Source organism: Oryx dammah, unplaced genomic scaffold (genome assembly GCF_014754425.2).
Source record: "Oryx dammah isolate SB20612 unplaced genomic scaffold, SCBI_Odam_1.1 HiC_scaffold_18, whole genome shotgun sequence".
In the NCBI taxonomy this organism is placed as follows: Eukaryota; Metazoa; Chordata; class Mammalia; order Artiodactyla; family Bovidae; genus Oryx; species Oryx dammah.
Genome location: NW_024070202.1, coordinates 35,879,585 through 36,167,942, shown reverse-complemented (window position 1 = coordinate 36,167,942; position 288,358 = coordinate 35,879,585). Strand labels below are relative to the sequence as shown.

Below are 288,358 nucleotides of genomic sequence, written 5' to 3'. Positions count from 1 at the left end.
TGACAGAAAATAAGAAAATTCTGTAAAGCAGTTATCTTTCAATTAAAAAGAAATAAATTTGAAAAAATTTAATTATTGTCATTGTTTGCTAAGTCATTTCAGTCATGTCTGACTCTTTGTGACTCTATGGGCTATAGCCCACCAGGTTCCTCTGTCCATGGAATTCTCCAGGCAAGAATATTGTAGTGGTTGCCATGCTCTCCTCCAAGGGATCTTCCCAACCCAGGGGTTGAACCTGTGTCTCTTATGTCTCCTGCATTGGCAGGTGGGTTCTTTACCACTGACACCACCTAGAAAGCCCCGATATTTTATGTACATGGTTGTCACTGTATACCCTTAAATATTGGGGTAATTCATTATGCAGCAATAAATAACTGAAATGGTGTTTACTTTTTAGATGCAGGATAAATGTATGAAAAAAATTATAAAATGTATATCATTAGCTTTTATACCATGCAGTGGGCAGAAATGGAAAGGACATTTTAAAAAGTTATTAGAAGCTTGCAAAGACTCAAGAAAACTGTTGATGTGGGCTTGAAGGACAGTGAAGGAAAGGTACCAATTACATGCTGACAGAAAGGTTGCAGAAATTGTTTTCTCTAGAATGTGAAAAATGGAAAGGGGTTATAATTTGTGCATAATTAAGAAGATTTCAACACCAAAAATTGAAAGTTCTACATTATTTCTTTTAGACGTATATAATAGGGAAGAGAAAGATGCCTTAAAGAAAAAGTAGTTTCATTTTAGCATAATTTAGAGGACATATATAGGAACAAGGAATTGCTAGATTCAAAAATAAAAATCTTTCTTTTCCCCAGCAAAATATTCTCAGAGTGAGAAATGGGCAAAGATACAATTCAAAATGAGGCAGTTAAATCCTTTACTAAGATACAAAATGAAAAAAAAAGATAAAAAATACTGCACTATAGAAAATTTCATGACTTAAGGGCCTTAAAGAATTTTGTTAAGTAATAAGGCTACCAAGAATTTTAAGGAACTTGTTCCACAACAGCCTGACATAGGGCCCAAGGTAGAAAATAACCTTTCTGAAGGCGATTTGAGGCTATGCCTTTTGTTTTTATAGTAAATTCTAATATTATTAATAGGAAGCTCAAAGTTCTTAATAGAGTGATACTTGAAGAGGCATTTCCTGTTTGACTAAAAGCCACAGAGCCTGTACAAAATAGAAAGATACTTCCTGGGGAGTGAGGTGACCAATAAAGACCTCAAGAATTTTAGTCATCCCAGCCCAGGTGCTAAGCAGGTGAGCGGGAACAGTCTTCAAAGGTCACCAGCCTCAGTCTCTATCTAACTGCAATCTAATTGTATAAGGGACTCAAAGTAGGAATCACCCAGCCTGTCATCACCAGAAGTCGTCTGCCTGACTCATACCTCTTGATGACACTAAATGTGTTTTTCTAGCTTGGCAGATATTTTGCAATAGCATTTAAGATTATCTTTGTTTTCCATGTTTTTGATTCTCTGCAAAAAACATAATAATAATTTATAGCCTATCATAACGGTAATTTACATCATTTCATAAGATCATAGCTACTCATATCAGATGAACTAATCCAGAGTAATGTCAGCTGTATGATCTCTAAAGTTGGACAGTGTCAAAGTCTCTAATTTTGGAACATTTCAACTTTTTTCTCTATATATAATCTATTTTAATTTCACCATGAATTGAAAAGTTTTGGGAATTTGATCTAGATCATGAAAATGTATAGGTTAAAATTCCCTAAAAACTTGCAAAAAAGAATAGATAACACAAATCTGCCAGTCTGTATATAGGTGAATTAAGATGAGTCAATTTAGGACATTATATACTAATAGAAATAAACACGTACCTGATTATATGTGAAATTTTAAATGTAAAGTACATTGAATGTTTTGGTGAATTTTTCTGCAGTAAATTTATTTCTCAAATGGAATCAATCTTAGAGTACAATATATTCTAACACAGATTAAAAATATCACTGGTATGCATTATAAGATTTTATTTTGCTAATCTTAAACTCCAGACTCTTTCTTTTCTTCAAATCTTATTTTGAAGATACTCATGAACAATTTTAATAGTTTGTAAATATCTAACATATACTTTATAGTTCAGTTTGCAGGCCAAAACTGTTGGTTTTATAAATGGAAAAGCTCTATTATATAGCATTAGCTACTTCTCCTTAAATATTTACTGAGCATTTGTGTTTATGGGCTTCATGATGAAAACCTTTGAGCTGTTTCTTGAAGTAGAAAAGGATTTGCATTATATAAAGTGCAAAACAAGTTTCTCTTTAAGGCTGACCTATTTCAGAACTGGTGACTTTCAATATCACTTTCCTGTGATCTGAGATTGAATTAGGAAGAGTAAGAATGTATTAATCATAGATATGTTTGTTGTAAAATGTTCTATTAGTTTATGTGTATGTTGACTCCAAGTAAATGTTCTCTATTCAATTTTTTCGTCTTCTGTCGGAAAGGACAGAAGTAATAAAGTAATAAAGTAATAAAATTTTAATTGGAAATTACTAAATTGCCACAAAATCTTAAAGTTGGAAGAGGCTTTGAAGTACTGATATATAAATTTAAACTCAGTGCCAGCTTGTCAATTTCAATGCACCTGCATCCCATCCTTTAGGGGTATCCTGCAAGACCTTGTTTCAGCATTAGTATTTCCTGCCTTTTCTACTCAAAGACTTCAAGCTAAATAGTTTCATACATGATGAGCAATAACCTACTTAATATCAATTCCCTTCAAAAAGATCAAGGTTCCCTGCTTAAGATAATTTACCCTTTGAATTTTAAAAACAGGATGTTTGAGAGATTTGATAAAATTCACATTGTCTTCTTATAGTGCCTAAAATTAGGATAGTGGATTAGAAGTTACTTTAAGAGTATAAAAGTGTTATATTACTGAAATTCTAATTTAGAAATTCAAGCTAATGTATGAATAATGAGTGGAGGACAAAAGACCGACTCAACATACATCTCCCTTCTCTTTTATTCACTGTATTTTTCCTGTAATTATATCTTTATTCATTCTTCATTTTTAACGCACCACTTCTTCTGCTACCTAACATAATTCTAATTCTAATTCTATGTCTCCTACACATGTCAGACTCCCAACTATATCAGACACATGATGAAGCAACTCATCAAGTGCAAGTTAATGAATTCTCAGAGAAGTTCCTGATCAATAAAGAAATGAAAGTGGCTCGGTAGAAATTGCATTTTCCACTTTCTCATTTATTTCAGGATGCAACTTAAAAGGCAAAGGGCAGAAGAATGTTCAGATGTCACTTTGGTTTCCTAAGGAACTGTTTTTCATGATTATAATATTTTAATGCTTTGGGGAGAACTATCTGTGAATGTTCTATGATAACTACAGTTATTGTAACATAAAGAAAAGCAAGTGTGTCCAAAATATTATTATTTCACTTAATCAGGTCACAGTCACAAAGTAACAGTGATTCTGAATATCATTTACACATTAGCCTCCCCTTAGAAATCTCCCAGTCCATGGGGTTGCTAAGAGTCGGACAGGACTGAGCGACGTCACTTTCACCTTTCACTTTCATGCATTGGAGAAGGAAATGGCAACCCACTCCGGTGTTCTTGCCTGGAGAATCCCAGGGACGGGGGAGCCTGGTGGGCTGCTGTCTATGGGGTCGCACAGAGTTGGACATGACTGAAGCGACTTGGCAGCAGCAGCAGCAGCAGAAATCTCCCACTTGAGATAAAATTAATCAACAGAAATTCAGTTGTATAGATCAGGATTAGTATTCTAATAAAGTTGTGTCCACAGTAAAGGATATTAAGAAAAATATGTATTTGAAGGATTAAGAAAAATAACCTGAACACATGTACTTAATTTTAAATCACACACATTGCTCCTTTCTAATTGATTATGGCACATTTTGTAGCTCCAGAAACAGCAAGTACTAGTGTTATAATTTTCAAAATATCTTCAACAAGAAACTAAGGGTTTAGAATGACCTCATATTTATCGCTTCAAACGCTATCACATATCAGTAGACATAGCAAATGTTCAATACTAAGTTTAACAGTTTGCAAAAAAAAAATTAAGATAAAAAGGTAATTATATGATCATAGTTAATCATTTCTAACAATTTGCTCTTGGGTTAGCCAAGTAATTTCACTTCTTTATGAGTATTATGTTATTAATATTTGTATAGGCATCACATTGTTTACTTAATCTTTCCAAATTACATTGTAATATTTTATCAAGAATTGAGTCGTTGGCCTCTTGATCATTTTCCTGGCTCCTATATATGTCTTTCACAGTTTCTCAATACCAGTAAGAAGAGAATTTAGTATTTTACACATGGTCTTACCCAGCTTTCATCAGTAGATTGTAATCCACCTCTCATGAATTCAGAGACTGTATAAACATGGAATCAAATATGTGGAACTGATTTTTCTCTTCATATATAATCTGCTTGCTATCATTGTTTCCATCATCAGACTTTGATTATCATCACTTTTTCAGCTTATAGTATTCAAACTATTTGTGTTTTGGAAGCTAATTCTTTTTCTTTCTACTTTACTCCATGATTTTTTTACAATTATTCCATAATTGTCAGTTTGCTTCTCCTGATAATGTAAAAGAAAAGAAAGTTTGTTTTTAAAAACTAGAAATGTTAATATTAAATAAAGTCCTGAAAGACTCAAGATAAAGATCAAGTGTACTAGAAAATTACTAACTCTTGCCTATTAACATAATATTTTCCAAATGTTGAGCATTCACACTTTTCCAATACTATTTTTGTAAAACATAGAGTGAAACTTTACTATGCAGATAACAAAAGGTAATGCATGACATTTATTTTAAACTAAAACTACCTTAATTTTCCCACTAGATCCTTACTTTATTGAAAAGGCAAGCTATACAAATTCTAGTTTTTGCTCCAAAAAGGAGAATTGTGACATATACTACAAGAAAACTATTACAGCAAAGCTCTGCTATAATTTCAAATTCACACAAATGACAGGTTCACACTGATAAAACTCATAGACTTTTTTGCACTCTTTTCTCAGAATGTTTTCCTCCATTTACTGCCTATCATCTATCAGACTCTTGATTCTGCAAGAATTAGTTCAGATGTCACTTTGTGAAGTTTTCTTCACTTCTCATCAGAATAGATTATACCTATGACTTGATCAGTTCAGTTCAGTTCAGTTCAGTTCAGTAGCTCAGTTGTGTCCCTCTCTTTGCAACCCCATGGATGGCAGAACACCAGGCTTCCCTGTCCATCACTAACTCCCTGAACTTACTCAAATTTGTGTCCATTGAATTAGTGATGCCGTCCAACCATCCCATCCTCTGTCGTCCCCTTCTCCTGCCTTAAATCTTTGCCAGCATCAGGATCTTTTCAAATGGGTCAGTTCTTTGCATCAGGTGGCCAAAGGATTGGAGTTTGAGCTGCATGCAGCATCAGTCCTTCCAATGAATATTCAGGACTGATCTCTTTTAGGATGGACTGGTTGGATCTCCTAGTTATCCAAAGGACTTTCAAGAATCTTCTCCAAGACCACAGTTCAAAAGCATCAATTCTTCGGCACTCAGCTTTGGTTATAGTGCCACTCTCACATCCATACGTGACTACTGGAAAAACCATAGCTTTGACTAGAGGGACCATTGTTGGCAAAGTAACATCTCTGGTTTTTAATAAGCTGTCCATGTTGGTCATAACTTTTCTTCCAAGGAGTAAGCATCTTTTAATTTCATGGCTGCAATCACCATCTGCAGTGATTTAGGAGGCCCCTCAAAATAAAGTCTGACACTGTTTCCACTGTTTCCCTATCTATTTGCCATGAAGTGATGGGACCGGATGCTATGATCTTCATTTTCTGAATGTTGAGTTTTAAGCCAACTTTTTCACTCTCCTCTTTCACTTTCATCAAGAGGTTCTTTAGTTCTTCACATGCTGCCGTAAGGGTGGTGTCATCTGCATATCTGAGGTTATTGATAATTCTTCTGGCAATCTTGATTCCAGCAGCCCAGCATTTCTCATAATGTACTCTTCATATGATTTAAATAAGCAGGGTGACAATATACAGCCTTGATGTACTCCTTTCCCAATTTGGAACCAGTCTGTTTTTCCATGTCCAATTCTAACTGTTGCTTCTTGACCAGCATACAGATTTCCCAGGAGGCCAGCCAAGTGGTCTGGTATTATCTCTTGAAGAACTTTCCACAGTTTGTTGTGATCCACATGGTCAAAGGCTTTGGCATACTCAACCAAGCAGAAGTAGATGTTTTTCTGGAACTCTCTCACTTTTTTGATGATCCAACGGATGTTGGCAATTTGATCTCTTGTTCCTCTGCCTTTTCTATATCCAGCTTGAACATCTGGAAGTTCACATTCATGTACTGTTGAAGCCTGGCTTGGAGAATTTCGAACATTCCTTTGCTAGCATGTGAGATGAGTGCAATTAGGCGGTAGTTTGAGCATTCTTTGTCACTGCCTTTCTTTGGGATTGGAATGAAAACTGACCTTTTCCAGTCCAGTGCCCACTACTGAGTTTTCCACATTTGCTGGCATATTGTTGCAGCATTTTCACAGCATCATCTTTTAGGATTTGAAATAGCTCCCCTAGAATTCCATCACCTCCACTAGCTTTGTTCATAGTGATGTTTCCTAAGGCCCACTTTACTGAGCATTCCAGGATGTCTGGCTCTAGGTGAGTGATCACATCATTGTAATTATCTGGGTCATGAAGATCTTTTTTTTTTTTTTTTAAATAGTTTCCTGGTATTCTTGCTATCTCTTCTTAATATCTTCTGCTTCTCTTAGGTCCATACCTTTTCTGTCCTTTATTGTGCCCATCTTTGCATGAAATGTTCCCTTGGTATGTCTAATTTTCTTGAAGAGATCTCTAGTCTTTCCCATTCTATGGTTTCCTCTATTTCTTTGCACTGATCACGGAGGAAGGCTTTCTTATCATCCCTTGCTATTTTTTGGAACTCTACATTCAAATAGGTATATCTTTCCTTTGCTCCTTTGCCTTTTTCTGCTCTTCTTTCATAGCTGTTTGTAAGGCCTCCTCAGACAGCCATTTTGCCTTTTTGCATTTCTTGTTCTTTGGGATGGTCTTGATCCCCACCTCCTGTACAATGTCATGCACCTCAGTCCATAGTTCTTCAGGCACTCTGTTTATCAGATCTAATACCTTGAATCTATTTGTCACTTCCACTATATAATCGTAGGGGATTTGACATAGGTCAAATCTAGTGGTTTTCCCTACTTTCTTCAATTTAAGTCTGAATTTGCCTTTTTGGAATTCATGATCTGACTTAATATAAGATAGAAACTTATTATTTTCCTCTATTAGAATATAAATCTGTCAGTACAGAAACTATGTTTTGCTTGTTCTGTTGTCCCATAAGAGCAAGTGCAAATACTTAATCATCTGGTTTCTCCATATACTTCTGGAACAGTAGTTTAGGGCAAAGTAATATGGGTTAAGTAACCAGCCTAAGAATCAAAAAAGATAGAAATTCATTTAGAGGTTAGTGGCTTTGGTGTCTGAGACCCCAAGTTTCTCCTAAACCAATAGCTATGTTAGATTAAGAATTTTAAATATTAATATGCAGTAATTAATAGATTATTTTGTTTTTCCCCAATAACCACTTTCATTTAAACCATGAGATTTTGTATCACCTTTTTCCTAAAATAAGATTTAGAGATGAATAAGTGGTTGGTATTGGGATAATGAAATTTTGTGGCCAAAGTGGAAAAAAGACAAGTTACTGACTTTCAAAAGCACTGCCCAGAGGTACAGCTTGATAGTCCAAAAAATTAGTGTAGTCCTTTTAGGCAAAAATAATATTCTCATGAGACAAAATTGTGTGTGTGTGTGTGTGTGTGTGTGTGCATGCTTAGTCATGTGTGACTCTTTGCAATCCCATGAACTGTAGCCCGCCAAGCTCTCTCTGTCCATCAGATTTTCCAGGCAAGAATATTGGAGTGAGTTGCCATTTCCTTCTCTAGGGGATCTTTCCAAACCAGAGATCAAACCTGGGCCCCCTGTGTCTCCTGCATTGACAGGCAGGTAAGGCTCCCTGGTGGTTCAGTTGGTCAAGAGTCTACCTGTCATGTGGGAGACCCAGGTTCAATGCCTGGGCCCGCAAGATCTGCTGGAGAAGGGAATGACTACCGACTCCAGTATTCCTGCTTGGAGAATTCCATGGACAGAGGAGCCTGGCGAGCTACAGTTGGGGTCACAATGAGTTGGACACAACTGAGTGACTAGCACCAAAATTGTATTGTTTAAATTTAGCATACAGTGGGGTTTAAATAGAATCTTTTTTAAAAATAAAAATAATTTAAGTGCTTCAGATAAATGAAGGTATTTTATTTCACCAGTTAATCTTTCCATACACTGGATATAATAGCCCCCAAATATCTTTTTTAAGCTGCCATGTCTTTCACAAAGTGACTATTGAACTGAGTATAGTTGCAGTAATTTCTTTTTTCAAATGTTATTGAAATCCAATTGATTTACAATGTTGTGATAATGTCTTCTGTACAGCAAAGTGACTCAGTTATACATATATATATTACTTTTAATACTTTTCCATTATGATTTATCACAAGACATTGAATGCAGTTTCCTATGTAATACAGTAGGACCTTGTTTGTTTACCCATCTTATCTTTAGCAGTTTATCTCTGCTAATCCCGGACTCCCAATCTTTTCCTCCTCTCCACTTATGTGTAGAATCTAAAATACAATATAAATCAACATGTCTAATTATTGTAAATTCTAATATTTTATTTTCATATTACCCAAGGAATAGTAGGTGTTATTAAGAAAGAGACTCAATCCAATCAGAGGATGTTACACCAGATTTGGAGATATCACTTCATATGGTTGTGTTTAGTCATGCAGTCAAGTTCACAAGGGATGCTACTCTATAATCCCAGTTATCTCTTTCCTTTCCTGGAAACTGAACATATATCTCCTCCTTAGTTTCTGTGGGAAGTGTGTTTATTTAGACTATTTATTGTGGACTTTAAGCAAATATGCCTTTCAAAATATCTTCAAGAGGTATAAATATATAAACCAACCTGACATACATTATCTTCCTAACAGATTATCACAGAATTGTCAGGAAAAAGAGAGTGTGACTTATATCATTTTTTGGCTTGTTAAACTGTGGTCAGATAAAATTCTAATCACCAAATTATTTTACTATAATTGTTTCATTTAAAAATGATCATCAATACTAATAAAGCAAATATAAACAATACATTTTCTTAATGTTAATGCCTACTCATTTGGGACAAAACAATTCAAACAATTCAAAAATTGTTTCCAGTGTTTACAATTTTTCAATAATTGTCCAGTGGTCTGCTTTAATGAAAAATTCAATGACTGAGCAGCAAGACTCATATACAAATCTTGGAGACCAGTAATATAGTTATGTATATTGCTTTGTGTATAAAAATGTTTATTTCATTTTAATTAGGGGAAGAGTAGCCCAGTTTTATGAGGTGTATCTGAAGGATGTGATATTCAGTCATATCAAGATGAAGTTCTACTGTTTCTAAATTTCAAACCTGTCATAACATTATACTGTAGCTCTTAAATGTGTGATAGTCTAAAAGTGTGACTTTTTTTAATCCATGGGAAAGTATCATAATGTCAAAGGACTTTTAGAAAGATATTTTTCCTTTTACTTTTCTTGTCACCTAGATAGCAATGACATAAATATATTGGAAATAAGAAAAATTGGCATTGCATTTCTCAACAGGCATGCAGATAATATATAGAGAATCAGGAGTGTGTTTTAAAATGTTTGGAAAAGACAGACAGGGATAGACTGGAAGTGATTTAATGATTTATAAGATTAAAGTGATCTGAAGAGTTTAATAATATGCATTAGGGAGTGGAATTCAGTAACAATATGCCAGATCTTGCTCAGATGTTCTGTCTTGCATTCTTCACATTAAAGAGTCTTTAGCTTCCCCTCTGTAAAATCATAAATGTTTGGTTACCCAAATGATTCTTCCAAATTTCCCAGGCTATCCAATGTCCAGTTATTTTACAATACAGTGTCTTAAATATCTTAATGGCATAACTGGCACAGAGTCTTTTCTATATTAGCACTGGATCTTCAAACACGTTTGTCACAACAGCACGCGCAGGGAGACAATTAAAGTAAATATTTTTAAAAAATGTTTCAAGTAAAATAGCTTTGTGATATTCTTTATATAAACTGGTCTATTTATGGCTTCCCAATGAAGCGAAAGAATGTGCACTGAATGTAGCAAAGCAAAGCAAGCTACCGTCAAGAACAAAAATGGACTTGTACAAGTGTCATATTTTCAGTAAAGCTTTACATAAAGGTGATGTATCTGTCCTTACTTAAACATATTAGGATCCCCATTCTCCATGCACAAAGTTATACATGCACACACACACACACACACACACACACACACATTAAAAGCACACAGCATCTGTTACTATAGAACACTGCAGCAATGGCTATTCATTTTGACTACCTACCCTTGGTATGTTATGTTATCATTCACATGGACATTTCTCTTATTTTTTGGCTAGAAACCACATTTTTTACTTCTACTGAACGTCTGGTTATCTTCAGCTTGTCAGCTGCTTTATACTGTGAGGTTTGCTTAGCACCTGGGTGCCTGATAAAAGTTGATGCAGTATCAGGTAATGCTGTGATTACTGTAATAAATCCAGGCTTCACAATTGCTTTACTATGGCAAATCATATTCAGGAAAAGGCTTTCTTTGTGTTCCATGAAAGTAGATGACTATGGACCCCATTCTATAAAGCCTAGTCTTTTTCTCAGATAGCTTTGAGTGTCTCCAGATTTAAATATATCGAAAGACTGAACTCTAAGAAGCAGTTCAAGGTTGTTGAAAGGGAGCCACCTCTGTCCATGTAATTCTTCAGGCAAGAGTACTGGATTGAGTAACCATTTCTTTCTCCAAGGGATCTTCCTGACACGGGTTAAATCCAGGTCTCCTGCATTGAAGGCAGATTCTTTAATATCTGAGCCACCAGGGAAGCTTGACAGTTGAAGAATAATCAGCTCAGTTGGTAAAATTGCCTATGATTAAAAACTAAATGAGAGACATACTTTTACATTTCTATAGACTGTGATGCTTTTGGTTTGAAAACAACTGATTATAGTTTCATGTTTCCCTTTTCTTATTTTTTTCTTCTTTGCTTCTGTAAGTCACAGATTCTAAAGAATATATTCCTTCCAGCTTTTATTTGTTTTGTTTTATTTTGATTTTATGGCACGAATAGTTATCTTCCTTACAGACTCATTAAATAATGATTTCCCATTATTTCCCAAGATTTCCCATTAACTTTTTTATATGTATATTTTTTCAAGTTCTCAAAGATGCAGCTCTCCTATGACTAAATTTCAGAATCCATAATTGATAAATCGTGATTGATGAATCCAATTAAATATGTATCAAACCATAAATTCGACTGTATGTAGTTGAAAAACACACCTAAGCAAGCATATATGATAAACTAAGTGAAAAATGGAAAATGATGATTATGAACCTCTAGTTACTCTCACAGTGTCCAGCATATAGACAGACATTAAATGTTTTATGAAGAAATGGGTGAATAAATGACTATTCAATCAGTTGTCCTGACATTTCAATAAAAAGCTTCACTTTTTGTGTAGATTACCAGTAAAGAGATTGCATAAAGTTTATATATGGATCTATATAATATTTAAAATCTGTATTTTTAAAGACATTGAGTATAGTTCCCTATTCTATAGAGTGGGCCTTTGTTGTTCCTGCTTTGTGTAGAGTAATGTGTATATGTATAGTAAGTGTATATGTTAATTCAAAACTCCTAATTTGCCTCTTCTCCCCCACCCACTCTACCAACTGTAACCATAAATTTGTTTTCTGTGTCTGTGAGACTATTTCTGTTTTGTAAATAAGTTTATTTGTATGATTTTTTTAAGATCCTGCATATAAATGATATCATATGATATTTGTCTTTCTCTGCCTTCAGTTAATAATTGTTTCCCTGAGTAGCTCAGAAGTTAGGGCATCTGCCTCCAATGTGGGAGACCTGGGTTCAATCCCTGGGTCGGGAAGATCCCCTGGAGAAGGAAATGGCAGCCCACTCCAGTATTCTTGCCTTGGAGAATCCCATGGATGGAGGAGCCTTATGGTTGTACCATGAGAGTGAAATAATGCCATTTGCAGCAACATGGATGGACCCCACAATTATCATATTAAGTGAAGTAAGTTAGGCAAGGAATGACAAATATCATATGATATATTTTATATGCAGAATTAAAAAAAAATGATTCCACTGTAGGGCTTCCCAGGTGGTGGTGGTGGTGCTGCTACTGCTGCTAAGTCGCATCAGTCGTGTCCAACCTTGTGCGACCCCAGAGACGGCAGCCCACCAGGCTCCCCCGTCCCTGGGATTCTCCAGGCAAGAACACTGGAGTGGGTTGCCATTTCCTTCTCCACCCAGGTGGTGCTAGTGGTGTTAAAAAACTGCCTTCTAATGTAAAAGACATACTAAGAGACTTTGGTTCAATCCCTGGGTCAGGAAGACCCTCTGGAGGAGGGAATGACAACGTACTCTAGTATTCTTACCTGGATAATTCCATGAACAGAGAAGCCTGGAGGGCTACAGTTCACAGAGTCACAAAGAGTGGGATACGAGTGAAGTGAATGAGCATGCGCGTGCACACACACACACACACACATTTATGCACAATATTCCATTATAAATATGTATACCACACCTTGTTTATACATTCATCTGTCAATGGACATTTAGGTTGATTCCATTTCTTGTTATCGTAGATAGTGCTGCTATGAACATTGGAGTTCAGGTATCTTTTTGAATAAGAGTTTTCTCTGGATATATGCCCAGGATGGATATATGCCCGTCAAATAGAATCATGTGATGACTCTATTTTTAGTTTTTTTTAAGTAGCATCTATACTGTTCTCCACAGTGGCTGTGGTAATATACATTCCCACCAGCAGAGTGGGAGGGTTCCTTTTCCTCCCGACACTCTCCAGCATTATTATTTGTACACTAGAGCTCATCAATGAATTCAGTAAAGTTGCTGGATACAAAATTAATATCAGAAATCTATTACATTTCTATTCATGAACAATGAAATATCAGAAGAAGAAATTAAGAAAATACCAATTACCATTGTGTCACAAAAATACCAGGCAACAAACCTTCCTAAGGAGGCAAAAGGCCTATTCCCTCAAAACTGTAAGATATTGATGAAAGAAACTGAAGAAGACACAAACAGATGGAAAGTTATACTATGTTCTTGGATTGGAAGAATCAATATTTTTAAAGTGACCATACTCCTCAAGGCAATCTACAGATTCAATGCAATCCCTATCAAAATACCAATGGCATTTCACAGTACTAGAACAAAACAATGTAAAATGTGTATGCAATTATAAAAGACCTAGAATGCCACAGTAATCTTGAGAAAGAAGAATGGACCTGGAGGAATCAAGCTCCCTGACTTCAGACTATGCTACAACTACATCAATCAAAATGGTATGGAACTGGCACAAAAACAGATATGGAGATCAGTGGAGCTGAACAAAGAGCACCAGAAGTTAACCCACACATATTAATTTACAGCAAAGGAAACAAGAATATACAATGGAGAAAAAAGGCTCGTCAGTAAGTGATGCCAGGAATACTGGACAGCTACGTGTAAAAAAAATGAAATTAGAACATTTTCTAATGCCATATACAAAAATAAACTCAAAATGGATTAAAGACCTAAATATAAGGCTGAATGCTGTAAAACTTTTAGAAGAAAACATAGGCAGAACACTCTTTGACAAAAATCTCAACAATATTTTTTTGGCTCCATCTCCTAGAGTAATGGAAATCGAGACAAAAATAAACAATTGGGACCTAACTAAACTGAAAAGCTTTTGCACAGGAAAGGAAACCATAAGCAAAATGAAAAAGCAACCTACGGGATGGAAGAAAATATTTGCAAACAATGCTATCTACAAGGGATTAGTTTTTAAAATACCCAAAGAGTTCATACAATTTAATGTTTAAAAAAAAACAGTCAAAAATGGGCAGAGACCTAAATAGATATTTCTCCAAAGAAAACATACAGATGGCCAACAGGCATGTGAAAAGATGCAATAGTGCTAATTATTAAAGAATTACAGGTCAAATCTACAATAAGGTATCACCTCAGACCAGTCAGAATGTCCATCATTAAAAAATCTACAAATAAAATTGTGTACTTTATACATAGTACAGATATATATTTATTATACATAATTTGTATTAAATTATAGACAAAGTAGATATTACATATTATGTGTAAAATATATATATTCATTTATGCATATATACAGGAGAAGGCAATGGCACCCCACTCCAGTACTCTTGCCTGGAAAATCCCATAGATGGAGGAGCCTGGTGGGCTGCAGTCCATGGGGTAGCTAAGAGTCAGACACGACTGAGTGACTTCACTTTCCCTTTTCACTTTCATGCATTGGAGAAGGAAATGGCAACCCACTCCACTGTTCTTGCCTGGAGAATCCCAGGGACGGGGGAGCCTGGTGGGCTGCCATCTATGGGGTCGCACAGAGTCGGACACGACTGAAGCGACTTAGCAGCAGTAGCAGCAGCAGCATGCATATATACATACCCATGCATATATGTATGTATATATAGGTATATATCTTTTCCCTTAAATTATCATGTTAAAAAGAGGGTAGAAGTTTACTAAAAGACACAAATAGATTGGCATTTAATTTGTAGATTACATTGTCTCTTTTTATATTGTTATAGCATCACTTCTGCTTATTATATAGGAAAAAAAAAAACATAATAGTTAATAATAGATGATAGATGAATGTATATAGATTGAATTGTTTTTCTTCAGTCTTCACCTGCCTCATTCAACCAAATGACTCTGCTGTGCCCCAGAGTAAGTGAACTAAAATTTTCCATTTAATTGATGTTGAGTTATGCACACAGGACTTAACTTTGATAAACAGAATATTAAGGGGCATGACTTACAGAGATCTTAAACAAGCTTACATGATTTGGCTCAGATGGCTTGGCCTGGGTAGCTGCTTGTTCAATAATGCATAGAAACACATGCAGCATGCCTGAACCCATCCTGCAGCCTCAAGCTGGAACCTGGCATGTAGCTGGTTTACCATGAGCAAAAATTAAAAACTTACTATTGTAAGCCATCAAATTTTGGAGAGTTTCACTGTGCAAACTTATTTCTGTGTTAGCTGACCAATAGAAAATGGTATCAGAAATAGAATGGTGCCACCAACAGATCTCCAAAACATGTGCCAAGAGCTGACTTTACAGTTGGGTAGTGGATGTCGAAGAAACTGTCATACTGGACTGAGAACATGAAGATCGCCATTATACAGTAGCAAAATATCTGGTAAAATTTATCTGTGGTAACCTGGAAGTCAAAAAATGTACCCAAAGAACTTCTGGTATTGGGCAAGCTGTGAGGCAGAATGTGGATATCATGAGTGCATTATTGCTAGCAGCATGTACGTGATGTTACCACAAGAGACATAAGCTCAGAAAAACGGGGAGGAGGGGGGGGAACTGGCCAGTTTGCAAGCAGAATTTAAAGGTACTATGGAGATCCCTCTTTCCCAGATAGCCTTAGAATTGACAGCATTAAGTTGAGAGAGTCATGGGAGAATGCAAAGAAAGAGCTTATTCATGAAAACTAGTTCTAAGGAAGAACTCCTGGCTTGGCTATTCATGAGAAACAGACCAGACGCCTAAGAAATTTTTGAGTAAAGTGTACTCCAAAGAAACCTCACAAGCTTGGGTTTCAAAGTCATTTGATTATTTGAAATTTAAAACAAACATTGGATGCCCAGATTTACAGGATCAGGATTCCTGCTGTGAAATTCATTCAGTACCCAAGAAGGAATACTTTCCAAACCCACTTCAGGAAGTGATCAAAGACTCTCCTAGAGTCATGTAAAACCATAGCCAGTGGAGTTAATCCCTGAGAGTAAAATCTGTATTTAATCCCAGTCCTTTTCCCCACCTACAACAAGGGCAGAACCACAGTGTAATTGATTATTATCTATTTGCTTCAATATCTAATAGTCACCTGTATATGCCCTATCTTAGAAACCAAATAATACTGTAACTTTGAGTAAGATAAGGAGAAGTGGACTTTCAAGTGCTAAGTAAAATTTTATTCATTTTAAACTATTATGTTTAATTGCATTTCCCCATAGCCATAACTTTCAGTCTAATTTACAGTAAGCATGTAAAGGAAAACAATGTTATTTATGAGGTAGAAAATCTAAATAAACCCTTATTCCTAATGAATACATGTGATTTCTTTATCTAACAGCCTTCTAGAGTCTATAGGTATTATAATGTGAAGAGATTTTGTTATTGGAATAAATGTATAAAATACTTAAATATCCTAGTTTCAAAATTAACTTAGGATTCTGAGTAAGAAAGACTGACTCAATATTCACACATGGCTTTGAAATAAAAAGTTAATAGACTTCATTTATAATTCTTTAAAAAAAACAGTTTAATTTATTAATTATTATACAGAGATTACAGACAAGGTATTCAACAGAATGTTAATTGCCCTTTTTTGATGTTTTCTTGCAAACTAATTTGTATCTCAATAGCTATTTTCTCCTAGAATTTCTATAGCTTTTTTCTGTTTCAGTAAGTAGATTCAAATGATAATTGTTTTTGTATCTACTTATGTCAAAAATAGTCTCATAATAGATATAAAAGTCAAAGAATTTTGCATAATAGTCCATAAGAGAAAGGGGTATTTTCATTTTAGCCTGGAGAAAATTGATTTGAATGAAGTCCAGTTTTTCTCATACTGTATTCAACTAAATTGATTCTAGTTTAAATAAAATCTTATCCTTCTTGTCTCAGTTTCCTGCACATTTACATAGACTTTTATAATGCTGATTAATTTCAGTGCTTGCTAAATTCTGTGGGAATTAAAGTCCATGAAATCTCATTTTAGCTTTTATTTTTTGTGTGTGTGGGAGGAGGTGGGGGTAGATCTAAGCATCCTATTCTGTACCCATACACAGGAGTGGGTGATTGACATTAAAAAAAAAGACAAGTCATTTCTTTGGATAACTTTGAGATTCCTTCCTCAAATGTTTTCATATTAGGCAAAGGGGATGTGAATTTCTACACTGATAATAAAGTGCTAACTGTAGGTACATTTTGCTCCAAGTAAAATTTACTTTTTGGTCTAACTTCATTAAGTAGAGAATACATATCAATGATTTAAAAAATGAGACTATTTTTAATATGAAGTAGCTAATTTTGTGTTATTTTATCATTTTCCTCTGAAATGTATTTGAACCTCAGGTTAGTAAGCTACAATAAAGGTTGTTGAAGTTATGGCTTGAAAGTTAAGTTACGATAAAAAGAACTAAAAAGCTTTTAAATGACTAGAGAGAAGATAGATTGCTTCAACAGAAGGAAAAAAATGTGTACAGTCTTATAATTCCTTGTTTTCAGTATAATGTTTTCTGATAAGTCATATGCTTTTAAACAGTTTAAAATAATGTTTGAAATGCATTGTAAGATATTTTAAAAACCTGCCATCTGTATTATTTCATTCTAATTCATATACCTTTTATCACTAGAATGTATCGAGAAATGTTTGTCCCCTGTTAAAGTATGTTATTGCTCCTGGGATTGAAAACACACCATCTGCAAGATTTTCCTTAAAAATGATCAGAAAGATGTCTTAATCTCAATTTGAGAGTGTTTCTGTTTACCCAGCTATTGAAGTGATTTATTTTCAGTGGTTATCAATAGAGTCTGTTCCAATTGACACTGTGTACATGCTAAAGAAAGGACAATTGACAACTGTGATAACCTTTGGAAAGAGCTATCTTCTTTGGTTGTGTGGTCTTGCATTTGTCACTTGGATTGTGTTTATGATTTTGAATCTTCCACTGGTTTGAATTTCCAAATAGAAAATAGATGGGAAAACACATCCTCCCCTTTTAAAGAAGTTTTTGTTATCTTTCTGATCTGCATATAATTCATATTCTCTGTGTATGTATGAGTATATGTAGAAAGAAATACTTTTTATTGATAAGAATTAATATAATCACTTGCTTATTTACTGAATTTAATTGTCTATAAATTAGAATTAACAACACTGAACTTTAAAATTTACTTTTCAAATTGTTTAGAAAATAAAAGGACATCTAGGTTGCTTCCATGTCCTGGCTATTATAAACAGTGAAAGATGGTAACGATAACCCTGTATGCAAGACAGCACAAGAGACACACTGTATAGAACAGTCTTTTGGACTCTGTGGGAGAGGGAGAGGGTGGGATGATTTGGGAGAATGGCATTGAAACATGTATAATATCATATATGAAACGAATTGCCAGTCCAGGTTCGATGCACGATACAGGATGCTTGGGGCTGGTGCACTGGGATGACCCAGAGGGATGGTATGGGGAGGGAGGTGGGAGGGGGGTTCAGGATGGGGAACACGTGTATATCCGTGGCGGATTCATGATGATGTATGGAAAACCAATACAATATTGTAAAGTAATTAGCCTCCAATTAAAATAAATAAATGTATATTTTAAAAAAGAGAAAGATGCAAGATCTCATTTATATGTTAGATCTAAAAAAAGAAACAAACAAATGATATAACAATAGAAACAGATTCACAGGTACAGAGAACCAACTAGTGGTTACCAGTAGGGAGAGAGAATTGGAAGGACAATATAGGGATAGGTACAAAGTATTATGTATAAAATAAATAACTACAAGGATATATTGTACAGCACAGGAACATAGCCAATATTTTATAATATCTTTAAATCAAGTGTAATCTATAAAAATGTTGAATCACTAATTTGTACACCTGAAACTAATATTTGTAAATACTTGTACAACTAATAGTTATAAATCAACTATACTTCAATTAAAAAAAAAAGAATGAGACCCTTGGGGAAAAAAAAGAAAATAAAAGGAGACTGAATATGTTGTAGGAAGGGGGGGCCCCCTCCAGGCCCCAAGAGTAGGCTCTTTTCTAACATTTGGAAAAGAATTGTCCGAGGAGACACGTGCTGACAAAGCAAGAGAGACTTTATTGGAAGAAGGCACCAGGGCACAGAGCAGCAGGGTAAGGGAACCCAGGAGAACTGCTCTGCCACGTGGCTCACAGTCTTGGGTTTTATGGTGATGGGATTAATTTCCAGGTTGTCTTTGGCCAATCATTCTGATTCAGAGTCCTTCCTGGTGGCACACACATCGCTCAGCCAAGATGGATGCTAGAGAGGGATTCTGGGAAGTGGACGGACACGCGGTGTCTCCTTTTGACCTTTCCCAAACTCTTCCGGTTGGTGGTGGCTTATTAGTCCCCTATTCCTTACCAGGACCTCCTGTCGTAAAACAACTCATGCGAATGGTTACCAGAGAGCCTGGCCAGGGTAGGCAGTTTCAGTCAGTGTGCTTCCCCTAACAACTGAGAGCAGTTCTCCTGGGTTCCCTTACCCTACTTCTCTCTTTATTGCAAGAAGATACCAGGTCTTCTTGCAATAAAGTCTCTTGCTTTGTCAGCATGTATCTCCTTGGACAATTCTTTTCCAAGTGTTAGACAAGAGCCCTCTCATGGGGCCTTGGAAGGGGCCCCCCTTTCCTACAACAAGTAGTCTGAAAAATTTTAGTTCTACATGTCAAAAATACATAATACTGACAAGTAATATTCTTAAATTTCAGAATTTGTACTTAAGTAAGATCTTTTAGTTGATAGTTATTTCATTATGGTATAAAATGGTGAAGACAATGCTGTAAGGTAAAAATATAGGTGCTCATCTATAATACCCCAGAAAGAAGTAAGAAAATCCCCACACTAATGTGCTTGGGATTGTGGAGGAATACCAGCAATAATTCAAGAAAGGTGCTGGAAGGTGTTATAAATCATCTTTCTATGCATAGCACTGACATAAATTTGAAGAAAACAGCAAAGTATTCCACTAGATAATTTTTTATGCATTAGAACCTGCTCATAGAAGGAGGTTTGTGTTAGTCAGCTCAAGCCACCATAGCAAAATAGATGGGACAACTTTAGTAAGATCAGGGTTCCTTCCTAATTTGATTCCTAGTGACATTTTCCTCCTGGCCTGCAGGCAGCTGTTCTATGTCCTCAAATGAAGGAAAGCAACAGCTCTAGTCTCTCTTCCTCTTCTTTTTTTCTTTATCCGGATTTATTAAGATAGACTTGATACACAGTATTATGTAAATTTAACGCAATACAATATATTACTGTGTAATGTTAACACATACGAACAACGTATTGATTTGACATATTAATATATTACAGAATTGATTACCACCATGCTGTTGCTACTGCTGCTAAGTCGCTTCAGTCGTGTCCGACTCTGTGTGACCCCATAGACAGCAGCCCACAAGGCTCCCCCATCCCTGGGATTCTCCAGGCAAGAACACTGGAGTAGGTTGCCATTTCCTTCTCAAACGCATGACAGTGAAAAGTGAAAGTGAAATCACTCAGTCGTGTCTGATTCTTCATGACGCCACGGACTGTAGACTACCAGGCTCCTCTGTCCATGGGATTTTCCAGGCAAGAGTACTGGAGTGGGTTGCTATTTTACCACCATAGCTTTCGCTAATACCTACATCGCATCACATAATTACCGTTTTCTTTTGTAGTAAAAACATTTGACTTACTCTCTTAGCAACTTTCAAATATATAATACAGCCTATTAACGGTAATTACTATGCAGTATATTAAGCCCCTAAAACTTAATCATCTTATGCTAGAAGTTTATGTTGTTTGATCAACAATATCCCCTACTTTTATTGTTGATCCCCTACTTAGGGCTTCCCTGGTGGCTCAGAGGTTAAAGCGTCTGCCTCCAATGCGGGAGACCCGGGTTCGATCCCTGGGTCGGGAAGATCCCCTGGAGAAGGAAATGGCAATCCACTTCAGTATTCTTGCCTGGAGAATCCCATGGACGGAGAAGCCTAGTAGGTTACAATCCACGGGGTCGCAAAGAATCGGACACGACTGAGCGACTTCACCTCACCTCATCCCCTACTTACCTCCTCTCAATTTCCAGCGCTTTGTAACTACCTGGTAACTAGTTTCTGTTTCTATGAGTCTGTCTTTTTAGATTTCACCTATAAGTAATACTATAGAACATTTGTCTTTGTCTAAACTTATTTCACTTAGCATAATGCCCCTCGATCCATGTCCTAGCCAAATGGCAGGATTTCTTTCTTTGTAAGGCTGATTAATATTACATTATGTATTGACTTCATATATTAATATAATTACATGTATTAAACATATCATTTTAATCTGTTCATTCATTGACAGACACTTTGATTGTTTCCATACTTTGCCTATTATGAGCAATGGTGCAATGAATACGGAAGTATGGTTGTCTCACAGATATCCTGTTCTCATTTTCTTTGGATATATAACCTGAAGTGGGATTTCTGGACCGTATAGTAGTTCTAGTTTTAATTTTTTGCGGAATCTCCATACTGTTTTCCACAGTGGCTATACCAGTTTACATTCCCATTCTCTTCTCTTCTTATAAAGATACTAATCCCATCATGGGGTCACACCCTTATGGGCTAAGTTAAACCTAATTACCTCCAAAAGGGTGTACTTCCAAATACCATAACATTGCGAATTAGGGCTTTAACATAAGAATTTTGGAGGACACAAATATTCAGTCCACAACTGTACTGAAATATACTACTTGATTTTAAATATGTTCTTTTTTTCTAAATTGCTATTGGACTATTAAAAAGTACTAACATAACAAGCTGATAAAGTTAAAATATTTTGGAGACTTTGGATTTTGTAGAAAATAGCATGAATCCCAGGCATATGCCATAGAGAGATTCAGTTCAGTAGCTCAGTCGTGTCCTACTCTTTGCGACCCCATGAATCGCAGCACACCAGGCCTCCCTGTCCATCACCAACTCCCAGAGTTCACTCAGACTCACGTCCATCAAGTCAGTGATACCATTCAGCCATCTCATCCTCAGTTGTCGCCTTCTCCTCCTGCCCCCAATCCCTCCCAGCATCAGAGTCTTTTCCAATGAGTCAACTCTTTGCAGGAGGTGGCCAGAGTACTGGAGCTTCAGCTTTAGCATCATTCCTTCCAAAGAAACCCCAGGGCTGATCTCCTTCAGAATGGACTGGTTGGAGCTCCTTGCAGTCCAAGGGACGCTCAAGAGTCTTCTCCAACACCACAATTCAAAAGCATCAATTCTTCGGTGCTCAGCTTTCTTCACAGTCCAACTCTCACATCCATACGTGACCACTGGAAAAAACATAGCCTTGACTAGATGTACTTTTGTTGGCAAAGTAATGTCTCTGCTTTTGAATATGCTATCTAGGTTGGTCATAATTTTTCTTCCAAGGAGTAAGCGTCTTTTAATGTCACCATCTGCAGTGATTTTGCTGCTGCTGCTGCTAAGTCGAATCAGTCGTGTCCGACTCTGTGCGACTCCATAGACGGCAGCCCACCAGGCTCCCCCATCCCTGGGATTCTCCAGGCAAGAACACTGGAGTGGGTTACCATTTCCTTCTCCAATGCATGAAAGTGAGAAGTGAAAGTGAAGTCACTCACTTCTTGGACTTGTCGTGTGTCCAAGCCCCCCAAAATAAAGCCTGACACTGTTTCTACTGTTTCCCCATCTATTTCCCATGAAGTGATGGGACCAGATGCCATGATCTTTGTTTTCTGAATGCTGAGCTTTAAGCCAACTTTTTCACTCTACACTTTCACTTTCATCAAGAGGCTTTTTAGTTCCTCTTCACTTTCTGCCATAAGGGTGGTGTCATCTGCATATCTGAGGTTATTGATATTTCTCCTGACAATCTTGATTCCAGCTTGTGCTTCTTCCAGCCAACATCTGCTGGATCATGGAAAAAGCAAGAGAGTTCCAGAAAAACATCTATTTCTGCTTTATTGACTATGCCAAAGCCTTTGACTGTGTGAATCACAATAAACTGTGGAAAATTCTTCAAGAGATGGGAATACCAGACCACCTGACCTGCCTCTTGAGAAATCTGTATGCAGGTCAGGAAGCAACAATTAGAATTGGACATGGAACAACAGACTGGTTCCAAATAGGGAAAGGAGTACATCAAGGCTGTATATTGTCACCCTGCTTATTTAACTTATATGCAAAGTACATCATGAGAAACGCTGGGCTGGAAGAAGCACAAGCTGGAATCAACATTGCTGGGAGAAATAGAGAGATTAGGGAGTTTAACTGATCTCAGTGCCATTCTTACCAACACCCTTCAGCACTAGGGACAATCATTAGGGTGACCCAAAGTGCTTTGGATGTGGCACGGGAGGATCTTCAGCAAACAACAAAGGGGCACGGGGTTTCAGACACAAGTGCTTTTTTATTTCCTTATGCTTGCTAAGCTGCTTCAGTCATGTCCGACTCTTTACAACCCCATGGACTGTAGCCCGTTCCTCTATCCTTGGGATTTTCTAGGCAAGAATACTGGAGTGGGGCCTTGCTGCAGAGGATCTTCCTGACCCAGGGATCGAACTCGAGTCTCTTATGTCCCCTGCACTGGCAGGTAGGTTCTTCACCACTAGTGCCACCTGGGAAGTCCTGTTTCCTTAGACTGTTCCTCATTTGCCCTGGGAAAAGTAGAAACATGTATTAAATCCAATAGGAAAGGGAAAGTGATACAAATTCACAAGTAATCACATATATGTAAATTAACGAATACTACTATAAACTCAAAGTAGAAAAATTTTCCACAATTCAGAGTATCCAAGCATTTTTACCTTTAGATACACAACACAGAGAAACTTTCATGCAGTTCGTACAGAAACATAGACAAGGGTACTTATCCTATTGGTATTTGTGGAAGAAAAAAAAACCATCTGAGTTGTTATAACCAGGGGAATAGGAGAATCAAGATTGTTACATGCATGTGCTGGAATACCACTGCAAAATTCACAGTCAAGGAATATGACATATATCTCAGCATTACAGTCTCAAAATATTTTTTGTGAAAAATAGTAAGAAACATGTGTATAATTTATGCAAAGTAAACTTGCACAGATGCAGTATACTTTATACTATACAAAAACTCTAAATAAATATGTAGAGAGTAGATTGGAATCATGTTCATTTAATATATTAAAATAGGTGTGTGGAGTGGGTGGAGAAGTGGAAAATTGTTTTTAAGAATATAACCAAGATACCAAAAGGAATGTATCAATAGTTAGTTTGTCCTCGGTGAATAGCTCCTCATTATTAATAATTTTTACAGGAAATGGAAAAGGAGAAATTCCTTGCAGAATAGAAATTTACTTTGTCTCCTTATTAATCAAGTATTGCCACAATAAGGATGTGAAACAAACCTCTGCAGAATCTTAGTAGCTTGCAATAAGAGCATTTACTTTTCCCACTCACAGGTTTGTAATTTGAATAGGATGGCTCTGCATCATTTAACATACTGGCTCAAGTTGAGTCCAGGCTTCACACTGGATTTCATTCAGCCCACAATTATCTAAATGCTCCTGTACCTGCAGTACTCCAGGGCATGTTTATTTCATGGTTATCAAGTAGAATACTAGAGGCAAAGCCATGCCCTGCAAACAGTTTAAAGATCTTTGTTTGCATCACATTCCAGTAAAATTTCTTTAGCCAAAACTGGTCATGTGGCCTTGCTCAGTATTAGTGGTATGAGAACATATATCCCTTTACTCTAGAGACCTGAAAGATCCTATGGCGAAAGGAATGTGGAGAGTTGTTGGGGAATTTCAATCTACCACTGCAAAATTCACTCTCCCTGTCCCAACTCCCAAATTCTCATGCAGTCACATCATCAGGCTTGAAGTCCAGGATCTGATGATTGACCTTAGAGCCAGATGAGGAGTCTCTTGATCAGGAGACTGATGAACTTAAAGCTAAGTAAACTGTCCTCTACATACCATTAGTACCAGAGAACAGCTGTAATAAACACTCCCATGTAAAAGGAGGAGGGATGAGAATCATACAGTAGCTATTATTCCACAGTAATTCAGCAATTCTGAAATCCTAGAGGCCAAATGTTATATGGTTCACCTTATGTAGTTACGGGATGTCCCTACATCAGGCCCTTATCTACATCCTGAGAGTAGTTCTTTAGTCCATTTTTCTCCACGATTGTTGCTTTACTACATGGCATGTCCTTTGATGTCAGTCACCTTGGTTATATTGGAAAAGGACATTGAGGAACAAAATCTTGGTTGAGTAACTTTCTAAGTCCACTTTGAACCTGTGTAAAGTTATAATTCTAAAGGTATTCATATATCTTAAATTTTAAAGTATTTTGTTGTCAATAGAGCTAACAAGTTCTATAGGTAGTCTGTGTTTATGGTTCATAACTAGTAACTCTTTTTGACCTGTACATTTCCTCTAGACTTATTTATTAATGCTTTGGACATACCATATTTCTGCACACTGTGAGTTTAATCTTTCTTAGGATTGGTTTCTTCATGTCTGACTCAAAGCATCTACCTTAATCCTTTCAGAGGCCTAGTCACATCTTAAATAGATCATGTCCTGAGGCTTTGTCTTAAAGGTTATACCCTGGATTTGTTTTGAGGCATGTTTTAATGACATTGGTTTATTTTGCAAAGAAAAAAGTTTACATAGAAATAGTCTCAGTGGGATCAAAATCTGCTAGTTCCCCTCCAGCTATTACAGAAAATTTTTGCTTTGCATATGGTAGATCATCAGTTTTCCAACCTTGAATAGCTATTATTTTTGCCATTTGTAACTTAATACCTTGGCCCATGACCTATAAGTTAGTTTTTGTTTATGATTGTACCTGGTTCAAGGTACTAATTTCAGTATAAGTTAGGCACTAGATGACTAAAAAGATTCCCTTAATTTGTATAGAAATGAATTTCAATTTAAGGACCAGGAACTTCTTTTCTTGAACTTCAGTTCAATGGCTAAATCTATTGTTGTTTCTACATGCTCTAGCATAGAACAATTCTAGATGTGGTAGCATGATCTAAAAATATCAGAAGGCCAAATAAGGATATGATAAAATGCTTATCACTAATTACTAGGGAAATGAAAATCAAACCATAGATACCACTTCATACCTATTAGTATAGCTGTTATCAAAAATCAGAAAATGACAAGAGCTGATGAGGATGTGGATAAACTGGAACACTTGCTCTTTGCTGGTGGGAATGTAACATGGTACAGCCATTATGGAGAGCAGTATGCCAGTTCCTCAAAAAGTTAAACATAGAATTAGCACATAATTCAGCAATTTCACTACCGCATATAAACCCAGAAAAATAGAAAGCAGGGCCTTGAACAGATATTTGTGTACCAGTGTTCATAATAGCGGGCTTCTCTTGTAGCTCAGACGGTAAAGCGTCTGCTTGCAATGCAGGAGACCCAGGTTCGATCCCTGGGTTGGGAAGATCCCCTGGAGAAGGAAATGGCAACCCACTCTAGTACTCTTGCCTAGATAATTTATTTTACAGTACCTGAAAGGTGGAAACAACCCAAATGTCCACTGATGGATGAATAAACAAAATATGGCATACACATACAGTGGAGTATTACTCCTTTTTAAAAATAAGTGAAATTCTGATATATGTAACAACATAGATGAACCTTGAAGACATTATGCCAAGAGAAATAGCTAGACACAATAGACAAATATTGTACAATATTACTTTTATGAAATACCTAGAGCAGTCAGATTCTTAGAGAAAAAAGTAGAAGGGCAATTTTCAGGGCCCGGGTGTCAGAAAGAATGGGGAATTATTGTTTATGGGTACGGAGCTTCAGTTTGAAATGTTGAAAACCATCCGAAAATGGATTGTGTTTATGACTGTGCAACAATATCAATGTATTTAATACCATTGAACTGTACACCTAAGAATGGTTTAGATGGTAGGTTTTATGTACATTTTACCACAATAAAAATTATTTTTAAATATCAGAAGGCTTACAACAGCAAATCTAAACGGCCAGTGATGTGGGCCAGCATATATGAGATGCTTTGAAGGAAGAACACCTTGCTGAGGAAAGAGAGAGATAACATCTATAAAGTGTGGAGTGAGAGAGAAATATTAGCTCTTGATATTGTATCTCTAAAATGATTGCTAAATTCAGCCCCCATTCACTAGTATCTGAGGCTTAGCAGAGAAGGAATACACTTAGAGTGTAACTATGTATTTTATAGAATCCAAGAGTCCTTGGGAGCATTGTGAGACCCCTTCTTAAGAGGAAATGCTTAAAATAGTTGGGTAGGCTTCAGTGGTGCTACTGGCAATTAATCTGGCTGCCAATCCAGTGACTCGAGATGTGGGTTCAATCCCTGGGTCAGGTAGATCCCCTGGAGTAGGGAATGGCAACCCAACCAGTATTCTTGTCTGGAAAATTCCATGGAGAGAGGAGCCTTGCGGGCTCTAGGACATGAGGTCACAAAGTTGGACACGACTGAGCATAAGGATCTGAAGGAATCTGTAATTCTCACAGCTCTATAGTTTGGCTTGAACTTTTTTCATTATGATTATGACAGTGTTGATTCCTTAGCTTCCTGTTGTGGTCTAAAGAAATACTGGTTACACAAGCTGTTCAGATTCCAACTTGTGTAAGAGTTGTCATCAGTCATACAGTACCTTCAAATTTCAACTGGAGGGGTAAACAAGAGTGGACATGAACCTTCTTGAAACTGTTGATAACTGCAAAATTACTGGTTCCTTTCTCTCATGACACCGGTAATTTCCACCTGGAAATCATAAATTGATTCTTTTCTCCATCTATAAATTTTGCAGAACAGTATAATTGTAATGTTTTAGCAGAAACAATATAAATGTCCCTCTCTGAATTATAAGTGCTTTTAAGCTACTTGCTGGAGGCAAATGCACTCTTTGCATCAACAAGTCAGTGAAAGTTGATTGAAAGAAAAGTAAAGCTAAGAGATTCTCTCAGTGATAACTGAAACACCTGTATTAAAGGGCTAGCCACTAAAAATTATGAGAAGTAATGAAGCAGCAGCAGATCTTACATTTGCTCTTGACAACATAATTGTGTCTTACTTGCTGTTATTTTAACCATAGTATTGGAGAACACCCAGTGAAACCAAAAACAAAGAATTGTGAAGACATCTGTGTCCATGTCTTTCACCTATAATGGTATATGTGTCTTGGTTTTTAGAGAAAATTGTAATAACCAATGAGAAGTATGCAACTAAATATATCTTTTGCTTCCATCTTATTTTAAAACCATTTCCCATGGTACTATTTTTAATAGTATCATTATAAAAACAATGAAATAAAATTTAAGGTACCAAAGGAACCATAAACTTCCAGATGTTCAAGCTGGTTTTAGAAAAGGCACAGGAACCAGAGGTCAAATTGCCAACATCCGCTGGGTCATCAAAAAAGCAAGAGAGCTCCAGAAAAACATCTATTTCTGCTTTATTGACTATGCCAAAGCCTTTGACTGTGTGGATCACAGTGAACTGTGGAAAATTCTGAAAGAGATGGGAATACCAGACCACCTGGCCTGCCTCTTGAGAAACCTATATGCAGGTCAGGAAGCAACAGTTAGACTGGACATGGAACAACAGACTGGTTCCAAATAGGAAAAGGAGTGCATCAAGGCTGTATATTGTCACCCTGCTTAACTAACTTATATGCAGAGTACATCATGAGAAACGCTGGGCTGGAAGAAGCACAAGCTGGAATCAAGATTGCTGGGAGAAATATCAATAACCTCAGATATGCAGACAACACCACATTATGGCAGAAAGTGAACAGAAACTCAAAAGCCTCTTGATGAAAGTGAAAGTGGAGAGTGAAAAAGTTGCCTTAAAGCTCAACATTCAGAGAATGAAGATCATGGCATCTGGTTCCATCACTTCATGGGAAATAGTTGGGGAAACAGTGGAAACAGTTTCAGACTTTATTTTGGGGGGCTCCCAAAATCAATGCAGATGGTGATTGCAGCCAGGAAATTAAAAGACGCTTACTCCTTGGAAGGAAAGCTATGACCAACCTAGATAGCGTATTAAAAAGCAGAGATATTACTTTGCCATCAAAGGTCCATCTAGTCAAGGCTATGGTTTTTCCAGTGGTCATGTATGGATGTGAGAGTTGGACTGTGAAGAAAGCTGAGCACCGAAGAATTGATGGTTTTGAACCGTGGTGTTGGAGAAGACTCTTGAGAGTCCCTTGGACTGCAAGGAGATCCAGCCAGTCCATCCTAAAGGAGATCAGTCCTGGGTGTTCATTGGAAGGACTCATGCTGAAGCTGAAACACCAACACTTTGGCCACCTCATGCTAAGAGTTGACTCATTGGAAAAGACCCTGATGCTGGGAAGGATTGCGGGCAGGAGAAGGGGACGACAGAGGATGAGATGGTTGGATGTCATCACCGACTCAATGCACATGAGTTTGGGTGAACTCCTGGAGTTGGTGATGGACAGGGAGGCCTGGCGTGCTGCAATTCATGGGGTTGCAAAGAGTCAGAAACAACTGAGCAGCTGAACTGAACTGAACCGAACTAAAAGACATATGACATATAATATAATAGAAATCATCTATTCTTGAGGTATCTTTGGACAATAAGTAGATTGTCTTTAGCTGTAAATCTTATGTGTTATTTTTACTGTAAATACACACAATGTGATGAATGTTCAATTGCTCATGAGCTATCAGATTTCCAATGCATTCAACTTTTTGACTTTTCATGATTTCATGAAAAAATAGACCACAAAAGCCACTGTAAATTAAAATTATTAAAAATTGCCTGTAATGTCTTCATTGAACAATTATTTTGCTGGGGACTGTAGCCATACCCCAAATCCACTCAGATTCTACAGACACTTAATGATACAGTCAATTGCTAATAACACATCTACTTTAGTATTCCTTCAGGATGAGGGAAAAAGAGGAAATGGAAAGTGCTCTCTATTTGCATATCAACAACTAACACTGAGGAGATACCCTTCGTCCAAGGTAAGGAGCAGCGGCTGTGCTTTGCTGGAGCAGCCTTGAAGAGATACCACACGTCCAAGGTAAGAGAAACCCAAGTAAGATGGTAGGTATTGCAAGAGGGCATCACAGGGCAGACACACTGAAACCATACTCACAGAAAACTAGTCAATCTAATCACACTAGGACCACAGCCTTGTCTAACTTAATGAAACCAAGCCATGCCCGTGGGGCAACCCAAGATGGGTGGGTCATGGTGGAGAGGTCTGACAGAGTGTGGTCCACTGGAGAAGGGAATGGCAAACCACTTCAGTATTCTTGCCTTGAGAACCCCATGAACAGTATGAAAAGGCAAAATAATAGGATACTGAATGAGGAACTCCCCAGGGCAGTAGGTGTCCAATATTCTACTGGAAATCAGTGGAGAAATAACTCCAGAAAGAAAGAAGGGATGGAGCCAAAGCAAAAACAATACCCAGCTGTGGATGTGACTGGTGATAGAAACAAAATCCGATGCTATAAAGAGCAATATTGCATAGGAACCTGGAATGTCAGGTCCATGAATCAAGGCACATTGGAAGTGGTCAAACAAGAGATGGCAAGGGTGAACGTCGACATTCTAGGAATCAGCAAACTAAAATGGACTGGAAAGGGTAAATTTAACTCAGATGACCATTATATCTACTACTGCAGGCAGGAATCCCTCAGAAGAAATGGAGTAGCTAACATGGTCAGCAAGAGTCCGAAATGCAGTACTTGGATGAAGTCTCCAAAAAGACAGAATGATCTCTGTTCACTTCCAAGGCAAACCATTCAATATCACCATAATCCAACTCTATGCCCCAACCAGTAATGCTGAAAAAGCTGAAGTTGAACGGTTCTATGAAGACCTACAAGACCTTTTAGAACTAACACCCAAAAAAGATGTCCTTTTCATTATAGGGGACTGGAATGCAAAAGTAGGAAGTCAAGAAACACCTGGAGTAACAGGCAAATTTGGCCTTGGAATGCAGAATGAAGCAGGGCAAAGACTAATAGTGTTTTGCCAAGAAAATGCACTGGTCATAGCAAACACCCTCTTCCAACAACACAAGAGAAGACTCTACACATGGACATCACCAGATGATCAACACCGAAATCAGATTGATTATATTCTTTGCAGCCAAAGATGGAGAAGCTCTATACAGTCAACAAAAACAAGACCAGGAGCTGACTGTGGCTCAGATCATGAACTCCTTATTACCAAATTCAGACTCAATTGAAGAAAGTAGGGAAAACTGCTAGATCATTCAGGTATGACCTAAATAAAATCCCTTATGATTATACAGTGGAAGTGAGAAATAGATTTAAGGTCCTAGATCTGATAGATAAAGTGCCTGATGAACAATGGAATGAGGTTCATGACATTGTACAGGAGACAGGGATGAAGACCAACCCCATGGAAAAGAAATGCAAAAAAGCAAAATGGCTGTCTGGGGAGGCCTTACAAATAGCTGTGAAAAGAAGAGAAGCGAAAAGCAAAGGAGAAATAGAAAGATATAAGCATCTGAATGCAGAGTTCCAAAGAATAGCAAGAAGAGATAAGAAAGCCTTCTTCAGCGATCAATGCAAAGAAATAGAGGAAAACAGATGAATGGGAAAGACTAGAGATACCTTCAAGAAAATTAAATATACCAAGGGAACATTTCATGTAAAGATGGGCTCGATAAAGGACAGAAATGGTATGGACCTAACAGAAGCAGAAAATATTAAGAAGAGGTGGCAAGAATACACAGAAGAACTGTACAAAAAAGATCTTCATGACCAAGATAATCACAATGGTGTGATCACTCATCTAGAGCCAGACATCTTGGAATGTGAAGTCAAGTGGGCCTTAGAAAGCATCACTACAAATAAAGCTAGTGGAGGTGATGGAATTCCAGTGGAGCTATTTCAAATCCTGAAAGATGATGCTATGAAAGTGCTGCATTCAATATGCCAGCAAATTTGGAAAACTCAGCAGTGGCCACAGGACTGGAAAAGGTCAGTTTTCATTCCAATCCCAAAGAAAGGCAATGCCAAAGAATGCTCAAACTACCACACAATTGCACTCATCTCACATGCTAGTAAAGTAATGCTCAAAATTCTCCAAGCCAGGCTTCAACAATATGTGAACTGTGAACTTCCTGATATTCAAGCTGGTTTTAGAAAAGGCAGAGGAAACAGAGATGAAATTGCCAACATCCGCTGGATCATGGAAAAAGCAAGAGACTTCCAGAAAAACATCTATTTCTGCTTTATTGACTATGTCAAAGCCTTTGACTGTGTGGATCACAATAAACTGTGGAAAATTCTGAGAGAGATGGGAATACCAGACCACCTGACCTGCCTCTTGAGAAATCTGTATGCAGGTCAGGAAGCAACAGTTAGAACTGGACATGGAACAACAGACTGGTTCCAAATAGGAAAAGGAGAACATCAAGGCTGTATATTGTCACCCTGCTTATTTAACTTATATGCAGAGTACATCATAGAAACGCTGGACTGGAAGAAGCACAAACTGGAATCAAGATTGCCAGGAGAAATTTCAATAACCTCAGATATGCAGATGACACCACCCTTATGGCAGAAAGTGAAGAGGAACTCAAAAGCCTCTTGATGAAAGTGAAAGAGGAGAGTGAAAAAGTTGCCTTAAACCTCAACATTCAGAAAACAAAGATCATGGCATCCGGTCCCATCACTTCATGGGAAATAGATGGGGAAACAGTGGAAGCAGTGTCAGACTTTATTTTGGGGGGCTCCAAAATCACTGCAGATGGTGATTGTAGCCATGAAATTAAAAGATGCTTACTCCTTGGAAGAAAAGTTATGACCAACCTAGATAGCATATTCAAAAGCAGAAACATTATTTTGCCGACTAAGGTCCGTCTAGTCAAGGCTATGGTTTTTCCAGTGGTCACGTATGGATGTGAGAGTTGCACTGTGAAGAAGGCTGAGCGCCGAAGAATTGATGCTGTTGAACTGTGGTGTTGGAGAAGACTCTTGAGAGTCCCTTGGACTGCAAGGATATCCAACCAGTCCATTCTGAAGGAGATCAGCCCTGGGATTTCTTTGGAAGGAATGATGCTAAAGCTCGTGTGAAGAGTTGACTCATTGGAAAAGACTTTGATGCTGGGAGGGGTTGGGGGCAGGAGGAGAAGGGGACGACCGAGGATGAGATGGCTGGATGGCATCACTGACTCGATGGACGTGAGTCTCAGTGAACTCCGGGTGTTGGTGATGGACAGGGAGGCCTGGCGTGCTGCGATTCATGGGGTCGCAAAGAGTCGGACACGACTGAGCGACTGAACTGAACTGAACTGAACTAATTACATTTTCAAGCCAGATTTCTATCCTTTACTATTTAAGATAGCAGAAAACTTCTATAATTATAAAATTAATGGCATTTGTGAAATCTTTTATTTTTCTAATTTCTAAACTTCATGGCCTGCAAATAATACTCCTCTAAGAATAGCCTGTTGTCTTAGACAAAGAACATATAGTAGCAATGAACAGTGCTACTCCTCTTTATATTTTTCTTGCCCTTATTCAAACTGGATCCCCAGTGTCTTTTTCTGTTCCTATTATAGCATTGCCAAAATGTTAACAAAGACTATAATTTTCCCAAATGCAACACAGTCCTAAATTTGGCATATAGCTGTTTGGCTATATTTTCTTTAAATACTATAAAAGCCAGTTTAGCTTCATCGTGTCATTTTGAATACTATTTCTCTCAATTGCATAATAATATGGTCCCATCAATTATATTATTAGTATTATATTCTTAGTTGTGACTGTTTCTAAATACAGTACCTTGCCAAGGTTAAAAAAATAATAATAATCTTAACTATAGCTTTCTTATTTCTGTGTACCATTTGATAGACATCTAGACTTTTTCTAGTTAAAAGTGAACTTCTGTTACCTCTGTTGTCTTCAATTAACCCCAGATTTATTAATTATTGAGTGTACTCCTTATATTTTAACATACATTAATGTTTGTTTGGACATTTGGGGAAAAAACTAGAAAATTTTAATGAAAAAATGTTTAAATGATAGAATATCCATCTCGTACTAATTAACTTCTTTAAGGCTTTGAAATAAATGGTACAAAATCAAGATATTTTTAAACAGACTAATATTGCTTTTGAAAAAATTAAGATTCCAATAATAAATTTTTGGACCCATTCAAATTAAATTTCCATTTGGGTACAACTAATTTTTTAATAAATTTTTATCATGTGGTCCCATGGTTGATTTGCACCCTCCTCCTGTTAAATGATGCAAGGTACTTTGAAACTGAGATGTTATTATGCCTTACACAAATCCAAAACCAACTAGCCACAGGTGTCAACCATGTGAGTTGCTGAAAACAGGGCCAGGAGGATTGTGGTGCATCAAAAATATGTTCATCTTAAAGTGAAGCTGGGCACTGTTTATACATCAAGGTATTTTTACTAGTAGCCTTTGAAATATTTAGGCAGGTGCCTATGTATGATTTTGGTCTGTGGAGCAGATGTGTATCTATCTATACCTAACAGATCATAAAAGCCTAAAGGTTAATAAAGGGATAAAAGGTATGACCAAGAGGAGGGCTTGGTATGAGTCCACAGTATAATTTAACTATGAAGTTGACACAGTGTCTAGAGAGGCACACTAGAGACAGCATTTCCTTCCCTCCAAAGAGATACTTAAATGTTTCCATCTCCCTTAGACTTGGTGAGATGTAGCCCTGTGCTAGATTATTTTCAGGTGGTGTGGCGTTTTCATGAAAGAAAGGTGTGTGAGTGAAATTTAGAAGCTGATTTTTCCCTTATTAGAAAAATAAAAATCTGATAACACAGAGGATTCATTCCACATCATTCTGCAGAATATAATGTTTCAAATGTTATTCAGTATGAGGGACATTTGAGTTTGCTTTTGAAAATTTTAGTTTCTTTTAAAAATAAATTTATAGGAGATGAAATCCAGTTTTAGAAGGCTATAGTTTTCTGCTAATGTTATTGGGATGTGAAGTGTATAATTCTCAATTTGAGTTGCTTTAAGAATTATACTGTCACTAAAAGTAATTTATGGAATGCAGTTTGAGTTCATAATGTAAAAGAATGTATTTATATTAGAATACAGGAACTATTAGGAAAGACCTATCTCTGAAATTCTTTTAAAGTGGAATAAGCGTCTGTTGTTGAGGCAAGTATGATATGATAACACACAAGAAAGAGCCAATACAAGAAATATTATTTTATTAAAATAATTAGTAGTTAGTATATATTAACAGGATCAAATCTGAAATTATAGATTGAGGACAGGAAGTTAAAATGATCAACATAGTTCTTATGTACTTAAAATTACTTCTTTTCAAACTTTGTGCAATAATTGAGATAAACTTACAAATATCCAGCACACACACACAGAAATGAGAAATAGTCAGAGATTCATGAATTTGTTACATGTGTAAAAGTATTACACATTTTGGTGTTTTAGGAATTATTTACAACCTTTGAAGTTTCTTTGAAAAATATCTTCTTTCAGATATTCAACAAAATATAAAGCAAGATTATAGAATTGTAACACTGGTTCAAGTCTAGGTTGCTTCTCTTATAAACATAATGTTTGAATTATGTGTAGAATTTGTATGAGTATCTCTGTATGCAAAGTGTAATATTGGGCAATCTGCTAAATGATATAAAGATTTTTCAAAAGGTAAACTTAAGCTCACACTCAATCTCAGCAGTCAGTGAGGAAAATGCTTTCCACATGGCTTTTAACATGCCACAAACCAATTTTCTGCTTTGAAGATCATTCTCAATGGCAGGAGAGGGAAGACACCAAGGGCAGAATGATTTTAGGTCAAAATCCGCTGGCAGTATTCTGCAACTGCAGTCAGCAAGGTTCTGGATCCACAATTCAGTCTTTCTGATTGATTCCTTGGGTACCTCATACTGTTTCTATTTTAGTCCATCTCAATCAAATTTTAGAATATAGATTTGCTAACATGCAATGTTCACCAAAAAACAGTTGGGGAAATTGTAATGCCAGTTGGTAGGCAGGATTCGTCTGGATATTTAATTTTTAGTCTCATATTGAAAGCAACTGTTTAGTGCTATAGCTGTGTTTCACACAGAATGAAACCTACAGAAAACTTATAAAGAGAACCTCATCAAACTTCAGTTTTCCCAAGTCTGAGAAATGAGATTGAGGTAAAGATTAAATGAGATGATGCATGTAAAATACCAGTCATATGTGTGTGGTTAACAAATATAAGGTTTTAAATATTATTGTCATCATAATTTTTTAATCTGGAGCTCTACCTTCATTTCATAATTCAAAATTAAGGTAGACAACACATTTAAATGGTTTAAAATTTAAACGATTTAAAAACGAAGATTAACAAAGAGTATATATTGGAGACTCTTCATTCCTCCTTCTTTCCAACCAGTTGGTTTCCTGCCAGGGGAAACTCATATGATCAATTTTTTATGTATCCTTGCAGAGATATTTTGCATATATGAAGGTAAATACAAAAATATTATTTACTTTTATACATGTTGTTGCAGAGTATGATTAACACATTTTTGTACCCTGCTTATTATTAGATATATTAATCAGTAAATTTCCCCTCTCTTTATTCAACCTCCCTGGAATTGACTACTAGTTTCTAGCATAGTTAGCCTTATTGGCTATCTCTGGGTCAAGCAAGCTCCTACTTTGTCTTCTCTTCTGATATGTACAATAGAAATTTTGCATCCTGTCTTAAAAGTTCCCACAATCTACTTTCCCCTTCCCTGGGGGTGGGGGAGGGGGGAAATGTATATATATATATATGTGTGTGTGTGTATTTTAAGGAAAACTTTGATAAATAAATCAATAAATCATCCCATCATTTCTTTCTAATATTCAACTAACTGAATATTCATTGCAACAAAATGAATCTTCTTTGATTTTATTTATCTCTTCCCTAATATATAAGAACATAACAGATAATCAGAGAAGCCCAATAAACAAACATTTTCAGTCTAAAAATTAAGACTTCATAAATTTGTGAAAAGTGGGTAAATGGGGGACTGCAACACAGTAGTTGGTCTTTCTTGGTGGCTCAGACAGTAAAGAAACCTCCTGCAATGAGGGAGACCTGGGTTCGATCCCTGGGTTGGGCAGATCCCTGGAGGAGGTCCTGGCAACCCACTGCAGTGTTCTTACTTGGAGAACTCCCATGACAGAGGAGACTGGTAGTCTACAGTCCATGGGTTCACAAAGAGTCAGACACCACCGAGTAACTAAATACACAGCACAGCAGTCGGGCGGCGGGGGCGGGGGGGGGGGTCCTAGTTTTGCTAAGTATCTGTCAGCTCCATCAACTCATCAACTCATCATCTTCTGTGTGTCCACAATATTATCTCTAAAATAAGGGAATTAAACCAAGTGATTTCTAAGTTTCTCAGTACTGACATGATGGTTCTGTTTTATGTTTGCAGACCTTTTTGCTCTCATCACACAATACAAATATCAGCAGAAACATGGAGAAATAATGATAATTGTAATAAATTCAAGACATTTTAAAGCCAACTGGTATCAGTTACCCCACATTTTCTGAAGAATGAGGCATTATGCTTTGGGTTGAATCATTGGCATCCCCAGTTTATACGATAGAAATTGTTAAAAAGGTGCTTTAAAACTATTACTGTATTATCTTAAGGTCAGATTCAAAGATAGAATTTCATTTATCTTTGAATTGTTTATAATTGGTATAAAATATCCCATGGAATTTGGCAATAAGGAGTTCATGATCTGAGCCACAGTCAGTTTCTGGTCTTGTTTTTGTTGGCTGTATAGAGCTTCTCCATCTTTGGCTGCAAAGAATATAATCAATCTGATTTTGGTGTTGACCATCTAGTGATGTCCATGTGTAGAGTCTTCTCTTGTGTGTTGGAAGAGAGTGTTTGCTATGACCAGTGCATTTTCTTGGCAGAATTCTATTAGCCTTTGCCCTGCTTCATTCCGTACTCCATGGCCAAATTTGCCTGTTACTCCAGGTGTTTCTTGACTTCCTACTTTTGCATTCCAGTCCCCTATAATGAAAAGGATATCTTTTTTAGGGTGTTAGTTCTAAAAGGTCTTGTAGGTCTTCATAGAACCGTTCAACTTCAGTTTCTTCAGCATTACTGGTTGGGGAATAGAGTTGGATTATGGTGATATTGAATGGTTTGCCTTGGAAACGAACAGAGATCATTCTGTCATTTTTGAAATTGCATTCAAGTACTGCATTTCAGACTCTTTTGTTGACCACGATGGCTACTTCATTTCTTCTGAGGGATTCCTGCCCACAGTAGTAGATATAATGGTCATCTGAGTTAAATTCACCCTTTCCAGTCCATTTTAGTTTGCTGATTCCTAGAATGTCGACGTCCACTCTTGCCATCTCTTGTTTGACCACTTCCAATGTGCCTTGATTCATGGACCTGACATTCCAGGTTCCTATGCAATATTGCTCTTTACAGCATAGGATCTTGCTTCTATCACCAGTCACATCCACAGCTGACTATTGTTTTTGCTTCGGCTCCATCCCTTCATTTTTTTCTGGAGTTATTTCTCCACTGATTCCCAGTAGCATATTGGGCACCTAATGACCTGGGGAGTTCCTCTTTGGGTATCCTATCATTTTGCCTTTTCATACTGTTCATGGGGTTCTCAAGGCAAGAATACTGAAGTGGTTTGCCATTCCCTTCTCCAGTGGACCACATTCTGCCAAAGCTTCTCCAAAGATGGAGAAGCTCTATACAGTGAACAAAAAAAAGACCAGGAGCTGACTGTGGCTCAGATCATGAACACCTTATTACCAAATTCAGACTTAAATTGAAGAAAGTAGGGAAAAACACTAGACCATTCAGGTATGACCTAAATCAAATCCCTTATGATTATACAGTGGAAGTGAGAAATAGATTTAAGGGCCTAGATCTGATAGATAAAGTGCCTGATGAATTATGGAATGAGGTTTGTGACATTGTACAGGAGACAGGGATCAAGACCATCCCCATGGAAAAGAAATGCAAAAAAGCAAAATGGCTGTCTGGGGAGGCCTTACAAATAGCTGGAAAAAGAAGAGAGGCGAAAAGCAAAGGAAAAAAGGAAAGATATAAGCATCTGAATGCAGAGTTCCAAAGAATAGCAAGAAGAGATAAGAAAGCCTTCTTCAGCGATCAATGCAAAGAAATAGAGGCAAACAACAGAATGGGAAAGACTAGAGAGCTCTTCAAGAAAATTAGAGATACCAAGGGAACATTTCATGCAAAGATGGGCTCGATAAAGGACAGAAATGGTCTGGACCTAACAGAAGCAGAAGATATTAAGAACAGGTGGCAAGAATACACAGAAGAACTGTACAAAAAAGATCTTCACGACCCAGATAATCACGATGGTGTGATCACTAATCTAGAGCCAGACATCTTGGAATGTGAAGTCAAGTGAGCCTTAGAAAGCATCACTACAAATAAAGCTAGTGGAGGTGATGGAATTCCAGTTGATCTGTTTCAAATCCTGAAAGATGATGCTGTGAAAGTGCTGCACTCAATATGCCAGCAAATGTGGAAAATTCAGCCGTGGCCACAGGACTGGAAAAGGTCAGTTTTCATTCCAATCCCAAAGAAAGGCAATGCCAAAGAATGCTCAAACTACCGCACAATTGCACTCATCTCACATGCTAGTAAAGTAATGCTCAAATTCTCCAAGCCAGGCTTCAGCAATATGTGAACCGTGAACTCCCTGGTGTTCAAGCTGGTTTTAGAAAAGGCAAAGGAACCAGAGATCAAATTGCTAACATCTGCTGGATCATGGCAAAAGCAAGAGACTTCCAGAAAAACATCTATTTCTGCTTTATTGACTATGCCAAAGCCTTTGACTGTGTGGATCACAATAAACTGTGGAAAATTCTGAAAGAGATGGGAATACCAGACCACCTGACCTGCCTCTTGAGAAATCTGCATGCAGGTCAGGAAGCAACAGTTAGAACTGGACATGGAACAACAGACTGGTTCCAAATAGGAAAAGCAGTACGTCAAGGCTGTATATTGTCACCCTGCTTATTTAACTTATATGCAGAGTACATCATGGGAAATGCTGGACTGGAAGAAGCACAAGCTGGAATCAAGATTGCAGGGAGAAATATCAATAACCTCAGATATGCAGATGACACCACCCTTACGGCAGAAAGTGAAGAGGAACTAAAAAGCCTCTTGATGAAAGTGAAAGAGGAGAGTGAAAAAGTTGCCTTAAACCTCAACATTCAGAAAACGAAGATCATGGCATCCGGTCCCATCACTTCATGGGAAATAGATGGAGAAACAGTGGAAACAGTGTCAGACTTTATTTTGGGAGGCTCCAAAATCACTGCAGATGGTGACTGCAGCCATGAAATTAAAAGATGCTTACTCCTTGGAAGGAAAGTTATGACCAACCTAGATAGCATATTCAAAAGCAGAGACATTACTTTTCCAACTAAGGTCCGTCTAGTCAAGGCTATGGTTTTTCCAGTGGTCATGTTTGGATGTGAGAGTTGGACTGTGAAGAAGGCTGAGCACAGAAGAATTGATGCTTTTGAACTGTGGTGTTGGAGAAGACTCTTGAGAATCCCTTGGACTGCGAGGAGATCCAACCAGTCCATTCTGAAGGAGATCAGCCCTGGGATTTCCTTGGAAGGAATGATGCTAAAGCTGAAACTCCAGTACTTTGGCCACCTCATGCAAAGAGTTGACTCATTGGAAAAGACTCTGATGCTGGGAGAGATTGGGGGCAGGAGGAGAAGGGGATGACAGAGGATGAGATGGCTGGATGGCATTACCGACTCAATGGACGTAAGTCTGTGAACTCCGGGAGATGGTGATGGACAGCGAGGCCTGGCGTGCTGCGATTCATGGGGTCACAAGCAGTCGGACACGACTGAGCGACTGAACTGACTGACTGAACCCATGGAAATAAAATTCAAACATGGAAAGGAATGATAAGAGGATTTAAAGCAATGAGATGAAAATAGAATTTAAGTAAATAATTTAAATATCAGGGTCCATCCCCATACGCAACCACCCAGAAATATCTGCGGATCCCCTTTACCGATGGATCCCCCATCCCCCATCTGCTATGAGTGTTGGCTGCAGAAGTTTCCCAACATTCACCAAGTCCATAGGTCAAGGAACATATGTAAGGATTCTACTAGTTACTAAGTTTATTTATTCCTGCAAAGAATCCCAGAGGTGAATCAAAAAACAAAAACATAAACCTGGAGTGTATTTATGGACAGACAGGACTCACCCTGAGATGGACTTGAGCCAACCCTCCATTGATCATGTAACTTCCATATAACTCCAACTCACACTTCTGGGCTGGTGTTAGTGTTTGGTGTCTCCAGGAATTAGGGTCAGTTCAGAGTCAGTGCTCAGTAATCCGTGAGTAGTTTGTTTATTCTCCCTTCACAAGTGCAGTCACTCTGAAAAATGGCCAGAAGTTCTTTGAAGAAGGAGGAAGATTTATGGTATGTTTTTGTCATTATAGCAAAGTCCTTCTTCCAGAGGTCTTGCCCTCTCATATAGTCTAGGAGTTCTGAGTCTGTGAACTGGATCAAGTATAGGAATTGGTGGAGGGATTATAGCTCTCTATCTTGTTCATTCAAGTCAGACTTCTATTAACATTAACCAGATTTAGAACGCTTTTATATATATAAATCAAGTAAGGTTTTTGTAGAATGCCATCTATTTCAGTTATAGGGAAACCAGGGCCAGTTAGCCAAAGGCAAAAACATCAGCTGGTAAAGCCATTTTGATTACTGCCTTGACTGTGACGCCCATCATGGTCACCACAGTCACCTTTTCTGTGATTAAGTGCCACTACTTGGCTTTCACTGTCAGGGCACATCATCCATAGTGAATTCACAGAGTCCAGTTCAATGGCATTCTGAAAGTATCCCTAGCCAGTGGAGAACAGCCTCCACAGAACTCCTGTAGGATGCCAGGACTCTGCTCAACAAGGTAGTACTATAAAACTTTGTAAAGTCAGGGTCCACTAGACACTCCAGGGGACATATTAAGAGGATGGTTGAGAGAAAGTGAAGTCGCTCAGTTGTGTTCAACTCTTTGCGACCTCATGGACTGTAGCTTACCAGGTTCCTCCATGCATGGGATTTTCCAGGCAAGAGTACTGGAGTGGGTTGCCATTTCATTCTCCAGGGGACTTACCTGACCCAGGGATTGAACCCTTGTCTCCCGCATTGTAGGCAGACGCTTTTACTGGTTGCTGCTGCTGCTGCTAAGTCACTTCAGTCGTGTCTGACTCTGTGCAATCCTATAGACAGCAGCCCACCAGGCTCCACCATCCCTGGGATTCTCCAGGCAAGAACATTTTACTGGTTGAGTTGACCTTAAATGATAAATCTACTCTGGGCTTCCAGTCTCTACGAGCTTCTGCATACCTTCCTCTATAACATGCCAAGGAAGATCTACAATTTCAAACTCGTTTGGTGTAGACAACCCAGAAAACTCTCAGGATCATTCTCCTTGCTTAACACCTTACATCCAGAATCTCTGCTTAATATGAGAAGGCAGATTACATTCCTATCAGACTAAGCTTTATTTGTTCCACGACCTTTAGACTTCAGCAAATTCTTCACGAATTCACTCCTCAGTTGGGACCTGCAAATACCCAGTTTTGTTACTCTCTCTTTGCAGCTGCTAAAAGCTTTTCTTGGATTTTCGTTCCCCTCTTAAAGGCTACTTGCTAAGTCCATTCTCAGAATCACCAGATACCATGGAAGGAAATAAGCTGCTTCTTGTTAGCTTATACGTGAATGATGAGCATATCTCTGGAATTTTAGCCAGTCAGGACTTCTTTCACTCTACAGATCTCTCATGCCTTAAAAAGTAATATGAACTTTGTAATTTAATCAGCTTTTTCTACCTGTTGTAATGAGAAATTTGGTCTTGCCTGGACTTACTATATCTTATACAGCAATAGAATTCCCTTTTGTTTGTGCCAGTTAGGAACAGTTTATATTTATCTGGTGCTCCTCAGATAAATATAGGAGGGCAGAGAGTCGCTTATTATTGTTTTAAGTTCAAAAACCCAGACCTCTCTATGTGGGGACACTAGATCCCTTAGATCTCTTGGCAAAATTCATTTAGTGTCTATAGGAAAAAAATTTTTTTTTCTGAACATAAGACCATTTATTAAGGCCTTTCTGACTTCAGAGAAACATGCTTCTTCCATTCTATACTTGACTATAGTGTCTTCCACAGTGCTCATGAGGTAATTTACCTAGTCTTTTAGAAATCTACTGAGATACCTTGTCTGCTAATGCTCAGTAACCATTTTCTTCATTGATGAAATTTCATTTTAATGAGTGGTCATTGAAAGTAGATAATGCATGTGATTAATCTACCACTGGCCCTGGATATCTCCTCAAAGATATTATGAGATATTTTAAATATTTAAAAAATTAGAATAAAATGTTCTGCTATTATATTTTTCAGTGAATATTTAACATACCTTGTTATGGAAAGATGTGTGGCAGAAATAAATGAGGACCACCAAATGAGAACAAACAGGCTACTCATTCAGAGCTTGCTATTACAAAGGAGTTGGCCACCATCACTTTGGTTTGGCAGAGACCCAAAGAAAGTTTTATAGTTTAAAAAGGGAGAAGGAGGCTTTATGTATACGATTAAAAGTTGTTGGCAGGGGGAAGCTAGATGAGGTTAACTATAGTGCAGAATTCTATATGGTTCATTGAGGAGTGCGTTTGATTTTCACTGGTTGATAAAAACTAAGGAAGCTGACACTCATTGACCAAATGCTGTCTGTTCTGGGCTGCAGAGACCGTGGTTTATGGTTTGCCTTTCCTGCTGATCCTGCTGATAACTCAGATTATGAGTCAGAGGTCTTTGTCATATATGATCTGGCTGCTGCCCATTTGTATATCCACTTTCTTGATATAAAAGTAGTTCCAGGTTTCTCCACTGACAGTTTGGTGAAAATATTACTTTCCTGCATATTGTATACCATTAAGCAGGTGAATTATTGCAGAGAGAGTGCCAGTTCCCACTTTTCCATAATTCAATCTTATTAGAAAGTGGCTTTCTAAATTAAAATAAATGAGAAGCTAATAACAATTCAAATCTTATTGTTTTTGCTTGATTGCTATGTTGTGTCTGACTCCTTGCAACCCCATGGACTGCAGCATGCCAGGCTCCCCTGTCCTTCACTGTCTCTGCTCACATTCATGTCCATTGACTTGGTGATGCTATCTAACCAGCTCATCCTCTGCCAGCTCCTTCTCCTTTTGCCTTCAATCTTTCCCATCATCAGGGTCTTTTCCAACAAGTTGGCTTTTTGCACCAGATGGCCAAAATACTTAAGCTTCACCTTCAGCATCAGTCCTTCCAGTGAATATTCAGGGTTGATTTCCTTAGGACTGAGGGGTTTGATCTTGCTGCCCAAGCAAGGGACTCTCAGGAGTCTTCTCCAGTAGCAAAAGCATCAAAAGCATCAATTCTTTGGTGCTCAGCCTTCTTTATGGTCCGACTCATATCTGTACATGACTCCTGGATATATTTAAATATCACTGACAGTTAAAGGAAAAATTCCAGTAAGTTACTGCATTAAGTTAAATATCCTTAGGGTTTTGAGTTGATGATTGACAGATGGCTTTATTTTGGAAATGTTTGATTGATAGAAAATTACTCCAACCCTTCATGCCTGGACAGGAATTTAAATCATTGGATTTTAAATTTTGTTGTGCTTTTATTTTTTTTTTCATAATTCATTGTCATTCCACTTGGCCCAAACCTGCACCACACCTCTTTGTTTTCTACATGCTACATCAATAATGTGTTTATCATCCATGCACAGATGAATGTAGGCTTATTACTTTGTCACTGAGGACTTTTTAAAAAATGCTGACTTATTTATATGTCAGAATAACTGTCAATTAATGTCAAACTTGGCATTGTACCAAAATATATAATGAGAAATATTGTCAGTTTATGATAATCCCCTAAGTATACTGTGTGTTAAGTTAAATATAAATTAATATAATACTTTGTCCTTCATCTAGCAAGAAGATTCATACACTTTTTCAATAGTATACTGTGCAGAAAGAATTTTTTTAAAAGATTCTGATGGTTTATGGATTCTATTTTTGGAAGTTTTTTGTGATTTTTCTTGGAGACTTTTTTTGTTCATTCTGATACAAAGACATCAATAAAAAAAAAATCAGAGCAAACATCATCAGTTCAGTTCAGTTCAGTCACTCAGTCGTGTCTGGATGTTTGTGACCCCAGGCCTCCCTGTCCATCACCAACTCCTGGAGTTTACCCAAACTCATGTCCATTGAGTCAGTGATGCCATTCAACCATCTCATCCTCTGTTGTTCCCTTCTCCTCCTGCCCTCAATCTTTCCCAGTGTCAGGGTCTTTTGAAGTGAGTTAGCTCTTCGCATCTGGTGGCCAAAGTATTGGAGTTTCAGCTTCAACATCAGTCATGCTTAGTAGTAAAACACTGAAAACCATAAGATGAGAATAAGGCAAGGATGAATACTGTCTTTCCTTATAGTCTCCTTTGCCTCACATCCTAGGCAGGGATATATGGGAGATGGGGGGAAGGGTTGCAGGGAGCCAGAAGGACAAAATGGGTTGAAAAAGACTAAAATTTGTACCAGGATTACAGAGGGGCTTATGTTTTAGTCAAGTGATCCATTTCTCAAATTGGTTGGTAGGTACATGAGGTTGATATTCTTATCACAGTTTAACATGTAGATGTAATGTTATAAACTATTGTTTGCATCAATGTATAGTTTTGAGATAAAGTTTAATCCAGGAAAAACAATATAACAGAGTATTTAATTTGGGTAAAGGTAAGGAAATAACCTTAGATTATTTAAACCAATTACTGTTTTAGGCAGGTGATAATTTAGTCTCATTAAAATGACCATGTGTGAAACTACAACAGCATACAGAATGTTGAGGTTTCACTTCTCTTATATTGTCCTCAGATCTTAAAATAGCTGGAAGAGCACACATTTCCTTCTATTTATGAATTCTCAAATGAAAGATTGAATTCCAAATTTCTACGTTTTATGTCCCTTTCTACTCAAAATTTTTTAAGAAAGCAGTTATGAAAAGTCTTGGAGAGTTGGAAATATAAAGGGAATACTGCTGAAGGAACTGGCACCCCCATCACTATATCATTTAACGGTTTACAAATGATTTAGCAGTAATACCACCAGGCTTCTCAGAGTTCACAATTTCCATTCTCACATCTGAAAATAGATCATAGTTCTGCTAACAGTTCACACCATTTTTCAAAATAGGTCAGCAGAGCCTTTAATATCCAGTGTTTAAAAGGCATCACCACAAATGCTGTTCCTGCCTACATTTAGATAAAGTGGGGGTGATTTGTGAGGTGCAAAGGAAATCTCCCCAAACAGCATAATCACTTAAAAAATAAACTTGGATTGCTTGCTTGTCTTACAAGATGCTTAAAAACCATCATTCTATTTAATTGCAAGGAAAATAAATTTAGAGAAATTCAAGTTTAAAAAGAGATGGAGGGGAGGAAACAGAATTGGAGAGAGAAAAAAATGAGTGAGAGAGTGCAGAAAAGAATGAAAATGAAAAGGACAGAAAGCTAAAGAGACAGGAAATAAAAAAGAGAAAGACAAAGAGAAGGAGATTCAGAGACCAAGAGAGTAAGGGAAACTAGGGAAGGGAGGAAGAACAAGCAAGTGCAATAGAACCCTAGGGGAAAAAAAAGAAAATGGTATGCAGCAGATAAGGGAAACCTCTTTCTCTCACACACATTCACAGTGTGTGTGTCAAATGGCTAATTCAAATTCCAATAATCCATTCAACTATTGTTTGTTATTTGCTATTTAATGGCTAAGTCTAAGTTGTGTCCGACTCTGTTGCTACCTCATGGACTGTAGCCCATTGGGATCCTCTGTCCATGGGATTTCCCAGGCAAGAACACTGGAGTGGGTTGCCATTTCCTTCTCCAGGAGATCTTTCTGACCCAGGGATCAAACCCACGTCTCCTACATTGACTGGTGGGTTCTTTACCACCAAGCCACTAGGGAATCCCCAATCCAGTCAAGTAATCACTATTGTAAGAATGATCATCCAGAGCTGACTAATGTGCTAGAACTTATAGCAGTTTTTGGAGGGTGGTTGGGCAGCAGGCAGAATCTGCATGGTGAGAGTAAGGGGAGGTAGGAAGAGGAACTGAGTTGACTGGATGAGACAACAGGAATGAATGATGCCGATTTGTGAAATTTATGTTGGAACACATAGATTGAGTGTACTAATTTTTCTAGAAGTGATTTCCAAGTCCATGATGACTGCAGTCCCTATATTAGTACAGAGGGGAAAAAAAAGACAGTATTTAGTATTCAGGGAAGGAAATCAGTCTCTTAATCCCCATTTTCTATGATGCTTTCTCTGAACCTGCTGACCCTTCCTGGACTGCTTGGTTACCATCACCCTCCTCCACACTGGAACACATGAAGACTCTGTTTTTGATTCTGACATGAGACTGAGCCCCTGCACTGACATGATTAATATACAGCACAGTAGAAATTACTGGAACCATACTCTGAAGTCATGCCAAACACATGCTCTGTAGACATGATAACCTTCAATAAAGATCACAAATGAATGTTTTCATTTTCAAGTGAGAGGATTAACTGCAGGATTACCACCCAGAGAGCTCCATTCACATAGCTGGGGCATGATTATTTTGAATCATGAAAATAGAACTCCTTTCAATCATGTCTGAAATTCCATTCAACTTGGTATGAAAGGAACTATAATACACAGAAATACCTTGAAGGGTGCAAATTAAACCCACACAAAGAGGGATTCAGGCCAGATTTCTGGGAGGATATTTGAGCTTAGCTCATGTCACTGTTGTGCAAACATAAATTAAAGAAGAGAAAGTGCCAATATCCTGACCAAGTAACAGCATGAATCTAGCCCCAGGCCTAAAGTCTAAATTATCCATTAATAATATTTTCAGTTTTATTCAAAAGGGGCACGATCTTTGGAGCAATTCAGAAGAGTCTAATGCATGTTGAGCATTACTAGCTCACATACATGAGGGACTATCAATCTCTCATGGTAGAAAAGAACAGAGGTAATTTACCAAATGGTACCCTACTGACCCCAAAAAACTGATTTACCTCATATGGAGGTTTCATTTACCAGGCTTTTATTTACCAGGCTTCATTGTAAGACCGACACATTGTATGCTGATTAAAAATGTATTGGAATATTTTTCTTCCCTATGGTCCTTTTCTGAAATAGGAAGGTTGATATTTAGTTGCAGGTTACAAGGTGCTGAGTTAATATTCTAGACCTGAAAATCACTGGTGTGCTGAAGCATACTGGGCTGTATTATCATCTGCACTGAGTCAGGATGATACCTATTATGAAATTATTAAAAATGCAGACTGTTTAAAACCCTGAATCACAAAGGAAATTCTTTTCTCCTTGACTTATTCAAAATACACTATTTCAAATTCTGAGTTACTCTGTATTGTATGGCCTTTAGAAAATAAATGCAGTTAATAACATTTGATATATTAAAGGCTTCCAAGTCTGTAATTTAGGGTCAGGTTACTAAACATGATATTGTTTCTTTTACTAAAGGAAAAGAGAAAGATCTTGGACAAGGATTTCAAGCAAAGAATTCATATTCTTAGATCCTTAGAAAGAAAAGTTATCACTTGTAGTGCATTGTGTCACTATAATTTCTATTTGAAAGAATGATTTTCAGGATAATGTTGAGACCTTTCTAAATTTCTACCATCATAAAAACCAAATTGCTTCTCAAGCCCACAAAGTAGAAAACTCAATTGCCTTGGAGGAGTAAAAGAGAGAAATAATTATTGAAACACAATTCCAAGTGCTCTGAGTATGGCATATCATATTTTGTCCTGTGGGTCTCTGAAGGACTCGACTGACAATAACGCTGTTGCTGGTCCCTGTGGTACTCCCACGGCATCATTTAGCGCTCTCTCATCATTAAATAACAGACATTTTGCGGAGCTGATAAATATAGTCTTCAACATTAACTAAATAATTCTCCTGATAGTCTGGTAAAACAGCTGGAGAGAATAAAACAGAGAAGTTGTTAAAGGGCTTAAGTCAGTCCATAGAGACAATCCCATGATTTAGTTATTACTGGACCTCCTAGTTTAACTTTATGACACCTTCTTTTTCATTCTTTACTTATAAATAGTAACCTAGTCTCCAAACCACAGCTATCCCAAACCACTCCTTCATGCTTGTCCTTCTTTCCATTTAATCAAGAACAGGACATAGTATTGCTATAAAGGGAATTACAACTTTTTCATGTATACATTTTCTTAGCTATACCTTTAAGAGCCTTAAAATTACTTTTAATAAGATATTTTTTCAAATGGATAAATATTTTATGTTTTCCTTTTTTTTTAAGGAGCAACTTCATTTGAAGCACATTTTTTCTATCAACTTCTAAATTATTTTTATTTTTTGTTCTTTGTCATAATCAGCTCCTTTTTAATTAAGTGGAATAAGCTGATTACTGCATTTCTTCCTGATGACAAGTATTTTGTTGGCCACTTGAGGGGCATAAATGAGTATGATATGGCTGCCATCTTGAAGGAAACCAGGATAAGGAAGGAAATTGATGACTAACCAAATATAATGGTCATAGTAATGATAATAATTCCTGAGAGTTTATTATGTTCCAGGCCCTGTGCTGAGCATGCCTTCCTTCATTTGACCCTTTGATGTAAGAGCTATTTCTATTCTCATTTTTCACAGACCATGTAACTGAAGCTTGCCAGGTTAATGATCTTACACATTGAACCCATGTAAAAAACAAATACTCCATTCTCCCATTCAAAGTTTATCAAACAATCTTTTAAGATTTCAATTTTTCACATAACTTTTCCATATAGAGCTTGTCTGACAGTTTTAGTTCTCAATATAATTAATACTTTTCAGTCTGGTTTATATTTTTATGATTTTTCTTGGCTTGAATTCTATCCCCAAGTCTAATCAATTCTGGGTCAGTGACAAATAGCATTTCAGAAACTGCAAAGTTGAGAACTATTTTGACAATTATTTTTAGGTCATTCTACCATGTCAGTTTTTGTGGTTAGTGGTTTTTCTCTCAAATACCAGCTAACCTTTGGAAACTTTCCTGAGTTTCAGAGGGATGTGAATATTACTTTCTCCTGCTCTTTTAAAATATCCCTACATTGCTATGTTTATTTTTATACTTTATTCATATGATATTCTTCATTTTCAAGTGATAAATATCTTCTGAGCTACAAGGGAAACCTTATGACAAATTAAATATTTTAAATTTGGATTCTTCAGAATCTAAGTTCAATGTCTGATATATAGTAAATTACAATGTCTGTTGGAGTAAATTTTGCTTTCTTGAGAAGAGACCTCTATGAGGTCTTCAGTCTTTCTTTGCATTACCTAATCAATGTCTATCTCTTTTACCTCTCTTTTATTTGTTTCTTCTTGTTTCAGAGAAGTAGAGTTCTCCCCTCTTTTTCAAGTGTGATCCCACCCCTCTTTTTCAAGTGTGATCCCACCAGTTTAAATCATGGTTGTTATTGATCTATTTTTTTCCAAGACCACTAGCCACTCAGTATCTATGCCTTCAATTCAGAAACTCCCATGGCCATCTCTTCCTTCCCTTTTGATTATAACTTTTATTTTGATTTGTCACAATACCTTCCAAAGAATACAGTATGCAAAGGAGGGGAAAAAAGAGTAACTTAATATTGGGGAAATACTACCTGAACCAGATGATCAAGGTCAATATCAGCAGTGATAAATCATGTTTATTGTATGTGCATTTGATACACCATGTACTTTATCTCTGTGGTTTTCCTCCCAGGAATGCATATCCCCATTTTAATGATGAGAAAAACATCAGCCAAATTCCAATAGAGGGCATGTGAGGAAAAAAACCTGACTGGTACTATCAAAACTGTCAAAGTCATTGTTTTAATTTCTCGGTGAATTGGCAGCGCTGTTCTCCTGAAAGAGGTTCTAGGAGATATCCTGTCCCTTGACTTTTCCAGCTTCTGCATTCCTGTGCTTGTGGTGGCATCACTCCAGTCTCTGCCTCTGGGATCACATTGCTTCTTCCTCCTCTCTCTATGTGTGTCTTCTTTGTTTGCCTCGTATAAGGACACTTGTAATGGATTGAGGGCCTGCTCAGATAATTCGGGAAGATCTTACCAGGGATCTTTCACTGGTTGTTATTCAGTCACTCAGTTGTATCCAGCTCTTTGAGACCGCCTCCACTATAGCACACCAGGTTTCCCCATCCTTCACTATCTCCCATAGTTTGCTCAAACTCATGTCCATTAAATTGGTGATACCATCCAACCATCTCATCCTCTGTCATCCCCTTCTCCTCCTGCCCTTAATCTTTCCCAGTATCAGGGTCCTTTCTAATGTCTCTCTGCATCAGGTGGCTAAAGTATTGGAGCTTCAGCCTCAGCATCAGTCGTTCCAATGAATGTTCAGGGTTGATTCCCTTTAGGATTGACAGCTTTGACTCCATACTACCCCAGGGACTTTCAAGAGTCTTTTCCAGCATCACAGTTTGAAGGTATCCATTCTTAAACACTCAGCCTACTTTATGGTTCAAACCTCACATCCATACATGATTCCTGGAGAAACCATAGCTTTGACCATAAGGACTTTTGTCAGCAAAGTGATGTCTGCTTTCATTCATATACTGTCTAGATTTGTCATAGCTTTTCTTCCAAGGAGCGTATCTTTTAATTTCATGGCTGCAGTCACTGTCCTCAATGATTTTGGAGCCCAAGAAAATAAAGTTTGTCATTGTCCATCCATTTGCCATGAAGTGATGGGACTGGATGCCCTGATCTTAGTTTTATTTAAAAGTTAAATTTTAAGCCAGCTCTTTTACTCTCCTCTTTCACTTTCATCAAGAGGCTGTTGGTTCCTCTTCACTTTCTGTTATTAGGGTGGTGTCATCTGCATATCTGAGGTTACTGATATTTCTCCCTGCAATCTTGATTCCAGCTTTTGCTTCATCGAGTCCAGCATTTCTCATGATGTACTCTGCATATAAGTTAAATAAGCAGGGTGACAATATACTGCCTTGATGTGCTTTTTCCCCAATTTGGAAGCAGTCTGTTTTTCCATGTTCAGTTCTGACTGTTGCTTCTTGACCTGCATACAGGTTTCTCAGTAACCAGATAAGGTGATCTGTTTAAGAATTTTCCATAGTTTGTTGTGATCTACACAGTTGAAGGCTTTAGTAAAGTCAATGAAGCAGAAGTAGCTATTTCTCTGGAATTCCTTTGCTTTTTCTATAACCCAGTAGATGTTAGCAATTTGATCCCTGGTTCCTCACCTTATGTAAATCCAGCTTGTATATCTGGAAGTTCTTGATTCATGTATTGCTAAAGCCTAGTATGAAGAATTTTGAGCATAACCTTGCTAGTATTTGAAATGAGTGCAATTGTGTAGTACTTTGAACATACCTTAACATTGCCTTTCTTTGGGGTTTGAATGAAAACTGACCTTGTCAAGCCCTGTGGCCACTACTGAGATTTCCAAATTTGCTGGCATGTTGAGTACAGCACTTTAATAGCATCATCTTTTAGAGTTTTAAATAGCTCAGCTGAAATTCCATCACCGCCACCAGCTTTGTGGGTAGTAATGCTTCCTAAGGCCCACTTGACTTTGCATTCCAGCATGTTTGGCTCTAGGTGAGTGATCACACTATTGTGGTTGTCTGGGTCATTAGTAACCTTTTATCTATAGTTTTTCTGTGTATTCTTGCCACCTCTTAATTTTCTCTGCTTCTGTTAGTTTCTTACAGTTTCTGTCCTTTTTTTGTGTCCACCTTTGCATGAAATATTCCTTTGATGTCTCTAATTTTCTTGAAGAGATCTCTAGTCTTTCCCATTCTATTATTTTCCTCTGTTTCTTTGCATTGCTCACTTAAGAAGGGTTTCTTATCTCTCCTTGCTATTCTTTGGAACTCTACATTTGGATAGATAGATCGTTCCTTTTCTCCTTTGACTTTCACTTCTCTTCTCAGCTATTTGTAAAGCCTCCTCAGACAACCACTTTGCCTTTTTGCATTTATTTTTCTTTGGGATGATTTTGATCACTGCCTCCTGCACAGTGTTATGAACCTCTGTCCATAGTTCTGACACTCTGTCAGCTCTAATTGCTTAAACCTATTTGTCACTTTCACTGTATAATCAAAAGGGATTTGATTTAGGTCATATCTGAATGGCCTAGCGGTTTTCCCTACATTCTTCAATTTAAGTCTGAATTTTGAAATAAGGAATTCATGATCTGAGCCACAGTCAGCTCCTGGTCTTGTTTTTGCTGACTGTATGGAGCTTCTCCATTTTTTACCACAAAGAATATAATCATCAGTATGATTTTGGTATTGACCATTTGGTGATATCTATGTGCAGGGTCATCTCTTTGTTGTTGGAAGAGTGTGTTAGCTATGACCAGTGTGTTCTCTTAGCAAAACTCTGTTGGCTTTTGCCCTGCTTCATTTTGTACTCCAGGGCCAAATTTGCCTGTTACTCCAGGTATCTCTTGACTTCCTGCTTTTGCATTTCAGCCCCCTATGATAAAAATGACTTTTTTGGTGTTAGTTCTAGAACATTTTGTAGATCTTTACAGGAGCCTAGTGGGTTGCCATCTATGGGGTCACACAGAGTTGGACACAACTGAAGCAACTTAGCAGCAGCAGCAGCATAGAACCTTTCAACTTCAACTTCTTTGGCATTAGTGATGGGAGTGTAGACTTGAAAAGACCACTCTTCCAGATAAAGACACATTCACAGATTTCAGGAATTAAAACATGGAAATTTATTTTTGAGGACCATCATTTCGAGGACTACCAAGAATGTCTGAAAGATTGTTACATCCAAGAAGAGCCTAAGTAGACATGAGCACTAAATATAATCTGATATCCTGAATGGGGCCCTGAAAAAGACAAGGACACTAGGAAATAACTAATGAAATCTGAATAAAGAATGTTTAGTTAATAATGATATATAAACATTAGTCTATCCATTGTAACAAATGAACCATTCTAATGCAAGATGTTAATAATAATGGAAATTGGGTGTGGGTCATATGGGATCTAAAACTGTTCTAAAGCTCAAAGTCTACTTTAAAACAACTCTATGATTAATCCTTTATAACAATTCTGTCAAATAGAAATATAATGTAAACCACATATGTGATTTTTTTTCAAAACCACATTTTTTAATTTTTTTGTATATATATATATATATACACACACACGTACCTATTTTTCAAGTTCTTTTTCCATTTTTATACACACACACACACATCACTTTGCTGTACATCTGAAACTAGCATAACATTATTAATCATCTGTTTGTTGTTCAGTCACCAAGTCATATCCAACTCTGCAACCCCATGGACTCCAACACTCCAGGCCTCCTTGTCCCTCACTATCTCCCAGGGTTTGCCCAAGTTCACATCCATTGAATTGGTGATCCCATCCAACCATATCATCCTCTGTCACCCTCTTCTCCTCCTGCCCTCAATCTTTCCTAGAGTCAGGATATTTTCCAATGAGTCAACTGTTTGCATCAGGTAGCCAAGGTATTGGAACTTCAGCTTCAACATCAGTCTGTCCAATGAATATTCAGAGTTAATTTCCTTTAGGATTGAGTGGTTTGCTCTCCTTGCTGTCCAAGGGACTCTCCAGCATCTTCTCCAGCACCACATTTCAGAACTATCTATTCTTCAGCCCTGAGCCTTCTTTATGGTCCACCTCTTATATCCATACATAACTACTGGAAAAACCATAGCTTTTACTATATGTACCGTTGTTGGCAAACTGATGTTTTTGCTTTTTACTGTCTAGTTTTGTCATAGCTTTCTGCCAAGAATCAGAAATTTCTTCTAAGCAGAAATTAGAATCGTCTTCTAATTTCATGGCAACAGTCACCATCCATAGTGATTTTAGAGTGCAACGAGAGGAAATCTGTCACAGCTTCTACCTTTTCCCCTTCTATTTGGCCTGAAGTGATGGGACTGGCTGCCATGATCTTAATTTTTTTAATATTGAGTTTTAAGTTGGCTTTTTCACTTTCTTCTTTCACCCTCATCAAGAGGCTCTTTAGTTCCTCTTCACTTTCTGTCATTAGAGTGGTATTATCTGCATATCTAACACTGTTGATATTTCTCCTGGCAATCTTGATTCCATCTTGTAACTCATCCAGCTTAGCATTTTCATGATGTGCTCTGCATATAAGTTAAATAAGCAGGGTGACAATATAACAGCCTCTTTGTACTCCTTTCTCAATTTTGAACCAGTCAGTTTTTCCATATAAATTTCTAACTGTTGCTTCTTGACCTGCATACAGGTTTCTCAGGTGACCGATAAGGTGGCCTGGTATTCCCATCTCATTGAATTTTCTACAGTTTGTTATGATCCACACAGTCAAAGACTTTAGCATAATCAATGAAACAGATGTAGATGTTTTTCTAGAATTCCTTTGCTTTGTCTATGATCCAGCAAATGTTGACAATTTCATCTCTGATTCCTCTGCCTTATTTAAACCCACCTTGTACATCTGAATGTTCTTATTCACTTACTGCTGAAACCTGGCTTGAAGTATTTTGTACAAATCTTACTAGCATGAGAAATGAGTATACTTTTCCAGTAGTACAAATATTCTTTAGCACTGCCCTTCTGGGGAATTGGGATAAAGGTTGACCTTTTCCAGTCCTGTGGCCACTGCTGGTTTTTCCAAATTTGCTGACATATTGAGTGCAGCACTTTAATAGCATCATCTTTTAGGATTTTAAATAGCTCTGCTGGAGTTCCATCACCTCTGCTATCTTAATTGGCAGCAGGGCTTCCTAAGGCCCACTAGAATTCACACTCTAGGATGTCTGGCTCAAGGTGAGTGACTACAGCTTCATGGTTTTCCAGGTCATTAAGACCTTTTTTGTACAGTTGTTCTGTGTGTTCTTGCCATCTCTTCTGCTTCTATTAGGTCTTTACTGCTTCTGTCCTTTTTTGTGCCCATCTTTACATGAAATTTTCCTTTGATATCTCCAGTTTTCTTGAAGAGATCTCTAGTCTTTCCCCTTCTGTTGTTTTCTTCTACTTCTTTGCATTGTTCATTGAAGAAGGCCTTATGTCTCTCCTTGCTATTCTCTGGAACTCTGCATTCAGTTCAGTATAGCTTTCCCTATTTTCCCTTGGTTTTTACTTCTCATCTTTCCTCAGCTATTTGTAAAGCCTCCTCAGACAACCACTTTGCCTTCCTGCATTTGTTTTTCTTTGGGATGGTTTTGGTCAGTCCCACTTGCACAGTGTTACTCACCTCTGTCCATAGTTCTTCAGGCACTCTGTTTACCAGATCTAATTCCTTGAATCTATTCATCGCCTCCACTGTATACTCACAGGGGATTTGATTTAGGTCATACTTGACTGGACTAGCGGTTTTCCCTGCTTTCTTTAATTAAAGCCTGAATTTTGCTGTAAGAGCTAATGATCTGCAATCACCAGCTCATCATGTCAGATCATCAGATCATCATCAATCATCTCTACTCCTGTATAAAATAGAAAATCAAGAAGTAAAGTGAAGTGCAATTTTAAAAAATTCAAAATTTCATTTCTCAGGCTTGCAAGCTACATTTCAAGTGCTTAACCTCCCTGAACAGGATAACTCCAGATATTTTCCTTGTTGTTGGTTTCTATGGTCTACTGTATAACAAACTACCTCTTCCCCCCAAATTATTGCCTTAAAATAACAATAGCTTATTATATCTCATAATGCTTTGAGTTGACCTTGCAATAATTTTCTATTCTTGCTTTGTGTCTCTCATGCTGATGGTGTTAGAGAACCACTGGGGCTGGAATATCCAAAATGGCCTTATCACAGGTCTGGCTCTTTGGCTGTGGAGAGCTGGAAGACCAGGCTAAACTAGGCCTCTCTCTCCTGCCCTGAAGCCTCAGGATCTCTGCTTCTGGTCTCTCCAGTAAGATGGCCAGATTTAATATATCTGTGGTTCAGGGCTCCCCAGAGCTCAATATAGAACCTTCCAGACCCTCTTAAGGATTAGATGTAAGACTTGGCACAGTGTCACTTCTGTACTATTTCAATGCTGCTGCTGCTGCTGCTAACTCACTTCAGTCGTGTCCGACTCTGTGCGACCCCATAGACAGCAGCTGTTTAAAGATAACTGTTATTTAACATGAATCATGGAGCCAGCAGATTCAAGATGGAAGGAAAATACACAAGGGCATAAATTCCAAGAGACTTGGAGACTAGTGTTCTTGAGTGTTGGTTCAGTTTTCAACAAGGTATTTATTTCATGAGGGTTGTCACTATTAATTCTCATAATCGTGTACTGTTACTTTAAAGATACAGAAGTTAAGAAACATGCTCAAGCAAGGGTTCCTCAGTAAGTGGGGAACATGGGCTACAAATCCAGGCACTCTGGATTCCTGAGCCCCTGCCCATTTTGTTAATTGTTTCAGTGTTAAACTTGTTTATATAAATAACTTTTAAGGACAAAAATTTAGTCCTACTAAGAAATATTTTAAGTCCTTGATGTTATGCTTGTTATGCTTAAAGAAGTTCTCATTAACTGAAACTTCTTATGGTCAAGCATTATTTACATTTGTGGTGGAAAGATCTGACTCTCCTATCTCATGCTTGCTCTTATTCTCTTTCTTTTCATGGATAAATTGTGATGGTTGTGTGAAAATTTCTGCTTGCTTTACATAAACTTTTCACTTAGAAATTTCAGTTAAATGCATTTTTATCTGATCACCCAGAGCTCTTTCTGCTGACCCTAAATTCTTTCTTATCCTTCGTAATCACTGAAGACTCATCAGCGACATTACTAGTTCCGTGTAATATAATATGTTTTCATTCCATATTTTCCTTAGGCAGAGAAATCAACTATGACAAAGTAATGACCTTAACATAACTGTCATTAACAAAAAGGTTACAGTGTTCTCACCAGAATAAAAGAGCCAGGAATCATTCTCTCTTGTGATTCTACATCTTACTTTGCTCTGAGCTCTTTAAACATAACAAATAATCTTGCCTTATTAAGCACCTGCTCAGTGAAGTTGGGGAATCAGACTATGGTGACATTAAATCTTGACCTTTGACTTCTTCTGTCAGATGTCAGAATGATTATTTCTACTGGGTCTTGGTTTGACATTAGGGAGCAATTGGCTAATCCTCAGATTCTCCAAACTTGCTCTCTGGTCTCTTGCTAATGCTCATCTTGTTCTGGGTCTTAGATTTATTTTGATTTACTCTCCATGTGGGGTAACAGTATCTCTTTTTATCTTAAAGGGAGCAGCATCTATATGGTCTTGAGTCCTAGTTCTCAAGAGAACTCAGGGCAAAACTTTAAAAGCTTAGAAATGGGTTTTTATCTCTTCCCCTTGTTGACTTTCCTAATATAGGATTTGGACAAGTGGCTAAGTGAAGAGATGTGTAAAAGGAAAAGACTCTGGGTCTAATTAGTTGGAACGACTTCCATGAGGGGTGAATATTAGGATAACATCATATCCAGAAAAAGAACTATGGATTTGATAACTTTTCCAAACAATGGGCCTAACATATTTGTTTTGAAATGTAATCACTGGGCCTTTAGTATTTTAAAAGCATAGTTGAAGTTGGCATTGCCATTAAATTACAAATGTGATGAAGTCCAGAATTGTGAAGAATGTCAGCCCAGATTATATACAGAAGGAAGTGTGAGAAAAGGTCCGGGAAAAATTTTTGTAGACTAGATAGGAGAGAAGAACCTTGGGGATAGATCTACTCAAGCAGAAAATTTAAGAAAAGTGAAACTCACCTTAATTTATCATCTATTATGTGTCAGACACTGTATTGAGCACATCATAAACAGGAAAATGGGCAATAGCAGTAACATCCCTTTAAAAGGAGCTAGAACAGAAAGAGTAGAATAGGGGAGAGCATTGAAATAAGGAATTTATATCTGGAATTTTCTAAGAACATCTGAACTTCTAGAACACAACTTCTATTTCAGAAAGTCCCTAAATAGGACACAGTGTGTGTATATGCGTGTGCTTAGTTATGTCCAGCTCTTTGCGGCCCGCTGGATTATAGCCCGCCAGGCTCCTTTGTACAAGGAATTTTCAGGCAAGAATACTGGAGTGGGGACCTTCCTGGTTTGGGGTTGGACCCACATCTCATTGTGTCTCCTGCATTGGCAGGCAGAGCCTTCACCACTAGGGCCACTGGGAAGTCACAGGGCACAATAGAACTCTACATCCAACTACAAAAATTTAAATAGGGCCAAACAGCCCTTCTCCTACTTTAAGGCAATTTACTAAGCTTTATCAATCTGAATTTGCTTACAGTTCACTCATTCCTTTTTTGCTGAAGTTATACACAGTGTTTCTCTTCTTTGCCGCCATTAGCTGATGCTTGCTTGCCAGTAACAATTTTAGGAATTTTGTGGGTTGTTGATCCATGTATCTTAATACAATCCTTTTAAGGAATCGAAGTGAAGGCTCCTAAAGAAAGAGTCCAGGGCTTCCCTGATGGCTCAATGGTAAAGAATCTGCCTGCCAATGCAGGAGACACAGATTTGATCCCTGATCCAGGAAACAAAGATCCCACATACCAAGGTGTAACTAAGCCTGTGTGCCATTTTACTGAGCTTGCACTATAAAGCTGCTGAAGCTCATGTACCCAGAATCTGTACTCTGCAACAAGAGAAGCCACTGCAATGAGAAGGCTGTTTACTGCAATGAAGAGTAGCACTCTCTCACCACAACTAGAAAAAGCCCATGCACAGCAACAAAGACCCAACACAGACAAAATTAAATAAATAAACAAAATTATAAAGAGTCTAGGTTCAGTACCTAACAAGATTCCTCAAGAGGAGGGAGAGAAAGATAGAAGACAAGAGCTGCATGGTAGTAGGAGAAATAATAGGGCTTCCCTGGTGGCTCAGCAGTAAAGAATTTGCCTTCAGTGTAGAGATGCGGCTTCAATCCCTGGGTTGGGAAGGTCCCCTGGAGGAGGGCATGGCAGCCCATTCCAAGACTCTTGCCTGGAGAGAATCCCATGGACAGAGGAGCCTGGTGGGCCACAGCCCATAGGCTCACAAACAGTCAGTCACGAGTGAAGCAACTGAACACACAGGCAGGAAAGATGATAAAACTGGTAAACTTGTAGGGTCCTTAGTGTTTTTGTCCAGTTGTTCTACAGAACTAAGCACACCATGATCAGTACTGCTTGACTAAAGAAGTGAATTGTTCAAGGCCAATGATTCCATATCTTTTCATGTCACAGTAGGCTCATAAAATGTATGGCAAGGAGGGATGAATAGATGTGGTTACTTGCAGCTAGAGAGGATAGACTTTCAGGGTTCCAGCCTACTCCAGATCCTAGGGGTGCCCAAATGATGAGCAGTTGATTTTCTGACAACCTGCATGTGTTGTGGCCCATTGCATGGGAAGCACTAACCTAAATCATGAAATATGCCTGAAATATACTTTTCTTCAGGTCTGTCATTAACATATTCTAAACTTTATGTATTCTGTACAGATGGTGCTTTGAAGAGGGGGATGGTAAAAATGCTTCCCTTCTTTAGGTGGATCCAGCTTCGTAAAACCTACTGCTTGGCACAGGTTTCAGGTGCTGGATTCCATCCCTGCTCATTCATCCACTGTGTGCTTTATATCATTATGTCTGCTCAGCATTCCACTGTCCTCTTTCACTCAGCTAATTTTAGTCAATCTCCAATCTAGTGGTCACTGACCACCTTTTACTTTTAATTTCAAATTTATGGATTCTGCTTCTTGTCTTCATAAAATCTCCTTTTGGTTAAAATTTCTCTTTATCAATTGGCTCAGGTTTCAGAGTTCTATATTCTCTTGAATAAACTTGAAAAGGAAAAAAAAAAGAAATCTGAAATTTTCTCTTCCCCATTATCCTTAGTGTTGCCATTTTTGTTTTGATTTGTTTTTTTGTCCGGTTAATTCATATAGAATCACAGCCTCTGATGAGTCAAACTGAGATCAAAGACCACCAGCCATGACTTCCAAAAACACACTTTATTTGCCTTGCTATCAACATGTGGATTTTCTGGAGAAGTTTAGGGGGGTGGGCAATGCTTATTGTAATATTAGAGTTTGGACTATGTGATTCCACAAAGGGATGGAGAAAATGGAGGTCCATTTTGGAGTGATTACTCTCAGGAAACAGCAGTTCAGTTACAGTTGTCTTAGTCATTTTTATCTGGAAAGAGAAAGGATTAAAGTCAAGCTAAAGTTGTCATTGATAAAGAAGCCGTTGTCCCTTGTGATAATTAGCAGAAGGGCTGTTATTTTTATAGTTCTGGGTATCCTTGTCTCTGTCTTGTTTCAGGCATAATCACTGAGTGGCCTCATCTGTCTTTTCCCTCATAGTCACCAGGTGGCCGGCTTTGAGTATTGTTTATACAGACATACCTTTGAGATATTTCAGGTTCCTTTCCAGACCACAGCAACAAAGTGAATATTGCAATAAAATGAATCATATGCAGTTTTTAGTTTTTCAGCGAATATAAAAGGGATGTTTGCATTGTACTATAGTCAATGAAGTATGGAATAACATTGTTTAAAAAAAGTATGTCTGTACCTTTAATTGAAAAATATGTTGTTGCTAATCATCATCCAAGCCTTTAGCAAGTCAGGTAGTAACATCAAATATCACTGATCACAGATCACCATAACAAATATAGTAACAACAAAAAAGTTTGAAATGTGAAAATTGACAGAATGTGACACAGAGAGCAGAATGTGACAAAGTGAGCAAATGTTGTTGGAAACATGGCACTTAGTAGACTTGCTTAATTGTCATGAAATTTCAGTTTGTAAAAAACTGCAATATCTGCGGAAGGCAATAAAGTGCATTATAATAAAATGAGGTATGGTAGTATTCTGCAAGCATCATTTATGCATGGTTGGAAACATTAGGTCTACCTACCAGCTTACGACTGCCAGACCTCCAACTTTTTCAGTGCAGAATCCTTTTATTCATACGGTTATAGTTCTTGTTCTCCTGTTATTGTTTACCCCTCCCTTTAAGCCTTTTCTATGGAAACTGCTGATTCACACTCAAGCCGGAAGATGAGAAAGTCCTGTCAGATATTGATGGGTCTCTTCCTGAAATCTTCAGATCTGTCTAAAGCGAGAAGGAAAACAGAGCTACTGTGAATTTACTTTGTAATGTCAGAGCTCTCACTTGGGGAATGAAGACAGAGACAAGAGTCAGAGAAGTCACAGCATGGAATCTCCTATGAAGCTATCCTGTCCTGTGGCATAAATGAGCCTTGTAGGGTCCACAGTCTGGCTTGGCTGCACAAATCAAGGGTAGCCCCCAACTATCTAATTTTGGGATTGATAATCCTTCCCACCTTAAATTGCCCTTGTTGTTTTTGTTATGTATAGGTGATATTAGTGGAGTTTGTCTGTACTCTGAACTTCAGTAATAAAGGGAAAATTCGAAGTGTTTTTATCATACTCTCCTTTAAACTTATCCCATCTGTCTAGATATAACAGTTTCTGAAATTTCTGGGAGGTCTTCTGCAATAGACTTCTTTAGTTTTCTACGCTGATGTAACTTTGTCTTCTATTTATATTCTATTGGTAATTTCAATGGAAGCTGGTGGGGAGAGAATAATTGCTTCAGGAGATAGTCATCTCACTCTGTTATCTGGAGAAATGTTTGTGATTTCTAGAGAATGAAAGAGAAAAGATATATCTTCCAGGAGTATTTTTTTTTTCCACATGCAAATGGTTGTACTTGCTGCAAAATTTCATCACCCAAACTTCTCAGGCAAATTTCCCTTTTGAAATGGGAAATGAACCGATTGTAGTATATAGACTTAAAAATGATCTCAGTATCCTTAGGGAAACCTCAGGTGTCCTGCCATAGAGCCCAGCATTCCAACATACACTTATCTAATGACAGCCAACTTTTAAACCTGCTGACCTGTTCTTAAAGAAGACTTTTATCAATAGAAGCTAAATCAAGTTAAAGTTATATTGCCAGCATTCGTTGGATCATCAGAAAAGCAAGAGAATACCAGAAAAGCATCTACTTCTGCTTTATTGACTGCTCTAAAGCTTTTGACTGTGTAGATCAAAACAAACTGTGGAAAATTTTTCAAGAGATGGGAATACCAGAACACTTTAACCTGCTACTTGAGAAATTTGTATGCAGGTCAAGAAGCAACAGTTAGAACTGAACATGGAACAACAGACTGGTTCCAAATAGGGAAAGAAGTATATCAAGGCTGTATATTGTCACCCTGCTTGTTTAACTTATATGCAGAGTAAATCATGCAAAATGCTGGGCTGGGTGAAGCACAAGCTGGAATCAAGATTGTTGGGAGAAATGTCAATAACCTCAGATACACAGATGACTCCACCCTTATGACAAAAAATGAAGAAGAACTAAAGAGCCTCTTGATGAAAATGAAAGAGGAGAGTGAAAAGCTGGCTTAAAATTCAATATTAAAAAAACAGAGATCATGGCATCCAGTCCCATCATTCATGGCAAATAGATGGGAAAACAGTGGAAACAGTGAGAGACTTTATTTTTGAGGGGGGGGTGCCCAAGAAGGTGCAGATGGTAGCCATGAAATTAAAAGATGCTTACTCTTTGGAAGAAAAGCTGTGACCAACCTAGACAGCATATTAAAAAGCAGAGACATTACTTTGCCAACAAAGGTCCATCTAGTCAAAGCTATGTTTTTTCCAGTAGTCATGTATGGACGTGAGAGTTGGACTATAAAGAAAGCCGAGCACCAAAGAATTGGTGCTTTTGAACTGGAGTATTGGAGAAGATACTTGAGAGTCTCTTGGACTGCAAGGAGATCCAACCAGTCCATCCTAAAGGAGATCAGTCCTGAATATTCATTGGAAGGACTGATGCTGCAGCTGGAACTGCAATACTTTGGCCACCTGATGTGAAGAACTGACTCATTGGAAAAGCCCCTGATGCTGGGAAAGATTGAAGGCAAGAGGAGAAGAAGACGACAGAGGATGAGATGGTTGGATAGCATCACCGACTCGATGAATATGAGTTTGAGCATCACCCGGAGTTGGTGATGGACAGGGAAGCAGTCCATGGAGTCTCAGAAGGGGAGACATGACTGAGCCACTGAGCTGACTAATGCTTTAAACTTCCTCCCTCCTCCCATCCTGAAAATCCTAATCACTTGTCCTTGATCCCAGTGAATGTTATTAAAAGAAAGTAGGCATTTCCGTGACATGCTCAGAAAAACACAGTTTACAAGTAAAATAGGGAGTCCACAATTTCCACATCCATCAGTGCCTGATCAAAGCAAAATACCTTAAAATCATTTCTATTCTTGTCATTGCTCATGAATTTAGATGCCATTGATAAAGACAGATTTCTTTTAACTGGTGTGTTATCTAAGTGCTCTCAGAAAGACAATCATGTACTTTAAAAAAAATGAGAAAAAAACTTTGAAAGTCGTCTGGCTTATAAATGGGTCTAAAAATAACATAAAAAATGTGTTTCATGTTCAACTAAACTTGTTAAACACATGTCCCCCTGAAAGTTAAATTGCAGCCTTTTTTTAGAGTCTCTTTTATAAAAATACACTGTGGATTTTCAAGACCTGATATAAAATACAGTATTTCCTAAACTTATATGATCACTCACCCTCTTTCAGTTTCATACCTGTTAACATTTTCTAGAAGAATATTCTATTTATCCACACATTCTCATTTTTCTGAAAGAAATCTGATAGAATTCATCTATTAGAGTCAATTCCCAGAATAGCACCCAGGTTCATGATTTCCAGCCTAATTTTTCCACCACATCACACACTTCAAAGATGTACACATATCAACACTAGATAAGCATTGTTGAACACACTTATCTATATAAAATTATATTGTATCTTTACTATTTTCTAATTTATTAAAGAGTTGTTTCATTGTCTAATCAACTTCCAATCAAGTAGAGTCCAAAATTGCCAAAGCTGCTGTTTTATTCAGCAGCTTTGTTTATATTTGACTCTCTTTTAGTATAAACTAAATGATGCAAGTGATAGGAATCAATATAAGTTGAATGATTTTGTTTAAATCTTTGATCATAGTCAGCAAAATATGGTCAAAAAGCTCTTGTTAGTCTATAACATGTTTCTCTTCATTCCCACAACTGTGCATTTAATCTGAGTCCAGTGTTTTATATATCTACTGCCTACTCAGAATAAAGCATTGATTGAAGTCCTTTTTATAAATAAGTAGTTTTGCTATTAATCAAATTTTACATTTCAATAATATACACACTATATTAGTTTCTTGGAGCAAAGGATTGGTGGTAAACCATTATGAGAGCACCTAACCCATTAAACAGAACTAGGTATGATTGTAACTGTTAAAGACTGATTCAGGGGAAAAAATAACACTGTTTTTATGCAAAGATTTTTTGAAACTTTATTCTAAAGGCTTTTAAACTATGTGGTACATTGAATAGTAAGTGAACTTTTACCAAATTGGTAATAACTCAGAAAGAAAAATATGCTTAAAAATCTGATTATTTCCATTACAGAAAATTATTTTTTCAAATCAAGATAAAATTTGGATTAATTTAACCATCTTGTGCAATAATTACATTGTTGTAGTGCTTTCACAGGGAATGCTTCATGATTATTTGTTATAAAAAAGAGAGCTATTTATTTCAGTATCACAAACACTATAGATAAATTTATCAAATTCTAGTGTACATAAAAGAAACCTATTTATTTTTCTTGCTTGTGATTCTGACACGTGGATTTCTGGGTCTTCAAGAAACCCAATAACATGTGGTGTAAAGAAACAGAAGCTTCCTCCCAGCTTTCTCCATGTATGTTGCTCCATAGCATGATTCTCCTTTCTATATAGTCAAAATCTTTCTTCAAGTTCCTACCTGACTCCCATGTAAATACAATGTAAAACTAGTTCCAGCCTTTACACGTTCTTTTTCTCTGGACTCAGTCTTTAGTTATTCAGTCCTATGAAGAATCCCACAATGAGCCAGCACTGCCCACTGATTAGGATGGCCAAACTGTGGAACAATGACACCAAATGTGGGTGAAAATGTGAAGAAACAGGGAATCTTATTCATTGCTGGTGGGAATATAAGATGGTACAGCCACTTTGGAAAACAGTTTGGCAATTTCTTACAAAACTAAATATATTTTTACCGCATTATCCAGCAGTCACACTCCTTGGTATTGACTGAAAACAAAGGAGTTTAAAACTTAAGTCGACACAACAATCTGCATACAGATGTTTATAGCACCTTTATTCATAATTGCTAGAATGTAGAAGCCCCCTAGATGTCCTTTAGTAGGTGAATGGATAAATAAGCTATAGTACATCCAAGCAGTCAAATATTATTCAACAGTAAAACAAACGAGCTATAAAGCCATAAAAAAAATAAAAGAAACTTAAATGCATATTACTAAGTGAAAGAAACCAATCTGAAATTAATTGAAGAATTCACTATTTCAAGAATTTAGTATTGTAGGAATTCACTATTTCAAATTTCAAATTCAAAATTCAGAATTTCACACCAATCTGAAATTAATTCAAGAAGAATTCACTATTAATCATCAGTGTCAGAGTTGGTGGAAATAGTAAATAATAAAAAATAATAAATGTATGTTGAAATTATCACCTCTTACATTACAGGTTATCATAGGAAAATTGAGTGATTTGAGGAATACGAGGAAATGGAAGAAATACATACAGCAATTATAGCAACATCATCTTGAACTCTGTAAAAGAAAGGAGACTTGAAGAGATACAACCAGAGACTATAGTCAAGAAAGAAGTAACATTGAAATTTGATGCAGTAAGTTCTGGTGACTGGAATGCAAAAGTAGGAAGTCAAGAAATACCTGAGTAACAGGCAAATTTGGCCTTGGCATACAAAATGAAGCAAGGCAAAGGCTAACAGAGTTTTGCCAAGAAAATGCACTGCTCATAGCAAACACCCTCTTCCAATGACACAAGAGAAGACTCTATACATGGACATCACCAGAGGGTCAATAACTGAAATCAGATTCATTATATTCTTTGAAGCCAAAGATGGAGAAGCTCTATACAGTCAGTAAAAGCAAGACTGGGAGCTGACTGTGGCTCAGATCATGAACTCCTTATTGCCAAATTCAGACTTAAATGGAAGAAAGAATGGAAGACCACTAGACCATTCAAGGTTGACCTAAATCAGATCCCTTACGATTATAGAGTAAAAGTGAAAAATAGATTCAAGGGATTAGATCTGATAGGTAGAGTACCTGAACAACTATGAACGGAGGTTTGTGACATCGTACAGGAAGCAGGATCAAGACCATCCCCAAGAAAAAGAAATGAAAAAGGCAAAATGGTTGTTTGAGGAGGCCTTACAAAAAACTGTGAAAAGAAGAGAAGCAAAAGAAAAAGGAGAAAAGGAAAGATATACCGATCTGAATGCAGAGTTCCAAAGAATAGCAAGGAGAGATAAGAAAGCCTTCTTCAGTGATCAACACAAAGAAATAGAGGAAAACAATAGAATGGGAAAGACAAGAGATCTCTTCAAGATAATTAACAATACCAAGGGAACTTTTTATGCAAAGATAGGCAAAATAAAGGACAGAAATGGTATGGACCTAACAGAAGCAGGAGATGTTAAGAAGAGGAGGCAAGAATACTTAAACGAACTGTACAGAAAAGATCTTCATGACCTAGATAATCATGATGGTGTGATCACTCAGCTAGAGCCAGACATCCTGGAATGCAAAGTCAAGTGGGCTTTAGGAAGCATCACTACAAACAAAGCTAGTGGAGGTGATGGAATTACAGTTGAGTAGTTCTATTCTTAAAAGATGATGCTGTGAAAGTGCTGCACTCAATATGCCAGCAAATGTGGAAAATTCAGCAGTGGCCACGGGACTGGAAAAGGTCAGTTTTCATTTCAACTGCAAAGAAAGGTAATGTCAAAGAATGTTTAACCTACCTCACAATTGCACTCATCTCATGTGCTAGCAAAGTAATGCTCAAAAGTCTCCAAACCAGGCTCAACAGTGCGTGAACCGTGAAATTCCAGATGCTTAAGCTGGATTTAGAAAAGGCAGGGAACCAGAGATCAAATTGTCAACTACTGTTGGATCATCGAAAAAGTGAGGGAGTTCCAGAAAAACATCTATTTCTGCTTTATTGACTACAACAAAACCTTTGACTGTGTGGATCACAACAAACTGTGGAAAATTCTGAAAGAGATGGAAATACCAGACCACCTGACCGGCCTCCTGGGAAATCTGTATGCAGGTCAGGAAGCAACAGTAAGAACTGGACATGCAACAACAGACTGGTTCCAAATCAGGAAAGGAGTACGTCAAGGCTGTGTATTGTCACTGTGCATATTTAACTTCTATGCAAAGTGCATCATGAGAAGTGCTGGGCTGGATGAAGCACAAGCTGGAATCAAGATTGTTGGGAGAAATATCAATAACCTGAGATATGAAGATGACACCACCCTTACGGCAGAGAGTGAAGAAGAACTAAAGAGCTTCTTGATGAAAGTGAATGAGGAAAGTGAAAAAGTTGGCTTAAATCTCAACATTCAGATAACTAAGATCATGGCATCTGGTCCCATCACTTCATGGCAAATAGATGGGGAAATAATAGAAACAGTGAGAGACTCTATGTTTTGGGGCTCCAAAATCACTGCAGATGGTGACTGCAGCCATGAAATTAAAAGATGCTTGCTCCTTGGAAGAAATATTATGACCAACCTAGACAGCATAGTAAAAAACAGAGACATTACTTTACCAAAAGGTCCATCTAATCAAGCTATGGTTTTTCCAGTAGTCATGTATGGATGTGAGAGTTGGACTATAAAGAAAGCTGAGCACCGAAGAATTGATGCTTTTGAACTGTGATGTTGGAGAAGACTCTTGAGAGTCCCTTGGATTGCAAGGAGATCTAACCAGTCCATACTAAATGAAATCAGCCCTGACTGTTCACTGGAAGGACTGATGCTGAAGCTGAAAAGTCCAATATCTTGGCCACCTGATGTGAAGAACTGATTCATTGGAAAAGACCCTGATGCTGCAAAAGATTGAAGGCAGAAGGAGACGGGGACAACAGTGGATGAGACAGTTGCACGGCATCTCTGACTCAATGGACTTGAGTTTGAGTAAACTCTGGAAGTTGGTGATGGACAGGGAGTCCTGACGTGCTGCAGTCCATGGGGTCTTAAAGAGTTGGACTCAACTGAGTGACTGAACTGACTGAATTTCTTGATGAAGACAGAAGTGGATGAGGTCAAGAGCATAAGTGGACAGATTAGCTTCAAATTTTAAGATACAGTTTAAATGGATAAGAAAAGGTACAGGTGTAATATAGATAAGGGGAGGTTGAACAAATTTGTAGCTGAGTCTCTTTCCTTTGAGAAATAAATTAAACATATTTTAATTTAAAAAGAGATAGAAGTATTTATCCTTGGAAAACCCTTCATATTTCTAAAAACAGAAGTGTCAAACATCATAGTGGATAAAAGACAGGAATTGTTCTATTGTCAGAGGAGAATTTCTAACAACTCCGTATCACATTGTTAAGACCATTAAGTACACCTGGAAATGAATGGAAACTTGACTAGAGCTGGTTATTTTGCAGGAGAAAAAATTAATGCTAGGCAAACTTTCTAGAGATGTTTCAATTGGTTTTCCTAGAAAAACTGAGTCTGAATCTAACAGTGATGAAGGAGAGAAGTTAGGATCTCTGTCATCTCCATGGCTGTAGCCCCATCCTTCCTTCTTTCTCACCTTCAGCACAGTCACTCCAGGTCTGTCCCCTGGTTGTAAGAGGTACCATTATTTAATTTACATATTATTTTTCATCCCTGGGATCCTTCCAGCTGAGGATTATTTCTTTTCCTGGAGAAGAAAGAAGTGTTTGCTCACTCAACTCCACTATGTTCTTAACCCTTTAGTCGTGTCCAACTCTTTACAACCCCATGGACAGTAGCCCACCAGGCTCCACTGTCCATGGAGATTCTCCACGCAAGAATACTGGAGTGGGTTGCCATGCCCTCCTCCAGGGGACCTTCCAAACCCAGGGATCAAACCCACACCTCCCACAATGCAAGCAGATTCTTTACCATCTGAGCACCAGTGAAGCTCAACTCTGCTACAGTTTATGTAATGTAATTCTCCCTATCTCACATGTACAACTCCAGATCCTGGTGTTTGCGTCACTTCCAAATCAATCTCAGAACTTGAGGGCCATATAATGAGACACGTCCTGGCCTTACTTACACTTGGCTTCTCATCCAGGTTTCATTCCATGTTAATTTTCTAGCCATAAGCTCTACTACTCTGTTTCATCAATTCCATCTTCCCTTTTATCTTATCTCTAATCTTATCTAGTGATCCTCTGATCACTAGACTTCTTTTAATTCTGCTTATGTCAAAATCTCATAACATCTATTAGATGTGGGCATGTTTTATGTATATATAAATGAGTGTAATATGCAACCTAACATACACTTGATACCTACCACTCAGTGCATGTCTTTATGTCTACGTAGTCAAATAAGTATGTGGTTGAACATTTGTGACTGGCTAAACTGTGGACCCGTCACCAGGAAGGATATTGTAGGGTTTTATTAGGCTAGAAAAAACTATGAAAATCATATGGGAGATGATTTCAGAAAGAGGAAGAGAGAAGTATCTGCTAACATCCTAGCATACTAAGGTCCTCTTAGAAAAGCATTGACATTTTCATGCACTTTTTGCTTTCTTTTCCCTGGCCAGATTTATTTCTTACCTCACACATCTTTGAAGCACAATAAGTCAGAATAATGAGTAAAGATTCCCTACATACACGCACACACACACACACACCTGAAAAGTTTAGATTCTGTTTCCGAGGAGATTTTTTTCCTGATGAACTATGTCTAATCCCATTGCTTTAGGGATATCTCCAGTTCAAAAGTAAGGTCCAAGGGGAAAGTAAAGATACAAATAAAACTGTGTTAATAAAACACAGTTAATAAAACTGTGTTACTTCACTCTTTCTTTATAATGCTGGATGATTATGTAGTACATGTTAATTCACAATGTGTTAAAATGATGGAGGACAATTTGAAATTTAAAAAAAAAATATTGGTGGAAAATTGTCAGGCTTTCACTCACCAGAAACTTATAGTTTAGAACATTATTATTCACCCCTCCCTTATCTTTTATTTGTTTCTATATTTGTTCTTAGTCAGTCAAAATTTTAGGACAAGGTGTTCTCTCTAGTTCATTTTCTTTATGAATACTCATTATAGTAATTGCATGCAACTTTCTTTTGGAATTTACTCCACTCTCCTGCGTGCAATGGTTTGGGTGTAACCAGTCCTGCACCTTGGTCAGCACAGAATGTATACAAATGCTGTTCTGCAGAAAAGCACAGCCTGCTCAGACTGATAGTGTTACTTGACATATATCCTGATTACAGACTTGGCTCCCTGGAGAAAAAGCAATCTATGCCAAAAGGAAAAAATGGATTGAAATCCTCTGAGCTTCTAGCAAAGGTTTTCTGTCCAATATCCCTCCTAAAATGGAGCCATAATTCACTTAAGTTCTACTTCTAAGCAGAAGAGTGTTAACTTTTGACCAACAGACTCTCTCAGATGTAAAAAGGAATCTTCATTTGATATTTATTTGATACTCACCCTAAAAACCACAGTTGATCTTAGCTGAAAGGGTAATGTTAAAACTCAAAAGTAACTATTTATAAAAAGAAAGGATTTAATTTTCCAAATGTGAATAAATAACTATAACACTAATTGAATTTAGGAACACAAATGTTTTAACCTGTGTCCCAGCTACTACCCAGTTTATTCAGTGCTATTTCCTAGCTCCATGAAGGCATTTTCCAAATTTTTTAGATTAATCCAAAGAATGAGAAGGATGGACATTGTCTCAGAAGAAAAGAAAAAACAAATTCAATTAATAAGAATTCTTACACTGCAACATGAAAATTAGTATGACCGTTTAATTTTTTGTTACCTAAATTATCCTAAGTATAATTTCTTCACTGAAATAATGTAATACAGATGTTCTCAGAACACAGTTTAAGAGTTGGGCTTTAGCATCAGGGTTTGCTTGCTTTTATCATCTTGCAGCTGCAAGGGAACACAGAATGATTTAGACCCAATCTACCCAATGTGGCTTTGACAAGTTATATCACCTCTCTGTGCCTTAAGTTTCCTTATCTATAAAATCTAGATGAAAATAGTCCTATTTCACATGAGGTTGTGGGAATTAAACAAATTAGTATTTCTAAATTCCTTTTAACTAGTACCAGCTGTGTCTATATAATTATGTGTAAAATAAAGAAAATATCATTGGAAAACTTAATCTCTTGAACTCTTAGTTTTTTCATTAATAAAGGTAAAATAGTATTTACTTCATTATATTGTTAAGAGAATTTAATGAAGATTCCATTAAATAAATATCAGTTTCTATAATTATTAGCTGTTAATAAATAGAAATTTCCTTCTCATTGGAGAAGGAAATGGCAACCCATTCCAGTGTTCTTGCCTAGAGAATCCCAGGGACGGGGGAGCCGGGTGGGCTGTCGTCTCTGGGGTCACACAGAGTCGGACACGACTGAAGCGACTCAGCAGCAATAAATAGAAACAAAATTAAATCTCCATGTAGCAGTAATGAGAATACTTATTATAGACATTTTCAATTTGGAAATGGGTCAAGAGACATGACTGTTACTGTTAACAACTTGGAATTCAGAATCAGACAGAGTGGATGTAACTCTTGGTTCTGTCACGTACTAGCTTTGTAATATCTACAATGACATCAAATCACACCACTATTCTCTGCTACTGTCAGCTTCTTCTTTTGAGAAATGTGAATAATAACTCTTGCATCTAAGTTTTGTTGTGAACATTAACTGAGTCCATGTTTGTAAAGTAGTTGGCACTCTGCTTACATTCAGTAATTGTTGGGTATTAGTAACTTTCATCGGAGAAGGCAATGGCACCCCACTCCAGTACTCTTGCCTGGAAAGTCCCATGGACGGAGGAGCCTGGTAGGCTACAGTCCATGGGGTCGCTAAGAGTCAGACACGACTGAGTGACTTCACTTTCACTTTTCACTTTCATGCATTGGAGAAGGAAATGGCAACCCACTCCAGTGTCCTTGCCTGGAGAATCCCAGGGACGGGGGAGCCTGGTGGGCTGCCGTCTATGGGGTTGCACAGAGTCGGACACGACTGAAGCGACTTAGCAGCAGTAGCAGCAGCAGCAGTAACTTTCATATTTATTGGGTTCCACAGTTTGAAACTCAATCACCTTTTCCCCCAAAATACTATATTTCAAGTTGTGACCAGTATTTTGGAAAAATCTAAGTGTTTTATATATATATATATATGTATACATATATATACATACATACACACACACACATATATTTCAAAGATTAAGTAAAAACAAAACAAAACAGATTAACTAAAACAAAAGCCATATTCCAATGAAAACATAGCAATCTTAAGAACCCTCTGAGGAAATCTGGACCATGAGTGCTTTCCCCAGAGGCAGCCCTCTTCTTCCAGTCACATTCATGGAAGGGTGTTCTTGTCCATGAAGCAGTAAATGTTCCTACAGACCAGTAGGCAAGTGACTGTGTTCTCTTGGTCTGCACAAATGCAACCCTCTTTCTCTCTCTTGTACGTTCAGCTACAGAGACTTGAGTGGGTCACAGTCTATAGTGCATCACACATTATTATCATTGGTTCATTCAAATTCTTTCTCTTTGCTTACTCACTTGTTTATTTTATCCCCATATCTAGGCTGTGCATGCTAAGTCGCTTCAGTCATGTCCGACTCTTTGTGACCCTATAGACTGTAGCCTGCCAGGCTCCTCTGTCCATGGGATTCTCTAAGCAAGAATACGGGGATCTTCCCAACATAGGGATCAAACCCACATCTCTTATGTCTCCTACACTGGGAGGCAGGTTCTTTATCACGTTTGCCATCTGGGAAGCCCAATTATATTTGCTGGGTTGGGGCAAGAGTATAAATGGAGGCCTCAGGCCCATGATTCTGTCTGCTTCCTGCATTTCAGGGAACCTCAAGCAAATGCGTGTGAATGCCACAGGGTACACATGTGTATTCCATCCTCCTTCACTACCCCACATCCTAGGCTTGGGGATGCCACACTAACAACAACAAAAACAACAAAAAACACTTTCCTTGACCAAACCTTAGTCAGGCTTCTTGAAGGCCTCTTCGGAACTGATTTAATCTTGGACCTCAGTGTCCATCTTTGTTGGATCTGTGTCACCCAGTTTTAGCAAAGATCCTGCCAGGTCAGTTTAGCCACTGGTTTGTCTTAGTAGTTTTCTATCCACTGAGCCCAACTCTCTTATTTCTTGGTTATAAATCCCCACTTCTTTATGTTGAACTTGAAATGGAGCCCAGTTCTTTCACTCTTTCTCTCTCTCTCTTTTTTAATATTTATGGAAGTTGTCCTTAAGCCATATGCCAATTAATTCACTTTTACTGATTCCTTACTCTATCAATATCTTCATTTTCTACCAGTAATAGAAGAAGTGAGCACATTTTTATTTCCTTTGGTCCTTTTCATCCCTCACAACATAATATTGACATTGAGAAGCATGAATCAAACCTTAACCAATTTACCATCTTTTCAAGAGATGCAACAAACCACTTCATATCAGTCATCTCCTTGGTGAGATTAAGTGGAAAACAAAGGAAAATTTCTAAATGTGTTTAGTGTGGGGTTCCTACTGAGATTCCCCAGATATACATCTGCATCATATAAAATTTCAAACTTTTTATATACTCAGAAAGAATTATTTTTAATTAGATTTCTTCACTAGAAATGTAAAATACTGCTATGTAAATGCATTTATGAATAGCATTAATGAATATTAAGTGTCCAAAAGAAAGGATTGTTGCTTGCTTCTGTTTTTATATAGTCAAAGAGAGCAAGTACTTCCAAGGATTGCCAGAGCCAATACTTGTTTTTCTGCTGGTTTTCTATTGGTTTCTGCTCTACTAACATATATCATCCTGGGTCCAAATAAAAATCATATGTCAGTAATTCACTTTTAAAAAATATATGTATGATGCATCTTGAGCAATACATCTTAATAGTTCTAAGTCAAAGAAATTTTTGTTATTTGATAAAATGTATAAATGTAATGAATATGCCTAATTAAACTATAGTTTTGAGAAAATATAAACAGGATTGAAAATGGATAAACAGGGTTATAAGTTTGGTTGACTCTCATTTAATGCTGGGCTGTAAAGGTCTAGTAGAATGATTTTCCAAGAAGATTTCACTTAGGACTTATGTGTTCTTTAATGTAAACAGTACAGGGAAATGCTACAGCATAAATAAAATAATTTAATGTATTATTATCAAACAATATCTGTCAGGTAAATCTATTTGATTTACCATTAACTTGCTTCTGCCATTAATTTAAATCTTTAAAGTTTTCTTCAAAGACCTTTTAAAAGTCCGTGTGTTTAAACAAACCATCTATTACAAAATATATGGATCTTCTTGCTACCAGTTTAAACCTTGTAGATTATGGCACTGAGTCCACCTGAATCAAAGAAAAGAAGAAAACAAAAACCCCACAACACCAGTTTGTAATCGTTTTGTTTAAAATAGATGAACATTCAAAAATGAAAATAGACCTTCTTCAATTTAAGAATTTGATTTTAAAAGAAGTACACTTCAGTTCAGTCACTCTGTCGTGACTGATTCTTTGTGACCCCATGAATCACAGCACACCAGGCCTTCCTGTCCATCACCAACTCCGGGAGTTCACTCAGACTCATGTCCATCGAATCAGTGATACCATCCAGCCATCTCATCCTCTGTCATCCCCTTCTCCTCCTACCCCCAATCCCTCCCAGCATCAGTCTTTTCCAATGAGTCAACTCTTCGCATGAGGTGGCCAAAGTACTGGAGTTTCAGCTTTAGCATCATTCCTTCCAAAGAAATCCCAGGGCTGATCTCCTTCAGAATGGACTGGTTGGATCTCCTTGCAGTCCAAGGGACTCTCAAGAGTCTTCTCCAACATCACAGTTCAAATGCATCAATTCTTCAGCACTCAGCTTTCTTCACAGTCCAACTGTCACATCCATTCATGACCACAGGAAAAACCATAGCCTTGACTAGACGGACCTTTGTTGGCAAAGTAATGTCTCTGCTTTTGAATATGCTATCTAGGTTGGTCATAACTTTCCTTCCAAGGAGTAAGCATCTTTTAATTTCATGGCTGCAGTCACCATCTGCAGTGATTTGGAGCCCCCCAAAATAAAGTCTGACACTGTTTCCCCATCTATTTCCTATGAAGTGATGGGACTAAATGCCATGATCTTCGTTTTCTGAATGTTGAGTTTTAAGCCAACTTTTTCATTCTCCTCTTTCACTTTCATCAAGAGGCTTTTGAGTTCCTCTTCACTTTCTGCCATAAGGGTGGTGTCATCTGCATATCTCAGGTTATTGATATTTCTCCCGGCAATCTTGGTTCCAGCTTGTGTTTCTTCCAGTCCAGCGTTTCTCATGATGTACTCTGCATATCAGTTAAATAAGCAGGGTGACAATATACACCCTTGACGTACTCCTTTTCCTATTTGGAACCAGCCTGTTGTTCCATGTCCAGTTCTAACTGTTGCTTCCTGACCTGCATACAGGTTTATCAAGAGGCAGGTCAGGTGGTCTGGTGTTCCAATCGCTTTCAGAATTTTCCACAGTTTATTGTGATCCACACAGTCAAAGGCTTTGGCATAGTCAATAAAGCAGAAATAGATGTTTTTCTGGAACTCTCTCGCTTTTTCCATGATCAGGCGGATGTTGGCAATTTGATCTCTGGTTCCTCTGCCTTTTCTAAAACCAGCTTGAACATCTGGAAGTTCACGGTTCACATATTGCTGAAGCCTGGCTTGGAGAATTTTGAGCATTACTTTACTAGTGTATGAGATGAGCGCAGTCGTGCGATAGTTTGAGCATTCTTTGGCATTGTCTTTCTTTGGGATTGGAATGAAACTGACCTTTTCCAGTCTTGTGGCTACTGCTGAGTTTTCCAAATTTGCTGGCATATTGAGTGCAGCACTTTCACAGCATAATCTTTCAGGATTTGAAATATCTCCACTGGAATTCCATCACCTCCACTAGCTTTGTTCATAGTGATGCTTTCTAAGGCCCACTTGACTTCACATTCCAGGATGTCTGGCTCTAGGTGAGTGATCACACCATCGTGATTATCTTGGTCATGAAGATCTTTTTTGTACAGTTCTTCTGTGTATTCTTGCCACCTGTTCTTAATATCTTCTGCTTCTGTTAGGTCCATGCCATTTCTGTCCTTTGTTGAGCCCATCTTTGCATGAAATGTTCCCTCGGTATCTCTAATTTTCTTGAAGAGCTCTCTAGTCTTTCCCATTCTGTTGTTTGCCTCTATTTCTTTTTCACTGATCACTGAGGAAGGCTTTCATATCTCTTCTTGCTATTCTTTAGAACTCTGTATTCAGATGCTTATATCTTTCCTTTTCTCCTTTGCTTTTCACTTCTCTCCTTTTCACAGCTATTGGTAAGGCCTCCTCAGACAGCCATTTTGCTTGTATGTATTTCTTTTGCATGGGGATGGTCTTGATCCCTGTCTCCTGTACAATGTCACGAACCTCCATCCATAATTCATCAGGTACTCTATCAAATCTAGTCCCTTAAATCTATTTCTCACTTTCACTGTATAATCATAAGGGATTTGATTTAGGTCATACCTGAATGGTCTAGCGGTGTTCCCTACTTTCTTCAATTTCAGTCTGAATTTGGCAATAAGGAGTTCATGATCTGAGCCACAATCAGCTCCTGGTCTTGTTTTTGTTGACTGTATAGAGCTTCTCCATCTTTGGCTGCAAAGAATATAATCAATCTGATTTTGGTGTTGACCATCTGGTGATGTCCGTGTGTAGAGTCTTCTCTTGTGTTGTTGGAAGAAGGTGTTTGCTATGACCAGTCCATTTTCTTGGCAAAACTCTATTAGTCTTTGCCTTGCTTCATTCTGTATTCCAAGGCCAAATTTGCCTGTTACTCCAGGTGTTTCTTGACTTCCTACTTTTGCATTCCAGTCCCATACAATGAAAAGGATATCTTTTTTGGATGTTAGTCTAAAAGGTCTTGTAGATCTTCATAGAACTGTTCAACTTCAGCTTCTTCAGCGTTACTGGTTGGGGCATAGACTTGGATTTCCGTGATATTGAATGGTTTGCCTTGGAAACGAATATAGATCATTCTGTCGTTTTTGAAATTGCATCCAAGTACTGCATTTTGGACTCTTGTTGACCAGGATGGCTACTCCATTTCTTCTGAGGGATTCCTGCCCACAGTAGTAGATATAATGGTCATCTGAGTTAAATTCACCCATTCCAGTCCATTTTAGTTCACTGATTCCTAGAATGTCGACGTTCACACTTGCCATCTCTTGTTTGACCAGTTCCAATTTGTCTTGATTCATGGACCTGACATTCCAGGTTCCTATGCAATATTGCTCTTTATAGCATCGGACCTTGCTTCTATCACCAGTCACATCCACAACTGTGTATTGTTTTTGCTTTGGCTCCATCCCTTCATTCTTTCTGGAGTTATTTCTCCACTGATCTCACATAGCATATTGGGCACATACTGCCCTGGGGAGTTCCTCTTTCAGTATCCTATTATTTTGCCTTTTCACACTGTTCATGGGTTTCTCAAGGCAAGAATACTGAACTAGTTTGCCATTACATTCTCCAGTGGACCACATTGTGTCAGACCTCTCCACCATGACCCACCCATCTTGGGTGGCCCCATGGGCATGGCTTAGTTTCATTGAGTTAGACAAGGCTGTGGTCCTAGTGTGATTAAATTGACTAGTTTTCTGTTATTGCGGTTTCAGTGTGTCTGCCCTCTGAGGCCCTCTTGCAACACCTACCATCTTACTTGGGTTTCTCTTACCTTGGACGTGTGGGGTATCTCTTCACGGCTGCTCCAGCAAAGCGCAGCTGCTTATCCTTACCTTGGATGAGGGGTATCTCCTCACCACCGCCCCTCCTGACCTTGAACGTGGAATAGCTTCTCTAGGCCCTCCTGTGCCTGTGCAGCCACCGCTCCTTGGACACGGGGCTGCTCCGCTTGCCCGCCGCCCCTGGCCTCTGACTTGGGGTAGCTCCTCTTGGCTGCTCCTCTCAGCTGCCACCCCTGACCTCGGACACAGGGTAGCTCCTCTTGTCTGCCACCCCTGACCTTGGACTGGGATAGCTCCTCTTGGCCATTCCTGTGCCGTCGAGCCTGGCACTCCCCGCTGTTGCCCCTGACCCCGGACGTGGGGCAACTCCTCTTGGCTGCTGCCCGTTGGGCATGGGGTCCTCCCAGCTTCTGCCCCTGACCTTGGACGTGGGGTAGCACCTCTCGGCCGCTCTGTGCGCCGTCGTAGCTGCCCGGCGGCACACAGAGCATGGCCGAGAGGAGCTAAAAGAAGTACATGGGGTGGGAATTTTAGAAAATGCTTCCAGTATTGAATCATGAAAATTTTACAGAAAAGTTGTTTCACAAGTTGCTAGAGACTGCACTAGATATGAAGAATAGAGACTTTGTCTTCCAGAAATTAAGTTTCCTGTGGAAGATATAAGAAAAACTCATAAATTTTTAAGCTGTTTGATGCCTTAGGATATCTCATCTCATTAGAGAAATTAATGATAACTCACATCAGGATACACACTAACTTAGGCTAAGTTGACCACTAGCTCACTTATATTCACTGCATTCCCTACTACACTACTTTTATCTGTACCAATAGCCACAAATAACTTCAGCTTTCATTTTTCCTGAGCATCAAACCCATATATCAAACTCTACCATGCACTCCTCAAATCATCCAAACTCAGTGTTCAATGCTGAAACTGTGATCTTCCCACCTTAACCTCCTTTCCTCACTATAATTCCTGGTTTTGTTTTAATTACCATCTATCCAGTTGCAAAACATAGAAATTTAGGGGTAATTTTTCACTTTTTTTTTCTCAAATGCTAATTTGATGAAAATATTGTTATATCATGTCTGATTAAAAATACCAAAATGTCATTCCCTGTCTCCAGGATTAGATCTTTATCTAGTCTGAATCATAAAGTTTCTAACAATCAGAACTTTGCCTTCGTGGTCAGCTTTCTAAAATTTCCACACCTGAGTAAGGTATGGTTATTCTCATGCTTAACTTGGCCTGTGAGCATTGAAACCTAAGACTGCTTCCAAATGTTTCTAAAAACTAACTACAATGACACAAATTACCATGGGAGATTCGACATTTTTATTTGTTTTTCAGTAGTAAAAATGACCTGTGGGAAAGGGCTGCAATTATAATTAAACTCGATAATTAGAGATAATTGCCCAATAGTAATTTGTTTCAATATATTAAAAGCTTAGAGGGATATGGCCCATGAAACAACCCCTTTCCTGATGCTAAATGATAACTTCCTACCTGGTAAATTGGTCTCATTTTCTTCTTATTCAAGTTTATGTACTTTAATTTAATACTCTCCACTATGCCCCCTTCTACTCCTACAGTGCGTATGTAAATATATTAGCCCCTCATTAACAGGGTCCATTAAAACTGAGAAATTTGCAAAGGGCAAAAATGTTGGGCTAAATTTTTGCCTTTCTCTACACATGAGCAAAACATCAACAGTAGATTAAAAATGTATGTTATATTAATGTAGAAATTTTCCTAAACAAAATAATGATTTGTGGGATCATTTAAAGGCCTTTTATAAGATATAAATATTCCTTCAGATTACCTAAAAAGCATGAGTTGGTTTATAAATTTGATATGTAAGCCAGAAACTCTATATTTTAAATATCAACCTTAAACAGTGTTCATTCCAAGAAAGGCCTGTTTGGAGTCCTTTGGCACATTAAACACAGGGTGCGATATCCTAGATGCCTTAGGCATTTCCATAACAATAAGGTATTGCTTTGAAACTAGACATTATTCCAGGGTCCCTGAGACCAAAAAAGGTCCTCACTGTCACATTTTTAAAATAATCAGGGTGTCCAAGAAAGTCCATAATGTAAGTCAGTGGAACTGGAAGGTTGCATCTATTATGATGGCTCCATATCTAGTATTTCTATATGTTATTCTTTTCTCTTTCTGTCTCTTTTTAGGTTTTACTATTGAGTACTTTGTTCTTTTACTGCAATTTAAATCTTTCATCTATTTTTTATTATGAAATATTTCAAGCATGTAGAATTATGTTGAACAATATATTTAAATTATAAATCTAACACACAACTTTGTGAAATGCTAATGCTTAAATTTACTAGTTACTGCAAATATATGTAGTATATAACATGGAGTTTATATTTTTTTAGAGAAATAATATTTTATTGAAATAGCCATACCTCCATGTGTCCTCATTCTCTTATTTCTTAGAGGAAAATATATTCTAAATATAGTGTTTAACTTTTCGAGAAATTTTTACTGCTTACATATGAAAGTATGTATCATTTGCTTCTTTCAACTTGAAAATCCAGTATAATTCTTTTTGTGTTCCTATACTTTGGGATTCTGTTTCTTTAACACTGTTTTTTAAATTTTTCTTTATAGATGCATGCAGCTCTACCCCTCCCCCCATTTAAACTTCTGTATCCATCTAGTGACTATACTTCAGTCACTTCTGTAGAACATAGACATTATTCTCTTTTTTCTATTATATTTAATCTTACAATAAATATTTTAAAAAATGTCTATTACTGCACATGTGGAGAAGGTTCTCAAGAATATACTTAATTGTGAAAAATTGTGGATCTTGGTGTACATGCATTTTAAACTTCGAGTATTGTCAAGACACAGTTTTACCCAGTTACCCCCTCAGTAAAACTCTCCCATCAGGAAGTTTCCATAAGGCTCTTATCCTTCTCCATCAGAGGGCAGATAGACTAAAAACCACAATCACAGAAAATTAACCAATGAGATCACATGGACCACAGCCTTGTCTAAAACAATTAAACTATGACCCATGCCGTATAGGGCCACCCAAGACAGAGGGTCATGGTGGAGAATTCTGGCAAAACGTGGTCCACTGGAGAAAGGAATGGCAAACCACTTCGGTACACTTGCCTTGAGAACCCCATGAACAGTATGAAAAGGAAATAAGATAGGACACTGAAAGATGAACTCCCCAGGTCGGTAGGTGCCCAATATGCTAATAGAGATGAGTGGAGAAAGAACTCCAGAAAGAATAAAGAGACAGAAAGCAAAAACAACACACACTTGTGGATATGACTAGTGATAGAAACAAAGTCTGATGCTGTAAAGAGCAATATTGCATAGGAACCTGGAATGTTAGGTCCAAGAGTCAAGGCAAATTGGAAGTGGTCAAACAGGATATGGCAAGGGTAAACATCAACAGTTTAGGAATCAGTGAACTGAAATGGACTGGAATGGGTGAAATTAACTCAGATGACCATTGTATCTACTACTGTAGGCAAAAATTGCTTAGAAGAAATGGAGTAGCCATCATAGACAGCAAAAGAGTCCAAAATGTAGTACTTGGATGCAATCTCAAAAGCAACAAAATGATCTCTGTTCGTTTCCAAAGCAAACCATTCAATATCACAGTAATCCAAGTCTATGCACTCACCAGTAATGTTGAAGAAGCTGAAGTTGAATGTCTATGAAGAGCTACAAGACCTTCTAGAACTAACATGCAAAAAAAGATGTCCCTTTCATTATAGGGGACTGAAATGCAAAAGTAGGAAGTCAAGAAATACCTGAGTATCAGGCAATTTTGGCTTTGGAGTACAGAATGAAGCAGAGCAAAGGCTAATAGAATTTTACCAAGAAAATGCACTGGCCATAGCACAAACCCTATTCCAACAACAAGAGAAGACAGCATTTGGACTTCACCAGATTGTCAATACCAAAATTAGATTAATTATATTCTTTGCAGCCAAAGGGAGAAGCTCTATATACAATGAGCAAAAGCAAGACCAGGAGCTGACTGTGGCTCAGATTATGAAATCCTTATTGGCAAATTCAGACTTAAATTGAAGAAAGTAGGGAAAACCACTAGACCATTCAGGTATGACCTAAATCAAATCCCTTATGATTATACAGTGGAAATGAGAAATAGATTCATTGGATTATAACTGAGAGACAGAGTGCCTGAAGAACTATGGACAGAGGTTCATGACATTGTACAGAAGGCAGGGATCAAGTCCATCCCCAAGAAAAAAGAAGTGCAAAAAGGCAAAAGGTGGTCTGAGGAGCCCTTACAAATAGCTGTGAAAAGAAACGAAGCAAAAGGCAAAGGAGAAAAGGAAAGATATACCCATTTGAATGCAGAGTTCCAAAGAATAGCAAGGAGAGATACGAAAGCCATCCTCAGTGATCAATGCATAGAAGAGAGGAAAACAATAGAATGGGAAGGACTAGAGATCTCTAAGGAAATTAGAGATATCAAGGGAACTTTTCATGTAAAGATGGGCACAATAAAGGACAGGAATGGTATGGACCTAACAGAAGCAGAAGATATTAAGAAGAGGTGGCAAGAATACACAGACGAACTATAAAAAAAAAATTCTTCATGACCCAGATAATCACAATGGTATAATCACTCACCTAGAGCCAGACATCCTGGAATGCGAAGTCAGGTGGGCCTTAAGGAAGCATCACTATGAACAAAGCTAGTGGAGATGATAGAATTTCAGTTGAACTATTTCAAATCCTAAAAGATGATGTTGTGAAAGTGCTGTGCTCAATGTGCCAGCAAATGTGAAAAACTCAGCAGTGGCCACAGGACTGGAAAAGTTTAGTTTTCATTCCAACCCCAAAGAAAGGCAATGCCAAAGCATGTTCAACCTTAGCACAATTGCACTCATCTCACACACTAGCAAAGTAATGCTCAAAATTCTCCAAGCCAGGATTCAACAGTTCAGGAACCATGAACTTCCAGATGTTCAAGCTGGGTTTAGGAAAGGCAGAGGAATCAGAGATCAAATTGCTGACATCTGTTGGATCATTGAAAAAGTGAGAATTCCAGAAAAACATCTACTTCTGCTTTATAGACTATGCCAAAGGCTTTGATTGTGTGGATCACAACAACCTGTGGAAATTCTGAAAGAGATGGGGATACCAGACCACCTGACCTGCCTCTTGAGAAATCTGTATGCAGGTCAAGAAGCAACAGTTAGAACTGGACAGGGAAGAACAGACGGGTTCCAAATTGGGAAAGGAGTATGTCAAGGCTGTATATTGTCACCCTGCTTATTTAACTTATATGCAGAGTATATCATGAGAATACTGGGCTGGATGAAGCACACTCTGGAATCAAGATTACCAGGAGAAATATCAATAACCTCAGATACGCAGATGACACCACCATCATGGCAGAAATTGAAGAAGAACCAAAGTGCCTCTTGATGGAAGTGAAAGAGGAAAGTGAAAAAGTTGGCTTAGAATTCAGTGTTCAGAAAACTAAGATCATGACATCCAGTCCCATCCCTTCATGGCAAATAGATGGGGAAACAGTGGAAACAGTGGCAAACTTTATTTTTTGGGGCTCCAAAATCCCTGCAGATGGTGACTGTACCCATGAAATTAAAAGACTCTTGCTCCTTGGAAGAAAAGTTATATGAACAACCTAGACAGCCATATTAAAAAGAAGAGACATTGCTTTATCAACAAAGATCCATCTAGTGAAAGCTATGGTTTTTCCAGTGGTCATGTATGTTTGTGAGAATTGGACAGTAAAGAAAGCTGAGCACCAAAGAACTGATGCTTTTGAACTGTGGTGTTGGAGGAGACTCTTGAGAGTTCCCTGGACTGCAAGGAGATCCAACCAGTCCATCCTAAAGGAAATCTGTCCTAATATTCATTGGAAGGACTGATGCTGAAGTTTGGCCACCTGATGTGAAGAACTGACTTATTTGAAAAGACTCTGTGCTGGGCAAGATTGAAGGCGGGAGAAGGGGACAACAGAGGATGAGATGATTGGGTGGCATCACTGACTCAATGTACATGAGTTTGAATAAACTCCAGGAGTTGGTGATGGACAGGGAGACCTGGCGTGCTGCAGTCCATGGGGTCACAAAGAGTCGGACACAACTAGTGACTGAACTGAACTGAGTATTGTCAAATCCCTCTTCCAAGATTTGTTTGTACTAATATATACACAAGTGACAAGTATATGAGCTTCGGAAGCAAAAAATAGTTGTTTACATTTTCATCATCCTAGGCGTGAGTTTCCTGGACTAGCAAATCATACTAATGCAGATAACAAGTTGTGTGATTATAGACATTTTTGATTCTCAAATGATAAACTTCTGTCTCCTTTTTTTTCAGGATCACTCCCATGTCTTACTATAGTTAAACAAATACATGTGGAATTTTTTCAGTTTTAAATCTTAGGTTGTATTTTTACTTATAGTAACAGCTTGACCATGCTGTTTAAGAGGACCTTATATAATTTTTTTCTTTTTAAAATTTTATATATACACATTACCATAAATTCTCAAGTTTGAAGCTTGTCAAAGCACTCAGAAAACTTGACATTTGTTTATACAACATCCCTACAAGTTATTTCATTACAGGTTTGGGATATTATAATATTATCTATTTGCAAATATAAAATATCCTATATGGGTGTACCAAATCAATAAGAAGTGTAATTGTCTCTAAAAGAAATTCAAGTAAATTCTTTATAAAACAAAATCATAAACCTCAACTTATGCCTTTAAAAATTTAAATTCATACAGCTAAGCATACAGATGACTATTTTTAATTTTCACTTATAGAATGGTAATTGGAAATCTTAAAAGTTGTTACTTGAGTAGTAATATTAATTCAGTCTACTCAAGTCTAAATTAAATCACAGTAAAGCTTAAGTATATAATTATAACGATTGGGAAGAGAAAATTATTTTTTTTCATAAGGGAAATTATTGCATACTTACAGTATAAAATATATCTACTAAAAATTTTTAGGAGATATTTTCCTTTGTATTTGAGTCAGTGTGATTCTATGTGTAAAATTTGGTTATCATGTTTAGGGTCTGAAAACAAAACTTGCACACACACCAACATTCTGTTTATAACCATAAAACACTAATGTTTGTATTTTATTATAATATAACCAAAATATACATTTAGCAACTTGCAATTATTTTAGATTACAAGACTACATTTCTTTTAAAATAGCAAAACTATAAATTCAACGTAGATTGCTAACCACTTACAATTATTAAGAATTAAATTATACAATTAACTGACAGATTTTTTGCCCTTCCCCCCAAATCACCTATTTCAAACATACCATAAATACTTTAATATAACAAAATATTTAAATGAGAGGTATAAGTCATGTATATGTTCCTGTCTTTGCACTGTCAATGTGTCCAATCTTGGAATTTTAGATCTTTTTTTAACCTCAAATGCAAATTAAGTTATTTAAATATCGTCATTTACTGTGAGAAAAATATTTCTATAAAAACATTTTAAATATCTCTTTTTTCTAAATTCTCTATTCCCAATAAGACTAATGAATTCCAACATTTTGTCCAAGACAAATTATAAAGGGAAGCTGTTTCAGCTTTCATTTCCACTTTTATTTATATTTCATGAGATATATTTAAGTTTTAAAATATCAGTGTTTAATGTTCTTGTTCAACTTAACATTTTGTTGACATCTGGAGGCTGTCTAATTGTCCTTGAAATTTTAGTTTTCAATACAATGTAGAAAAACAGGCACTGGCAACTGTAAACGTATATTTTGCTTGAGTTTATACAATTCAGCAGAAACAAAAGTTAATAGCATAAAAAAGAACTGAAACAAAGACCAAAAGAACAATTCAAGAGTAAACCCATTTTGCAGGCAGCATATTGTAGGTAAGTAGTATTTAGCTAATGGATTTGTGAGGCATGGTGTGAGTTATAACTCTTTCACTACTGTTGTGGCTTTTGCACATTTCTAACTTTCTCTGTTTTCCATTTCTTAAATAATCTGGTTGATTTTCAAAAAAAAATTTTTTTTTTAATAATGTGAATGTGGTGTTTTGAACTTTCTGTGGAAAAAATAAGTTCTACACTAATTATTTAGACTATCAATTTCTAAACAAACTTAAAATTCCCAATACATTGAATGTAAATGAATGCACAGTTAGGATTTAGCAGCATGAAATTCATATTTAGCTGGAATGAAATTCAAATGATGAATATGAAAGTCAGAGACATGTATTCAAAACATGGGGGGAAAAACCCATAAAATTAAGGATAAACACACACATTTTAAGACCTCTCTGTAAAAAGCTGAGTTTTTAGCAAATTTGAAACTATTAACTATAATTTTATTTTTCATTATTTCAAAGAAAATTTGGTAAAAACTTTCAGTGGTGAGGAAGTATACACTGTGTCTTATCTCTAGACTTAATATATTCACACTGTTCCCCTAACTGTTCTAGGCAAAAAAAGATTAAAAAATTAAATGTAGCAGCTTACATGTCTTGTTCATATAAATATACATAAATCTTTGCCAATAAAAGTTTTATTTATTACATGACTTTTTTTACTAACAATATTTCAAACATATTTAAGTAATTATCATAAATTAATAGATTTAGATCCAAAGCAGCCATTAAAATTTAGCTGTCCATTAAAATTCCTAACTTTTTTCTGAATAACTAAGAAAGAATTAATTAAAAAATGGCTTGGACATTCATATTTTGATGAAAACCAAATTTATTTTCACAAGTCAATCCTAACACTTGAGTTTCATATAATTCTCTCAAAGCTATCCGTAATTTGGTCATTACTGTCTAATATTTGGAAATCTTTTTAAAAAACATATTCATATGCTTTGAGCTTATTATGAGTTCTGGGAAGATTTTAAGCCAGCAAGTCAATAGTTTCAAACACTCTTGTTAGCAGTCTGATCTTGCTTGAACTATTCTTATGGATTACTTTTTAATAGAGTGATTTGTTCTGGTTCACTTAAAAAAACCATCTTCCTTAAGTTTTCCTTATAGTAAAACATCTACAAACTTTTATGAGCATCCTATCAAAAGGTGACTTAACATCATAGATCAGTGTGACTTCTTTGAGTAGGTAAGCAATGCAAGTACAATAAGTGTAAGATAGAATGTTTTGAGCATAAATCCAGGAACAGACATGATACTGAACTCTGATATGTTGCCTTCTCAGAGGCTTTTACTTTCAAGACACGTACAATGCATGAGAAACAAGCAATGTCTGCTATTTGGTTTTCTGAAAAGCTGCCTTCTGTGTGAGGAAGTGACTAATTTTTCATTTCACACTAAAAAGGGCGTGAAAGGCAAAACAGAGGAAGGCTAAGCGTTTTGAATTGTATGAAGGAAAGGTGCGTCCTTCTTAAACAGGCAGGAAACATACCATACATATTGAGAAGGAAGGTCAAATTGGAAACATTTGAAAGCACTAACAAAACGTGAAAAATGTTAACGTGAGTTTGTTTTCTTTACATGCAGTAGACTTATTTATTATTAAATTACTAAAACAATGAGATTATACATCATATAATCTCAGAAATGCAAAAAAGTTTGTGAAGAAAAAGATGTCAAAGAGTTAATTTAACCCTTTCCGTTGTAAAAATTTTTGCATTTCATTATTTAACAAATACATAGTATTCCCACTCCCCACAACTGTTGTCTATCTAATTCTCTCTCTATATATATATGTATATATTGTCTTTTCCTATTCACTCAAATAAAATCTAATAGTCCATTATTTAGGAGAGAATAAAGACACTAAATAGAAATAATTTATAGAGTATGATGAAATTTTTAGAAGAGAGGCAGTACACACTGAAATCCATTGGTTGTATATAAATTTGTGTTCTTTCTTCCCATGATCCTTAAGAAAATGTAACTTTTCCTCAGGCTTTTGCTTGCAGTTTCTTACAATCTAGAGTTTTTTTTTGTTTTTTAAACAGATGAATTACAAATTGGCAGCTACTTATACTCCAGTGCATAAAGCCACATTACCTTTCATTCACTGTATTTGTGATTGTTCTTCCTTTTTATGGGGAGTTTTCCCCAAAGCCAGAATTTATGGCTGTCTTTCTTTCTCTTAACAAATCCCATCTGCGTGCCCCCCCATTAGGATGCAGTATAGTTAGTGATGTTTTCTTTTATTAAAATGCTTTCCCATACCCTATTAAAATATTTATTAAGCATTCTATCCCTATAAAGCTCAGCATATATTCTAAAAACACATAACTGAGCACCAAGTTCTCTCTGTGAATCTGTTATCCTGACAAGTCACAAGGAATCCTGGGAGGAACATTTATGCCCTTCAGTAAATCAATGCTGCAGGATACTAAATTGTAACCCCTGGGGTCTGAAAGGAGTAATGCACCTCTCCAAATTTCCAAACCATACACCAAGAGCAAATGGCTCACTGGGAAAGTTCCTGTTGATACTGTGAGCTGTATTTTGCATCTTCCCTCCAATTCTACCACCAGGCAGCCAGTTCTAAAGTGGAATGATATATCCGTTCATAAGAACATAAAGCAACAACTGCATGGTAAACTCCATGCTTAAAGGCCATGCAAAGGACATAAAGCACCTTATTTCAATGTCAAATTTGATGCTTTCTTAGCTCAGTTATTTACATAATAAATTCAAAAACTCAGAATATAAAACATTTACAAGTGTAAAGCCCCCGTTTTACATTTACAAGTGTAAAGTATAATTCTGATACTTTGCAGGTATAAGTTTTAGTTCTTAGAAAACTGGTTCAGATGAATGATTCACTCTTACTAATGCCATATCTACCATATAGTCTTATTCAGATTACTGTTCTTGTGCTTTAGCAAAACTCCATGGAAAGCTCTTATGAGTTAGAGTAAGGATGAATAAAACAGACAACAGTGTTTTTGCAGGTAGAGTTCTTTTCTTTAAATTAACTAGAAAACTATGTGGCCACAGCTCTAGGAAGTTCTTCCAGGTCTCTGTGATGTCTTCGATTTCGTTTCTTCTTCATTTCCTGCATGTGCTTCCACTTTGGGCTGCCCTTGTTCCGCTGTCTCCGCTTTTCCCTGTGCCACATCTGTTCACAGTACTGGTCTAGGCTGAAGTTTGGACTGCTAAGGATTTGGATGTAGTCTTTATATCTCAACCTTGACTCAGCCAACAGATCCTTGACCGGCCCCTCCTCATGCTCTGCCCTCTGGGTGTTTTCCATCTGTTCATTCTCAATGATATTCAAAGTCAGCTTCACTATGGTGTGGGTAAAAGTGTGCTCCTGTGCTTTGCAGTAATACAGCCCAGAGTCCTTCTTCTGCAGACTTCGAATCAGGAGCCCATATTCTGTTTTGATGATCCTTTCATCAGGTTTTACCTGCAGAGTTGAAAAAAGGTAGGTAATAAATGAGAGCCAGAGATGAACCTAAAAGATCTAGTCCCCATCTCTCTGTCGTTAAGCATAATACTGTCAGCCATCGTGGAAGAGAGTGAAAAATTCAGCTCAAGTAGCTGCCCGCAGAAATGTATAGTTGCATCTGATCATATCTAACTGAGTCTTTGGAATGTAATTAGTTTTTCCTACCAATCTACAGATAGGAATAAAAAGTCATGAAAATGAAGTAAACCTGGAAACTATCAACTGACCATCTTTACAAGAAATTCCACATACTAATTGGTATTCTAAGAACACTGATTTGTATCTGAATTTTAGAACTAGAATGTAACATTGGCTCTGTAGAAAAAGAGCTTATAGTGCACACTACTACCTATCATGTAGAAGAGAATGATGATTCTGAAAGGAATTTACTCTTTTTTCTAGATACTGCCAAATAAATGTGCTGAATAGCATATGGAAACTATAAGTGGTGACTTGTTAAAAGTCAAGTGGAAAGGCATGGAGGACACAGCCTTTGGGATGTTTGAGCTGTAACTAAGTAGGACCATATAGTCAGAAGGTTAGAAACATTTAAAGCTGAATTTCTCTTTTTACTATGAACTGAATTTTGATACTGTGTGTCTGTATGATACTTTAGACTATGTCATCTGTGAAAATACTTCTGATACCTCAGTATACTATAACACTGTGATGTGACTTTGAGTGTGAGAAAGCTCAATGAACAAACAAGACCCTCCCCTGGAATGTGATGCTCTTTGCCCTTTGAAGCAATAGTACAGAAAGACAATTCAAATGTTTAAGCTTGCCTGGCCCCCAGTCTGGTGTGAATAGTGAACCTACCTTCAATAAACTAGAGGCATGTTTACCAACACGAGAGCCCTGTTTAATGTGGAGTATTGTTGACTGGGCTTGGCACTAAGTAGAATAACAACAACAACAACAAAGAAGTCTGGAAGATTTCCCAGTTTACACATCTGCCCCTGTATTGTGGACTTTGAGCTGATGGAAATCAAAGAGGCATAAAGATGGCTAAATTAAATTTATTCACAGTGGGTGGACTATACTTTGCATTTTTATGTGAAAAATATGTAGGAAAAAATTCCCCTATTCTGGAAATATGAGAAAAGGAAAAGAAACATCTCTGGCTACCAGCCCAGTTAACTCACAAGTATATGGCCAACCACCCTCTGTGCCAGAGAAGTGCAGCTGGCGGGGTACCACACGAGGCCAAAGGCAGGTCACAGCTCAGATCTCTGGTTAATGAGGCTGAATGGTCTCCAGCCCTGCCTTTGCTCTACACTGAATCCACACCATCAGGGGTTTGCTTGTTACCTTTACTTTGCCTATTTGGCTGAGTTGGTGTGTAGTTTCTTTTTTTTTTCTAATGGATTTATTCTAAAGACCCAGACATTTTAAAATGCTACTGTAATAAAACTCTTGTTGAATTCATTTATATTCTTAGAAACTATAGAAACCTCCTGCCTAGGGCAAAAGTTGAATTTGAATTGGTAGAGCTCTAAAAGATTAAACAAAAATAATAATCTCAAGTTTAACATGTACTGTATTTTTTTTGTTTTAAATAATTTTATTGTAGGAATTATTTTTTAATTTAAATACATCTTAGATCAGGAAACTGAAATTCTGACTCCATAGCCTAGGTTCTGGTTCCTTTCTGCTCTACTTCCTGTGACTATTCATTTATCTTCCCTGATTGGTCTCCCATTTATCAAGTTGGTGACACAGCATATGGTGTATTTGGGAGGGGGGGGTGGTTAAAAGTAAAGCTCTTTGAAGGTTAAATGTGAAGTATTATTAGAAGCATCATAGACTACTGCTATACTGCTGGAGAGGTGATGTTCTGAAGCTTTTCTTCTGTGATTTAATGGAAAATGGCCTGTGGCTATTATTAACAGCAAGATGATCAAAGTGGGTGACTTCAGTTACAGTTCATCTTTGGATTTTCTTTTCTAGCTGGTATTCTTGCTAATTTTTTTTTTCTAATTTATCTGTTTTAACTGGAGGATAATTGCTTTACAATATTATGATGGTTTTTGCCATACATCAATATAAATCGGTCTTAGGTATACATGTATCCTGTCCATCCTATCTTGCTAAACTGCATTTAATGTGACTCTTAGAGATTGTTACAGCTCTGACTCAATACTTTTAATTTTTCTTTTCAACCTTCTGACAGTAAGGAATGATTACTTTTTGATTTCACACATATTTTGCTATTCTTGTTTTATGTCCTGTTTACGTTATTTTACTCTGAAGTCTTGCCCCCTTCCCTGCTTTCCAGTCCCTACAGGATTCAGGGTTTCATAAACACCTGGCATTTCATTACCCCATCGGGGTCCTTCACTTTTCCTTTCTTTGATGGAATGCTTAAATTTTCTTTGGTTTTTGACCTACAGATAAAAAGTTTGTTTTAATGAATTTCTTTTTGGATTTATCTAAATTCTATGAGATAATTTAAGGGATTTTTTTGTCTTCCTAAAATTTCAAAAATATGCCTTTAATGAAATGATATCTCCAACAAAACATTTTTAACTGATATATTTTCATAGGATTTTTGTAATCTAGAGATAGAAATCTGTGACCCAGAAATTAAGTGGTTGATTAACATTTGCCTCTTTCACATTCTCATTCTCTGTAATGCTTTCATTCCATGCTGGAATAGGATGCATTATGCAGACTGCATCTCGACAGTGAAATGTCAGCACAGTCAATTTAGAAAATTCAGCTCCTCTACAAAGAGATAATGTAATCTCTGGCCACTGATTTAAACTCAGAGAATTTTCTCCACTCTAGTGATATGTAAAAGCTGCTCAGCCTTACAAATCAAAACCACGCTTGAACTCGGGTTGACTATCCATTTGCCTAATGTGCACAAGGATAATATATTTGGCATTATTAAATGTACATCTTCAATGAAGGGCAATTCATTTAAAATGAAAAGAGAAACATGGAATGGGACAAAGGACAGTTAGGTATTAAGCAGCAGGTAAAGGTCAGGGACTTGATTCTCTGATAATAGCAGCCTAATGGTAATTCCTTTGCAGATAATTCACCTGTCAGGTCTTTCATAGCTAAAGCATGTGTCTTCGAAGTGACTAGGGCTTCAAGAGTATTTCCCTTCAACAAAAATAGACGAAGACTTATTTAAAAATAGTGCTGAGGCAACTGGCTCATTATTTAAAAGAGAAAAAAATCAAATGAATACATAACTCATTCTTGATTAATATCTTGGAGTAAATGTAAATATAAAATATAAACTGCAATTGTAGGGACTTCCATGGCAGTCCAGTAGTTAAGACTCTGTGCTTCCATTTCAGGAGGCATGGGTTTATCCCTGTTGGGGAACTGAGATCCTACATGCCATGCAGTAGGGCCAAAAAAAAAAAAAAAAAAAAATTGCAATTGTAAAAGTAAAATCATAAGATGATGAGAAAATATATATATGTTTTTATTGGGGATGGAACTTCTAAGCACAAAGAGAAATCATATAAATCAATAGAAGTGTCCAAATGTGTGTGATCTGAACACACAAAAGAATTTTAGAGATATAAAACATAATAAAAAGTTACTTCTGCATAACGTTAAATGTTACTATTTAAATATAGAAAGGGTTTATTAAAATTTTTAAATGACTGTATCAACATAAACCAAGCAAGTAATAGGTAAGGCAGTTTGCCAATATGGTGATTTTGATGAGAAATTAGCAATATACAGTTGTTTATCCAAAGCTGTAAGAATATTAAAGTCTTTAACTCACTTATTTTACATTTAAGAATCTGTCCTAAGAAAACAGACAAGGTAAAGATTTAGCTAAAGAAAAATTGATTACTTTAAGAGGTAACACAAGCTTTTTAAATAAAACATGGAATGTGAGTGGATGATTGTGGCATCAGGCTGGCAAGGGTGTGGGACAGGAATCATGTATTAAAATTGAATGGCAGGGGAAATTGCTGACAGTGTAATGGTTAGTAGGAAAAAAACCTGAAATAGAGATCAAAATATATGTGTGATTATCTACACTTTGTGATCTCATAGTCTTTTATATGTTACTGTATTTTCAAAACCATTTATATTGCTTTTATGATAAAAGCAATAAAAATAAAGACCTACAGATAGAAACATACAAACATTTGAAGGTGTTTTTAAAATATTTTAAAAATCCACGGAAAAAATTACTATCACAAATGGTATATTATTTATTCAGATCTCGAAAGTTCAATAGAAGCTTGGGGACTGTCAATTAACTTGCTGGTTATAGCATAAACATCATCAATTTCAAGAATAGCTCTATAAGAAAGTCAGCAGACAACTGACTCATGACCTTCCCAACAGCACCCAACTGTGAAACAACTCGGCAAGGAAACGTTCTCCTCCTGGCAGAGAATAACCTGGTGACAGCCTCTGTGCCACAGGGGATCCTGGACCTTCCCTCAGGCTTTGTTTTTTTTTTTGAGTGGAGGAAAGATTTCAAACTGTGACCCTCTTGGTAAAGAGCAGAGGGTATCCTGCTGGGAAAAATGCTTCAAATCTAGTCTGGATTTTGTCCCTTTCCTCAGCTCAGGAAGCAGTATTGCATATCCTGGACAATGAATAACTGCCTATTTACAAAGATAGATGAAAATATCAGTTGAAACATTACAGCTAAAATATTTTAAGTATAATTCAATAAATACATTATTTCTGCTCCATTGAAATTTATGGAGCTTGGTACCACCATGACTGTATGATAAACTGTTAAAATGTACATTAAAGTAATGCATAGCTTTTTCTGGAAACATAAAATATATGAATGCAAACATGCATAGGCAAATGTATATATCTAAAACTGGCAGGGCACCCCAAGCAGAGTTCAACATTTTTTTTAAAGTTAGATTAAATTTGTCATGGAGGAAGAAAATCGTTATTAAAAAATTATATTTAACTGAAAACAAATCATCAAACTTTATTGACTAAAATTAAAAATAGTCATTTGAGATATTCAAAAATAAAATATTGTAATGTAACTAAAAGAAAACCTGAATGTTAAAAAATTCAGATTAATGTCCTTCCAATATGTCATGGATAAATAATAAATGCTTTATATCTTGAATTTAAATCATTTTTACATCAGATAAAACTTTACTATATATTGGTAAACAATGAGACTCTTAAACATTTAGTATAAATATGGATATGTCATATTGTTAAAACTTCTGGATGTAACAACAAGAATCAAGTTTTATTAGAGAATTTGACATAAGGACAACTGTTTGTCATATTTGACACAAGGACAATTATGACATAAGGACATGAGACAATTATTCCCTTAGTATTAAATATGTGAAGGGTCAATACTTTGATACAGAAATTATTCTTAGATGAAGAGAATAACAGCTTCTCAGTTTAACAGTGGACCATACCATAAAAGTTGGCTCTTTGACTCCAAGGTTTCTCAGCCTCAGCACTACTGATATTTGGGTGGGTCTGGATAGTTATTTATTGGGAGGGACTGAGCATTGCACCAAGATTAGCATCATCCTTGACCTTTACCTACTAGTTGCCAGTAGCATCCTCCCCTCATCAGTGACAACAACCAAAAATATGAATACTTCGGGAGCAAAACTGCCTGAAGTTGAGAACCGTAATTCCACAGTAATGTTTGACTGATTACATATCCTATTTAAATGTTTATAGAGTTAACGAGAAGGCTGATATTTTAGAGGACATCTGGTCCTCCTACTTATATGGCAGAGAAACTGAGTGCTAAAGAAGTCACCACCTGCTCAGAAACCCTCAGCAGTCAGGGTGAACACATCATTAGTGCTACTTCCTATTTTACACATCCTCCCAGACAGAGAGTGTCTGCAATGTTATATGAATTATTTTACACTTGTGAGTAATCCTCTGCTTTGAAATTCACATTCTCATATGTGTTTTTTTTTTCATTTTATTTTGACAGGAACTTTTGCATTTATTTTATTTACCTTAGAAAATTTTGGCCCATGGGACTTCAATAATATTACCAAAGAGTCATTACTCAACTCATCTAATTCTGACCCTGTGTTCATTCCATTACAATTACATTATCCTTAATTTAATACTGGGACTTTTAGAATTCTAGATTATCACTGGTTTCTCATATTCTGTCATTGAACCTGTTTCACGATGTTCAAATAATATTAATATACAATTTCTCAGACTACCCAAACTCATCTCATTAAATTCAGTAACATATATAACTTACCTATCTCACAAAATCTTTGTAATATGTTTTAAACACATACATGTGTTAGAAAAACTGAAACAGGGAAAAGTCAAAAGTAGAGCATCCATATTACTTTCCCCTCTCTGTTGATTTAATTTTAATACACTAGAGTGAAAAGGTAGATACTTATACAACTTATTCATGTGACGATATGATACAATATATATTTCCAGTTTTGTACAATTTGACATGTTTCATTTTATAGTCTAAACTGAGTACAATGTGAGTTAGAATTTAGTCATTGTGCTACTGTGAGAGAAAGTCTCATTCTTGATTGAGAATTGTTCTAAAATATAAAGAATCTGTGAAAAACAAAAAGTTGAGGAAGAATCATGTACATTTGTTTATTTGTCTGCTTCTAAATGTATTTCATTAACACATTTACATTAAATTGGGCTATTTGTCTTTCAAAGGCATTGTTACCTTGGATAGCAGAGTAAAAATTTTACTTTCCTTGTTATCAAGTAGGGATAAGAACTGCATTTGGCACTAAAAGTTGAACATCTTCTCTCACAAACTAAATTTGATGTAAGTTTTACACTCTTTCCCTCAAGGTGATCTTTCTTTAATGACTATAACTTACCTCCTCTCGATGTTCATCTCCTGACCGCTGGATATACCACTTAATAGATGCTTGCTGGGATTTAGGTATACATTCCAGAAAGGTTGAATTAAATTCAATGCCAAAAATCACCTTTTCATCAGCAGCTTCACTAATGCCTGGAAAGCAAACATGGAATAGGAGATTAACCTTGACCTGATTTTAAAAGCAATGGGAAAATAGACTGATTTAGAACAGATGCCATGAGGGGAAGATTCATATACATTATTAAAGAGAAATGAAATTCATAGCATAGTATTTGTTACCTATGAGTAAAATACTAACTAATAGATTGATTTTTAAACTTTATCCTAGCATTTCAGTTTTTATTCTTTCATCAATATATTAACTTTGAAGTTTCTTTTTTTAAATAAGAATTCACAAGATATAACTAACATTGAGCCTCTTTGAGTTGCACTGAATAAACTTCAACATCTTTTAACTTTAAACCTTTTGATTTGTAGAAAATAGAACCAATTTTGTAGATAGTTCTGCAAGAGCAATTTATTTCACCTTTAAAGAGAAATTCATTATGAACTGGTCCACAGGGCTGACCACAAACCGTATATTATGACCATATGACATTTCAGTATCAGAAAAGTAAGTGTACTTCTCTATACTTGATGAAATTCTATGACACTATACGTTGGATATTCTAATACTCTGAATCAGGATATTATCTACCCCCAAAAGGTTCTCTTTTATTCAAAGAGGGATATTATAGCCCCACATGCATCTGCAATAAGACAGTTAATGGGAGGCTAAAGGATCAGTGTCTCAGACACCTTCTTCTCGTAAATCAACTGCACCATCTGAAATACATTCCATCCAGAGTAGCCAAAGGCTGTGTCCCATGTGTGATCTAAGATCTGTAGCTCAAATTTGATCAAATAAAAAATGACGGCTTCTCAGCCTGGCCCAAACATGCACTTTTTCAACGTATATTCAGATGTCTCAATTCTGCAGATGGGCCCACTTAGCATTTTAGGCATAAACCAGAGTAAGGCTTAAGGGACCTAAGTGAATCTTCAATCTAAGCACCCTGAATTATCAGCAAATGGCATGAATGCACATGCATCCAATAGTTAGGTTTCTTTTCGAAACTTCTTTTGAACTTATTTGTGTTTCACCAGCAAAGATTAAGTCAAGCATGCTGACCCTATTATGAATTAACCTTATCTAACCATCAAAATGCATGAATTCCACTTGAAATCTGTAGTCTATCCACTCTCTCTCTGCCAATTCAACAGATTATAGCCACGATTTTCAGATAATAAATTCCTAATGCACAGGAAGATCACCAGTGCCGATCACAGAGAAGAAAGAAATGCATCATTTCACAGTAACAGAGACTGTATTCTTGAGCAAAGGGAGTTCATGAACAAAGCAGGGAGGATGCAGGCTGATTGTTAGGTGACAGGGCAAGGGCTTGGGAGAAATTCAATTAGATGGATTCAACCAAAGAACTAGTCAATTAAGTAAACGTTAAATTAGTGAAATCAACTGGAAAAGCAAAATAGTGAGCTGATTATATGAAATCCATCTTCAAATCAGCAGAAAGTGACCATTTGACACAAAGTCATCACCACATCAGTTTTACTACAAATTAATTTACTGAATATTCCAATAATGTTTAGCTCTGAGTTTAAATTTTTCTATTTGTAAATTTAAACATATATGTGTGTGTGTGTTCAAAAGCATCAATTCTTCAGCACTCAGCTGTCTTTATAGTCCAACTCTCACATCCATACATGACTACTGGAAAACCATAGCTTTGACTAGACGGACTTTTCTTGGCAAAGTAAAGTCTCTGCTTTTTAATATGCTGTCTAGGTTGGTCATAACTTTTCTTTCAAGGAGCAAGCATCTTTTAATTTCATGGCTGCAGTCACCATCTGCAATGATTTTGGAGCCCCCCAAAATAAAGTCTCTCACTATTTCCCCATCTATTTGTCATGAAGGGATGGAACCAGATGCCATGATCTTAGTTTTCTGAATGTTGAGTTCTAACCCAACTTTTTCACTCTCCTCTTTCACTTTCATCAAGAGGCTCTTTAGTTCTTCACTTTCTGCCAAAAGGGTAGTGTCATCTGCATATCTGAGGTTATTGGTATTTCTTTCAGCAATCTTGATTCTAGCTTGTGTTTCATCCAGCCCAGCATTTCTCATGATGTACTCTGAATATAAGTTAAATAAGCAGGGTGACAGTATAGAGCCTTGATGTACTCCTTTCCCTATTTGGAACCAGCCTGTTTTTCCAAGTTCAGTTCTAACTGTTGCTCCTGACCTGCATACAGATTTCCCAGGAGGCAGGTCAGGTGGTTTGGCATTCCTATCTCTTTCAGAATTTTCCAGAGTTTGTTGTGGTCCACACTGTCAAAGGCTTTGGCATAGTCAGTAAAGCAGAAGTAGATGTTTTTCTGGAACTCTATTGCTTTTTTGATGATCCAACAGATGTTGGCAATTTGATCTCTGGTTTCTCTGCCTTTTCTAAATCCAGCTTGAACATCTGGAATTTCACAGATTATGAACTATTGAAGGTTGGCTTGGAGAATTTTGAGCATTACTTTACTAGCATGTGAGATGAGTGCAATTGTGTGGTAGTTTGAGCATTCTTTGGCATTGCTTTTCTTTGGGATTGGAATGAAAACTGATCTTTTCCAGTCCTATGGCCACTGCTGAGTTTTCCACATTTGCTGGCATATTAAGTGCAGCACTTTCACAAGTGTTTTATTACTATCCATTTTTAAAGGTAAAAAATTTGCATGCAATAATGTTTTTAAAGAGTAGAATATGTCTCTTTCATTTAAGTGTAAAATAATTTTAAAGAATATTTTAATCTTTCAGATTGGAGGCAAAAAATCTTTTTTTTCATAGAGAAATATCTGGAATGTTTCTTCATAACACACTTAGGACATGTCACTGATGTCAGTGTAGCAAGATTCAATATAGTTAACATTGTTTTAACGCTATCATTAACAACCGTGCAATATCACAGTATATAACAATTGATGAACAAAAGGAAGAAAGGAAACATCTATTTGCCAGTTATTCAAAACTTGATTACCAGGCCAATGCAACGCATATTTATGGTGGGTTATAAGTAACTCATCTCCTCTCTTTTTTACCTAAAACAATTGTTCAAATGTGACCCTTTCTCTTCTTTGAGATTGAAAACCCTTAGTTTGAAAATACCCTCTTAATTTCTACTTTAATTTTCACAATTGATTCTCTATCACTGACTTCTCCTATTCCAATCAATCACCAAACTACCAAAATAAATTACTTTAATTTAAAAACAACTTTTCTTAGTAATATGAAATAGTTCCTTATCACTTACAGGTTAAACACAAACTCCATAGAATAACATAGGGACGGTCATGAACTTAACCAAACCTATGTGAGTCCTTTCTGATTTTAATACTTGTTACTTAGTCTACTTAGGAAAGGGTGATTGTTTCTTTAAGGAACAGCTCAAGGGCTATCCCTCTGAGTATCCCTCCCTTCACCTAAGTATGGTACAGACTAATTTTTTTTTGCCTACCACACTGGCATTACTTTCAATGTAGGGAATATATTAGTGATTATGGCAGGCAAATTCACCACCTTTATATTCCAGTGACAGAGACAAAGTAATCAAGTGAATGAATAGATAACATAGTATCTGGCTGTGTTATGCAGTACAAGTAAAAATAGCAGATTAGGGAATAATTAGGGATCAGTTCAGTTCAGTTCAGTCGCTCAGTCATGGCCAACTCTTTGCAACCCCATGAATCGCAGCACACCAGGCCTCCCTGTCCATCACCAACTCCCGGAGTTCACTCAGACTCGGCGTCCATCGAGTCAGGGATACCATCCAGCCATCTCATCCTCGGTCGTCCCCTTCTCCTCCTGCCCCCAATCTCTCCCAGCATCAGAGTCTTTTCCAATGAGTCAACTCTTCGCATGAGGTGGCCAAAGTACTGGAGCTTCAGCTTTAGCATCATGCCTTCCAAAGAAATCCCAGGGTTGATCTCCTTCAGAATGGACTGGTTGGATCTCCTTGCAGTTCAAAGGACTCTCAAGAGTCTTCTCCAACACCACACTTCAAAAGCATCAATTCTTCGGCGCTCAGCTTTCTTCACAGTCCAACTCTCACATCCATACATGACCACAGGAAAAACCATAGCCTTGACTAGACGGACCTTAGTCGGCAAAGTAATGTCTCTGCTTTTGAATATGCTATCTAGGTTGGTCATAACTTTTCTTCCAAGGAGTAAGCGTCTTTTAATTTCATGGCTGCAGTCACCATCTGCAGTGATTTTGGAGCCCCCCCAAAATAAAGTCTGACACTGTTTCCACTGTTTCCTCATCTATTTCCCATGGAGTGACGGGACTGGATGCCATGATCTTCATTTTCTGAATGTTGAGCTTTAAGCCAACTTTTTCACTCTCCTCTTTTACTTTCATCAAGAGGCTTTTGAGTTCCTCTTCACTTTTTGTCATAAGGGTGGTGTCATCTGCATATCTGAGGTGATTGATATTTCTCCCTGCAATCTTGATTCCAGCTTGTGTTTCTTCCAGTCCAGCGTTTCTCATGATGTACTCTGCATATCAGTTAAATAAGCAGGGTGACAATATACAGCCTTGACGTACTCCTTTTCCTATTTGGAACCAGTCTGTGGTTCCACGTCCAGTTCTAACTGTTGCTTCCTGGCCTGCATACAGATTTCTCAAGAGACAGGTTAGGTGGTCTGGCATTCCCATCTCTTTCAGAATTTTCCACTGTTTATTGTGATCCACACAGTCAAAGGCTTTGGCATAGTCAATAAAGCAGAAATAGATGTTTTTCTGGAAGTCTCTTGCTTTTTCCATGATTCAGCAGATGTTGGCAATTTGATCTCTGGTTCCTCTGCCTTTTCTAAAACCAGCTTGAACATCTGGAAGTTCATGGTTCATGTATTGCTGAAGCCTGGCTTGGAGAATTTTGAGCATTACTTTACTAGTATGTGAGATGAGTGCAATTGTGCAGTAGTTTGAGCATTCTTTGGCATTGCCTTTCTTAGGGACTGGAATGAAAACTGACCTTTTCCAGTCTTGTGGCCACTGCTGAGTTTTCCAAATTTGCTGGCATAGGGAAAAAAGGTATTTCAGGTAGGTTGGTCAGAAAGGGTGTCTCTGAGAAATTTACACTGATACTAACATTTCAATCACACAGAATAAAATGATTTGAGGATAGAGCCATGTGGACACCTGAAGTAAAGATTTCTTCAGGTACAGAGGAAACAAATGCAGACAGGGCTGAAACAGGAACCAGACTAGTGCTTTTGAGAAACGAATTTCAAAAGATCATGGGCTTCCCAGGTGGCACTAATGGTAAAGAACCAACCTGCCAATGAAGAAAACATAAGAGACGCAGGTTCAATCCACGGGTCAGGAAAATCTCCTGGAGAAGGGCATGGCAACCCACTCCAGTATTCTTGGTTGGAGAATCCCATGGACAGAGGAGCCTGGTGGGCTACAGTCCAACCCAAAGAGTCTGACACAACTGATGCAACTTAGCACACACGCATACATACTCTAAATGTTTACAGCAGCAATATTTACAACAGTTAAGAACGGAAGCAACCTAAATGTCCTTCAACAGATGAATGGGTAAAGAAGATTTTCACAATGTTCATGCACACACATGTATATATAATAGACTGGTACATAGCTATAAACAGAAATGCAGTAATGACACGTGCAGCTGCATGGATGATCCTAGAGATTATCATACTAAATAGGTCAGAAAGAAAAAGATATATACCATATGTCACTTATATGTGGAATTTAAAATAATATGCAAATGAACTTATCTATGAAACGGATTCACTCACACAGAAAAAAGACTAAGGGTTGCCAAGGGGGAAGGGGGTAAAGAAGTGATGGATTGAGGTTGTGGGAATAGTGGATACAAACTATTATATATTAGAATGGATTAAAAAGAAAAAGGTTCTCCTCTATAGAAGATGATCGCTTCTCAGCAGGAAAGCTATGACAAACTTAGACAGTGTGTTGAAAAGCAGAAATGTTATACTGCTGACAAAGGTCTGTATAGTCAAGGCTATGGTCTTCCCTGTGGTCACATACGGTTGTGAGAGCTGGACCGTAAAGAAGGCAGAGCACCAGAGAGAACTGATGTCTTCCAACTGTGGTGCTGGAGAAGATCCCTGAAAGTCTCTTGGACTGCAAGGAGATCAAACCAATCAATCTTAAGGGAAATAAACCCTTAATTGGAGGGACTGATGTTGAAGCTCCAGTATTTTGGTCACTTGATGTGAACAGCTGACTCACTGGAAAAGTCCCTGATGCTGGGAAAGATTGAGGGCAGAAGGAGAAGAGGGCGTGAGAAGATGAGATAGCTCGATGGCATCACCAGTGCACTGGACATGAACTTGGGCAAACTCCAGGAGATGGTGAGGGACTGGGAGCCCTGGAGTGCCACAGTCTATGGGGTTGCAAAGATCCAGACATGACTGGGTGACTGAACAACAACAACTACTGTATTTCACAGGGAACTATACTCAATATCCTGTTAAACCATAATGGAAAAGAATATGAAGAAGAATGAATACATACAGCTTCCCTGACGGCTCAGGTAGTCAAGAATCAGCCTGCCAATGCAGGAGACGCAGGTTCGATCCCTGGGTTTGGAAGATCCCCTGGAGAAGGAAATGGCAACCCACTCCAGTGTTCTTGCTTGGAAAATCTCATGGACAGAGAAACTTGGCAGTCTACAGTCCATGGAGCCATAGAGAGTCTCACACAACTTAGCAGCTGAACAACCACAAAATAACTAAATCACTTTGCTGTGCACCAGAAACTAACACAACACTGTAAATCAACTATACTTCAATTTAAAAAAAAGCCTCCGATAGTATTGAAATGGATGGTATTAAGGAGTGAATAGACAGAGATGGAATGTTTAGGTAGTAGAATGAAAAGGAAAGTTAAGAACACTCAGAAGGAGAAGCCTATATGGTAAAAGAAAAACCAGAAGTTTTCCATGTGGTGCCATGAAGCATACATGTGCTGGGAGACCATCTCTGTAAACACAAGGCCCTGATTTATAGTGCTTGCTGATTTTTCTGGTATAAGAACTCCCACCATTGCTGATTCAAGGTACCAATGGTTTAAAACCAGCTCAAAAATCTCCTACATAATAAACAATCAGCTCTCATGGGGCCATAAGAACTGGCTCTAGCATATCACTGCACCACTGCATGGAAGCCAAGTGAAGAGAATGTTTCAAGGAGGAGGGAGCTAGAGAGTAAGTAATACTGAGTGCTAAAAAGTGTGCATCGGATTTGGCAAGGGAGGAAATCACTTGGTGATCTTGACAAAAACTGGACTGAGTTAGAGTGGTGATGGTGCTTAGAAACGACAATGTCCAATGGAGCATAACAAGAAGGGGATGTGATCAAGTGGAGGCAGAGACTGTGAGTGCCTTAGGCAGCAACAGTCTCTTATAAGTCCTTATAACATGGCATATATTTTACTTGTTTTTATGTTTGCTGCTCGCTCCCTCCCCTAACACACACTTAAATTTAAAATCCCTGAATGTGCAGGTTGTTTTTTTTGTTCATCTGTTGTCATTTAGTCGCTAAGTTGTTTTCAATTCTTTTGTGACCTGTGGACTGTGGCCCTGCCAGGCTCCTCTATCCATGGGATTTCCCAGGCAAGAACACTGGAGTGGGTTGCCATTTCCTTCTCTAGGGAATCTTCCCAACCGGGGGATGGAACCCGCATCTCCTGCATTGGCAGGAGGATTCTTTACTCCTGAGCATATCCACCATACCTAAGACAGTCCCTGCTAATCTCATATGCACATGTGATAAAATGTATGCACAGCACACAGTAATGATTGCTAAATAAAACACAGGCTGTTACAGTGAGTCACCTGCACATTGGAACAAGAAAACAAATGTCCTATTCTGGACTAGAGCTCGTTTTTCCAAAGAATGATATTTTAAATTATAAACAATTGTTTTGTTTTTAAATTAAGAAAACTCTGCCAGACCACCAGTTACAGACTATGAAATGTGGGTTGTTTATTCAGTGGTGGGTGGTTACTAACAATGTGAGGACAGGAAGGCAGTTCCGTTCTTCCTCCAGTTGCACGTGTGTTTGTGTGTGTGCATGCACTTGTGTGCATATATTTTCTACCTGAAGGCAGAGCTTGAGAGTGGAAAGTAACTAAAGCTTTGGAATATATACGTTTACAGATTGTATTCTCTGTTACCAGAGTCACTCAACACTTTCTCTCAATTTTCTACTCCTCCCTTCTCACACTCAGACTTTCAAGATCCTCCTTTCTATGACATTTTCTCTGAATAATACAGCCTCTGGTGACCGCTCTTTTTTTTTTTTTCCTAAACTCCCACATCACGATTTGTACCTTATGACATCTCCCCAAAGAACTGTAAGTTATCTAAGGAGTCTCTTTGTCTCAAAGTACGACCAGATCAATTATATGCACGTGGAACTCAATAAATATTTACTGACTGAATGGTACATGAATTAATAAGTGAATACAAATAATGCACAGGCTACCTCAAGTTTCTTTCCAATAAGTCCAGCCCTTTTATCAAACTTTTCTTGGAGGGTCTCTTCTGGGAGAGTCTAAATGTCCGTATGTTTTGGACTATATTCTGCTTTATCTCTAATGGCAGTTTCAAACTTTACAAGGATGGACAAGGAAGTAAAAAAAGGGGGGGAAAGGTATAGGAATTTTAAAAGCCATATGAGACAAATAACAATATAACAAAGTATTATATTCATTTAGGCACGTGAACAGGGGGCTGATTTATAAAACTTTCTATTGCTTTTCCAGAGCACAAGCGTTACACAAAATGAGCTCTTCCTACATAAAAGATGTTTTAAGTCATATAATAAAAAAGACACAGAAAGATTAGGCTTACAGTTTTCAATGGGAGTGAAGAATAGCAGACCTATACTTACTGTCTTCTATGTCCCAGCACTGGGTGATTGGGTCCCCATACTTCACATCTTGGCGTCTAGCTCGCCTATAGAAAAGGGAGTAAGCTGTTTAGAACTTCAAGCATGATATCTGGAATATAAAAAGTCTACATCTAATGCTAATAACAGTAGCAGAAGCAGAACTGTACTTGTTTCACTGCTTAACTTAAATGCAGGCCAGTATTCCAATCACTGCAACATTAATCCAAGTACTACTAGTTAGGTAGAGTCCTAACAGAATGGATCTTGTTTTAGCAATAAGATGATCTGAATTTTATTTAGCCATCACAATTTTTCTTTAATTTTGACAAATTATTCAGTATAACAGGTTGAAAATAAATGTACTCCAGTTTTTATTTACACCCAATGCGGGGTAACTATTTGTATCTTCTTTTTTTCAGTCAGTCAGTGGAAAGAAATAAGATATAAAAGAGCTTTAGTCAGTGGGTAAGAAAGTATACACAAGTATAAAATGCTTTATCATATGAAGATTCATTATTTATGTGATTAAACAACAAGATAAATATTATTTGAAACAGAAGTACAAGTTTGAAATGGCATGAATGGCTAGATGTTATTTCTATCTACTGACACAGTTCACAATGTTTCTCCCATAGTGGTGCTAATGATAGTAATAATAAAATAATGGCCTTGTACATTATTGTCACATGTTTTCCTGAAGAGAAAATAAAAATTATTGTCTATTAAAAAATCTGCTACATCTAAGATAAATAAATCTTACACTCAGAGTGCAGTTTCATTTGCTTTAGCTATTTTATGTTGCCACATCAGAGATCACAGATGTCACAATGAACATTCTGTGATACTAGGGTGTTCCTTAAGGGAAATGTTGACTGGATGACAGTCTTGCGGAAGATTCATCTATCATACACATTTTTTGGCTCACACAAACATTATGTTAGGTAAGGGAGAACATCACAGTGGCATGTCTGCAAGATCAGAGATACAGTCCTTGGAAATACAAAAAGAAAAAAATATGATAGTATAAGGTACATAAGGTCAAGAATGTTTTTAAATCTTGGATTCATAAGGAACAGGATCAATTCATCAAACTGAAGGTTCATTACCAACTAATGAGCATTCTTGTTTTTTAGGTTCTATAAAAGAAAAGCATTGCCCAAAGATTACCTAGGATGAGTATATTCTTTGTGAAAAACTAACAAAAATGTTGTGACTTTTTACTTTAAACTTAAATTCAATTCAGAGATTTCAGGGAATATAAAAAGGTCTTGGCATTGTGTCTGTTTTTGTACTATACATTCAATCTGAGATACTAGAATTTACAATTTAACAGATCAGTTAACTTTCAAAAAATAGAAGTGCATATGTAGTAGTAGGACTATTGTATGCTCACCTGCTATCTTGTTAAGACCTAAAGATTAAAAAAATATATATAGTTTGCTGACATTTCACCTGGAACAAAATATACTTTGGGTGATACTTTAATAAATACTGTTACTGTAAACCACATTTAAAAATAATGATATTTTAATATATCAGCCACCATAACTCATATTAATAGGCACTAGGTTGTTTCCAATAATTTTGCTATTGAAAACAGTGCTGAAATGAACAAACATATAATTTGCAGTACTTTTTTGCCTGTGTGTATGTAAATAAATTCCTAGCCTGGGTACTGTTGGCCTACAATGACATTACTTTTAACAGTACATAAAGCAATAAGTTACAAACAGTGGGACATAGTTTGATATTTAAGCATATCTGGGTGGCAGGAATTGGCCAACTTGGAGTAAAAGCAAAATTCCACATAATCACTGGTATGTACAGTGGGCTGTGTATAATCTACAGTATTACAAAAACATACATTAAGCACAAGCTGGAATCAAGATTATTGGGAGAAATATCAATAACCTCAGATATGCAGATGACACCATCCTTATCACAGAAAGTGAAGAGGAACTAAAAAGCCTCTTGATAAAAGTAAAAGAGGAGAGTGAAAAAGTTGGCTTAAAGCTCAACATTCAGAAAATGAAGATTATGGCATCTGGTCCCATCACTTCATGGGAAATGGATGGGGAAACAGTGGAAACAGTGTCAGACTTTATTTTGGGGGGCTCCAAAATCACTGCAGATGGTGACTGCAGCCATGAAATTAAAAGACACTTACTCCTTGGATGGAAAGTTATGACCAACCTAGATAGCATATTCAAAAGCAGAAACATTACTTTGCCGACTAAGGTCCATCTAGTCAAGGCTATGGTTTTTCCTGTGGTCATGTATGGATGTGAGAGTTGGACTGTGAAGAAAGCTGAGTGCTGAAGAATTGATGCTTTTGAACTGTGGTGTTGGAGAAGACTCTTGAGAGTCCCTTGGACTGCAAGGAGATCCAACCAGTCCATTCTAAAGAAGATCAGCCCTGGGTGTTCTTTGGAAGGAATGATGCTAAAGCTGAAACTCCAATACTTTGGCCACCTCATGCGAAGAGTTGACTCATTGGAAAAGACTGATGCTGGGAGGGATTGGGGGCAGGAGGAGAAGGGGACGACAGAGGATGAGATGGCTGGATGGCAATACTGATTCGATGGCCGTGAGTTTGAGTGAACTCTGGGAGTTGGTGATGGACAGGGAGGCCTGGCGTGCTGCAATTCATGGGGTCACAAAGAGTCGGACTTGACTGAGCGACTGAACTGAACTGAACTATGAGTATATGCATATTTATAAATAAGGGAAGAAAGGAAGAATGTACAAAGGTTGAATAGTAAAGAAAGCAAACTTTTTGTGCTTTCTGACAAAGAGGAAGGCAAAGGATATAAACAATTATCAGAATTTTTTAAAGCTCTGAAATCAAGAGTTATCAGTTAAATCCATTAAACCTGTAACTGGCTTCATTGATTAGGCTTGCTTTAATTGTTGCTACAAAAAGGTGCATATCTCTAAGCCTCAGGTAACCTGAACAAATGAACTTTTTGCCCAAGTTGTTGGAGTTGGTTGTGTCCCGTTTGAGCTCTAGCCAGTTAAGACATTGGCCTTCCCTCTGGGCATGTGAGGGTGTCCAGTTACCTTTTGACATCAGAGGCCAAAACTCCACCCTCCGAACATGCATCCCAAGAAGAAGGCTGTAGCTTAGTTCCATCTGCACAGGCCATTGCTTACCTCATCTTTTCTATCTCCAATTACCTTTCCCAGGCTCCCCAGGTCTCAGGTTTATCTCATACACATCCTGAGTCCCTCACCTTTGGGTAGGTGGATTTGAGACTTGTTTCCTGTCTTCTCGCTTGACTGCCTCATGAATAAACCCCGTTCTCTGCTGTAAACTTTGGCATCTCCACAACTGGCTTGCTGTGTGTTGGACAAACCTGGTTTGGTAAAACCTCCATATTTCTAGACTTCAGAACATTCTATTTTATCCGCCTTAAATTTAGCTTTATGAAAAACTATAAAACACTTAGGTTATAATATCCCTACCACAGACCATGTTTCCTGTATGTTTTGTCTTTAAACTAACTACAAGAGAAATTGGCCAACTTTTACTCACAACTTCACATGAGCTGTTCATCATGTAAAATGGAAGGCTTCCTCTTAACGGGAGGTGCTGCTCACCTTTTTGAAGTGGGCACATATTGAGAGCATGCATGTCCATCCCAGGCACAGTAGGGGTCTCGGGCAAGACAACAGTCTGCACATGCTTTCCCATAAGTGTTGCATCTGTGCAAGGAAAGCTGAACCAATCCGTCTCGGGAACCAACATACAATTGTTGCTGCAAATCAGGCAAAACAAATGCATTAGAAGCATCTTTCAGCCTAGTCTTAAGAACTTCCCTTTCTTGAATACCATGTCACAGATCTAAATCTGTCTCCTCAGTTGCCACAGGAAGAGTAAGATAAGTCAGTCTTCAGTCTGGCTGGATGGTGATTTGAAGGTGTTGATCCTGAATTGGACAGCATTCTACAGAGCTAGAGTAACCTTGGCAGTAATTTAAGAAGGTCAAAAACCAGCTGCTAGACTGAGGAATTAAGATGTCAAATTCTTTCTCAATAGTTGAAAATACACTTTGGTAGACTATATCAAGCACAGATGCTATAGGCAACACCGTCGGTCTTCTCCTGCCATAAGAAATGACCAAAAGGAAGTTTCTAGAACTTTTTCTGTGGTTTTAACTAGCCATTTCATTTGCTAATGAAGTATGGATCCCTGAAGGAAAATGAGTTATAAATGAGAGAGAAAGTATTTGGTATCATTGTGAAGAAAGTATTAAGGAGGCTTGTGGGATGCTCTATCACACGTAAAAGCCTGCAGGATACTGACAACTCAGCAAATAAAATTACATTTTGAAAATAAGGGACCACATCCTCACATCCTTACATGAATTTATTTGAGGACATGTGGTGGTGGCAGAGGGGAGGGATCATACAAGTGAACAAGCCATTGTCTGTGCCTTCAAATGACATGTGGTCAAGTCTAGCAGACATACCAAACTTTAAGTGGAGGGGAAAAAAAATCTAGAAATAGATACTGGCACAAATAACAGATGTGTACTCTACTATAGCAATCTGTCTTATATCCTTACCAGCCACTAATCTGCCAGTTAAGACCTCCAAGAGGCTAAATGCATATATTGTTTAGTATTTATTTTACTATATAATTTTCTATAATGTCCTTGAAACTCTTCCTTTTCTCCTGTTCTCCCTCTTTATTTCTGTCTAAGATTTCTGTTTCGTTTGATGACTCCTTTCTCTGCAGTGAATGTTGGGTTTCCTTCTTTTCAGTTCTCTTCTTTACTCTTCTTCCTGTACAAAGACTCAGTGGTATCTTGAAAACAACATAAATATGCACATATTGATTCCCAAAATCTATGCTTCCTACCCTATCTTTCTTTTTCTTTTAGCTGTGTGGCATGTGCAATTCTTAGTTCCCCAACCAGGGATGGAACCTGTGCCTCTTGAAGTGGAAGCATGGAGTCTTAGCCACTGGACCACCAGGGAAGTCACTTCCTACCCTAGCTGACCAAGAGACAACATCCCAGTCACCCAAGGCGCAAATCTGGGAGTTGTCTCTGAATCGTCCTTCACTCTCATTCCATCTGCCACCTTATCTCTCCATTCTCTCATACAGAACTCTTAACCTACTTCCTCCTCCTTCTCCACTGCCTTTGTCTCAAGTCCTTATCATCTCTTTCCAGGATCACTTGTAAGTGTCCTACTATTAGCCCAGGACTCAATCCATCTTCCGCACTGCCACACCAGATTGCTCTCTCTAAGAGGAAAATCTTACCATGACACCCTCCTGCTTAAAATCTTTCAAGGTTTTCACTGTCTTGGATAAACATGTTAAACTTCTCAGGAGGGCATCCATGCAAAGATGTGTCTACTCTTCTGCTGTTTTACTTCCCCAGGTTCCTTTCTAGCCTCCTTGCTCCATAAAGATAGGTATGCTCTTTGCTCCAACTGTACACAAACTTACCAGGGTAAGTTACAATCTTTCACTCTTTATACCTTTTCAAATGTTCCCCACTTCTACTTGGCTTCTCCATCCCATCCTTCTTTCTATCTGATTAACTGCAAGAGCTTTCATAGCTCAAGTTGTCTTTCTCTTAGCTTCCTCCCCCTGCTCCCCTGACCCCCTTTTCCATCATGTCCTCTCTTTTCTGTCTCCCTAGTACATGGTTCCATTTTTGCACTACTGTGTTTGCATGTGCCTTTGCCTTTCCACTCCACAAGAGTTTCTAGAGATGAAGACTTATGCCATTCATCCATTTCTGTACCCTCCAAGGACAGTAGCAGGCCTTCAAGAACTAAATGTTGAATGAATGAACAAACTAACAGAAAAGACTGAAGAAGAAATCTACTTGGATATTGTATCATACTAAGTATACTTACTCTACGGATTAAGACAATTTTTGCAACAACTTAATGTTGAACATATTATCTACCATGTGTTTTACTTATATATCAAGAGTATGTATAGAAATGGTAATGCAAGTCTGAACCTCTTGAATCAACTGGGGTTTGGGGTATCATATCCAAGAACTGTGACATCATATTAAATATTATTATTGTTATCATTAGCTACCATCTATTTTATACTTAGAAAGTACCAGCTCTCTGTCTAGAATTTTGCATACAGCATCCAATTTATTAGGAGGTAGATATTATTCTTCTAACTTTACTGTTGAGGAAATTGACTCCTGGAGTAAGATATTAAGTGGAAGGTTGGAGGTTAACTATTGGGCTGTTTGCCACTGTAGTCTAACTCCTACACTCCCTGATTAAAAACCATTTTTAATGTTTAGTGCTAGTATTCTATTGTTACATGAATTACTTTATAGCCTTGACAGAATGGCATTCTCATGAGACTAGGAAAGTGAGCTCAATTTTCAAGAGCCAAAGAAAGGGAGAATGTATTATTCAATTAATGAAATTGGGTTCCATGTCTCCTAAGGCAAGACTGAAACAATGCCCAATAATCAGTTATAAAAGAAACAATCTAAAGCTTTTTATAGATTTATAATTTAACTTCCTGCCTCAGTGGATTTTCCCTAAAACAAACTTTGATTCAAACAGTCTTCCTTTTGTGGCTAATTTTTACACAAAAATTAGAAAGTACCTGCTTCAGAGACAATTCCATGTTCAAGATGATTGATGAATGCTGAAAATAGAAATTAACTGTTAGTAATCATGAACAGTCTTTTTAGTAGCCAATATTTTATCTTGTACCAAAGATAATTGGAGTAAACTTCAAGGCTCTGTTATGTAGAGGAGAAAAAGATCTTAATGTTTGCTATTTCCTTCCCATGTGCAGTGATTCAACTTTAATGAAAATTATCAAAATAGTTTCTTATTAAAGAAAAATTACCTAAATATATGTGAAGGCATTCTGTGTTACAAATTGTTCCCAGTTACCCATAAGGTTTCTCCCTCTTCTGACTTTGCTTATCTTAACTGCTTCCATATAATTCAAACTAGTGTTGACAAGAACATCTCCATAATTATTTATTGCCTTTTTCTGCTCTCACTTAGATCAGTAGTTCAAAACTTGTTCAAGTAGCAGAATTCTAAAGAGTTATAGTGCTCCTTGTGAATGAGCATATGTTTTATAGAACCCTGCACAACATGATGTGTATAATTTCATGGGAGGAAAGTTTTATTTGTAGGAAATACATCTCTATGCAAGCAATATTAAATTTAAAATATGAACAGAAAAGTTTCCAAACTAAGAATGATGGGATGATTAAAATTCTTTTATCTATCATCAATCTTTCTCTATATATTAATTTCTCAAAATAGATATAAAAAATTTAAGGAAGTATATGAAAGAAATGAAAATAAAAATGTTAAATGAGGAAGTTCTATCAAATAACTTTTAAAATGAATTAAGCAGACAGGTTCATTATTTAATCTTAAGAGTGGAATCCATCCAAACAATTCCTCTTGAAACTAACAGCCACTGAACAGACTCAGTCTAACATGCCTACATGTGTTGTGGGGGCTTTATTTTTGGCCTCTGGGTTCACATTTATATTTGACATTGACTTTTCCCTCAGGAACTACCCAAGGCTTTGTTTTCAGTAGATGGCAGACAGCAGGTCTTGTTCTTGTTAACTCCTGGACCACTAGTATCATCCTGTAAACAGGAACCAATGGAACCCGGCATGTTAATTAACTTGAGCCCCTCACAGTGGAGGGACTACTCTCTTTTATGACAATAGATGTTCACATGGAAACAGTATATTTTAATATAGCTATCTCAACAAAAATGTTACAAAAGACCCAGCATATTTTTCAAAAGCTCTTCTAAGAAATGCAATTTTATTTCTAATTTCATTTTTAGAAAATAACTTTGAACTGAATCTCACTGAACATCTACAAAGAATGCCACAATTCAGATTTACTGTTAAAAGTCTAAGGATATTCCTCAAATCTGGAGAACTATTATTTTAGATCTACTAAGTTTTCGGGTGATTGAGAGGAACTTAGCATACATAAAGATTTACCATCATGCAACTTAAAAAATTTTTTTCTTATAGAAATACAGGGAAACATGATTTATACACTTTTCAGTTTTCTCAAATTCAACTGAGGAAAAACTGAAAAGTAAAATTTATAAAGCAGAAAAGCATCTGGATAGTAAAAGAGATCCCAGGCTTTCATCTACTGTAGTGATTTGTCTGAGCATAAGCTTGGAAAACTCAGTCATGAGGGGTAGTCCTAGGAGTTCCAAGCTCAGTTATATTCTACAGGGGAAAATGAGTCCTACTCTTGGTTGCTTTTTAAACATTTTTCCTTCACTTAAGGGAACAAAAAATAAAGGAGTTAACTTCAGAGACTTCTCCAGAAAAAGTGATGATATATTGAGACAAACACATCCCATATAAGAACTGCTTGGGTTCACCGTCTCTTCTCCCGGAACTCTGGCCTAAGTCTTACCTTGAATATCTGTAACTCCTCCAGTACTACCTCGTCTATATTCCACTTCTCCTTTGAAATGCTGACAACTTTTAGGACTGTTCCAATGTCTGAAAAAATACATTACCCATGATTCTTATGTTTCTACTTCAATGTTTAAACATTTATTACCAACCTTCACATTGCTCCCCTCATTTTTTTTCTCAATGCCTTTCAAGAAATCAGGTTAAATAAAGCATGCAAGAAATAAAGCTTAATGTATTAATATATGATTCTCCTCTTCTGAAATATTATAGCTTTCAGCTCACAGAACATATGTTTATAAAGAAAATATTAGAAGACACATACTTGGAGTGTATTCCTAGCACAGGAATATCTATGTCTCCTTTAAAACTTAGATGAAATGATAACAAAAGAGAAACATCATGAGGTATCTATATGAGAAAAGTGGCCACTACTAATCAATGTATTTAACTGACAGAAACATTAATGGGCTAGAAAGTAAAGTTTTTATCTAAAATTATTTTAGAATTTTAAATTATCACAAGATTAATAATACATTGCAGTTCAACAAGGTGGCATATAATTACAGAAAGATGATCAAAGGAACATTTTAGAAAAAGAAAAAATTTCCATTTGGAGATTAATGTCTAGACTGACCTATATAAAAATAAATTTAAAATAGTTGCTTATAAACTTCTGAGCACTGTGGTTGGAGTATGTAAACATGTATGGTAATAATCCTGTTTGTACAAAAGAATGTGAATTGTTTTTAAATGATTCTAGAATCTTTGAAAAATATTAAATATACATTTTCCAAATACCATACTTGGAAATCAGTCTACTTCAGTATCCTTAAAATTTTCTCAGTAAAAGTTAGGTAGTACCACCTAGTGGCTAAATGGCTTTTCTGACTCAGAAATGTTGAAGAGCTAGGAATGAGCTTTGGGTGGGCCATGCAATTAAGAGGTAAACTCGTTAGAATTAATGACTAATTATTTCATGTTTTGATGCTTCAGTAGTAATCTCTGTAGTCTGGAAAACGCCACTTTTTTTCCCTGGGCCTTGGTACCACCATCTGCAGCATAATCATGTTTGACAACTGGAGTTCTTGAAAGTCCTTTGAGTCTGTCACACAGATACTTCCTAATATACCTAACTTTTGTAAAACCAATACACTTTTAGAAATAAAATTATCCTAAAATTGTTTTGTAGTCCTAAAGACCTTTTTCAGTAAAAGTATCAATTTCTTCAAAACTCATCAAATTTCTATTTTTTTTAATGCAATGCTTGATCCATCAAATTATACAACATTATCCAGGATGCAGTGCTTTTGTTTTAAAAATACGTGCTATTTTCATTGCCATTAGAATTCACAGTACATTATTAGATATTACTTTTTTGAAATGCACCAAATAAATAATATTTCTTTTCCTAGAAAAAGTAATCATTTTAATGAGTTGGCAATCAAAAAGTAAATAAAATGAGTTCTAATAATGAATAATTAATCCACAAAATTCAAGGGCAGGAAAAATAATTACCAAGAAGTTTTTACTTTAAGTTCTTTACAAATTAATGATTAACTTTTTTGAAAAGCCATCTTATGTCAACTAAGTCAGGGATTCTCAAAACTGGGTGAAGGGATCCTTTGGGGTAGAATTGTCAAATATCTCTGAAGAAAGAAGGAAATGTGAAGTTTGAAGATAGAGAAACTTCTTTACCTACTTGTTTTAGTCCATAGTCATTCAGCAAATATGTATTGAGCACCTCATCTATAGCAGGCACACTGCAGTTGTATTATAGAAATATGTTTTGAAATCTCACACAACTCTAATGGAGGCTGGGAGACAGGTATGATGGTCAATTAAAAGCACTTGTTACGCAAGTTAAAAAAAACATTGACTAGGTATGAACTAATTACTCATTTTGATTTTGATCAGTAGACTTTTCTGAATTTTTTGTTTGTCTAATGAAAAATTCATGTGTAAGAAAGCGTAACCTGGTCCTAGCATACCTGTTCCAAGAAACATCACATCATACTGGCCATCTTCTGCAACGACGTGATCCACCACGATCTGTGTCAGTCTGTAATCCACATTGATTTGCTTGAACGTTGGTCGTCCCAAAACTGGATATACTGATTTATACATCACAGGGTGCCGCTTTATGAAACTAATGACATCATCTGGAAAATCTCGGGTGGATTTGACCAGTGGGTCATAGGTTTTGCTTGGACACTGAAAGGAAATGAGGCAGGGAGTAAAGACATTATTCATGCACCTGAGAAATTTTCATTTACTTTCAAAGTTTTTAGAGCTTATTACTGGTAATATTAATGAATGGTCAGTAGGATCAACATGAAGTCACATCGAGATATAAATAAATACAGTTCACCGTGAGTGTATTTAAATCAAGTTTTTGCTTTCAAAAATATTCTAAAATATTACAAAGAAATATTATTCAGCCACACAAAAAATGAAATCTTGCCTTTTGCAACAACATAGGTGGACCTTGAGGGCATTATGCTAAGTGAAATAAGTCAAAGAAAGAAAGATAAATACTGTATGATCTCACTTATATATGTGTAATCTAAACAATGGGACAAACAGAAGAGCTTGTAGATACAGAGAACAGATTGGTGGCTGCCAGAAGTTGGGGGTGAGGGATGGGCAAAATTGGTGAAGGGGTCAAAAGTTATAAACCTCTAGCTATAAAGTAAGTCCTGGTGATGTACGGTGGCTATTAGTTACAGACACCGTATTACATATTTGAAAGTCGCTAAGAAAATAAATTTTAAAAGATCTCATCAAGAGAGAAAAAAATAACTATGGATGGCAACTGATGCTAACTGGACCTATTGTGATCATCTTTCAGTTCAGTTCAGTCACTCAGTGGTGTCTGACTCTTTGCGACCCCATGAACTGCAGCACACCAGGCCTCCCTGTCCATAACTAACTGCTGGAGTCTACCCAAACCCATGTCCATTGAGTCGGTGATGCCATCCAACCATCTCATCCTCTATCGTCCCCTTCTCCTCCTGCCCTCAATCTTTTCCAGCATCAGGGTCTTTTCAGATGAGTCAGCTCTTTGCCTCAGGTGGCCAAAGTATTGGTTTCAGATTCAACATCAGTCCTTCCAATGAACACCCAGGACTGATCTCTTTTAGGATGGACTGATTGGATCTCCTTGAAGTCCAAGGGACTCTCAAGAGTCTTCTCCAACACTACAGTTCAAAAGCATCAATTCTTCAGTGCTCAGCTTTCTTTATAGTCCAACTCTCACATCCATACATGACTACTGGAAAAACCATAGCCTTGACTAGACGGACCTTTGTTGACAATGTCTCTGCTTTTTAATATGCAGTCTAGGTTGGTCATAACTTTCCTTCCAAGGAGTAAGCATCTTTTAATTTCATGGCTGCAGTCACCATCTGCAGTGATTTTGGAGCCCTCCAAAATAAAATCAGCCACTGTTTCCACTGTTTCCCCATCTATTTGCCATGAAATGATGGGGCCAGATGCCATGATCTTAGTTTTCTGAATGTTGAGCTTTAAGCCAACTTTTTCACTCTCCTCTTTCACTTTCATCCAGAGGCTCTTTAGTTCTTCTTCACTTTCTGCCATAAGGGTGGTGTCATCTGAATATCTGTGGTGATTGATATTTCTCCCGGCAATCTTGATTCCATCCAGCTTGTGCTTCTTCCAGCCCATCGTTTCTTATGATGGACTCTGCACAGAAGTTAAATAAGCAGGATGACAATATACAGCCTCGACATACTCCTTTTCCTATTTGGAACCAGTCTGTTTTTCCATGTCCAGTTCTAACTGTTGCTTCCTGTCCTGCATACAGATTTCTCAAGAGGCAGGTCATGCTCTGGTATTCCCATCTGTTTCAGAATTTCCCACAGTTTATTGTGATCCACACAGTCAAAGGCTTTGGCATAGTCAATAAATCAAAAATAGGTGTTTTTCTGGAACTCTCTTCCTTTTCCCATGATCCAGCAGATGTTGGCAATTTGATCTCCAGTTCCTCTGCCTTTTCTAAAACCAGCTTGAACATCTGGAAGTGCATGGTTCACGCATTGCTGAAGCCTGGCTTGGAGAATTTTGAGCATTACTTTACTAGTGTGTGAGATGAGTGCAATTGTGCGGTAGTTTGAGCATTCTTTGGCATTGCCTTCTTTGGGATTAGAATGAAAACTGACCTTTTTCAGTCCTGTGGCCACTGCTGAGTTTTCCCAATTTGCTGACATATTGAGTGCAGCACTTTCACAGCATCATCTTTTAGGATTTTAAATAGCTCAACTGGAATTCCATCACCTCCAGTAGCTTTGTTCGTCGTGATGCTTCTCAAGGCCCACTTGACTTCACATTTCAGGATATCTGGCTCTGGGTGAGTGTGAGTGATCACACCATCGTGATTATCTGGGTCGTGAAGATCTTTTTTGTACAGTTCTGTGTATTCTTGCCACCTCTTCTTAATATCTTCTGCTTCTGTTAGGTCCATACTATTTCTTTCAGTGTATACAAATATCAAATTATGTTATACACATGAAACTAATATGCTAAATGTCAATTATACCTCAATGAAACATTAATAGTGCGCACATTTTAAATCTTTTACCCATGTCCATTTGGGCTCCAGTTTTTGAAAGAGTGTTTTTTAGTTGTGTTAACATAGGTGAAAATTGGTAATTCCCATCCATATCTTTTCTTCCAAGAAGTATAACTTCAGAAAACTGACTATAAAAACCCCGTGATAGATATTTCTATTGTCTTTTACACTGGTCTCTTCTTGAATTAACTTCAGATCTCAAAAGACAACTGTCTTAACTTGTTGGCCGATAGAATGGCTAATGGTCATCAAATAGATCCTTACAAAACAAAGTATCCTGCTTATTAAAGTTCAAAAGAAATGTCTAAATTCTATCCATTTATCTGTATTATCTATAGTTTCCAAAATGAGCTCTATTTTTTACAAAGTACATGAAATTTGAGTTGAAAGAAAGTGATTTATAAACACCATTATTTTCAACTTCCTTTAATTAATGTAAAATTTCAGTTTTAAATTAAAACCATGATTGTTAAAAAATAAAATGGAACAAATCAACTTGTCATAAAATTACTTGTAAAAGAGCTTTAATAGTTTGACATTATAATCATTTAGCTTTTCATAACTGGTGTGAAAATTTACTGTGAACAATTTAGCAATTCAACAGCTCTTCCCCTAAACAATCTGTGGAGAAACCCTCAGGGAATTTTTCACTTGTGAACGCGATGGCACCCCACTCCAGTACTCTTGCCTGGAAAATCCCATGGACGGAGGAGCCTGGGAGGCTGCAGTCCATGGGGTCACTAGGAGTCGGACACGACTGAGTGACTTCACTTTCACTTTTCACCTTCATGCATTGGAGAAGGAAATGGCAAACCACTCCAGTGTTCTTGCCTGGAGAATCCCAGGGACGGGGGAGCCGGGTGGGCTGCTGTCTGTGGGGTCGCACAGAGTCGGACACGACTGAAGTGACTTAGCAGTAGCAGCAACATCTCTTCATGTGTGCCTTTTGGCATCCACTAATTCAATAGTTAGTGTACACTGCCCCCTAGTGGTATAAGTAAAAATTTTACACTGCTACAAATTAAATAAATTCGATGTGCCTCTATCCAAAAATATGAAAAGGGAATTGCTTCATATTTGACTTTTTTTCCATCAAATATCTCCCTTCCCACAAACTAAATCTACTTTATTTTATTACAGTTTAGGAATTGATCTCAGAACAATGCTGTTATTACACTTGAATTCTTAATAGGCTAATACCTTTCTTTGGGGAATGAAAAAATTTAGCTATATGATGAAAGCATTGAAAAGAAAATGAGCAATATTAGGAAAGTTTATAAGAGAGTCCTGCTTCCTCCATATTTTAGCTCTTCAACAAGTTGGAACCATAATGGTAACCCACTCTAGTATTCTTGCCTGGAGAATCTCATGGATGGAGGAGCCTGGTATAGTCCTAGGGGTCACAAAGAGTCGGACTCGACTGAGCGACTTCACTATCACTACACTAATTAGAATCTTGTCAAGGCTGAATTTGTATTTCTCAGTCAAAGCATTCACCAGGGTCATTGTATGGAACTAAACATACTAGAGTTAGTCACAATAAATGACCTTGACCTTAAATTTACAGCAATAAAATTGTAATAGCTCACCAAATTATAAGAAATATCAAAGAAGTTGTAATTAAAAAAAAATCTGTTAATGATTTTCCATAAATAACTTAAGAATATATTTATCTGTCATAAAAATCTTGGATATGAAAAGAAACTGATCTTCTCTTGATTAGTTTTATTGTCTCGTCTCAGATCTGCACTAAAGAGGTTAGAAATGTCATTTGTTACTTACTGAGCATATTCTTAGCTGGTTGGTGGTCTGAACCTATAAATGTATCTTTAGTCACTGTTTCTAGCACTTTGCTCCTAGCCAAGTGAAATCTGTCAACTAGATAATGGAAGAAACCTTGTATTAAGCAGATTAAGCTGTAACTCAAAGAGGATATGGAGCTCAAATGATACAAAGCTCTTGCCCAATTACAGGCTGCATGTTTCAGTCAAAGGCTGTTATAGTGGGCTTATAGCTTAAAACTCCTGTGGTGCTATCTGGTGGGTCTATCATTAAAATCAAAGCAAATGCAAGATTTCTGACTGCATTACATCTTTAAAACAGCTCTCTAACTTAAGAAAATCAGCTCTTTTGACTGTGTAGCTACAATCACAGAGTAGCCAATATTTCAAAAGATATGTTGTACAGTTCAAGCCATATTTTACATCAAATATTCAAATTATAAGAAATTTTAATGTGAGAAAGTATAGGCAAATGAAGCTATGACCATTTATCAAAAAACAAGTATAAATTTTCCTTCTTGCTCACCTTCTGACAAAAAGGTTTAAGTATATTAAAATCTAAGAAAAAATAAAAGGAAATCTGGTTTCTATTGCCTATTATAAAATGATCTTCAAAAATGTGTTTTTTTCATATGGCAGCTTTTCCTCATGGCATGCAGCCAGTGTTTGGATAAGACCTTTATCCTCTAGGTTGCTGTGTGTGATCTCTCTGGTCTGCGTCTCCACTCTGCTTTCACAAATGAAAGTGATTTGGTAGAGATACTCCCTGAGGTTTAAGACAGTACAGTTTGAACCAAATATTGTTATTTTAGTATGTTAAAAACCAGGGGAATGTTCCCCTTTGATATCATATACCTGCATCACACAGAGATCTAAAAATAACTTGAGATGCCAAGCATCTTATGCAGGTAAATAGAAACTAGTGAAGAATTCCATAAAAGAGAAAGATAATGTGTGGTGAAATGCTCCATCTAAATAACCATGTTCAATTATCTTCCTTCCACAAGTCCTAGATTTTCCGTTTGCAACCATACGTCCCAGGTATTCACAATCTAGCCAAGTTTTCTCTGTACGTATGTACTTTAAGTTCTACTTGTTGACTCAGTCCATCTGAATATACTGTAGAGGGCAATTTATTTCTGCCCCCAGCTTTCTAACATTTGCCTGACCCCCATCACTTTAGCTCCTGTGATTGTAAGAAATAAATCAAGGAACTTATCTGTGTCTCCAACTACTGTTTAGAAAAACTCTAAGTTTAAAATTTGAAGGGTAAAAAATAGGCAGAGAGCTAGTCTCAAAACCCTCAAATGTCCGTATCTTGCTGGAAACAATACCAGCACAAGTGCAGAGGAAAAAAGGAGCTGGTAGGCGGCTCTGAGATGAAAGAGTAAACCCAGCATTAGTGAACCCTGGTTCCACGCCTATCTATCTTCCCTGGCAGGCTGCCACCCGGACTAGGTGTGATCATGTTATGCTTGGCACATCTGCATGTTTGGAGAAGGCCTTCAATCGTGCAGTGGGAAGCAATGGATAAGAGGAGAAAAAATGGGTTTTATCCAATGAGAGAACTTGGCCCCCTGGTGGGCCCCAGACAGCTGTTACAAGTTTTCTCCCCCTGCTGCTTAGAGCTTTTGTCTGCAGGTTGCAATTTCCTTTTAAACAAACCAGAGAGATGACCCAGTGCAAGGGAAGACATGGCATGGGAAACAACCGAACCGGGCTTTCAATTTTTACAAAATGGGAAAAATAAGCTAAATGTGTAAAGCAGTCTGATTTTTATTTATAAAGTAAAACATGCAAATTTAATAGGTGTCATCCTAGCCCCTTTATTACTCTGAGAGTTAGTTTATAACATATTTGAGCAAGAAAGATGCTATATTCAACTTAAGAGTTAGAAGAGCCAGAGGTAGAGACAGGTAAATCTCTTGTTTTTGAAGGTTGTCTTTTAGATTTCTATACGAGAAAAATGAAAACTTGATTGAACACAGTCAATAGTTTGGGATTTGGAGAATCTTATTTTAAAAGCAAATGCTGGCCCTTTGGAAAAGAAGGCTGAAAGCCAGTTGAAAAGATTGACTTGTTAGAATCTGACCCTGTCAGAGAAACACGTCCTATATACAGTTAAAGGGAAAAGAGATGCTTTGTCATATGCTCGCCTCAGTGTATCAGATTAAGGAACCAGGAGTCAGGAGGCCCAGGTTCTAGTCCCGCTTCTGCTTCTCCCTTCCAGAATAAAAAACCCAGAAGGATTAGAATTAAAGATATTCTTGGTAATTTAGAAGTGGTAATAGAGTAACAGTTATCCAGTAAGTGGAAAACCATACTGTGAACAAATATTGGGGAAAAAAATGAAACTGTGAATTTAACATGATAGAGAGGCATCTATGAGGTAGTGACACACAAAATTAATTTCCCCAAAGATTTCCACATAGTTTAAATTAATTAGGAAAGCTTAAAACAAAGGAAAGGCAACCAAGTTTTAGACATTTATCAGATGCATAAATGAAAAGATAGGGCAACACTGTGAGGGGATTCTTCCATTACTTTTTCATCTCATTTGGTAAGATTCAAAGTCTATGGTTTTCCTGGTAGTTTAAGTGGTAAAGAATCAGCCTGCAGTGGAGGAGACTCGGGAATCACAGAAGATTCAAGTTCAACCCCTGGGTAGGGAAGATCCCCAGGAGAAGGAAATGGCAACCCACTGCAGTATTCTTGCCTGGGAAATCCAATGGATAGAGAAGCCTGGCAGGCTACAGTCCAGAGGGTCACAAAGAGTCGGGCATGGTCATGATTGAGCAACTAAGCGTACATGCACTCAAAGTCTAATACAGAAAGGAAGCTTAGGATACTTTTTTGGAGTATTTTTCTTTTTGTACCCTTATCTTTGAATCAATCTTAAAACCCTTTTTTCTCTGCAGATAATCAGAAAATCCTTACTTAATGGGGCTAGTCTAAGTTACACTCAGATCTAATTTAGGAGATTCATGAAGACATCTAATTTAGGAAATTTGTGAAGACATACAATTCTAAGAATCATCAGCTCTATAAAAACAATGTTTTGCAGAAGTATGTCATTGCTCAGGCCAAATATTTTAGGTAGATCAGGAAGAGAAAATAGGGTGAGTTTTGGAACTCATGAATTCCATGTTTTATTTCAAACCCATGCTGTTGAGGACACGGACCAATGTAAAAGTTGGAATTTCTCAGCAAGCATTTTAATAATAAGTGAAGCACCAATGCATATAGCCTGTCTGCTCTAAAAACTGAATTATTGTCATTATGTATTATTATCCTACGATATGATAACAATATCTCCTTGAAACAAGGAATTCAGATATTTTCAGAGTCAACATTTGCATCACCTCTTTCTAATATTTATACACAAAGAAAGAATGGGTTTTGCTGATGTGTAAGCTATTCATGGGAATTTTAATGTATTTCTCATTCACCAATATACACATAATAAAAATAAGTTATGAAATTAAAAGGCAATATGGATAATTACATCTTATTGCTCCCCACCAAAAAATGAAGACTTAGTTGGGAAATTCACATGTAAGTTTGATCTTTAAAATTAAAGCTGAAACATTTAACAACAAAAATGGTAACTATTTGGGAGAAAATGTAATTTAAAAATGAATTGTTATTTTTACAAAATTAGAGGTTTAGAAATTGTTTAAAAACCATGGGAGAATGGTTCAAAAGTAGTGAAACATACAGTCCTTACATGTTTTAAGTTCAAAAACTTTTTACATTTTGGTTATTGTGAATAATGCTGCAAATGAACATGGGAGTGCTAATCTCTCTTTAAGATTCCAATTCTAATTCTTTTGGATAAATATCCAGAAGTGGGGTTGCTGGATCGTGTGTTAGTTTTACTTTTTAATTTTCTGACAACCCTTCAGATCTTATGTGAAAACAACCTAATGTTTATTAACTGATGAATGGATTTTTTTAAAGTGGTACATATATAGGGCAGAATATTATTCAGTGTTAAAGGGAAGGAAACCCTATCACTTGTAGAGAAACTTGGAGAACATTACCCTAAGTGAAATAAGTCAGTCATAAAGGACAAAAATTGCTTAATTCCATATATATATATATATATAACAAACATGTCCACGAGTGCTAACTTGCTTCAGTTGTGTCCGACTCTGCAACCCTATGAGGTCCTCTGTCATGGGATTCTCCAGGCAGAATACTGTTGTCATACTCTCCTGCAGGGGATCTTCCTGACCCAGGGATTGAACCCACGTCTCCTGTGGCTCCTGCATTGCAGGTAGATTCTTTACCACTGAGCCACTGGGGAAGCCCCATATATATAACATAGTCAAAAGCACAGAAGCACAGAACAGAACAGTGGTTTCCAGGGGTTTGGGGAAGTGAAGAATGGTAAGTCACCAATTAGTGGGTATACAATTTCAGTTACACAGGGTAAAATCTAGAGAGCTGCTCTACGACATTACAGCCTGTAGATAACAATACAGTATTGGACACTTAGAAATCTGGTAAGAAGTGTTCTGACCACAGTAAATTGTTTTCAAAAATCCTTTCTTCTCACCTTTTTGGTAAGAGACTGTTTTAAAAACTGAAGCTCGCATTGAAATAAACACATATTAATAGTTAACATTTATGCATAAATCATTGGGGTTTCCCAGGTGGCGCTAGTGCAATAGACATTAGAGACACAAGTTCCACCCCAGGGTTGGGAAGATTCCCTGGAGCAGGAAATCGCACTCCACTTCAGTATTCTTGCCTGGAATTTTCCACGGACAGAGAAGTTAGGCAGGTTACAGTCCATGGGACCGCAAAGAGTCAGACGCAGCTGAGCAACCAAGCACACACACACACACACACACACACACACAAACACATAAAAATTTATCACACAGAATAAAACTACAGAGTAAAATTTTAATAATAAATGTAAGAAACAAAATCTCCTGCTATTACAAATCTTTCCCAGATTCTGCTATTTTCTGGCCTGATCTCAATCTGGTTTCTATATCTGACCTATTATCACTCACTGGTGGATTCTTTCATACTGTATTTCACTTTGAACTTATTATCAAGACCCAGCAGTTCAATAATGGTTGAAAAGGCCCATTTGAACAAAACATAATTTGTTCAGAGACTTTGTTTGGACACCAGAGGGCAGAAGAATCACTTGAAGTATAGGAATCCATTAGCGAATCTTGTGCATTCTTGAGTTGCCAGGCTCATTAACATTGTAGAGCAGTGATATCACCATAAAGCTACGAGTTTAGGTTTGACTTTTTATCACAGGAAGTACAAAAGTCTGTTAAACTAAGAAAAATAAGTAGCTACGGCACCCAGAAAGTTCCCGTATGTATTTACTGGAGTGATAATGTCAACAGAAGGCACTGTTGAGAGAACTTAGAATTCAATCTTAATAGCAATATGGTTAAGAAAATATAAGTTGCAAAGGCAGTTTTAAAAATAATCTATTTAAAATTTTTAACTTAGGTGAAAAGTGGCTTTTCTTTCCTGACGTTTCCTAGAAAGCAAATTATTCAGCCATGCTTTTGATTAAAGTAAGCCGTGTTCCCCGAATTACAATAAAATAAATGACAAGTGCAATAAGGCTTCAACACTTCATTATTTTTGTAGAGAACAGATTGATCCCTGGAGAAACAATGTAAGGTTCTGTTTGGTTGTTTGATTTTATCACTTTGAAGGCAGAATGGCATGGAGGTTAATGATATTTGATTTAGAATTATGTGAATGTAAATTTAATCCTAGTCTCACTTCACAAACTATGAGACCATGAGCATATGTCGTAAGATTTTCTCAGCTAGAGGAAATTTAGTTTAACTATCCTCCTCAAAGTAAATAAATAAAACCCTCAAACTTCATGGATGTAGCCCATCAGGCTCCTCTTTCCATGGGATTTCTCAAACAAGAATACTGGACTGAGTAGCCATTCCCTCCTCCAGGGGATCTTCCCCACCCAGGGATCGAACCCAAATCTCCTGCATTGCAGGTGGATTCTTTACCATCTGATCCACAAAGGAAGCCCTATACATATAGGGCTTTATATATGTGTCTGTGTGTAGTCACTCAGTCATGTCCGACTCCTTCTGTCTCCATGTCTCTTGTGTCCTGCACTGGCACGTGGATTGTTTACCACTGGGCCACCTGGGAAGCCCTATATCTATCTATACATACATATATAGCATGTATATCCAGTAAAAGATCTCCCATGCAAGAGGAAAATAGATATAATTTAACATAACAAGTTTTTAATATAGTGTCAGAGTACAACAACTAAGAGCTTGGATTCTGCCGACAGGTTTATCTGAGTTTAAAACTGAGCTGCACACTCACAAACTTCGTGACCTTGGGCAAGTTACTGTACCTACCTGTGTCTGATATAGCTCATCTGTAAAATGACATTAATAACAACAGAACTTGCTTCACAGAGTCATCATAAAGATGATATTGTAAAGACTTGTAAAGCCTTTAGAAGAGTACCTGCACACACTGAGTGTTACTGTCTTTAAAAAAAAAAAAAAAAAACAGAACAAGCAAGTACAGCTCTGATATTCAAAGAAAATTAAAAACTGAACACTGAAAACCATAATGTTACATTCAAAACTTCATTTCCAAAGTTGTGATTACTCCTTATCAGTCCAGAAAACATCCATGAAATAAATTTATGTTGAGGAATTTTGAAAGGGAAAATAGACATGGTGGTAAACTATGTTTTCCCAGTTTAATTAGGTTATATAACAGGAAGATGAAAAGAGAACTCAGAAAGCCTGGCTACCAGATGTTTCCTCTTTAAGAACAAACATATGAAAAGATAAAACTCATTAGAATTAGATGGGTTAAATCAGTAACTTTTCTGAGATTTTGATGATTATTTTAGTGCTCTTCGTAGAAATATTTATAATGAATTAATCTTTTTTAAAAGGCATTTTCCCTTTCTATTAGATCAATTAACCAGTCCTAAAATAGTAACATAACTGTTTCAATCACATCAACAAAACAAAAGCCTTCCATTTATCATGTACATACAGATTTTAAACTACAAAGGTTTTTTTTTTAAACAGATGCATAAACTCTAAATCACATTTCCTACTTTTTTTTACCTCTGTTCCAAACATGATTTATGCTGTTTGAATAAAATTTTGGACCCAAGTGTTTCTAGGTATTTTCCACATCTAAAATAAATTCTAAGGTGCAACATAATAAAAATGAATGCAGAATAAGAGAAAATATAAGTTAAAAGAACAATTATAAGTGATGTATAGTCTTTTTAAAATAGAAATAAGGACTAGAAGATTCTATCTACATGCAGAGTTGTATGTGAGGAATAAATACTTATTTGGCATTTCCTTCTAACTTGGAATATTTGTCATTCTAGATATTAAATCATTTTGACAATTCTATTGACAATTTGAGGATAAATACTATATTTCGAGGGTAGTTTGCTCCTTACCATACAGCTCATTATTTGCTGTAGTACTTATAATTCTTACTCAAAAGAAAAATGTTAAGTTCCAGTAAAGGTCAGACGTTTTAACACATCACTGTAAATAATTAGTTATTTTAAAACCACAGTGCATTTTGCTGTGGTGAATAATGTAGTTTATTAGAATTAGGAAGAGAACATGGACCTAAAATAATATTTTGATTATTAAGTTGAATACATACTGTGCCAGGTCGGGGATAAGGAATCCTTCCATCATACTGAACCCAGCAATGGTCTGCACTTTCCTTATGAGCGTAGGGACCATTAAAAACTGCTCTGATGTCAGCCATGCTATACATACACACGGCAGAGCCTTTGAAGATGGAGCTGAAAGAAAGCAACAGGATCCAGTCATTTGTTGGTCCATTCTATCCGACAGGTGCTGCAGACAAAATGGGCCTATGTCTTAAAGGAGTTTATAGCCAAATAATCCTGAATAAGGTTTGATAACAGTTACATTACAGGTAATTATAGTAAACTATAGTATAACTATAGTAATTATAGTAAACTATACACGCAGATGGGTACCCAGTTCAAGGGTCTCTAGTAAGTTTTCAGGGAGTGGACAGCATCTATATTGATATCTGATGGACAATAGGAATCACCTAGAAAAACTTGAGGATAGACAAGACTATGCAAGAAATAGTATCATTTATTCACATACTCTTGAATTTTATTTGAAATTATTATAGCATAATGCCTTCTAAGGAACTTACAAAATTAAGAGTTACAATTACCTACTTTTATAAAAAAGGAATATTTAGGTATGGAAATATCTTGTCTATCTGCTTTCTTAAAATGAATGTCCATAAATAGTGGCTATTAATAATTTCCTCATATAAATTTTATTAATTAAAAAACACTGAAATAATCTCTTTAATCCCTTTTTGGATTTCTGAGTTTATGTAATTTATCTGATGCTTAAAATTCATCACGATTACACAGGAAGGGGACATGTCCAATTCAGGAGCAGCAAAGCTCCATGGGAATTCAACACATTGTCTCAAACTGATAATGAAAATTGTTAACACTGGCAGACATTTCATTTCTGTTTTATTTCTAGAAATTAAAAGACATTTCTCTGAATCTAAAACTTACAGTGACTTGTGTTCTTAAAAATAAGATCACCATTTACACTGTAAAAGGCTCAGCTTGTCACTACAAAAATGAATTTAGGATTCTCTAACATGAGTAACTCAATCATTAATAATTCTTGGAATGACATTAATGGGAAGCATTGGGATCTGATGGTGAACAGGCAGCTGGGAGAAAACTAGCTGCTACGAAGGGAAATGATGACCCCCTAAAGATCACATGATCTGTCTTTGATACTTTAAAGGAATTATGCTTAATGGTATTGTTGTTATTGCAGATTAATTATATCTTGTCATTGGACCAAGGATGTGACTTGCATCCCAACATTAACTCACTCGTCAGGGCAGCATTAAAAATAAAATAATCAAGTACACCAAGAACAAAGAGCTGACTTGTAACTTCCCACTCTGGGAGGGCAAAAACTTGATAGTAGAAAAAGAGAACTATCTTGGGGCTGTATTTCCCTGGCACATGTCTATGCCTTGTTTGTGAAATGCACAGTGACTTCAAAGAAAGTTCTGTGAATGAAAAGATGTCAAGAGAACCAGGGCTCAAATACTTGAATAAGTACAGGCATGTGCTCTTCCTGCACCTTTTTAGTTAAGATATAAATTATTATAATAGCAGAAAAATGGAGTTCAAAATAGCAGCTTCCAAGCATATCCTCTCTATTCTTGTATTTAAATATTTCCACTCTATATTTTATAACTAACTAAATAGTGTTTTGTTTTCTGATATATTCTGAGCCAAAAGTCCATTTAAGTTTATACTTAAGGTATTGTGAACTAAATGACAGTAAATTCTCAGAAAACATAAGTTGCCCACAAAATATTTTAATAATTTATTCAAAAGGAGGCAGGAAGACCACTTTTCCAAATGCTAATGCCAACACTGACAATTCCTCCAATACTGCAATCAATATACATTCATAATGATTGATAGCAGCACAATGGAAAAAGTGAAAAGTATTTCAAAGAATGTAATATAGGCAGTAATAAGTAACGAGAATAAAAGTGCATTTGGAATGGAGTCAAAGGTAAGTTACTAAGTTACTGAGTTAAATAAAGTTATCATTAAATAAGATTAAGTGAGGTCCAAATATTCTTTGAGAATGCTTCATGGCTGCTAGGAGAACTTTTAAGGAAGTCACAGAGCCTCAGTGACAATATAGGATAGCATTAAGCAGAAGGAAGATAAGCATACACGTGCAGAAGTTAGGAAAACAACTTCAGTTCTTGTCCTAGCAATTACTTACTCTTCTTCAGTCAAACACATGTAATACCAGCTTCCTTTGCTTAAGTTAGTAGAGCAATGATGATGTGGTGATAGTAATAGCCACTCTCCCATCTTTGTAAAGGGGAAGTGCAAGTAAGTCCATGTGAAGACATTCTAAAAGTCGAGTGTCATCTCCTGATTAGAGCCTGGACAGTATTTTGTATTTTGTTAGTGTTACCTCTATGTCATGCAGCTCGACCAATTTATTATGATTAATATATGCAAGTGCCCTTGTATCCAGTAATTTTAGTCTAGGAATTTAGCTCACAGAGATATACTTGCTCCTACAGGGAATAGCACATGTACAAAGTTAGTCCCCGAACTATTATGTGTATTAGCAAAGGACTGGAAACGATGGAAATGTCTGTACAGGGGACTGATTAAATAAATTGTGGTAGTCAGTATAGGGGATGCTCTGTGGGTGTAAAGAGAACAGAGACATTTTATGTATTGATATCTAGGAAACACTATATGAAAAAGTAAAATGAAAAAAATGTGTATTTTTTTATACAAAAGAAAGGGGCAAAGAGAACATATAACTATTTTCTTACATACATATATCAATTCTCTGGAAAGATTACAGTATTTTTTTAACTTACCTGGTTGTGGTAAAGACTCCATATACTACAGGATTTCTTTCATCTCTTGTGGGGAGTAAGTAAATGTCTTCTATTAATGGGAAAAAATAACGATTCACTGTAATTTGTATTTCTCAATATCACGTTTGCTTTTTCCTTAATAATGCAATATTTCTGAGACTCTAAATAGTATGTAAAATTAAGATAACAGTGACAGTCATTACTTTATGACAAAAGAAATTAAGGGGAAAGGTCCAGTTCTCACTAGCTATCTGGCATTGTGTTGAACATTTAACCTCCGAGTTGTTTACTTCAATCACCTGTAAATGGGATGGTTCACTTGATAAGCTCCATGTCTGTTTCCTATTATGTATGTGACTTCATGGAGAATTGAAAGTAAAAATGGGTTATTTTTACCCTCCAGTGTTAAAACAAGGTGTTTTCTTGTAACTGCACCAGCTTGTTAGTAATTCAATTACCTATTTGTTAACTATGAAAACAGCTGGAGCAGTGCATTTCTTGTGCAGTATTACTAGTGTAATTACTTGCTCAACACTGATATTAAAGCAGTGTAAATAATATCCCTTAAAATATTATTTAAGAGGTGTGCCTGCTTATATACAGCATGAGAAATCATCCATGAATATTGAACATAGACTTTAATATTTTAAGTGCAATCTGACAAAAATTATTCAATGATATCATTTTTACATTGCATGACAAAACCACAAAAAAATTCAAAAGGTAAAAGCTAATGATACTAACTAACTTTATATCCAACTGACAAATTCCTTAGGAGTAGAGAGGGGAAATGAAAGAGAAGAATCTAATGCTTCTTGGCATATCCTTTTTACTAGAAAGTCAGAAGGGACAGAGTTCACCAGATCTGCAGGGCATGTCCAGCAGAGGGCATCTATAGAATGAGGAGCCCACATTCTTGCTACCTACAGCTGGTGGCTCCTTCCAGATAAAAGACTGCATGAAGAATGGATCAACTGTGGGATCCCAGAGCTCATAAGTGTCCATTTCTGACCACAGTTTAGTTTTCATCATAACTTTGAGGACGCTTACAAAGAAGGGAGTTGCTTCATTACGATGTGCACCCATGTTCTTTTGTGTGTGGTAATTTGTACAACTCCGGCAAGCTGTCCTGGGCTTTATAATCAGGTATTTGGGGCTAAAATAAAATATATGCTAAATTACTTAATTAGGCAGTAAGACTCCTTTTTTTTTTTAAGAGAAAAGAAACATGTGACTTACGAAGCTCATCAAAATGAGTATCCGCCCCATCACTTCCAGGAATTGAGCAAATCAGTCTGGCCTTGAGAAAAGTGGTCCATTTGTTTATCAGGCTGCGTTGTCCTCCTACATCATTCTGAAAAGAAAAAGAAAAAATAAGATACAGATTTACCAACATTTTATCACCAACTAAAACTGGTGGTTACTATAGGTAGTGTCTTATTTATGTCATTGCTTACTCTCTTTGTAAGCAATTCAAGAGCTTTCCTCCTTGAATTTTCTAAGGAGGGAAAAGGCAGTTTTGTCCTTCAACATTAAATGCTTTTTTCACAGTTAAATGTACAGTGTAAACACCATAGCTCTGATGAATGAGCAGATGCGTGCAAGCCAACAGTAAATAATACAGGCTTGGAATCAACTCCCATCTCTGCCAATTCTCTCTCTATGACTTACAAAAGGTAATTTAATTCTCCAAGACTCTGTTTTCTCATTGACAAAATATGATAAATGCTTTGAGATATCATTATTTTGATGATTAAATGGAAAAAATTTTGTCAAGTGCTTAGCAAAACCAGACAACTTGTATTCAATAAATGTTAGCACTGATTTGTACGTTAGTCATATGATTTAGATGAATTATTTGCATCCTTTAGAAATATGCTTTGGTATGACCTAAAAATAGCCTTTTCCAAATTTAGTACTCTACTAATTAAATGCAAGACAACATAACATACACATAATAGCATACATATAAAAGCAATCTTGTTTTAAATACTAATTGATGTTTTTTCAAGACTATTTTCTTCTGAAATATTTCATTAACAATGTTCTTTAGTGGTAAGTGAGTGAAATGGGGAAGGGGGTCAAAAGGTACCAACTTCCAGTTATAAAATAAGACATGGAGATATACTATACAGCTTGGTGAGTATAAATAATTCTATATTTCATATTTGAAAGTTGATAAGAGTAAAAAACATTGCAACTATATATGATAATGGACATTAAGTAGACTTACTGTGGTGATCCTTTTACAGTATATACAAATATGAAATCATTATGTTATATACCTGTGACTAATGTTGTATGCCAATTATACCTCAGTAAAAAATTGAAAAAATATATTCTTTAGACATTGAGCAAGATGTAGGCATTTAAATCAATTAGAGAGAATAAACAGGGTTATCCTGTTCAATAATTCACCATAAAAAGATATTTTTCTTATTTTTAATTTAATATGTCCCTGTGAACACTAAATTAATATGATTTTTTATTTGGCTCAACTGAATCTGCTATGCTTATATTAAATAAATAAGACTTTCATGGCATAAATGCTCAGTTCAGTTCAGTCGCTCAGTCATGTCGGACTCTTTGCGACCCCATGAATCGCAGCACGCCAGGCCTCCCTGTCTATCACCAACTCCTGGAGTTCACTCAGACTCACGTCCATTGAGTCAGTGATGCCATCCAGCCATCTCATCCTCTGTCGTCCCCTTCTCCTCCTGCCCCCAATCCCTCCCAGCATCAGGGTCTTTTCCAGTGTGTCAACTCTTTGCATGAGGTGGCCAAAGTACTGGAGTTTCAACTGTAGCATCATTCCTTCCAAGGAAATCCCAGGGCTGATCTCCTTCAGAATGATTGATTGGATCTCCTTGCAGTCCAAGGGACTCTCAAGAGTCTTCTCCAACACCACAGTTCAAAAGCATCAATTCTTTGGCACTCAGCCTTCTTCACAGTCCAACTCTTACATCCATACATGACCACAGGAAAAACCATAGCCTTGACTAGACGGACCTTAGTCGGCAAACTAATGTCTCTGCTTTTGAATATACTATCTAGGGTGGTCATAACTTTTCTTCCAAGGAGTAAGCATCTTTTAATTTCATGGCTGCAGTCACCATCTACAGTGATTTTGGAGCCCACCAAAATAAAATCAGCCACTGTTTCCACTGTTTCCCCATCTATTTCCCATGAAGTGATGGGACCAGATACCATGATCTTCGTTTTCTGAATGTTGAGCTTTAAGCCAACTTTTTCACTCTCCTCTTTCACTTTCATCAAGAGGCTTTTTAGTTCCTCTTCACTTTCTGCCATAAGGGTGGTATCATCTGCATATCTGAGGTGACTGATATTTCTCCTGGCAATCTTGATTCCAGTTTGTGTTTCTTCCAGTCCAGCGTTTCTCATGATGTACTCTGCATAGAAGTTAAATAAGCAGGGTGACAATCTACAGCCTTGACGTACTCCTTTTCCTATTTGGAACCAGTCTGTTGTTCCATGTCCACTTCTAAGTGTTGCTTCCTGACCTGCATGCAGATTTCCCTAGAGGCAGGTTAGGTGGTCTGGTATTCCCATCTCTCTCAGAATTTTCCACAGTTTATTGTGATCCACACAGTCAAAGGCTTTGGCATAGTCAAGAAAGCAGAAATAGATGTTTTTCTGGAACTCTCTTGCTTTTTCCATGATCCAGAGGATGTTGGCAATTTGATCTCTGGTTCCTCTGCCTTTTCTAAAACCAGCTTTAACATCTGGAAGTTCATGGTTCACATATTGCTGAAGCCTGGCTTGGAGAATTTTGAGCATTACTTTACTAGCATGTGAGATGAGTGCAATTGTGCGGTAGTTTGAGCATTCTTTGGCATTGCCTTTCTTTGGGATTGGAATGAAAACTGAACTTTTCCAGTCCTGTAGCCACTGCTGAGTTTTCCAAATTTGCTGGCATATTGAGTGCAGCACTTTCACAGCATCAATTTTCAGGATTTGAAAAAGCTCAACTGGAATTCCATTACCTCCACTAGCTTTGTTTGTAGTGATGCTTTCTAAGGCCCACTTGACTTTACATTCCAAGATGTCTGGCTCTAGATTAGTGATCACATCATCAAAATTATCCGGATCATGAAGATCTTTTTTGTACAGTTCTTCTGTGTATTCTTGCCACCTCTTCTTAATATCTTCTGCTTCTGTTAGGTCCAGACCATTTCTGTCCTTTATCAAGCCCATCTTTGCATGAAATGTTCCCTTGGTATCTCTAATTTTCTTGAAGAGATCTCTAGTCTTTCCCATTCTGTTGTTTGCCTCTATTTCTTTGCATTGATCACTGAAGAAGGCTTTCTTATCTCTTCTTGCTATTCTTTGGAACTCTGCATTCAGATGCTTATATCTTTCCTTTTCTCCTTTGCTTTTCACCTCTCTTCTTTTCCCAGCTATTTGTAAGGCCTCCCCAGACTGCCATTTTGCTTGTTTGCATTTCTTTTCCATGGGGTTGGTCTTCATCCCTGTTTCCTGTACAATGTCACGAACCTCCATCCATAATTCATCAGGCACTCTATCAGATCTAGTCCCTTAAATCTATTTCTCACTTTCACTGTATAATCATAAGGGATTTGATTTAGGTGATACCTGAGTGGTCTAGTGGTTTTCCCTACTTTCTTCAATTTGAGTCTGAATTTGGTAATGAGGAGTTCATGATCTGAGCCACAGTCAGCTCCTGGTCTTGTTTTTGTTGACTATATATAAATGCATTCAGTACTTAATTTTAACTTTCAAAAATCATGAAGCCATGATTTCCATTACTATATTTCCATGTAAAGATAAATTATATAAAAATTTTGTCCTTTATGCTATGTTACTATGAAGTTAATAAATAGTTCACTATCAAATTTCAGGTCTGAATAGCTAGAACTAATTTCTCTGTGGTTCTTTAATCTCTGAAAATTAATTTAGAGAAAAGCATCTAAATGACAACTCCAAACAGGAGAATTCAAAGTCATACACAATAAATAGTTGCTTTTTTTGAAGAAACAAAAGGAGAGGAGAGGAAAGGAGGGCAGGAGAAAGAGATCACTTTGAGTTTTAACACGGGTAATATGGAAATCTAGATTCTCAGATGACGCCCTAATAGATCAGAGCAAATCTCAGAAGGCTAAAGGATCTGTGGCAGAGCTAACAGGGCAAGCAAGGTCCCTGAGACTGGAGACCAGAGCTGTCTTTATAACCAACACCAAGGGTGTACTGTGATACCCAGAGTGAGTGAATGGTGTTTCACATTCATCTCTGCTAAACAGCAGAAGTAGTTCAAGTATAGCTCCATATAGATGAGTAATTATTATTTGCTTGAATTCTTTAGGTTTTTAACAAACTACTTAAAAAATAATTTAAAATTTTAAATACATTCAAAATCAATAAGCTGTATGAACTCAAGTTTGCACTTAATGAACAAAATGTCACACCTCACAGCTTACATTGTCTCAATGTTATAAGTTTTAAATAACTCCAGGTGAGTGTGAACCTACCCTTTCCTCTTTATTTTTGGCCTCATGGTGAAACTTGTGGCATCTTAGGTCCCTGACCAGGGATCAAACCTGGGCCCACAGCAGTGGAAGTGTGGAGTCTTAACCACTGGACCACCAGGGCATTCCCTCAATATGAGCTTACCCTTGAAATGTGTGTAGCTGAGTTCATGTGTGTTGGGGGCTGAGTATACATACACATGTAAATATACATAATAGAAACACAATGGTAACCACAGCAATTGTTTAGAACTTGGACAAACAAAAGATTTTTCTGGCAATAATATTCTGCCACTGACACTGTATAGAACTATTAACACATGGCAATAATAAAAAGCAAAATAACTTCTAGTTGATTTTTCTGAGAGTTTTAAATTCTAATTAGAAAATGTATTCTTATTCTTTTATCCAGCATCTACTCCAAATATACCACTAACATCCTGACTGTCAGGCATTTATTAAAATATATTGAATAATTAGTGAATAAAAATACAAGATAAAATTGACAGAAGTCTTTAGAAAAAGTACAGATAAAAATAGAGATAAATGCCAAAAAATCTGAGCCTTCTCTGAAATTTGTTAGGAAAACGAGGACAGAACTACTAAGATTTAATATTGTCTAAGATTACAGGTGGATTCATACATTCAGAGATTGGTTCAGAAATATTCTAGATGCTGCAAATGAGGGGCAAAGAACAATTGGGGAAACAGAGATGAGTAAGGTGAACCAGGACAAATCTGGTTTAGATGAAGACTGGGATAAACTGAAATAGAGAAAAATATTGCAAAGTAAACTGGGGTAAGATCAAGGAAGGCTTTGATACCAGACCAAAGTGTCTGTATATATAATTTAGTACATAATGAAGAATTACTAAAAGATTTAATAATTAGCAAAGAAGTGAAAGAAAATGAATACATATTTTATATAATAACCCTCTAGAAGCAAACATGACTGTAATTGCTCTTAAATTTATATTTTGTATATTGTGACTCTATTACTTGAACTGTTGTTGTTGTTTAGTTGCTAAATTGTATCTAACTCTTTGCAACCTCGTGGACTGTAGCCCACTAGGCTCCTTTGTCCATGAGATTTCCCAGGCAAGAATACTGGAGTGGGTTACCATTTCCTTCTCCAGGGGATCTTCCTGACATAGGGATCGAACCCACATCTATTATTTAAGTATCACTGCTCAATAATAAAAATATTTCAGCTAGCTAGTAAATGATTTCCAATGTCTGCAGGTACAAAGGCAGATTTTCCTAGACATAGTTTTTACTTATACTGCTAATATCCTCATATCACTTAATATAAACCCAGATGTTAATATTAATGCTTCGTGTCCAACTTCCAGCGACCCCGTGGACTGCAGCCCACCAGGCTCCTCCATCCATGGGATTTTCCAGGCAAGAGTACTGGAGTGGGGTGCCATTGCCTTCTCCGTAATATTAATGCTTCCTCCTAAGGTAATAATGAATTCTGTATAATGCACAGTATACTGCCTGTGGAAAAAAAATATGTTATCTGTAATTATTCAGAAAGATATTGACTCAACGTGCATGAAGAAACAGATCGCCTATCATAACTACAATACTAGGGATCATGTTTGGTTCACTGCTCTACCCCTAGCAGTTATCCAAATGATTTCTCTAAGTGAATAAGCAGATAGTATCAAGTATTTGCTCCATGACATTACTTTAACACTGTACACATTACTATGTCATCATAACAATGAGCAATCACATTCTCTTTTCAACATACTATGAGATAAAAGTGACAAGAAATGGCTTATTTTCAAACACTGTCTCCTTTATATTTGCAGTTATCATCCATATTTTAAGACAAACCATCAAAAACTCTACCTATTCTCTTAGCTCCAAATTTGTTGAAAAGAAAATAGATTTATACTGTCTGAATATTTTTTTTTTCAATCTGACAAATAGAAACTGCAGTACTTTGAGCAAAAAAATCTTTAAAGTTTCTTGCCTACCAATTGAGCCGCCATGCGTGGCCTCTCAAGGAATACAAAGATAAAAACAAACACAAAAATCCAGGTCAAAGATGAAAGCTGCCTGCTGTCAACGGGAAAACAAGTATAGTTTCTGGGATAATAGCTCTCAGGAATGGATTATAAGCATTTAATGACTGGATAGTAACTCTTACAGACATCCAGAAGCATGACCTGGGATGGCAAAGTTCAGTTCATAAGGAGTTGTATTTCTCCTGCAGAGAAGTGTCAGTTGACTGATTTTGTGGGCCAGCTCTCAGTCTCTGGATTTGTTTGCAAATCCACAAAATCCCCCCTGAGAACTTTAAGCCCAGAAGAGGGCTGAAAGGGAAGTAACCACTTTTGTACTAAACTGTCACCTCCTTGCTTACTTTTGTGAGGTTCTAAAGAACACAACTATCTCACTAACACTGTAGCTTTATTATTGAGATGTCAAAATCAGCAGCTTTTAGTCATTGGTCAGTTCTGTGTGTTTCCACTCCACAGCTTCTTTGTGGTCAGACTGCCAAGAGCCTTGCCATCCTCTCCACAAAGATGCAGATGAAAGTAGCAATGAAATTAAATGTAAACAAGCCCAACCACATGTGTACAATGTGGGTAGTGAGTGTAGAAGGTGCCTGTTTTTTCATTCTCTATAGTTTTTTTTACGTTTGCCATATTTCTTAATTTTAAAGTGATTAATGAAAACCAAAAATATTTTAAATGAAAAACAATTCACAATCTTTGTGCAGTTTAAAATAGAGTATCTCCGAATCATTTGATTGGGTGATAGCTGCATATTGTAAAATACTATTATCTTCTAATCCTGGAATCTCCTAATGGGGAGATCAGCCAGGAGGCAGGTTAATAGTAATTCCATTTTCCTTCTTCTGTCACAGCAAACTCAAGTCCTTATAAATCTTACATGGACACATAGAGTAGCTACAAGCTGTCACACGTGAACTTTTATTGAGTGTATCTTTTGACCTTTAGGTCACTATGCTGGGTTCATCTGTTAAACATGATTTTATCTCTGTATAACATCCTCTCCAAGGATCTCTCAACACTTTATAAATATTGTCATGTTCACCTTTATACTGAGAAACAGAAGCTCTTAGTGTATTAACTGCTGTTCAGCTCCTATGCTCTTAAATCCTCAAGATTCTGTAAATCAATGAAATCTTCAAGACATTTGTGAACACTGAACACAGCGTATTCAATTAAAATACAGATGTGCATTCAGAAATCTGTAACCATATTAATTAGTTAAATTTGAAGGACACCAGATTTTTCAAATAAATAAACACCTTAAACACTTAAGAAAAACAGTTTGATGGTTAAGTCAGAGGTTATAAATTCTCCTTTGCTTAAAAGTTATTTTGCCTAATGGAACTCTCCTGCTTCTTTGTGCAGACAAGAGAATGCAATTCCCTGAAGCACTTTAAAAACCATAATCTATGCACATTTGTGAACCCCTCTCCACCATTCTAGCTGTCAATAACATTTATACTCAGAGATTTTATCTTGAACTAACACTACCTACTTTCTTCTGAAGTATGATCTAAATATTAAAATACAAAACATTTGTTTTTCTATAACTGACACTATCACATTGAGACAAACATACAGGCTTTCTGCTGCTGCTGCTGCTAAGTCACTTCAGTTGTGTCCAACTCTGTGCGACCCCATAGACGGCAGCCCACCAGGCTACCCCGTCCCTAGGATTCTCCAGGCAAGAACACTGGAGTGGGTTGCCATTTCCTTCTCCAATGCATGAAAGTGAAAAGTGAAAGGGAAGTCGCTCAGTTGTGTCCGACCCTTAGCATGGACTGCAGCCTACCAGGCTCCTCCATCCATGGGATTTTCCAGGCAAGAGTACTGGAGTAGGGTGCCACAGGCTTTCTATTGATCCTTTTTACAAATTCAAAAATATTTAGGCAAGTTAATACTTCTGTGTCTTTAATGCCTGTTGAATAATATTTTAAAACATCACTCATATTCTGTATCTGATTTGTCATTTATAATAACTGCTGTACCTTGCAGGTTTTAAATAATCTTCTCTTGAGAAAAAGCTTCAAATCACCCATTTGCACCAGGAAATTCTGGAGATAAAATCATAGTAACTAACATTTCAGAGCAATTGTTTAATGTATTTCTCTCTGGGTGCCTCACTCTTCACTGAATTATTCTAGGGACAAAATTTAGAAACTCTGTAAACTTAATATAGATGATCTATATAGGCTATATATGTCAAAAATGATAAGGGTAATCAAATGCAGGATGGCCTATTTAGAAGCTTGAAACTATGATCATCATGTGGTAGAAATAAAAAGTCAAAACCAGCATAAGATTCCCAGGAGACTAATTAGAAAGACATACCATATATATTAAAATACATTGTTATACTGCAAGGAAGAGCTTAAATGAGGATATTCTAATACATTAAAGAACTCATGGAAAATAGTGACGTGAAACCCACTGAATCAAATGAGAGAACTATGTTTTACTTTCCTTTTCAGCATATGACTTCTTCAAAAATATGTCTTAACTGTGTTTCCTTTAACTATTTCATAGAGATGCAAAACAAGTTATGACCACTAAAAATAAAAGCAGAAAAGGAAAATAATAATGAGTCTTCTATTTATCTACTAATAATCTTGAAATACCTTGGTAGTAAAAGAAGCAAAACTAGGGAAACTTGAATATCTCAAAGGGGAGAAGAAAAAACAAACAAAAACTTGGATGACAGGTATTGAACACAGTGGTTTTTAAGGGATAACTTGTGAATAGGCTTTCAAGACAAACATTTCTTTTCTTTTTTTTTTTTCTGAAAAGAACTCTAGTGTTTAGAGATGATTGTTTTTGGTTTGTCGTTGGAGAACGAAAATGGAGAACATGTTTTTCTAACTACTTCAAGAAGATTATTAGAAATGCAGGACTCGGGTAATACACTGTGTTCAAAAAATCACTGTCTGAGAAGATTTAACAGATTAAATTTAGGCATATCTAGGCACATTCAGCAGACTTTTTCAGGTAGGATCAGAGTTCATTAAATTAAAAAAAAAGTTAAAAAAGCTATAGCCAACAGTATAAACCCTGGCCTAGGAATTTCTGACAGGAAAACAGATGGAAGTGAAGCAAAAGCACATCTGTAACTCTAGGCTCTAAATCTCTCATTAGGTTGTACGCGACAAGCTGTAAGTAAGCAAAAAAAAAAAAAAAAAAAAAAAACACGCACACACACAAGAGGGAGATCAATAAATACGAAAGTGTCATCAGCCTAAAAACACAAATCTTCAAAGGCAGTAATTGTCCAAATAGGACCATATATCAAAATAGACAATGCAAGTAGAATCGAAGCAAAAGGGCTATTAATTAGACCCCCAGGCAAGTTATGTGAAAGGTCCATCCAAGCTGAATTCCTGGCGTGGACAAAAGGAAATACCGCAGGACAAAAACAGAGCTGGCACAACCTGCAGCTGGAATCTGGAGTGGGCTAGCATAAGTAAGCTAAATGAATAGAATCCAAAAATAATGCAAAACAAACTTGAGGCAGAAAGTTTCGAGCAAGCTCCACTAACGTGACTGGTATTTCCACATATTACAGGATGGGTTTTGAAAAGAAACACAGACAGACAGACAGACACACAAACACACAGTAATAAACATCACATCAGAAAGGACTAGCTTGCAAAGTAATTAGACATAAATCTTTTCAGAAGGTTTATTTCATGAAGCTTCACCTACTCTTTCAGTTAGCATTTATTACTTCACCACAAAGATTTGTGTAATTTACCATCACGAGAGCAGTCCAGGGTATAAGGTGCACCATTTAGTACTTGAAAATACTGACTGTTCAAATCCAAGAATTATAGAGCCTGGCAAAGACTTTAGAAAACACTCTAGGCTAAACACTTTATTTTAAATTTGAGAAAACTGAATGAGTAGTTTGACTAGAAAGTAGTGACACTACTGGAAAACAATTCATTAGATTTATTGCCATTTATAATGATAATCATACTCTGTTTGAAGAGATTCTTTGAATGAAGGTACTTACTCTCTTGAGGCTGTCATTGATCAACAGCACCCTATGAAATTATCTTCTAGGTGAGTTTCTTTACTATTTAGCGAATCTCTCATTCCTATTTCTTGTCTAAAATTTGCACTGTTTAAATTGTTCACATAATTTTCACCAGTGGGTATTAGTTGCTCAGTCATGTTTGACTCTTTGTGACCCCATGGACTGTACTCCTCCAGGCTCCTCTGTCTATGAGATTTTCCAGGCAAGAATACTGGAGCAGGTTGCCATTCCCTTCTCCAGGGGAACTTCCCAACCCAAGAATTGAACCCAGGTCTACTGCACTGCAGGTAGATTCTTTACCATCTGAGCCACCAGGAATTGAAACTGAAACTGAAAAACTGAAACTGAAGTCACTCAGTCATGTCCGACTCTTTGCGATCCCATGGGCTGTAGCCTACCAGGCTCCTCAGTTCATGGACTTTTCCAGGCAAGAGTACTGGGGTGGGTTGCCATTTCCTTCTCCAGGGGATCTTCCCAACCCAGGGATTGAACCCCGGGTCTCCTGCATTGCAGGCAGACGCTTTACCGTCTGAGCCACCAGGGAAGCAGCCACCAGGAGATGTCTGCAAATTCTTTGACTCCATGCAGAAATAAGATCCATCCTCAAAGCACAAATAGGGCTAAAAATGATGGGAAAGTAATAATAGTAATTTTAACATTTAAAATGAGTAAAATACCATCTCTTCTCAGTAACTAATCTGCCTCTCAGCACCACCAAACCTCCCACAATATACACACACTATTATCTTACACTCCTAAGCAGTTAATTGATCTGCCTCCAAAAATGTGTACATAGGACGTGTGTGCATACATGATTAAGACAGTATGATCATGTACTCACATTATTTACATGTCAATCTCTTAGATGGTTCACTGCTTGAACACTGTAGCCCTTGTTTTCTAGTACTTTCCTCTGTATCTGTCATATCCAAGTTCATGGGATCCCATACAAGCCTTTCATTTGTGGGATAAACCAGTCAGGGAAGAATTGACTGTCCTCATTATCTAGGCTAAGAAACTGAGCTAGAAAAAAAGTACAGCAGAAATGTAAGCCTAGATTTCACTTTAAATTGGGCAAATGATTTGTATCATTTGGGCAAAAGTTACTGATTATATTCTTACTGCCAAAACTAGTACCTGGATTTTAGTCGTAATTATACTTGACAATGTCAGACATGTCGGTATCTGACATTACTGACAACTGCTTTCTTCTTCAAACAGTTTCTATCCCTGACTTGTGACAACATTCTTGTCCAGTTCTCTATCTGCTATCAAACTATTTCTTCTCAATGCCTTTGTGGACATTTCACTCTGCTCTTTCTCAAATGTTATTGTCCCTCGGGATTTTGTCCTTGCCCTTTGATCTTGTACTACAAATCTTCCTGGGCAATTTCAGACATTTCCATCACTTCAAGAACTACCAATACACTGGTGATTTCCACATTCATGAATCTAGACATTACTGAGTCTCAGGTTTTGTATTTTCAACTGGTTATTATGGCAGCATAACTGAGAACATCAAGTTCAATATGGTCCAATATAAAATTTATGCCCATAAACTTTTCTTGGTGTTTCTTATCTTAAATGTCAGAATGTATCTCTTTGTGCATTTTCCTAATATGTGCCTTATCTTCTGGAAACCAGTTACTAACAGTATAGGAGTCTCTTGTCTACACGACTAGTATCAAGGTCTCTAGAACAGCAGTAAGGGAGAATTAAAATGCATGGAGGATCTAGTAAGACAGGAAGTTGTTGCAGCCTTTCATATAACATCATGGAGTCAATACCTGCAGTATCAGTCGATTCTAATTGTGGTCGGGGAAATAAAGACTTCTGAAGACTGGTGAAACTTTATACATGGTTTCAAAGGAAATGACCACTATCCTGCTAATTTTCAATCCATCTGTTTTGCTCCAATCACAGTAAACCTTTTTATTTCTTAAGTGTTTTTTCCCTCCTCTGAGATTTCACATGCGCTTTTCCTTCTGCCTGTGATGTTCTTCATCATCCCTATTACCTTTGCCCTGCAACTTCCTAATTATTTTTATCATCTGATTCAAAAAAGACCCTCCATTCCAATCTTAAGTTTACTTATTTTTCCAATTGCACCATGTGATTTTTCCATTATAGCATTTATCACACCTTCCAACTATGTGTTAATCTATGTGTTTTCTTGTTTCATTCAGATATCATGTGGTAGGTTATAAGCTAAGTGAGCCCAAGTGTGATTTTTTTTAAAACTTCTATCAAATTGTTGCTTAGAAATGCCCTGTAGAGGGCTGGTTACCAATGTGTTAAGTAAATGAATGTTTTGATAGTCTATATTTATATTGTAGCCACTAGCCATACAAGGCTATTTAAATTGCAATTAATTAAAATTAAATAACACCAAAAATTAAGTTCCTTAGCTATATTAGTCATATTAGGCATAGGTGATCACTAATAGCCACATGGCTACTATGCTGTAGAGTTTAGATACAGAACATTCCCATCATTGCAGAAAGTTCTATTGGACAATCCTTTTCTACATCAGGCAATTAATAAAAGAGTGGTAGTAAATTTAGGACCTTTTAGAAATTAACATACATTCTATTTTAAAAATATCTCTTGAACTTACCCATATCTCTTTATTCTTACTTTCTTTGGGAAACTACCTAACGGGTCTCTCAGTCACAAATGTTTCTCAATGCATATGCATTCCTAAAAGAACTGCTAAATACCTAGAGGTCACTTCTCTTCCTAAAAACATTTATAACTTCTCATTGTCTGAATGATAGAATTGAAACTCCTTAATATGAAAATAATACTGTTTATCTTCCAATTAACCACAATTTAAGAGATAACATTGCTTCCCACCATCTCTCAATTTCCACTGACAACAAGATATCACTGTTCTGTAAACAAAATGTATTTTGTCACAATGCTGCCTGAAATGCCTATCCTCCTTTCCTGCCCTTGGTGTAGTCCTCCTACCTCTCAATTATTAGGTTTCATGGAGTGCACAGAGTTCTCAGTCTGACCTTGATCACATTACACTGTGATTATTTGTTTGTATCTCAATTACCCTCACATGTATTGTAAGGTGTTAAAGAAGATAGACAGTAGTTTACTTACCACCCAGCATCTAGTGTACTGCAGTTTCCACAGAACTTATGTTTTGTTGTTGAAATAATGAAATGATAAAATAATAAAGGAATGGGTTACAGAAAGATTCACCCTTATCATGTAAACAGTTCTTTGTTCATTTTTGTGTAATTTTTGACTATTTCCAAAACCTCCTCCCTGCCAATCACAATATACCACTCAGTCAGTTAAGTTGCTCAGTCATGTCTGACTCTTTGTGGCCCCATGGACTGCAGCATGCCAGGCCTCCCTGTCCATCACCAACTCCCGAAGTCTACCCAAACTCATGTCCATTGAGTCGGTGATACCATCCAACCATCTCATCCTCTGTGGTCTCCTTCTCCTCCCGCCCCCAATCTTTCTCAGCATCAGGGTCTTTTCAAATGAGTCAGCTCTTTGCCTCAAGTGGCCAAAATATTGGAGTTTCAGTTTCAAATCAATCCTTCCAATGAACACCCAGAACTGATCTCCTTTAGGATGGACTGGTTGGATCTCCTTGCAGTCCAAGGGACTCTCAAGAGTCTTCTCCAACACCACAGTTCAAAAGCATCAATTATTCTGCACTCAGCTTTCTTTATAGTCCACCTCTCACATCCATACATGACTACTGGAAAAACTATAGCCTTGACTAGACGGACTTTTGTTGACAAAGTAATATCTCTGCTTTTTAATATGCAGTCTAGTTTGGTCAAAACTTTCCTTCCAAGGAGTAAGCGTCTTTTAATTTCATGGCTGCAATCACCATCTGCAGTGATTTTGGAGCCCCAAAAAATAAAGTCTGACACTGTTTCCACTGTTTCCCCATCTATTTCCCATGAAGTGATGGGGCTGGATGCCATGATCTTCGTTTTCTGAATGTTGAGCTTTAAGCCAACTTTTTCACTTGCTTTCACTTTCATCAAGAGGCTCTTTAGTTCTTCTTCACTTTCTGCCATTAGGGCAGTGTCATCTGCATATCTGAGGTTATTGATATTTCTCCTGGCAATCTTGATTCCAGCTTGTGCTTCATCCAGCCCAGCGTTTCTCATGATGTACCTTGCATATAAGTTAATTAAGCAGGGTGACAATATACTGCCTTGACGTACTCCTTTTCCTATTTGGAACCAGTCTGTTCTTCCATGTCCAGTTCTAACTGTTGCTTCCTGACCTGCATATAGGTTTCTCAAGAGGCAGGTAAGGTGGTCTGGTATTCCCATCTTTTTCAGAATTTTCCACAGTTTATTGTGATCCACACAGTCAAAGGCTTTGGCATAATCAAAAAAGCAGAAATAGATGTTTTTCTGTAACTCTCTTGCTTTTTCAATGATCCAGCAGATGTTGGCAATTTGATATCTGGTCCCTCTACCACTCAGTCTAATAGTAATTCCTTTGTCAGGTCAATAAAACAACTTTTACTTTAGTAGCTGTAGAGGTAGGGAGCTCTTAAAATGTCAACAGTTTTTTCACTGGGCTGAAGGTTCTCAGGTAAACTGAAAATGAAAGTCTCTCAGTCGTGTCTGACTCTTTGTGACCTGTATAGTCCATGGAATTATCTAGGCCAGAATATTGGAGTGGGTAGCCATTCCCTTTTTCAGGGGAATCTTCCCAATCCAGGGATTGAACCCAGGTCCCCCGCATTGTGGGCAGATTCTTTACCACCTGAGCCACCAGAGAAGCCCAAGACTGGAGTGGGTAGCCTATCCCTTCTCCAGCAGATCTTTCCAACCCAGGAATTGAACTGGGGTCTCCTGCATTGCAGGCAGATTCTTGACCAGCTGAGCTACCAAGGAAGCCTCCCCAAAAGAAAACAAAACAAAAACAACAAGAACAAGAACAACAAAAGCTTAGTATTTCCTAAAAAATATCCCTGTGGAATAAGGATATCCTGGTGGAACAAATAGTATAAAGGAAAAGCTTTATACTCAGGAAAAGCTCATGTTACTGAAAAGCTTTGTAAATTCAGTACAGTGGACACAGTTAGTCTTAACTCTCTAGCATGCTCTCTTCCTTCTTAGATCTTTTTTAATTGAACATCATTTTGTTTCACAGCATAGACATACATTATATTACTATATGTTGAAAACAGAAAAACAGTATTATAATAACCTTCTGGATAAAAAAAATGAAATAGATAAATAAATATATTCCCAAAAGTGTCCCAAAATAATTTGTATGTGAAAATAATGTATAACAGCAACCATAATGATGCTCAATAGCTATTTTTTTAAATTAAACTTGTTATTCTTTTGCAGGACTTTTTTTTTAAGATTTCAAATCATTTTTAATCTTGTCAGTGAAATCTTAGGAGTGTTCACTTTTTACTAAGCTAATCCTAAATTATTAGGTAAGTTAGAAACTTGGACAGGGCAGGATAGAAATTAAGAAATTACAAAGATGCATTTAGAACCAAATATTGTAAACACTGACCAGTGGATCATATGTGTAGCAGGAAATTCGGAAGAAGGTGCTAACTGAAGACAGGGATTGAGTAAAGAGATGCATCAATTTAAGAATAACCTCTATTTCATTTTTTTGAAGGAAATTCATCCATCACACGTTCTTATTTGATCTCACAATTTGTTAGCTTTTTTATTCAAACATAATAGCATGGCAAAATCTTGCTGTGTGGTCTCAAAAGTTTTTTGTGATGGAAAGACTCATATTTCAGTCTCTGTTTTTTCAGTTCTGTAGGAGTTTGTTCATAAATAAAATAACCCATGCTGATACTTAAAGTCTAGATTATATTTTTATAATACAAATGTATAAATGGGGCAACCTGTGTATTTCTTCACCTCTAAAGTTAACTTTCAGTATATTTAATATGAGCATAAAAAGATGATTTTGTTATAAACAAATTTCTATCAAATAGAATCGACCTATCAAGAAACAAGTATTGGACTGGTTCACAAAGCTAATACTTGTTATATGTGTTCATCACAAAGTGACTCTTAAAATACATCTAACTGTTGTAAATCTCTCGTGACATACTTATCATGGTTCATGTATACACATGATGTCCATCCACAGCACAGCCTCCGGGCTGGGGTACTGTTGTGCTAAGGCATGCTTCAGTACACTCACATACTACGACTACTCCAAGCAATGGCCATTCATCTCTAGGAAAGAGACTTCAAGAGAAATGACTGTGAATTCTTAAGACTCTGAAAGAATGAAGATGCTTTTCAGAGACTGTCCCCTGGGGGTGAAGGGATCAATGGGAGACAGCATTACTGGCTAGGACACTAGATAAAGAATGATCTGCACTCACAAGTTTGGCCTCTTTCAAAAACTGTGTTTTCATTAGCACTCTTAAGGGCAATGAAGGTTTGTATTTCTGTCCCTGGAAGTGTTCAAAAGCCTGAGGGCACAGGTTGAGAAAAAAAAGTGATAGGCTCAGATGGAAGAAAATAAAAAGTTTGTACAAGACCAAAGAAACCTTCCCACTGAGAGTATTTATTAAGTTAACAGTTCTTCCTCTTAGTAACTGAGTTAATGCCGAAGGTGTCTGGATATTTAAGAAAAGTGATTTTAGTGAAGATAAATCCACACTAACAAAAGAAAATGCTGTAAAGTATGATTGCAGTAGTATTTTTATTCTATAAAGCTTGTATTTATTTACATGACAGCTTTGATGGCACAAAATGGAAGTGTTTCATAGAGTTTCTGTTTTCTTGTAATTTCCACAAAATGGTAGTATTAAAAATTTCAGTTTTCAAAATAAATGTTTTTCTCTTTGGTTTATTTGTGTTTCCTTCTTATCATGTTTTTCTCTCAGAACCTAATCTAGATTAATGCTCTAGAAAATAAATAGTAAGATTATAACTACATTTTCAATTATTATGCAAAAATATATAATTTTACATGTGATGTGTTTTGATTAAAAAATATGGATATGATTCTGCTAGTGATGCTGCTACTTTCTATTTAAAAATAAGATTATTTACTGTACAAAACATTTTAATGTCCACGGATCAGGACAATGCAGTGGTCTTACTGGGAATAGTGATAACTGGCAGAGGTATAGCCCACCAATAAAAAGGAGCAAACTGCCAAGCAGAGCTAACTCAAACCTGCAAACAGCTCAGGGATTGGAAAAAATAATTTTTAACATTGGAAAATTTTTAATTCTTTTCCCTTTTGGATCTCAAAAATTATATGTATAGGATAACATGAATTTACTCTGCCATTTATGAATAATGGGATTAACTTCAAAATTACATGGTTAATTATTCATACATATACACATATGCCTAAAGTAAAATAAATATATCATACCTTACAAACTCTTCCAACTCGAGAAATGATGGTCTTATCAGAAGTACTCCCTTCTTGAGATGATTCACGAAAAAAGAAATATATTTTATCATCATCTGGATTATAGGTGTCTGGGATGGGGAAAGTTCCAATAAATTTTGCTCCTGTTTGGAAGAAAAGAAGCTCTACATTAAAATACTGAAATAATTCAGCCACAATAGTACTGGTATCTTTTGTATGTAAAACAATTAGCAGCAGAATAAAAAACATGAATGAAAGGTGGAAGTGAGGCATATACACAAATAAACATGACACAAAGTAGGAACAGGTATTAGCACAAAGAAGTTTTGAACAAGTTCTTTAGGACTCCAGAGACCAGGTGAGAACATGACTGGCTGAGATTCATAATTATCTCAATTCAACTGAATTACACATAAAATCCTTTTTTCAAACCTAGAGAGTCAATGATTTTATACTTTCCTTGTTTATGATTGGACTTTTATATTTTCCTTTTTTATGATCGGTTTTTTAACCAGTTTCCATTATGAAGAGGTTAGGAAAAACTATAAACATATCTCAGATTTTGATATATTATGATGTTATTTGCTGTAGTTTGTGTAACTGCCAAAAAAACTCAACCAACCAGTAAAATGCTTGGGTTGACTTCAGTGTTGGCTCTGAGGATACTCTTTCCAAGTTTATATCCTGTCTCTGCCACTTACTGTAAAGGTGACTTTACGCAAAAAATTTTTTACATCTCTATTCCTCAATTTTCTCATACCTAATATGAGGTTACCAATATCATCATATCTAGGGTCACTAATATGATAATCAAGTAAATTAATACATGTAAAGCATTTACTATCCAGTAGTGTCTGGATAGTAAAGGATAATAAGGATTTAATAAATGTTATTCATTATTAAAATGACTGGGATGATAATAATAATGATTATTAGGGCCACAAACAAGAGAATGATGGAAAATTGAGCATTTTTACGCAATTGTTATCAATAGTATAACATGTAGTTATTAAAAATGAAGCAGTTCTAAATGTACTGGAAGGGAAAATTGTCCATGATGCATATCAAGCAAAAAAAATAATGGCAATACAATTAACTCCTTTGCAGTTGCATCAGTGACAAGTCAATCTGGGTTACTAATGCCTTGTTTAAAAAGTACTTGGCCTTTTAAGTCTCAGTTTTATATAAATGAGAGTTAACCATTTATATGGTCAACATACAGATCTGGGAGTAACAGATCTGTAATTGGATGATACTAATTCAGAAATACACATTTTGATTAATAAAAATCATTTAATTAGAGCAAAGACAAAATTGGTTAATCAGGAATAAAGGACTTTAATTAAGTAGAATATACAAGATGCCTGGAAGAAAGCAATGAGCACTCTTTAGGAAGCAGAAGCAGGAATGAGAGAAAACAAAGTTTCCCAAAAAATAAATATAATAAGTAGGAGGTGAAAAAGTAACACTGCCTTTGTTTTGATCAGGGCCCTGATTGCCAGGTACCCCATGGTATTAAAAAACATGCCCCTGCAAATATACAACAGTTGTCAATAGCCCAGCAAACAAGACTTCACAAAAGACTCCTTCAACAGATAAAAGTTAAAGTTTGATTCTAAGTGATGACTAGTTAGTCTTTATCATCCCAGCCTCTCTGGGTCAACCCTGGGTCTCCCATCCAGTCTCTTCTCTGCTTAAATGTGAAACCTTAAGAGGAAAAGACTGGGGTGGGTGTGTGGGAAGTATGTGCATGAACTTTCTCCCTTTTATTTTTTGTCATTTTCCTGTTCTTTCCCTGGAACTTAGAACTCCAGTGGATTTTTATGTTCTCAATAATCTCACTTTGATATGGTTCTAAATTACACAAAAAATTTTTTAGAAAATAACGTAGCATTTAAAAAATTTTCTTTTTAAATTAATCTTAAGTTAGTAAGTTCCATTAACAATTCTACCGAAGGCTTTTTGTTTTTCCCTCCAGCCCTGCTTTTAAATTGTTGATACATCACAAATAGTTTTGAATATCTGAGCAAAGTTAAAATTCTTTTGTAGTCACAAATTAATTTTTGATTTAAATATATCATGTTTTCTTTAAAAAAATTTTTCTGTGGAAACAAAATTTCTTATAAATGTAGCATTAGGATTTTAGCATATTCATGAAAAGTAACAATATATTTGATTACTACTATATGCAAAGGCACTTAGAACAAGAAAAATTCTAGGATCGAAGAACATAAAGTAAGCAAAAATTGACTCTTTGCTTCAGTTACAATCTGGATAAAGAAAATACTGACAGAAGGCCAAGATATGGCTAAGAAGAAGGGCCAGTCTTGATGTTTCCAATGACTTGAAAAGAGATTGGAACAATGAGTAGAGTAAAGGACAACCAATTGTGGATTTCCACAGGCACAGATCAGGTATTGATAATAATATATAGCACCTTTTTGAATTTACAGATGCCTCAATTCAATGCGACTGACCTGGATACAAATCTCCTGCTGCACTGGCATGTATATTTTAAAAATATATAAATAAAATAAATAAAACCCCATAGGTGATTTTTAAAAGGATTTGTAAAAATCCTTGTTTAAGAGTCACTGCCATAGATTACCATTTCATATACAGGAAAAGAACATAGACAGGACTCATTAACTCTAGGTCAGTCATGCAGATGCATGGATGGACAGGAGGAGTGAAGACTTTAATACAAAGTATTCATAATTAGACTGGGACAAAAAAGGAATAAAATGGAAACTATACAGAAAGATGATCTCCTCAGGTTGGTAGGTGCCCAATATGCTACTGGAGATCAGTGGAGAAATAACTCCAGAAAGAATGAAAAGATGGAGCCAAAGCAAAAACAGCACCCAGTTGTGGATGTGACCGGTGATAGAAGCAAAGTCCAATGCTATAAAGAGCAATATTGCATAGGAACCTGGAATGTTAGGTCCATGAATCAAGGCAAATTGAAAGTGGTCAAATAGGAGATGGCAAGAGTAAATGTCAACATTTTAGGAATCAGCAAACTAAAATGGACTGGAATGGGTGAATTTAATTCAGATGACCATTATATCTACTACTATGGACAAGAATCTCTTAGAAGAAATGGAGTAGCCACCATAGTCACAAAAGACTCCAAAATGCAGTACTTGGATGCAATCTCAAAAATGACAGAATGATCTCTGTTTGTTTCCAAGGCATTTGACATCATGGTAATCCAAGTCTATGCAATGACTAGTAATGCTGAAGAAGCTAAAACGGTTCTATGAAGACCTACAAGACCTTTTAGAACTAACAACCAAAAAAGATGTCATTTTCATAAAGAGGACTGGAATGCAAAAGTAGGAAGTCAAGAAACCCCTAGAGTAACAGGCAACTTTGGCCTTGGAGTAGAGAATTGAAGCAGGGCAAAGGCTGATAAAGTTTTGCCAGAGAATGCACTGGTCATAGCAAACACCCTCTTCAAACAACACAAGAGAAGACTCTACAAATGGACATCACCAGAAAGATGGTCAATACCAAAATCAGATTGATTATATTCTTTACAGTCAAAGATGGAGAAGTTCTATACAGTTAGCAAAAACAAGACCAGGAGCTGACTGTGGCTCAGATCATGAACTCCTTATTGCCAAATTCAGAGTAAAATTGAAGAAAATAGGGAAAACCACTAGACCATTCAGGTATGACCAAAATCAAATCCCTTAGGATTATACAGTGGAAGTGACAAATAGATTCAAGGGATTAGATCTGATAGACAGAATGCCTGAAGAACTATGGATGGAGGTTTGTGAGATTATACAGGAGATAGGGATCAAGAACATCCCCAAGAAAAATAAATGCAAAAAAGCAAAATGGCTGTCTAAAGAGGCCTTGCAAATAGCTGTGAAAAGAAGAGAAGCAAAAAGGAAAGGTATACCCATTTGAATGCAGAGTTCCAAAGAACAGAAAGAGAGATAAGAAAGCCTTTCTCAGTGATCAGTGCAAAGAAATAAAGGAAAACAAAAAAAGAATGGGAAAGACTAGAGATCTCGTCAAGAAAATTAGAGATAGCAAGGGAACATTTCATGCAAAGATGGGCTCAACAAAGGACAGAAGTGGTATGGATCAAACAGAATTAGAAGATATTAAGAAGAGGTGGCAGGAATACACAGAACTATACAAAAAAGATCATGACCCAGATAATCATGATGATATGATCACTCACCTAGAGCCAGACATCCTGGAATGCAAAGTCAAGTGGGCCTTAGGAAGCATCACTACGAACAAAGCTAGTGGAGGTGACGGAATTCCAGGTGAGTTATTTCAAATCCTAAAAGATGATGCTATGAAAGTGCTACACTCAATATGCCAGCAAATTTGGAAAACTCAGCAGTGGCCACAAGACTGGAAAAGGTCAGTTTTCATTCCAATCCCAAAGAAAGGCAATGCCAAAGAATGCTCAAACTACCATACAAGTGCACTCATCTCACATGCTAGTAAAGTAATGCTCTGATTCTCCAAGCCAGGCTTCAACAGTGTGTGAACTGTGAACTTCCAGATGTTTAAGCTGGATTTAGAAAAGGCAGAGGAATGAGAGATCAAATTGCCAACATTCATTGGATTATCAAAAAAGCAAGAGAGTTCCAGAAAAACATCTATTTCTTCTTTATTGACTATGCCAAAGCCTTTGACTGTGTGGAACACAACAAACTGTGGAAAATTCTGAAAGAGATGGGAATACCAGACCATCTTACCTGCCTCTTTAGAAATCTGTATGTAGGTCAGAAAGCAACAGTTAGAAATGGACATGGAAGAACAGACTGGTTCCAAATAGGGAAAGGAATACATCAAGGCTGTATATTGTTACCCTGCTTATTTAACTTGAGTACATCATGAGAAACGCCAGGCTGGATGAAGCACAAGCTGGAATCAAGATTGCTGGGAGAAACATCAATAACCTCAAATATGCAGATGACACCACCTTTAAAGCAGAAAGTGAAGAAGTAAAGAGCCTCTTGATGAAAGTGAATGAGGAGAGTGAAAAATTTGGCTTAAAGCTCAACATTCAGAAAACTAAGATCATAGCATGTGATCCCATCACTTCATGGCAAACAGATGGGGAAACAGTGGCAGACTTTATTTTGGGGGGCTCCAAAATCACTGCAGATGGTGATTGCAGCCATGAAATTAAAAGACGCTTACTCCTTGGAAGAAAAGTTATGACCAAGCTTAGGCATAACCTAAGAAAAGTTATGACCAACCTTAAAAAGCAGAGACATTACTTTGCCAACAAAGATCCATCTAGTCAAAGTTGTTTTTCCAGTGGTCATGTATGGATATGAGAGTTGGACTATAAAGAAAGCTGAGGGCTGAAGAATTGATTCTTTTGAACTGTGGTGTTGGAGAAGACTCTTGAGTCCCTTGGACAGCTAGGATTTCAGAGCTGATACAGAAATTATAGGAATACAATTGGCTTGTTTTATCTCAACAAATACATAAGCTCAAAATGGAGACGACACAAGTAGAATTTATCATAGTGCTTAAAAGAACTTAAGTAGAAGTTATCTCCATGCAGACTGATGACCCTTTGTAATTTTAGTATCAGAACTACTGCCATGATTGAGTTGAATTTATACTTTTAAAAATAACACAGTAAGTGTTAGTCACTCAGTCAGGTCCAACTCTTTGCGACCCCATGGACTGTACATGCTCTTCTATCCATGGAATTCTCCAGGCAAGAATACTGGAGTGGGTTGCCATTCCTTTCTCCAGGGGATCTTTCCAACCCAGGGATCAAACCCGGGTCTTCCACATCACAGGCAGATTCTTTACTGTCTGAGCCACCATGGAAGCCCATGACTGAGCTAAATTTATAGTTTTAAAAATAACATAGTGGTACAAAATTTGCAGTCTTCTCTCTTCAGAGAGAAAAAGAGATCTCAGTGATTTAAAACAGAAAATCATTACAACTAAAAAGGATTTTTACTGTGAGAGAGAGTTGTTTGTAAAACTTTCCTCGGACACAGATGGAAGCAGCAGTTATATGGGCTGATTGGTGTTCTCTTATTTGCGGAATTCAACAAACAAAACACAGCTCTACAACAGAATGGAATGTACTCTGCCTGAAAGCAATACAAATAAACATGTTAATTCAGATTCTATTGTAGAAATGCACAGAAGAACCTCTTTGGCTATGCAAAACATTATCCAGGTGTTGTTGCTAGGTATTGCCATTTGAAAAGGTCAAAAGTTAGTATGATACTAGTCCCCATTCCAGAAATTTCATTATAATATTAGTGAGGCAAAATAGAGTAGATGTTTTTCCAAGTTATATTTCTTTAAATTTCAACTAATATATAACATAGATGATCTTACTGTGTTTATTCAGTGACTGTGGTTTTGGATTGATATTGGATTCTTAAATGTTGGTTCTTTTTCATGTAAAAAATTATTACTGTAAGAAAATTATTTTGGAGTACTGTAAACAAATTAAATGGTGGAAGTATTTAAGCCAAATATTTATTATTATGTGAAGAAATCTAATTATGAAAAAAAAGCATTAGTATCCAACAGTACACTATTCTGTGATTTAAATAATAAGTAATTTTGAGTTAAAAATAAATACCAGTTTTAAGAAAGAGAATTTTCTTTCTCACAGATTCAATTGAGGTCCTATGTCTTAGAATATTGACATTAGTATTTTATGATAGAAACTCTTTTCTGACTTGTTGCCAAGTTTATGTAAAAATATATATCATTTCGACAGTATATGACATGAATAGTTGGATTAAATAATTTAAAATCATACCAAGAGACACCTGTGCTTTATTAGAGTACGTTTCTCCCATTTGGCATTTGAAACACATGTCTTAATAGGGATGGAGTTTGAAATCATGCATTTTCACAAACGAACTTTTAGCATGACATCAAGAGACCCTGCCAAATGAAAATGGCATAAATCCACATGGCCTGATGAAATGCACATCACTTTCTCCTTATGAACATCGTTTCATCCAGATGAGCACACCTACAACAGGACTTAAGACATAGTGAGCTCCTTATTTTCCTTTATTTCTTCTTGTAGTGTCTTTTTCCTATCACTTTTGAAAAATGTTATCCTTCTGTGTGGAAAAACAATTTATAGACAAGAGTACTCCAAGAGAAACTTCAAATGAAAACTGTCTCCACATGTTGGAAATAAAAAATTTAAAACAAAAGTTCTCATCTACTCCAGGAAAGAAAACAGAAACATATGCAACTGAGGCGTCATTGTTTGTTTTCATTACCCAAATGGTCATACTTACTTTTATCTCAAAATTCTCATGAAAAACGTCTAATGTGTTTGAGTAACCCTCTGACTTGTATCTTTCCTTAAGTGTTCTAAGATTAAGTTGATAAAGAAAAGTGTGGAAGTATCTAAGACTTTGTCTAGAACAGCCATAGGGTTCACCTTCACAAGTTTTCAGCCTCTTGGTGAGGGATTTAATAGATGGATTCATTTCTCAAAGAAGGAATCAGGAGTCATACTTCTTATGTCTTCTGGCATTGGATTAGACAAAGTAATCAATGATGCAATAATATATAGAGGAAAGTAGTTAGACATTGACACTGGCCCCATTATTTGAAACATCAAGTACCTGTCAGTTCATAGTAATTGAACAAAACCCCAGAGAGAGTTTCACATCTACATGCTAAATAAGTAGTCAAGAAAATTTACACATTGTATTATATGATTGTGGATTGCAGTGTGATATGTGACAGGTATTACACTATCTGATTATGCTAGGTACATAATTAATAAAAAGTACACTTTAGACCAACCTAGATAGCATATTTAAAAGCAGAGACATTACTTTGCCAACAAAGCTCCGTCTAGTCAAGGCTATGGTTTTTCCAGTGGTCATGTACAGATGTGACAGTTGGACTGTGAAGAAAGCTGAGTGCCGAAGAATTGATGGTTTTGAACCATGGTGTTGGAGAAGACTCTTGAGAGTCCCTTGGACTACAAGGAGACCCAACCAGTCCATTCTAAAGGAGATCAGTCCTGGGTGTTCACTGGCATGTTTAGCTAAAGCTGAAACTCTAATACTTTGGCCACCTCATGTGAAGAGTTGACTCATTACAAAAGACTCTGATTCTGGGAGGGATTGGGGGCAGGAGGAGAAGGGGACAACAGAGGATGAGATGGCTGGATGGCATCACCGACTTGATATACATGAGTTTGAGTGAGCTCTGGGAGTTGGTGATGGACAAGGAGGCCTGGTGTGCTGCGATTCATGGGGTTGCAAAGAGTTAGACACGACTGAGCAACTGAACTGACTTACTGACTGACACTTTAGACCAGTGCTGTCCGATAGAAATTTCTGTGATGATGGAAATGTTTTATATCTGTGCTGTCCAATAAAGTAGCCTCCAGCCCACAGGGCTATTCTTGAAATATGATTTGAGTAACTAAGAAACTAAATTTTATTTAATTCTAATTAGTTTAAATTTAAATAGCCACGAGTGGCTACTGTCTACCATATTGGACAGAACAGCTTTGGAGCAAGTAGCCTGGATCAGCAACTTGGCTGTGTCAGGTCCAGTTTAAAGAGGAAACAGTTTTTATCTCCATAACTGCCACCAAAATTCAGGAGACATGATATGATACTTTTGTCAAAAGTTTGATATTGTAAGGGAAGGATGGACCGAGCAGTTAGGAGCCCTGAACACATTCCTTCTTCACACTGAGTCTCAATTTGTGGAATGTAAAGTTTGAATAAGATAATGTCTAACCCCCAAACACAGTTCCTTTAACAACCATTGCTTTTTTGTTTCCCTGTATTCCTGACACTATCCAGATGACTCCTCTGACCTCTATCTTTGGATACTAGGCTGATTATATCTGGAAAATGGCCACTTCTGAAAATGGAGAATAGAAATGTCCCCCTAACAAAGTCAATCTTTTCCCTTAGCTTGTCTTTACCAGAATCTCATATAGTTTCCATCATTCTTCCCTGCTCTGCCATAGTTTCCTTGGACCAGGAAGCTTCTGACAGACTGAGTCTACTGACACATTGTGCTCTTCTGATTCTGTCCATCTGCTGCTGCTGCTGCTGCTGCTGCTAAGTCGCTTCAGTCGTGTCCGACTCTGTGTGACCCCATAGACGGCAGCCCACCAGGCTCCCCCATCCCTGAGATTCTCCAGGCAAGAACACTGGAATGGGTTGCCATTTCCTTCTCCAATGCATGAAAGTGAAAAGTGAAAGTGAAGTCGGTCAGTCATGTCTGACTCTTAGCGACCTCATGGACTGCAGCCTACCAGGTTCCTCCATCCATGGATTTTCCAGGCAGGAGTGCTGGAGTGGGGTGCCATTGCCTTCTTCATCTGGCCAGCCTATCCCTTAGCAAATGTTCACAATATTGGCTACAGCTTTGTAGGGCTTTCACATTGCTTGCCTAACCCACATGTTCTCTATTTGCTATGGTCTCCACAAGCAGACGCACATCTTCAGTTTGCTGTTGCTCAACATGGCATGGAGATATGGACCCTGATTGTAATGAGGCTGCAAGAGCAGTAGATGGGCAACCACAAGATGAGAATTTAGATTGGTGGACTGTATCATACAATAGAAAGAATAAAGTGTCTAGAGCTAGAGACACCTACCTGAGTTTCAATCGCACAATAACTGTCTCACCACAGACTATTAATCTGATTTTTAATCTACCCCCAACTGTAAAGTGGAAACAGTAATTCTCTCAAAATTATACCACTCACTGAGATACTACTTTAAAAGTGTCTATTAACAGTGACTAGGATGGAAGCTATATAAAATTAATTTGAAGCATAAGAGATCAGATATAGGGAAACGGGTTAACAAAATAGTGGCAATAAAACAGAGACAAGGTGATGAAGACCTAAAGAAAGATGGTGGCCATGGAAAAAACAAGGTCAACCAACATTTTGAAGGAAGTAAAGGCTCTTAGTGATAGATTAGATAAAGGGAGATAAAGGAAAGGAAGAAATTAAAGATAACTTCAAGGTTACTGGGTGGATGAAATTAAGAATGTTAAAATAGATTAAAATCAGGAAATAGGTGAGGGCAGTTTAGAAAGAGAAAACAAGAAAATTTTGAACTAGATTCCCAGGCTTTTAGATTTTAAATCCTATTATTGTTTTCTACTTCTATTTACTATTCAAAGAAACTCAAGTAAAAGGTCACTAAACAACTTGTATAAATCTCAAATGATTTCAATGGCACAATCAAGACCAAGGCTTAGGTATCTTATTCCCATATTTAGCAACTAGTTTTTTTTGTTTAAACTGAGATGAAAATGTAAGACATTCAAATAAATATTTTTCAGAGAACTTAGTTACAAGAAGAGGCTTCCCTGGTAGCTCAGCTGGTAACGAATCCGCCTATCATGCAGGAGACCCCAGTTTTGTTTCTGGGTTGGAAGATCTTCTGGAGAAGGAAATGGCAACCCACTCCAGTATTCTTGCCTGGAGAATCCCACGGACGGAGGAGCTTGGTGGGCTACAGTCCACGGGTTGCAAAGAGTCGGACACGACTGAGCGACTTCACTTTCACTTTCACTGGTAGCTCAGATGGTAAAGCATCCGCCTGCAATGCAGGAGACCTGCATTAAATCCCTGGGTGGGAAGATCCCCTGGAGGAGGGCATGACAATCCACTCCAGTGTTCTTGCCTGGAGAATCCCCATGGACAGAGAGGAGCCTGGCGGGCTACAGTCCATGGGGTCAAAAAGAGTCGGACATGAATAAGCAATTCAGCACAGCACAGTTACAGGAAAAGGTTGAAAATAAAGTTTGAGAAAACACTAAAACAGAGAAAACATTTAAAGCTATTAGAATAGATAAGATCACAGAATTACAGAGACAGAGGAAGAACAGATGGTTAATATCTAAAAATGCTAAGTATTAAACAGATGTCAGAGAATCAGAGCACCCAGGTCTTTAGTCCCACCTGCTGCCTCTCTCACCTTCAGGAATACTGACGATGAGGGTGATGACAATATTGACACTGAGTTGCTTTTACAATTGTTTTTCATCAGACTTCCCTATACAATTTAATTCTTGTAACACCCTGCAAACAGATACTATTATTATGCCAAATTGTTATTTTTATTTTTTAAATGTGTTATTTATTTATTTTGGCTGCACTATGCAGCATGTGAGATCTTAGTTTCCTGGCCAGGGATCGAATTTGGGCCCTCAACTGTGAAAGCACTGGGCTGCCAGAGAATTCCCCAGAGAATTTATGCCAAATTTTTAGACAAAAAATTTAAATGCTCAGAAAGGTTTGACTAAAGTCACAAAAAAATGATGGTCATTATTTAAACTTAGGTAATCAGAAACAGAGCTGTAATTTGTGTCTAAATTCGGACACCTCAGAGTTAAAGAACAGCAAAGGTAAACTGAAAATGTCCAGGGCAGACCAGGTTATACCATCCCTCTTATTACGAAAATTAAAAGATGATTGCTCCTTAGAAGAAAAGCTATGACAAACCTAGACAGCATATTAAAAAGCAGAGACATTACTTTGCCAACAAAGGTCCATGTGGTCAAAGCTATTGTTTTTCCAGAAGTCACGTACAGTTGTGAGAGTTGGATCATAAAAAGGTTGAGCACCAAAGAACTGATGCTTTCTAATTGCAGTGCTAGAGAAGACTCTTGAGAGTCCCTTGGACAGCAAGGAGATCAAGCCAGTCAGTCCTAAAGGAAATGACCCTGAATATTCATTGGAAGGGCTGATGCTGAAGCTGAAACTCCAATATTTTGGCCACATGATACGAAAAACTGACTCATTTGAAAAGACTTTGATGCTGGGAAAGATTGAAGGCAGGAGGAGAAGGGGACAACGGAGGATGAGATGGTTAGATGGCATCACTGACTCAATGGACATGAGTTTGGGCAAGCTCAGGGAGATGGTGAAGGAGAGGGAAGCCTGGCATGCCATGGTGCATGGGGTCACAAAGAATCTGTCCCAGCCGAGCAACTGAACAACAAGGACAAAGGAATCTGCCTTAAACATTCTATAAGTATAAATGATAATTCTAATTCATCAGTTTCCTGCATTCAATTCAGTGAGACTTCTACTTTCTCCCTCCAATTACTTCCTTTCCACTGACTTCCATAATTGCAAAGTTTTCTCAGTACCCCAAATCTTCCCTTGCTCATATCCTCGCATTCTTGCTCATATCCTTGGTTTTCTCTATTCCCAAACAATATCTTCTGTTTTAATTATTTGTTGCTGTATAGTCCCACATCCACCTCCACTGCCACCACTTTTGTTCTGTAGTTGGTGATGGACAGGGAGGCCTGGCGTGCTGCGATTCATGGGATTGCAAAGAGTCAGACATGACTGAGCGACTGAACTGAACTGAACCTCATTTTACTATCTTTGGTGTAATGGCCCTTCTCTCTCTGTCCTCCTCCTTTTCTTCCTGTTATTATCACTTATCTCTATAAAAAAAAAAAAAAAGATATGATTCTCTGGTTAAGATTAGGGAATTAGTAAAGGGAGTCCAAAAGATACAACTTTCCAGTTATAAAATAAGTAACTTTTGGAGATGTAATGTACATCATGGTAACTATAAATAATAACAGTTTATTGAATATTTGAAAGTTGCTAAGAGTAAATCTTAAGCTTTCATCACAAGAAAGAAAATTCTCTATAGGTGTTGACAGAAGTTAGCTAGACTTATCATGATGATCATTTCACAATATATACAAGTATCAACTATTATGTTGTACACCTGAAACTAGTGAAATGTTATTTATCAATTATACCTTAAAAAAAGACACACAAAAAAAGAATTAAACCTGTCAACAGATGAATGGATAAAGAAGGTAAAGAAGATGTGGTATATTTATACACAAAGGGATAACACTCAGCCATTAAAAAAAATGAAATAATGTCATTTGCAGCATTATGGATGGAACTACAGATTATTATATGAAACAAAATGTGGAACCTAAAATACTACACAAATGAACAAATATGTGAAACAGAAACAGATTCACAGACATAGAGAATAGGTTGCCAAGGGCAAGAGGGGTGGGAGATGAAAGGACTGGGAGTCTGGGATTAGGAGATGCAAACCAGTATATACAAGATGGATAAACAACAAATTCCAACTGTATAGCACAGAGAGCTATATTCAATAGCTATATTGAATATATCTGATTCACTTTGCTATATAGCATAAATTAATGTAACATTGTAAATCAATTATACTTCAATAAAATAAAAAACAAATAAAAAATTAAATAATAGATAACTTCAAAATAGTTTCAGGAAACATTCACAGCTTTTCAGTCCCATCAACCATCTCTTCTGATGTTCGGGGCATTCATCATCCAGGAGGTCGGCAACCCTCCCCGATAATCCCTGCAGGCCCAATGGGCAGAACGGCATTCAGTATATCATAGGACCTAAAAGCTGCTCATCAGTAACAAGTTAAACCAACACAAGTTTCCTACTTTGTAAATCTCTTCTCATAGCACTAAGAACAGCATGCTAGACAAATAAAAGCTGAATACATATTTCTCACATTTATTGTCTTAGCAATACTGCTGACTTCTTCTGAACATTCCACCGGTAAGGAAAAAATAGAATAATCTCTTAAATGAGTGGCAATATGATGACATTTGCCATCCCAAGACTGGGAAATTTATACTTGACTTTAAAGCCATACTATTTTGTTACCTGAACAGATAACTAAGCTTTTCTGCTGGTAAAATCTATGGAGTCATTCTCAAACCAAGTTATTGCCACAAAAACCTCACAATATTCAAGGATATCATCCTGCCTTGCACAAGTGTTAAGAAGTTAACAGTAATCACTTAGTTGTGGATATTCTAAGTTTGTTTACTCTATTAATAGGGTTCTCTCTTGGTCAATGGATCACATTGTTGTGTAAACAAATGGATCTGGAGGTTTTGACTAAAGAAATGTTTTAAAAGTGTTTTCCCCTTTTGTTTATGTTGTCACTGCTTGAATGATACTGAGAGATACATAGACAGCCCCAAGGAAATCTCTACCCAGGCGTCCTCCACTAAAACCTAATATTTATGGGTTTTAGTGGGAATGGGAAATGCTGTGTGCCTGCTCAAATAACAGTGTTAAGTTATTCTGCCATATGGTGAAGTAAGTTCCTATGTTAACTGGAAAACTGTAGAAAATCATGATAAAAACCTGACCTGTTGGAAGGCAGCAGGGCAAAAGGAAAAAGAAAAAAAAAGGCTTTCACCATTCCTTCCATTAAATAAATTCATTTAGGAGGTCTTTTTGTTGTTAGAAAGTCTAAATGCTGTATGACCTTAAACACAAAAATAATCAAACTAATATCAATATGCTTAAAATTTTGGAGAGACATATTTTAACCAAAAGAAAAACTATTTTTTTCAGCAAAAGAAGTTAGCATTACAATCTAACCCCTTTCTATTATGTTCATAGACAGTATTTGGCTTAGTCATTAAAAAACAGGCTATAGGAGAAAGACTGCCAACTTGAACTCCAGCTCAGCAACTGACAAGTTCTAAGACCTTGACCAAATTACTCAACTTCTCTCTACCTCAGTTTATTTATCTTTAAAAAGCACATAACAATAATAACACATCCCTCACAGTAAAACATTGTGAATATTTTTAAAAATCAAGTAGAGCATGGAATAATGTCAAGGACCACAGCACAATAAATGTCAGCTATTATTATTATTATATACGCAACAAGTCCTGGAGATCTGTCTAACACAGTGAGGAACTCTTTCAAATGTATTTTATATATTGAGCTACATAACTTCCAAAACACATCTGAACAAATAATCCAGAGTTTCTTATCTACTCAAAAACAAAGGCAAAAAAATCAAAAGTGCAAAAATCACTAACCATTGAGCCAGTGGTGCTCTGAAATGTCAGTTCTGATGTAATGGTCATGAGTAGGCCCAAGGGACCGCGTGAATGCAGTATCCTTGCCAAGGAAATCAGAAGCTGTTCCAGAGTAGAGGTACTCATCTGCAAGGGAGAAAAGAAACACACAGGACTTCTAAGAGTTTACCAGCAGACACTACTGAAACAGACCAATTTCACAACATGAAACCAAAGATGCTTACTGCTTACATCAGAATATATTGTTTTATAAATCTCCCCTTCAGATTTTGAAAAATCTGCTGAGCTGAAGAAAAGATAACTCAATAAACTTTGGTAAGCTGATTCCAAATACTTGAATATAAAAACGGCCAAAGTCTCCTGAATTAATAATTACACATGCATTTAGCTTCTGTTATGGAGGAGCTCCTCTTCTTTCCCTCTCCTCACAAGTAATTCAAAGATATGTCATAATTAGGAGTCGCTCTTTTTAACAACACACACACACAAATTTAAAAAGTAAATGCCATAATGAGGAATGGATTGTGTAATTAGTATTTACTTAATGGACATAGCCTCAGTGACCACAACTTTTCTTTGTCTAACCTCTGCTGAAAGGGAGCTTTCAGCACTGAAGTCATACTTTGTAATTATAACATGTTGCATTCCTTGTAGCTAATCATGTTTCTGATAGTTCTGATAAACAAGAATTTCTTAAAAGGGAAAGATGTGGCCATTCACTTCAGTTCAGATCAGTCGCTCAATCATGTCCAACTCTCAGTCATGTCCAACTCCTTGCGATCCAATGAATCGCAGCACGCCAGGCCTCCCTGTCCGTCACCAACTCCCAGACTTCACTCAAACTCACGTCCATTGAGTCGGTGATGCCATCCAGCCATCTCATCCTCTGTCGTCCCCTTTTCCTCCTGCCCCCAATCCCTCCGAGCATCAGGGTCTTTTCCAAAGAGTCAACTCTTCGCATGAGGTGGTCAAAGTACTGGTGTTTCAGCTTTAGCATCATTCCTTCCAAAGAACACCCAGGGCTGATCTCCTTTAGAATGGACTGGTTGGATCTCCTTGCAGTCCAAGGGATTCTCAAGAGTCTTCTCCAACACCACAGTTCAAAAGTATCAATTCTTCGGTGCTCAGCTTTCTCCACAGTCCAACTCTCACATCCATACATGACCACTGGAAAAATCATAGCCTTGACTAGATGGACCTTTGTTGGCAAAGTAATGTCTCTGCTTTTCAATATGCTATCTAGGTTGGTCATAACTTTCCTTCCAAAGAGTAAGCGTCTTTTAATTTCATGGCTGCAGTCACCATCTGCCGTGATTTTGGAGTCCCCAAAAATAAAATCTGACACTGTTTCCAATGTTTCCCCATCTATTTCCCATGAATTGATGGGACTAGATGCCATGATCTTCATTTTCTGAATGTTGAGCTTTAAGCCAACTTTTTCACTCTCCTCTTTCACTTTCATCAAGAGGCTTTTTAGTTCCTCGCACTTTCTGCAATAACGGTGGTGTCATCGGCATATCTGAGGTTATTGATATTTCTCCTGGCAATCTTGATTCCAGCTTGTGCTTCTTCCAGCCCAGCATTTCTCATGATGTACTCTGCATATAAGTTAAATATACCAAACTTCTTTTTCCTGTTATTTGTGTAAAGTGGATATCCATGTCTTACCAGAGACAGGGGAGAGAGAAGAAAAGAGAAGGAGGGGTGCCAGAGGCAGAGAGAAGTGGAGAAGGAGATGGAGAGTGGAAAGAATGAGGAAGAGAGGGCAGAGGAGTTTAAGATGAGGGAGAGGAGTGGAAGAAAGGACAGAAGGGAGACAGGTGGGAGAAGGGGAAAGAAAAGGTTGCAAGGTCAAGAGAGGGGAAATGGGAGTGGTGGTCCATGTTCCTGATGCAAGTTAGCATGTTGTTGGGGGTGGGGTATGGCAGGAAGAATGCAGTCCCCACAGTAGAACATGTTGTCCCTTTAAAAGCTAAGCCTCTGTTTCAATAAATCTTTATATTCAACTACTTTGGCTTACACTTAATAGACTAAAATTTTAAAGAATAGCTAAATCTCTACAGAGCATTTAGATATTTTAAAGCCAATATAAGAACAACTACAATCACTAAAACTCAATTCTCTCAGAAACATATCTTTAAAATTCTGCCTTTGCCTAAGTGATTCAGATATTTTCAAAAATCCTCCAATTATATCCACTGAAATAAGACTTTTAGTGAATTATGTGAGACAACCAATCTAACTATTCATAGTAATCATCAGTTTCCAAAGATGGGGGGTGGCGGGGAGACACACACATACACATAAACAAAAGAGATAAACTCAGGTATGTAGACTACAACTATATTTTCTGGGGGCGGGGGTGGGCGCACACAGTGCAACATGTGGGATCTTATTCTTTGACCAGGAATTGAACCTGTGCCCTCTGCAATAGAAAGGCAGAGTGGTAACCACTGGACCACCAGGGAAGTTCCCAGTTATATAAAGTAAATGTAGACGTGGTACTGATTTCATCTCTTAGAAAATATAGTGCAAGACAATATTTCATCGTGGGGCAAATTTTTAAAAATAGAAGAACCAAACAACATCATCAGTAGAGACGTAAAGGAAATACACCATTAATTTGAAATATAAAACTGCAAACATTCATTTTGCCAGGAAAAAAAAAGTATATTCCAACATAAAAGTTGGATCGCTATATCCAGGTTTTAAAACCGTCTTCTTTGTACTTAAATTACTTAGAGGTTCAGGGGTCACCAATGTCTACAGTCTATTGTTAAAGGTGTGTCAACTCCATTTAGAGGATCAGTCACAAATCATCAACCTCACTTTCTGAGGATAATGACTGAACATTAGTCACATAATTTTCAAGACACACACACTTTCACTTCAAAGAAGAGCACTGGTTCTCACAAAGTGAAAATTAAAATGTCATGGTGTGTCACTCTTGATAGTCTATTCAAACACCTGATGGACAAGCTAAATAAAAAGAGACCAAAGTCATGAACAAAACCAAGACAAAAGTAGTCCTTATAATGGCTGAAACTTAGAGGTCAGAGGTCATGTCGATAGTCTTCAGAAAAGACTTCAGACCACACAGTACCACCTTCTTTAAACATGATGTTCCTCCCGTAAGAGAATTTATGATGTATGCAAAGCAAGAGAAAACTGAATGTGCCAGCAAAAATTTCACATTTCTATTAATACAATCAGGTTATGGTGAAATTGAGGGGAGAGGAGTTACAACATTCTATTGTCTGTGCTCTATAGTTTGATTTATTTGTCTTATTAATTTATCCACTTACATCTTATTATTACTTCTCCCACTCAAATATTCAATATATTTTATAATATATTATGTTCAAGGAACTGCTAAATTTAACTGCCATAATGAACCAAATAGGGATATATAAGCTAAATATAAGAAAATCTGAATTATCTATATGTAAACTTATAGCACACATGAATGTCTTTTGCATTAAACACATTTCAGCCTTTTCAATCTGAAGTTCATTTAAAATGTAACTGTGCAGACATTAAGGATTACTGGAGACTCATTTTATGGATAAGGAGCTAAATACAGAGAGACATGACACTAAAATACTACCACCAAACAGTCAGTGGATGATTAATCCAAAATAATCTTTAACTCACTAAGACAGTGTGGTTGAATCTACACACATCTTTTTAGAAAAACACCTAAAAACAAGAAGTATCCTTTGCTGCTCTTACCTGTCATTACTGAAGCAAAAGGCTGCTGAGGATCAAAGGGACATTTCAGTCTGCCAGACTCCAAATTGTGTGTGTCTAGTTTGAAAATAACTTCCTGTTAAGAGAAATATTAACACAAGTGTGATTTTTTTTAAAATAGCAGAATCATCAAGAACGTAGGAGATAAGAATTAAATTCTAACTCATTAATTCAACAAAAACTGAACATATAGCATGCACATCAAACTGTGCTTCTTAACTCTTCCACAAATATTATTTCTGGAAAGACTCAGTTCCCATGTTTTGATCTCCATTTGCCCTAAGTAGTAATTATAATAATGAATGAATTTTTCAATGCCTTCATCAATTCATTTAGCCTGGACCACTATCATCATCAAAATAGCTATCAAGCAATCCTATTTCTTAAGCCTAATAACTAATATTGAGTCTAATAAGCCAGTTTCCTCCTCTAAGAAATAAATTTAATAATCATACTTTTAGAACTATGATGGTCTATCTACCTAAGCATCTGCAACTATACCATATTACTTAAGCCTTATGATACTTTGTAATTTTAGTGACATAAAAGTGTTGTAAGGCAGGCAGTTCATTTTCAGAGCTATTGATACATGTGGGCAAAAAAAATTCCAATGTAGTATTTTCACTATTATGAAAACACTATGCACATTAAAGCCACACAGTTATTTTGGCAGAAACATTTATTTTTATAATAGTGGCCACAGACAGAATGGCATTGCCAGACTTTTAATATTCAGGGGAAAAAAAACATCTTAGGTTGAACTTTCCAAGAAAAATATGAATGTATAATGAATATGGTCCCATGAGTTTGAGTGTTTCATAACAACGACAACACTACCATCCAGCAAAAAGACTGATGATTCAGCCTACAAATGCACTAGCAAAATTCAGCATTTCTGACATTCTCTCTAGAAGGCATATCTACAGTTATATAAGAACACACATGCAATTAAAAGGAATCATTCAGTGCCACTTATCTAGAAAGCAAGCAAAGAAGCAAAAGGGAGAGAAAAAAATTGATTATTTGGATTATTATTTTTGTATGATGTGACATTTCACGTCTTTTTCTTTTAAACAATACTAACAGTAACTACTGCCTTATTTTAAAAATAGCAATACTAATCTAAATAGCATGAATAACGATTGCTATTTAATAGTTTTAAGAAAATAAGCTTTAATATCTTAATGGTATTTAATGTTAATACATACTAACCATGAGCAGGAATTTCATGTACATTATCTCACTGAATTGTCACCATAAATGTAAAGACGTGGCTACTTTATGAATTCGAGCTTTACAAAAGGAATATTGAAAGTAAAAGGGAGAAGGATCTTGTTCAGTATCACATAATGAATAAGAGGCAGAGGAAGAGCTTGAACTCAGGGCTGTCTCCAAAGTTCATGCTCTTAACAAATCTAATCTCAGGATTTCAAATTCACGGATTTAAAAATGTGCTGAAATTAATTTATAGACTCACCATGACCATGTAACATGATCAAGCTCAAGTATGTTTAGTTAGAACAGTTCAGCTAATGATAAGTTGTGATAGTGGCGCCTAGGCATGAAAAAAGTCCAATGAGAACACTTTTAGGGAATGTTTCCCAACTGTGGATGGGGCTAGAGATATGTCAGGAAAAAACACCTACAGATCCCAGCCCTTAAGAATGTTTAAATATCATTAAGGGCACATTATTCTCCACAGGTCAAACAGAACTGCTGACTCTAAAGCCTATAATGGGATGTTGTAAAGGGAAAAAGTAAACTGAATTCTGGTGTGCCAGATTATCGTAAAAAGCTAAAAAAGAAAACCCAAGAAAGTATCTGGGACAATGTCATAGTTGATGCAAAGTCCTAGATAAATCCTTATAATTGTACAGACTCCTGTTGTCAAAATGTAATATTTAATAAAATTCTCAAGATTAGCCCATAAAACTGTTATCTGTGGAAGCTAAGGACAAGGTCTCCCTTAGAATCTCCTGGAGAAAGGAGAGAACAGGAAAGCAGGTTTCCTTGAGCCAGAGTCAAGGACACCAACAGGAAAACGATGTCAAAAATGAAGGCTGATACAATGGACTTCCTGAGATAAACTGAATTACATGACATTTTAACTTTTGAGACAATTTTAATTTTATAAGATTGGTCCCACCTAATTCATTACACAAAGAGCACCTGTCCAAACTACACACAGAGAAATACTGTTGAAATAAAGACAGAAGAAGATAAGAATGGAAATTTTCATCATCACAACAACTAGGCAAAGTTATTGTTAATATCATATTAATTATGAATACTATTAATATTTAAATATGAGGGTTGCAGAAGCAAAGGGAGATTTCAAAGGAAAGAACATGTTTCCAAGTTAACTATTAAAAAACTATCAGGCACCCCCAGTATTATAGAGTAGATAGATAGATGGCAGACATTATTTTTAAATAAAGTTTATATACATACTTTGGAAATACTTGCCTTTTTACCTTTCTGTGTTCTTGTTGCCTAATACAGCTGAATATTAAGTGACCAGAATGGAGCAAGTGATATGCCAAAACCCACGCAATCGTTTTCTTATTTTATTCTTAAAATAACTCTGTGAGTTACTATTATTATCATCATCCTTCTGCTGAATAAACAGAAGCTTAGAAAGTATATGCAGAAGGCCATGGAGCTGGTAAATGACAGGGGCCATAATTCAACTTCTGGCTCCTCATGTTCAAATTCTCAGTAGTTGTCAACAGCCCTGACTTCTGTCCTGAAATCCAGATCCAACTGCCCACTTGGCATGACCTACAGAGCATTTCTCAAAAGCAGAATGTATAAAACTAACTCACCATTTTCCCCACAAATTTGTTACTTGTCTCACCTCAATAAATAACACTATTCTCCAGCTCACTGCCAAAGATAGAAATCTAGGATTCATTTCAGCTGCTTCCTCTCTCTTCTCCTTGCCCCCAACACAAAAGAGTGTCCCCCAAGAAGGGGGACTCTACTTCTCTCCTCCATCTCTGTGTTACTGTTCCCCCTTCTAAGTCATCTTAGAAGCAACCTTATCTATTTGAGAATGTCATGCCTTCCCTCTGAGCTGGACAGTGAATCCTGGGACTAATAATTCATTTCATAAGTGGACAGTCTTCAGGCAGTGTTGCCATATAATTACCTGTCTTCCTGACTAGTGAAAAACTCACAAGGCTTAATACCCCTGTTCACTTATAACTTTCTCATTCACAGAACCTATAAGTTTGATGGCCCCAGGGCTTTTTGACAGTTTCAAGCTAAGTAATTAGCTCCTTCTAAATTCCCTTTCAGTACTTGTGTGTTAAAGAACACTATTTGCATCCCTCAGCAGGTTGGGAGTTTGGCCTTTAGCCCCAGGCCTCAAAATACATTCAAGCTGTGGGGCTATCTCATATAATTACACCCTATGCTATGAGCCACTGTTATATATTACCCTTCATCAAAGCCAGGCAAGAGAACATTACACCAGCAACAAAGAATGATGGATTCAAGTTGCCAAGTCTCCTAGTGGTTCAGAGATTTAACTATCAGGGTTGCTTTACTGTCAAACCATTGAGTCTGGGCTGGTTAGACAAGGTGGTTAAAGAGAAAAATTTATCCAGCCACAGTTATGGGTTTGATCTCTGCTTGAATCAGTTAAATCAATGCAAAGAAACCTGTACTATGAGCCCAGACTTTACTTTCAAACACACATCCAAATTTCCTTAAAATATGTGTGGTTAGTCACAAGAAGTATATACATAAACATAAGGATGACCGTGTAACCCATGAACCCATACAAAGTAATGCTTTAGAGTACAGATTCTAAAGCTCAGATGAGCATGCTTGCTCTAGAGATAGACTGCTGCTGCTGCTGTGGCTAAGTCACTTCAGTTGTGTCCAACTCTGTACGATCCCATAGACGGCAGCCCACCCGTCCCTGGGATTCTCCAGGCAAGAACACTGGAGTGCGTTGCCATTTCCTTCTCCAATGCATGAAAGTGAAAAGTGAAAGTGAAGTTGCTCAGTCGTGTCCGACTCTTCGCGACCCCATGGACTGCAGCCTACCAGGCTCCTCAGTCCATGGGATTTTCCAGGCAAGAGTACTGGAGTGGGGTGCCATTGCCTTCTCCTCTTCCTCCCTTGAAAAGTGAAAGTGAAGTAGCTCAGTCGTGTCTGACTCTTTGCGACCCGGTGGACTGTAGCATACCAGGCTTCTCTGTCCATGGGATTTTCCAGGCAGTAGTACTGGAGTGGGTTGCCATTTCCTTCTCCAGAGATAGACTAATTGGGTTCAATTCCTTGCTAGGCCATTTATCAGCTGGGTAATCTTAGGCATGTTATGTCATTCAACTGAGATTCTATTTTCACTAATTTGCACACAGGAGTTATAAAGGTACAAACTTCATTAAGAGTGTTGTGAAATTCCAAAAACAATCCATGTAAATTGCCTGGCACAGTCCATGACACAAAGAAAGCACTCTAACAAATTAATGTTGATTAAATTATTTCAATACGTATGTTTCTCATTTATTGAAATGCTCATTGATAGATGGAATGTATTACTCCTAATTAATACTTCCTATATTTCCACTATGCAAATTTGGTCTGGCAGAAATAAGTCCAGTATGATAACAAGTATGATAACAACTAACTATACAATTTTAAGAAAATCATTAAAATTATCTATATTTAGTGTCTGCTATTGTAAACATACGCAACAGGTCAAATTTGTCGGATGGGAAAAATTAAGTCATTTAGAAGATACCATTCTGCCACAAGGTCTTACAGGAAACAAATCTTTACCAACAGCAACATCATAAATAGATCTAGTTATATAGGAAGCTCAAGAGAAAACAAAGCTGTATATAGAGCCTAGAAAACAAGCACTTTCAACATTTACACTATTAATTTTAATCATGTCACTAGAAAACTTTTAATAGAAGAAATTTTTATTAGGTGGATAAAGCAGATAATCAAAATGGTAATAATCTATTAAGTGGTTGGGAGCATAAGTTCTTAGTTCATACAGAAAATGATTCAATTTTTATATTCAAATCTACTTATTTTCTGTCATAGGCAGTAAGTAATAAGCTATCATAGTAAATTGTTTTCATGCTATTTCACAATATTACCTCCTTGTAGATTCCAAGATCAATATATCCACATATTGGATGAAACGCTCCAGTTCCACACACATAAATGTGAGTTTTGTTATAGGGTTGAAGTACTCTGATGAAATTTGCACATTCTGTCTATTGGGCATAAAAAACATAAAAGCATTAGCATACAATTCAGGTATTTCAAGGTATCATTCATACCACCTGCTTTCCAAGTAGATTAATCATCAAAAATAAGTGCTAAAATAAAAAAGATTTATGAGAAATGCTTAACACCTGACTTAGCAAAGGAGACAAAACAAATTAGAAACTATGACTTGAAGCTTTTTTTGAAGTTTTATGGCTTTGAAGTAACCAGAGTACTAGAATGCACATTTCTACAGTAGTAGGACTCAGTGGGACCTACAGAATGAATATATACAGAGTATGAAAGAGGTATCCATACTTACTTTCAAGAATTACCTACAGAACCAAACCCAAACCAAATATTATGTTCTGATGTTCCTTCATTTTCTGTCCCATATAGATCTTACTGTGTGCAGTTTCAACTGAATCAGCTGCAGTAAACATAACACTTAACACAGATGTCTTCCTATATATTATTCCATTCTTATTTTCCAGAATGCCCTGCCACTTTATTTCTATTTTTTTTTCAATGTTACAGAGCCTTTATGGAGAAGGCAATGGCACCCCACTCCAGTACTCTTGCCTGGAAAATCCCATGGACTGAGGAGCCTGGTGGGCTGCAGTCCATGAGGTCGCTAAGAGTCGGACACGACTGAGCGACTTCACTTTTGACTTTTCACCTTCATGCATTGGAGAAGGAAATGGCAACCCACTCCAGTGTTCTTGCCTAGAGAATCCCAGGGACAGGGAAGCCTGGTGGGCTGCTGTCTCTGGGGTCGCACAGAGTCGGATATGACTGAAGCGACTTAGCAGCAGCAACTGAGCCGTTAAGATTGAGCTTAAGTCCAGCTTATTCCAAGAACTTTTGTTTCTTCCATAAATATTTTTTGCTTTGCTTTGCTAAGTCACTTCAGTCGTGTCCGACTCTGTGTGACCCCATAGACGGCAGCCCACCAGGCTCCCCTGTCCCTGGGATCCTCCAGGCAAGAACACTGGAGTGGGTTGCCATTTCCTTCTCCAATGCATGAAGGTGAAAAGTCAAAAGTGAAGTCGCTCAGTCATGTCTGACTTAGCGACCCCATGGACTGCAGCCTTCCAGGCTCCTCCATCCATGGGATTTTCAGCCAAGAGTACTGGAGTGGGTTTTTTATGCCAAGTCAAAATTTTAAGAGACTTAATATTTCTGCCTCTTTTCCAAATGCTTGGGCCTAAAAGTATTCTTTAAAATGTGTATCTTTATAACTTAATTATTTTCTATCGCCGAACTGCTTGTAAATAGTGACTCCATTTTTCAGAATAGTCATTCTTATTATTTTCAATTCATCTTCTCTAAGCCATCCCTTATCTTTACATAATTACTGGAAACAATTTTTAACTAACTTCATGATTCTCAGACCCAAAGACTCCAAGAAAACACTGGGCAATAGTACAGTTTTATTTTAAATCAGCTCTATCTAGGAGATGGACAAGTGTTTACTAAGGAGGTTGGAAAACTATGAAATCACTGTGATTGAAAGAAAAGATCCATTTTCTCTTGCCTGAATGGCCACAGGTCCTTCACCCATCAGGTCCCTGTTGTCATTAGGGTTGTTAGGAGGAGAATATTAAAAAATTAAAAAAGATAAAAACCAACTGGTAGGATGATTTTTAAATTAAATAAATATTTTTAATGGCAGATGATAACTTAGCTGATAGGATTATGATTGTTATGTGGATTAAAATAAAGAATATAACACTTAATAATCGCTTATCACATACTCTGATTTTGATTTATACAAAATAATGTTTCTCAGTGGCTGTTCTGATTTTCGAGGAAAGAGCGATTTCTGCATAGCTGTGGTACAGTTTCTAGTACCTAGTTCTTTTTTGTCCAGCTGGCCTAGCAATCTTATGTCTCAAGAATTTGTAGATCCCAGTGAATAAAATCTGCACATTCTACCACAGAAAAATGTTATAAAGAACTAACTTACTGAGTTTTCTGCTCTCTGCTCCCTTACAAACAAAGCAGTTGCTTAAGACTAAATGAGAGGACAGTATCAGTCAGTCCCTCAGTTAGCCATAGAATAGAAGGATGTTTATCATGTAGGCAGAGTCAGAATTCTCTAATAGCAGCAGGACAACTACATATGGTTACACATTTGTGCTGCAAAAAAAGAAAGCCCTATTTTAGCATATGCAAATCATACTGTAGAATCCTTAATATCCTGAATATTTTCATACATTTAATATATGTTCTCATATAAGTATTATATGTAGATTCCTAAGAAAGGAAAATTCTATATTCATTGAGACAATTTATCTGGCAGACAATCTTAACAAAATCATATTATATGTTTTTCACCCTTCCATCGAGGTATCTAATGAAGAGAATTTATTTTTTATTGACACAAAAGTACTGTAGAAAACTAGCTGCATGTTCTTTTATATCATGTTAGACAATCACAAGTGAAAACTTAATTCAGAGAGAAAATTCACCCTACTAATGATTTTGAACAAATGTCTCAGTAACATGAAATAAGTCAGGGCGAAAAAGAGTAAAAATGTAGGTGATCATCAGATAAATTCTAATGATGGCTTCACTGGTAGGGTAAGAGATTCTAATATTCTCCAGCCTTCATCTTGCTCACTCATGTTCAGTGAAGGGACTTCTACTTATTAGTCTTTTCCCCATGAAGAGGTTTATGCAAGTGTAAAATCTATACAAGGAATAGTACACAGGGAGGGGGAAAGTATAGACAGATATGCCTGGAGTGAGGTGGGATTGACTCACTGCTAGTAATTACATCATTTTTCAAAAGCTATGTTTCATCAGAGTCATAGAATTTAGAGAATGGTTATGGAGTGAATATTTCTGTCCTCCCCAAATTCATAGGTTGAAACCCTAATGCCTCCAGGATGATGGTGGTTGGAGGTCAGGTTTTTAGGAAGTAAATAGCTAGAAGTCTTTTGGGAGTCCCTTGGAAAGTAAAGAGATCAAACTAGTCAATCTTAAAGGAAATCAACCAGAATACTCTTTGGAATGACTAATGCTGAATCTCCAATACATTGGCCACCTGATGTGAACAGCTGATTCATAGGAAAAAATCCTAATGCTGGGAAAGATTGAAGGCAGAAGGAGGAGAGGGAGATGGAGGATGAGATGGTTGGATGGTACCACAGATATAATGAACATGAACTTGGGGAAACTCTAGGAGATGGTGAGGGACAGGCAAGCCTCGTGTGCTACAGTCCATGGGGTCACAAATAGTCAGACACAATTTGGCAACTGAACAATAGCAATAGCCTTAGAAGAGGTCAGGAGGCTGGAATCCTCCTGATAGGATTCAGGCCTTTATAAGAAAAGACCAGGGCACTTGCTCTCACTCTCTCTGCCCTGTGCAGAAACCACCGGATGACGGCCACCTATGAGCCAAGAACAGAATTTTCCCTAGAAACGAAGTCGGCCTGCACTTTGATCTTGGACTTCCCAGGCTCCAAAACTGTCAGAAATAAACGGCTGTTGTTAAAGCAGCCTAGTTTATGGTATTTTGTTATGGTAGCTCAAGCCGACTAACACAGTAATTTTACAAGAGTTTGAAATAAATATTTGTATAAAGAAATAAAACAACTGCCTTTCCAGATTATAAATTATAAAGTCTAAAAGATTAGAGACTGTGAGACACAGCACTGTTTAAAAAGGCAAATAAGGCCCAGAGTGAAACATCACACACAAAGGAGATATAATTTGAATGATGATAAAGAAACAGCTCTGAATCACACCTAAAACATTCCACTTCCTTTAACTTTTCTGGGAGTACTTTATTAAGATGCAGCCAGCCCTGGAAAGTAACCCATTATGCTAGTTCCTGACTTGGTGAGATATTACCAAGGATTTGCTTATGAAATTCCTCCCTTCTCTCAGACTGGGCTGCCATGGAATAGAACACTATAGGGACAATCCTGAATTTTCTGACTCAGTTTACCCAAAAGTCAGTTCTGCCCAAAGTTTTCTGTCGATGAAGTTGATGGCAGGCAGTTCTCTAAGAAAACTGGAGGCAATGAAAAGACATTGGTTGCCTGAAGGAAAGAAATGTGGGAAGAGATTCTAAAAGATAAAGTCTCTTATTTCAAAGTTTGCCTAGGGTGGTCATTTCAGCCAAACACTAGTGCCTCAAGTGAAACAAAAGTCTTTCTCTTTTAATTTATAACATTTTTTAAGGCTCAAAGATTCTGTTTTCTTTTTGTGCACAAGTTTCATTAAGTTTTGCTTAAATAGCACGAGCAATAATTAACTTGATTTAATTCACTTAGCAACCTGCATAGCTATTAAGAGTGGTGTAATTCTGTGAGGCATGAAGAAAGAAAACTCTGAGAGGCAGCTTTTTTAATTTTCCCTGAAAGCTGACTAATTTATAGTTATTGCCACAATGGTAAGGGTTGTTGCACATGATCAAACAATTCAACTCAGTGAGTGATATACTCAACCTTGGAAGAGAACTGAATTTCTCTTTCCTTCCTATGCTTTTTACCTACTCAACTCTCCACTATAAGACAGACTGAAAAAGACAGAATTAAAAACAAGTACCAATTTTCTGGGCTTCCCAGGTGGCACTAGTGGTAAAGAAAACAGCTGCCAATGCAGGAGACTTAAGAGAAATCGGAAAGATCCCCTGGAGAAGGGCACAGCAACCCACTCCAGTATTCTTGCCTGGAGAATCCCATGAACAGAGGAGACTGGAGGGCCACAGTCCATGGGGTCACACAGAGTCGGACAGGACTGAAGCGACTCAGCACACAACATGGTAGTAACGACTCAGTGGTGAAAGAATCTGCCTGCTAATGCAGGAGTCCCAGGTTGGATAAATGGGTTGGGAAGATCCAATGGAGAAGGAAATGGCAAACCACTTCAGTATTCTTGGCTGGGAAATTCCATGAACAGAGAATCCCATGGGAGGCTACAGTCCATAGCGTCGCACAGAGTTGGACACGACTGAAGCAACTTAGCATGCGCACACACACACACCGGCTTGCTGATTTTTTCAAGTAATATTACTCATTTCAATATCTACCCTTATATACATTTCTTTCTGTTGTTGCTATTCATTCAGTCGCTAAGTCCTATCTAACTCTTTGTGACCCCATGGACTATAGCCTGCCAGGCTTCTTACACCATGAGAGTTCCAGGGCAAGAATACTGGAGTGGGTTGCCATTTCCTTCTCCCAGGGATCTTTCCAACCCAGGGATTGAACCCGTGTCTCCTGTATCGGCAGGTAGATTCTTTATGACTAAGCCACTAGGAAAGCCCCATACACATCCTTACACACATATATAAATAGATATATAGCTAAATAAATAAAACAAATATAAAACTTAATACTTAGAGAAAAGACAAATACCTATTAGTCTATGTATTAACATCTATAACTTGTTTCCCCTTAATACTTGGAAAAATATTAGCAAAACAGAAGTACTTGTAAGTCCCTAATTTTATATGTAGTTCAATTAAATCCAATACAGCTTTATATGTGTTTCTGATAACTGAAATCATTTATTTTAATTTATTTAGGTGCTACATGAAGACACTTATGATTAAGAATCTGGTCAGTCTTTGTGTTTAGTATATTTTGCAGAATACTGTGATCTTCAATTTTTTTTTTTTTATCATTTGCCACATGCCTATCATTGTGGCAAGAATACACAGAAGAACTGTACAAAAAAGATCTTCATGACCAAGATAATCACAATGTGTGATCACTCACCTAGAGCCAGACATCCTGGAATATGAAGTCAAGTGGGCCTTAGAAAGCATCACTATGAACAAGCTAGTGGAGGTGATGGAATTCCAGTTGAGCTATTTCAAATCCTGAAAGATGATGCTGTGAAACTGCTGCACTCAATATGCCAGCAAATTTGGAAAACTCAACAGTGGCCACAGGACTGGGAAAGGTCCGTTTTCATTCCAATCCCAAAGAAAGGCAATGCCAAAGAATGCTCAAACTACTGTACAATTGCATTCATCTCATAAGCTAGTAAAGTAATGCTCAAAATTCTCCAAGCCAGGCTTCAGCAATATGTGAACCATGAACCTCCAGATGTTCAAGCTGGTTTTAGAAAAGGCAGAGGAGCCAGAAATCAACATCTACTCACATCTGCTGGAAACATCCGTTGGCAACATCATTGCCAACATCCGCTGGACCATCGAAAAAGCTAGAGAGTTTCAGAAAAACATCTATTTCTACTTTATTGACTATGCCAAAACCTTTGACTGTGTGGATCACAATAAACTGTGGAAAATTATGAAAGAGATGGGAATACCAGACCACCTGACCTGTCTCTTGAGAAACCTATATGCAGGTCAGTAAGCAACAGTTAGAACTGGACACGGAATAACAGACTGATTCCAAATAGGAAAAGGAGTACGTCAAGGCTGTATATTGTCACCCTGCGTATTTAACTTATATGCAGAGTACATCATGAGAAATACTGGGCTGGAAGAAGCACAAGCTGGAATCAAGATTGCCAAGAGAAATATCAATAACCTCAGATATGCAGAAGACACCACCCTTATGGCAGAAAGTGAAGAGGAACTAAAATGCCTCTTGATGAAAGAGAAAGAGGAGAGTGAAAAAGTTGGCTTAAAGCTCATCATTCAGAAAACAAAGATCATGGCATCTAGTCCCATCACTTCATGGGAAATAGATGGGGAAACAGTGGAAACAGTGTCAGACTTTATATTTGGGGGCTCCAAAATCACTGCAGATGGTGATTGCAGCCATGAAATTAAAAGACGCTTACTCCTTGGAAGGAAAGCTATGACCAACCTAGATAGCATATTTAAAAGCAGAGACATTACTTTGCCAACAAAGGTCCATCTAGTCAAGGCTATGGTTTTTCCAGTAGTCATGTATGGATGTGAGAGTTGGACTATGAAGAAAACTGAGTGCTAAAGAATTGTTGCTTTTGAACTGTGGTGTTGGAGAAGACTCTTGAGAGTCCCTTGGACTGCAAGGAGATCTAACCAGTCCATCCTAAAGGAGATCAGTCCTGGGTGTTCATTGGAAGGACTGATGCTGAGGCTGAAACTCCAATACTTTGGCCACCTGATGCAAAGAGATGACTCATTGGAAAAGACCCTAATGCTGGGAGGGATTAGGGGCAGGAGGAGAAGGAGACGACAGAGGATGAGATGGCTGGATGGCATCACCGATTTGATGCACATGAGTTTGGGTGAACTCCGGGAGTTGGTGATAGACAGGTAGGCCTGGCGTGCTGTGATTCACGGGGTCGCAAAGAGTTGGACACTACTGAGTGACTGAACTGAACTGAACTATCTTTGTGGTACATCTTAGGTTTGTCAGGTAGACCTCTGTTAAAATTCAGTCTGCAAAGATATCTGTTTCGGTCTTATAATATTAAAAACATTTTAATATGTTGTCAACACTTCAGAATAAGTATATAAAATCCAGATATCACATTTCTCTCAAAATGATTTAACAACAACAACAAAAAAAATCTAACAGATTTCTACCACCTATGGTAGAAAGGGGGAAAAAAAAATTAAAGGAAAAAAATTGAGAGATGTGCCTATAAAAGTCTAAACACCTAATAGGAAAACTAGGAATGGACATTTTTTACATGAGTGTGACACAAAGTAATCACACATGAATATAAATCTTAATTTTACAAATATATAAGATATTTAGGGCTCATAGTAATGAACAAACTTCAAGCTAAAAGCAATAAAAATAATTTTGTTTTTGTTGGCAAAAATTAAATATATTTATTTCATTCATTAATGTATTAATGTTCAGCATTAAATATATGTTGTATACAATATTAGCAAGGGTATTGGGAAATATACCCTCTTAAGAGCAGGTACTGCTAGTTTATGTGTAAGAAGCTTAAACTTTCTGGAGGTCCATTTTACAATGCATAAAATATTTTATATCCTTTGACCAGTAATTCTACCCAATAACCAAAGATGTTCACAATATTTATATATAAGGTTTTTCATGTGTGGCATCATTTACAATAGTAAAAACTGGATATATATCAAAATTCTAACAATAGGGGATTGATGAAATAATATATAAAGGAATGCAGTGCAGCTATTAAAAGTAGTGTTATAAAAAGGAATTTAATGACATGGGAAAATGCTCATGGCAGTCTGTGAAGTGAAAAAAAAATGTTTAAGGGACTATGTATACAATGATTTCATTCTGAAAAATAGTAAATAGATAAGATAGAAGAATAAACATCAAAATGTCACCAGCTATCTCTGGGTAATGTTCATGGGGAAAGAAATATTTACAGTGAATCTATATAGTTTTCAAACTTTCTGCAATGAACACTTTGTTTTACTTTTAGATGTTCTTTAAAATGGAAAATAAACGTAATCAGAGAACTTTAGAGACGGAAGATCCTTTAACTCTATGCAGTGTCTCTATTGACAAAGTTGTGTGCCCTGATAGTTAAGCTGATGAACAGCCCCGGCTGCCCACACCCCATCCATTCTTTTGCCAGGACTGAGCTGTTTACCCCACTTTTCTTTGCTGGACCAGCCATTTCTCTAGTGACTTTCTGTTGAATAATATTCTAAACAGAAACAAAATAGACCAAATAGTGTCTGTCACCTCTTCCTTCCCTGGATTAAAACTGTGGACTGTACTCAAGCAAGACTAGTTCTCTTTTGTATCCTGTTCTTCCAACCCCTCCGCACACCAACTAGCTAACTTTCATTATGGTAAATAATTCACTATTTTTCAGTTATATAGTACCTTTGTGTAAAGGGACAGTCTTTCTAAACACTTGTTAATTCTCAATACACTCTTGGGAAATAGGTAAAAATTACTAGAGAAGGGAGAGAGAGGGTAACGCCAAAGGTAGTAAGAGATGATAATAAAACCACATACTAGTCTCAGTTTTCTGTTGACCAAAATATATGTAACGATGTAAAATGAGGATCTGTGTTATGGTGATAGTGAAGAGAGAAATGATTTGAGGGATTCCGTTTGTAGACCTTACACATAAAACTCAAATATTCATGTGTAGATTATAGTATTTCATAAGAGCACAGGTTGTGGGGCAAGCCTTCTTGATTTAATTCCTGGCTTCACTATTTACTGAATACATAATATTGGGCAAGTCAGTTAATTGTTCTGGTTTCAGTCTTCTCATATGGAAAATGAGGAATAATAATAAAATCTATTATATTGTCTTAAGGATTAATCAAGATTATAGGTATAAAGCATTGAAAGCAGTTCCTGGAACATGGTAAGTACTATAAATATGTTACCTATTCTTAGTAACTCTAAAATATAATATTATTTTAAAGGGACAAATTACAAAAGGAGACAGACACTTTTATTATTCTTACATACTTCAACAGCAAACTTTACTGACTTCAGTGAAAAGAGAAAAGCTCCCTAAACCTCTAATCCTAGGTTAACAGTAGGTGTTAGAGGTGACTATCAGCTCTCAAATACAATTGAATTGGAAGAATAGATTCCATATACTGGTTCTTATGTGCTGTCTAGGACACTACCTTCAAAAAAGTTTATCACTCTTTAACTTAATAAGAGGGGCAACTGAGTTACTATATAACTGGAATGAGTGAACATACTGAAATGAGAACATGGACACAATTAAAACCTTCACTGATTGTCTGACCTTGAGAGCTTATCCCTCATCTATTCCACGGGAAAACTGACACTATTTCATTGCAGGACATTTAAAACAGCCTTTCCCTTCTTGCCTCTTCATCAGACACTCAATACTAGTGAAATACAAAACATTGAAATATTCACACTGTTTATGATAAGCTTCTATTGTTATACAACAAAATAATTTTGAAAAACCATAACCAAAGCATCTGTTTTCCCCATGAGTTAAAAAAAGTACTGTGGCTTTTTCAGACCTGGGCACCCGCTCCCAGGGTACCTGACACTGAACAGGGTGAAGAAATTAGAGACATGAAAAGAAGAATATATTCTAAATTAGTTTAATCTCTTTCATTTCCAGTAAAATAAATATAAAAATGTTTTCCTGTTGCATTTGAAACAAACACTCCCTGATATATTTCTGCTAATATTAGGTGCCCGAAAAGATCACATTTAACACTGATTGAATACAAAATCAGGCATAACCAAAAGTTTCTTTCATTTTGATTATTTTGTTTTGTAGGACAATCATCCCTCAGTATCCTCAGGGAATTGGCTCCAAAACCCTGACAGATATAAGAATCTGAAGATGCGCAGGACCTTTATATAAAATGGCAGAAAAACCTCTACATATCTTCCCATATACTTTATCTCTAGATTACTTGTAATACTTAGTACTATGTAAATGATACATAAACAATTGTAAATACAATGTAAACAATTGTAAATACAATGTGAACACTATATAAAAGTTGCCAGAAGGCAGTAAATTCAAGTTTATTTTTTTGAAACTGTCTGGAATTTCTTTTTTGAAATATTTTTGATCCATAATCGGATATATGGATCAATATAACTCAAGAATATAACTATACATATTTAGGCTCTTAATAAACACTTGTTGAGTAAATGAATGAATAAATGAGTGAATAAATCAGTTGTTATGAGGCTTCCCTGCTGGCTCAGATGGTAAAGAATCTGCCTCCAGTGTAGGAGACCTGGGTTCAGTCCCTGGGTTGGTAAGATCCCCTGGAGAAGGAAATGGCAACCTACTCCAGTATTCTTGCCTGGAGAATTTCACAGACAGAGAAGCCTGGTGGGCTACAGTCCAGACACAACTGAGCGACTTTCACTTTCATTTTTCACTTTGGATTGGTAGGCTTCTAAGCTTCCCCTTAAATTTATTAAGCAACATGTCATGTTGCTTTACCTTTATCACAATATTAAAGTGAGACTTTTTTAATCTAGTTATGCCATCATACAACACACAGCACTTGCTGTTATTAAATAAAAGGGTACTTCTCAGCTTAATATTTTTGGGTTATAGTGGTGAGGGGAAACATTCCAGGATGATGCAAAGGAAGCCTCACGATGTCCATGCTTTTGCCCAAAGTTGGAACTTTGTCATCTTGAGTTATATTCAGGGGGTGACTTATTTTTCCAAAGAAGAGCAATGCTCCCTATCATTACAATGCAAGAAGTCAGGGCAGAATAGAGAGAATCTGACCTGAATCAGAACTTTCAGATGAGAAGAGGTGGTCAAAGCCTTAGCATTGCAGGAGCTTAAACAGGCAGGACGGAGCAAGCAGGACAACCGATCTTTGTTAGTATCTCTATAATGCCTACTTTTGAAAGAATTCTTGTAGTTATAAGTTTAATTTCACCCAAAATTAAATATCAAGTGTGTGTTTGTAATGCTACAACAACTGATGATTTTGTGTGCATTCACAAAATACACAGATTAGATAAAAATACACAATTCTAGAAATATAGTATTTCCTGATAGTTTATTTTTAAATATTTTAAATGTATTTTTGGTATTTTTTTGTGAAGAAAATACAATCAGAATTAACACTTTAGAAAGTGTAGTATTTCTAAATTTCTGAGAATAATGTCATTCATTTTGGCAAAATAGAAATATTTTATACCATATTAATCTTTACACAGACTATTAGTGTGGTTGTAAAAATAATACACTAATTCCATTCATTCAATAAAATTTAATATAAATATTTGCTATCATATCAGTACCAGTTTAACAAAGATATTTTTTAAAGTCTCATACTTACATTGGCATCTTTCCCAGCTAATTTACACAATTCCACCCGTTCCTTTGCAGCAGGCCAATAAATCTGTAAAACATTTCAAGGTGTGTTAGAATCTGAATATTTAAAACACCCTACAATTCTAATTAGGAAAGGGTGTGAAATTAAAGAGTGAGTATCAAGCCAAAAGCATATTGTTAGCAATGATTTAAGAATTTTGAGATTTAAATATTTTCTAAAATCATTCTAAAAAGATTATAAGAAAAAACTGGCAGAAACATTCATTTCTATCTGTCAATATTATAATTTCTTCTGAAATGTATTTAATAATAGATAAATCATGTGGTATAACTTCTTATTGTGACTTCAACAAAACTTCAGGTTAGCATTTGCTATACTTAAGAGATTCTTTTTAGCCTGTTTTTTCTCTGTTTGCTCAGGGCAGTAGTGCACTATAAACATTCAATGAGGTGTGAGAAACAGCTCTCTGTCACAAGCATAATTTATCACTTCAAGTCAAAGACCAGTGTGAAATTGTTCATAATATTTAGCACATATAAAGCTGAGACACATCTTTCATTTAGTTAAACATTAAAATAGGATGATAAGCATTTATCTTATTTAAATCTTTCAGTGATCTTTAAAATAGCTATGCTTAACTCACCATTTTTGGGTCAGAAAATTTCTTCATATAGTCATTAAACAACAAGTCGAGGGCCATCAGACTGGTTTGCAACAGAGCCAAAGCATGACCCAAAGTCTGTGCCTTGAACTGGGAGGGGAGCAGGGCTGTCTCAAACACTACATAATAAATATTTGAGCAAATGCATATAGACAAAGGCAGTAGGCTCCTTGACTGATCACTTTTAATCAGCTTGAACAGTCCTGAATTTACCACAAATAATTTGTCTTGTTTTTAATGAACTTTAGAAGTTCTTCCAGGAAGTTTTTCAAAATAAAGCCTAAAACTGTTGTAATACTCCATTAGCTTACAGAAAGAATTGCTCTTTGTTAAGCTATAGGCAAGAAGAAACAAGAAAGTTAAGCTCTGAGTAGCTTATATGTTCCAAGAGTTCCTGACAAACTTGCATTATGTTTCTCACCAATGTTAGCAGAAAATATTTTAATAGGTGAGGAAAAAGGAAAATATCCTGAGGGAATACACTGAAAGAGACTTGTTAAACCTGGAGGTGAACAAATGATTTAGAAGTCACTAATGTTTATATGATATTATATTCATAGTCAGATATCAGGGTTTTATATTTCTGAACAAAGAGAACATAGAATTGCACTTACATTCTTTGAATAGATGTATATGATGTAATTACTGTGATTTTTAAATAAAGCAAGGTTGTTCATTTAGAACATTTTAAAAAAAAATTTTGGCCACATCTCATGGCATGTGGGATCTTAGTTCCCTGACAATGGATTGAACCCAAGCCCTCTGCATTGAAAGCCCAGAGTCTTAACCACTGGACCACCAGGGAAGTCCTAGAGCATATTTTAACAACTACAAATCTAACCAAAGAGAGTGCACAGATGTGGTTGTTGATCTAGCAGCAGGCTCAGGTGACCAGCTAATGTGGATGTGGCTCACAATAAAGATATAAAGATGCTGTTTGTCCAGAAATGATTTAAAACACATTCACGTGATTTTGAACAATTGTTCAGATGCTCAGTTGTGTCCAACCCTTTGCAACCCCATGGACTCCAGCACTCCAGGCCTCCCTGTCCCTCATCATCTCCCAAAGTTTGCCCAAGTTCATGTCATTGCATCCATGATGCCATCCAGCCATCTCATCCTCTAACACTCTCTTCTTCTGCCCTCAATCTTTCCCGGCATCAGGAACTTTTCCAGTGAGTCAACTGTTCACATCAGATGACCAAAATACTGGTGCTTCAGCTTCATCATCAGCCCTTCCAATGAGTAGTCAAGGTTGATTTCCCTTAAGATTGACTGGTTTGATCTCCTTGCTGTCCAAGAGACTCTCGGGAGTCTTCTCTGGCACCACAATTTGAAGGCATCAGTTCTTTGGTGCTTTGCCTTCTTTGTGGTTCAGTTCTCACAACTGTACGTGACCACTGGGAAGACCATAGCCTTGATTATTCAGATCTTTGTTGACAGAGTAATGGCTCTGCTTTTCAATACACTGTCTAGGTTTGTCATAGCTTTCCTGCCAAGAAGCAATTGTCTTCTGATTTCATGGCTGCAGTCACCATCTGCAGTTATTTTAGAGCTCAAGAAAACTTCTACCTTCCCCCCTTCTGTTTGCCATAAAGTAATGGTGCCAGATGCCATGATCTTAATTTTTTTAATATTTAGTTTTAAGCTGTTTTTTTTTTTCACTCTCCTACTTCACCCTCATCAAGAGGCTCTGTAGTTCCTCTTCATTTTCTACCATTAGAGTGGTATCATCTGCATATCTGAGGTTTTGAATAACAGCCAGCAATAAAATATGAATGGACTATAGCAATGAAAAGCAGTATGAATGGACCTCAGCAATTTCATTATCAGTGAAAAAAGTATATTCCTCAAAATGACCAATAGCATAATCTCCTTAGAATAACGTTAAAAACAACTAAAATAAAAGGCACTTTTTATGTATGTATGTACATACGATAAATACATAAAAAGAAAGCAGAAGAGTGATGAATACAGGATTCAAAAGAAGAAGAGTGATGAATACAGGATTCAGACAGATGATTATACAAGACTAGTAAAAAGAAAAAGATTTAAATTACCAGTAAAAAAAACAAACAGGATATTACAGATTTTAGCTTTTGTTCTGGATGGTGTATTTTCAGATGTTTATTTCTTAGCTGTTTTTAATTATGTAAATTAGTAAATGAATCAAAATGGGCTATGTGTAATCCAGATGACAGACAACAGTCTGTCATCAGTCTGAAATCAAGAAGTCCTAAATCAATTAATATATGAAGAGCAAAAATAAAACACTGTAGCTATCAGGAAATTTGAGAGTTTCTTCAAGTTGTTTTATTTTATTGTTTATTTTTATGTTTAGTCTCTGGCAGCAAAAACACTGAACTGAGTATACTTCTTCTCCCTTTAAAAATAACACCTTGAATAACACCTTGAATTTATGGAATCTTTGCTTCATATTTGAACTTATAAGCTCAAGATATCATCTTTTATTTTGCTGATTATTATTATTCTTAATTGTGATAAAATATGCATAACATCAAATGTATCGCCTTAGTTATTTTAAGCATATATTTCAGTATTGTTACATATATTCACTTTGTGTAATCTCAAGAATTCTTTCATCTTGCAATACTGCAAAGCTATATTTGCTGATTCTTTTGTGTAACAGTGATATTTTACAAAGGATAACTTTGTATCATTGGAATAAAAATAAATGGTACACGGAATGCATATCCACAATGTGTCAACTTGTTTAATCACTAGCTCATTTTGTTTGGTCTCTAATCTAGATTAATATTTCTTTGAATCCTTTCAGTATGTCAGATCTTGCTCTTTTCTGTTTTTATATGATGGTCAGATTTAATCATATTTCAGAGATAAATTTAGAATAAATATTTGTAGATTTGTTCAGACCTGAATAGCTTACTGGTATTAGTACTATTCAAAAAAAAAAAAAAAAGGAAATACAGGACTTTTATCATATTAAGTGTGACTTAAAAAAAAAAAAAGACAACATCACTGGGTTCTTTCCTTTACCTTAAACCAACGTACTCGGTGCTTGAGTTGAAGTAAATTATGAGATAAATGATATTTCTAAAATTGATTTTTAATATATTTATAGGAGCTTCAAAAAGGAGTTATCTAAAGATTGACAAAATGTGAAAGTGATCTTTTTTTTTTTATCATTTTTGAAGTCTAAATCAAAGTTCCAAGTTTAGCACAGATTACTTACTGTTCATTACTTATTTGTTTATTAAATACATAACTACGAAAGGGTTTCTGTTTACCTGGTAAGGTGTGGCACTGAGGTCTACGATATGAGTCAGAAGACAGTTCTGTAAACAGGGTAATGGCATTTCCACCAGATATATAAACCGAGGGAGAAGGGAGCACAGAGGATGGGGCCAGCATGCTCAGGGAGCCCTAGAAGCACTATGTGGGAAAAAAGTCCCTACCAGTCTTGACTTCTGAGCCATTATTTTAAATTACTTGATCTTATAGTTTTAACTCTAATATAATAGTTTAGTTTAATAGTCTCAGCTCTAATTGTGTCTTAAAGACTTGACAGTAAAATAGTAATTGAAGATTCTTTTTTCTCTTTGTAAAGGGGCATAAATTTTAAAAGATGTTTAAATGGTTTTATTGTACATTTTCAGTTATTAACTTTAAGTCATACAATTTTAAACTGAATTTTGTCACCCTAGTAAATGAAGCAATTAATACTAACATGACAAGCTTCCAAGAACTGAGTTTCTGATTAGTGGGTAAATGCTATACAAAGATATTCAAGCACTGAAAATTTGTTGGACTTCAAAAATCAATATTAATAAATCTTCTAATGTCTGTTTACAAAGCAGAATTTTTCCCCAAAATGTTATCTCACTTTTCATGATTCACCTTCAATCCCATAAAAGCCTAAAACTTGTTAAAAAACAGAAATTATCCTTAGGTCATTATTGTTATTTCACAGGAATTCTAAGATAGTATCATAAAGACAATTTTACTTCTTAAGGAAACATTGTTGAAATTATATTGGCTTATTTTGACATACTGCTGTCAAGAATTTAGGAATCACAAATAGAATTATCTTAAGAATAACAATCGAGAAGATATCTGATTATCTTTCAGATTCTAAACATTTACTTAAAAGGGAAAAAAAAATCACTGAAGTTGTGCCAATATTTAAAAGCGATCATTTTAATTATAATTTATGGTGAAATTTCCTTTTACTTGCTACCTAGTCATTAGAATAAGGTTTATTTATTTATTTTTTAAATATTCCCTTTGATCTCTTGTTGATAAACAATGTATTGTGCTGTGCTCAGTTGCTCAGTCATGTCCGACTCTTTGCAACCCCATGGGCTGTATGTAGTCTGCCAGGCTCCTCTGTCCATGGGGATTCTCCAGGCAAGAATACTGGAGTGGGTTGCCGTGACCGCCTCCAGCACAAAGCAGCAAAATTTCATGCAATTCAATATAAAAATAAAGCCAAAGAAACAAAATTTCCACACATACTTACACAGAGTTGGCAGAAATATGTTCAAGTAACGTATTTGTTTTTTAATTATCTTTTGAAGTGATGTATATAATATGACAAACTGAATATGTTTGTGTGTGTATGTGTGTGTAGAGAGGTACAGAGTGGATAAAACTGTAAGAAAAAAAGAGCTACAGACAGAAACAGAGATTTTAATTCTGATTGGAGATAGAGTATTTCACATATAATTTCAAATCAACATGGTTTACACAAAAGCCCAGGAAGTACCTGAGATCTTGAGATTATTTCAATAGCCCAGGTAGTATACTTTGAAACTGCCTCATGCTCAGACAAAAATCACACCTCATACTTGAAGATACAAAGTCCACAATCTCTATAAAAGGCTTTCTTGATCATTAGATAATGGGAAAGTTTTATGGCAGTGATTATTAATACTCTCACTGCCTTCACTGAATTTATTAACAGTAAAATGACATACACATTCTCTTGCACTTTGGTGCTTTGCATATCCAGCATCATACCATATTAAGAGCTGCACGTGCAAGGCAAACAAAACACATACCCTATTTCTAAAAGTTTATGCAGTTGTCATTACTCCTTTAGAAAATTAACCATAGACATTTTTCTTTCACTTATCAATAAAAGGCATACCAGAAGCCTAGATGTTACTTGCATAACTGCCTTATTTCAGTTGTCCTGAAATATTCCCACAGAACACTAGTTCTTAACTAACATTGTATGATGTACCAGACATAGATCTTAAGGTTCTCATTTTGGTGGGAGTACTCTTCCAGACCTTGGAGCCTAGACATGAAGGATCTCAAATATGTACAAAGCTGATCTTGCCATCCGTGTGCAGGGCAGACATCAGAAATCAAACAGATATTTTCTGTGGATCAGGATGAGCCCAAGAATTTTTCTCAACATAATTACTGAGGGTGAAACTACTAACTAAACCACTACAAAATAATTAGGGGTTGCAAATTGCTTTTAATTTGAGTGCTAATCTTAGAGATCAAGCCAATAATAGAAAACTACATGGGAAAGAAGAGAAGTAAATAACTGTATAAAATGTCTCCACTTGAAAATGGTAATTTATGAGTCAATGTTTTAAAACAAGTATGTCTGATAAGTTCGTTTCCATATTCAACAATTTACTGACTTACCATGTTAGTATGCTTATGTTGTCTTCAAAATATTTCATAATTGAAATTGATCACTTCCAAAAGATTCATCTCTGCCTGTAACACTGGAAGGATCGGATACTAACTTCTAAATAGATAAATGTAGTGCTTACTTTGTCAGCACCATGTCAACCTATTCCAGTATTCTTGCCTGGAAAATCCTATGGACAGAAGAGCCTCGATCCATGGGGTTGCAGAGTTGGACATGACTGAGCAATTTAGCACAGAGGCTATGCAGTGACTTAAGAATTTTTACTAAGGAAGGAAAATAATCGAGTTGTTAGGAGATGAGGAATAGATGAATACATATATATGCATGACTGAGCCCCTTTGTTGTTCACCTGACACTGAAATACTAAAATTGGAAGGATACAGAAAAGATTAGTGCTCCCTACACAAGGATGACATGTACCTTTGTGAAGGGCTACATATTTCTTTAAAAAACGAGTACAAATAGGTATATATCTGTTTCTTTCAGATTTACAGAATGTAGATTACTAGTCTGAAGAGAGACAATATACAACCTATGATCTATGAACCTTATGTTGATTTTATTTGCTTTGTTCATTCACAGAGTTGTGTCCGACTCTTTGCAATTCCACAGACTCCAGCATGCCAGGCTTCCCTCTCTTCCTGTCCTTCACTGTCTCCCACAGTTTGTTCAAACTCATCTCCATTGAGTCAGTGATGCCATGCAACTATCTTATCTCCTGTTACCCCCTTTTCCTCCTGCTCTCAATCTTTCCCAGCATTAGTCCTTCCAATGAATATTTAGGGTTGATTTCCTTTAGGATTGACTGGTTTGATCTCCTTGCTGTTCAAAGGAATCTCAAAAGTCTTTTCCAACACCACAGGTCAAAAGTATCAATTCTTTGGCACTCAGCCTTCTTTATGGTCCAACTCTCACATCCATACACGACTACTGGAAAAAGCATAGCCTTGAGTAGTTGAACCTTTGTCAGCAAAGTGTTGTCTCTAATTCTTAAGATGCTGTCTAGGTTTGTCACAGCTTTTCTTCCAAGGAGCAAGTGTCCTTTAATTTTGTGGCTGCAGTCTCTGTCCACAGTGATTTTGGAGCTCAAGAAAATAAAATCTGCCACTGTTTCTACTTTTCCACCATCTATTTGGCATGAAGTGATGGGACTGGATACCATGATATTAGTTTTTGAATGTTCAGTGTTAGGCCAGCTTTTCCACTCTTTTCTTTCACTCTCATCAAGAGGTTCTTTAACTCCTCTTTGCTTTCTGCCATTAGAAGGGTATCATCTGCATATCTGAGGTTGTTGATATTTCTCCCTGCAATCTTGATTCCAGTTTGTGATTCATCCAGCCTTGCATTTAGCATGATGTACTCTGCATACAAGTTAAACAAGCAGGATGAGAATATACATCTTTGATAAACTCCTTTCCCAATTTTGAACCAATCCGTGTTCCATGTCTGGTTCTAACTGTTGCTTCTTGTCCTGTATACAGGTTTCTCAGGCAGGTAATATGGTCTGGTAAAGTGGTCTGGTATGCCCATCTATTTAAGAATTTTTCACAGTTTGTTGTGATCCACCGTCAAAGGCTTTAGTGTAGTCAATGAAGCAGAAGTAGAAGTTTTTCTGGAATTCCCTTGCTTTTTATATGATCCAACAGATGTTGGCAATTTGATCTCTGTTTCTTCTACCTTTTCTAATCCACCTTGTACATCTGAAAGTTCATGGTTTATGTACTGCTGAAGCCTAGCTTGAAGGATTTTGAGCATTACCTTGCTAGCATGTGAAATGAGCACAATTGTACACAATCATAAGCAGACTATATTTGCTTATCTCTTTCCAAAATCCAAAATGATTTGCCTTTTTTTTGTGAAGCATATTTACTTCACTTTGAATACAAATAGGCAGGAGGAGCTCACAGTAAAATGCTGCAATGTCTCTAACAATTACAGTTTCATTTATAAGCTATATAACTTATTAAGAGTTATCACTTAGTAAGGTGAAATGTCAGGCACTTTATTTTTAATTATTTAATGATAGGCAAGTTAAAGAAACATTCAAATAATGATAAGGCCTTATAACAACATCCTAAGGAAATGCTAATTATATCTGCTGTTTGTTTCATCTTTGGAGAAGCAATTAAATTGACTCAAGTTAGCAAGTGCAAGGTCAGTCAAATGCCCTTTGCCCTAATTTAGAGATGTCAAAACAGCTGAATGGAATACCAAGAGGAAGTTACAACTTGTCCATAAAATCTAATTAAAGACAAAATTTCAGTCTTAAAAATTCAAGTGGCCATCTCTGTTAAAGAACAGGAGCCAAGTTTTTGAATGGTTGTAAAAAAAGTTGGGAAAATGCTGTTCTAAATGCTGTATGACACAAGGATATGAACAATTGAGGGAGCAGTGACTACTCCAGAGTCTGGGTTCCCAGGACATAAGAGAGGTAGGAGACCTAAGCTGAAAGAACAAAGTGCTGGGAATAAAGACAGGAGGGCCAGCGGTGAAGCTCATAGATCTCAAACTGGCTAGGACAGAAACTGTTACAGAAGGGGAAGTTTAAATTCTTAAGTTTTGGGTCTAATCTGGGCACATAGCTTTCCTCATGAAGTAAGTCTTGGGTAAGAACTGTCTTTCCCTTTCCTGTTTTAGGACTCAGCTCAAAGCCTCTTTTACCAATACTTTTAGTTTTCTTCTACTACCTCCTTCTGAATTCCAATACACTCATGCTTATCACACCCATCTGCCCCTTTCTTTCTGCAAGCAGATTAAGCTTGGGACTTTTGCCTGGCATAAAGAGCAATGAACTGCAGTGGACTCCCAAGACAGGAGTTCAAGTCTCTACTGCATCACTTGTTAGCAGCTAATGCTGTGCTTTCAACTGTTATCTTAGCATTATCTGCAGAATTAGCTTTTGTATTATACAAATTAAAAGGAAATTTAAGACATCCACAGATAGGCTGGTAATTCTGAATTTGTGGTGCAATTACAACTGTGGATAGATTCCAAAATTTTGTAAGGAATACAGGTCACAGACTCCATTATCTTCTTCAACAAGTATATGACTCATTAAAGTTAAGTAACCACTGATACTGAGTGACCAGGGACATCACTTTTCCTTTCTACCCTCTTTAGCACCTGGCACAGCTTCGCATATAGAATAAGTACTTGAAAATTATTGAAACGTGATCTACACAGTTTCCTGTAAAACTGGAGACAGAGAAAGAGTTCTTGTCAGAGTTCTGGCAGAGGTCTGAGCAGTCTGACAACATCCTGACAGTCCATTACAGTGACCAGATGGGACCTGCACATCAGCACCCGGGCGGGGGAGACAGCCCATCCATGAACGAGGCAATTGTTCCACCTCTGATGACTAGACAGCATGTGTTCTGCAGGCAATAGGAGCAGATTAATCACCATGAAACTAAGCAGGGCGCCTTATACCAAAACTTAATTTATTGGGATGTCCACATGGTTTCCAAGGGTTTATATTTTCTTTATCTCAAGTATTAACTAAGAAAAGAGTGGCAATTTTCTTTCATCAATAACTTGATTTTGATTGAAAAGTTATTTATTCTGAGTCTTTCCCCCCAAATAATATACTTCCAGGGTCACACATTAGATGAGAATGTCTTATTCAGCCATGAAATGAGTTAATGAAATAGTCAGAAGGTCACTCTGATTTATAAAAGCATTTCTGCTTATACTCAATATAAAGCAAGCAAGTACAGGATCCCCATGTATGAGAAACCCTCTTGTTTTAGGCTTCCCTAAGGAAAGGAAAATAAATTCCTTTCATGCTATACAAAAAAAGGGTGTTTAAATATTCCACTGAAAATTATTGTAGTTAAAATTATGAACTAATTATAATTTTTCTAATCAAAGTGCTTAAAAACAGAAGCATAGTTTGATAAATTTCAAGTAATCTAATTTTTGTAATTACATACCTTGTTTTCACGTTAAATAAGGAAAAAAATAATACAAAATTACATTATGGTTGTTAGGAAGAAGAAAAAAACTGTCACATTTATAAACATGTAATGACTATGAACAATAAGGTAAAAAAGAATGTCAAGCTTCTTAGAGTGTCTGAGTTCTAGCTTTTAAGGGTTTTATCTTTATCCAATGTTTCCTTTTAAATAGTTTTGATTATTTTTTGGTTAAATAACTGAAAGAATCTAAAGTTCATAACTGTGGGGATCTAACTTTAGCAAGGTGAAATGAAACTGTCTCAAGTTATTCCATAAAAATATGGAATCCTCTTAGGTAGGCTATAAAATTTATATTGCTTTGATATATTGCTTTCTCATTTTAAAACCCATAGAAAAAGTTCTTTTGGTTCTGCCAGAAACATATTTAGTGCTTTTTACATTAAAAACAAACATCAACATACCTTGAACTAAAAAATTATGTTCAACTACCTTGAACATAAAAAATTTTTAAGTATTAAACTGCTTCTGCCTTCAACCCTGTAAATTTAGCTAATAGGTTTCTGTTGGGGCCCGGTTAACAATCTTCACTTTTGATTAGATAACATAGCAATTCTTCGAACATTTTATGTACAGCATTTAATTTTGACACATGTCAGTTTCAAGATAAAATATTTTTAATTAAAATAACAAGGGAAAAAGATAAGTACTGTCTCAAAGTGAAATTAAACTATTTGAAGATTAATCTTTAGATTATTTAAAAATGAATCATTGCATGTCCTACATTCTCATTTATTAGCTTCTCAGTTATGACTTAGCTTTGCTAGAACCCAAGAGAAATACTATTGAAAAACATGGGAAACAAGATGTAAAACAGCAAATGTTTTGAATAAGGCTATTACTATCCAAAATGTAAATTCTAATAAGGATACTGACATTCTCCATTATTCCTATAATTCTAGAGTGTATACATCAGGAATGATATACAATGAGCTTGCCTGTTTCATTTGGAGGTAAAGCAACATTCTTTTGAAAGCTCATTTTATGACTTAGACAGTAGAGCAAGGTATTAAAAAATAAATTTTAGCTGATAAAAAATTGAAAATGACATGTTAGCTCAGGATGCAAAAAATCTTCAAAGCAGGTGGCCAAGAATCATATAGAACATCTATGTTCAAGCTATAAAATAGTTGGATCCTGCAGATTCGAAAGCTTTTTCTTTTCCCTTGAGAAGGACATTTTCTCCGAGATAGTTGTATCATGTGTCTTACAAGCCCTAGGGTGAGAAGTAGATGCCAGGGAATCAGCTTTGATGGCACCTCATGATGTACCTGGGGGTTTCCCAGATGGCACTAATGGTGCAGAATCCACCAGTCAATGCAGGAGATATAAGAGACACAGGTTCAATCCTTGGGTCTGGAAGACCCCCTGGAGGAGGAAATGGCAAGCCACTGCAGTATTCTTGCCTGAAGAATCGCATGGACAGAAGAGACTAGTAGGTTACAGTCCATAGGTTCACAGAGTTGAACACAACTGAAGATGCACTAGCTGTTAAACATGCTGCTGTGGGACACTGTGGATGAATGCAGGTTGCGGCAGAAGCAGAGGCCAGGCTCAGGGGCCATACTGATATCAACCTCAAATTCCAGAGTGTGTCCAGGAAAATGCACATGACAGTTTCCTAGGGGACAGATGGGAGCCATGTTCATGCAAAAATGGGAGGGCATGAAGTCCCCTTGATCCTATTCAAGACTATAGATTGAAAAGACTTCAAAGTTAACATTTGATGGAACTGCAACCTGCTTCAGGATAGAGAATCAGGACACACTGGCAGAGCAGAAATACAGTCACTTGTATCCAGAGAACTGCGAGAGAAGAAACTCCAGAAAGAGGACATTCCAGAAACTCACAATGGTGCTTATGAAAGAAAAGTCACCCTTTAACGTCTGACAGGGCCAGACGGATGAGAAGTGGGGTCTCTCTGGTGATGGCAAAAGGTACTTCCCTGAACCCCTTTCCTCTCCCTTCCTCCTGATATGACACTAGAGGGTCAGACACTGAGTATAACAGCTCACAAAAGAGGAGGTGTGCTAAGCAGAGTCAGGAGCAAAGAAGCCTCTAAATTTCTCCCTACTTGAGAGCCTGCCCTCCCTCCCATGGCATGCCGAAACAGGGAGAATTTTAAATGAGGTTGAATGCTCTGTTATATGAGAATGGACCTTTTAACTGCTGGGTAACAATTGTGTACTACCCAAGAGTGACCTGGAAAGTGGGGTCTGCTGAAGTCAGACAGGTCCAGGGAGATAAAAGAGTCCCACAGAGTAGATTGAAATGAACTGTGGGAGGTAAAATAAAGTTGTTTATTATTACGCTCCATGAGTTGACATAACAGTTGCTGTTAGATTAACAGGTGAAATAAATAATAACTGTAGTTTCAGAGTAAGCTTGTTTCTCATTGGTCTATTCATTAGCCTCTACAGCCTACTTGAAAAAAATGAGAGAAAACAAAAGAAAACCAAGAAAAAATGCTTCATTAATAGATACAAAGGCCATACTTAGTTTAATAAATCATTCCCTTTGTGACCTTTTTGCTTACATGCTGGTTTAGAGACTAACTCCACCCAAGCATGGTTTGAACTGCTTCCAAAATGAGTTACATTTTCAGATAGAAAGATCCCAACAATTCATTAAATCAAGAAGCCAACTAAATAACATAACCAAACAGAGTATTGGATTTTTTTTTTTTTTTTTACTGTCAACTATGATTCCATTAAAAAGAAAGAGTGAGAAGAGAGAGTGAGAGACTTTTAGCTTGTATATATTACTGCTAAAGTTTACATAGAGAGAGCTCTGGATTTTACATGAATTATTGCTAGGACTACTTAAGGCTGGCTGAGGTGGAAAATGTTCATTTGTAGTCAAAGTGACAGATACTGTGTAGTTTAGGATAATTTGTTTAGGAGCCACAGGTCCTTAAACCATACAGTACAACTGTCAAACACTTTCATTATTATGATGTCTACACTGAACAGGTTTCTCACGCATCACTTATAAATGAATGATAAATGGATATAAATGTGTCTGCAGTTGACCACCTTTTTCAAGGACTATATTAAAATTCCTCTGACTCTAGAGATGGGATAGGTTAAGGGTTAGGGCAGAGAAATCTAGTTTAACTGAGGCCACAATTGGCGCTAGTGGTAAAGAACCCAGCTGCCAATGCATATGTTAAGAGAGGAAGGTTTGATTCCTGGGTTGGAAAGACCCCCAGGAAGAGGGCATGGCAACCCACTTCAATATTCTTGCCTAGAGAACACCATGGACAGAGGAACCTGGTGGGCTACAGTCCATAGGATCACAGAGTCTGGCATGACTGAAGCAACTTAGCATGCACACATGAGAAATTTACACGTGGAGAGGAGAAATGATTTTTTTCTACCCCATTTCTCAAACATGTTTTTCCCATCCTATGGCTATAGTCCATAGGGTTGCAAAGAGTCAGACACAACAGAAGCAACTTAGCATGCATTCACACCACGTTCTTAGCACCAGTAATAGACACTCAAAGTTTTCTATGAAAAAGATTTTAAAAAACTGACTTAGGTAGAAGGCCAAAAGAAAAAATTATTCAAATTTCAGTTGCTAAAAATTATTCAAAGTTTTACTTCTACAAATACATATAATAGGTTTCAATAACAAATCATTCAAGCCAAAATTAGTTTAGATATAATTCTGTTAGGTAATATTCCCAAGGATTCTTAAGTTTACTTACTTGATTTGTTAAAAAAAAATATGTTATCTGTACATTAAATATTTAGCATATAATGTGAAAATCTAGTACTACACAATAATGATACAGTCTTTAATTCTCTGAGTTAAATTGTAATGTATTCCCTACTGACTGTATCACCCAAACAACAGTTAACAATATTGTAGGGAAAAAAACTTACAGGATATCAGCAGATTTGAAAAAAAGCTACAGCAGATTATATTTTAAAAGCTTAGATTAAATAATCATAGAGAAGTTTTATAGAGGCAAATGAACTCTTACATAAGCAAGAGAAGTATTTGTAAAGGTTAGCTGGTTTTTCATTTTTTACCATACAGCGTGGAGAAAAATAAATTATTTCAAGGATTTTTACTTGCAGTGAATATTTTCCAAGATATCTCCTGAAAGAAAAATAAATCCTTCCAGATAATTTCTGTGTAGAACTAGCTAATCTTTATAACTTCCTCCAAAGAGAAAATACATAGTCTTTGATTATCTGAGAAAACTTTCATGTTTGCCTATGGAAATCCATGTTAATAATAAGAAAAATTCCCCTAAGAAAATTATTTTTTTCAGAAAACTTGCTTTCTCCTCCATGTCTGCAAAGTGACCAATTTGTGAACACGTCTTCCATCTAAAGCAGCTGGCTGATGTAATCAAATCATAGTTTCCCCCACCCTCTTTCAAGTATAAGATTTAGAATTGACATGCTTAGGCCAAAGAGGTGTAAGGCAGAATTCTTTAAAAGGTTTCCTTGCTCCTAAGAATGAGACATAGTAAGTAATATTTTTTTATTCTTTTGTATTCCCTTGTCTGGATGTGGCCCATGAAACTGCTACAGCCACCTTTCTACAAACCTTAGGGTAATGCCAACACCAGTGATGGCAGACAGAAGACACAGAAAGAACCAAATCATTCATATTATTGCTAAGCAGATGATATTATCTTTTATATAGCCACTCAAACTCTGGACACTCTTATTCTATAGTTTAATAAGTCTTCTTATTTTTTTTTAACCAGCCCACGTAAGGTGACTTTTAAGCGGAAAGCACACTAATTGGTTAAAGAGTAATATATTGGTCTCACACTCAAAAGAAGATAACAAAATTACCAACTCAAAAAAAATGAGGAAACATTATTTAGTATTCTTTATGGGTAAGACACTGTATAATGTTTAAAGGAGAATCAAAAGTGCCTGTAAAATAGTTCCCCCACTCAAGGAGTGTATTATTAAAAGGGGGATATATTTATACAAGTGCATGATAATAGCTTTATCAGATAGGACATTTGACACTGTGTGGATCACAACAAACTTTGGAGAATTTTTAAGGAGATAGGAATTCCATATCATCCTACCTGCCTCTTGCAAAACCTTTATGCAGGTAAAAAACCAACAGTTAGAACTGGACATGGAACAACAGATTGACTCAAAATTGGGAAAGGAGTACATCAAGGCTGTATATTGTCACCCTGCCTATCTAAATTATATGCAGAGTACATCATGGGACATGCCAGGTTGGATGAAGCATAAGCTGGTATCAAGATTGCTGGGAGAAACATCAATAACCTCAGATATGCAGATGACACCATCCTAATGACACAAAGTGAAGAGGAACAAAAGAGCCTCTTAATGAAGATGAAAGAGGAGAGTTAAAAAGCTGGCTTAAAACTTAACATTTGATAAACTAAGATCATGGTATCTGGTCTCATCACTTCATGGCAAATAGATGGGGAAACAATGGAAACAGTGACAGACTTCATTTTCTTGGACTGCAAAATCACTACGGATGGCAACTACAATCATGAAATTAAAAGATGCTTGCTCCTTGGAAGAAAGGCTATGACAAACCTAGACAGTGTATTAAAAGCAGAGACATCACTTTGCGGACAAACCTCTGTATAGTCAAAGCTATGGTTTTTCCAGTAGTCATGTATGGATGGGAGAGCTGGAACATAAAGAAGGCTAAGCACCGAAGAAGAGATGCTTTTTGAACTGTGGTGTTGGAGAAGACTGCTGAGAGTTGCTTGGACTGCAAGGAGGTCAAACCAGTCAATCCTTAAGGAAATCAGTCCTGAAACATCATTGGAAGGACTGATGCTGAAGCTGTAATACTTTGGCCATCTGATGCAAAGAGCCAACTCATTAGAAAAGACCTTGATGCTGGGAAAGTTTGAAGGCAGGAGGAGAAGAGGATGACAGAGGATGAGATGGATTGATGGCATCAGTGGACATGAGTTTGAGCAAGCACCAGGAGATGGTGAAGGACAGGGAAGCCTGGCATGCTGCAGTCCATGGGTCTGCAAAGAGTTGGACATGATTGAGTGACTGAACGACAAATATATAAAATGTTCTAGTAAACACAAAGATAGTTATGTCTCCTGAGGATGAGGAACCCTTGGAGAACAGGATGCAGTAAAAGAGTAAAATTAGATAAATGCCTTCAAAAATGAAGAGTGAGATGAGCAAGAAAGTGAATGGCAATTTCAGGAAATTGTAGCAAAGTACAAAACTTGAATTATTTTGGAAGGAACTAACATGGCAGTTAGAGTAAAAGAAAGAGAAAGAGGCAAACAAAGTAAAATGCTAGTGAGAGAACAAGGAAGAGTGGGTTAAAAGGAGACAAAACAGGGTAGAAATGGACGGGAAGGACTTAGAAGTCAACAGAATCCTGTGGTTTATGCAAGTTCTTTGGAAATTGAGAACTGCCAGAAGTCTATAAACAGAGAAGAAATATTATCAGATTCTTATTTTTCTAAGAGATAACATAAATGATCATGGTGAATGGATGAGATGGGGAGAGAATGGATATTCTCTTTTACTAGATAAATGAAGCTGAAAAATGGTATTATCACTTACACTAGATGAAAATACTGAAATGTTTGCTACCTTATCAACATGGTCTGTCAGCTGAGGCTTTTGTTCAGACTGCAACAGAGCTTGTTTCTCCCTTTGTCTAATGCTACTTCCTTAGTGATGCCCTCATGTGTGTTGATCCCAAGAAACCCTCCCTTGCAAATACTCTATAAGCTAATCTTCATCTCACAGTTGGCCTCTGAGGGAACTCAACTTACAACAAAACTAGTGGGAGTGATTAAATATAGATCTAGATCTCTGCCCTTGGAATGGGATCCCTTCTGAATGGATCTGATTGCTCCATTTTGATCTAGGGTTGAGGGAAGGGAATATCAAATCAATGTGCATTATCTGTTTCAAACTTTCTGAGAGAAATTCACAGAAATTCACATTTCTGAACTAAATAGAGGACTAACGGACCAACTCTACAGGCTTCCCTGGTGGCTCAATGGTAAAGAAGCCACCTGCCAATGAAGGAGATGTGGGTTCAATCCCTGGGTCAGGAAGATCCTCTAGAGAAGGAAATGGCAACCCATTCCAGTATTCTTTGCCTGGAAAATCCCATGGACAGAGGAGCCTGGTGAGCTACAGTCCATGGAGTTGCAAAGAGTCAGACACAACTTAGCGACTAAACAACAACAGATCAACTGTAGAAAAAGCCTCTTTAAACTCTGGGATATCATGTCCCTGGTAATGTTTATACTTGCCTTTAAGTCTATTACGTCTCTGTAGAAATTAAAAAAAAAAAAAAAAAAAGCATCGCTTATCCCTCTTATCTAAATGTCAGAATTTGAAAAAAAAATTCGGTCTAATTAATTTTGACTTTCTAGATAGAGAAAATGCCCTAAAAGGTCTAATTTCAACTTTCTCCTTCTATGGCTATTTTCTCAAAGGTTATTGATCATATACCTGCCCCGTTCATATACCTGCCTCATTTATTATAAAAGACTCAAAAATCTAGTCTGAACAGAGTTAAGATCATAAGAAGAATATTATTAAATATTTATGATGAAACGACTTTTTGCTACTACTTTTAGTGATTCCACTCTAAATTCTTGTGGCAAATATGAAATGACAATGGCTGATATTTCAGTAGGCACAGCCTTGTTTGTACAAAAACTTCAAATAAACAGATATCCTAAATTTTGATACTCCAACTGGATACTTTCAACACAATTTCTTTTTAAATTTCCCAGAGGAAAAAATTCCCAACCAGTCACTCACAGCTCAATTATGTGTTGTAGATTGCTTTACTCTATAAAGAATACAAAGGAAATCCTTCAGCCCCACAGAGTCCCAGCATGTGTGGTTTCTTCCACAGAGGAGTCTGGATTTTTGCTGAGGGGCACTGAGCCAACGCAAACCACGTAGGTCTAAACACTGCTCAACTACTACATCTTGACACTTACTCGCTACTGTGGAGTAAGAACCTTTTAGAATTGACATGATTTATATAAATTTTAAAGGTGGATACCTATAAAAACATAAATTCTTACCTTTGCATACCTAACCTCTTTATGAATTGTTCATTTTACAAAGATAAATGTCAGTTAAAAAGAAAGTCTCTAGTATAGACTCTATTTTTATAGTATGTTCAAATGACCATTTATTTCAATAACATCATAAGGGAAATCAATATTTCATAAACATTTATTTTATTAGATATTAGCACATTTCAAGCATGGAATATAGCCAAAGAGAGATTTGCTTAAAATAGCCAGAGGAGGAAGTTAGCTATCAGAATTTATTTTAAGCAATGATCTAATACACTCAGTTCAGATAAATGGACTTATTCTTCCAACCCTTTCCAATCTCTGAAGGCAGAGAACAGCACCAGAACAAATTCCCTTAAAAGTATGAATCGCTTTTTGTTATTATTCTAAGACAGAGACATATTTGGAAAAATGCTTTGTTAGCTATGTAGTGTCTTTTAAAGCAAAACCACAAAGTTGAAGATTTCCTTTGGCCTCTTTCATAAGAAGAGCCATAAAGATATTTACTGATGTTGAGATACTAGTTGATATTATCTATAGCCTCTCCTAGGAATTTTTTTAAGTACTCATACTCCTAAGGGAAAAAATACATCCTTAAGAAGAACTGGGGGACTTCCCAGTTATTATATAAGGGAATTTCCATAGCATAGCACTAAGACTTCATGCTATCAATGCAGGAGGTCCAGGTTCAATCCCAATGTTGGGGAATTAGATCCCACATGCTGCAACTAAGAGTTCATACACCACAACTAAAGATTACATGTGCCACAGCTAAGACCAGACAGCCAAATAAATAAATAAATATTTTTTAAAAAGGAATAAATGGAATGAAGCTTTAATGGCAGAATGAAAGGTAGGTTTTTTCAAATTCTACCACACAACTGTTTATTTTATCTTACTATAAACAACATCTAGGGTATAGAATAATACTTATCTTAAAAAATAAGATAACCTTATGAGTTTGTGTGTTTGGACTAACACAAGTCAACAACTACTGGCAATACTGTAGTGCTCATTCTTCTAGAAACACAGATTACACAAAAGGCACACATATACATTTGCATTCAAAGATTATTTCTTTACGATACCTGAGCATTTATGAAAAAAGTATTCCTTTTCCTTTGGTGGGCCTCAAAATGTGTGGAAGTACTACTTAAAAATTCAGTGATTAAAAGAGCAAAAACAATATTTCTAATGCAGGTGCTCATTAAGCAATAATAATGCATATGGTGACAAATATTTTGCCTATGTAGACTAAAACTCTTAGTGCTGCTATATTCAAATAGTGGAACAACTGTTATTTAGTTATTAAAAGTGCCTCATAATTAGAGGGTTAAGTTAAAGTGGTCATTGTAGGTGAAAGCTATGTGAAGCTTCAAAGTCCAAGAGTGACCTATAAATAACTCTTTCTGAATGGGATGAAGTCTCTATTAACTCAGTGTGTACATGCTAAGTCGCTTCAGTTGTGTCCAACTCTTTGCATCCCTGTGGACTGTAGCCCACCAGGCTCCTCTGTCCATGGACTTCTCCAGGCAAGAATACAGTATTGGGAACTACTGACCTGAAATCTTGCAATGGTTCCTAGTATTTCTTTTGCAATAGTATTTCTTATGGAAAAGAAGAGAAAGAAAAAACAACCAAGTATACCTTACAGATGCAGAATGACCGTATGTCTTCTCATTAGTCATTCAACTCCTCTACTCTTGGTATCCATTTTTGTTTGCATAGATATTGATATTTACTAAGTTTCAATACTAGTTAATAATAATTAAGACAGTATGGCCATCCTTGCTTTGCGTATCACAATGCTAGCTGAAAATGTAGGATACAATAGTAATTGCTTTTCAGTTTTGAGTATATATTTCTTTAAGTGGTAATATTGTTGTTAATGAGCCCAAAATTGAGGCTTTGTTCACTCTTACTATCTGAATGTGAGTAACTCATAGAAGAAACCTGTTTAAATGTAAAATTAGAATGTGGAGAAGACAGCATGGTTTAAAATGCTACTGGAGTCATACTGTCATTTTAAAGTATGCTCATATGTTCACTGAAAATTAATTTAAAAATTTATAATAATTACTACAGATATAAATGTTAATACTTCATGAATAACTCATTTCCAGTTTTTAAATCTAAAATTTTGCATTTCTGTTAGCATCCATTTATTAACTTTTCATACCTTTCATTCATATTTTCAAAGGTTTTAGTATTACACTCACTGTTAATAAAAAGCATGCATATGTGTTTAAATCCATAAAATCCAAAAATATGTATCAGAGGCAATACATTCTTTTAATATGTTCTTTTTTGACATGCACATGACCTACTGCATTTGATGCTGAATCACTTAAAATGGAAGAGACGGAAAGGAGCACAGATGAAAATAAATGCATCCAATCAACTAGACAGAAATAAACTGACCTTCTTAAAATTTTTGTTTAAGTCAACCAGACTGAGCAAGAAGATGTGGTCCTTGGCTCCCAGGAGCAGCCTGCCCCTCTCCTCATCTAACATAATAGTTTGGAAATCCAGTCCTTCTGATGAGCCCAAAAAGGGAATACAGCTATTTGAAAGCAGCAAGTCTATGGGAAAATAAAAAGGATAGGAAAAAAAAAAATCTTATTAAGCAAAATATTTATTTGCTTCCATACATACACCATTCCACTTTGTAAATGCATATATACATCATGAAAGTTCCAATTTAGATATATGCAAACCACAGACAGATTTTAGCACAAGTTTAGAAAGATTCAACTTATACTTCTATTTTATTGATGCATTTATACTATTATCAAAATAAATATAAAACATGTTAGAAGAAAAGCAATAAATACAAAATTTTTCACAACCCTGTTTGCTTTCTTAAGTTATAAATTAATGCATCTAGCTATAGTAAGATTTGCAAACTGATCAAATGATCAATATGCACAAAGGAAGCAGCCAACTAAGTACATGATAAATCTCAGCCATTTTTTTCCCCCTTCTACTTTTTATGATATCCATGTTTGGAAGATTACACACTGCCTAGTTCCCAGTGGCTCAGTGGTAAAGAATCTGCTGGAAATGCAGGAGACACTGGTTCGATCCCTGGGTCATAAAGATCCTCAGGGTCAGAAAGATGCCCTGGAGGAGGGCATGGCAACCCACTCCAGTATTATTGCCTGGAGAATTCCATGAACAGGGAGCCTGACAGGCTACAGTCCATAGGGTTACAAAGAGCTGGACATGACTGAGCATGCACACACAAAGTTCACATATACAGGAAGAAGTAAACGTAGAAGTAATGAATTCTGAAGGAGATGTGATCCTGAACCAGTGAAGGAATCAGAATTATAAAGTGAGAAAGGACCTTAAAAGTTAATTTATGCCAATTCATGATTTTATAAATGAAGGTGTTTAATTCCATCAAGATGAAGTCACATGCCCTAAAGTCACAAAACAACAGTGGCAAAGCTGATAATATAACCTCAGTCCAAGTCTCCATTTATTTGGGGGCTGTTACAAGGCCTAAGTCTTTCAGTTATGATTGTGATATAGACACATTTCTATTCAACTTTAGATCTGAAGCCTAGTGGTTAGGATGAGGGCCTCACTGCTGAGGGCCTGGGTTCAATCCCTGATCAGAGAACTAAGAGAACTATCCATAAGCCATGTGATATGGCCAAACAAAACAAACAAAAAAGGAAATAAATTTAAATTTAGTTCTGAGTTTACAGGAACCCAAATCTTTTCAATATATTTTACTCCAAGTACTAATCATGCCTTCTCATTTTCTGCAACCCTAGACTATTAAATAACACGAAGAAAATAACATCACTTGTCACTTATTAAAGTCCATTACATTTTACTGGACTTTGCAATTCTGGCTGTATGATCTAGGGCAAGAAAGTTAACCTCTCTGTGCCTTCGTTTCCTCATCTATAAAATGGGAATAATGATGGATAGAAACAATGTAATAAATCATGAAAGTGTAAAGAATAATGAGTAAACATATGACCAGCATTAGAATAGTGCCTGGCAGTGCTGTGTAACTATTAGCTATTATAATAATGACTTATAATCTATAAAAAGGAAGTCATATTTCCCAACTCATAATTCCCACGATTAAAGGAGGTAACTTTATGAAGTTCTTAGAACAATGTCCTGAAGATAGGAGAAGTTCAATAAATAGTGTTACTTTGAATATTAAACTCTGGTTTGGACCAAATGAGTTCTATTAAGGAATATCATCTCATATTCCATTAAATCTGACTCATGAAGATTTAGAACATCTCTGTGTTTTTTAAAATGATTTCGAAATAACATTAAAAAGCTATTTTGTCTACAAATACTTATAAGCTTAGAAAGTATTAAGTATTAAGCATGTAAACAAGGTTGTGGGATGGCTGAGCCTCGCTGTTAGGGGCTCACGGATCCATATACAAATAGATAGGCATAGACAATACAATACAAGCAAAATAAATTCTAATAGAAGTATACACAAAATGTTAACAGATCTTTCAAGCAATTAATTATGTATCACCTTACAGAAGGAGGTGATATTTACAAACATTCCTGAAGGGTAGACAGAAGCTTTACAGGAAAAATATAAAAAACATTTTACTCCAAACAGAGGACCACTCGAATGGACTGTACCAGGGTATATACCATCTTATATTATTCTTACATGTTGTATGTTTAATGCATTTCCTACTATGGGGTATGAGTTCCTTCAGGTCAAAGACCAGGTCTTACTTATCTTAGAACCCCCAGCACACAGCTCAGAGTCTGAGACAAATTGAGAACTTAATAAATATGTGTGGAACTGCAGTAGTTCAGTATGCTGGAACAGAGAGAAGAGGTAGGGGCAGTGAAAAATTAGGCTGTCTCAAAGTAGTCACTGTGTAAGCCGTCAGGCTGCAGAGCTTACGTATTATATAGGTAACTGAAAGCCAATAAAATATTTTATGCAGAGAAAGTGATAAAGAGTATAGCTGAGCGTTACAAAAATAAGTCTAGCTGCTGTGTTCAGGATGGATGAGAATCAGGAAACATGGGGGCAGAGAGACTATCCAAAAGTTTCTAAAAGATGGTAAGTCCCTGAATTATGGTGGTACTAAGGGGAGGAGGAAGATGTTTAGGATACTGCATCTCATTTTCTGTCTACTTAAATGAGGAAAATAAAGGACATCATCATTTGCTTTATTTTCTTTTTCCATAACCAATATTATTGGGTTTAGTTTCAAACAAATTTGACAAGGAAAAACAGCTGCAAAAATATTGACTAACCTTAAGTATTATCATTTCAAAATGATTTAATGTTGCCTTGTGACAATGTTAGCATCAAACCGATTAGAGCATGCTTTACTGATGCTTCGTAGCCAAAGTAAATAATTAGATTCAGACATTACATATGAAAATTTCTCAGGTTGACACATTTTGAAAAGATCTTGGGACAGGGAATGGAATAGGTTCCCTCTCCCCCAAGCAGCTTATCTTTCTCGCATTTCTGCCAAACCAAGCAAATTCACTTTTGTTTCCACGGGATCATCAACAAAAGCCTAGGAAAAAAAAAAAGTTAAATCCAGAGTCTGTATCTTAACACCTAAAGCTGATATACTCTCAGGATTTCAGGAATCAGATATGAATGCTGGCTCTGCAGGCTGAAAACTCATGCAAGTTAAAGACTAATAATTTGGCAATATATTTCCAAGCTTTATTTTTTCTTTCCTTAAACCAGCAAGTCTTAGGCATATAATTTTTTAAATTGTCCACAGTTTATAATTCTTTTTAACAGAGACATCATCTTGTTTTCCCCCTCCCCCAACTTTGGTTGTAGATTGAATGGGTTGCTTCATAAAAGCCATTCAGAGGGGGTCTGCTCTGTACTTACTTAACCAGCCCCACCTTTCTGCAGACCTCTAGGTCCTAAATGCATTCTTTGTTCTTCCTACCTAAACCTTTGACCTAAGCCACCATAATCACTCCTTCTGTTCTTTTAGCAGTTCATTTTCCTATCACCTTGTTCTCAGTTTGTAATCTCACTCAATCAACCAGGGCCTCAAATTCCCATTCTTGCTCTATCAATAGATTCTTGAAAAATCTACAGTTGATTATTTCTGAAATAAATACATCAAAGTTATGATTAATCATTTGCTAGTTTAACTATGAAAATCCTGCACAGGATGGATTTTAATTGAATGATGACACAGATAAGATGTTCATAATCCATAATCAAGAAACCATTACAGAGCAATAGGATGGTTCTGTGGTTCAAAACTTCTATAAAGAGAATAGTACTTTCTTATATTTGTATTCATGTGCCTGCATGTTAAGTTACTTTAGTCGTATCCGATTCTTGGCAACCTGATGGACTGTAGCCCAGCAGGTTCCTCTGTCCATGGGATTCTCCAGACAAGAATACTGGAGTGGGTTGCCACGCCCTTATCTAGAAGATCTTCCCGACCCAGGGACTGAACCCACAAGTCTCTTAGATCCCCTGCATTGGCAGGTGGGTTCTTTACCACTAGCACCATCGGGGAGTCCCCTTGTATGTATGTGTGCATTGCTGAAGAGTATATCCAGAGTTCATCAACATCTCCTGTTATCTTTCTTACCAAAGGCACAGATAAACTGTATGTCTCCCACATAGAGTTAATAGCATACTTAAAATAATTTCTCATTTCTAACATAACAAGTCAGTCTCTACCCTCATAAAACTAGATTTCTGAAGGCAAACAACTGACTCATCTAAGATCACCAGGTTCTCTGCATATGCTGTAAAAACTCTGCTAACAAGTTCCACTCTTATGGACCTCACAGCCTAGTGCGGAGAAAATGCTCATCCACAACAAAAAAAATGAGAATATATCTTTTTTTTAAAACTTGTATTAGCTGAAGACCTTATTTATTTTTGCTGCACCACAGGGCATATATGATCTTAGTTCCCCAAGCAGGGATCGAATCCATGCCCCTGGCATTGGAAGTATGGAGTCTTAACCACTGGACCATCAGGGAAGTCTTGAGAATGTACTTGTGACAAAGGACAATGGTACCACAGTAGTAGATTGTTAAATACTTTTAACAGTAAAATAGAAAGAGCTTCCTCTCTGTCTTCATTAGCAAGCCAAATAACACAGCTCTTGCCAATATGGTGGATAGAGAAACCAAATGGTCTCTGATCACCTTCCAACACTGAAGTTCTATGGCATTAGAACCATACATTGAACTCTGTTAAAACAGACACATATCAAATAACAAACTTAAATGGACACATATCAAGTAACTCATTCATCTGTTTACTCCAGGCCATTGCTCTATTCCCTGGAGCAGGTAGTCTCTAACCTTTGGGAAGAACAGAAATACAGTATAACGTAATTAGAGCTAAAGGGAGATCTTGATAATGCTGTTTGAATTCTCTATTACCAATTCAATGAGGTTCAGGATGGTTAAGTGGGCTTCACAAAACCAATTTGCTCTTCATGGCAGAATACGGCAGCAATGAACCCCCTGACTCACAGCCACATGCGCCTCTGTGTGAGGGGAAGGTTGAAGATCTCACAGTTCTGCTCCTATTTGAAACAATAGCTTGTTCTATAAAGAAGTCTTTATATCTCCCTGTAGTGTCCCTTCATATAATTGTTCTTTCAGCCTGAAGAAATATTTGACCTGATGTTCTACATTCTTCCTCTTCACCCCAGAAAGGAAAGGAGTGGTCAGTCACACGGAATCTAACAAATTTAGGATTAGGCAACACAGACTTCCTCAATGTTCACTATTAAATGAACAAAATCCCAAACCTTGAAATCCTGTATTTATTGCCAGAAATTCTAAACTGGGTGGAGCTGACAATCTCTCTCTTGAGAAGACTACATAGTTAAAAAATGGCTTCCCACATCCTTTAAAGAACACTTAACAGGAAGCTCTTTTTTTAAAGAAGAAAATCAAAGTTATTAAGGGCAGATTTTCATGGGGTAAAAATAAAATCACCTTTGAGCAAAGTCAGTTTCCAGTCAAATTCCTCAGCAGAAAAAGCTTATAGCCAAAATGAATCCAGATCAAAACCCTGTCACCCTGGGGATTTCCTGGTGGTCCATTGGTTAGGACTCGGCACTTGCCAAAAAAAAAAAAGAATGAAAGAAAGACAAACACACACATACACACAACTCTGTTACTTTTCCCTACCATTCAGTATATTCAGCAGAAAAGCACAAATTCTTACCCTACCTGCCCATCTTTTTCTTCAAAGAAATAACCATTATATTGTTAGGGCTATTCTGACGTTTCTTGAACACAGTCACATCTCCAGTGTGTTCTCTGCAACATCATCTAAATAAAGACATAAAGGTGTCTTCATTCCTGCCTTCTCCATAAATTCAGCTTCTTCCTCTTGATTTCTGAATTCCCTGGGTTTCCACGACTGCTAGTCTCCCAGGACTCCTTCTATGGAACCTCTTGATCCCACAGTTTCCAGAAATGTTTTGGCTATCAAACCAACCTCACTACAAACTTCAAACCTCACAACCTCCCCAAAGCCTGTTCTCAGTTTGGGTCAGGAGTTGAGTAAAGAGAGCAAACTGTTCGTTCCAAAATGAAAATTAGTCCCTAATTTTGTGGCTCACTGAGTCTCTTTGGCCCTCTATGAACCTGTATTTATTTCTCCTGCTTTTTGTCCAAGGCAAGGCAAGAATTCTTTCTTGGATTTAACCTTTGGAAAGAGAGCTCATCTTAAATTGGCCCCAGCTGACTTTCAATTGGTTTTCTGAGGCCTGAGACTATATGAAAAGATTTTGGTGACCAAGATCGCTCACCTTCACCTATCAAACATACTGCTTATTCTCTATGTATGAAGCTTAAGTCTCCATAGCTAACTGCTCAAAATATATAAAGAATATTATTCAAACTTAAAATCCCAACAAAAGACTAAATTATAAGAATATATTACTGTTCTATTTTCCTAGATGAAAAGTCTAACTCTACCTTGCAAAATAATGCAAGTTCAAATCAGAAAGAAAAAGAAATCAAATTCTCATTTGCTCATCTGCAATGGAATGTCGGAAACTGTTCTGTTCATTAGGTCTCAGACAGATCATTATCTATATCAATAATAAATCAGGTGACACCATACAGGGAAACATATACTAGGAACAAGTAAAGTCTATTATATCATCAGAGCTACATTCTTTCCAGGACAAGACGTGGAATAGGAGTGTGGTAATTTTACACCATCACATTTTCATCTACATCCATGCTTTTAAATCACAGGTTTATTCTTATTTGGCCAGCTTTCAACAATAGATGCCGTTTATAATCCATCACATGTGAGATTCATAATTTATGATTATGGATCCCTTTTAAATTCTTTGAGTAAGAATGAATAGTTTTAAATTCTCAAAAGCTTGGCCATAATAAATTTTGCTACTGACCTATAAAAAAGGCTAACATTATAAATAACTGATACATTTCCAGAAGAACAATGCAATGACAGAATCAGCTGCCTCAGAAATACTTGACAGGATAATTTTAGGAAAGATACATTCTACTTTGACAATTATTTTCTTAATTCACTTTAAGGTATTGAGAATGTCTTCCTTCTCAAATTTCAAGGAATACTTAAAATCAAAACACCATGTCACAAGTGAGCATAAATTTGTTTTCAATTTAGAATGTGAATTTAATTTAAAAAAACTCAAAAATGTCAATACATTTTATTTTATAATACATCACTTATTATTGATTCCAAATAGCAAGACAAATATGACAACAGCAAATAATTCCTCAAGCAAAGATGCATACAAGTTAATTTACAGAGCAGAGTTATGAGACTAATTTATAATATTTTACAATAATAATTTTAAATTACACTAATCAAAGTTAAGCATATATATATATATACACACACATATATAAAAGTAATGTTAAGAAGCGTATATAAGCCCATCTGTCATCTCCAATTCTCTGTTCACCTCCAATCTAGAATCTATTGACATATTTACTAGTTTATTTTCTATTTATTTTCATATTTACAAATAATATATATGCACTACTATTCTTTCAATCACTCAGACATTTCTGTTGAATTATTATTTACAGAAACTGAGAATTTTAGATTTCTTATGCCAACTCTTTCCCTTCAATCAAGTCCCTAACATTATAGAATATCCATTTTTATGAAAGCTATATTTAATCATTCCATTTTTAGTACAAGGTAAATATTCTTCCCTACTTAGAAAAACTGTTCTTTAATGATCCTTACTTTCTTGAACAATATGTTGGTTTTGTTAACAATTTCTCAATTGTGACATTTGCTTTGACTTCATTAAGATCATGGTCAAACCTTTCCACACCTTTTGAAAACTGTGTCTGTAACATTTTCAAATGAAATTGTCATATGTTTTTGTTTCTCTTCAGGAATACCCACTCCTAGACTCTTTCTTCCTCCTGCTCCAATCTGAACTCTCTGTTCTCTGGCCTGAGTAATACTTTCTCAGACTTTTTTCAACTTCTTTCCTAGTATGACTCCCATCTTTCTTGGATCTCATGTCTTCATTCTTTGATTTATTTTCTTATTTTGGTGAGCGCATCTCCAGAAGTGTCTGTGACTTAGATTTTTGAAATTTTCCATATATCCAAAGTCACAGTTTAGAAGTCTCATGCCATCAGTGCCCCAAGGTTTTGAATGTCTTCTGTTTTTTATTTTTTCTTTCTTTTTCCCTCCTCACTCTGCTATTATAAAATTTAAAATGATTGGCCTGAATATGTCTTTTTTGTTTTTCATTTATTATGCTGGGCTTTCAGCATGACATTTGATTTGAAAATTAATTTCCATTGATTCAGGGAAATGTCCATTTGGTTTTTCATTACAACAAACAGATGTCAGATATCCATGGAACTTTTCTCTAGGATTTGTCCAGAAAGGGTCCTCTCTCTTACCTAAGGAAGATAATTCTATAGAGATGTGCATGGAATTTGAATCAGAATATGCTTATGGAATTGCAAGAGGGAGATTCAAAATACAGTCGTAGAATAATGTCCTCCTTAATTTAAACATGCGTGCATGCTAAGTCACTTCAGTCGTGTCTGACTCTTTGCATCCCTATGGACTGTATCCTGCCTATGTAGGCTCCTATGTCTATGGGATGCTCCAGGCAAGAATACTGGAGTGAGCTGCCATTTCCTACTCCAGGGGAACTTCCCAACCCAGAGATCAAGTTTGTGTCTTTTATGTCTCCTATATTGGCAGGAAGGCTTTTTACCGCTAGCACTACCTGGGAAACCCCCTTAATTCAGGCAGTAGGGCACAAACAACGAAATAAGCTTTTCCATTTAGTTTCCCATAACCATTTTCTCATAAAGTGTTGGTTCTCTACTGATGATTTCCAAACATACACCTAAAACCCCACTGCATCTCCCAAGTCATAGCTCAGAATTTCCGATAGCTAGCTTGATATTGTCATTTTTCCCCTCAGCCACCTCATCCTACCAATTACAATGACTTTAATGACATGACTGAATTCTCAGGCTCAGGATAGCAGAATCGTTTTTAGTTCTTCTTTCTTATTCCCTTACTCTTTTATTCCCTTATTTAAATAATTTGTACCTTTAAGTCTATTGCATTTCCCTCACATCAACATCCAGGTAAATTTAAAGCCTTATAGATTTTCTCATGTAAATCTTTCATTCTTCTTCCTCAAACATTTATTCCTATTGTCAGCTAGGCAAACAGCCATATTACTACTTCTCAAAACTGCTGCAACAGGTTCCTAAACAACTTTGTTCTCTGCTCCCATCCCCCGCCAATCCCTCTTCAATCCACATGAAGTTATATATTCTGTTTTTTCCCCTAATCAGAATTGTTAGAATTTCATGATCAAATTATCTAATGCCAACAAACAGTTAAATTCAATAAACTAAATTTCTTCCAATTTTCCAAGTTCAATTTCACACCAACCTCCTCTGAAGTTCTTTTAAGTGTTTTGATTTATTTAGCATAATACTATGGCCATCAATCTTTTTGCAGTTATTCCATCCTTTAAAAAGATTAGAAGCCCTTGCAGATAAAAATAAGTCTTAATCATCACTGCAATTCATCACCTCTTTTTTTCACATAAGAAGTCTAATAAACATTTAACTGATTTTTTCAAAGGAGTGATTCTTGTTTGTGTTGATTTTTCTACCTTCCATTTAAATCAGAATTTATTGCAAGCTTATTAATAATTCAGAGAGGTTAATGTGCCATTTGGAGACCCCACTGTGGCTCTAGTGCTCTGTAATCATGAGAGATTCCTGTTGTGACATCCAAGTATTCCTGTTTGTGTGTGTATGTCAGCAGGTGGTTTCAGAAATAAAGCACTGTAAAGCAGTGCTTCTCAGCATTAACATGCATTCAAATCAGCTCAGATTCTTGCTAAAATAATGGATTCTCACTGAGGCATCTGAGAGAGGCCCTAAGATTCTGCATTTCTAACAAGTTCCTCATTTATGCTGGTACTACTGGTACTTACACTGCAGTTGGAGAAGAAACACTAAAGAAAACCATGGGCCCATTGCTCTGAAGTGCTGGACTCTTTCTTCCCCACACTAGAGCTTCTCTCAAACCCTTAAATGATGGTGTATTAATTTATGCAAAATAGCCAAATTATTATTTTTCCTGCATAATACTATAGTGTTAGAATAAGTTAGGGATGAACAGATTTGATCAATGTGATTAACTTGCAACTAGCTTAATTGCTATAAGTGATAAATGACCTACTTAGTTTCAACCAATGACATATAAAACTTTTCCCCCTCAGTTTTCTCATACAAAGAAGAGAAGTAATCCATTTAATATCCATTAACCTGGAATAAAAATGTAAAGACAAGTTATGATTTATTATCGACTTAAGTTAATTTCCTATTATTTGTGGCATAAGAAATTATATCCACGCTGCCTAAATATATTTTTAAAGGCCTTGAATTTTCTTCCCACCTTACTTCAATTAATTCAATAATATGTTTGGTTTCTCTCTGAAGCCTATCATAATATCCATTTTGTGCTTTATTACGTCCAAGGAGCTTCTCCTCTAGTATTTAATTTGATCCTTAAGGAGAACCAGAAGGATTATCTATAATTTTCAGATAAGAAAACCTAGACTCAGAAAGAGCAACCAACTATTTTAATGGTGTAAGAACAGTACATGCCAAAGAGAGAGTAAAAACATATCTAGGTCTTCTAACTCTCAGCCTGATCACCCACTACAGCTATATTTTATATTTTAAGATCAATGAGTACACTATCACTTCCCCCACTTCACCATTCCATTGGGATTACTGAAATATTTGTCTTATTTTCTAGACTGTGTCTGGCTCACTGTGGCTTTAGTGAAATAAACGTCTTTATGAGTATCTAAGTAAAAAGCACTTTAGTTTTAATTTATGCCTCTTTTTAATTAATAGGATTAAAATAGCATGTTTAAAGGACTCAGGAAAATGCAAAAGGTATATTACAAGTTCTTGAGAGGTATTCATCAAATTTTGTTAAAAAGACCCAATGACATTCATTTTTAAAATACCCATAAATTTATATTTTACACATATATTGAAAGACCCTCACTATAAGAAGTCCTTAATAGAGCCAAATTTTAGGTTATTGAAGTCATACAAAAAGCAATTGCATATAAAAACTTTTATCTCCTCAATAATTTATAGATAGTAAACCTACTACTTAAAAGAAAAAAAATCTATTTTAACCAAAAAAACTTGACCCAGGTTGACTGGGTTTAATACCAGAAAATTTTGCCTTTACTTAAGTTATACTCTTATAAGTTCCTTCCATATTTATGCATAAGCAGGACACAGTCAAAGTGTCTCATAATATAGCTCTCCTTCACCCACCCCCCCACCCACCCCCCGCTGGGGGGATGACACTGCTGACTGTGCAAACTTCAGTGATTCACATATGTTCTTAATTCCAGAACACTTTTTATATGATACCTTTGTATGGTAATATTAGTAACTTCTACCACTCTGTGAACCTCTACAGATCAATTACATTTAGAAAAGTGCTTTACATATATTGTTAAATAGATTTTGGGTGTGTGTGTGTATTCAGTAGTGCTTGACTCTTTACGACCCATTGGATTATAGCCTGCCGGGCTCCTCTGTCTATGGGATTTCCCAGGCAAGAATACTGGAGTGGGTTGTCATTTCCTACTCCAGAAAATAGATTTTAATTATTACTAAATAAATTTTTTAGATTACAGGCAAGTTGTAATACAAACATTATTGAACTGAAATGCAGAAGACAGATCAGTTTTTTAATTATCTACTTATGTGACTCTGATGTTATCATTTAATCTTTTTGAGTTATTTCCAAATCCTTACATATAAATTTTCTAAACATATGTAGTACTTACAACCTGTGTCATTATATCAAACTGAATATATTTTCATATCTATTTAATCTCTCTTTCCACCTAGACAACATATGACACTGATAATGAACCAGGTAATAGTTTATTATGCAAAATAAGCCACTTTTATTAACTTACGTCCTAAAAGGAGCCTGATTTTAGAGAAAAAAAATTGAGTCTTATCATTATTTTCTTCAATAGGGTATGAATTATCCCATATTGCTCCTGAATCATTAATTATTCCTCACCTAGATTATTTCAATTAACACAAAAAATATGTTGCTGTTTTACTCATAAAAGAAAAAAAAAAAACATTCTATTGATCTCATTGTCCTTTCAGCTACTACTGCCCATGTCTCCATTATAGGAAAACCCCTTGAAAGAATTATCTACACTTATCTCCAGTTCCTGAGCCCAGAATGCATGCTTGTGTTCTGGCTCCCATTCTTGAAGATACTACTCTTATCAAGGTCAACAACAGACTTTTGTTGTTAAATTTAATGTTGATTTTTACTTATCTTTCATGACAGAGCTAAACAGGGCACTACTGATGAGTCCTCTTCTTACTTTCTTCATATAACTTCCTCTACACCACAACTTCTGATTTTGCTCCTCCACACCTGAGCACTTCTTTTACTTCATGTTGATGCTCATTCCTTCTTTCTCTAATTCTCTGACTTAAGGAATTAAAATTTATATATGCTAACTGCCAAATTCATATCTCCAATTGACACTGCCCATAAACTCCAGAAATTATACACTCAAATACTTTCTTGGCATTTCACCTAGATATCTAAAAGACTTCTCAAATAAATATGTCCACTTGATCTTCCCACACAGCAGTCTTTCACAATCTCCACCATCTCAATTAATATTAACCTCATCCTTAGATCAAAAAACAAACACACACCATGGGGTTAGGCTTGATTTTTCTCTTACTTCACATCCACCCCATCCAACCCATCATTCACTTCTAATCCATCAACAAACCGTATTGGCTCTACCTTCCCATCTTCTTCTACCTCTACAGAAGGAATCTGACTCACAGACCATCATTTCCCACCTGGATTATTACAATCCTCTCAGACTTAGCTCCCTAGTTTCCTGATCTCTCCTTTTTATTGCACATAATACAGAAGCCAGAGTGATCCTATAATAACGAAAGTCAGATCCTGTCACCTCTGTGTTCAAAATTCTCCAGGGGACTCCCATAACATTCAGACTAAAAGCCAATGTTTTAACAATGGCAACAGTGAAAGAATCTGATCCTCCTTCCCTTCTATTAACTCTGATTTAATCATTTTTTCTTATTTCTCCCATTCCATCTCTTTTTAGCCATACTGTCAGTTATTATTTTCTGTGAAACATTATTATCTTGCTAGGTATTAATAGTTGTTCCTTTAACTGTCTTCTTTAGGATCCTTGAATGTGCCAGACAAAAACCAATCCCACACACAGCCTCAGTTTAGGGAAAATATGTCCGGGAAAACAAGTGAGTTCATTAGAAATTGAAGTATCAATGACTTGCTCCACATGGGGGAAAAATATATATACATGTATATATGGGGATTCCTCCTATAAGATTGATTATCCTTGTTCGCTATGTACTTAAGGGGAGATAAATTCAGAGCAAATCATTGATTTGACAACAAAAATGTCCACTTTCGAAAGGAGCTTGTGAATGATTTTATGATTCCTTTTAACCCACTCTGAAGGTTACCGACCACTCAAAGACACTCCTCTTATCAAGGTCAATAATGATCCAAAGGCATGTTAACTGCTAGAATATGATGAAGATAAAAATACTGGAAAGTACCTTCAATAAATTCACAGTCTGTGGGTGGTACTGGACTAAGAGAAACTAACTCTAGCAGAAAATCTCTGAGAATAAACAGAGGCAATTTTAATATATGCTGTAAATCTCCAGGAGGAAACTATATAATATTTTTCAAACTTGTTTACACAGGGAAAATTGTGGTCTAGGAACAATCATTAATACCTAGCAAGATAATAATGATTTGCAAAAAATAACTGACAGCTAAATGCTTACTATGTCAAACACTGTTTTTCATGCTTTACATGAATCAAGATACCTTCACAATATCCTTATTAAATACATTAATGCATTTAGAAAACTGCAATACAGAAAGTAAACATCCAAATATCTCACAGACATAAGCAGTTTGGCTTCAGAATCTGCCTTCTTCATTGCTATACTCAATCAAGATGATCAGAATCAATATTAGACTAGTCAAATCAAGTAAGTTGGATGCCTCAAATTGTTATCTCTACTTGAGACATGCCGCATTTCACAGTTATACAGATTTCTTTGCAAATAATAAAAAACATATAGACATCCATTCATTCCTCAGAAAATTCAACAAAATTACTATTCTATCAAATACACTAATGTTTATTTGTATAATAGCAGATGAAATTTTTAAAGGTGACATCAAGCTTTTTTTCTACAGAAACACATAAGTTTTGGAGGAGCAAAAAATAATTAGTACTCTCGGTAGTTACTGAAAAGAGCATATTGCCAAAGATGTAATAATGAAGCCTTGTTTTCTTCTTCTTTTACATATCTTGATATTTCTATTTCTGAACATGCAATATCTCTCTCAAGGGCATAAAGTGGCAAGAACACGGACCTGAACTAGAGAGATGGAAACACACAACTTAGTTCTTTCACTTAACAGCTTCATGCTTTAGGGCAAGGCCTTCAAGCTCTGACCTCATGTTTCTTATCTATAAAATGGGTATAAAAACAAGGTTCTTCATAGTGTCCTAAAACTTAGACACAATAAAGTCTAACTAGGATCCTGGAGTCAGTCTTTTGCCTTATATCCTGGATGGCACAACCCATGATTGAAGTAACCTCCACTCATTTGTTTACCTGTTTATTGTTTGCCTTCCTATCTGGAAAAGAAATTCAAAAGGGAGCAGCGTTTCCTTTTCCAAAGCTTTTGTACGTTCTCTTTAGCTGTATTACCTATTTCATCTTTAGGAGTTTTCCAAACACCACTGCAGATAGTACAGATTCCTGGGTATGAATATCCTTAACTTGTGTAAGTTTCTTCATCAGGAGAACAATATACAAAATGTTTATACTAATTTCAAGATTGAAGTTGGTCATTTTTCAAAAATTAAATCTACTACATCTGCAGTATAAAGTATACAAGTCACTGTGAGAAGCCCACCTTGTAAGGCCATATATATATGTATATTTTATCCTTACAACACAAAATACAGAAACCCAGATCATCCTGTCCTCCAGGTTCCTTACTTACTACTCTAGAAACTGATTTAGCATGTATAAATGTGTAAGAATTCAAAATATTCAACTGAGAGGGAATCTCTTTACATAACAAAAGAACCAAACAAGCTCCTGTGGATTCAGAGGTTCAAAACTAAGTCTATCAAAGGGCATTCTTTAGATAAAATGGTTATTATATTTCTGTTGACCTTTAAGAAATCCCGTAAAATAATCTTGCAGCTGTTCAAAGTAGCTAACTCTACTGATATGGGCTGTGTCTCCGGTCTGCACATAAGGAAGCTTGAGTTATCGAAAGTAAAGCTGATTTTGTGTTCATAAAAATGAATAATTTTTGAAAATTACAATCAACTTTTCATTTGAACTGAATTTTCTGGCCTGAAGTGAATACCAGAGTGGGGTAGTCAATCTCTTCTCCAGCGGACCCTCCCAACTCAGGAACTGAAGTGACTAACTAACAGCAGCCACAGAGCACTACTGGAGGGTGGTTGGGGAAGGAGGGGCAGGGGAGAGGGAGTGTGTGTGGGTAACACGGGTAAGTTCAGAGATTTTTTAAATTACTTCACTGCATTCAGTCTTTGCTATTGCTTTTGAAATGCAGATAACCTACTTGTAAATAAATACCTAAAAAATAAAGTATACTAAATATAAGAACCATAAAAAGAAGAGTTCTTATTGCATTGAATCCAACATTTATACCAGTTCTTTTATATAAGTACTAGGTGCTGGGAGAAGTGAGAATATATAGAATATATAGAGAGATAAATAAAACAAGATTTTAAACTCTTACACGCTTTTGTACTTTGTATTCCAAGTACAAAAATAGATTCAGCTCCCCAAAACTTTTCTTATTAAGAATAAGATAATTACCAGCAGCTACCTAAAATTGTTTTTAATTCTTTTTAATTTTTAGAAACTTATCCATTATTTTCAAATGATTAAGTTACCACATTTGAGTTAACATTTTACAATTAATTGTACAAAATTTTGATTATGACTACAAATTAGCACAATGACAGTCTTTACTTCCTGTAAGACTATCAGAGGGGATGAAATCCCACAAGTCTGTAAATCTCTTTTGGCCCCTCAGTAATCTTAAACGGAGACTGTGGTTTTCTTCAAGCCCATTTGATTTTGACAACTGAAATCATACAGTCAGTCAGGTAGGTAAGTGCCTCAGGGAAGAAAAGCTCTTGTCCAGGGTGTGAGAAATATGAATAGGTACACAGGCTCCCAGCAGCACTTGGGCTGGCTCAGGAGTTGAGCCACCACCTAATTTGAGACCTTACTTTCTTAATTTCTCAGTACCTCAGTATCCTCATTTATAGGAAGATGGTAATAATCTCCACCTCCCAGGGTGGTGATGAGGATAACATAATTCACACACAAGCTTTGCTCATGAGGAATCCCAGAGAGTAATCATTAACTATTATTAAAATTTCTTTACAAGTCTATTTTGCATGTTTATATTCATCAATACAATGCTCTGGCATTATTCACTGTATCACAGAAACCAGGTAATATTTCCTTTTTTTTCCCTTCAATCTATTTTCAAACTTTCTATTTTTTTTTTAACTGTTTGACTTTTACTATTTGTTTTCTGTTCTATGAGGAAGTGAAGTGAAAGTTGCTCAGTCGTGTCTGATTCTTTGCAACCCCAGGGACTGTAGTCCACGGAATTCTCCAGGCTAGAATACTGGAGTAGGTAACCTTTCCCGTCTCCAGGGGATTTTCCCAACCCAGGGATCGAACCCAGGTCTCCCCCTTTCCAAATGGATTCTTTACCAGCTGAGCCACAAGGGAAGCCCAAGGATACCAGAGTGGGGTAGTCAATCTCTTCTCCAGCGGACCCTCCCAACTCAGGAACTGAACCAGGATCTCCTGCATTGCAGGAGGATTCTTTACCAACTTAGTTATCAAGGAACTTAAGGTAAATGTAGAGGCATTTGCCTTAAAAACAGGCAAACAAATCAGACATGCGCAATATGATGGATTATGAAAAGCCCATATTATGTATCCATATCCCTATTAGGATAGAAAACATTTCCATAATTCAAGGAAGTTTCCTCTCACATTCCTTTCCATATGATCATCCCTCAACCATGCAAAAGCAATATCTTGATTTTTTTTTAAACCATAGGTTAGTTTTACCTGTTCTAGCAATTTGAGAAGAATGTAAAAACTCAAAGATAATGATGCTAGCTTAACTAGCATCATTATTTGTTCATGAGATATAACTTCAAAACAAATACCAACATATGAAATGTGTAGTGTATGTAATAAAATAATTCCACTTATGCTTACATTAAGCATCAAATTAGCTTTTACTATTGATATTTAATTTGAGCTGAAAAGCTATCTTTTAAAAGATTACCTTTTAATCTTTAAGATAAAAAGTTATCTTAAAGATTAAAACTGCCAGCATTATTTTTACCTGCCAAGTTCAGAATAAAAGAAAATCCCCTATATTCCTCTCATTAGTTAAGGTATTAAAGAGGCCAAGGGGATACCAGGAAAAAAAAATCTTCAAGCACGAAACTTGGCACATCCTCTCTCTCTCTAGAAATATATATATATTTATATATTACACATACATATAAACATGATGGTTAAATACTAGCATATAAACTTTGCTTTTAAATGTTTAAAATTAATATAAAAGCGATTAGATTTCACTTCTTAAATGTTTTCTCATCTGTTTTAAGCCTTTCACACTTCTTAAACAATAAAATATGTATATGCTTGAGATATTCAAGATATGTTAGTTTGTTAGTATTTTGAAGATATCTTAATGTTTTTAAAAAATGCCAAGGATAAGCTAATTAGTAGCAGCTATATGGAATTAACAATTTTTCTATTTTTAGGGTGTTAGGTTGCTCACTGCAGGCCTAGGAGGCCTCTACTTGCCCAGCTTCAAGACCAAAGAAAGAGCCCAGGGTCAGCGACAGAAATATCAGTGGTTTAACAGAAGTGGAGCTTACATGTCTGAAGTAAGATCTTAGAGCAACACCCCACAGAGGTTATGACTGACCCCAGCGCAGAACATGGCAGCAGGCTTCACTCCCAGAGGCCGGGGGTTAGCGGGTAGCAGGGAGGGAGGTGGGGCGATGTTACCATTTACAGAAAGAATTGACAGTAGGTTGGCTCATCAGTTACCAGGGCAATCAGCAGAAACCCCTTCCTCCGCTTTGATAGGCTATCTTGGTGGCTAAAAGTTAGAACAATCATTAGCTGGAGCCTAAGCAAGCATGTAGAAGTCTAGCCGATGTAGGTGAAACGGGTACTGGTTGAGCAGGAGACTTACAGAGAGCAAGAGAAAAACCATCTTGAGTGGCCTGACCATATGTAGGGATTGATTTATTTTAATACAAGCTGACTGCAACTTGAGGATAAAAATTTCCTAATTATGCTAATCAATAGTTAATACTTGTAAATAATGAACTGAAAAGTACACATGGACAGATTTTACATCTATTTTCTTCACCAAGAAAAATAAATAATTGGGCTTTGTGTTCTATAATAGTATTATTATTAACTGATTACAAACATTTCACTGAACTCAGCATGCATTTCTAAATAAAAGAAGAGATGCTGAAAAACACTGACACATTTACCTTTGTAGGTTAGCTTGAGTCGTGGAATATTTTGCTTAGAAGTTCTAATGACTGGAAGAAACAGCATGGTCATGCTTATCATCATCAAGGCATGAAAAAGATGAAAATTGTGGCTTCTGGACTTTGGTCTCTCATCTTTAGTAACAACCATGATGAAAACAATGTTCTCTTTCAAACAGTGTTAACTGAATCTAAAAAGAAGAAAAAAACTATTAATATAGCAGTTTGCAGATTTCTCTATACTTAGTAAATTATAGTTTTCTGAATGTATGTTTTTTAAAAAAATAATTTCTCCTTCTCTCTTGTTCTGCTCTTACAAATTGTTGCAGGGGGAATGAATCAGAACTGAATAATAAAAATGTAATAAATAAACAGCTGGCTTTATTCAGACATGGAGATGAGTGTAAAACAAAAACTTCAACTACTTAGGTCAATTAGCATCCCTTCTTCTAAAATGTTTGTCTTGTTTTATGCAAATATAGGAGGAACAAATTCTTTCTGTATCTTGATGGATTCATGGTCAGAAAAGAATACCGGTAGAAGCCTACTCTTGCCTCATACCTTCCTCAAAGAAAAAGATCCTCAAGTAAAACTGAATAAAAGCTATCATTTTGAGAGAGTTCTTTTGTTTCTGACCAAAAAATATTCCCAAGTCTACCTATAATTGGGACAATTAAACATGATCTGGTCAGGGCCACCAGTACAGATTTTAGACCTGGGACAAGGCAATCTTACCTGCAACCTATATTACTCCACACAGGGTGGCACTAAATATAAAATACTGTAGAAGAAAAAAATTTATAAGAGCACATAGTTATTATATGTTGCCACCATCAAGCTGCCTTGGTTGTCTTTGTTAAGACATGGAATAAATCAAAACTCATATATTTCCAACTAAGTCTTGTAATAATAATTATAAATAATATTCATTGAGTATTTACATGAACTGGTACTTTTTAAAAAGTGGTGTAAAAATCTTATGCTATTGTTCATTGTATGTTTTTTTACCCTATTCAAGAATCCATATTTATTTAATTGCATTAAGCAGGTTCAGCTGCATACAACAAATTATGATAAATTCCCTTTTCAGTTTTGCTATTGCTGTTGTTGCTAAGTCGCTTCAGTTGTGTCCGATTCTGTGCGACCCCATAGACGGCAGCCCACCAGGCTCCCTCGTCCCTGGGATTCTAGAGGCAAGAATACTGGAGTGGGTTGCTAGTTTCTTCTCCAATGCACGAAAGTGAAAAGTGAAAGTGAAGTCGCTCAGTCATGTCTGACTCCTAATGACCCCATGGACTGCAGCCTACCAGGCCCCTCTGTCCATGGGATTTTCTAGGCAAGAGTACTGGAGTGGATTGCCATTGCCTTCTCCATTTCATTTTTATTCTGTTACAAATATTTTCTAATCTTCCATGTTATGGCTTTTCAAACATATCCATCATTTAAAAGTGGACATTTAAATTCCAAATACATGGAGTTTTAAAAATATCTTTGTTATTACTCTCTCATTTTGATATTAATTTCTAGTTTAAATACTTTCTTCTCTACAATCACCCTCTGTGTTTTTTTCAGTCTTCTAGCTTCAGTGAGGCTTTAAATGGGTAAGTCAAATATCTCCTTGGTAAATGTCACATTGCAGTTGAAAATATGTGGGTAATTTTCAAATATCTTTTGATACTGATTTCTAACATAATTCCACAGTAATAAGAGAACAGACTATATGATTTCAATAGCTTTAAACCATGAAATTTTTGCACCTTCCTTTATGTTCTTGGATATGTTACAGTGTCTCCTAGTTTATACTCTATGGGAACTTGGACAAAATTTATATCCTGCTATCTTGTGAAAATTGTATAATTCTTAATTACATTGAATTGGTTCATGGTGCTTTTCATGTCTACTACATACTTCTACTTTTCTGTATATTCATTCTACTAATTTTTGTGAGTTTGATATTGAAACTCCAACTAAAAATCTTAATTTACTTACTTAAGAAATAATTGTAATATATAGTGGAACTATATGTAACTTTGTTCTATATTTTCCAAGTCTCCTATAATGTGTTATCTTACTTTCATAATTTAGAAAATAAAAAAGAAAGAGAAGAAAAAAGCTGGTTTACATAAATTAAATGACCTAATGCTGATAAATTAAACAAGTATGTCATTAGATTGAGGTTTCTTTAATGCCATGATAGCCTATCTAACTGAACAAAGTCAGCCTGTAAATGCCTCAAAAGTACAAATTTATAACACTAAGAACAACCAGTCAAACAGTTAACTAGGCTTTAAGGTATAGACAATCAAATAATCTTCCTGTTTTGGAAATTTTCTTTAGGTAAATCTTTCCCCTAATATCCATCTATCAGTGGAGTGTTCTTAAACACTTTCAGTTTCAGTTCAGTTTAGTTGCTCAGTTGTGTCAGACTCTTTGCGACCCCATGGACTGCAGCATGCCAGGCTTCCATCTCCATCACCAAATGCCAGAGCTTGCTCAAACTCATGTTCACTGAGTTGCTGATGCCATCAAACCGTCTCATCCTCTGTCCAGACTTCAATCTTTCCCAGCATGGGGGTCTTTTCTAATGAGTCAGTTCTTCACCAGCTGGCCAAAGTATTGGAGCTTTAGCTTCAGCATAAGTCCTTCCAATGAAAATTCAGGGCTCATTTCCTTTAGGATTGACTGGTTTGATCTCCCTGCAGTCCAAGGGAATCTCAAGAGTCTTCTCCAACACCACAGTTCAAAAGCATCAGTTCTTTGCTACTCAGCTTTCCTTATGGTCCAACTCTCATATTCAAACATGACTACTGGAAAAACCATAGCTTTGACTAGATGGACGTTTGTTGGCAAACTGACATCTCTGCTTTTTAATATGCTGTCTAGGTGTGTCATAGCTTTTCTTCCAAGAAGCAAGCATATTTTAATTTCATGGCTGCAGTCACCATCTGCAGTGATTTTGGAGCCCAAGAAAATAAAAGTCTCTCACTGTTTCCATTGTTTCCGCATCTATTTGCCATCCAGTGATGGGACCAGATGCCATGATCTTAGTTTCTTGAATGTTGATTTTTAAGCCAGCATTTTCACTCTCCTCTTTCACCTTCATTAAGAGACTCTTTAGTTCCTTTTCACTTTCTGCCTGAGGGTGGTGTCATCTGCATATCTTAAGTTATTGATATTTCCCCCAGCAATCTTGATTCCAGCTTGTGTTTCATCCAGCCAGCATTTAGCATGATGTACTCTGCATATAAGTTAAATAAGCAGGGTGACAATATACAGCCTTGATGTACTCCTTTCCCAATTTGGAACCAGTCCGTTGAAATGGTTGTTTCCAAATTTGCTAGCATATTGAGTGAAGCACTTTAACAGCATCATCTTTTAGGATTTGAAATAGTTCAGCCAGAATTCCATCACATCCAATAGCTTTGCTCATAGTAATATTTCCTAATGCCCACTTGACTTCAGACTCCAGGATGTCTGGCTCTAGGTTGGTGATCATACCATCGTCATTATCTGGGTCATGAAGAACTTCTGTGAATTCTTACCACCTCTTCCTAATATCTGCTGCTTCTGTTAAGTCTGTACCATTTCTGTCCTTTATTGTGTCCATCTTTGCATGAAAAGTTCCTGTGGTATTTCTAATTTTCTGGAAGAGATCTCTAGTCTTTCCCATTCTATTGTTTTCCTCTATTTCTTTGCATTATTCACTGAGGAAGACTTTCTTATCTCTCCTTGCTATTCTTTGGAACTCTATATCAAATGGATGTATCTTTTCTTTTCTTCTTTGCCTTTTACATCTCTTCTTTTCTCAGCTATTTGTAAGGCCTCCTCAGACAGCCATTTTGCCTTTCACATTTCTACTTCTTGGGGATGGTCTTGATCACAGCCTCCTGTACAATGTTACAAACCTTCATCCATACTTCTTCAGGCACTCTGTCTATCAGATCTAGTCCCTTGAATCTATTTCTCACTTCCTCTGTAGAGTCATGAGGAATTTGATTTAGGTCATGCCTGAATGGTCTGGTGGTTTTCCCTACTTTCTTCAATTAAAGTCTGAGTTTTGCAATAAAGAGTTCATGTCTGAGCCACAGTCAGATTCTGGTCTTGTTTTTGATGACTATATAGAGCTTCTCCATCTTTGGCTGCAAATAATATAATCAATCTGATTTTGGTATTGACCATCTGGTGATGTCCATGTGTAAAGTCATCTCTTGTGCTGTTGGCAGAGAGTGTTTGCTAAGATCAGTGCATTCCCTTGGCAAAACTCTGTTAGCCTATGCCCTGCTTCATTTTGTACTCCAGGCCAAACTTGTTTGTTACTACAGTTATCTCTTCACTTTCCACTTTTGAATTCCACTCCCCTTGTTGAAAAGGACATCTTTTTTGTTGTTAGTTCTAGAAGGTCTTTTAGCACTTCATAGAACCTTTCTACTTCAGCTTCTTCAGTATTAGTGTTGATACTTCAGTTTGGTATCACACAATTCAGATTGATTTTTGCTCAAATATACTCTTAAAATTTTTAACATGCCTCCATTTATTTTTTATCAATGCTAGTGACATCCAAGAAAGACAGGTAATTATATATTTTCCTCATTTTACAGAGGAGGAAACTGAAGTACACATTTTGATAATTCTCTCAAGGTCATATGGCAAATAAGAGATGAATTAAAATGTTTGTTCCAGACTTTAGATAGAATCAGCCTCCTTAGCCCCAAAGTATTTTATGTGCTTTTCATTATGTCACAATCAAGTTATTTTCAACTCTTGAAAAGTCTTCCCTCTCCTCGATACTTTCTAAGACATAACTCATAGGAACAATATTGCTTTGCCTGCTTCTAGGAAGGATTCCAGATGTGGTACCTGCTTCAAGTATCAATAATTTCTGTACTTCCTTACTGACAGTTAAGCCATAATGAAAAAATATTATACTTTAGTAATTATCTAATTATTTAATATCAAAATAAATACTATATGCCTATATGGTTAATTTTAAGAGAAAGTCTATTAAGAGTATTTTTCTTATGGAAGATCAACTCTTTATTAAAATGCTTTTATTAGAATGACTTTGAATAAAGATTCCTTAAATTTATCTTAAATCTCAGAAGTCAAAATCAGTCTCGGAAGGTGAAATAAAACAAATTATATATGTATTAATTTTATACATAAGACAAATATTCTAAGAATACATTACAGATTGTATGTTGTTTATTCATGAAGTGTTCAACATGAATGCTTAATACACTGTTTTCTCAGTTACTTTAATTACCTGTAGGAAGTACCAAACTATTCTATCTTTGTGTAATCTGTGCATATTTAATTCTTTGATTTAGAAGATTAGTACAAATGAAAAGAATCAAGTTGATTTAAATACTCATTTAAGAATAATGTACCAAATATGCCACACAAATTTTCTTCACATTTGCTTGACATTTTGTGATGATTCCAGAGATCTAATTGCCAACATCAACTGGATCATAGAAAAAGCAAGAAATTCCAGAAAAACATCTATTTTTGCTGTATTGACTACACCAAAGCCTTTGACTCTGTCGATTTAACAAACTGTGGAAAATTCTTCAAGAGATGGGAATACCAGACCACCTTACCTGCCCCCTGTGAAATCTGTAGGCAGGTCAAGAAGCAACAGTTAGAACCAGACATGGAACAATGGACTGGTTCCAGATTGGGAAAGGAGTATGTCAAGGCTGTATAATGTCACCCTGCTTATTTAACTTATATGCACAGTACCCCATGGGACATTCCAGGCTGGATGAAACACAAGCTAGAATCAAGATTGCTGGGAGAAATATAATAACCTCAGATATGCAGATGACACCACCCTTATGGCAGATGAAGAGGAACTAAAGAGCATATTAATGAAACTGAATGAGGAGAGTGAAAAAATGGCTTAAAAGTTAACATTCAGAAAATCAAATGGCATCTGCATGGCAGATAGACGGGGAAACAATAGGAACAGTGAGAGATTTATTTTCTTGGGCTCCAAAATCCCTGCAGATGGTGACTGCAGCCATGAAAATTTATGACCAACCTAGACAGCATATTAAAAAGCAGAGACATTATTTTGCCAACAAAGGTGGGTCTAGTCAAAGATATGGTTTTTCCAGTAGTCATGCATGGATGTGAGAGTTGGACCATAAAGAAAGTTGAGTACCGAAGAATTGATCCTTTTGAACTGTGATGTTGGAGAAGACTCTTGAGATTTCCTTGGACTGCAGGGAGATCAAACCAGTCAATCCTAAAGGAAATGAGCCCAGAATATTCATTGGAAGGAATTATGCTAAAGCTGAAGCTCCAATACTTTGGCCACATGGTGAAGAACTGACTCATTAGAAAAGACCCCAAACCTGGGAAAGATTGAAGGCAGAAGGAGAAAGTGATGACAGAGGATGAGATGGTTTGATGGCATCAGTGGACATGAGTTTGAGCAAGCTCCAGGAGTTGGTGATGGACAGGTAAGCCTAGTGGGCTGCAGTCCAAGGGGCTGCAAAGAGTCAGACATGACTGAGCAACTAAACTGAACTGAATGATATAATTTAAGAGAAAACAGAAATTTCAGTCTGACATAAAAGATCTATACTATCAGCAGCCCTTAATGAAAATTCTAGCTTTAACAATTTAAGTAAAAATATATATTTTAGAATAAAACACTAATGAAGTCTCTCAGTAAATAACATTTTTAAAACAAACTCTAAAAGACTAAAGTTTTACATTATATAAAAACTATTAGGACAACACATACACTGTTGGCACAAAACACTTAATTGGTCTACAGAAAAATTTATAAGAATTAGTTTTAAATTATATGAGCTTTCAATTACTTGGTGTCTTAAAAAATTTATTTCTTCATCTTTTTAATTTTACATTTATGCCTGTAAAACACAGATACATTCTTTGTGTTATAGATTCCCCTTAAAAATGTGTTTTTTGGCAAATGAAATATTTTTTTAAGGAATATACACTTAACAATATATATTATATATATATTCCTGGTCACTAACACCATAACTCATCTCCAAACATTTATTAAGGTGAGAAGAAAGATAAGAGTCTTTTCTAAAAGGAGCAGTTGACTAGATACAAATAATAAACTCTCAAGAAATAACTGCTAATATCAAGATATTGATATGATGCTATGGAAGACAATCAAAGGAGTTTAATATAGGTTTAAGTAAGACAAAGCTAGTTTCACAGAGAAAGAAAATAAAAGAGAGAAAAAAAAAAGAGGGAAAAAAAAGGAGAGACAGTTCCAGATGACAATAATACCTAGTGAAGGGTTCCAAAACAGCTGGAAGCGTGATAAAAAAAAAAAAAAAAAAAACAATGGGTAAGGGAGGTAGCATGATTCAGTGGGTGAAGGAGAGAGGAAACCAAAGGGTCGTTCAGCCTAACACTTAAATGTGCCTCATGCCTGTTCTGATATCTAATATAGTAGAACTCAAATGATGCAGTTATTCCACACTGCCTTTGGTCTTAGACCATGAGTGCTGTTATCATCTATTTTCATCAGTGCTTTTTTGATCCCACTTGCCTGCTATTTTCAATTTTCCCAACATCGTCGTGTTAGCAGAACATGGGTATCTGATCACAGCAGATCCACAGCTTTGCCATACTAACATGCATACTTCCACCTACCCATAGTCTCCAAAAAGACTGAAAGGTTAGTTGAATGTCAGGATTAAACTAGGGCTTCCCTGGTGGTTCAGTAGTAAAGAATCTGACTACCAAAGCAGGAGACACAGGTTTGATCCCTGAGTGGGGAAGATCCCCTGGAGAATGAAATGGCAAACCACTCTAGTATTTTTGCCTGGCAAATCCCATGGACAGAGGAGCCTGGAGGGCTACAGTCCATGAGGTCAGCAAAGAGTCGAACACAACTTAGTGACTAAGCAACAGCAACAAAGAGTTTAAGTATATTAAATTTCTCATTAGGTTTAGTTTTCCTGCGCTCCTGGACATGCATAATACTATTCTTTTATGACATGTAACTGTGCATGTAGTGTGAATGCATGTTTATGTACACAGGCAAAAGAGAGGAAACTTTCTGTGTGTGCATTTTATTAGCAATAATGACCTCAGTACAGGACATTTCCTGTGAATTAATGACCAGTTGGGGTTAATGGCCCTTAGCTATGTATTGAGATATCTACTCCTCCAACTGGTCATTAATCGCTAAGACATGCCCTGTGCCTCCAACACTATGTTAAGAAGATTGATGTTTTGGTTTTCAACGAACAGTAGTCATACTGTTCCCTGTTACCTAACTCATTAATACTGTTAAATAAGTTAAAAATCAAAGCACTGCTTTCCTTGCTACTGTCGCATTCCAGTAAGTGCCCACACGTGCTGAAACATTTGTTAAGGGTGACGGACAAAATAAATCAAAAATTCTGAACCTCCTGAAATGTTTTTTTAAAACTTTATATGTTTCTCCTATAAAACAGCCACTATCTATAATCTGCTATTCCTAATTCTTTTTTTCTCCTCCCAACCATCCTTTAAATTCAACAGTTAAACTTTTAATTGAGATCACGTATGGGTTAAATGTATTGCCAACAACCTTTCCACTAATCTACCGATACTTTGCTATCTTCCAGTGTATGTTAGTGTGTGGGTGTGTGTTGTACCCATAAGTGTGTGTGTCCCGCATCTGGGAAGAATTACAGAAGTAGGTGTGATTTAACCTGAAGTGGTGGATTTGGTGAATTGCATAGGTTATACTGCGCGCTACTGTCTGTAACAAGCTCGACCTGGAGCCAATTAACTGCACGTAATCTGTTCCAGATGTGCACTGGGACAAACAGCACTCTTGGGGATCTTCAGATGTGAAGCCAGTAGGGAGTGTTCTGATTATGAGAGAGTTTTACACACTGTTCCACTAAATCAGAGATTCAAATACATAATCTCACACTCAAGAAGGCCTTATGCCATTTCCCAAAGGAATACAGAGTCCAGAACTTATTAGATGGATGGTAAATTGTCAAAGATATTATTTGAGGAGCAAGAGATATAAAAAAATTTCACATTTGAACTTCATTAATTTGTCTTATTTATATCTATTTGTTCCAAAAGTCACTGAGGTAAGAATGCATAATTATGGTGAAAAACTAGATTCTATACTTAGGATAAGAATTAAAATACAATATAAGTCTTCATACCTGAAAAACCTGAACTTAGGGTTCTTTTACAGGGGTGTATGTGTGTGTGTAGGTTTGGGAAAGTAGGAAAAGAATCCTTGATTTCTTCATTTATAAATAGCTATTTATTCTTCATGGGTGTCCCTGGTGGCTCAGATGTTAAAGAATCTGCCTGCAATGTAGGAGACCTGGGTTTGATTCCTGGGTCGTGAAGATCCCCTGGAGGAGGAAATGGCAACCCACTCCAGTAATCTTGCCTGGGAAATTCCATGGACAGTGGGGTGGCAAAAAGTTGGACATGACTGAGCAACTAAACAACAACAACTGTCTTCAGATGTCATGAATTCCTCATCAATTCATATATTCCAGGCAGTATGACAGATTACCTGATTTTTCAGAAATAATGAAAAAGGAAACTTACATGCTAAACTCAGTAAGAATAAATTATAGTAGTTCCACTAATATCTTGCAGTGGTTTAAACATAATGTTTCTATTTCTAAACTACACTGAAAGTATATTGTTGAATAAACCTGTGCTCAACAAAGAACCACTGTTACATGTCACTTGAGTTTGCATGCCTTATATAGCCTTGCACTTAAAGCCTGATTAAATCCTCTAGGATCTTACCCCAGTTGAATCCAACTCAATAAAAAAAAATAATAGAATAGTGAGATTTCAGAACATACATGTGTAACCTGTTAGATTTAATATTGTGGGTTAGATTTTTTCTTGAACGTGACAGTAACAGTAAAACCATGCTTACACTGTAAGAAGTTCTAAAGAAATCAAGTGCCTCCAAGGTCCAAACTGTTCAAATAATAAACACAGAAAGAATTAATAAAATATGACTGTAAATGGCTTTACTAGTCTTCTTTCTTAGCCTTAAATCTCATATTAACTGGCTACTCAAAGTACTAATGGTTATCAATTTGTAGGGTCAAAAAAGTAACAAAGCATAATCACAGTCAGTTTGTCTTTAAATGTCATTCATCCTCAATTCAAAGGCTTAAGATTTTCCTTTCCATATTTTCATTTTCCAGAGAGCATTCTGATCCATGCATCTTTTCATGACCAAGATAATCTGATTCATTACCCTTTGGAATTCTGATACACTTTATGAGAATTCTAGGATATTTTGTCAAATGTCTGCATTTTGTATTCAAAATATAAATGTACATTATTTAAAATGAATGTTGTTTAAAACTTAACATCCTACACCTCAAATATTCTGATATGTGCCCCCTGCAGTTTAAAAGGGGATTCTTAAATTAATGAAATATTGAATAAAGCAGAGTAGAAATTACTGTAATTAAGAAGGCAATACAATTATATTTTTCTTGAAATTAAAAAAAAGTTATCTATGTGTTTATTATTGAATGGTTCCTCAATTTTATTACTTTAAAGAATATCATTAGCATCAAAAATTGATATTTTGATAAATAATAAAAAGTTTTAGCTTTCTTTCCTAAAGTACACATTTATTTATTCACTTAGATATTGTTATATGCCCAATAAAGATTTTCTCAGACTTTACAATACTGATCTACTATTTCTGCTATGTGGACAATAAATGGATTTAAACCTTTAAAAAATTGACCCTTCAATGAAAACACATAAATTTTATATAAACAAACTAATTTACTTATTGGCCCAATGGTCTCTGTATCAGCTGAAATAATTGTGCACCTCAAATACTTTGTCTTTCAAAGCAATGGAGGTATCTTATATTCTCCTGATGCTTACTTAAGCAGCACTTGTAGTAAGGATGGGCTTTCCAGGTGGCACTAGTGGTAAAGAACCTGCCTGCCAATGCAGGAGATGTAGGAGATGTGGGTTCTATCCCTGGGAGGGGAAGATCCCCTGGATTAAGGAATGGCAACCCACTCCAGTATTCTTCTCTAGAGAATCTCATGGACTGAGGAGCCTGGGGGCTACAGTCCATAGAGTTGCAAAGAGTCACACACGACCAAAGTGACTTAGCACGCAGCCATCAATATCTAAAAGCAAACTTCTTACTCTGAAAAACAGCATATGGCAGGAAAAATGTGACCCTGAACTTCGTATTCACATAAATTCTCTAGGAATGTAGGTACTTTTGAGATCAAAACACTTAAGACAAGTTAAATGACTTTTTTAAAAAACAAAAGCATGAGCTAAACACTTTAACATAATTTATTTATTTCTTCACTATTTAATGAAATGCCTAAGGGAAATAAACATTTCTAACAATGTAAGGCATCCACTTGCATAGTGAGAAAAGTTTAAATAATTAACTTCATAAATATAACACTATCTGGGAATAAAAATAAGCAGTGCATGAAAGGAACTAGGAGTCATGTGCAGAATTTAGAAACTCAGTCTTCATATCAGATTTTAATTTCATGATAATTGACCCAACTGTGTTGAAAAGAAATAACAATTTTAATGTAATTAAATGTGAAAGTCACTAACATTTTAAAATTTATCTTTAGCAAACTGAGTTCAACAACTGATGACTATCAAGTTTATCTTAGGTGAATATTACAAGATAAGTCTGTACATGCTCATTGTAGGGGCTGCTAGCCCAGAAAAGGGCTGGGTCTCTGAAGACAGTTATCTGCAACAGAGCTCTAAATTTTGCCATAGCTGATCTACCAGCTACTACCAGAAATTCAAAAGTTCCCAAGACTCTGACTCAGTCAATGTTTTCCCATTTAGTTTAGTTCTGCTATTAAAACACTCAAAATAATTTTAAAGTAATGTTATAACTTGTATGTATAAGCCAGCATTACAATTTTCATTTTTTTATCCTTACATGCTTGCTTGTTACATTTCTTCTACCTACAGTTCTAAACATCCCCAGTTACACCTTCCATAATTCCTCCAGAAGTAGACTGACATGGTGCTTGAACACGCAGGTGCAAAGCCTAGGTCTGCCACTTGCCTCCTGATTATTGATAGGAAAGTTACTGAATCTCACTGTGTCTCACTTGTCACATCTGAAATAGTAGGTTACAGAAGTATTTAACTCATTTGTTTAAGGATTAAGTTATGTACACCATGCCCAGTACATAGTAAGTATCAATGTGTATTAGCCATTTTTCAATTACTGTATTTGATTTGTCTTAATTTTCTATTAAGATTATTTTTAACTACAAAAGCAAATTATTTTCTAAAGACATTTAGTAATGATCTTAACATATGCCTACAGTTCATAAGGCTGTAAAATAAAGAGATCTCAGGAATCTATTGTATAACCTTCAAGAATATGAAGACAAACGAAAAAAAAAAAATCACAGGGTGCCACCAAGCAAACATATGACCATGCAAGCAAATAAACTCCATTTCTATGGCTTAAGCAGGTATGGTCTGAATTTTGTTATATAAGGATAAGATATAATTGTGTCTCGAGTGCTTGCAAAGCTACTCATTTAAATTAAATGAAGTACAAAACGACAATGAGGCACCACCTCACACCAGTAATAATGAAAAAAAAAAAAAAGTGAAAATCGTTCAGTCATGTCTGACTCTTTGCAGCCCCATAGACTGTAACCTACCAGGCTCTTCTTTGCATGGAATTCTGCAGGCAAATGGCCAACATTAAAAAGTGGACAAATAACCGGAAGAGGATGTGGAGAAAAGGGAACCCTCCTACACTGTTGGCAGGAATGTAAGTTGGTGAAGCCACTGTGGAAAACAATATGGAAGTTGATCAAAAAACATATGATACAATGATCTCACCGCTGGGCATATAGGCAGACAAAAGTATAATTCAAAAAGATATATGCACCCTATGCTCACTGCAGCACTATTCATAATAGCCAAGACATGGAAACAGCCTAAATGTCCAACAGATGAATGAATCAAGAAGACTTGGTTTATATATACAAGTTTCAGCATAAAAAGAGCAAACTAATGCCATTTTCAGCAACATGGATGCAACTAGAGATTATCACACTAACTGAAGTAAGTCAGAAAGAGAAATATAAATACCACATGATACTACTTAAATGTGGAATTTAAAATATGACACCAATGAACCTATATATGAAACAAAAACAGAATCATGGACATAAAGAATAGACTGGCGGCTGCCAAGGCAGAGGGAGCTGGAGAAGGAATGGAGTGGGAAGTTGGGGTTAGCAGATGTAAGCTATTATATGTAGAATAAATAAACAAGCTCCTACTGTATAGCACAGAGAACTATATTCAATATCCTATGATAAACTATAATAGAATATTAAAAATATACATACACATATGAATAACTGAATCATTTTCCTGTTTGGCAATAATTTATGCATTATTTAAATCAACTATATTTCAATAAAAAATCAAATGATGTTGTTTTTAAAGAAAGAGAATATAACTACCCAATCAAATAATAGCATCATATAAATCCTTAAAATCAAAATAGAATAAACATTGGTGAATATGTATAATATTTGACCTTAAGATTTTCACTTGTACTAAAAGATTAGACTAAAGGGACTTCCATGATGGTCCAGTGGTTAAGACACCACGCTCCCAATGCAGGAGGCCCAGGTTTGATCCCTGGTCAGGGAACTAGATCCCACATGCCTCAAAGACCCAGTGCAGCCAAATTAATGCAGGAGCTTCCCCAATGACTCAGCAAGTAAAGAATCTGCCTTCTTGAACATGGGTTCAATCCCTGGGTTGGGAAGATCCCCTGGAGAAGAGAATGGCAACCCACTCCACTATTCTTGGCTGGGAAATCCTGTGGACAGAGCAGCCTAGTGGGCTATATAGTTCACAGGGTTGTGAGGAGTTGGACATGGGCACACACAAGAGATTAAAAGGATTAGGCTTCTCCTGGTCTCTTTTCCAGAAACAGTTCTAGTTTCAAAGGAAAAAACAGAGAATTTAAATAACCTCGTGGGATACTTGGAATTGAACAACATACTATATGCAATGGTATATTCAAAATATAGCAATGACATATGCTATAATTAAATATATCCTTTGCATTGGATCTTATTACGTCACATATATGTTTTAATTTTTATATGTCTATCCATCTAGCCTATTTAATTCAGTGTACTGTTTTCCAATTCTACCCCTCATCTTTGCTTTTAAAATGGATAGAATGATCTTGCACAAACTGTTAGCAATGTCCTTTGCTTTTCACCTTCTTTAAAAAAATTACTCTAATTATGATGCCACTTAAGTTTACATATTTTATAAGACGCTGACATCCTTTGACATATATAAAGTATTAAGTAGTTAATTAAAATAATTTTTCTTCACAAAATAGTAGTCATTTAAAAAGGTGTATTTTGGGAATTCCCTGGCAGTCCAGTAGTTAGGACTCTGTTTTCTCTACCAAGGACCTGAGTTTGATTCCTGGTTGAGGAACTAAGATCCCACAAGCCACATGGTGTGGCGAAAAAGGAAAATAAACATAAATTTAAAAAATAAGTTATATTTTATCCAAGATCAATTTTACAAGTTTTTTTTTCACTTATCTATGATACCACTTACGGCAGAAAGTGAACAGGAGCTAAAAAGCCTCTTGATGAAAGTGAAAGAGGAGAGCGAAAAAGTTGGCTTAAAGCTCAACATTCAGAAAACTAAGATCATGGCATCTGGTCCCATCACTTCATGGGAAATAGATGGGGAAACAGTAGAAATGGTGTCAGACTTTATTTTGGGAGGCTCCAAAATCACTGCAGATGGTGACTGCAGCCATGAAATTAAAAGACGCTTACTCCTTGGAAGATGAGTTATGACCGACCTAGATAGTATATTCAAAAGCAGAGACATTACTTTGCCGACTAAGGTCCGTCTAGTCAAGGCTATGGTTTTTCCTGTGGTCATGTATGGATGTGAGAGTTGGACTGTGAAGAAGGCTGAGCACCAAAGAATTGATGCTTTTGAACTGTGGTGTTGGAAAAGACTCTTGAGAGTCCCTTGGACTGCAAGGAGATCCAATCAGTCCATTTTGAAGGAGATCAACCCTGGGATTTCCTTGGAAGGAATGATGCTAAAGCTGAAGCTCCAGTACTTTGGCCACCTCATGCGAAGAGCTGACTCATTGGAAAAGACTCTGATGCTGGGAGGGATTGGGGGCAGGAGGAGAAAGGGACGACCGAAGATGAGATGGCTGGATGGCATCACGGACTTGATGGACGTGAGTCTGAGTGAACTCCAGGAGATGGTGATGGACAGGGAGGCCTGGTGTGCTGCGATTCATGGGGTCACAAAGAGTCAGACATGACTGAGTGACTGAACTGAACTGAACTGAAATTGTTCTTTTATTATAAAGCATATTTTAAAATTCATAACAGCTTGCAAAACATGGTTGCTCTAACTTCATTCCCACTAGCTATCTGTTTTATATGTGCTAGCGTATATCTTTCCATGCTTCTCTCTCCATTCATCCCACCTTCTCCTTCCCCTCCGGTGTCCACAAGTCTGTTCTTCTATGTCTGTGTCTCCAACACAATACTGTTATTTTTAAATTATACTGATTCATTATTTTGTAGAATGTTCCTCATTTGTAACACATTCATTTTCAAGCTTAAGTAACCAATCATGGTGATTCCCTGAGATCTCACAGAAATTAGTGGCAGAGCACCTTGTACAGAAATAAAAGACAAATAACTGTAAAAATAAATAAATAAATAAATAACCACCCTAAATCATTTTAGCTTCAATTAGAATAAGCAGGAGATTCCTGAGTTGAGCAGCCAGCTTCAGATAAACATTTACTCATTTTATTTTTTATACATTTCTCTCTTAGAGAAAATATCATATCACCTCTTACCTCTGAGGTTGACTTACAAGTGAAACAGACACTGGAGTCTGAATTTTAAAATACAGAATTCACAGGACTTCCCTGGTGGTCCAGTGGTTAAGAATCTTCCTTGCAAGGCAGGGGACATGAGTTTGATCCCTAGTCGGGAAACTATGATCCCACATGCTCTGGAGGCAACTAAGCCCCTGTCTCAACTACTAAGCCTGACAGCCACGACTAGAGAACCCTTGTGCCACAACTACAGAAGCCCGAATGCTCTGGAGCCTGCATGCCACAGCTAGAGAGACTGTGCTCCACAACAAAAGATGCCACGTGACATAACAGAGATCTCATATGCCACAACTAAGACCCAAGGAACCCAAATAAATAAATACTTTAAAATAAATACAGAATTTTCTTTAGATATAATCTCTCAGCATCCTCAATAACTAACCTCATTTATTTTTATCAAGTGTTACAGTAACTATAACTTTCTTGAATCTCCCAAGGGTAACACAGCCTGGTGATGGTTTGGGTTGTAATCCATTTTGCTACTTATCAGCTTTATGTCCTGAAAGAATTAACTTAATTTCTCCGATCTCAGTTTCCTCATCTATAAAATAGGATTATCAGTTCCTGTTAAATATGGTTGTTGCAAGAATAAGATGAGATCATTCATGGAAAGTACTTATGACCTTGTGAGGCACATAGTTAGCTCTCAGAAATGGCTGGCTTACAGTTCCTCCACTTTTGCATGAACTATCATAGCAACTATTTTTCCAAAGATGTTAAGTGGGGATGAAACTTAAAAGGAAACCTGGAAACTCCCATGTTCCCCTGTCATGTTTGCAAATGTGTTTTGTGTAATTTGGCATTAAAGTTCCCAACTTTCATCCCACAATGTAAGCTTTTTTCCAGGCACAGTTAGATAAGATCCCATAAAACAGGAATAATAATACATTATTTTCTCTGAACTTCCAGTTTGCTGAGCACTAACAATGTTCACTGCCAAAATTAAATCCTAACCAGAAGAACACACTTGCTTTATTGGATATGGAAATTGTTAGAAAATAATAATAAAGGCCAAGTGAAAAATAAATGCTTTTTATTTTAAAAGACTCAGTTTGGGATTACTAAATATGTTTGACAAAGGTCTTGGAACTTACAAACAGTTTTGAGGCTAAATCAACCTAAAGGTACTTCTGAAAGCTTTTGCATGTCAGGAACTTTAGTTTTAATTATAACTGCCGTAGTTTTTCAAAGTATTCATATCAGTGATCTGTTATAGTATGGTAAAATCACAGTTTAAAAAATGTTTCCAAACGATATTTAGGCCATTCCCGACCTCTCACAGGATCTGCATTTGTACCATTCAGAACAAGTGTAATTTTCAACAGCAGACACATGTTTCTTTTAAGCTACATGAAGGCAGACATGAATCACAAACATAGCTGTATCCCCAAAGCCAAGCACAGTGTCTGGCATGGAGTATGTAGGAGATGAGCATAAATGTGTTAAATAAATGAAATAAGCAGCCAACCTCTTTCTTTATCCTTTAGCAGCCCACTTATATGATGCACAATGAAGAAGCAGCCAAAATGTCCACATGTCATCTCTGTGTGTGATATCATGAAGAATCGAAAAGTCTATACAAACTTAACAATATCAGAAACATAAGGAAGCTTTGGGATCCAACAAGAAGAACCTCATGTCTGCTACAAAGATTCATACCTAGAAAACAGGAGAAATAACTGAGCAGGTCAGGGATATTCTTGGTATTTCTAGGTATCTTTTTTTCAAAGAATTTTCAGAATCGCATTTATCTCACTTCACTCTGAGAATGTTGCAGAAAACTCCTGCATATAGACAGACCATGAAATAGTAAAAAGTTTGAAATCTGGAGTCAGGTGGGCCTGTGTATGAGTTCTAATTTTTCCACTCTCTAGACAAGAATTTCTTCAAAATTTAGGAAAAACTGGCAACTTTTGTTATATTCTTTGATTTTAAATATTAAATTATCTTTCTACATAGTATGTGTATAATAAACCTTAGACATTATGATGAATATTAGGATAGTTCTATTCCCCGCAGTGGGGTATGGTCTGCCAATGAATCCTGCTGCTACCTATGACTGGGAAGTGAGCGAATGCCCATTAGCAATTTGGAAAATATTATTAAGTTTCACTCCCCCCATATCCCAGGTGGTCTCAGTGGAGAAACTTTTGTAATAAGATAATAATATTTTAATGTGATTCTTTTACTATCACCTTTATACTGACCCCTTGCCTCCTTATGTTAACGGTTGTTTTATCTAGAAGGCAAAGCACAAAATTGAGATTGGCAGAAATTAAGCACATATTTAAATACTCATTCTGTCTTTACAACCACCATAGTCCTAAAACATTCACAGCACAAACATTTTTCTCAGTAAAGCCATATCCAGATGAAAAAGGAATAGGAATGGTAAAATATGTAAACCACTCAGAAAAAAAAGTGGAGATGTAGAGATTATTGCTGTCTTGGGCAGGAAAGAATGTGAAGTTCAAATGCAATAGTGCATGCATGCATCTTTTGTAATGTAAAAAAACAACAAATAATTCTTGATCATAAAATGATGAGAAAAGATGTCTTCCTATCCTTGGCACTTCAAAAAATCAGTTTTTCAGGCACTCTTCGATGAAACTCTTGTATTGCATTACTCGAATAAGGAGTTCTCTTTTTTGAAAGTTACTGTGTAACTTACTATTTTAAGTTTAATAAGTACTAAAAAAGGGTTAACAGCCACGGACTCTGATAAGCATCAGTGTAAAGTAGGCACAACTTTCATTTTTCAAATATTGCATCTGAACCATTTAAAACAGACACATATATCATCCATCTACTTAGGGCATACTGGTAAATTCATATATTTTAAGAAAAATTATTATCTGTAAATGATATTTTATGATAAAATTTAAAGCAGTTAAAGTATACAAGTGTCTAGAAGCACGTTTTAACTTCAAATACTATAAAAAGGGCTAAAATCATTACCATTGAAAGGCAAATTATGCCTTCATGCATGCATCCTGTCACTTGGTCATGTAGTTGTGTCTGACTCTTTGTGACCCATGGACTATAGCCTGCCAGGTTCCCCAGTCAATGGGATTTCCCAAGCAAGAATACTTGAGTGGGTTGCCATTTCCTCTTCTAGGGGATCTTCCCAACTTAGTGCTCAAACCCATGTCTCCTGTGTCTCCTGCACTGAACCACCTGGGAAGCTCTATTGTTGCTAAAAATGAATGTGCATTAATTGGCAGATTTTCAACTGGGAGAAACATTTTTGATAATTTGTAATTTATAGATTCTGCCATATAACTTTTACTATTAAAATCTGACTTTTTAGTATGTCAGTTTCTCCAGCTATTATTTTATAAAGGACACAAAGAACAGGAACAAGGATGAATCACATTGTAGCAGAAAGAGCAATAAAGCCCTAAGGCCTCACAGAAGTCCTGGCTTTGTCTCCAACTGAATATCTTATCTTCAGGAATTTAATTAACCACTCAGAGTGTTAGAGTTCTTTTATGTAAATATAGTATGTCATTATGTCTTCAACCTAACAGGGGTACTATATAGTTCTAGTAAAGTACACATAAATATTATAAAAATAATTAACAGACAACATACACAAAAGTATTTCTTAAAAGAGGTTAATTATTTCAACTTACTTTAATCTTGTTTTCTCAAGGATTAGGGTTATTCGATCGTATCTAGGACAGAGTCAGTTACCAGAAAACCTGCTTTGAGATCTACTCTAATTTCTCTTTATCAAGTAAAGAAGAAACATATGTACAGGAAGAAAGGGGAAAGGTATGTCTGTTTTTTACTTAGCAAACAAGCCTGTCATCAGTGTTAGTTGTGTCATTTAGTGATATACAAGCTATTTTATGTCTAGGATTTATTTTTTCTACTCCATGTTCAAAAGGGAGCCCTGAGTAGCTGTTGCTATATGCCTGGGTTACTACAATTGGTACTCTGAATTCCATCTGTAGACTCCAGTCTTAAGAGTGACATATATTTCCAGATGTGTTTGTTTTTACAAAGTGTTTTCTTTTATAATGCCATCTCAAATTTAAAATATAAACTCTCTCTCCCAGTTCCTTCCTCACATAAATTACTCTCTCTCTCTTCCTCAATGTGTACTCCCTGTTCCAGTCAAGACGGTCAAGAAACACATGCCATCCAAATCATGTTCATTTCCTTCTCCCTGTGTTTGATATCCTGCTCTCCCAGATCCAATCTCATCCAAAAAGCATTTATGGATAAATTCCAAGGCAGAACATTCACTCTTTATCACGATCACTATGGCACATTTTCTTCTAACACACTAACTTACAATCAAGTTATCTTGTATACGGCCTAAACTGTACACACCTCCTATCGCTCCAAAACTGTTAAAAGGTGCTTAAACACAAAAAAATGTGCATTCTTTTAAATCTACCTTAAATATCTCATAGAAGTTGACTAGGCTCAAAGTAGAAGCCTAATAAATGTTTATTAGATTGATTAGAAATGAAAAAATTAAAGGGAAAACATAAAAAGTGCTCTTCTGATTTATCAAACAATTAAATGAATTTGGAGGATATAAGGGTCTATAAATTTTCTAAGACATAAATGATAGTCTTTAATAACCTAAAAACATATGTAAATGTGTGAAAGAGAACCTAAGTATTATGAGGAACTAGAGAAATAGATAGGTTATGTTTTACAAATAAAATATTGAGGTGTAGATGAAGAAAGAAAGGAAAGATGTACCCATTTGAATGCAGTTTCAAAGAATAGCAAAGAGAGATAAGAAAGCCTTCCTCAGTGATCAATGCAAAGAAATAGAGGAAAACAATAGAATGGGAAAGACTAGAGATCTCTTCAAGAAAATTAGAGATACCAAGGGAACATTTCATGCGAACATGGGCACAATAAAGGACAGAAATGGTATGGACCTAACAGAAGTAGAAAATATTAAGAGGTGGCAAGAATACACAGAAGAACTATAAAAAAGATCTTCATGACCCAGATAACCATGATGGTGTGATCACTCACCTAGAGCCAGACACTCTGGAATGCAAAGTCAAGTCGGTCTTAGGAACCATCACTACGAACAAAGCTAGTGGAGGTGATGGGTTTCCAGTTGAGCTATTTCAAATCCTGAAAGATGATGCTGTGAAAGTGCTGCACTCAATATGCCAGCAAATTTGGAAAACTCAGCAGTGGCCACAAGACTGGAAAAGGTCAGTTTTCATCCCAATCCTAAAGAAAAGTAATGCCAAAGATGTTCCAACTACCACACAATTGCACTCATCTCACAAGCTAGCAAAGTAATGCTCAAAATTCTCCAAGCCAGGCTTCAATAGTATGTGAACCGTGAACTTCCAGATGTTCAAGCTGGATTTAGAAAAGACAGAGGAACCAGAGATCAAATTGCCAGCATCTGCTGGATCATGGAAAAAGCAAGAGAGTTCCAGAAAAACATCTATTTCTGCTTTACTGACTATGCCAAAGCCTTTGGCTGTGTGGATCACAACAAACTGTGGAAAATTCTGAAAGAGGTGGGAATACCAGACCACCTGACCTGCCTTTTGAGAAATCTGTATGCAGGTCAGGAAGAAACAGTTAGAACTGGACATGGAACAACAGACTGGTTCTAAATAAGGAAAGGAGTACATCAAGGCTGTGTATTGTCATACTGCTTATTTAACTTATATGCAGAGTACATCATGAGAAATGCTGGGCTGGAAGAAGCACAAGCTGGAATCAAGATTGCCAGGAGAAATATCAATAACCTCAGATATGCAGATGATACCACCCTTATGGCTGAAAGTGAAGAAGAACTGAAGAGTCTCTTAATGAAAGTGAAAGAGGAGAGTGAAAAAGTAGGTTTAAAACTCAACATTCATAAAACTAAGATCATGGCATCTGGTCCCATCACTTCATGGCAAATAGATGGGGAGACAGTGGAAAGTGACAGATTTTATTCCTTGGGGGATCCAAAATCACTGCAGATGTTGACCGCAGCCATGAAATTAAAAGACATCGCTCCTTGGAGGAAAAGTTATGACCAACCTAGACAGCTTATTAAAAACCAGAGACATAACTTGGCTAACAAAGGTCTGTCTAGTCAAAGCTATGGTTTTTCCAGTAGCCGTGTATGGATGTGAGAGTTGGACTATAAAGAAAGCTGAGTGCTGCAGAATTGATGCTCTTGAACTGTGGTGTTGGAAAAGACTTTTGAGTGTCCTTTGGATAGCAAGGAGATCCAACCAGTCCATTCTAAAGGAGATAAGTACTGAATATTCATTGGAAGGATGGATGTTGAAGCTGAAAGTCCAATCCTTTGGCCAACTGATGCAAAGAACTGAATCATTGGAAAAGATTCTGATACTGGGAAAGATTGAAGGCAGGAGGAGAAGGGGACTACAGAGGATGAGATGTTTGGATAGCATCACTGACTCAATGGACAGGAGTTTGAGTAAACTCTGGGAATTGGTGATGGACAGGGAAGCTTGAAGTGCTGCAGTCCATGGGGTCGCAGAGAGTTGGACATGACTGAGATACTGAACTGACTGACTTGCTGAGATGAAGAAACATAATGCTATCCCTTAAGCACTAGTTAATAAAGTGTTAACAAAGGTGGATTAAAAAGTCTGATAATACAATCAACCTGGAATTGATTAGAAGTTTAAAAAGAAAGAATGGGCAAACATAAATATGATTTCATTTCATGGCTGACAGACAATGTATCTGTAAACACAACAAATGCAGTGTAACTCTTGTCAGTGAAAAGAAAAGTACATCACGGGGTTAGTTTACAAGTTAATCTGAGATAACAATATTCATTTTCTTAAAACTATAGGATATGCTACCATTCAACACTCTTGTACCAAAACATCACAGCAGTTATAGTACTGTTCATTTTGTGTTCACTTACTTATACAGATGACATTAGGTTAGAAGATCTATGTAATACATGAAGAATATGGACTAAATATGTAAACTGGTGCTTAAAGCATTTAACATTGAAATATATGTTAATTTACACATATCAAATCTAATATAATTAGGTTATATTAGAAGCTAATATCAAACTATATGATTAACACTCACGTTGTTTGAATGACTCCATTACTTTAAATCACATTTCAAGCAATCAACACAAAAGGCAAAACCAAGATATTCCATTGTCAAACACTCAAAATTTTTCACTCTTTTTAACAGCAACCATAGCTGGCCAATATCTTCTTGTTTTAATGGAAGGGTCTTTAATGGAAAATATCATGGTGTAAATAAATATTTGACTATCAGTTTGAAGAAAGACATATCATCATAGATTCCTGATATTAAGGCCAGTTTCTGCCACCAGCAAGCTTTTTCTCCTCAGATAATTTATATGACTTTGCTATGGTCTGAATGTTTCCACCCCCATAAAATTTGTATGTTGAAATCTTAACCTCCAAGATGATGGTGTTTGTAAATGGAGCCTTTCGTAGGTGGTTAGGTCATGATTGTTGTTGTTGTTTAGTCATTCAATTGTGTCTGACTCTTCCACAACCTCATGGACTGTAGCCTACCAGGCTCCTCTGTCCATAGGATTTCCCAGGCAAGAATACTAGTGTGGGCTGCCATTTCCTTCTCCAGGGGATCTTCCTGATGAGATATCAAGCCTATGTCTCATATATCGGCAGACAGGTTCTTCACCACTGAGTCACCAGGGAAGCCTATGAATGGGATTCAGTTCAGTTCAGTTCAGTTCAATCGCTCAGTTGTGTCCGACTCTCTACGAGCCCATGAACTGCAGCACGCCAGGCCTCCCTGTCCATCACCAACTCCCGGAGTTCACTTATGGGATTAGTGTCTTATAAAAAGAGGCTCCAGAAAGACCCCCTAGCTCTTCCCACCATGAAAGGCCACAAGAAAAAACCACTAGCTATGAGCCAGGAAGAGTGCTTTCAACCAGAAGGCAACTGTGCTGACACCTTGATCCTGGACTTCTAGCCTCCAAAACAGCCAGCAATAAATTTCTGGTATTTGTAAGTTACCCACCCAGTCGGCAGCATTTTGTTACAACAGTTCAAACAAACAAAGACAGACCTCTCTAGGTCTGTCTATACTTTTCTTCAAAACATGGAATCTGGAACCATTGGAATTTTAAGGTATTTTCTAAGTCTAAAATTCCAGTATGGCAGGTCTAGTCATGACGAATTGCTTTCAATTTCCTAAAATTAAAAAGCCATATAGACATTTGCTAACAGACATACATACATTGCTAACTTCATTAGCAATAAGAACACTAACCTTTATTTCTAGATTGTATCCCAATATCCATACATATAGTAAGTATAGTATTGACTATTATTTTGTGAAAACATTTCAGAGTGATTTAAAAAATCAGCTTTACTCAAGAAAATACAAGTGTATCACAGATATAATCATTCAAGAATTCCAAGACAGGAACAAAGATCCAGGAAAAGTGTCAATATAGATGCATAAAATACAAAAAGCTGCTATTCAAATTAATGGCTTTTCTCTAAAGTTTTGAAATTTTGCTTCACCAAGCAATTTAAAGCTACAATAACATGACACTAATATAACAAGATAACTATACTACTTGGATTTTGAAAATACTTTTGTCTTTCTCACAAAAAACCTATAGATTGCAAAGTCAAAAAAGAGTAATTCATTTTTATAATTATTATTGTCAGTATAGCTTCTAATTGTATTTGAAATGGTTGGACATTTATAGAAAAGAAAATGAAGAGACACCTTGAAATATCTAGGCTGCTTTTGTTGAAACATACTATAAATATAAACAAGAATGTTAGAGAAATTTGCTATAAATTTACCTATGGCAAGTGAACACATATACTTTTTGATATTAAATGTCACTACATAAACTTGTAAGTAAAATGAACAACAGAATTTAGTAATATAGCAGTTGTTAGAAATCTAGAAACAGTTATTAAAACACTAGAAAAGTCATATGCTCACACGGTATATTTTTCTGTTAGACGACATTAAACAATTGTGAAATGAATGAGAGAAACAAAATTATTAAGAAAAAAATGTTGCCAGTCAAACTATAATATGCCATTGTTTGTATGACCCATCTTGTTTTCAGAGATGGTAAAACAGGAAAAAATATTCATCTTAGAACTCATGAAATGCTACAGAATTATCTCATTTTTGTGGCTAGACTAAGGCATACATTCTATTTCTTTATAAAAAATGAGATAAATAATAAACACTGTAACTTAAAATGCTTTTGCAGAATTAGCAATTATTCCCACTATGGAACAATAACAACAAACTTAATCATTTCTTTTTTTCTTCTCTAGGTGAGGGTTAAAATCATAGAGTTAAATTATCAGTGCAGCAGAAAAAGTAAGAATTATCAAAATGGATAAAATTAATTTTTTATCTGCTGAAATTATTAAGCAGTTAAAATATTACTGCAGGCTACTATTAATGTATCCTATAATTCTAATGCACATATATGAAAAATATTTACTGATATACTAGTAAAATTAAATGTCTGATGTGATTTACAATATATAATGAATATAAAATATTTGCTAACATAAGGAGATGAATATTCTGTTTATCTGATTTAAAATAATAATTGAACCACTACTGTGGATGACTATTAATTGACTTTTTCATTCAAGAGAATATTTAATGAGCACATTCTAAGTGTCCCAAGTGTCAAGCACCTTTCCAGGCACTCCAGATACTGAGTGAATATAGAAAAATATCACCCTTGGTGATCAGATCAATGGTATCTAAAATACAAGCACCAGTATTTTAGAAAAAGGAACAGAAAATAAATACAAAGGAAATATATAATAAGTCACATTGTGGGAACTGCTATAGAGAAAAACAGAAGAGATAAAGACTTGGGATGGGGAAGTTACCATCTAAATGGGACAACTTAAGTGACATTAAGCAGGCTTAACTGTGAACATTTAAAACATTTCCATTCCTTAAAAAAGTTACTGCATTCAAAGCAATGACAATTCTCATCTGGAGATTGGCACTTACTGGGCATAGCGGGTTAGAAAAAAAGTCGTTTCCTCTACCTTAACTAGAAGAAGAATGATTTTCTTAGTGTAAAGAAATAGCCTCTGACCTTTCTTCCCTTTCTTTTTTTTTAACATGGCATTTTTCCTCTCTCAGTATACCAGGTGGGATGATAAAAATGTCCAAATGCATTTTCATGATGTGGTTACAAACCATAATATCTTAGTTGACATGAAAATTTAAAAGAGAAATTCAAAACAAGTTTTTGAAGAATGCAATTATTTCTTCTTGAAATCCAAATCAGATTAAAAATAAAATCAACTTATCTCATATTCAATCAGTCTAGATGAGTAAGACATGACTTCTTGGACTTCATAATTCTTACTATAGTTACATGTTCCCTGTACATGAGAACTAATTAAATTGAATGATAGTATATGATACTACATGTTATATAATGGGCTAAAATAAAAACACCACATCAACAGAATGGAACTAATGTATCTGAGATTACTGTTCTTAAATTTTTAGAGGGAGATATCTGATCCTCCAAGAGAAATCAGTTTAATATCAAACTTTCATTTGTAACTTCAATATGATTTTCTACAATGTGTATTAATTTCATTTTCCTCCCTTCCTCAAATAGGGAAAACTTTTTAATGTGACAGAGTAAAAGTGCACAATAGTATAAACCACATAAATTAAGCTCTGCCAATAAATGTCAGTGTGACTGTTGACAAATTATTTTATCTTTGTGAATTTCAGTTTTCTCATCTTTAAATGAAGGGATTAGTGAAGATGGTCTTTAAGGTGTCTTTCTGTTCTAATACGTAAAAGACACTTACATTAAAAGAAAATAATTGAGATAGTCTTCATCATAGTGTTACTTCAAACATCAGCATACAATTTGGTGCTATAAGTAACAATAGAGTTCTAATTTACTTCCTAATTCTGTCATTTACTCTGCAGAATCTATAGTCTACAACTTGCAAGGCATGAACACATTACTAACAGTTTCTGATTACCACAGAGTCCTTATTAAGAGCCAAGCCTTCTCAATCTAAGTTTCAAGAAGTTTTCCTGAGGGAATGGCCTCATGCTGAATGAATGAATGCATAACATGGTCAGGGATGGAAGTGAAAGGAGTTTGAAAAAGTTTTATTAGAGCAATAATCTGTTTTGTATTTGTTTTATTACCCTAAAACTTCAAAATGCATTTATAATTCTCAAAAGAAGAACGTACCTGTTTTAGCCTTCTTACTGTAGAGAAAGAGACTTGATGATTATTTTTTAGCAAAGTTCTAGTGTTGCTCTTTGTAAAACTAGTTTATTATCAAGAAAACAAATTAATATCATTAAAACAACCTGTGGTATTCTACACCACAAAACAAAAACATAACCCAATGCAATGACTGATGTCTAGGGTTTTTTTACATTTTACAATACAGAATATTTTAGTATAAGTATCAAGGCAAATTTTACTGCTGATTAATTATTTTATTAATAACAGAATTGTAATTATTACTTAAGTTGCATATTTGCACTCTGTATAGTTAAACTACAGACAAGCAAAAAGAAGAAAATAAAAACATCTCTATTTCTATTCACACTCCACTCAGAGATTACCACTGTTAAAATCTTACTTATCTTTCCATTTATCCTATATATTTTATCCCAAGGAGATCATATCAAATATTCTATTTTGTGTATTTATAAGTTAATTACCTCCATTTTCCTGTCAATAAAATTTCATTTTATTTACTATCCAGTCCTTATTAAAATTTTCAGGATTGTCCCCAAATTGTTCTTTACAATTACTTTGTCCAAATTGGGATCCAATTCCATGTGACACACTTTACCTAGTTGCTGTGTTGCTCTCATTTTTAACCTAGCACGCAGATCATCCCTCCCTTTTTCTATGACATTAATTGTTGACAAGAGATAGGTTCAAGCTATCCTTTTAAAAATGCTTTAACCGGTTCATAAATTTCAATGTTATCAAGTTATTTAAAACCCATGTGTTAACTAACTGCACAGGATGCCTATTTCCCAAAGCCTTTGTTGGAATTCAGAGAAAATTAATCATTGTGCTATCAGGGATTTTGTGCTAATCTTAAAAAGATTGTGTGTTCTCCTGACCCTTCTCCACTGGGACAAGAGGATGATGCATGTCTCCCTGGCAGAAGAGCACTGCCCTTCATGAATGAGCATGAAGGTATGCTAAGAACAGTCTTAGCCATCACTTAAATTAATGTCCTTTCTTTGTGATCTTCTATAAAGCAATTTCCCCTCTTATATTCTTTCATCCATCAGAATGAAATCTAACTAAAAGCATTTTCCTCTTGGACTGAGTAGTACCAGTTTACCTAAATTAATGTTTATTTAGTATCTAATAATGTTTTCTATTGAGAGAAGTGAGGTTTTGTTTTCTCAAGGTTTGTGCCAAGTCTCATAAATCTGGGAAAAGGCATTCAGTGTAACTCCTACTAATAACCAAAGTGGCCACACACAGAATAAACAAGGGCCTGGTTTATAAAGTCGCCACTGAGAGACCCTACTGGGGGTCTCTCATATTAATTTATGATGTGTGCAATGCACTTTGCACTCAAAAACAGAGAATAGGAAAAGAGTTAGAAATGCATTTAAACAGAGCTTTAATACATTGATGTACTATTTAAATATGACAGCCACCCCACCCCCAAAACAAGAAAAAAAAACAGTGTTTCTGTGAATTATATGGAAGTTGGCAACGAATTTTAGTTGGTTTGGGTAGATAAGAATTTCTAAACTATGATATGTCAACATCACTAAAAAACACAATTTTCTGGGTGTTTGTCTCTCAATTTTTTAATTATTCAATGCTTTACTTAAAGCTTGAAAAGTAATTTCTTTACAAACATAACATATGTTTGAGCCAAAAATACCTAACAAAATGTTGAGAAAGTGTTTAGTTTCATCTACAACTTCAATATCAGTTAGAGTTACTTCCATATGAATTTTATTACTTTAAAAGTCAAAATTTATTTCAAGACATGAAATTACAACCTTATTTAAAATTCCACAATAAAAACTTCTGAATATTTCATAATTTATTTATAAAATACACAGATTACATCAGGGAAATAAGGAATCTATCTCATGGTGGTCCTATTTTTATTTAATTGTTCTCCATGGTAATACAGCATTTTCCCAATTTTCATTCATCATGGGTCTCACAGAACAGGATGTAGACAACTTTTAGAAAGAAGAATAAAGCCTTTTGATATTTGTTTGGTTTCACAGATCCCAGAGAGTCATCATAAGAAAGGAAAGAAGGGCTGCTATTTCTTATTATCTGAAAAAACCCTGTCAATATTTTCTTTAATTTTATGGCTCTGTTCATTTTCTCACTAGAAAGTTTCCCAGACAAGCAATATGATGTGAATGTAATAACCTTTTCTCTTTTTGGTTGAGTGATAGTTTCTTAAAATAAATATAACCCATCTTACACATTTTTTTCCTGAATATTTCTATCTTGAGCCATGAAGTGAAAAGACTTTCTCTTTCAACAGCAAATGCTAAGATATTGCCATCTTTATTAGCAAAAGTAACATTAAGAGGAAAAGAAGTCTACCTCAGGCAATTTGCTAAAGCTTTTTTTTTTTTAATGCTCTTTTTAATAGCTCTCTCTCTCATACCTTTACCCATGAAGCAAAAATTACTTCCAAGAAGAGCATCTTAAAAATTACTCATTCATAAGAATGATAATGGGTACCTACTACACACTATCACAATGCTACATGCAATTAGGTATGTAAATGAAATGACATAGCACACTCATATAGTCAGCTATAAAAATAAGGTGATTACCAGAGTACCTGACATATAAGTTCTGAAGTTAATGTTAATAGTTTTATTATCACAGTAATTTCAAGATAGAGATAAAAATAACATAAAATATGTTAGTATATGTAATATTATAATGAATTGTGGTGCTGGAGAATTCTTGAGAGTCCCTTGGACTGCAAGGAGATCAAACCAGTTAATACTTAAGGAAATCAATCCTGAACACTCATCGGAAGGAATGATGCTGAAGCTGAAGCTCCAATACTTTGGCCACCTGATGCAAAGAGTCAACTCATTGGAAAAACCCTGATACTGGGAATGATTGAGGACAGGAGGAAAAGGGGATGACGGAGGAGGAAATGGTTAGATGGCACCATCAACTCAATGGACATGAGTTTGCTCAAACTCTGGGAGATACTGAAGGGACAGGGAAGCTGGGTGTGCTGCAGTCCATGGGGTCGCAAAGAGTCAGACGCATCTTAAGAGACTGAACAACAACAATGTAATACTATATTTAATGCAATCAGTTCTAAAATATATACTAGTTCTATCCAATAAAAATATACTGCAAGAAATTTACTTAAAAAAAATTTGCAGCCATGTGAGTTCTGCTTCCAATACAGGAGATCTGGGTTCAATCTCCAGTTTGGGAAGATGCCCTGGAGAGGGCATGGCAACCCACTCCAGGATTCTTGCCTGGAGAATTCCATGGACAGAGTAGCTTATTGGGCTACAGTCTATAGGGTTGCAAAGAGTTGGACACAACTGAGCAACTAACACACACACACACACACACATAAATAAGAAGTAACAGATGAAATCAATTTTTATATTCTCTTCAATCCAATATATTAAAATATCATTTTTACATGTAATCAATAGTTCGAGTGTTAACCAAACACTTGATGTTTTTCATTCTAAGTCTTCCAAACCAGCTGCACATTTTACACTTTCAGCATTTTTCTATTTGAATGTTAAAATTTTCATCAGAAATACTTAGACTGTATTCAGATTTCACAGAATTTACAATTGAAAAAGGAAACTGAATGTGCCCTGTTTCGACAAATGGAAGTTTTTGATAAGTGAATTGAGTACCCCTTTTAAAATTTAGATTAATTAAATAAATAAAAGGTGAAATTAAAGCTAGCTTTGAAACTTCTGTAAAAGACATGGAGACCGGAAGCCTTTATGCTTGTCCCCAGATGAGGAAAACATGCTTTGCTATGAAATAGAGGGGAAGGGATTCCCAGCATAGAGATATATTTTTCACTTCAGAATTGACATGACAGAAAAATGAACACAATTTACACAAACACCAGAATTTCTGTGAGGATCTTTGTCAAGATTTCCAAGCATTTATACGTAGAATTTTTTGAGTCATTCTGCAATATTCGGGCTTGCCAGGTGGAGTTAGTGGTGAAGAACCCGACTGCCAATGAAGGAGACTTAAGAGACACAGGTTCAATCCCTAGATTGGGAAGATCCCCTGGAGGAGGGCATGGCAACCCACTCCAGTATTCTTGCCTGGAGAATCCCCATGGACAGAGGAGCCTGGGGGACTATGGTTCATAGGGTTGCACAGAGCTGGACACAACTGAAGTAACTTAGCATGCATGCAAGCACACACAAATATTCAATACTTTTATGTGAGTCTAGAGTCCAAAATTAAAGTTGTGTTTGTGCTTATCTTCTTTATGCCCTTCACCACTTACTTTGAAACATATTTTTAACATAAAGCAGATATTAATATCTCATAGGATTTGATTAGGATTCACCATGGATTCTTACTTTTATGCCAATCCATTGATTAACATCTCAAAGGTGGGAAAATTATTATTTCTTATCAACCTGGCTTTGGTGACCACTGTACTTAACTAAGGAGAACAAATAAGTTTTAGAGGGAAATCCTGGAGCAGCTGGATAATATACACAGTTCTAGCTTGGCTTTTATTAGTGTTTAGTTTGGTTTAATTTATTTGTTTATAAGACAAGGAAGAAAAATATAATCCTTGAAACCTCATTAAGAATGCTTCAAGGCTCTGAATTGTTCAATATAAATGACAGAGTCACAACAATCTATCTTCCAGATTTTTAACCTCTTCCTGGAATGGTTCTGTTGAAGTATAGGAATTAGGAGGTTAGAAGCTTCTACTTTTTATCCTTCATTTTATTCCTATTCTAGCATAATATTTGGTATATAAGACATGTTCAACTTATTATAGAGAATGAAAGAAATCATGAGTAAGTGAATGAATGGAGCCAAATAAAAATTGTGAAGTATTGACACAGATGTGATAATTTGAACAACATATTATTGTTTCGGGAGGGTGTAGGCAAAAGTATGTTTCTTAAATCAAACAATAATATAATCAGAAAATATTGATGCATGTTATGCTATTGTTGTTATCTTTAATTCTAAAGGTATTTAAGAACTGAATGACAAATTAGGAAACTGCATCTCTCCCCTTGCCATTTTATAGACAGTTTAAATCTCAGTCTGTCCAAAATATCAGAGAAACTTGACATTTGAAAAACTAACTTGGCTACTTTACTGGACACTTGGAGTACCGAAAATACAACTCATAGGAAAGAACCTGCATGAAAGAACAGGAAACTTTCATGAGTCAGTCTCATCGAGCAAGATAATATTTTTTTAAAAACAAAAAATTATAAAATATCTGGTGGAGAGAAGGACCTATATTGGGGAGAAATTATAGTATATTTGCAAAATGAAGTTATTTTTAATGACCCAAATACAAAACAAACAGAGATTCAAAACACATACACACAAAGAAAAACTAATTTGTATAAAAAGATAATGCAGTCTACCTTATATTTGTATAGTATTCCAAAATTTTTCAGTATATATCTGTATACCTGCACACATGACATCACATTTCACACACTATTTTTAAATCCTTTACTTAATTTTGCATTTAAAATAGCATGTCATTATATTTATAAAAAATAAATTAGTCATATTTTCAAAAGGAAAAACAGCACAGTGGCAGACTTCATAGATAAAAGAAATAGAGAAATGACAAGAACCAGTCTTTTCATATATTATATATTTGTGTGTGTGTGTATGAACAGCAAAATCTTCAGATACTTTTGGTAATAAGGCAGCAACCTTTTGAAGCAGGCTAAAAAACTATGTTGCAAATCTGGGTGGGTACTCAGAGGTATAGCAAATTTAACATGAACACGGGACTGGGGGCAGGAGAAGAAGGGGACGACAGAGGATGAGATGGCTGGATGGCATCACTGACTCGATGGACATGAGTCTGAGTGAACTCTGGGAGTTGGTGATGGACAGGGAGGCCTGGCGTGCTGCGATTCATGGGGTCGCAAAGAGTCTGACACGACTGAGCGACTGAACTAAAGTGAACCGCAAGGAAAGAGCCTCAGGAATGGAAAGTACAAAAAAAGGCACTTTGATTCAGCAGTTAGGATAAAGTGAGGGAAGAAAGTAAACATTTTCATTCCTCCAAGGAGGGGTTCATTATGCTGCATACAACAATGTTAACATTATTCACTCATAGTTGCAGGCAAACGAGTAGAAATTCTGTCCATCTTTCTCATCAACCCTACTTCCAAATATCTGTAAATCTGTCTCTATCTACAGACCTGTGACTAGTTACCTAGCTAGAAAGCAATACAATACCAATCATGAAAAATATAATGCCACAATCTATTTAGATTGTAACATCTGGAAACACATGTACACACCTACACACATATAAGTAAAGCACATGTACACACATACACATATGTAAGTACGTATATGTATGTACACATATAGATACAGACACTTGTATCTAACATTTTGGTGACAGAATTTTATGAAGTTAGAAATATCAAATTATTGTCTCTTCCAGTACCATATTATTTACATATTGTTATTTTCTCCTAATAGTTCACTTCACTGTGTGCGTGCTCAGTCACTTCAGTTGTGTCTGACTCTTTGCAACCCCATGGACTGTCACCCACCAGACTCTTCTGTCCATGGAACTACCCCAAGTAAGAATACTGGAGTGGGTTGCCAGTTCCTCCTCCAGAGGATCTTCCCAATCCAGGGACTGAACTGGCATCTCCTATGTCTCCTGCATTGACAGGCAGATTCTTTACCACTGAGCTAACTGGAATGTTATCTAGATATTGCAAATCACAATGTAGGCTGTTATTGCTTTCTGCTCTTGTAGTTAGATATGGAACAACCAGAGTCAGTCTTGCATATATAACACAGGTGAAATGCCCTTCCCACTACCCTCCATACAGCCATATAGCCTTCATTTACATGACCAATTCCATGCTACTTACCTCTTTATATTTTTAAAAGTTTTTTAGCTGAGAGAATTCACAAGGTCCCAGACAAACCAGCCTGCCAGCACCAGTCTGGGTTTCATTCCTTCAAACACTGATTATCAAATATATAAGAAATGATTTCAGTCATTAAATAAAAATTAAACCAGTCATCCCTGCTATGAAAGCCAGCTAATTGTTACCATAGCGGAGATTATGATGACTAAATCTACTTACAGATATGGAAACATTATTAACAAAGTAGGTGGTAGGAAATAAGAATTTAAAAAAAAATCTAGATCTACCAAAAGAAATGATTCCAGCTAATTGTTACCATAGCAGAGATTATGATGAGTTGGCAACTGGACGGAGAAGGCAATGGCAACCCACTCCAGTACTCTTGCCGGGAAGGTCCCATGGATGGAGGAGCCTGGTAGGCTGCAGGCCACGGGATCGCTAGGAGTCGAGCACGACTTCACTTTCACTTTCATGTGTTGGAGAAGGAAATGGCAACCCACTCCAGTATTCTTGCCTGGAGAATCCCAGGGACGGGAGAGCCGGGTGGGCTGCCGTCTATGGGGTCACACAGAGTCGGACACGACTGAAGCGACTTAGCAGCAGCAGCAAATCTACTTACAGGTATGGAAACTTTATTAACAAAGTAGGTGGTAGGAAATTAGGATTAAAAAAATAAATAAATCTAGATCTACCAAAAGAAATGAACAGATGAGAAAAAAATAATTCAAAATTTGAATTCAAAATCATGAGTATGTCAGTGATACGAATGAGGTATCTTCATGAATGATCAGTATTAGCACCCCGTGAGAGACATGTAAAAAGAACTCTACATTATTATATTTTGTTTTTCACTTTTCACTTAAAAATTGATCTATATTCTTGATAATTCACTTTAATATAATTTGCTTTAGTTTTTGATTCTGAGCCTTCAGCTGGGGACACTGATAGTTCTCATAGTTTATTGTTCAGGAAAGAGATAACATCATCTAGTTTAAAAATTCTCATTTTGATTTCTTCTAATAATCCAAATAAGATCCACCGAGTTCCTTAGCTAAGATTAAATATACATTTCTATAAGATATTTGTTTTTAAAAGGAAACAATGTTTATATAGTTAACTGGGTTACTGAAATGCAAAAATGAGATAAAATGGAAAATTAGTTCAAATCCCCTGACTTACAGCACCCCAGGGTTTATTTGCAGTTAGGACACACACATGAGAAGATAGAAAGTCTCCTCTCATACATCTCATAGACTGTTGAGTAAAGGTAGTTGGAAAAATGTGTAGTTGGAAACTTTGAAAAACATTTAGTCCAACTCTTAAAATGCCATGTCAAAATTTAAAATGTCCTAGTAGACTCTGATAATATTATTTTGTTAAAATATATAAGCAACATTTGTGCCAAATGACTGCTGGTACAGTCGTTTGATTTGCTAACATCAAACTTCCAAAGTCACAGAAAATTATACCATGAATCTTGAGATATATCTGTAATAACTAGACTAAAAAACCTAGAAAACTGAGATTAATGAATAATATATGTTAAAGAATAAAAAATGCTTGCTTTACAGTGATTTCTGTTTACTTTCACTCTGGCAGAAGTTTTCTGAGCTCTCAATTTTAAGATTCAGGGCCTATGATTCACATTAGCATCTAATAGTCTACATGATTCCAAAACTGTGTGCCAAGGCATCCTGGAGTGCTAAGAGCGCTTACAGGATGTGCTGAGGGATATTTTAAAATGTCAAGGTAAACACAACAGCATTCAACATCTGTCAGACACAGATGTTGCATCCTTACAAATTACTAATCCAGGTATTTCACAGTTCTTTTCAAGGGCAGCATAGCTGTGCAAAGCTGGGTTTTCAGCAGGTCATGTGATTAAAAAGCAAGTATCTTCTAAAAATCCATGTGGAACAGGTAATGAAGATGACAGTGTTCAATTTGTTTCTAAGATTTGAGAAGTTGTGCAGTGCCCAACACACACATACATACACACACACACACACACACACACACCCATCAATAAGTGATTGTGGTTATCTAAGAATAAAACTATTAATTTATTTTTTCTTTCAATTTAGGCTGTCAGAACATAAATACTTGTTAAGTGGCTTGTGTTAGTCACTCAGTAGTGTCCGACTCTCTGTGGCCCCATGGACTGTAGCCTGCCAGGATCCTCTGTCCATGGAATTCTCCAGGCAAGAATACTGGAGTGGATTGCCACTGCCATCTCCAGGGGATCCTTCTGACCCAGGGATCGAACTCAGGTCTCCTACACTGAGGGCAGATTCTTTACTGTCTGAGTCACCAGAACTAATAAGCTGTATGACTGTGACTATTTAATAAACAGAACTCTTGCTTTTTGTGCATTTGTTGGCCTAATGGTGCCATGGAAATGTTACTGAGCCAAGGTACTATGAACTGAAAACCTTTGGAAATTTTCATTCTAAGTGCTTTTCTAGGAAAGTTAAAAATGTATCACTATAAGTAGCATCACCCACCAAGTTATATCTGCAGAAGAATTTGCTAATACAACATACAAATCAATTTACTGCTTGACTCTTCAAGCTTTATTTTAATATCTCCTTCATTCTTCTGTATTTTCTAGCTCTTGCCAGATTTGTAGCCAGAAGATTATAGTCAATGAAGCTTTTCTATGTGGTTGTTTTCAAGTTTATATCTAAGTTCACCAGGTAGATAGTAGCCTGGTATAACAGTGTCCTTATTGTGGTACCAAATTAAGCCCCGCTGGAGAAAATCCAAAGCTGACTTTCTTCACACTGACTTCCCTTCATGGTGACAGTGTTATTTTGTTTGCTTGTTTGTTTCCTGTTGAGTTCCTTTCATTGTAAATGTGAGATAAAATAATATTTCAAAGCAATGTTTCCAGTGTCTTAAAAAATAATTTAACCAAGTTATATATTGAAAAATTTAATATCAACTTGAACTTCCTTCAATTGCCAAGCAATACAAATGTTTAAATAGCACTGTTGCAATGAACATTGGGATGCATGTATTCTTTCCAATCATATTTTTCTCCACATAATGCCCAGGAATGGGACTGCTGGATTGTATGGTATCTCTGTTTTTAGCTTTTTAAGAAATCTCCATCGCTGTGCTATCTGCAATAGCCAAGACATGGAAGCAACCTAAATGTCCATCAACAGATGAATGGATGAAGAGGTGGTTCATACATACAATGCGAGATTTCTCAGCCATAAAAAGAACGAAATAATGTCATTTGCAGCAGCACAGATGGACTTAGAGATTAACATACTAAGTCAGAAAGTCAAATATCATATGATATTGCTTAAAACTGGAAGTTTTTTTAAAAACATGATACAAATGAAGTGATTAACAAAACAAAATCAGACTCACTGACTTAGAGAATGAGCATACAGTTACCAGAGAAGAGAGGTAGCAGCAAGGGATAAATTGGGGGTCTGGAACTGACATGCACACACTGCTATATTTAAAATAGATAACCAACAAGGGCCTACTGTATAGCACAGGAAACTCTGCTCAGTATTATGTAATAACCTAAATGGGGAAAGAATTTGAAAAAGAACAGATACAGTTACTTGTATAACTGAATCACTTTGCTATACACCTGAAACTAACACAGCATTGTTAATCAACTATATGCCAATATAAAATGAAAATAAATAGCACTATTACCTACAATAAAGAAATAAACACACATTTAGGAAATTAGAAGTTATCTAATATTATTGAGACTAAAAGGAAAGTAAAGCCACATAAGTACATTGCCACAGAAAGTCTATGTAAAAATTGAATACAGAAAATGGTTATTCACGAAGTTTGTTTATTTTCTCCTTCCCTCTCTTAGTTCTGTATAATCTGTCTCTTTTCCTCTTTAATTTTTTATTTTGAAAATCTTCAATAAAACCAGGTAAATTTCTCTACATTTACACGTATATAAACAATTTCTGGAAATCTTGTAATCCCAAACTATAGCAAAACTGAACAAAACAAACATACAGACAAAACAGTGTGATGTTCTTAACAAACAGTAACAGATCATCTTCAAAACCAACTCCAGGAAGTATACAGTTCTTTGTCAGAAGATTTAACAATCAGAGTAGAACATATTTCAATATTGAAATCAAGATTTAAATCGAGCTCAAGCTTTAAAATCTAGCTTTATTATCAGTTTGTGCATATGTGTGATGATCATTCAGGCATGCTGTTTTTAACTTATTCATTATACTTTATTTGAATACCATTCTTTTCTACAGTCTTCTCAGGTGGAGCTAGTGGTAAAGAACCCACCTGCCAATGCAGGAAATATAAGAGACACAAGTTAGATCCCTGAGTTGGGAAGATCCTTGGAGGAGGGCATGGCAACCTACCCCAGTATTCTTGCCTGAAGAATCCATGGACAAAGGAGCCTGGTGGGCTGTCCATGGGGTCACAAAGAGGCAGACACGACTGAATGACTAAGCACACCTTCTTTCTACATCTCCAAACCATCTCATATAATGCTTTTTGCATTAACGTTTCATATTCAGTTATATTGAATTGAAGGTACTAGGCTATCTTGAGGTTTCATGATACACTTTTCTTAAAAGATGTTGCTGCTGCTGCTGCTAAGTCACTTCAGCCTACCAGGTTCCTCCATCCATGGGATTTTCTAGGCAAGATGCTGGAGTGGCTTGCCATTGCCTTCTCCACAAAAGATGTTAAAAAACTGGTAATTCAAATTACAAACTGATAAATTTTGGCACCTCTCCAAAAAGAATCAAATTTTCTAGCTCATTTGGATTAAAACAATGAAAATGTCCAGAAAACTAATTTGCAAAATAAATCCATTACAAATATGTCCCGAATGGTTTTATTTAGTTTCTAATTATATAGTTAGGTAAAATGTTAGGCATGAGCAACAAGGGGTGGTCTAGCTGAAATGGATTTAAGCTGACTTCTAAACCCCATCCCAGACACACCCAGGAGAGCTTACAGATATGCTACAAAAATAACCACAGAGACTTTCCAACTCCTGCACACATACCCTAGGCATGTAGTGGATGCAAACTAACTACAAGCGCTTCCTTAAGTAACCTTAGGAAGCTAGGAGTCCATGAAGGGTTCATAAATATTCTACACATAAATACACCTGATTATAGCATACTGAATTATGGGAAGACATACACAACAGAGCCTGTTATTATATAACTTGCAGCTGCCCATTTGCATCTCCTTTCTTGATTGGTGGTGGGTGCAAGCCCTATTTTGCGCAGGGCACAACCAAAAGGAAAAGATGGGAAGTATAAAAAGGAGGAAGTCAAGAGGGACTGGGAGAACTGCTCCTTTGGGGTCAGACTGGTCCCATGTCTTAGGAGCGTCTGTTTAATAAAAGATGCATCTGCCTGAGATGTTAACTGAGCTGTAAATAGTCTGTTTTTTTTTTTTTTTAATTCTTTGTAGCCGAAGATGAAGAAGCTCTATACAGTCAGCAAAAACAAGACCAGAAGCTGACTGTGGCTCAGATCAGTTCAGTTCAGTTCAGTCACTCAATGGTGTCTGACTCTTTGCGACCCCATGGATCGCAGCATGCCAGGCCTCCATATCAATCATCAATAATGAACTCCTTATTGCAAAATTCTGGCTTAAATTGAAGAAAGTAGGGAAAAGCACTAGATAATTCAGGTATAACCTAAATCAAATCCCTTAAGATTATACAGTGGAAGTGACAAATAGATTGAAGGGATTAGATCTGACAGAGTACCTGAAGAACTATGGACGGAGGTTTGTAACATTGTACAGGAGGCAATAATCAAGACTATCTCCAAGAAAAAGAAATAAAAAAAGGCAAAATGATTGTCTGAGGAGGCCTTAAAATAGCTGAAAAAAGAAGAGAAGTGCAAGGCAAAAAGAAAAGGAAAGATATACCCACCTGAATGCAGAGTTTCAAAGAATAGCAAGGAGAGATAAGAAAGCCTTCCTCAGTGATCAGTGCAAAGAAACACAGGAAAACAATAGAATGGGAAAGACTAGAGATCTCTTCAAGAAAATTACAAATACCAAGGGAACATCTCATGCAAAGATAGGCTCAATAAAGGACAGACATGGCAATGGACCTAATAGAAGCGGAAGACATTAAGAAGAAGGGGCAAGAATACACAGAACAACTGTGCAAAAAAGATCATTGTAACCCAAATAATCACTCACCTAAGCCAGACATCTTACAATGTGAAGTCAAGTGAGGCTTAGGAAGCATCACCATGAACAAAGTTAGTGGGGGTAATGGAATTCCAGTTGAGCTATTTCAGATCCTAAAAGATGATGGTGTGAAAGTGCTGCACTCAATATGCCAGCAAATTTGGAAAACTCAGCAATGGCCACAGGACTGGAAAAGGTCAGTTTTCATTCCAATCCCAAAGAACGGAAATGCCAGAGAATGCTTAAACTACCACACAAATGCACTCATCTCACATGCTAATAAAGTAATGCTCAAAATTCTCCAAGCCAGGCTTAAAGTGAAGTCGCTCAGTAGTGTCCGACTCTTTGCGACCCCATGGACTGTAGCCTACCAGGCTCCTCCGTCCATGGGGTTTTCCAGGCAAGAGTGCTGGAGTGGATTGCCATTTCCTTCTCCAGGGGATCTTCCTGATCCAGGAATTGAACCCGCATTGCAGGCAGATGCTTTACCATCTGAGCCACCAGGGAAGCCAGGCTTAAACAGTACATGAACCATGAACTTCCAGATGTTCAAGCTGGATTTAGAAAAGGCAGAGGAACCAGAGATCAAATTGCCAACATCCACTGGGTCATCAAAAAAGCAAGAGAGTTCCAGAAAAACATCTACTTCTGCTTTATTGATTACACCAAAGCATTGTTGTGTGGATCACAACAAACTGTGGAAAATTCTGAAAAGATGGGAATACCAGATCACCTGACCTGCCTCCTGAGAAATCTGTAGGCAGGTCAGGAAGCAACAGTTGGAAATGGACATGGAAGAACAGACTGGTTCCAAACTGAGAAAGGAGTCCGTCAAAGCTATTCATTGTTACCATGCTTATTTAACTAACATGCAGAGTACATCATGAGAAACGCTGGGCTGGAGGAAGCACAAGCTGGAATCAAGGTTGCCGGGAGAAATATCAATAACCTCAGATATGCAGATGACACCACCCTTATGGTAGAAAGTGAAGAAGAACTAAAGAGCCTCTTGATGAAAATGAAAGAGGAGTGTGAAAAAGTTGGCTTAAAACTCAACATTCAGAAAGCTAAAGATCATGGCATCCAGTCCCATCAGTTCAGTTCAGTTCAGTTCAGTTCAGTCGCTCAGTCGTGTCCGACTCTTTGTGACCCTATGAATCGCAGCACGCCAGGCTTCCCTGTCCATCACCAACTCCCGGAGTTCAATCAGACTCACGTCCATCGAGTCAGTGATGCCATCCAGCCATCTCATCCTCGGTCATCCCCTTCTCCTCCTGCCCCCAATCCGTCCCAGCATCAAAGTCTTCTCGAATGAGTCAACTCTTTGCATGAGGTGGCCAAAGTACTGGAGTTTCAGCTTTAGCGTCATTCCTTCCAAAGAAATCCCAGGGTTGATCTCCTTCAGAATGGACTGATTGGATCTCCTTGCACTCCAAGGGACTCTCAAGAGTCTTCTCCAACACCATAGTTCAAAAGCATCAATTCTTTGGCGCTCAGCCTTCTTCACAGTCCAACTCTCACATGCATACATGACCACAGGAAAAACCATAGCCTTGACTAGACGAACCTTAGTCGGCAAAGTAATGTCTCTGCTTTTGAATATGCTATCTAGGTTGGTCATAACTTTTCTTCCAAGGAGTAAGCGTCTTTTAATTTCATGGCTGCAGTCACCATCTACAGTTATTTTGGAGCCCGAAAAAATAAAGTCTGAGACTGTTTCCACTGTTTCTCCATCTATTTCCCATGGAGTGATGGGACCGGATGCCATGATTTTCGTTTTCTGAATGTTGAGCTTTAAGCCAACTTTTTTGCTCTCCTTTTACTTTCATCAAGAGGCTTTTTAGTTCCTCTTCACTTTCTGCCATAAGGGTGGTGTCATCTGCATATCTGAGCTTATTGATATTTCTCCTGGCAATCGTGATTCAAGCTTGTGCTTCTTCCACTCCAGCGTTTCTCATGATGTATTCTGCATATAAGTTAAATAAGCAGGGTGACAATATACAGCTTTGACGTACTCCTTTTCCTATTTGGAACCAGTCTGTTGTTCCATGTCCAGTTCTAATTGTTGCTTCCTGGCCTGCATACAGATTTCTCAAGAGGCAGGTCAGGTGGTCTGGTATTCCCATCTCTTTCAGAATTTTCCACAGCTTATTGTGATCCACACAGTCAAAGGCTTTGGCATAGTCAATAAAGCAGAAATAGATGTTTTTCTGGAACTCTCTTGCTTTTTCCATGATCATGGCAAATAGATGGGGAAACAGTGGACACAGTGGCTGACTTTATTTTTCTGGGCTCCAAAATCACTGCAGATAGTGATTGCAGCCATGAAATTATAAGACACTTGCTCCTTGGAAGAAAAGCTATGACCAACCTAGACAGCTTATTAAAAAGCAGAGATATTAGTTTGCTGGCAAAGATCTGTCTAGTCAAAGCTATTTTTTCCAGTAGTCATGTATGGATGTGAGAGTTAGACTATAAAGAAAGGTGAGCGCCAAAGAATTGATGCTTTGGAACTGTGGTATTGGAGAAGACTCTTGCGAGTCCCTTGGACTGCAAGGAGATCCAACCAGTCCATCCTAAAGGAAATCAGTCCTGAATATTCACTGGAAGGACTGATGCTGAAGCTGAAACTCCAATCCTTTGGCCACCTGATGCGAAGAACTAACTGATTGGAAAAGATTTTGAGACTGGAAAAGATTGAAGGCAGGAGGAGAAGAGGACAACAGAGGATGAGATGGCTGGATGGCATCACCGTCTCTATGAACATGAATTTGAGTAAGCTCCAGGAGTTGGTGATGGACAGGGAGGCCTGGCGTGCTGAAGTCCATGGGGTTGCAAAGAGTCGAACATGACTGAGGGACTGAACTGAACTGAACTGAACTGGTCTGTTGTTTTAAATCCTTTAGTCCATCGTTCCAAATTTTTGTAGTGATGGGACACAACCTGAGGGAGAAAAATAAAACAACCTGACAATATCAAACGTGCAGTATGGATGGTTGCTATGGCCTGATAATAAAATATAGGAAAATATCATCACCCTAAAATTTCCTGCTTCCCTCAGTTTGATCTCTTTCTTGTTACATTTTATGTTTTATTTTACATCTATACTTATTTCTAGCTAATTATTTGTTTACATAGAGAGGGTGCTTTTGATCTTAGGTTTGATTATTTCAAACAACTGAGGGACAAATTTTACTGAAACGTGCAAGCAAATAATGAGTGAATTGACCTCTTGCTGATTATTAAACTAAATCAAAGCTGCATATGAAAGGATAATTGCTAACCACAAGCAAATGACAGAGATTTCAACATTCACAACTAAATTTGATCTCAGATGAACAAATTAAATTTGGTAGTCAAAAGATATCTGTATTTTTGCCTAAAAAGAGAACTAGTAGTACAGTATAAGCACAACACAAACCTGTATTGTGTTTGTGGAGAAGTAAGTTGACAAGGATGCAAATGATCTCATAAGTGTGTAAAAACATCGTACAGTTTAAAAAAAAAAAGAGAGAGAGAGAGCTATTGATGATACCTGGAAAACAGGGAAACAATAGAGCATTTACAGAGCTAATAATAATTTAATATTAAAAGTACATTTCTAAGATTAGGTACTAGTGATATGGTTTCAAATATACATTGATAATCTCATTATGAAAGTAAGTTCCTTAGAAAGTAAATCTTAGAAAACAGATACAAATATTGATTCAGGTGATAAACTGACCAAATGCTTGCTACCCACTTGGTAAATTCTGTTATTCTATAAACCTAATTACCCTATCATAGTTGTCAATCTTTTGCTATTGGTGTCCATGGAAATCAAATTCAAGTAGACTCAGAAATTAAGACACTTGCACTTGTTCATACTGGTATATTAACAGAAAGCTGTGACCCTGATTCTGAGATAGATAACTAACTATTGACAGGTAATTTCTAATCTTGATGATATTAAAAGTTAGCTGATTAGTAGGAGCCAAAGCATCATAATGACTTTACATTCAAACTGTTTCAGTGAAAAATGCCAGTAGGATTATATGGCAGAGATTCAATCATCATTTGTATCCAAGATCTTTTTGAACTGACCATATCTATAAAGAATACTGCATGTGGTATGGCCATATATTACCCACAAACTGCTAGCTGTGGCAAAGAGTCACCCAGACACTCTCCTCTCCCTCCATCTACTCAGCCCAAGGAGGCCATTCTCTCCTCCTCCTTTCCAGCACACAGCGCTAAAGCTTGCTACTGAGCACCTGGACCCCTATCTCCCCTCTGCCTACTGAACTGAGAAATGTTCAGATGTTACAGAGCTCTAAGTTCCAAACACTCCCTATACTCCATTTTCTTAGGATATATAGTAATTAAAGCTCCCAAGTCAGATAGTAATAATTCATAGCAGCTGATAACATGTGCTGTAAACAGACTGTTAAATATTTTTAACTTAAACTTTTTAATGTGTGTTTAGAGTATAGCTGATTAACAATGTTGTGGTAGTTTAAGTTAAATATTTTATTTAAAAAGAAAAAAAGATGGAACAAAACCCAGAAGGACTAATAGATGAGAGGCAATGGAAAGATAGGTACTCAAATCCTACTGCCATGAGGGGGGTCTGCCACTTCTGTGCCACTGATCAGGCATTTTTACTTATTATCACTTTAGAAATAAACATGCATGAAATGCACTTGCCTAGTTTTTGTGCTTTTTATTGCAAATGAAGTAGTGGTTGGGATGGCAATGGCTTGAAATACAGTAGTACATATTGTTTCCTTGGTTACAGGAAAGTAGAAGTGCAGTATAAAGTGCACTTTATAAATGTACCAAAGAGAACTATAAAAGTGAATAAGCCCATTGATTAAAATATAACACAAAGTGATAACTTTAGGTTTGCCCCAAATAATAGATGACCATAAAAAACAATTAGGTTTAAACACATAATCTGGAGAAAGAGTAAAATCTTTTTCAAGAAACACATACATCTGAAAGGAATTTAGCTAAAATTCAGATTTACTTTAAAAACATACTTCATATTTTAAAATATAGCATAGCTTGTCTTTCTACTTATAAGGAATTATATGTTGTTATTGGCAGCTCCCTTCATATTTTATCACACTGATTGCATTTCAAAAATGATGTAATAGTCTATGTTGCAAATGATTTTCCAAATTTTTGTTATAAAAATTTTTAAATATTTATAAAACCTAAAGTTTAAAGCAACATTCAATGATTAATAGTTTTCTATATTACATTTATCACGTATCTACACATCCTGCCAATCCACCTGATTTTTTAAAAAGATGTTTTTAAATGTGAGATGAAGCTATCAATATACTTCACCTCTAAACACTTCAGCATGATAGAAATACTTTTAACTTCTCTTATAAGTTAAAAACATGTTGCTAAGAGATCATAATAACTAATAAAATATTTTTATTACTGCACACTAAATCACTAGGAGGTTAGTTAATTTGTCCATTAGAGCTCAGTAATCATGAGGTGATGGTGTTAATGTTAATCTCCCTGATGGGTCAACTAGTTATTTCTTTTCCATGGATACATATTAAATCTCTGGTAACACTTAGTCATACTGAAACCTAAGAGAGCAATAGGTAAGAGTACATGAATCTTTAGTTATAGACAAATCAGTAAGCAGCCCCTACTGATGGTGTTAAAGACATTTTGCAAATGATTGATTTATATATTTAGTGACTGTGAAACGTTATTTGAAACAGCATAAAAATATAATTGTAGCTTTTTTACCTTCTAGGTGTACCATATTTATAGATATGAATGTTTTATTTTTTAAAACTTCTTATTTTATATTATAGAGTATAGCTGATTAACAATGTTGTAATAGTTTCAGGTGGACAGAAAAGGAACTCAGCCATACATATACATATATCCATTCTCCCTCAAATTCCCCTGCCATCCAGGCTGCCACATAACATTTAGCAGAATTTCCTGTGTGATACAGTAGGACCTTGTTGGTTATCCATTTTAGGTATTTTGATGGTTTATTGCTTTATTTTATTTTGATATTTATTTATAATGTAGGTTAGCTCTTTAATATTAATAAAATGCAAATTATTAAAGAGTCTGACATTAACAAAGTGGTTTTTGCATCTATCAGAGAACAAGTAAGCAGTCTTTGATTTCTCATTTAAAAACTGAGGCATCTTAATCAACAATTTAATGCTGAGCTGTTGAAATCAAGAGTGAACAATATGACTCATCAAACATTTTACCTGATATGCTTTTAAGTTCAAATTTATTTGAATTTATTCAATCACATTGATTTTTCTTCTAAAGATTAGTAGTTTTGAATCATCAACTTCTCATATATAAAGTTTATATATATTAGCTTAGGAATGCTACATGTAGACAAAATAAGGTGTTACTATATTTATACCTCATACTATGCCATAAGATAAAGAAGTCTTAATACAGCAAAGCAGTCTCCAACTTTTATGTATTTCATAGAATGTTAGAACTTGATTCCACCACCTAAAAGAACAAGTGGATTTTCAAATGTAACAAAGTTCCAAATTTTTCTCTTAAGAAAATCAAGTCTCTCTTTAGTTCTTGTGGTCTTGCTGGCATTCTAATTCAATACCAAAAAATTGTAAGATTTTTACCAACTTAACAGCAAGCTCCATCTCTTCATGTGTTTGTTTAAACTTCCCTCCAAATATATCACTTAAAATACCACCCATATTCAATCAGTATAAATGATACATTCAAAAAGACAGGTATCAGAGGTTAAGAAATTGACATTTCTTTACTAAAGGGCCAATCTGTCTACCCTGCAGATCATTAGCATTAGAGGTGCTGTAAGAAAATAGTTATGCCATGTGGCTATATTATAGACTATAACATATAAACCCTTCATGGAAATTCCCACATGAAATCCATAACAAAAACGTAATGTTTCTAACACAGTTTGTTTGAAAATAATGATGCTATTAACACTTGGCACTATGGCTCCCAAATGGAAGTGAGTCTGCATAATAGTTTACTTTCTTCTTTATGAAGATAAACACAGTAAGTCACTGTGCTGAGAGGCTGGCATGCTTCAGGAATAAATGCCATTTTGAGATATAGAAAGCCTTATTATCCCTGATACAAGCCTACTTTGTAAGTAAGATATATTTAAAGATCTGGGTTTTGATTTTTTTTTCTCCATTTTATGAAGCTTTTGGTGGTTCAGACCAAATAATCTGTATTTATTTGGTAATAATAAATAATCTGCCTGTAGAAAAAAATAGTAAATAATCTACTGGCAATGTAGGAGACCTAGGTTCAATCCCTGGGTCGGGAAGATCTCCTGTAGAAGGGAATGGCAATCCACTACGGTATTCTTGCCTGGAAAATCCCATGGACAGAGGAGACTGGCGGGCTACAGTCCATGGGGTCGCAAAGAGTCAGATGCGACTAAGCAACTAACACAACAAAATTTTATGAAATAAAGATTCATTCTTATTTGATTAGATGGCTGAAACAAGTCAATACTAAATATGTGGCAGTAAATAAATTATATCACTATCAAACAAGGTAACAATTTTGAAGTTAATGTTGAAATACCTGTGTGTGTGTGTGTGTGTGTGTGTGTACTCTGACACTTCAACAGTGTCTGACTGCAACCCTATGGACTGTAGCCGCCAGGCTCCTCTGTCCATGGAATTCTCCAGGCAAGAATACTGTAGTGGGTTGCCATTCCCTTTTCCAGGCAATCTTCCTCTCTTAGGGATCAAATGTACATTTCCCACATTGCAGGCAGATTCTTTACAATCTGAGCCACCAGGGAAGCCCAAAATAAATGAAAAGCTTGGATTTATTGCTTTACATTGTCATCAGTCTTTGGGGAAAAAAGAGAACAAAACAACAAAATATTTATATACTTTGGATATTTTCCCCCAACAATATTCTGTTCTCAATTTTTGCTTAAAAATCAGTGTGAGCACACTGATTTGCAATATCATTCAGAAGTTTTTCTATTCCTCTAAAAGCAGAAGCTCAGAATTCCTAGGTCTCTCAAGAATTCCTTAATTAAACTTTTGCAACCATTCCCACTAACCACACCTATTGTGTCTATTGCTTGGTTAACCACATCACTTATTCATCACAGCCACTGGTCTTTCCCTCCATGATCCTAACCTCTTGCTCCATTAGCCTCCTTCAGGTACTCCTTTTCCTATTAACACTAGACCCTACAATTAACTGATAGTGACAATGGCAACTCTTTCACCTGAAGATTTTGTAGCCACTTATGAGCATATGAAGCAATTCAGGGGACTGTAACACTTACAGTTTCTGTGACACCATCTCCAAATACTCTGTTTCAGCAAGTCACAGAGGGACATTCAGGAGTCTGGATTAACCATGAAAACACTCCAGGTGGAAAGACTCTGACAAGCCACTGACTGTAAAGTTGTTTCCCAAAAGCGTAATACCAGATTCAAATTTTCCTGCAAGCTCTAATCCTTATCTGCTTTTACTACCTAATTCCTAGATTATTAAAATATTTCCCTAGCATCTTTTCTTAGCCTCCCTCACATAATTCTTCCTTCATATACAAACACATTCATACTGTAGAAGGTTTTGATGAAATTCATTTGGCACGAAGCCTTCTGTTGTTTCACATACAATTTTTTGAGGCTCTTCTCAATCCAACCCTAAACCTTATTTAGGATTTCTGTCTCACTATTCCTACACTTTGTGAATAAAATGCTGCTTCATTCTCAGTCATCATGTTTGGGAACCTCACTCTTGTTATCTATGAGGACGCAAGTGACAAGGTAAGTGATTTGATGTGGCTGCACAATTCAACACTCTGAGAACAAGGTCTAGAATCACAGGTACGGCACTCTCCCGCTCACATCATCCTGCAGATGCCAGGACTTCAGGAACCATGGTGTGAGGGAAGGAAGGAAGTAGGAAAGACAGGGAAGAATGCAGTGAAGAAAGAAAGGATTAATAGGTACTGAAGAAACGCCAACCATGATTTATACTGTAACTATTTCAGAGTCATGAGACCTATCATATCTTTCCCCAAAATATACAATTTATGGGTTAAAAACTGAACTAAATGTCATTTTCTTAGGTTCCACACAGTAGTCTTAAATAGAATATATAGCTTCATTTTCTGAGGAACTGATAAAACTAAATTTTCAAACCTAGTAAAATAATGCCAAGCTACAGTTTGATTTTGCTAAAAATGACAAGGTAGGATGCGATGTTAGATAACCATAAGGAAATAAGAGTATCTTTTCCAATGGAGGAGTGAAGGAAGTCAATTTGACTAAGAGGTGGATGGTTTGTTGTCAGCACCAACTGGAAAATGGTGGGACTGGGAAGATGTTGAGTTAACCAAGAAATGGAGAGAAAAAGGGAAATAAAACAAATTAATTAGATCATGAGGCAGGCAAGATGAGTAAAATAAAAACAGTAAAGAATGATATGTACAGACTTATAGTAAGAGCTAGAAGCAAGAAAATGAGAGTGAGAAGAGGAGAGAAATTGGGATCTTCACTCTGGAAAAAGGATAAGCCAGAAGAGAGCTGCAGGAGAGTAAGGAAGATGAGGCTACACTTGACTCTGCCTGTAGAGACAGGCATCATATCTCTAATGAGCACCTAAGGGAACAAGAAAACATCATCCTGGATATGATGGGACCCTCCTAAACAGGACTGATGGGAGGATCGCAACTGGTGCTTAGATCCAGGCACCTCATTATCCAAAAGGTGCAGAGAAGCTGGAAGGAGTTCAGAGACACGATGGAAGAGTGATTAAGATATAGAAAAAAAATGATTTATGATAAAAGATTAAAGCAGTAAACAAGCACTTCTTGGCAGAGCAACAAGTGGATGGGCAAGGTAGCTATCTACAAACAGGCAAAGGACATAAATAATCTAGAGGAAAACCATTATTATTCAAGCTGGAACCAAGGGGAGAGGTTCACAGAGAACAATTTCAAGAAGGCAGAAAAGAAGACAACCCTAAAATTAGGAAGGGAAGTATTAACATACAAATGACAAATCTGTTCACCTGATGTGGAGTGAAGCACGTCCTAGGAAACTGCTGGTATCAGTCTGTATGCATAAGATACAAGCAACTTGACCACTCAGTTGGTTACCACGATTCTAGAAGACAAAGCAATCAACAGAATTTAAAAAAAAAATGAGAATCCTGTTAACAGTTTAAGCTCATTTTCAAAAGAACTGAAAAACTTAGTTTTATCCTCCATATTTTGTTCATACAAAGGTCTTCATTAATGGCTTGAAATGGTATATAATTCAGTAGTTTTCATAAGGGAATAAAATGGGATAATAAATCTTTTTAATATGGTTTCCAGTGAGTCTATGTGTTGGTTTGCAATATGCTATTTTTAAAGATTAATCTGTAAATGAATCACTTGTATAATTAGACATGTGGGTAGATATAAAACCTTGAAATCACCAATTCTGTGGGAGTGAGATGACTCCTCACAGAAAAAAGCAAAGGATTTTCAGGTGGAACTTCACCCATAATAACACATGCCAATGCATGTCCTTGCCACCCATCTGTGTTTTCCCTATGAACTGCACTGGAACAGCCATCCTATCACATGAAGAAATTGTGAACTACATACATGGTATTATTTTTGGATTATGATATTCAGATCAGCAAAGCATGTTGCCTACCACCTTCAGACACTCAAATATTCATAAGGCTATGTAGAAATTTTCTTTTATTAAATAAAACCTTAAATGAAGATGTCAATATTTTAAGAAAACTTCTGATGCTAGAGAAAAAACTATAAATAAATGAAATCCTTATACAGTTCTAGTCATATTCGCCTTTCATTTTTATTTACATTGGTATGTGCTTGACAAACTTTCATCTCTGTGCTTTGAAAGCCAATATAATAATAATTTGTACCTGTTGAATGGCAATTTCCAAATTATAAAATATGTGTGTGCCTTTTGTCTCACTTGAATCGCCCCTTTGGAGTTAAGTGTTATTAATCCTTCACTTGACAAATAAAGCTGAGAGTAAGAGGAAATATTGTAGAAGCTAAAATCAGGTTGACAAGAAGAACCAATGGCAAAGACTCAAATCCTCTGACTGTATGCCCTGCGATCTTTCCATTGCCCTGGATTTCTTATATGATTCGTGTCCTCAATCATAGCACCAATAAGCATTTAGAGTTCACTTAAGAGTGATTACTGTGTAAAGCCAGGTCCTCATCATGAGCTTCTTGCAAATCATTAAAGCATGATTCTTATGAGAGAAATGAAGGAAACAGATAAAGGAGATCAGGTTAAAAAAAAAGAAATAAAAAAACAGTTGCTGAAGTTTCCAGAATGTGTAGCCATCGGTTTTCACAGAATGACATGGCATGATTAAAATACAACTCTTGCCACAATAAAAAGACAGTGGAAGGTTTGGGTAGATTGAAGCATTCAGAACAAGAGGATACTCTGAAGTGAACTAGGGTGGAGAGAAAACAATATGGCAGACGTATACTAGGTGAGTGAGGTGAAACTTGAAGAAGAAAACTCTGTGGAGTTTCCAGGAACAGAAAAGCAAGCATATGTACAAAAAGAAATTTGGCAGCTTCATTCCAAATGCACCAAGGAGAAATCTACACAACAGAAGGTTCCAGTAGCTTAGAGGAAATACACTCAGCAGAGGCAAACATCATTTTGGAACTGAATGAAAGGAAAATAACATTCAAAAGCTCAGACTCCTTGGAAGACAGAAGTAAAAGAATGGAGTTAGCAACTGAATGTCACAGGGCAAAAAGGCCAAGGGCATCGCCAGCAGTGAGTCAGTGACCTGGGAGAACAGAGATGCAGTAAGAAATGCAGGAGCACACAGGGGAACACATTACATTCTATAATGTTGATCTACATTTTGAAGGGAAGGGAGATATTCCTTAAAGAAATAAGTAGGACTGTAAAAATACATAGAGAATAAAGGAAAGGAAAAAAAGAGGCAGCTTTTGAAAGTGCATCTTTGAGAAAATGAGGATACTTGTGCAGCTCTGGAGAGCCTGAGCTCTGAAATCAAACCACCTGGGTCCATGTCCCATTCTTCACACTTTGTGGGTGGGAACTTGGGCAAGTTATGTAATCTATGTCTCTGTTTCTTTATCTGTGTAAAGTAGAAAATATCACTCACCACACAACAGAATCATAATTTAGTAAGAAAATTCTTGCCAAGCAAAGAACATAGTACTTGTGAGAAAGTGAACAGTAAAACAAAACTAAATTTCTAAAAATTCATGAGAGTATATTTATCACACTTGAAAAATAAGAAACTGAATCTGAAAAAAAACAGACTTTAAAAATAGTCACAGGATAGAAAACTAAATATAGAAAGAATCAAATATCCAACAGAAAGGATATTAAGGAGAGTAAGAAAGATTAAGATAATTTAGGGCTGCATTTTTTAAAGTAATGAAAAAATAAGAGATGTTACTTAAAATTTATCTGATCCAAGACAATTTTCTATGAAAAATGTAAATTCATGGAAAATGGGCAAAGAATCCGATTATTTTTGAAAGATCTAATTCAGAAATCCAGCTTTAATCACTCAAAGAGGGGCCCTTTTTCTCATTCCCAGAATTGCCTTCAACTAGCCAAGTGTTTCAATCCTCATTCAAGTAAATAATCAAGCATTTCATGTCTGAATGCCTTTTCAAAAATAGTAGGAAGGAAAAAAAAAAAGTACTGCCTATCTTCCAAGTATAAATTGAAATGAGCAAAGTCACAGATGCCTTTTCTAACAAAGAAGGCTTGAATTTTCACTGTAAGTTACAAATGATTATTTTTTAAATGGAACCATCAATAATAGTAATAATAACCTTTTTTGAAGGCTTACAATATGCTGAACTTCAGTGCATTTCAAGTTTCTGCAGGTAGATACTATTTTTAATCCAAATTAACATGTGATGAAACTGATGCTCAGAAAAATTAAGCAGTTTTAGTCAGCAGCAGAGCATGGATTTGAACAAAGGTCTATCTGAGTAAAATTTTGTTCTTTTAACAATGCTTTTATTGCAAAGCCTTTCAGAATAATTTGAACTGAGCCACTACATCATTTAATGCCAAGCATCCTAGATTTAAACTAGTTATTTAAGTTAGTAGTCTTTAGTCATTTTTAGTTTTGGTAAAAAAAAAAAAGTAACATGAAATTTATTATCTTAACCATTGTTAAGTGTAAAACTCAGTATTACTATGTATATGTACACTGTTGTGAAACAGATCTCCAGAACTTTTTCCTCTTACAAAACTGAAACTCCAGTATCCATTGAACAACTCCCCATTTCTCCCTGCCCCCAGCAGCTGAAACCACCATTCCACTTTCTAGTTTCTGTGAGTTTAACTACTTAGATACCTCACTGAAGTGCAACGATATACCGTGTGTCTTTTGTGACTGGGTTATTTCACTTAGCATAATGTCTTTAAGGTTTATCCATGTTTGCCATGTGACAGGATTTCCTTCTTTTTTAAGTCTAAATCACTTTCCAATGTTGTTGCTGTTGTTCAGTCACTCAGTTGGCGACCCCATGGATGGCAGCAAGCCAGGCTTCCTTGTCTTTCACCATCTCCTGGAATTTGCTCAGACTCATGTCCATTGAGTTGGTGATGCCATCCAACCATCTCATCCTCTGTCGCCCCCTTCTCATACCACATTTTGTCTGTCCATTTATCCAGTGACAGACATTTGGGTTGTTTCCACATCATGGTTATTTTGGATAATGTCACAATAAGCTTACATATGCAAATAGTTTTTTTGATATCCTGCTTTCAAGTTTTTGTGATGTATACCCAGAAGTGGAATTGCTAGATGATGTGGTAATTATATTTTCAGCCTCTTAATGAAAACTTAGTCCTGTTTTCCTAAGAGGCTAGATCATTTTACATTGCCACCAACAGTGCAACAAGGATTCCAATTTCTTTACATCTTTACCAACCCATGTTATTTCTGTTGTTTGGACAGTAGCCATCTTAAGATGTGAAGTGATAACTCACAATGGCTTTGATTTGTATTTTTCTAATGATTAGTGATTTTGAATATCTTTTCATACGCTCATTGGCTACTTCTAAATATTCTTTGAATAAATATCTATTCAATCCTTGCTCATTTTTGAATTAGTTTTTTGTTGTTGTGTTGAGTTGTAGGAGTCCTTTATATATTCTGGATATTAAGCTTTTTCAGATATATTATTTTCAATTATCTCTTCTATTTCATGGGTTTCCTTTTCACTCTGTTGTTTGTTCTGATGCACAGTTTTAAAATATGACATAGTCCTTTTCTTCTAACTCAGTTAGTAAAGAATCCGTCTGCAATTCAGGAATCCCCCTGCAAGGCAGGAGATCCAGGTTTGATTCCTGGGTTTGGAAGATCCCCTGGAGAAGGAAATGGCAACCCACTCCAGTATTCTTGACTGGAAAACCTCATGGACAGAGGAGCCTGGCTGGCTACAGTCCATGGGGTTACAAGAGTCGGACACAACTTAGTAACTAAGCCATCATAGTCTCCAAATAGTATATTTTTACCCAAACCTCCATTTATCTATCTTTCTTTCTTTCTATCTATCTACTTACTGACCCAAACCTTTAGGAAAGTATGCAACCAAATGTCATGAAAATCGAGATGACAGGAAAAATTTTTGGATAACTTAGCTTTTTAAAAATAATTTCGAGGGCAAGAAAAAAGAAATCCCCTTTGTCATTCTCAGTTCTCATAGTCTAAACATCTCATCAAGCTGGATTTGATTTTCATGTTTAAAGAGGCATGGGATTTTTTCATACAACACAGACTCTAAATACAAGCCAATTACTTCATCTGTGCTGAAGTGAAGAAACAGTGACTTGATCCAATCTAGAAGAAAAACTTTCAGTGTTACATATTATTGACAGACTGAATGTCAGCTCCTAATGTGGCACACAAATGCTGTATAATACATTTTATGTATTAATTTAATGACTTTTCAGGGTAACATTGACAACATGTGATTTTAAATATTGAACTTATAACCTGTATAAGATCCAACTCCACTGTATTTTGTTTGTAATTTAGGCAGAATGTAAGTGCTATAAAAGAGAGAGAAAATATGAACCAAATTGTTAAAAATTATTTCTTGACTGAGATAGAAGGGGAATGGATAGAATCTGAAAATTTCATTGTAGGGATATCATTTAAGCTGGAATTTGAGAATGGGTATTATTTTAAGAGACATATAAGATATGGCATGAGAAAAGAGGTGATATCATAATTCTGTGTGGCTAAAATGAGTGTGAACTAAGCAGCAAAGTTAGATTAAACCCAGCTCATACCAACTGAAGGCATTTGAATTGGATTTTGCCATCACTCTGGACAAGAATGACAACAGTGACATGAGAGTACAGTTGATGATGAAAGAATAACATTATCAGGAGAAAACTGTGCCTTACCCTCAATGATTTCATCATTTGTGATTTTTTTCAGTAATTTGATGCATATGTATAACAATTTTTTAAAATTCACAGCCTTTAAGTCCACTTCTGGTCATTCCCTTTAAATAAGAGCATTGACTATTATGATTCTTGTTAATTAAATTGAGGTCAGTAGTTGGTGACAACAAAAATAAAAAGGTTAAGAAAGTAAAACCCTGTTTTATTTTACACATTTTATGACATAGAGGGAAAGAAATATGAGTTGGGGTTTATGTACAGGAGGGTATAACATATAACAGACTACAGCCAAAACAACTACAGCCAAAACAGACTACAGCCAAAACAAGCCATATCGTTGTATGTATGATTGCTTATAGGTGTTGTGAGTTCAGATCAGTTGCCGACTTTGCAACCACATGGACTGTACCAAGCCAGGTTTCCCTGTACATCACCAACTCCTGGAGCTTGCTGAATCTCACGTCCATCATGTCGGTGATGCCATCCAACAATCTCATCCTCTGACGTCCCCTTCTCCTCCTCCTGCCTTCAATCTTTTCCAGCATCAGAGCCTTTTCCAATGAGTCAGTTTTTCACACCAGGTAGCCAAAGTATTGGAGTTTCAGCTTCAGCATTGGTCCTTCAAATGAATATTCAGGATATTCATTCAAGTCTCTCACCGTTTCCATTTTTTCCCCATCTATTTGCCATGAAGTGATGGGACCAGATGCCATAATCTTCATTTTTTGAATGTTGAGTTTTAGGCCAACTTTTTCACTCTCTTCTTTCACTTTCATCAAGAGGCTCTTTAGTTCATCTTCACTTTCTGCCATAAGGGTGGTATCATCTGCACATCTGAGGTTATTGATATTTGTCCCAACAATCTTAATTCTAGTTTGTGCTTCATCCAGCCCAGCACTTCACATGATGTACTCTGCATATAAGCTAAATGAGTAGGATGACAATATACAGCCTTGACATAGTCCTTTCTTGATTTAGAACCAGTCTGTTGTTCCATGTCTGGATCTAACTGTTGCTTCTTGACCTGCATACAGATTTCTCAGGAGGCAGGTAAGGTGGTCTGGTATTCCCATCTCTCTAAGAATTCTCTCTAAGAATTTTCCAAAAAAAAAAGAATTTTCCACATTTTGTTGTGATCCACACAGTCAAAGGCTGGTATAGTCATTAAAGCAGAAGTAAATGTTTTTCTGGAACTCTCTTGCTTTTTCGATGGTCCAATGGATGTTGGCAATTTGACAAATAGGTGTTGTGAATGTAAATATAAATTACCAAATTTGTCCAAAGTTGTCTGAACATTGTTCTGAGACCAACACAAATTACTTGGCCCAGAGAAATATACATCAGCAAAGATGGCTGATGATCCAGAAGATAATTCACTGGACTCAGATGAATAGAAACCTAGGTGGAAATCAAAGAGTCCAAAAAATATATGCATCATTATATAGGAAACTACACCAACTATGTCAGCATATGAGATGTTATAGCAGGCTGAAAATATTTCTTTGAAATGCCTGGTCTGGAGGTATAGGCTGTATACATAGAAAAGTGAAACCAAGAGATTCTGGAAAGATGGAGGACAGTCAAGGCTGGGATGTTCTGATGGAGACATAAATCATTTCAGCACAAGTGAACAAAAGAAAGAGCTGGAATTATAGGAGGTTGAGTTACTATAAATTTCCATCTTTAGATGATACTGTAATTTTCCTTGAAGATACTGTGGGAGATTCATTTGTTTGTATTTTAGTAGGAATATGATTATTTTCCCCTAAAATTCCCCATACCTAGTTTTTTTTTTCTTTCTTTCTTTTTTTGAGGGTGGGGGTAGTTTCCAATAACAGAAATATCGTCAGGAAGAGTTACAAGCACTGGAGCTCTATCTGTAAAGAGATACACTCAAAAGACCAATACATTTAAAAAGGGAGAGGGTATTTTCACATCAACTCATCAGTTTTTTTAAAAAAATACATAAAAAACTTAGGAAATCATTATTCCAGGAAGGATGGAATTTCCCTCTACAGGAAAATATACACGACTGAAAGATGTAATGCAATAAATAAATACACGATTAAGAGAAAAAGAAGACTGCACATCTGCTTCCTGGTAGAATTATGATGAATAAATTGGGAAATGTTTCTTTTGGTTTCTATTATTAAAGGTGACCACATCAAGAAAGTATGATATTGTGTAAAAGTGTTATCTCTTTTTCTTTGTTCACACCCAGATGATGAGTGGAAAGTGGCAGCATTTTACATAAGGCTACCTCCCACAGACAAAGAACAATAAACAACATACCAGTAACTGCAAAGGATACCGTTAACATGAATACTTTTGATAAGGACATTTATTTTGGATTAAAGTCTACACTATTGTTGAATGTTCTGACAGTATTTTGTAACAGTTTCATGTTTAAAAATGTGGAAAAGACCTATAGCTTACCTACTACTTAGCATTTTGGAGGGCAAGATGTGCAGTTAGACACTAGTCCTCAGAAAGCTTTGTCCTTTCTACCAATACAAGCTGGTCAGAACAAACTGTTCAGAGTAATGAACAGAAAATAATACTGAATAACTTTTAACAATGTTTAAGAGTGACCTATTTTATTTTTTTATTTAAAAATAGCTGAATTACTATTGAAAGCCTCTCTTTACAAATGAGTTACAGAATGTACATGAGTGCAAGTTGCCTTCCAATTAGCCTATGGTTTAGGTTTCTTGGATGGTGAGGTTATTCCAAAATTGAGAGGTAACAATGGAAGTCACAGTGTAAACTTGAATAAGGAAAAAGAAAACAAATCAAAGACTTCCAGGTCTGGAAGAACCTTCTTGAATGCCGTAAACCAAAGACAGCATCACAACAAACACTTCACAGACATTCATCCTATACAAGAATTATTCTTCCTTCCTCTAATGAAGGAGAAAACAGACAGAACAGGCTCCATCTTGAAAGCAGGACTCCATCTTGGGCCAGACTGTGGACTTTGAGCTATACGCCCAATATCTATGGAAACGACATACCAATTGGAAAAGCAGACCCCACCCCCAATGGAAGAGCTCCAGGGCTCGTACCTAGACTCTCCATTGCCTAAAAGAATACCCTAATTATCTGTGTAACCAAATAGAACCATAAATTCTATTATGCTTATTGGGGGTATGACCACAGGCCTATTGATAATTGTCTACTGTTAACTATCTAGGCTTAAGGCATACGAACCCCGGATTTTAGGCATATGAATCACCTTTGATTGTATCTTTCTTTTCCTTTGTTCAGACTAGTTTCAGAGAATTTGGGAAGGTGGATTTGAGCACATATAATTAGGGTATATAAGGTTTTCACAAAAACTGGTCGGGGTCCATGGCTAACAGGAGACTCTGCCTTGGGCCTGCCGGTGTAATAAACTGCACTCCATTTCTGCATTGTCCTTCTAAGTGAGTTTGTTTCCCAGAATCCGTGGCTACAACATTTGGTGCATTGGCCAGGAAACTCCTCAGTTTGAGGAGACAAGTCCCATTTGGGACTACTCTGAGGCCTTGCGGCTCATATCTTCTAGAAGGGGGAAGGTGCCTCGCCCTTCTGGAAGGATTCTGCTTCTCAATGCCAGGACCTTTCATGTTAGCAGGTAGTGAAAGGCAGCAGGGGAACTGAGCACTCAGGTGAGGAGGAACCCACCTGGCAGGGTTGAAGAGGGGGCCTGATCAGCCCCCTGGGAGGGACTAGAAGGGGCACAGAGCCACAGGAGATTGGAATAGACAGGTGGCACTGATTGCCTGGAACACACGTCAAGGAGCGTGTTAGAGCTTAGGAAGGAAATTTGTGAAGGTCACTTAGGAGGTGGTGTCCATGCCATCTTGGGAAAAATTATTACCAAGCGATCACCAGGGGATTTTTAGGATAGGCAGGTGGCAGCGATTGCTTGGTACACAGGTTGACGAGCATGTTAGGGCTTAGGAAGGAAATTTGTGAAGGTTATTTAGGAGGTGGTGTCCACGCCGTCTTGGGGAAAATTATTACCAAGCAATCGCCAGGGGATTTTTAGGGAAGAAACTTGGTCCTTGTGTGCTCGTATTCTACTCTCCCCCAGGAGGTGTCCCATCTGCTGTGAAATTCTTGACCCCCTCGGAATTGTCAGGCTAGAAGGAGTGGGATACATAAGTGAGTACAAATTGACTTTTCCAGAAACAGCCTAGGACGTGGGATATTTAATCCATCTGTGTTTTCATCTGAACCTGATCAAGTCCACCAAGGCAGAACGGACTTTAAAAGTTAAGGGAGAAACAGTCTTAGACCATATGGTGTTCTGGTTCAGCTGTGCTGACCGGCAGGTGAAGGCATGCCTTCTCCCTCTGGGATCTGGCAGGTAAGGCTCTTCTCACCCCAATAAAGAAGGAGATGGAATGGCAACTTAAGTGTTTCATTGAGTGGAAATATCAGAAGTACATAGGGTACTGAGAACTTCGTAGACAGAATGAAAAGGAAAAGTAGAAGGCCCGAGAAGGTAAGCAAGATGGGGGGAAGTGAATCTAAGGCAACTGTATTGGAGTGCATGATTAAAAATTTAAAGAAGGGATTTGGAGGAGACTATGGGGTGAAGATAACGCCTAACTGCCTCCACATACTCTGTGAGGTCGAATGGCCCCCTGTGGGAGTAGGATGGCCACCAGAGAACACCATGAACTTACAAATAGTGGAAGCAGTCTATACAGTAGTCACAGGAGAGCCAGGACACCAGAATCAAAATCCACATATTGACTCATGGCTAGGGTTAGCTCAAGACCCTCCTACTTGGACAAGGGTCTGTATTCCAGAAGGGAAAGGGGAAAATATTAATGGCACAAAAATTGACTGCTGATAAAAAAGGAAATTCTATAGGATTTGGACGGGGATGACCTGACCCCTCCCCCATACTGGATAATGACACACCTGCCTCCGAGTGCTCCACCAGGACCGGAGGCCACCTTAATGCCCAATCCAAGGCCAGGTGAAGTTCCTGCAGCAATCTCTACTCTTCTGCCAGCTCTCCCAGAGATCATAGAGCCGCCATTTCAGCAGGCTCCGATCCCAGCGATGGAAACTTCTGGTCAATGCCCCCAGAATTCCATCTCAGCCAGACCTCCTAGGTTGTATCCACCTCTCTTGGTGAGTACTGATGGGAAGGGGGAAGAAAACACAGCAATTAGACAGAGGCTGTGCTCTGCCAAGGAACAGGGGGAAAGAACCCCACTACAGATGCCCCTCAGAGAGCTACAAAAGCCTCCGGTTCAGGACGCATGCAGGCACTACCATCAGCCCCCTGTAGCCTAGTATTACCAGCCATTTTCCTCTACAGATATATTAAACTGGCAGAGACACACTCCACCATACTCAGGGGCCATAAGCCATGATTAGGCTAATGGAGAGTATTTTATGAACCCACCACCCTACATGGGATGATATAATCCAACTACTAGTCTCCCTTTTTAGCACTGAAGAAAGACACAGGATCTTAACTGAGGTCAGAAAATGGTTGAGAGAAATGGCACCTGAATGTACTGCAAACCTGCAGTGGTGGGCGGAACTAGCCACCCTCAATAAGAGGCCTAACTGGGACTGTAACACAGAGGAAGGGAGGGGCCACCTGGAGAGATATTGGACAGCTATTTTACAAAGCCTCAAGAGGGGGACCCAAAAAGCTATGACTATTGTAAAACCCTCCAAAGTGATTCAAAGGGAAAGTGAATCACCCTCTGAATTCTGTGAAAGACTGTGCGAGGCCTTTAGACTTTATAGGCCAATAGACCCAGCCAGAGGCTGCTGGGTCTCAGATGATGATAAATGCAGGTTTTGTGTCTCAAGCCTACCCTAAAATGTCAGATGGGGGGAAACCAAGTGACTCATGAATTTTTATATATCCCTGAATGCCCAGTACCTTTGTTGGGAAGCGACTTGCTAAATTGGAGGCACAAGTGACCTTTCCCTCCAATGAATGACCCACTTTTCAAGTGGGATCAACCACCTATTTACTCTTCTTCTCAGTAACCCCTCAAGATGAATGGAGGTTGCACGATCTCCCAGAAGGGAAACCGGATGACAGAGAGAGAGAGAGAGTTAGCTAAACAGTTGAGAGAGAGTCAACTCAACGATTCCCTGAGGTCTGGGAGGAAGACAAGGCGTGCCCCACCCCCCACCCCCCCACCCCCACCCCCCCGCCAAAACACAAAGTCCCACTGATAATAGAACTTGCAAAACAAGTCCCACTGATAATAGAACTCAAACCCAGTACAATTACATCAGCACCCGCCTTGGGCCTGCCAGACCTATATAAGCTGCTTACTCTTTACCTGACTGAAAAGGACAAGGTGCCTATGGGAGTGTTGTCCCAGACTACAGGACATGGGACAGACCCATGGCTTATCTCCTGAAACAGCTGGACAATGTTGCCACTGGGTGGCTTGGATGCTTACGGGCAGTTGCTGCAGTTGCCTTACTGGTCCAGGAGGCAACAAAGCTGAGTTTGGGCCAAGATTTGATCATAAAAGTCCCACATGAGGTCAACACTCTCCTGCGAGGGGACTCCCATATATGGCTGTCAACATCCCAGATTACTCAATATCAGGGACTGTTATGTGAGAACCCCCATGTTACTATTGAGCCTTGTCAGGCCCTGAATCCAGCCACTCTCCTTCCTGTGGGAGGAGGTGGGTCCTCACATGATTGCAAGGAAATATGCCAACAGACCTGACTTGAGAGACCAGCCAATCCTGGACCCAGATTTGGTCCTGTACACCAATGGCACCAGCCTGGTGAAACAAGGACAACTGTCGGAATACGCAGTATTCATGGAAG

General features: G+C 36.7%; 1 protein-coding gene and 1 non-coding gene across 2 annotated transcripts; one reads left to right on the top strand and one right to left on the bottom strand.

The window, feature by feature from the left end:
- Positions 1 to 86,326: 86,326 nt before the first annotated feature.
- Positions 86,327 to 226,022, bottom strand: SEMA3D (semaphorin 3D). The gene is made up of 17 exons (XM_040260709.1): positions 225,836 to 226,022; positions 207,000 to 207,160; positions 186,235 to 186,297; positions 174,419 to 174,538; positions 169,278 to 169,371; positions 165,546 to 165,671; positions 150,678 to 150,820; positions 132,970 to 133,084; positions 131,731 to 131,800; positions 128,944 to 129,088; positions 116,883 to 117,105; positions 114,890 to 114,978; positions 113,070 to 113,111; positions 110,066 to 110,223; positions 106,466 to 106,530; positions 97,466 to 97,602; positions 86,327 to 90,599 (listed from the first exon to the last, which is right to left on the bottom strand). Exons 1-17 carry the CDS (start codon positions 225,984 to 225,986, stop codon positions 90,174 to 90,176), a joined length of 2,328 nt encoding a protein of 775 aa, XP_040116643.1. The 5' UTR covers positions 225,987 to 226,022; the 3' UTR covers positions 86,327 to 90,173.
- Positions 192,890 to 192,992, top strand: LOC120878326. The gene has a single exon (XR_005724529.1). It is a non-coding gene; the product is annotated as a U6 spliceosomal RNA (small nuclear RNA).
- Positions 226,023 to 288,358: the final 62,336 nt, after the last annotated feature.

Coding starts and splice junctions, on each gene's coding strand:
- SEMA3D (XM_040260709.1), bottom strand. CDS start 225,986: ATGGTTGTTACTAAAGATGAGAGACCAAAGTCCAGAAGCCACAATTTT. Junction 169,372..174,418: donor ATCTTGGAATCTACAAGGAG/GTAATATTGTGA, acceptor TTCTCTTAACAG/GAAGTTATTTTCAAACTAGA. Junction 133,085..150,677: donor GAGTTGGAAGAGTTTGTAAG/GTATGATATATT, acceptor TTTTCTTTTCAG/AATGATGTAGGAGGACAACG.